This window comes from Patiria miniata, unplaced genomic scaffold (genome assembly GCF_015706575.1).
Source record: "Patiria miniata isolate m_02_andy unplaced genomic scaffold, ASM1570657v1 HiC_scaffold_10, whole genome shotgun sequence".
Classification (NCBI taxonomy): Eukaryota; Metazoa; Echinodermata; class Asteroidea; order Valvatida; family Asterinidae; genus Patiria; species Patiria miniata.
In genome coordinates, this window is record NW_024037048.1 from 5,295,403 (window position 1) to 5,583,760 (window position 288,358).

A 288,358-nucleotide genomic window follows, 5' to 3' on the forward strand; every position below is an offset into this window, starting at 1 on the left:
TTTCGGCATGCATCCTCAGATGATGCTTAATAACTATGCTGAGTTTAAAGTTGATCGGATTTAAAATAATTGCCGAAGTGGCTTGTAGAATAAAAACGTGTACAAAACCTATGGGAAAAGTGGAAAAAGAAAAAAAAAAAAAAACTAGAACTATGTGGTTGTGAGTGAACAACCACAGAGCTGTTCCCAACATGTTTTTGATTGTCTATTGCACAGTACAAAATGATTCAATGATTTGTTCTAAACAAATTTTACTCTTAAATTGAAATTATAATATGAATCGGTGATGGTCTTGTTCGGGACACATTTTCCGAAGAGAAGCTGGTTGGGTTCTGAAAACATAAAATTAAAAATATATTTTTGGGAACAGGTCTGTTTGTACGAGATATAGACATATAAGTAGAGATCTATGTCTGTTTGCAACAGAAGATGCGGCTTTTCCGCATTATGATTTGTTTTTATCAATAATACGTGCCTGACTATGCATGAACATAAAATCTGTCAAAGCTAGCCGAAAATCGGCTAAAACGGTCACTGTGGACAGGATTTGACCTCAGCAACACGTGCGCTGCGCGCGGGCTGACTGACATACGATATGAACAACGTACGTGCATGTACATGTACATGTACATTGTGGACGTCCTGTGCATGTTTTCAAGCAGAGGTATTGTCAACCTGAAGTTTTAAGCGTGCGCAGGGCATGTCCGAGTTTGCTTATTGCCTCGAAGCTTTGAACTGTTTTAGACCTACCCTTCAATAGACAATTAAAGTAAAAACTAATATAAAAACTGCCATGGTTGATTTTTCAGGAATTTTCTAAGGAAAAAGGGTCTTTTCATTATAACTTCCGGTCTGATGACGTCATACACCTAAAACTTCGCACACGTCTTAAGTGGATCAAGGTCATCATATACACCAATATTTAGGCAATTCCGACAAACTTCGCCACAGACATCTATTCAAAATACATTTTTGCAAATTTTCAACCTGTCGCTAGAGGGCGCTCGAAGATTGCATGACGTCAACGGTAAATGATTTGAAGAATACTTTTAGCCAAGAGACTAACACCGTTAAAAGCAAGTTCATATCTATTACCACTTTTGAATAATAAGCCACTTCCGGTTTTGGCCTTTTTCGACCGGAAGCAAGGGTCACTTGATTTCACGCACACTGAATGAAATAAAGACCTCAACCTACTCTACCACTTGCCGGCAACAAAATGCTGCGGACGCGTACGGTTGATTTCTTATGCATTTTTAAATATTAAAAGTGTCACAATTTAATTGCCTATAAATAAACACCGGATGACGTCATCATCACGTCATCATTACACAATGTTGTTTGAATAAGGGTCTTTGCTTGGACAAAGATTGGTGTAAATGAATTACTGGCAAAGAGTCGAAAATGCCCTCTGAAAATTGACATTTTTAAAAAAAAATCTGTGTACAAAGTCTATGGGAAAAATTAAATATTCAAAATTCTATAATAAATCAGGTGATGACGTCAGCATGACGAAAAGTTTCGGCACACATCTTCAGATGATGCTTAATAACTATGCTGAGTTTAAAGTTGATCGGATTTAAAATAATTGCCAAAGTGGCTTGTAGAATAAAAACGTGTACAAAACCTATGGGAAAAGCGGAAAAAGAAAAAACTAGAAATTGTGGTTGTGAACAACCACAGAGCTGTTCCCAATATTGAATGTCTGTTGAACCAATAGACATATAAGTAGAGATCTATGTCTGTTTGCAACAGAACATAGGGCTTTTCCGCATTATGATTTGTTTTTATCAATAATACGTCCCTGACTATGCATGAACATAAAATCTGTCAAAGTTACCCTAAAATCGGCTAAAACGGTCACTGTGGACAGGAATCGACCTCAGCAACACGTGCGCTGCGGGCTGACTGACATACGATATGTACAACGTTCGTGCATGTACATGTACATTGTGGACGTCCTGTCCTGTGCATGTTTTAAAGCAGAAGTATTGTCAACCTGAAGTTTGAAGCGTGCGCAGGGCATGTCCGAGTTTGCTTATTGCCTCGAAGCTTTGAAATGTTTAAAACCTACCCTTAAATAGACAATTAAAGTAAAAACTAATATAAAAACTGCCATGGTTGATTTTTCAGGAATTTTCAAAGGAAAAAAGGTCTTTTCAATATAACTTCCGGTCTGATGACGTCATACACCTAAAACTTCGCAAACCTCTTAAGTGGGTCAAGGTCATCACTTACATCAATATTTAGGTGATTCCGACAAACTTCCCCACAGACATCTATTCAAAATACATTTTTGATAATTTTCAACCTGTCGCTAGAGGGCGCTCGAAGATTGCATGACGTCATCGGTAGATGATTTGAAAAATACTATCAGCCAAGAGACTAACACCGTTGAAAGCAAGTTCATATCTTTTACCACTTTAAAATAATAAGCGACTTCCGGTTTTGGCCTTTTTCGACCGGAAGCAAGGGTCACGTGATTTCACGCACACTGAATGAAATAAAGACCTCAACCTATTCTACCACTTGCCGGCAACAGAATGCTGCGGACGCGTACGGTTGATTTCTTATGCATTTTTAAATATTAAAAGTGTCACAATTTAATTGCCTATAAATAAGCACCGGATGACGTCATCATGACGTCATCATTACACAATGTTGTTTGAATAAGGGTCTTTGCTTGGACAAAGATTGGTGTAAATGAATTACTGGCAAAGAGTAGAAAATGTCCTCTGAAAATTGACATTTAAAAAAAAAATTCTGTGTACAAAGTCTATGGGAAATATTAAATATTCAAAATTCTATAATAAATCACGTGATGACGTCAGCATGACGAAAAGTTTCGGCACACATCCTCATATGATGGTTAATAACTATGCTGAGTTTAAAGTTGATCGGATTTAAAATAATTGCCAAAGTGGCTTGTAGAATAAAAACGTGTACAAAACCTATGGGGAAAAGCGGAAAAAGAAAAAAAAAAAAAAAAAAAAAAAAAAAAAAAGGAAAAAAAAAAACTTTAACGAAAACAATAGCTGTTCCCAATTGAAATTGGGAACAGCTAAAAAAAAAAAAAACTAGAAATGTGTTTGTGGACAAACACAGCTGTTTCGGATATTTGAAATACTCTGTGCACGTGATGAACACTTGATGACATCACTTTAAATGTTATCTATAACACAGCACATTATACGTACATCAAGTTACGTACAGCCAAATCGAACATATAGATATAGACCTTTAATAGAAAATAATATACCCCTTTAATGAACGTCACACGACATATGGTGACGTCACTTCAACTTTCATCTGTAACACATCCTTGTGTATGTGCATACAAAGTTTCCACCCAATCGGTCATGTACTTCAGAAGTTATAGCAATTTGAAAAATGCACGTTTAATATGATGTCACGTGACACATGATGACGTCATCGTTACGAAAATCATCAGGACCATCTTTGGCTGCTGGTCTAAGTGTCTGCCAAGTGTAAAGTCAATCAGACATATGAAAGTGCCTAAGTGTGTGGTTTGAAGAAACACGTGTACATGTACAAAACCTTTGTTGAAAATGCATCTTTGATGTGACGTAGCCGGACACCTGATGACTTTACGATCACAAATTTCTTTTAGTTCCATCTGTGGATAGTGGTCTAAGTATATGTACCAAGTCTGAAGTCAATCAGATTTACGAAAGTGCCCAAAGTGGAGTATTTTGAAATGTGTACAAAACAAATGGGGAAAAATGCATCTTTAATGTGATGTAACTTGACACCTGATGACTGTACGATCACGAATTTCTTTTAGGGGCATCTGTTGGTGTTGATTTTAGTATGTACCAAGTCTGAGGTTGATCAGATTGACAAAAGTGCCCAAAGTGGAGTGGTTTAGAATGTGTACAAAACATATGGGGAAAAATGCATCTTTAATGTGACGTAACCCGACACCTGATGACGTCATGATCACAATTTTCGTCTAGGACCATCTGAGGGTGGTGGTCTAAGTATGTACTAAGTCTCATGTCGATCGGGTTTACGAAAGTGCCAAAGTGCCCTGGTAGAAGAAAAACGTATACAAAACATATTTGCTAAAAAAAAAAAAAAAAGGAAAAAAAAAAACTTTAACGAAAACAAGAGCTGTTCCCAATTGAAATTGGGAACAGCTAAAAAAAAAAAAAAAAAAAAAGGAAAAAAAAAAAATTTCACGAAAACAATAGCTGTTCCCAATTGAAATTGGGAACAGCTAATAAATTTAATCTTTGAAATTCAATATAAAATCAACCGTGAGAGACCAAAATTTGAATTTTGCGGGAATCTACATGATAATACACTATCTTCAATTTATCTTGTGCGTGTAAAATCACGTGACCCTTCCTTCCGGTCGAAACTGGAAGTGCCTAATAATTTGAAAGTGGAAAAAGATATGAACTTGGTTTTAACGATGTAAGTATGTGGGTGGGTTGAACTTTTCAAAAAAAATGATCGTACCGCTAGAGACCATATAAACGACGTTGGAGTCAGAATAAATAAATGTAACAAAAAGAGGGCGCTCTTTCACCAAACCGACTTTTTTGGGGGAAAAAACGGTTATTTCCATAATGCATTGCGAAATATAGGCATTGCGAAACAGGAAATAACTTGCATTACTTTGTGGACTTAACAACTCTCTTGAAAATTGTAATTAAAAGTTACAATACTGAAGGTGCAGTTCGGTCGGCAAGACAGAAGTTCGGAGGACTGTTTTTCAGCAAATTATAGTGAGTATAGAAGCTGACATATAATTTTTTCGCTACACAATTTTCGTTTACTTTTAGTCATGTTTCCGCACGTTTAGATTTTGAATGATGACAAATATAGTATAGGCCTACACGTTGCATCGTGGCTGTGTATAACAAACCAGGCAATTTGTGCACAAACCTATGGGACTGTGCACCAGTTAAAACTTTTATACGATTCCTCCTCGATCGTCTTTTCTGCATGTTCGTACATTATTGCATGTGTATAACTTAACACTAAACATAGTTGTTAGTGTTACGCCCCAACTTAATTGACCATGCTCCCAGCTTTGGCTGGGATCGTCCGAACCGTGTGTTTCAGTTCAGTTGAGACACTTTCGATAGGATGAAACACAAGGGCGGATCCAGAACACAATTTTCGGGGGGGGGGGCCAAAAAAACTGTTACCTATTGTTCTTTAGGGTCATTGCGTTTAAATGATGATATTGTTTCAACGGATTGAGCAATTTCAGTAATTTTGTCCTTTAAAAGTAGCTTATGAAATTGGCTTTCCAGTCACTATTATGTTTGATGCTACATGTTATTTTTAAGTATGAAATACAATTATTTTGGGGGGTTTGGGTTCCGCTTTTTTGACTCACCTTGTATGTTGCAGGCCGGTTTATTTTATTCCAAACATGGATATTTTAGTCCGACAATATACAAACGCTGTTTTGGACCTACGAGGCGTCAGAGGTATGAGGCATCGGATATTATGCGGCGTCAGACCTATGAGGCGGCATACTGATGTATGCCTCATAAGTCCGACGCATCATAAGCCCGACGCCTCATAAATCCAACATTTCGGACTTATGATGCGTAGCACCAATGAGGCGTCGGACTTACGGCCGGCGGGCGGACCCCTTCCGTTCTATAGCATAAAGCGCGCGAAAAATAACCTCCGGGCAATCGTACATTACTGACACGTTGTAAAAGTTGGTACCGTATAGTTCTGTGTAAAACCCCTTACACCAGGGTCTTGCGTTGAAACAATATCAGAGGGTTATTCCCATTATGATCAAGCTCAGTTAACTTCGGCAGCCAGATGCTGCAAGTCCCATTTTAAAGAATATTAAGTTAAGACAGGTTTTAGGTATCAACTTAAATGGCAGTGGCAGCAACACTCTGCCTTAAAATGAAGGTGGCCAGGGGGTGCATACGAATGTTCCCCGATACCGATGTTCCCCAATACCGATGTTCCCCGAAATCCTTACCATATAACCCTAACCCTAACCCAAACCCTTAGTCCCTAGGATTTTGGGGAACATCGGTAGGTATTGGGGAACATAGGTATTGGGGAACATCGGGTAGACCCTGGTGGCCGGTACATGACTTATGCAGTGGATCATCGGTATCTCCACGAGATTCTTTGTTGAGTGTGGGGCCACCATACTGAGGTTCAATGTACCTAAATCTCGGTTGTTTCGAATAATTATGTGTTCGCAAGGCATACGAATACAACTTGTTTCAAAACATAGTACAGAGTTTATCGTGACCGTAGTTTAAACAGGTTGGAATTTTGCCAACTGCGGTGTAGCCTATATATAAGTACTTTTGTATCCCGCACGGCCTCCGGGTGTATCGCTTCAATTCTCACGCGATCTGCAAATCGTTGTAGTTATTGCCGGAATGCTCTTTAATCATAAATTCTCTGCATTCATTGGATCTGGCAGACTGTGACTTATGCCGATAATGGCATCGGCATTGCTGGTCCAGAACGTTCTATGAAATTGCATAGTCGCACGCACTGGGTCTCGTTTTGTATAGAACTTCCCATAAAACTTTGTATAAATTCAAACAATCTGGGCCAGCGCCAGCGCATATTATTAGATACCTCACAATTTAAAATTCACTTTTTGGCACTGGAATGAATTTCATTGTTGCATACCTAAGGGTTTTTGTGCGAGTAGTATTATGATGTACTGACACGGCGGCCATCTTGGATATCTTAAAGGGAAGATACAACATTTGAAAAAATAAAAAAACGAAATGATCCAATTATCATGAAATACCTTACTGGATTGTTTAGGGAATGACAGTCTAGCATCATGTAGCATTGTGGCTCGTGGTGTGCTGACATTTTCAAGAAAAACTGTATTTTTCTAACGCTGGTCGGCCGACCAGCGCTGGAGAAAACTGGCTATTTTCAAAACCTACTCCATATTTCTTATATTTAGTTGTTCCACATTTTCTTTGCAATTGATTACACACCTGTAAACGGGTACAAGCCAGCTAAATTGATACTCTTGCAATACAATTCCCCAAAGTCTTTTATTGCTCCATTTCATCTTAAGTGGGGTCAGGGAACCAGACTACAAGAATATAATTGGTTTCCTTTGTTTTTCCGGCATCTACAAGCCAAAAACGTGAAACCAGTCAGTTTACAAGTAATGCTAAAACATATAAATCCTCCAAATGCACTTATTTCTGAAAATTGCAGCAAAAGCCAATGTTGTACATTCCCTTTAATTCCAAAAGCCGATGTTGCGAGTTGGTATCAAAGGTCTCAAAGACCAATGCATAAAGTGTTAGGAAGATGATTTATGTGGACCCTGGACAGGCGGGCTGGTTTATTTGGACCCTGGACAGGCGGTGTTCTCTTACACGTCCCTAAAGCGTGCAAGCTGGTATAGGCCTATAAATCGATCTGCCGAGCCATAAATAATCTACATGTATATTAAAGAGTTCTGAGAGCCATAAGTTGGGTAATTCAAGAGATACTCTGGCCCGGACTTGGGGCTTCCATTTCTAGGCATTTTGGATGCAATTGGGCCCAAAAGTGGCGCTATTTTGCCATGTTTTGCACGGAGGGATCGTTTTTCAATATGCCTACTTCTCCGCTTTGGGAAAAATAGTGGCCGTTTTCTTTGGGCAGGTCTTAAAGGCCTAGAAACCACTAAATACGCATTGTGTGAACGGCAAAACTGGCTTATCGGGTTGGCCGCCGGATTCAAATAACAAATACATCGAATCGGAGCGATGGCTACGTAACACCTAGGCCTACTCGTCCCTTAAAAGAAGCGATAGAAAATCGGTGCACAGGATGTTTCAAAATGTAACTTTTCTCCGCACATCGTACTTCAGAACCGCCATTGCAACGGTTTTCATTGCAATAGGTCGCAGGGCAATGGCCCCATCAATAAGCCAAATTGCATGTTTATCAGATATCGTGAACAATGCTTAAATAAAGCTATTCATTATTGATTTATTTTATCAGTCGGGAGGGCAATTAAGGCCTATATTTCATATTTTATAAATTCATGCGACAAAGCTGTTGTTCAGTTTATTTCACGGAAAGAGTGATATTAATCCCAAACCATGGCTTGAAAAACTTCATTTCACAAGTAATCTGGGCGACTATCGAAAGGCATGATGCACTGCGCAGTTCAAACAAACAATTGCCTATATTTGGATGTTCACTTTTAAAACTTTACAACCGACCTCGACTATACTGTACAACACGCTCTCACTGTATGGTGTGCCTAGAATGTTGTTGTATGATACCACATCGCCCCGCTATCACATGATAACATCTCATGCGACCGTGCCTGTGGATTTGGTGAGAAACTTGTCTGGAAAATACACTTTTTTAGAGAAAAAAAGACACTTTCAGAAACAAATATAAGATATAAAAAAATCGGGTCGGAAGTGAAAATCGAGGCGGGAGGTGATGAAAACCAATACAATCAATGTTGAATGGCCTTATGTTGTTGCCTATTCAATGTCCTCATTTAATCAAATCGATATAGTTGGCCCCTTGAAATCGTCCATTGTTATGCAATATGATCCAACATTGAAAAAAATCTCATTGACATGTAAATATCTGAAGAAAAAAAGGTGGCGCACTTGTGTGACGTCATTGCCCAACGCTAACTTTGGGGTGTTGGCTTGGTCGGAAGCATACATTCTGCAAACTGCAGACGTCTCGACTGGACGAAATTCGTTACCTTTGCAGGTTAGTGAAGGGGTTTTAGCTGGTATACTTGTATCTTTCTGCTCGTCGCGCCCATAATATCGATGCCAAATGGCCTTACTTGCCAAAATGCCGTATAATTACATTTTGTTGCACACGAAACAGTCCTTCTAGGCCCCAAGATTTCCGAACCATGTACTGTAAAGGTTTATTGCCCAACAACGGTATCTGCATAAAAATCAAACTTAGTTTTTTTCACCATACACACATAGTAATGTGAAACTTCTTACTGCCATTTTTCTCGTTATTGTAAGAATTTTTTACTATTTAGGTGTTGGGCCTGAGCCCAACACCTATTGTTATTGTAAGAATTTACTATTTTTTTATTTCTCCAAGACACATTCGTTTCCACAACCGTTTGTCAAAATGAAAACACACATGAACTTCAATTGTCAATACGTGAATGCACAACCCACTGAAGATGTGCTTTTTTTTGCAATTACGTCATTATGACGTCATCATGGGTCACGTGACGTCACTACAAAAAATAATACATTTAATCTTTGAAATTCAATATCAAATCAACCGTGAGAGACCGGAACTTGAATTTTGCGGGAAAGAGGTAAAGAGGGTATGGCTAGCAATATTGAGGTGAAGAGGGTGTGGCTAGCAATATTTTGTATTGCGCTAATGGTGTGCGACCTTTACTTTTAGAGATATGAGCTATTTAATGGGTTTTGTAACGATTGTACTTGATAAGTTTACAGTACAGCAGCATACGCGCGTGCAGATCCTCACCTGACTCTTTTAAACTATCCTCTGTATAATTACTACACGCGCTATTTTTCAACCCTCAACCCTCAACATCAACATCAACAATCAACAATCAACAATCAACATTAACATCAACAATCAACAATCAACGTCAACATCTACAATGGCCCAACACCGTGTGGTTGTTCCTATTTTGTGTTTGTTGACTATTCTCCTTTGTAAAAAATTGCAAATTCTTCTCCGGAACTGTTTGTCAAAATGAAAACATATATGAACTTCAATTGTCAATAGATGAATGCACAAGCCACTGAAGATGTGCTTTTTTGCAATTACGTCATCATGACGTCATCATTGGGCACGTGACGTCACTTCCAAAAATAATAAATTTAATCTTTGAAATTCAATATAAAATCATGAACCGTCAGAGACCGAAACTTACATTTTGCGGGAATCTACATGATAATACACGATCTTCAATTTATCTTGTGCGTGTAAAATCACGTGACCCTTCCTTCCGGTCGAAACCGGAAGTGCCTAATAATTTGAAAGTGGAAAAAGATATGAACTTGCTTTTAACGATGTAAGTCTGTGGGGTGGGTTGAACTTTTCAAAAAAATGATCGTACCGCTAGAGACCATATAAACGACGTTGGAGTCAGAATAAATAAATGTAACAAAAAGAGGGCGCTCTTTCATCTAACCGACTTGTTTGGGGGAAAAACGGTTATTTCCATAATGCATTGCGAAATATAGGCATTGCGAAACAGGAGATAACTTGCATTACTTTTGTGGACTTAACAACTCTCTTGAAAATTGTAATTAAAAGTTACAATACTGAAGGTGCAGTTCGATCGGCAAGACAGAAGTTCGGAGGACTGTTTTTCAGCAAATTATAATGAGTATAGAAGCTGACATACAATTTTTTCGCTACACAATTTTCCCTAACTTTTAGTCATGTTTGCGCACGTTTAGATTTTGAATGATGACAAATATGGTATAGGCCTACACGTTGCATCTTGGCTGTGTATAACAAACCAGGCAATTTGTGCACAAACCTATGGGACTGTGCACCAGTTGAAACTTTTATACGATTCCTCCTCATTGCATAACGAATTTGAGCGATCGTCTTTTCTGCATGTTCGTACATTATTGCATGTGTATAACTTAACACTAAACATAGTTGTTAGTGTTACGCCCCAACTTAATTGACCATGCTCCCAGCTTTGGCTGGGATCGTCCGAACCGTGTGTTTCAGTTCAGTTGAGACACTTTCGATAGGATGAAACATGCAAAACTGTAGTTAGGCCAGCTTGACGCTCTATGATAGCTGACAAAATTCTCCAAACATTTCACGAGGCAAATGCAAGGTTCTCAGTACTTCATCATTCAAGTTAAAGTCTCAATTCAATTTTTAAATGTAACTTTTCTTCAAAATTTTGCACCTGAAAAGCAACATTATTAGATTTGAATCCTAAGACTAGACTGGTACATGTCCAACTGCCTGATGGAGAAAATATGCCACAGAGATTAGGAACTACATGTTTCTTTTGACACAGTTGATTGATGCAGTATTAAAACATGGCTGAAGCAAGCAGATGCTACAAATCTAGAACACATAAAGCAGATGATCCTTTTTTCTCGGAAAGTGTGCTTCATTTATTCAACCTTTAATTTTTCAAACTAACAACAAAACACAATATATTCTCATGCCAGATTAAATTCACAACGTTAACTACAACTTCATGAACAATTTGTGCGTTCTTGATGCAGTAATTAGTGTTACATTAGCTGCTGAATGGAAAACCTCACTTTTCGCGCTATTTTGCAATGCTCTTTATGTTGACGTAGGAATGTGACATTCATTGTACACACATGTAGTAAAAACTCGCAATTTTATTTCATAATCTGAGAGATCATTCGTGTAGGCACACCAAATTTTTGTAGACGTTTCAGTCGAACACTAATTAGTCGCTACTATTAGCCCATTATATAACCTTGTTTTCACTGCACTATATAATGTGTTTTTCTCGGCTGTGTGTGCCAATGCACCTTTAAAAGCACGTGTACTACACAGATCAGAAACTCATGATTTTATTTCTTTTAAGGAATTAACTACCATCTGCAAGACAATAATTACCATCATTTGTAGGATTTATTCTTTCCTTTTCCTTTGAGTATCCGAATCTAAACTTGGAGTGATTTTCAAACAACGGTGTCTCGTCCCCTTCATGCATTCAGAAGCCACAATTAATGACTAAAACGCCTTCCCCCATCCGATTTCTGGCTCCGCCCCGGCTGTAGCACATTGTAACTAAAAAGTAATTACCAACGTCATTGCAATGTATCAAAATGTATTTTATTTTACAAAATGGCTTTCATGCAGTGAATGGAACGGCCGCAGGTATCACAGGTACTGTGTATACACACCGTACTTAAACATCCGCCATTGAACTCCATGTATTTACATGTATAACCCTGCTACACACTCCTAGCCTCTTTGTAGCAGACACGTCGTTCGCCAAACTTGTTTTTGCTTTGCTAAAATTCAACACTCGACACCAGCTTTAGGCGCATTATGCTTGTGCAGCAACCTATGGCAAGCTTGTGATGTTGATCTTTTCTTATGGTCATTTGCATAATAAGTGCGTTGGAATTTCATAAAGGTGCGTTATCAAAGCCTCAAATTCAAGGCAACAGGCAGAGCTCTAGTTCATAGCTATACAGCAGTGGCTTGCAAGGACCCGTTTAAACCCTATGAACCAATATTTTGTGTTTTTCTTGATCAATTTCGTTACTTCCCTGTCATAAAGTCTGAATCAAAGTCTGAGTATACCAAGTGTGAGTCTGTGTGCCCTATATCTGAGTCTCAGTCTGAGTAGGAGGTTGAGTTTTGATGGAGAGAAAAATATAAATAGATGTCATGTGATTTGGCTTGTATTATGAACTCATGTACAGACCCGAATGTTGTATCCTGATGTTATCATCTCAAAATCCATTAATTTACATCGTTAGCCCAAGAGAAAATGTTGCAGCCTTTTTTGACTAAATGTTCCATACAATTTGGGAAATCGGTTATATTTTGGTATGTCAATAGTAAACCAGGCAATTTGTGCACAAACCTTTGGGACTGTGAACAAGTTAAACTTTTCATGTGATTCCTCCTCATTGCATAAAGAATTGATCGAGCGATCATCTTGTCTTCATGTTCGTAGATTATTGCATGTGTATAAATAGCCGTTAATGTTACGCCCAAACTTGACCATGCATGCTCCCAACATTGTCTGGGACCGTCCAAACCATGTGTTCCAGTCCAGTTGAGACACTTGTTGGGCCCATATGGCCGTGAGTGCCGAAAACATAAAAAACTAAAGTTAGCCCAGCTTGACTCACTCTTAATAGCTGACAAAATTCTCCAAACATTTTACGAGGCAAATGCAAGGTCCTCAGTGTTTCACCATTCAAGTTTGAGGTCTCAATTTAATGTATTAAATGACACTTTTCTTCAAAAGTTTGCACCTGAAAAGCAAAATGATTAGATTTGAAACCTAAGACTAGACTGGTACACGTCCTACTGTTTGAAAAGACTGACCCCATCAGTGGTCTGGTGGCATGACTGATGGAGGAAATGTGCCACAGAGATTAGGAACTACACGTTCATGTTTATTTTGACACAGTTTATTGATGCCAAATTAAAACCTGTCCGAAGTAAGAAGAATTGACAAATCTAGAACATTTACGGCAAAAGACGATCTTTTATTTTCTCTCGGAAAGTATGCTTCATTTATTTAACCGTATTTTTCAAGTTTAACAACAGAACACAATACTTTTTCCATGCCAGATTAAAACTCACAACGGTAGCCACAGCTTTATAAACAATTATTGTGTTGTTGATGCAGTAATTAGTGCTACCATAGAAAGAATTCCATACAAGGCCACCACAAATCTGGTAAAGACACACTATTTTAGGAGTGCAAAAATTCTTTAATAATACTATAACCTTTTCTCTCATGGCCCATAGACTTTGTGCAGGAGGTCTGAGTGCCGGCCTTGTATGGAATTCTTTCCGCTACCATAAGCTGCTGAATGGAAATCCTCACTTTTCGCACTATTTTGCAACACATTTAGAGATATTGACATGGGAATGTGACATTCAGTGTACACACACATGGAGTCAAAACTCACAAGTTTAGTGCACTCTTTCAAAAAATGTAGACGCCACAATTAATGACTAAAACGTCTGCCCTAACCCGATTTGTGGCTCCGCCCCTGCTGTAGCACATTGTAACTAAAAAGTAATTAACAGCGTCATTGCAATGTATCAAAATGTATTTTATTTTACAAAATGGCGTCCATGCAGTGAATGGAACGGACGCAGGTATCACAGGTACTGTGTATACCACCGTACTTAAACATCCGCCATTGAACTCCATGTATGTACATGTTTAACCCTGCTACCCACTCCTAGTGCCTTTGTTGCAGACACGTCGTTCGCCAAACTTGTTTTGCTTTGCTAAAGTACAATATCCGACACCGGCTATAGGCGCATGCTTGTGACGTTGATCTTTTCTTAAGGCAATTTGCATAATAACTGCGTTTGTATTCCATAAAGGTGCTTTATCAAAGCCCCAAACCGAAGGCCACAGGCAGAGTTCTAGTTCATAGCTATACAGCAGGTGGCTTGCAAGGATCCCATTTAAACCGTATGAACCAATATTTCCTTCTGTTTTCTTGATTAATTAAAATCAACTTCGTTGAGTCCCAGTCCTAATGTCTTTGTCGAAGTCCAAGTATACCAAGGACGAGTCTGTGTGTCCTATATCCGAGTCTCAATCTAAATAGGAGGTTGAATTTAGATTGAGAAAAAAAAAAGTATATTGATGTGATGTGATTTGCCATGCGCATGCCTGTATCGAGACCTTATATACAGACCCGAATGTTGTATCCAGAATCCAGATGCTATCATCTCAGACTCCATTGACTAATATCGAGAGCCCCATGGAAAATGTTGGAGCCATGTTTATCGAGAAATTGCTCCATTTAGTGGGAAATCTTTTTTCTTCTTTTTTAGGTGTTGGGCCTTGAGCCCAACACCTATTGTTATTGTAAGAATTTACTATTTTTGTTCTCCTCAGCAAATTCTCAGCAATTTCTTCTCCAGAACTGTTTTTCAAAATGAAAACATATATGCACTTCAATTGTCAATACATGAATTTACAACCAACTGAAGATGTGCTTTTTTGCAATTACGTCATCAGGACGTCATCATGGGTCACGTGACGTCACTTCAAAAATTAATAAATTTAATCTCTGAAATTCAATATAAAATCAACCGTGAGAGACCGGAACTTGAATTTTTCGGGAATTGACATGATAATATATGATCTTCATTTCATCTTGTGCGCGTCAAATCACGTGACCCTTCCTTCCGGTCGAAACCGGAAGTGCCTTATAATTTAAAAGTGGAAAAAGATGTGAACTTGCTTTCAACGATGTTAGTCTGTGGGTGGGTTGACCTTTCAAAAAATATGATCGGTGACGCCATGAAGTTTTCGAGCGCCCTCTAGCGGCAGGTTAAAAAACGTCAAAAACGCATTTTCACCTGATGTATGTGGATAGGTTTGCGGTAATCGCTTCAAAATTAATGTACATGATGACCTTAATGCAGACAAGACCTATGCGCGAAAAATTGATTACGTCATCGGATCCGAAGTTACAATAAAAAGACCTTGAAACCTTAAATAATTGCTAAAAAATCAACTGTGATAGATATAACCAAGATTTGGCTATATATAGCACAGTTGAAATAGCTCTTGAACTTTCTGGTAATAACGTCACAATGACGTGATCAAGTATCATATTACAAGCAATCAAAGATTTCTAGATTTAATCTTTGAAAATCAATATAAAATCAACTGCTACAGATTTAATTGTGTTTTTTTTATGGCAATCGATACAATATTGCAGGGTCTTCATTTTTGGTATTAAGTGCAAAATCACTTGACCCTTCCTTCCGGTCGAAACCGGAAGTGCCTTATTATTTGAAATTGGCAGAAGATGCGAACTTGCTTTCAACGATGTGAGTGTCTGCCTATAGGCAGTACTGTAAAAAAAAAAGTGACGTCATCAAATGTTAGAGCACCCTCTGGCGGCATGTTGAAAAATCAAACATGGATTTAAACATGCATATACATGTATTGAGTTGATGTGTGTGGCATGACGTGAACACTCCTCCGAGTAAGACCAACCCGACCAACTATGTAGGCAACTCGGGTAGGGAGACATCATTTTGGGGAGCCTGCCCTAGGGGATTAAGATATTTATAAGCACTTATGCTATAATTGGTTCCTAAAAGGAGCGAAGGTCACTCTGCCTGAGAGATTTCAAGCATAATATTTGGTTGCTAAATTTAATCTGTCGGCCAACAAATTGCATTATCATAATGACGTACCTAAAATGTTAACTTGTTTTATATGTTGAAATGTGAAAAATCGTGAATAAATGGCTGAGAACGATCTGTTACTGTTATGCTAGCATAAAACCGCAATTCACCAGATAGTATAGTTCCAGAAATCAGTGTGGCTAACAGGTGGTATTTCATTTAACCACAAGTCATTATCTCGCTGGGACTGTGGAGCAGGGAGGGGAGTTTGGTTTACTTAAGGGCTCCCCAGGGGCTTTCAACAGTGTGAAACTAGCCACTTTCTTAAGAGAGCCGGTTTCGTCATGCAAGGTTTGCGGTAATCCATGGCCCAACACCGTGTGGTTGTTCCTACAACCTCTAGTTGTTTTTTGTTTTTTTTTACAACGAAATAAGAAATCCTTGCCAAGCAAATAAACGTCATATCATTATTTACTGACATATACATCGAACATTGTCAAGGCTGATACATGTATCATTTATTTATTTCATGTGCATTTTTTTTGTTTTTCGATGATGGCTTGTTTACTTCCTTTTCTTTCTTTTTTTTGGCGTTTTAACTTGAAGACTGAGACAAGTTTGTAAATAAGGCCACATGAAATATGTCAGCTACTCACATTGCTAATAGTTTCTTGTTCTTTTGGATTAATATTTTTTGTGCAAGCGAAAAGCAATAGTGCTGAAAAGTGTGATACTTACGTTTAAGTAAGGTTATGACAATTCGATAGATTGACTTTACATCTCGCGGGGGTGGAGGGGGGGGGGTCTGATCTACTATAGCTACTTAATGTTAAAACTTGTTATACACTGGAATTACTGTGAAGCCTTTTGTTATACAACTCCAGTATTTTGGCCCTTGTTTATTCAAGCAACACAACATAAAAAGTATGTAGGCCTACCTGAAAATAAGTATCAATAAGGGCATTATGGTTACATATGTTTGGTTCCATAAAATTGACTGCATTTTCCCAACGAAAAGTTGCAGAGGTGGCCATGATATTACTTTTCTAAATTAGTGCATATAATTAATATTTAATAATAAACAATTTAATATTAAATAATATTTATCAAATTTGAGCTAAATAATAAGTCACAATAAGCCAACCTTAAATACTGAATATGTAAATTTTCTGTTGTTTAAAGAAACAAGTTGTGGCACAGTCCCAGCATACTGGAATTAAAATGAAATAAAAAAGTCAAATGTTCAAATAGAATACAATACATCATAACAAATAGCAAGACTGGCAGTATTGTTTTTATTGGATTTACAGAGGAGTTCAGCTGTATGCCAACTTAACCAACCTTACCTACTTCCAATATTAGACAAATTACAATACAATTTATTTTTTACATTAGTATAATAAAGAGAATAACATTTAACTTTCATTTCCACTATAAAAATAGAATAAAATAGGCAATTTATTGTACAGTGTCATCCACCAAAAAGCAGCACAAATGAATGTTAGTACATGTTTAAGAAACTGATGAGCAGTCCATTTTGCAAACTACCTTAATAAAGGCAAGAAAAATATCATTTATGAAGTTATATTAAAGAAATAATCCTTTTACAGTCCTTGTTCTCTCAAATTTTAGTTATTATTAAATCCAAAATAATTAATTGTAATATTGATAAGATCAACTAACAGCGAGACAAGCAGTATTGTCACTTCAACTTAATCTACTCTTGATTGCTGTAGGGTCTCTGATTCTTGAACATCTTCAGGGTAGCTCCAAACTGTAGCTTGTTGCTCAGCTACAAGAAGGTGTAAATACAAGAAAATAATGTAAGCATTTTCCATGGAATGCATCCCAACATGCAGCGGCGGCGATTTCGAAAAGGTTACCCCCATTTTTTTTCAGCCTGTAAAATAATTACAAAAGGTTAACCCACTTTTATTTCTTTCCATGAATTATTTTCATAAAGGTTACCCACAATTTTTGTGGCCCATTTATCACCCAGTTTTTTCACTGGTCAGGTGACCTGAATTCATAATAAATTTTGCTCAGGTCCATATATTATAATAACTCCGAGGTTGAACCTGCATTTTCAATTTTTGGAGGGATACAATTTGTTCCATGTCTTGTTTGATAGTTGGATGATGGCATTCATCAGAAAATCTAGGGAATGTGCTCCCTGAGTATTTTTTTTTTAGAGTTTCGGATGATCTAGGTGCCTTCTGATGCAATCTAGAACTAACAACGTACAAAGAAATAAGCCTCATTATTAGGGGGTGGGGGTGGGGGCATTGCCATAGGGGTCCCCTCAACACAAAATATTGGGGGAGGGATCGCTGCCCATGCCCATGCCAACATGGGGACCCGGGCTCGTGAAAATGTACCTAGTTTCACTTGCGGTTTGATTCAAGAGTGAATAACATAGGGTCCAATCTTGAGGAATACTCATGTTTCAATGTCTTTAATGTACTCTTGAGAGTTTTTAAAAAAAGTTTTGGAAGTTTGGCATCACAATTAAATGAAAACTGACACAAAAATGTAAACATACCAGGAACAAATCCTTCAGACTCATCATCTCAGGTGCAGTTATGTTGCTCTTGACATCCTTTTCAATAAAAACAACAAAATAGATTTGCTAGAGTACATGTTTTGCACATTTCAAGAATTTTGTTCAGGTGTCTTTGGCTGTTTCACAGTCTATTTTTAGATTTCATGCTTATTTTGCAGTGCATCATACAATTACAAATGTGTAGTATGATATCATTGTAGTGTGAAGCTTGACTGCGCAACACTGTGGCTAACAAGTGTTTGTTTTTTTCTTTCTGGTTAGAACGCTGACATGCAGGTCAGACATGCAGGTATGAAATAGGTGGTTTAAATGTGGAATACATATTTGTATAACTTGTGGCTAATAAAATTCGCAAGCATGACAAGTGATTGCAACTACAGCAATGAAATACATGTAACATTTTTGCATTATATATACATTTGTTCGCCGAATTAAAAAAAAACACTACTTGGAAAGACCTTCTTTCGTTTCTTCAAAATGAGAGCTGGCCAGACAGATTAAATTCACAGAGAGTTTAGTCCCCTTACTATCTTTCAACCAAGTATGTTTTTCAACAATAATTACGCCAGTTACTTTTTGGATAGCTGCAAATGATGGACTTTAGCTTTAATGCTCGTGACCTTATCAGTAGAAAATGCGATTGTCTTGCGCATTTTACAGTTGAACTCATGTGAATCAATGTGATTTGCGCATTCACGGCGGTACTATTTTGGTAAGTGGATTTTTTGTTCTGATATAGGAACAGGAACCGTAATCAACTACACAAACGCCCAAATTTGTTTGTCCATAACAAATTTATGAAACTGCAGTGTAGATACATTTTGTTGCCATAAACGGGTACTTCAAACTGTTTACGTTGATCATACACAGTAAGGTGGAGTTGCTTACTGTCTCCTGATACATCTTCTTAATTTATAGCTTCCTGGTGTTATTTGAACTATTATGAAGCGCTGGTTCATACCTGACAGTGATTTTCACACACTTTCACCTCTAGAGGGCACGTTATCTTTTGAGGTCATACCAGCAAACACGATGGACAAGACAACGGAAGGATTCACTGGAGCCAGTATCTCGGCGGAGGAGGACCCGAAATTGTAAGTTGTAGAAATTCATTTATAATAAATCTAAAATGTAGACAGTTTCGCCCGTCAACACTGCCCTAACAAAGTGCGTCATGCAGGCACGAGCGAATAGACGGCCTTTTCAGGCTGTTGTAGACCTTTAAATGATAATAAGTTTCCCATACATTTTCGTGTATCTGATTGGTTGTAACAATGCCACAATAACAATATACATTGTAAAGTGTATTTCCATGACTGTAATTTTCAATATGCATGACAGGTTTTCTCACTGTAGTGATCGGCTGTATTATTAGTCAGAGAGGGGAGATCCGTCCACCATATAAGGAAGATTGGAGGCTCACTGAACACGGCGATCATTGCACGGGACACTTCTCCTTGATTTGCTCTCAATTAATTGATGATTTATAACGGTGATATTTATTTTTTATTTTATATCTTCGGACAATAATTGAAACTCTTTTTAAAAACAAGTGGAATTGTCCTCAGGATGGTCTAGACACAAGTTTGTAAAAACTGTCATCAAAGATGTGTCAGACCAAGATAGCCCTGTCATATCCGTATGAGGGGAAGCTTACAATCACAAGTGAACATAAAAACACCAAAAACCTACAAAGTTACAGAACAATACGATTTTGAGTTCTCTGCAGCATGTACATGTCATACTTGAATGTCTCAAATTTATACAGCAGAAAGAAAGACTTTTAGTACGAGTTTATAACAAACATATGAATTAACTTCTAGTTTAGTCGTACCCTGACGTCTTAAAGTTGGTTCAAAACTTTAAAAAACGTCAGATAACTACGTCATTCAACTTGGAGCCATCACAGCAAACAGGTCTTGCTTCCGAGCTGCAAGAGTCAAGCGTGGGAACTGTCTCTGAAAACGCGCAAGACTTATGCCAGTGCAATCCTTACAATAATTCCCGGAAACTCAGTCTGTCTGTCTGTCCGTCGATTATCTCCAGAACCGGACACCGTATGAAGTTGAAAATCGGCTGGTGTATTGCTCGGGGCCACAGAATGTGCAGTGCTAAGTTTGAAGTGGTTTGGATGAGCGGTTCTCGAAAAAGCTGCAAAAAAAGCAGTATTTTCGGAGGCAAACGTGGCAGCTTAGAACATAACACCACGCACTGCCGTTCTTTTCAGTTGTTTACGTCATGTTTAAGCTTAAGCGCGTGCTCAATATGACGCAAACAATGCAAAAAGGACGGGCACGCGCACGTGCATTATAGGGCGATACCATTGTCCACTATGGGTGAATAGCGCATACCATGTTTTCGTATGTACACGGACACGTTATTTTTGTAGTCGACTAAGCGACCATTGTAGATGGTCGAACTTCAAACTTGATACAAACTTTGACGTAAGTGTGCGTTGTTTGCAAGAGCAGTTCTCAAAAACTCTGCAAGTATGCAACCTATACCAACGGCAAAGCAATTTGCGTTTCCCGAACATGCACATTTTAGACGGGCACTGCACTAGTGTATACAATTATATAACCGTACATGCAGATCCTTGTCATTTGATTGGTGGAACTCACATCACGTGACATTCGTTATTGCTCTCATTCACGCCGCTGCTCAAAAAGTACTATCCGCCCATGGGGAATGGGAAATACTACTCAACAGTTAGGATCATGACGCGGTATTTGTGTGCAAATACCATAGATATAGAACTTAAAATAACTAGATCGGACGCGCGTTCGAACGTGCCATTTACTGTGCACAAAACTTCTGGGTTCTTCATGGACGCGCTGCAAAGTCACGTGAATAGGGCCACGCGCAAAGGAGAGCTGGTGAATGCTGGACGGAAAAATATCGCCAACACTCCCACCTGAATTCAGCTATGCGTTTAAGTTATTAACAACAGGTTGACATTTTTAACTACGATTTTTGACAATGTGACATTTCATATTCCTTTGAAAAGTTACACATGAGTTTGCCTCTGTGTCTTTATTTGGGGCCAAATTGGCGACTGTGTTGAAGGTAATTGATTTTCAGCCAAGAATTCTAATTTGTACCGAAAAGTAGCCACATTGTGTTCTTATATCTTTAACAAAGGCAAATGTCAAAAGCGTAGTTAAATGTCAACCTGTTTCATGAGATTTTCCCCTCTTTTTTTTAAAATGTGCAATAAAAATCAACCGTCACTTGCCTATCAGACAAAACATAAACGTTTAATTTTACCAACATCAAAATGAAATAACAGAAAATCATTTTGTAAATGAGCAACGATAAAAACGGGCACTCGAAATATTGCGTTGCTTTAATAATAATAATAGCTTTATTTACAGATGATAGCCTGACAGATGATTTTCAATGGGCCATCAATTAATACTGCTAACCTCAATAGGAACATTACATTTGAAATGAATGGATGACTATAAAAACAAGTCTCTGGCCATCTGTTGTGAGTACTGAACAAACTAATAACTTTTAGGTAATGAACAATTTATATACAATGAAAACTTACTCGTTAGCTAATAAATAATCCGATGAAATGGCAGTTCCATATCCATATCATTCATTAATCAAGATGTCAATAATATCATTGCTCATGAAAAAAATACATTTGGTTGTCACCATCCGAATATTTATGTGAAGGTCTAGCCTATGCAAATACATGTACCAGCAGGTGAGTATTGCTTCCCATAAATTTATGAACCAGAATAAGTAATCCAATATATCTTCCTCATATGCATGAACGCAAACAGAGGGCTATTCAATCTTTCAATTTCTGAGGAGCAACAATAAGACGATAACGAAATACTAAGCGAAACTTGTTAAATTTTAGCTATGGTCCACGCACGAGGCCCAGTTATGCATGCGTGGCCAGCTATCTCCTCACTGTACGCACAGTCGGCAGTGCAATCTTTCTGACGAAGACGTACGCTTTTGTCGAGCAGTGCAAACTTCTTCATCTGTTCACTATGATTGTGATTCGTTGAGCAAGGCGCAGTTTTCCCAGCTCCAGCAAAGTGACTTACAATTGCAGAATAGGAAACTGTGTTTCCATCTGGTCGGCCATCACTGGAGTATTAAACAAGTTGCTACTCTTACAGGCCTTTTACCACCTCTCTGACGGATAAGATCTTTTTCAACATGATCGTCGATTTTCCTGCCGGAGTTGTCTGTTTTCCTGTTCAAGCTTGGATTATATAGCCTTCCTGCTACTTCCGAGGGTAGATCCATTTCTGGTGGTAGACTGTATGCATGCTCTATCGCTGATGTTTGTTTTGCCGGTACAGCCATGCACTGAAGCAATATCTTCGACGGGGGCTTGGGTCGGTTCTTTCCTTGCCGTTGGCAGCTTTTCTCTCTCGTGCTGAAGTCCATACACGAGACTGTAGTCTTTCTACGAAATAAAACAAATAATAATAATAAACAAATAATAATAATAAATAGTAATACTGACAGGCTTCAAATGAGTCGGGAACCCCCCGCGGAGTCGGACTATTATTGAAAAGCAGGAGAGGGGAGGGTGATGTTAGGCCAGAAATAATTGTTATTCGATGTTCAGGATCAGGAGTACCATCTTAACTTTTAAAACAATAATATTTTAAGTAGGCCCTGCGCGGTTATTACAAATTCGGAGGATCCTTTGGAACACACATGGGGATTTTTCTCCACACCCATTCCTGTGATTTATGCCCATTTGGCAGTGCGTATTCCGTAACCTATATTGAGTTAATTTTTATAAAAGCTGTCTTGTTCGAAATGTACTCTCAAGAGATAAATTCTGTGTATTAAGTTACTCACACATGATGTTAACTTCTTGAGAGACAGTCCTCCGGGTTCCTTTCTCCGTCTTAGTTGAACTTTTCTGCCGCACAGATTGCCACCATTTTCAAGCAGTGATGGAGTACAGTACAAGTGATCGTCATGCCGAAGAAATGTGCGTTTAAATTTTTGACCCTATTCACGTGACCAATGGCAGCGTCCTGTCAAAACGCGCGTATCATACGCGCGTCCGATCTAGTTTTTTAAGTTCTATATCTATGGCAAATACATGCTGGTGTGCGCGTTCAGCGTTGCGCGTAGCGCGTATTGTTCCAAAGATGATAGTGTCGTCGAGAAAATGCTTTGTAAGTCAGCACGTGTGAGTCAAAATGTCTTATGCAAATGAAGTTCAAAGGTTACTTGGAAATTCCCAGATCCCCACATTACTTTGAAAAATGTGCAAGCAAGTCTCTTTTCTCCATTTTTCTCGATGATTTTTGGTCGAATGTCATAGGCCAAGAAAAGTGGTAATAGTCGTGATTTTCTTTTTCTTTTGCTTACACTAGGCCGCCTTCGGGAGCCGGACCTCACAATCAAACCGGGCGTTTTCGCACCTCCAAAGGAGAAGGCCTGTTTGTGGACTCGAAAAAGGCTTTCACAGAAGAAGGGTTTCAAGAAGAAGGGTTTCTGTTCGATCCGGCCAACTATTCCGAGGGTGAACACGACGAAATGCTGAAGGAGTTTTTCGAAACGAGTGCACCTTCGACAGCGAAACGGTAAGTGGATTGGAATAAGAGCTCTATATTTGTGTCACTTTCGGATTTCTGGGGATTAAGTCGCTCTGAGCATTATTGTGTAATGGCCTGCTCAACATTGAGCGGGTGAAAATTTTGTCAAACTTTGATTTTCATTGTTGTTATGAATGACATCTCTGATACCTACGGTTTCAGGTTTCATTCACAAAAATGTTGTTTTTGGTAAAAAATAAAAAAAAAAAAAGTGGGAAAAACAACCATTTTGTGTGCATCGTTCTGTTGTTCTACAACAAAGTCAGCTGTTTCAAAGCCAGTCTTCTCAGTTGTGTATTTTGAACTCCAAGGAAGTAATTAATATGCAAATACGTCATATCTCTAAAACGAGAGGGGCTATGGAGCTCAGTTATTTACCAAATGAAGCTTAGATTGTGGTCTTTCCAACCATGTATATTACTCAATTTTACTTATCTTGCTTGCGACATAATACCCTTTTTTGTGGAGCCGGTCACAAATGATAATGTTGATGAACCGACTATTATCGCTGAAAGATCTAGAGTGACTGTTAACCTCATTAAACACCTAACATTTAACCTGTTAAACATTACATATTTCGACCACGTGACGCCCACAACATGGGCAAGAACGTTCATATTTCAATAGTTGACAAAAGTATAGACCTGTTTTGCTTTAGACACTCACGGTTCCAGACATTGCTTTTTAATACACTTCCAAATGGCGAAGCTACGTACAGAGTTGTGTATTCTTTTATATTTTCATTTAAAATGGTGGTTCCAATTCTTGTCATTATTTTTGGAAACGCGTTGTTGAGGCCCAAAACGGCGCATTCCAGACCTAATTATCTTTAAAAGGGAAATATGCCAGGTCTTATATATTGAATATTTTTCTATAAATGTATTGTAATTTGTTTCTGAATTTAGATCTGATGGCATTCGTTGGATTCGAGTAATTTCGGCCTCCTACAAAGAGGAGGGATTAACAAATGAGGAAGAACTTACAACCGACTGGAAGAAGCTCAAGAACTCAGGGAAAATGATCGACTTTGATGCTATCAAACAACTGGCTATCCGTCATAGGTAAAAACGGAGTTGCTGCTTGAATAGGGGAGAGGGCCCATGTGTCATATTATCATGCATGACTGAGCATGGTTGCTTTTTAATAGTCCTCTCATGCGCAATTTGATTCATCTTAAACTTTAATGTCACCTCAAAATGGGGCAAGGCGCAATTAGGCAGGGGAAAATGACTATGCATTAACTTGTACTTTTATGATTTGTACGGCATGTTACATGTGCAAATAAAAATCAATTGTGTATTTTGGAGCTGTTTGCATTGAAAGAAGCCACATTTATCCTCTTTTTTCGGCTTAAGATGTCTTGTTTTCGATTAACATCACCGAAGCGGACTCTTATTTTTAATAAACATGAACAATCTTATTCTTGTGTTCAAGGTACTTAGGTGGCAATTGGTTTTCCTTTTTTGACACCGGAGAGGAGATCGACAATGCGTGGGAGAAAATCGCCAAGGCTACAGTCAGAGACGAGCTTGGAACACACGCTAAGGTGACACCGTGCGAAGACACCAAGGAAGCGAAAGCTCGCAAGAGGCATGTGATTAGCGTGTACACTAAAGATTTCACCGACAAAGATGACGTGATGAAAGTAGAAGCTAAACTGCGCAAGTTGGGCTTCAGAAAGCCAATCGACTTCAAGCCTCGAGTTTACGCCACCCTGGGCATTTACTCAAAGAACCAGTGGGGGCTGAGTCCGAGCATCTACGTATCAAACTGGGATCCCAAGAAGGTCGCCGTGAATATACAAGATCGCACCTAATCTCGCGTGACCTACATGATCAACGACAAGAGTAGCGCATGAGTTTTCGCAATTCACTTTTCGGTTCACTTTTCCTCTTAGCAGTTTTCTTTTTACAGTTAAATGTCTTTGTTTCTACCCGAGTTGTTGGCGTGAACTCATTGTGTTTGAATAAGAAACAAATCCTTGATGGAGAAACAAGTTTTGCAGATAACAACTGTTTAACGAGCACACGTATCCCCCTCATAGCTCATTGCTTGCTGTGAATAGGGAAGTTGTTAAGATAGATTGCAAAGTTGTATCAAAATACATACTTTTCATGCATGGTAAGGTTTTAGATTAATGAATTGGTATTCAAGTTATAGTGTCATCCGACTGAGGCACTTGTGGAGCTAAGCTTACATGGATAATGTATAGGATCGAGATCCTTTATAATGTTTAGGATATAATGACATTAGATTCGATACGATTATACTTCACTTCACACGATAACATCACAATTCCTTACATTATCAAACAATTATTATGACGTTTTAAAAGTCCCAGCAACTTGTTTCTGGGATTTCTTTCCGACACTGTATAAAACGCATGAACCGCTACTTCCTTGGTAGACGCTTAATCTTATACCGAAAAGCATGTTTTTTAGTATTTGAAGCTTTTCCCCTAAACCGCCGGCCCTCTAAGCTGCACCTACATCATGAGCAATTAAGCTGATAAAACAGCAGCAAAGTTAGGACTTACCTAGTCATTGAAGAACCCGTGTAATTTGGTTTAATGCAGTCCCTGAAAATGCACCTTTGTGTCCCATTTAACCTTTGTCATGGGAAATTAACTAATAGTAATTATCAAATAATATTGATTTTGTTGAAGGATAAGTTTACTCTCTTTTAATCTGTCTACACAGTAACATTGTCAAGTTGTATGACATGGATCTGGTGACCTTTCTAAAATTAACTTGCTTATACTGCAGTTTTGGGGTTTATGCAACATGCTCCAAGGTTGCAGTATTACTGTAACTTTGTTTTATATTTTTTTTATGTAACCCATGCAAACAGCAATTGTATTTAAAAGTCTTTGTTTTAGATCGTATATAAACTCTTACATCAGATTTATACAATTATAACACAAATTACACTGCTCTATAAGTTAGCTACGAACTTAGTCTAAGGACCGATTTGAGACCCTTGGCAGGAAGGACTGACTCAAGACAGCAGATTCTTCAATTTCTGCAGGCAATGATTGCAAGACGGTTTCTGCCGATGGACCGAGGCATGGAGACATGATCAACTATCGAACTCGAAACTCAGCTTACATTTCTATAGCTGAAGTTCTTCAAATCTTGGCACGCCCACAGCCAAGAGATCATCTTTGCACAACGTCAATGCCATCGCCTCTCCCAAGACAAGCAGTCCAAGACTTCCGATCAGCTACCAAATCAAGCGTTGCAACGAGACAGCATCGGTTCCGAGGAGTCGTAGTTACCCACAAGAAAGCAAGCACGCAAGCAAGCAAGCAAGCAAGCAAGCAAACAAGCAAGCAAGCAAGCAAACAGGGGAGCAAGCGAGCAAGCAAGCAGGCAGGCAAACAAGCAAGCAAGCAGGCAAGCAAGCAAGCACTCAAATGAACACTCTAATGCCGGCTATTTGTCTCGATGAAAATGGTACCACAATGTTTTGTAACCCAATATACAATTACTGAAAATAATGTAGTTAAGAAAGTTTGAAGAATATAACCTCATAATAGCAAAATACCTTTCTGTTGTTATGAACATGTAATGATTATTAAATGTTGTTGATTGGCAGGCGCGCAGCCATTAAGGATTTATGCGTAACACTTTTTTATTTTTGTTTTGCCATTTTCAAGGGTATTTTGGTGCCTTTTTGTTTTTATGCTAATGCGAATTTTCGTATTCGTGAGCAAAAGTGAGATGTCATTTCAGGCAGAAACCACATTTGTTTCAGCACCGAAAGTTGCCAGAATTTTGAATACTTTGCTGTCTTGAATCTTCTGTGGTGATTCGTAGTTGTGTCAGTACACGGCAGTAAGCAAATGGGCAAACTTTGTTCACCGATGTTTTTAATCAGCTACTGTTGGGTTCACAATTTGAACACAATGTCGTCCTTTAACTACATCACAGCAGCAGCGCCCTCAGTTGTCCAGAAAAGCATGGAAGCTTTTTTTTTTTATTTTTTTTTATTTTTTAAGAAAATCATTTTTCAACAACATAAACCATAAGGGATGTCAAATAGTTTTCATGCATTTAAGAGGAGTATGTTCCAGAGAAAAAAAATCATGGACCCTTATCCAGCGCCATATCCAGCTGCATAATGAAACAGCCGTCTGTGTGACTTTCTGGATGTTATTTGTGTCGGGATGCAGTTCTTGATAAATCGCCTGACGTGAAAGAGAAACATCGTGCCAAAAATGGAACCCTCACTTCCGAAAATCTAATATAGGCCCTATGTGGACTAGTGGAACTCGGTGTTCGCGTACAAAGATGAAAAATTATGAACTAATTTTGTGGCGGTCATTGGGTGAAAACTGGAACTGAAATAGGAGACTAAAATATTTTTCAGGATAAATATATATTTTTTGTATAAACTTGAAGGACTCATTAACATTTGCGAACAAAAATCTAATATGACCTCTGATGAGGACTGTATTACTTCAAGCCTTCCTGACCAAATGAAGAACCCATTGGCTGTAGGTAGGTCAATCTTTACATCGTTATACAAATTCTTTCTCAAGCAAGTAAACAAACTTGAACGAATAAGAAGACCTAGGTACGAAAATGCCGGATGTGAAAGGTCGTAAGTAAAATTCGTTTTTACCCATCTCCATATGATTTCTCATCTTTTTTTTTTTTTTGGAGGAAAAATAAGATAAATTCCAACCTGAATTGTTCTAGGGGTGATTGCAGTTAGAAATCATTCTGTCCAAAAAAATTGACAAGAAAAAGGGCAACCCAGTGTAAAATACCCTGGTCAAAAAGTGTGGGGCCATACATCCCCCCCACGGATTTACGCCACTGATTTCACTTACCACCCAAATAGCAGAAATGGTTAGGCAAAATCGTAGAAAAAAGCTACCCCCCCCCCCCCCAAACAAAATTACAACAAAACAAAATCACAACTGTGTTTAAAAGTGTTAACGCCTTAGCGTTGACTATTGAGTTCTACTCTCTAGTATAAGATCAGATAAATTCAAAGAGCCTTTTTCACATTGACGTTTACAATCATAAAATGCATTTCGTACTGAAGGGGTATTGCTATTGAACGTTTTCGTGAGAAAAGGGGCAAGCCAAGAAGACGATCATACGAAACGTTGGGCATTCCTCGCACCAACCGTCTCTCTGTTGCAACACAGGAACATCCACGATTCTGAGTATGGTTTTTCTGGGCCTCCGTAAGTGCAATATGGCGTGACTCATGCTTTATTTATAGCAAGGGAGATTCCCACAGGCGTGCAATGCCATCTAGACAATGATGTCATGTTATGTTGCGCAGTTTTGACTGGCCCACGTTATCGGATCATTTTATGCTTGCAGCCGGGAGTGATTGTCTTATCGGCTAAAGGTAAGTGTTGAACTTGAAGTACATGTATTTATAAGCAGACATATGAGTGTGTATTAGATTTTCTCTGATCGCCTGCAGTGGTGTTTCAGCCGCATTTCACATAAGAAATGAATACAAATTTGATCAAAAATGAAATCAGAATGAGCCATTTTAGTTTCGGTTCACTTGTTAATTTTCCACAACATATCATGTTCGTTTAATGTGAGTGGGTGCAGCTCTACTTAAAATGCTGTTTGCAAGATAATTCTGAGCATATCTATCTTTGCCTTCGTTCATTTTTATAGCATTTAAATTTAAATAGGCCTAGCTACTGCTAACTGAAGCATCTATAAATTTTACATGCAAAATAATAGATGCCGATGACCTGCGAACGTTTGCATAATGAGCTCAGTGAAGGCCGGGATTAAGTGTTTCGTAGGCCCAAGGCACCAGTGTTCCGAAGAATGGAGAAGGAAGGGGAAAGGAAGAGGGAATAAGAACAAAGTGGAGAATGTAAATAATAAACACCGCTGCTCAAAATCCGCGAAGCTAAAATCCGGTACTGAAACTCATGTCAAAAGATTGTACATTCTGTCATGTCGGCACAAGCTGCCGCGCGAAGTCGCTTCATATACGGGAGTTGACAGCTACAGCTGTGCATATAAATATAACGATTTTAAAACTGAGGGCATCACCAAAAAGTGGCATTTGCTCAGAAAAAAAGGCACCTTCCGTCGGTGTGAACGAGGAGAAAATTGTGAAACTATTTTTGTTCACTTTGCAAGGAATACATGTTACCCAGAGCAAAATTTACTACCAACATTGATATACACTTTTGAAAATGTTTGCATTAAATTTTAAAGGCGTAATGAGCACTATTATTTCTTTACATGCCAGTTTTCCATTTTGAGAGGGGCACAATTATTTTATTGCGAGAGGGGTCATTCGTGTTTTCGAGGGATAGTTTTCCATCTCGAGAAAGTTCACAATTTTGTTAATGCGCGAGGGGTATTTGTGTTTTTGAGGGGAACTTTTGCATTACAAGAGAGGTGATCATTTTTAAACCCGATCATTAGGCTTTCATGTGCGATTGAGGGCAGTTATATTTTCATCTCGAGGGGGCACATTATTTTGTGACCTTCTGTGGCAAAATGAGGAATGTCCCCCAAAACCGTGTTATGAGTTATCAACGCCTGAAGTTGGATACACTAGGAAAATCATGTAATAAGAACCGGAAATGTCCCTGTCTAAAAAAAACCACACATAATAAAAATCTGTGGCTATAGATTAGGCCTATTGGGAGTGGGGGTACAAGGACGGATCCTGAACACACTTTTGTGGGGGGGGGGGGGGCTGTACAAATCGAGCCAGGTAAAACTGGTATAGGTCCTAGCTCTAACAGCCTGTTAGCACCAATTCTCGAAGGCGTCATTTGCTTCTCAAAGTGTGGTACATAGGCCTACATGTGTATCTTGATCAGTACTAATTGTGCGAGTGCAAAGCCTAAACATCGCGGGGTTCGGGACCCGCTTAAGGTCCCCTGTAAAAATTGGATTGTAGGCGCCCTGTGGTGCGATCTGAGGCAATTTCTGACGACTGCCAAAGTTTTAGCACAAGATTATAATTTAAACATCTTTTTCGAGTTTGGAGTCATAAAATCAGCTGTTCTAAGCTATAGAATCAAATGTAGGCTACATATTTTTATTAAGGGACGAAAATCGTTGGAGAACGACATCAGCCCCCCCCCCCCCCTGTTCCCCACCGATTGACGCCCATGGTTGGCACCGTGCTTCAGAACGACAGACTTTACACGTACATTTTATACGCAGGGCCTATGCATACACATGCTGTACAGAGTCAGTTGGTGAAATAGAAAATTCTGAGAGAGACCTTAAAACTTGTTTAACAACTTTTCTCTGCGCGTGTAGAGGTGCACTGAACTAATTCAAGTGAGAATTTCTACGCAAGTCATTAGCATAAAATGTGCCCCCCACAATTTCTTTTGAAAACGGAGACCGTTTGGCTTTAAAAACGGTGGAATTGTGTAAATATACCCAAGGATCAACTCCCTGGTTTGTGGGCTTCCATCTGAGGGCAGGCTTGATAAAATCACGGATGAAAACTGGGTTTTATTTGCCTGTGAAAGTGGAAGGATGCCACGTGTAAAATGGCTACATGCAGGCTTGGGAACTATCACGTTTCGAGAGGTGATTTTATTTGGGTGTGAATATTTAAAAATGTAATTGGCTAATGTACCTACAATTGAAAAGAAATGAAAAGATGAAAGACAAGACAATAATTATTTTTTTGTTTGAGAAACCCCAGGGATGTTGGCTTGCATGTTATTTGGCCCTGAACTTTGTTGAATTTACACTGTTTTCAATGGGGCTTGAATTAGTACAGTGGACCCGTAGGTGTGTGTGGGTATGATGTGTTTTATGGCACACTGCGGTATTTTCGTAGGCCCTCCCCCAAGTTTTCGTAGGCCCCCAATTTTTTCGTAGGCCCTAGGCACAGTGCCTACTGTGCCTATTAGGTAATCCGGGCCTGGTTCAGTATAATTAGTGGACATCAACAGCTAGTTGCGTACCAAGACCAAATTACCGACCCGAATGGCCCTATAACTAATCGCTGAGGACCGTAAAGAAATCATTCCGCTTATCCACTTAGTCATTCTACTTAATCATTCGACTTATAGGCGACACTTGATAATTTGAAAAGTTCACCACACAGCTGTCATCACTGGACTTTTAAGTTGGCAACAGCCTCCGTAAAGTTGACAACAGTCTTTAGTTTTACACACACAAAAAACATTCAATGTGGCACCGCTTTAATTACAAGTGACAGTCTCTCAGTCAGTCAAGCAGTCATCTTGTCGGTCAGATATGAACAAAATGGACTGGCAAAAATGGCACGTGGGGCATTTTCTTGAAAGGTTCGTTAGTGGTTTCTATAAAACATCCATCGTCGATTACTTCCTGGTCTGCAGGCCCTTAAAAGTTGTTGTGTGCGGCCCTTAAGTCATGACTATACATTGTATCTCTACCAATTCCTCTGAATTCAGCTTCTGAGGTTGTCTGGTTTTACGTACCGAGATGAGCAGTGAGCAGAGATACTCCTCCTCGTCAGATGACGATGATGAAGTCGTTGGATCCCTGACTTCCAGATTCTCCAGTCTGAGCATGTGAGTGTCATAAGAGTTTAGATTTTATTGTCATTTTTTTTTTCAGGACAAAAGACAGCAATGGAAAAAAATGGGCAAATGTTATTCTACGTGAAATAATCAGGATTTTGTGCAGCGACAGTTTAAACACCGGCCGGGACGCTACCCCCCCCCCCCCACGACATCCGCATTTGGTGTACGCTATGGCATTTTGGACTTGACTTCTCTAAAAACGTGAGAAGAAAATATGCGAACAAGTCTTGGATCCGCCCCTACAATGGCATTATATGCTGATCGGCAACCTGTAAACTTTCAAAATGGACGTGGCCATGCATGCCGCGACAGTGGTTTTTCAATTGGCTTGTGGTGTTTTTTTTTGGGGGGGGGGGGACACGAGCATTTTAAAGGGTTCCAATGGCAGATTCAGAATACATTTTCTGAAATATTCAGGGGCCCTATACAGGCCATCAGCTGATTGTAGTAACTTAAAAAAAAAATAAGGGGAGAGGGAGGAGCTGGAACTCCATAAACGCCTTGGGGGCGCTCCAACGTCAATGCATAGCCGGGCACGGCGCATATACAAGCTGCCCATGTTCACGCCTGACACTGAACTTAGAGAATTTCTTCCCTTCCACTTACTTTTTTTTGGGATGAAATGTGATTTTTGGATCCTACTCTTGCCGTGGAAGTGGTTTGGGGAAAATGCTAAATTTCAGGTATATTAAAGGATGCGGACGAGTAAATGGGCCACAACGAGGGCCAAATCACGATTTGTATGCCCCCATATTTTGCTACAAGAGCATTTTGTGGGCCATGAACTTGAGGGTTTGTATAAATGGAAACCATGATCAGGACTACGACGTTGCATTTCTGTGAAATTTGGATGAAATTAGGCCCCAAATTTACTCTAATTTGCTACTTTTAGGGGTGATCATCTTTGGATCGAATTTTCTTCCAAAAATTATTGGATTCCACCTCGACAATAGAAAAGAAAATGAAAGATGATGAAATAAGCTTTAATTTGATGCGTGAAACACCTTGGAGGGTTGAGAGTACATTGTATTTGTTTTTCTGATCTTGAAAAGGGGGGGTATTATTACTAAGGTCTATATGGCAGTTTACTTGTTGTTCTGCAATCTTATGTCTTAGACCGCCTTCAAATGGCGCCTCTAGTCGGCCTAACCTCGACTCAAGAGGGCGGTGCGACCCCGAACTCTCAGACCGCCTGCGCAAAGACGCCTGGAAGGCCAGTGCGGAAGATGGCCTACTATTCGATTCTCGCGACTATCCCGAAGAGGATCGCTCTAAACTTCTGGAATCGTTTTTCGAGACCAGTGCGCCATCGAAGGTGAAACGGTGAGGCAATCCGAATTTGTAATTTTAATGGCAGTTGGGTTGTTTTAGTCGTTATTGAGATTGACCAATGCCACAAGGTCGATGGTCACTGAAGGCGGCGATCCAAACTTGCAAACAGAGAAAAAGACGTTTGAACATTTCTACAGTTAATCGGTGTTAAGAAAGACACTTGAGGATATATGGGCGTTTGAACATGGAGTTTTGGGCCATCGTAAGTTAATAACATGGGTCCACTGCTGCAAGAGGGTCGTACCTCCTCTGGATGTTACCCCCATTTGTACCTTATTACAATAGATTCTTTAACAATTACAATGGTTGTTATATCTACAAGTATATATTACAGATGGAAATAAAATATACAAACAAACAAACATTTGTTTTAATTATAGAGAGGTTCCCCTGAGAGGATCGTTTCCACATTCATTTCACAAACATTATGTGTCCCTTAAAATCTTTAGTATAATTCACGACACTTGACGTTGCTTTTACATGTAGAAAGCTCCAGCCTGATTAGCGACCCAAAACGAAGTCATCTCTGTGGAAACTGGAAAAGTTGTTGACAGAGCAGCTTTTTGTTTGAAAGTTGAGACATTATGTATTATAAATGGGAATTATTGTACTTACTGTTGTGGCGATTAATCTTTTCGCATCTAAGGCTGCTTTCGAGCATAAGGGACAAAACTTATATTGTGGTTGACTGTTAAATGTGGCAGGTCAGATCTTTTAAAATTAGGGTGATATAAACAGGCTGGTCAAACGGGAATTTTTTAGTTGCCACGCTATTTCGAACGTCTTCCGTTATAAAATATCTGCTGTATTATTTAATATCAAAGTATCAGATTAAATTTTCTACCTGAACAATTGATGAGTCATGATTATGACAAAGAAATGACTTCTTTCAGGTCTGAGGGTATAGGCTGGATCCGAATCCTATCCCCGAGCTTTGAAGATAAGGAAGTGGATCAGGAGGGGCTGGACTCAGACTGGGAAAAGCTCCAGAAATCTGGGAAACCCATCAACTTCGATGCAGTCACAAAACTTGCAAAATCGTACAGGTCAGTAAATCAGATGTAGGTTTTACCGGCTATTTTAAGATATTTGTTTGCTTAAACTCACCAACTCTATCACTTAATTTCGTCCACGAAATATTTCACAGAATTTTAACAAAAGCAATTTAGTCATTTACCATTCAATTATAAAGTTTGATCATCCTCTTTAGTCACCGGGTTGATAATATTCGTCATTACAGATCAAGTGCGTCTATTAAGCTGTTGCCGCATGACAGCATTCACAGATCAAATTCGTCTTACATAAATCAAATGGACGAATTGGATTTCTGGATAACACGATTCGGGGTAGTCAAGACGAAATCGAATACTCCGGGTCAAAAAAGTGTGCTCATTGTTTGAATTTGTTTTGACTAAGTTTGAAATTATCTGACAAAAGACGAAATTAAACATTGGAAGTACACTATTAAAATCGATATTGCTGGGCGAATTTGAATATAAGAATCGGTGAACTCGAACGAAAAGTGTTTAAATATAGCCGGGAAAACCTATATTAATAGTCACTTAGCCGAATTTGTTGAAACTTAGGATCTTATTAATTAAATATTTGGGCTTTTTCGCCGCATCTGAAATATGTGAAAATTTGAATTCTCATTAAGAATATTGGATTGTTTTTGTTACCAAGCAAACTTAATGTCGCGATCTGGAACAAAACCAATAGACTTAACAATGCTGGCGATAAATGTTGGTTCAAACTGGATTTCCCAAATAAAATCAATTTCTGTGAAGGTTTCCATCTTGTCATGCACTTCCTAACCAGAAATTTCTAAGATAGTGATTATTATGATATTATTATTTAATGAAGTGAAAAATAAGTATCAATCATTCTTCCGAAGCTGCTTGGTTGGAATCTGGCTTCTCTTTTTTGACACTGGAGACCCGGTCGACACCGCGTGGAAGAAAATCGCCACAGCTACGGCGAAGGATGAGCTGGGCACGCACGCTAAGGTGACGCCTTACGAGGACGCCGGGGAAGGGAAGACCCTGCACGGAACGCAGCACGCCATCAGCGTCTACACTGCGGACTTCAGCGACAAGGTTATTTTTATGAAGATTTGTAGCACTTTTACTTGGGTATATGCTTTGTCAATACATGGGTATGGTAGGGTTTTATGCTTTAGTTTTGGTTGTTTTGTGCATTTGTATGCCAGCGCTGTTCTTCTGCGAGAGTTCAATTTGAGGGATAATTAGTATGTTTAATATTGCGCTATGTTTCAGCTGTATTTTATATAAAACTTAGTTGCTACTCTTACTTTATTATTTTATTTACTGAGTTCCCTTTAATGATAAACTTTTTTTCTCCATGCGTTGTCCTTTTTTTGCCAATATCAGCATAGCTTGGTTGTTGTCTGGTGAAAAGATTCGGGCGGTGCTATCATAAAGGATTGCCCAGCAATGGGTAGAAACTGGCCCATTTTGTACATCATTCTGATTCCGTAGAATATAGTTTTGTGCGCTCTTGGACCAGCGTGATTAGGCTTGCCCTGCCTTGTTTTAACTATGATGGCCGATTGAAAAAAAATTATCTTTGAAATGACATGGTCACAGTTAATCAATAAATTGCTTTCCAAAATGTTCAGGGTCAGATTTTAGCCAGAATCTGAGTCTTACTTTTCCGGGTCGAAATGGAAACTTTTCTGTGTCAAAACGAAACTTCCATTGATCATTTGCGGGGCCATTTGACCAGGAATCAGTGGGGGGGGGGGAAAGTGGTGTAATGTTGACCCCCAAAATACCTTCTTAAGGGGCTCCACAGCAAGCTCGTCTCCCTTCAGCGGTCTGGCAACATCTCCCAGTCCTTGTACCGGCAGCCCATCCAGCTCCAAGTGCCCCAGGTTCTGACCAAGAAATACAGGGTGGTGCAAAAAGAAGGATACCCACTTTTGACGGCAATTTTCTAATATTTGTTGAGCATATTTCAAAATATTGATCTTTATAAACATAAGTGACGAAAAAATGCTTGCAAATCCATATTTTGTCTCTGAGATAATTTATGTTAGTTTAAACATTTCATGTGCCAAACCTGTTTGTCCACGGCCGGCTTTATTACATGACTGAGCTCCAGCAAGCTCGGATCCGGGGGGAGGAGCAACGGGGGCCTGCCCCCCCCCCCCGCCCCCCAAAACAAATCCGAACCCCGTTTTTTTTTTAAGTGACGTCGCAATAAAGGCGAGCACTACGTAAGCCACCATCTTTTCCTAAAATAAAATTGGTTAAAGTGGTCAAAAATTGCCTCAGATTGCACCACAGAGCATCTAGAGGAAAACAAAAACAAAATTGAACGGCGAGTCCCTCGCTGTAATTTTTGGGACCAACTTTTTGGGGAGCAATTTTTTTTGGCCCCCTCTCCAAAAAAATGTTCTGGATCCGCCCTTGAGCTCAGGAGTTTGAATTGAAGACAAAAACACTACACTAGACTTACACGTGGACAACAGTGATTTTGGTGCCTTTTAATCAATATTGACATAATAACACTATTCTTGCGATTTTTGTAAAGATTGTTTTTCACCACGTATGAATGCATGAAGAGCTTTACCTCAATACATTATAGAAAACAGTTCAAATAAGTTAAGTAAGTAGGTGAAGAGTTCTGTCAATATTGATTTCCTTCTTTTTGCACCACCCTGTATATATCATTTTGAACCTGAACGAAACTCATCAGGTCAAATGAATCCGGATTCCGGGTCATAACTGGCGCAGTACTTATCATAATGTATTATTTCTCTTATAATAAAGGAAGACGTAATGAGACTGGAAGGTATCCTGAGAGGGATGGGGATGAAGTGCCGTATGGCCTACAAGCCCAGTGTCTACTCCAAGCTGGGTCTGTACTCGCAGAACAAGTGGCGGCTGAGGCCCGGTATCTATTCATCTCAGTGGGATGCAATCAAGCGTGTTGGCAGCATCAGAGACAGCACCAAAGCCCGCGAAACTTTCTTCTTGAACTTTCAGTAGCGTGAATCGAGAGTGCGATTAGAGCAAGCCAGTTGGCTTTACAGAGCGAGCTTTGTCTTTCACTGCGCTGGTAGAATGTCGGATTTTGTAATGAGAGTATACCTTAAGCTCTTCTCATTTCGAAAAGAACAGGCCTTACGCTATATTCATTTATATAAAGATATACTATTAAGCCTATTATGCAAACAAACTGAACTAAATGCACGCTTACCTATAGGCTATGCGACTCCTCTTTAAAAAAAATCGTTCTGCCATTGTGATAAAGACAATTTTGAAATTTAGTTGAGTATCGTGCAAATAAATCAATTAAGAAATTTGCTTAGCAACAGTTATCAAATCAGCAATATTTCTCCAGAAGTACAGCTTCTTAAATTAAGAGAAATTCAATGTGTTGGAAACGATAGCCATTTCATAGTTTGTCGAATGTGTTGGAAACGATATCCAACTCCTAGTTTGTCGGATGAAGTGAACTACAAAGTCTGAAGTAAAGAAACCGCAGAATATTTTTTTCCTTCTAAAATATACGCAGAGTAATGTCTTTGACACATCGACTTTATATATGAAAGTTATTATCATTTATTGTATCAGCAGAAATTCAAAATATACCAGCTCAGTTAGGTGTCGCTTAATGTTTTTATTTTTTATTCCAACTAGAATATCAATAGATAAGTCGACTAACACAATATTGATAATATAACTAGACGGTAATGGTGTTTTTTTTTTAAGTTATTTTAGAATCGAGTCTTTAAAAAGAATGAGGTGTTTTTTTTTTATATAATGGATGCAATGGAGGATTGGTTTTATGAAGGCTTCCGTAATCCCCTTTAGAAAATCATGGATCTGCAACCGATGGTGTATTTTTTAAAATGAAAATGAAAGAAAGTGTAGTTAATATGTCGGTGATTAAAGGGCAGTGCAATTATTTTTTTTCAATGCAATCCTTGAAAATGCATTTTTGTGTCCCATTTAACCTTATTTTTAATTTCATTTTGCCCATTTTTTGGGGTGCTTTTGGGGTTGTTATGCTTATGCGAGTTTACACATTCAAAAATAAAAGTGTGATGTCATTTGACGCAGAAACCTAAATGTTTTAGATATGTCAACACCAAAATTGTGGATGTTTCGCAGTCGTAAGTTATCTTTTGTTGGTGGTTCATTGTTGTTTCAGTACAAGACAGTAAGCCAGGAGCAAACATTTCTCACAAAATGTTTTCAGTAAGCTATTTTTTCGGTGACAGTTGAATAGAAAACACAAAAACTGAGCGTGTCTTCCGAAAATGGCATCACATCAACAGCGCCCTCAGTTGCCAGGAAAAGCATGGGACATTTTAAATGTTTAAAGAAGGGCACCTTTCAAATAGATTTCATACATTTTAACCCTCATATGGAAACATGCATTGTCAGCCTTGTTATTGCTTGGTCAAGACCCCCATTGGTTTGTACACAGTATGCCAGGAGGTGAGGAAGAAAATGTTGACCATTGGTGACCTAAATAGTAGGAGGGTTAAAGGAGTAGAAAGTTGCACAAAATATATTCCCACGTAAAATTCATCCCATGTCCCTTTAATAGCTTCCTTTTATCACAAACCATACCCTGATATTTCGGCAAGGACCTGTTCACGTCATGGATGTTGAGATCGGTGGCGTAACCAACGCCGGTCGGGATGGACAACTTTATTATCAATGGATTATACGGAAGAAAAAAATCGAAGAAAAACAAAAATATCTAACATGCATATATTTTAATATCTAGATGTTTAAAGGGCTATGAATTAGAAATGGGATTTAAGAAATGCACCTTTGTTTATATCCTTTAAAGAGGACTTCAGGGTCGTTTTCATTCTTATTCTGATACAAATTTTATGTCATGGTTGAAGCCAAGTCGTCTCTTTGAATCAAAAACTCATCAGGTTTTTGTGTCTATTTTTGTGCTTCTGTACTCTCCAAAAGGCAACTCTCGCGTCACGAATGTTTAAGTTAATCACGCCTATAGTTCATACACCGCATAGTTTATACAATAATTCCTGAAGTGTACAAACAGCGAGCCCGTGTGCCTTGAAATATCGTGAATGATGAAAATAAATGCAGTTGTGTACGTGGTAGTCTTAACAATTGACCTAGATTGGTGCTTGTTGTCATACAATTCGGTTGTATGGGTGTTCACACTTGTTTTCCTATGTGAAATTTATTTCATGCCCCCTTTAAGTGATTGTGCACCCACTGATGTTGTGTGTATGCAATTGAGTACTACATTGAGTTACTCATATTTCGATCAAAATGATCCGGAAAATGAGTCAAAGAAGTGTCATTTTGACCCGGAAAGTGTCATTTTGACCCGGAAAAGTGTCGGGCAACAGTGGACCCGGATTCCGGGTCAAATCTGAACCGGGATATTTTAGAGTGTATCACTTTTTGACATTATTAAAGGAATCCATTGGTTCATCATTGACGTGTCTTCCTTTATACATCCCGCCTGTAGACGTCGCGGTCCTTGTATTCATTTGAAAACACACGACATTGCTCGGCGTCATAAGCTATCGCGTGTTAAACGATGGCAATGCAAACACTGAACACCCAGAAACGATTTATGGTTCTTATTACGGTTGATATCAATTAGGCACGCGGTCCCTTTGGGGCGCATTTGCTATATCTCACACGCGATGCAGTCTTGGCCTTGCCTGACAGACATGCATGCTGCTGTTCCTGCTGACTCGACCCCTTTTGTCTTTGGCAAGAACTCATAAGACACCTTGAGTTAAAGCTTTCTATCTTTACGGAGATAAGCCACCATGAGGCGACAAGATGACGCTGACAGTGTATTGCACCACAACGCCTCTCTAGCGTCAGTCTACATTGCATTCTTCCCTATCCACGCACACACACATGAAAAGAAATGCTATCTACTGAAGATAGCAGTAATCCAGGCATGTACGTGTACAACGTCCAGACGGCACGGTGGATACTTATCCGTCCCATGTGTCGGACTTCGCACTTCTTCTTTTTTTTCATTCCCTAGTTTCATTTCCTTTTTCAAGGGCAGCATAAAACCCGTAGTCATTAACCTCTTGACATTTCGCATCGTGGGCATTATTGGTGGGAAATTTAGTCGCCTATAATATACGGCTGATGCGTCCAATCTGAACATGCCTCCGTTCCGCGCAGCTCAGCTCACGGGGCCAGCCGTGTGCGGCTCAGATTTACCGTTCGTGCCAGCCAGACACGTAATTACTCGTCCTCACTTCTCCGCACGGTGACGTGAGCATCAGAGCAGATACAGGAGACAACCACGGTATGGGTCCTACAGGATGGAGGTGGCGCTCTAAACCCAACCGCTCTAATCAGAGCCACTTGATTTGCATACTTGGCTAATTAATTGTCTAGGGAGATATCCTTTTAGGATGTCACCTTGATGACTGGTGGTCGGCAAACATACACACACCACTGCGCATGACGACGGCGGTAATTATTATTCATCGTTATGTGTTGTTCATCATCATCATCACCATCATCATCATCATCGCGTGGATGGTAGGGTTCCGCGTGCGCGCGTGTTGTCGCTGGCTACTTGGCCCCAGGGGCGATTTATTTTGATCTGATTTAAAAAAGAAAAAACTCCCAACATACGCGAAGTGACATCGAGGAGTGAACTATCGGTGATGTAGCAGCCAGCAGGCCGTCATCAACTATGTCTTCACAGAGAAACCAAGGTGCCAAAAAAGCGGTAAGTAACCCTGTTATCACTTGGTGTTGTCTGTCATCATGTCCTACTCATGCCTTCACGGAGAAACGATATTGTATACCAAACACTCTGGATATCGTTATAAGAATAGAAGGTAACACACCTCACTGTTGGTAGAGTAAACACCGGCGGCGTTGACGACCGATGACCAGTGCATAAATGCCAGCCTGGGATAGAATTTCAATTTAATTTACCTCCATTGATGCCTGACCGCCACGCAGCATTACCTCTTCAAGACGCCACTCTGGGCTGGAGGAGGACGCAGCGCGGCATCCAGAGTCAGTCGCTGGCAGGACAGTACATTTACATTACTCCACAATGCCATGGAACATCCCCGTCATCTTCCGATGCACTGCATCACGCAATGTTAAAGATGGCGCTTTATACTCTGAGTCTGTTGACATGAGGAGAACAATTAACTAGATGTAACCCATTTTTTTGGTTCTTCACTTAAATAGTCTAATGATTTAGACAAGATGAAAAAAAATAATCACCGTACGTTCTGAACTGAACAAGACGAGGCGAGAATAGTAAAGATTGTCCAAATTCTACTTTAACACATTGATTTGATTCAGAATCGACATTCACATAAAGTGTGTGCATGTGGTCTACACGTGTTAACACGGGCAAAATGACACTACTGCCCGAATTGCAAATGACAGTCAGTCAGTCAGCGAGTGAGTGAGTCCGTGGAGTGAGACAGCGACATAGGTACGAAAACGAATCTAGGCTGGACCTGCGTGACCACCCAGAAAATGACAACACAATTCTTTCACTGCACATCTGACCGTGACGACACAATAATGACCAGGACAGTTGCTGAAACATACAAACACAAGGCAAGACAGACAAGGACATGGTCACAAACGCAAACTACGGAAACCTCAACAGCAGGAAAAACACGACGATGACAAATTAATGACCGATGCTATCAACAGCAACAATACCACCATCCAACAATGCAACGCAGGTGGTGCATCAGCGTTTCTCAATAGTATCGCAATTTGCTCAAGTCTCACACAGTATCCTGTGAAATGTCCCCTGGCAAAACTCTCTCCACTTGCGCTCTCTTCCTTCATCGATCTCTGCCGAGCCATTCAAAATGTCTGGATGGTCCTGGAATGGTACGTGAATGAGACGACAATGTATAAGGATACTCCGAGACGGAGCAATATAATAAAACGACAGCTCATAATATTATAATTATAAAGACATTTTCTGGTTTGGATCGACAGTTTTGTTTAATATTATTTTTACTATAATAGGGCGACACATCTCATTAGGGCGACAGTATATAGTACTGTCGCCCTATTCCTAAAACCGCCATTTTGACGTGGCTAGGGTTTAGGGTTAGGGTAAGGGCTAGGGTAAGTTTTGTGCTCAAGTCTATGGAAGTGTCGACCTGTTGTGGTTGCTTTTATAATTATTATTGTAATAATATTTTGTAATATTTGTTAAAAATTTACCCCTCTGACACAAATGCAGACACACATCCCGAAATATGTATCCTTGAGGAGACTTTGTTCTTTGACTTTGCTACGTTCTCGTGTACAAACAGGTAGAGGATCAAAAGCTATTTTCAAAATGCTCTTATTAGAACCAGAATTACTGTCCTGGGTCAAAATTACTTTCCTGGGTTGACCAAATGTCCCTTACAAAAATAAAGCCTTTAAATTGCGACGGATAAGTACACCTTGGAAATTACTAAAGTTTGAGCAAAATCCACATATCTATTTCGTGAAATCCTTGTGGAGATCTTTACACCTTTAGAAATGTCCTTGTGGAGACATTTACATCTTTTGTTCCGTATTATACCCAGATTTCTACTTAGTAGCAGTATATGTATAAAAAAAAAAAACTGTGTTTAGAGTTTAAACATATTTTATTAAACACCCAGTTGTACCCACTTTTTTTCACACATTGAATCTACGACATGTTTAGGTACACGACGAAAGCCTGTGAGTACCATCAAGCTTATACTGTAAAGTTGAATGAAAATGACGTATCGGGTCGATGTCAACTCACAGGCTAAATACACTTTTATCACTTTTTTTATCATCCACTGTCTCAGAAAAAAAAAGAAATTTAAAATATAAATTAGATTTTTCTTTCATAAGTTATTAAAGACTGCTCTAACAGGATCTCATAATGTGCAAACAAAAAACATGTCAAAGAAGTGGGTAAAAGGTGTTTTAAACTCTAAGCTTATAGCATGTTACAATTCACTGAGCAAACTGAATTTAATACAATTACATTTTGCAGACACTAAGGTAGGGAATGAATTTTAATTTTACTAGTAGAAAATACACGAAAGTCCATTAAATATTGTTTTTGGAACGTTTTGCCCGAATTAAGGGGATCGCAATGGTAAACAAAACAAAAAAGTTGAAGGATGAGATAGTTCAATCAAATGCTGCACATAATTCGGCGACATTTTACAGACATTTGTATTTGTTTAAGATTGATTTACTTACCTTGATTCAATGGCCGGTGTCATATATATTTCCAACAATAAGGCAGAGAAATTGTTGGAAAAGCGCTTCTTTGCAACTGATCTGGAAGCAGCTTTTGGTCTTTACGTATTTTTTAGCCAGACTGTCAACAAAAGACTGCCACCACATAAAATGTATCCAGTTCACTGTGAGATTCACTATGGGATGTCAGGTCCCACACTAGCTTCATGAAGAATTCAGAATTGCAAAAATACCGATCCTAAAGCGCACACGCGTTTGTTGAACGTTTTTGAAAAGAACAAAGTGTGAGTGGAAGGCCGACCTACGCTCCGAAGGCTCGATTGTGGCGGAACAGATTATTTATTACCCTGAAATTCCTTCGCGCAGTATTTACACGAAAACAGCAATTTTCCAAGCCCAAATGGGAGCTTGCTCTACTTGACATTTGACGTTAGTCATAACTCTAATGTCACATTTATTTCTCATTTTGTCTCTTTCAGATAGATGATCTTTCGGAAGCCCAAATTGCAGGTAAGGCTTGAAAAATTCGTTTTTGTCCATGTGGTTTTTTTGTGGCCATTTTCACACCAATGAACTCTCCATTTGATTATTTTTTTCCAATATATTTTACTGCTCTGTCTATTTGTTAACAATTGGGGACCATAAAATGAAATGCTTTTTTGCTCCAAACAGCATACAGCGTAGCGAGAATATATATTGTTTTTCTCGGGCGGGGGGGGGGGAGAGTTATCGTTTTCGGACCAGGTATTCGGAAAGCGGGTATGGGGGTCGGGGTTGGCAGGGCATCGTTCGACATTCTGCAGCGCTGCTCAATATAAACATAATGTTAAATGTGTGCACTGTTTAGCCGTGTTGCAGCATTTAGGTTCCGTCTGGGTTCTTTTACTGCTCAATATATATATCTCTGTTTTGTTTCCCTTCCACTTGTTCAGTCATGGGAGGATGTTTGAACATGCACCCACCCCGAATCTAAACCCTCATCTTCCCGTCGTTACGTCATTGGCCCCAAATATTACCCCCAAGAGCAAATTAAATCCCTTTCCGAAGTTGTTTTTGTTCAGACTGATTACTTTTCATCTAATGACTGGCTGGACAGCAAGTCAAGCTGTTTGGTACTATCGATATTGATGCATTGGTTCTACCTAGGAAAAGAATGAAGCTGATACATTTAGGGCAAATGGAATTTACGTTGAGCAATTCATCATTACGCTTTCAGCCGTCTACTTTTTTTTGCTAAATGTGGAAGTTTGTAAGAAATAGGATGCGTGTGGGAAAGCAGATTTTATCTACAAAAGTGCTAGTCCTTCACATTTTCTGTCATCCGTGAATTCTGAAGAGCTAAAATGTTTTATCCCCTTCCGATGGCAAAAAAAAAAAGCGGTGCTTGGAAAGCTTTCAATAAAATAGTCCCATATAAGTGCCTTTTTTGTTAATCGCGTTGCAGTCTTCCGATAATTGAACTATTGTAGGTGAAAATGAACATTTTGTTACCGCTTACCACTTTAGATATAGGTTTTCCCGGCCAATTTCCAAATTTTTCTGATCATTTTCATTATCAGTCATTCGATTTCGCGTGATTTCTGAACACCCTGATCAACGATTTTGCAAATGAGTTTTCTTTTTCATTGTTGAGGCATTCAATTTCAGTGTGAAGACACCCAAGATTTGGCTTCTAATTTTCGTTTTCGTGTTGGGGCATTCGATTTTGTTTTGGTGCATTCAAGACTTAATTTGTAGCATTCATAAATTAAGTTTTCGACATCTTTCGACGGTTGATGCATTCAAATTAGCAAACGTCGGCGCGCACAATGACGTATTGTTTTTCTTTTCTTATTCGTTTATCGGTAATCATTTTCATCGTTCGGTTATTCAAATTAATAAGACTTTATCAATTGATATATCATCCTATTTTACTCCAAGGTTCTCTTCTTTTCACAATCTTGGTGATTGTAAAATAGATAATGTAACATATTAAGTGGTATGAGGGATTAATGATGTAACTAAATAATGGAATGAAAAAGCGCTACGGAATTTTCTTTGCTCGCTGTTTGCTGCTTGTTCAACAGTTGGAACAAATCTATAAGGGGCAACTTTATGTTTGTATATTAATCCTTTAACTTTGTTAACTGTTCGTTTTCGTTCTGTATCTATAAGGTTTTCTTTTAATTCATTCCTGATTCACCCATCGATTTCTTGAAGAGCAAGAAATCGATGCATGTCTGTTTGCCAATGTTTGTACCATCAGGAGCACTTCTCTTGGTTTTTTCCTCAATTTGTTTCTTGGGCCACTTCAGACGATCACATCTCTACTCCTTTAGGTTCATTCATGCTTCAGGTTAGGAATAAGAGCTGTGCTCTACGGATTGAAGACGTCAGATATGCTTTATGCTGAGATATTTCAGAATTTTATAGTAATACGGACAAAGATGCTTGAAAAAAAATGTGAAATATGTTTGCCCATTAATGAAAATGAACGCCCGATCAACCGCTTACTGCTGGTTCAGACGAAATTCAATGATCTACACAATACTTTAATTTGAGTGAAACGAAAAGACGATAAAATGCTCGGGTAGTAAAATTGAACGATTCTTTGTGATTGTCGAATGACTGTCTGCGTCATTTTTCATTATTGCAATCTAATTTGAACCAGCCATGCGTTAAATCGAATGAAAAAAAATTGTGAAATTGCCGGGAAAATCTATAATACTATAAACCAGAACTCCTCTTGATAAACATGGTCACATATCACCTGTGAAACAGTTTGTAGCAAACAAATCGACACAAAAAACATTAATGTGAAACATTTCAATTGTTTTGACAAAAAGTCCGCATACACATAATTCAAGATTTTGCTGCCTCATTGAAGTGATTGGGCTAACTATTTTATGAGGCAATAAACAGAATTGCAGTCCAACGAGAGGTCGTTAACATGATTTATCTGTTTTCAATCCTACAACTAGACTTCATTTCGAATTAGCCATTACTCTTCCGTAGATTGATCATGTCTCTGAACATTTGAATTTCTTGCCAGAGATTGCAGAGTTAGATCTCGATTCACTGCAAGTGTTCTCGGTCATGGGAATAATAACCAGTGTTGTTGACTCGAGTCGCTGACTCGGACTCGAGTCGGACTCGAGTCGCATTTTTTTTTGACTTGAGACTTGACTTGACTTGGAAAAAAATGACTTGAGACTTGACTTGACTTGGTTAAATTTGACTTAAGACTTGACTTGACTTGGAAAAAAAATGACTTGGTTACAACCCTGATAACGCCCGGTATGCCCTATGGGGCTGAAACACGTTTTGCTCGAAATTTTAAGTATGAATCTCAGTTCGACCCAATAGTCAGACATAAGGGTTATTAAATTATGGTTTTTAATCGTGAAAAGTTTTTCACTTATAGTTCCAGCTTTTCTGTGGGAGAATAACTTACAACTTGGGGAAAATTCGAAGTTGGCTTTGGAGTAGTGCTCTTTGTATCAGACTGTAACACAATGCTCTGTTTATTAAGCGAATTTTCTGTGCAAATTGGACAACACAACTGTTGGTACAGGGTGTTGTGAATAAAGTTGTGCAAGCATAATCCTTTATTTCTCAAAAACTACTTAACATGAGTGTTTCGTCTTGATGGAGCAATATTTATTATTCTATTGTGTTTAATCAGTGAACATGCCATGGAAATCCATTCATGCAAACCAGAGATCTAACAGATTGTAAAAGGATATGGGGTTTTCACCCATTCTAATGAGATTTACACAGATAGGGATATCAGTACATCAGATTGTCATTGGCCTTTTCACTCTGATGTTAATAGAGTTAACTGTGTAAATCCATCCCATTGGAATGGGTGGAAAACCCATAGCCTTTTAAAACATGTAACATCTCTGGTTTGCATGAACGGATTTCCATGGCATTTTTTACTGAATATACACAAGAGTATTATGAGAAATGAAAGAACAGTTGCTCGCACAACTTTTTAGGGGACACCCTGTAGAGGTCGAACGGAAAGTTTGTGGGCACTGTTCTTCTCAGTGCATTTCAAATTGGGTGAGAGGGGGTAATAAACAAAAAGAAAACCTTTGGTTTTTCCTCGCACAAGACCGACAGAGGAGCGGATAGAAAAATACTGTTTTCGATTGGCCAAAAATAACATTCCCATTGCTGAAGTTGCTGGAAAATGTCATCAAATTATTCAATAAACGCTGTTAGTTAAGTTCCAAAGAAATTTCACATCAACGAAACAAATAATATTTTTTTTCTTGCATTTAGAACAAGTGATTCAACTTTAAAAAGAGAGCGATAAATGAGGTGATTCCCAACCGCCACATCATCTCCATTAAACCATACGTATATAGAAGATGTCAAACCTCCTCCCAATTAGATACAAACAAAATCGCGAATTCTTCCATCTTTTTTTCTCTTCAGTAATTTCTTATGAGGTTTCTAAATCGAAAGTAGAAAGAGAGCCGACATTTATATTTCGAGTAACAATCGGGTTGAGGATGTGTCTTTAACCCACCGAGCAAAGACTAATTTCGCCAACGTGCGAGAAACCTGAAACATTTTTCACACTCCCATTCTCACTTCGCCGAGCAGCTTTTAGTATTTCGAGTGTAGTAGTATACCAGATGGCCATTCTATGTCAAATATTCCTTTTTGAAAGGTGAAAACAAAATTAAAGAAAAAGTTGAGTCTCAGGCCTGTGTTGGAAATTACTGTTTTCGTTGGGAAACTTTATAATGCCACGTGAACCTCTTTGAGAAGACAGCCAGTCGTCCTGGAGCTTCCTTTGTCTTCCAAATATCCCTTTAAGAGATTGCCTCGTAAGAAGTCACATAATTAACATTTTCTGTCTGATTCTGTTATGCAAGCATGGCTAGAAATTACGCGCACTACAATAGAGTGACTCATCATGTTATTCCCCACAGACGTCCATGGAAGAAGCGCCAGCAAAATCAAATCAAAACATGAGTAGAGAATCATGTTTACCAAACTCGATTGGAAAGTTGAAATTAACTGTCTCCCAACTGAAGGGTAGCGTTGTCCTGTTTCACTTGCACTCGTGTTTCCGAGCAATTTTAATTATTTCGCAAGCCACAAATCAGGGTAATTTTGGAATGCCAACCGTGCACCACTTGGTCTCTCTTCTCAAACAAGACAGCTTTTGTTCCCATCGAGCGAAATCCATAGACATTTTCCAGGTGACAGCTGTCATCAATTAGTCTTCTTCTACATACCCCCGATCCGCGCGTATCGATTGCAATTAATACCCTGACGTCATCAGTTATGGAAGTCTCTCCGGCCGCCGCCAATTTCTCTCTACCGGAGGGGCCCCGGGATTTTGCCGCGGTTTCGGGAAATCAACTTTTACCGGTGGGGTCTACGTGTAATTTAAATGCACGATGAGCTCAACGCCGCGATTCGTTACAGATTACATCAGATATGGACGCGGGGGAGGCATCGTCCACAAGATATACTACAAAAAACTTCACCTAAATAAACTGCGTAGCCTAATCCACAATATGCATCTTGAGATGTGCGTCTTTACTATTTTCCCCATGGGTGCTTGAGTTTTACATGCTTTAAATGTAATCGTCTATGATATTATATTAGACTACTCATATAAACTGTATAATCTGCAATATGCACGGCCGATATCTGGAGATATAAGCCTGGGTTAATTTTTCCCGTCCATTCAACGGGGTGGGGTGCAAGGTTTAAATCGGGTTGCACATAACATCTTATCTGTTATGACACCCATAGGATGTTATACTACAATGCTGCATTATGATATGCAGTATCCACAGCTGAGATATACGATGTGGCCTACGCTTATTTTGCATAGTTAGTATACATTTTGTGGATGCAGAGTTAAAAATGGAGTAGTACATCGTTCAAAAATAATATAACAGTACTATGTCATTGAATCCTGGTATTAAAGTGCAACTTGTAGGCGGTGTATACGGGCTAGGGGAGCATTTGCATGGAAGATCATGAATGTTGGAATTATTTTATACCAATTGGAATTAACTTTATACCAAAGACTTGCAACAAATTAATAATGAACTGGCGTTTGTTATTATTTGTTATCGCAAGTTGTGTGGTGTTAAAGACAAGCAAATTGTTGATTTGTCCTTGTTTACCTTCGGTTTCCAGTGAAAGGCATTAATTCTTTGGCTTTTTTTTCTTATAGTTGAAAAAAAACCAGCAGTTGTTAAACATAAACTGATTTTTTTTTCGGGGGGAGGGGATTTCAATGCAAATACGATTTCTGACCAATCACAACTACTTCTTCTACTTCTTCTTCTTCTATTTCTACTTCTTCTACTACTTCTACTACTTCTTCTTCCGCTTCTTCTACTTCTTCTGATTCTTTTTCTTTTTCTTTTACTTCTTCCGCTCCCACTTCTTCTTCTGCTTCCTCTTCCTATTTTTCAGCTTCTACTTATTCTCCTTCTCCTTCTCCTTGTTTTCTTCTTCTTCTACTTTTTTTTTTTTTTAGAGGGGGGTGGTTTCATTATGTATGCGTTGTCATTGCTATATTTAAACTCGGATGTACAATCATATGGTGCATTAGGAAGTTTGGGTTTTGATGGGGAACAAGAAGGGCAATAATCCGATGAGTTAATTTGAGTTAACAAAAATGATTCCGTGACACTTTCTCGGACTCCAGTTTGGCATCATCCAAATCACGATTTTCAAGGTTCTTGTAATTGTCTAGGTTCTCATCATATCCGGTTGTTCATGTCACGAGCACGAACGACAACAACACGCTCACAGACCATTGCATGCATGCGCCCTTCAGGAGTTTTCTACCTAGCCCGAGCCGAACGTTTTTCACACGACGATAGGCCTATCAAATCCAATAAGTCAACATGAAGATCTTCGGCTGTGGCTCTATCAACATTAAAAGGCTGAACGATCGCAGTAAGTCGGCGGGAAGATTTGGACTATATGGCTCTCTGCACATGCAATGCTAAAAGATGACTATTAGATTTGAGCCCGTGGTTGATGTTCACGCTATCTAAAACCAGACTGGATCTGTGCTGATCTTTTTAAAGGGAAATAAAACTAGCCGTTTAAAGTAGTCGTATCCTATAGCTGAAATTCTTCAGTGGGTGTTGATTGCGTAGAAAGAAAAGAAAACTTAAACATTTGAAACAAATCAGTTTGGTAGTTGTAGCGGTAATGCATAATAACATTGTTGTTTACAAGTCATGCTGAACTAAAACAATTCATTATATTCAAGCCTTTCAACCGAGACCATCCGTGCATTTTAATCGTGGTTTTAATGAGATGAGTTAACCGAGTCCGGTTCATTAGTTAGGTGCGTATCGTTGATTGGGTCCTTAATTAGTTTACGCAGGAGCCAATTAGGGGTGTGCCCATACCTCGTTACTAAAATTTACATTTTGAAAGAATTTGGACGGGGAATTTAGAATGCATGGAGTTCCAGTTCGCGCAGTGAATCGGCCTGGTCTGCCTGTTAATCATACAGCATTGAATAATTAACAGATTGTCTCCGATTCCGACTTCCACAGTGATGTACTATGTATCCACTTTAAATGTAAGATGCACGGACCTGACTGTTTGAACGGCTGAAGCAATTTGGTTGAGCAAACTCTAAATTCATACCCGCATAGTGCTGTTGGGCTTGTGAGTGTTGTTGGGCATGTGTCGTTGTATCGCGAATGTCTCGGGCACAGTGTGTTATCATTCCCTATTTCGGAATCGAACTGCTTACACCTGAGGATAAATTACTTGGCGGGGTGTAATGTTAGAGGGTGAATGCTCTATGTTCAGACACCCCTATGCACCAACACCCCTATGTACCGACACCCATATGTTCTACACCCCTATCTTCCGATTACTCAACCTATGTTCCGACACCCTTATGTTCGACAACCTGCTCTTATGTTTGTGTTACTCCCGGCGAGGGGTAGGGTTAGGTTTAGGGTTAGGGATTGCGGTTAGGGTTAGGGATAGGGATAGGGTAGGGATAAGAATATGTGCAGTCGGAACATATATTTGGTGTCGGAAAATAGGGGTGTCGGAAAATAGGGGTGTCGGACATAGGAATGTCGGAACACAGGTTGAGTTGTTGTCGAAACATATGGGTGTCGGAACCTAGAGGTGTAACCATTCGAGACTGTCTTAAACACTGGGGGTGGGACAGTCCCGACTATTTTTGTTCTCGATGCACCGTCCACCTTTCCTATGATGAATGCAACAGCAACATTAAAGATGAACTGTTCGTGCAGTTGTTTGAATTTCGCCCCTGAAAATAGACTTCCTCAATAATTTCTATGTTTTTCTGGCAGAACAAAATTTCTAAATTTTTGAATGAAACAACGAATGAAAAGTAATGATACCTACATATTTCGAATTGCTTGCAGCCTGACAATAATTTAGATTTCGCTGGGTAGACGGGTACCTGCCTCCCTATCAGATTCGATAATGTAAGGGCCGGGAATCAGTCTACTCGCTGGTGGATATGTTCGTGGGCGCAGGCAACGCCGATTATTGCCCATTTTCATGCAGACCCAATGTGTAGTTGTTTTGTTGTTAAAATGAAACAGACAACTTGAGCAATCGTCTGGAGGAATTTGTCGAAGAGCATAGGCAGAACATCTTTAATTTGTACACCTGCGAATATGTACTTGTCACGTGAGATGTTCTGACCCGTAAAGCTACAATCAAAAGGCTTCGCATAATTCCAAGTAAGGGCAGCCGATACACAAATAAGCTGGACCAAACAGGCACAAGCTTTCTACATAGTTTGTGATCGATATATACCTCTCTTAACATATGAGTTTTTGTCTCCTCATTTGTTTACAGTATCACAGTCCTGACAGTTTTCTCCGTGGAATGGGCAGTTTTCTCCGTGGAATTACCCCACACCATTACTTATTGATGGGATGGAAATTGAACAAGCCTACGCAATTATTTCTCTGTAAAATTTAAATTGCTGGAACACCAGTGGGGTGGAAAACAAGTGTTCGCGGGGCTTCTCTGGAGAAGGGACAGCTCGATTCGCTGTGGCGCAGATCAGGTCTCGTGGAGTTGCCATTTTTTTTTCTTTTTCGGCGAAGCGTGTGGCATAAATATTGGATTTAAGTCAAGTGACTTGGAAAGCCGCTCACTGACATTCCCAACGTCTGAGCGCGCACTGGCCCCGGGGGTTTCACATGCATCGAGCTTCACACCTCGCCGAGACAAGCCAATACATATTTTTGTTTTGGAACTGCCAGATTTATTTTGGGTTGAAACAACAATCGATCATGTTTGTGCGCTGCTTATTCCACTTCCCGGCCGGCCCCTTATGTTTACTGATCAATTAATGGCCAGGGCAGAGTGTTCAATATTAATAACGAACCGATGCACGCGTTTGCCTCATTGCCATTTTGTTTCTTCTATAATGTATATGGACTCTTTCGTAGCTTAAAGTGACCGTCCATGATTCCCAAATTCCAATATTGTAAAAATTGAACATTTTCTGAGAGTCCACGCTTATAAAATGACCAATCACAATCCTAGTAAACTGCTTTTCGGTGCATGTATTAGCTGAGTAAGGTATTTTCATTATTTCAACGATATTTTATCTTAGAACCAGCCTATGTCCTTTCTCTGTGGTTTTTCTATGAAAAGGCTAATTTCGACGATATCTTATAGTTGCCTCAGTGTATCATTCCAACATAATTTATCTGAGAAACAAGGTTACTGTAGCGCGGAGAATCATATCGGAATCTCAGAAAGACATCTTAGAGCATCGAATTTCCCCATTGCACGATTTATCTCGATAACGCGGAAATATGGTCACTTTACAAATCATTGTATAATCGAAATACGGAATTAACCGAATAATCGGAATTCTTTCTTTCAAAATTGAACCCTTGAACTTTTTAACTTCCATCCTTTCGATGGGTAGATTCAAACCTTTGGATGTATTTTTGGGGGTACTCTTCTACAAATAGGGATGTCCGAGTTACAATGCATCAGAAATGTAGAGCTATCTCATCAATGAGTAAAGTGCCATCACCCGTGAGAGTGACATATTTCACATCCTGAACTGTCGAGGCGAGGCCAAGAGATGCATTAGTACGGCTACATGCCATGTGACATTCAATCCACGCGACCGTGTAGATCCGATCAAGGACTAGGGGGTATCGCGGCGCACTTCCCCAGGCCGAGGGTGTTAACGCGTGGCTCGATCATGATGACCGAAGCGTATACATAATATCCCTCCGAGTCTTCCCAATTGACACTGAAACAGTGCAATGGCGTGACTATAGGGTCCAGTTCCCATGGGTCATTCAAGGGTTTTAAGGATTGAAGGCTAGACTCATGCTTTCCCCAAACTTTGGACTGGTAGGGGGAGGGGACAAGGGGCAGGGCAGAGGCCTCGAGAGATCCCCTCCCTCAATGGCGCCCCGTTAGTGGGGCAGATAGGGGATATTTGGGGGGATTGTACCTTTGTATGCATGGAAGTTGGCACACAGTTAGAGTATGTCTTATTAAAGATATTTGGCTATAGGGCCATCACAGACTTGTCCTTTGAAAACAATATAGGTAGAATAACCAGCAATTTTTCAATATTTTCAAAATGGCTGTAATTGCTTGTTATTCTACCAATATGTTTTAAAAGGACAAATCTGCGATGGCTCTATAGCCAATATCTTTCACATGACATACTCAGACTGTATGCCAAATGCCATGCTTGTATCATCAAAGGCACAATCCCATCACCTATCTGCCGTACTAGAGTTGAGGGTGGGTGTTGTAATGGGGAAGGGCGTTGTACTTTTCCAATATCCTGGAAAGTATTTTAATATGTAATGAGTTGAATTCCGATCTTTCCTTTTTTTTCGCTAGAATTCAGACAAGCCTTCTCAATATTCGACAAAGATGGCGACGGGACCATCACACACAAGGAGCTGGCTACTGTCATGAGGTCGCTGGGTCAGAACCCCTCCGAGGCAGAGCTGCAAGACATGATCAACGAGGCTGATCAAGATGGTATATATATACTGTCTTTTCTATATAGTGGCAGATTGTATAAAAAGAAAAGAGTGTCATCGCTTTTGACATCATTACTTCCCCTGATAACTTATTAGAGTGTTTATTATTCATGTACCGTCTTAACTCCGCAGGGGGAACTTGAAGGGGGGGGGGGGGTTGTTGGAGCAAACGCCATCCGTCAACAATCATCTTGGCGCCCTTGGCCTTTAGTAATTTCTAACAATTATCAACACCTGTTTCACAGTTGACCAGTTTCAGCCGACATTCGTGATGGTTGTCATTTTAATAAACGACCGTTGAAATTTACTCAAACACTGCATAGTTTAACAGAAATAACTGGGGAAAAAATATGTCTGTTGTAAAGATGAAGTCGTTTGCATGTTTCGAATTATTTGTGACCCGGCAGGAATTCAAATCTCGTAGGGCATGGTTCCCGCTCGCTATCAGAATCGAAAATGTACGGACGGGAACTACTGTTGTGGGTTTGTTTGAGCGTAAATGCAGACCAACTAAAAAAGCCTTTTTCAGAATGTTGCTGTCACCGAAAATGAAGTAGTCTTTCCCCCTTTAAAATAAAGCTTAGACCTACACGCTGCAAACCTGTTAAAAGAAAAGATAATTTCTTTGATAAGCACGGACAATACATCTTTAAAGTTCTCAATGAGGTACTCTACATAAACTGTCGTCTACTCTACACTTGAATGTCTAGTGTGAGTTTTAATCTTTTTTTTCTTCCCCGAGAGTATAGTGGAATTAATAAATGGCCAAAGGTGTACGGTACTATTCCATATGTCTTATTGTCTGTAAGTCAGCAGCATTACTCTATATATTAGTGGGGCAGATAATGAAAATATTTGGGGATTGTGCCATTGATGATACAAGCATGGAACTTGGCAGACAGAGTATGTCATGCGAAAGATATTTGGCTAAAGGGCCATAGCAGATTTGTAATTTGAAAATATATAGGTAATATAATGGCTACCGTTGCATTTTATTCTACCTATTATATGTTTCAAAGGACAAATCTGTGATGGCCCTATAGCCAAATATCGTTCTCATGACATACTGTGACTGTGTGCCAAAATCCATCAACGGCACAATCCCATCACCAATTTGCCGAACTATATCATTTCCCTATAAATAACTTAAGAACCATGTGCTATTTATTACCACGAGAACCAATTATTGCTTGTAATGATGCATGGGCTGGATCAGTTCAGTATTTTCAAACAAGATAAATACAGCACACCTAACGGCACCTGCTCTGCAGTATCACTTCATACGTCAGCTCACGGTAGGAATCAGAGAGAAGCTCGGCATTACTGAAACAAAACATACATTTTAAAAACATCTATGATGCTTGTAGCAAATCGGGCATTTCGAATCTCAAAATGAGGCCAAGTTATACCATCCAAACCAGGTTTATAGACTTCTTGATCTTCTTAACCACGGAGTCCGATTGTTTGTCATCTAAAGACTATCTGTCCGTCAAATTGCTTTCAACTCGCACGTATGCATCATTGTAATAATCTCCAAGAGTGCCTCATTAACCCATTATTCTCGAATAGCATCCCACTATCTGAATTACCGAATGTCTCTTTTTCCTCCTTAAAAAAAAAGGATCGAATGTATAAACATTAATTTAATATCCCATTCCTTTTGTTCACCATTTCACCACGTGCTGGCTATAAGAAGCCATAAACACGGGCCCCAAATTTAATCATGATAATACTTCCCCAGTCAACAATGCCCACAGCCACATCATTCCACCGCATCCATTGTTCCGGGACCTATTTGTGTCTCTCATTTCCCCACTGAGTGAAGCCCCAATACGTACATGAGTAGATTCAATCTATAGCTCTCACACCCTCAAACTCCCCAGCATTATCATTTATTAATGCACGCATCAGATTCCAAACACGCTTGATTTAGCCTCGCCGTCCACATGCTGGGATTCCTCTTCGTTGGAATTAGTTCCCCTTGACCAAACAGAAATGCATTTTACACAAACAGACATTATAGTCAAAAAGTCACCGTTTATGTTTTTTGGCAAGACTAAAAATTGGGATACTAAACTGACATTGTATTCATTACTATTCAAACATGCTATTCAAAGATTTTTGTTTCCGTGTTTTTCTTTTAATTAAATTGGGTCTGGATTGTACTTATTTAGCAATCGCGTAAGTTCGTTGATAAATCTACGTGAAAACAAATGTTTAACACGGGCTTGCAATGGCAAATCTGCTCTTGACACTCCGCTGAGATACACTATTTTCATTTCATGTGGTTGACGTGGTTGTAGCATTTTACTTCATCTTCATCCTGATTCCGTTCACGTCTGCACATCTCTCCTTTCGCAATGTGTGGCCATGTTTATTTTGCTGTGCCCGTACAGAGAAAAACACTTTTACGCCATGCAGCCGGTTGTATCTAAAAATAGCCATCGTCGACTGCAAGCCCACGGGAGAAGATAGCGAAACACTCAAAAATACTCCCCTGTGCATTAATTATCTGTTTTCTTCAGGAAGTGGCTTATGTTTAGTGGTAATCCCTGATATCGTATCAATGTGTAAGGTTTGAAAGACACAGTGCCCTCTCGCGGGTCCAACCGTGGAGTGACAGGCTGGAAGACAATGAGTTTATTTTATGCAAATTTCAAAGCTTTATTTGCCGTTCCAACGTATAGCTTACATGCCACAAAAACGGCAGACACAACGAAGGTAGAAAAAATTACATTATGAAAGATCACTCATATTTTTCCCCTTCTGCTTCGGTACGTAGTGCTTAACATGTATTTAGAGTAAAAATGTATCTTGATCAAACTCTGTGTTAAACTCGTCTTTGTTTCTAAAAATAGCCACCGTCGACTGTAAGCCCATGTGCCTTATTTATGAGTCGGCCATATTGAATTAAAAGTGAGGTAAAATCTTAATTTTTGGAAGTTGAGAAGAGAAATGAAAGTAAGTTAATTCCTAATTAATGCCAGTCTGCTTCAATGAATAATTTAAATTCGTAGTTAAAAATTCCTTCATGTTTAAAGCCAGTAAAAAAAGACAGTAAAATAAGGCTGTATTGTGCCTGCATAAATAGTCTTGCGCCATCCATACGTTCAGGGAACTCGACTAAAATGGGCAACTCGTGAATAGGGCCCATGTCGACTGCTCTAAACGTCTCCTGACGACAGTCAGAGCATACTGGCCGGAACGTCGAGTTTATACCTCTGGTTCTTTTCAGAACCATTCTCTTGGTTTGAGAAATTATTCGCACATGGTGTTTCCGCAGACCTTCATTCATTAGTATTACTCGTCTTTGCTTTAAAGGGCCCATGCAATATTTTTTTCTTAGGAACACATTTTGTACAACTCTATACTCCTCTTAAACTTATGAAAACTATTTGACATCTTTTGTGGGTTAATTTTATTGATAAGGGCTATTCTTTAAACATTTAAAAAAATGTCCCAGGCTTTTTCGGACAACTGAGGGCTCTGTTGCTGTGATTTCAAGAAGACACTGTTCAGTTTGAATTGTGAACCCAAAATTTACACATTGAAAACATTTGTCAGAAAGGTTTGCTTATCGTTGTACTGCCATGTACTGACACAACAACGAGCCACCAAAGAAAAGAAAATTTAAGACAGCAAAAATCCATAATTCTAGCAACTTTTTGTGCTGAAATAGCTGTAAAATTGAGGTTTCTGCCCAAATCACATTAGAGTTTTGCTCGTGAATATGTAAATTCGCATTAGTATAAAAACAAGAAAGGCACCAATATACTCTCGAAAAAAAGCAAAACGAAAATTAGGTACAAAGTAACACAAAGGTGCATTTTCAAGGATTGCATTAAAATAATTACATTGCATGGGCCCTTTAACCCTATCAGGACCGGGGTATTTGATTGCCCCGCGGTGACCACAAGAGGGCGCTTTACTATACATATTGCCTACATTGCGTAAAACAATATATATTCTTGTGGGCATACCTTCTACGTTTTCATTCAAATGCCTTCAAATATTGTTCAAATAGTATTTGGATCAATATCTATCTAATCAATCAACCGTTGGCAATCAAATTCACCGCTATAATAGTTAGCGCTATATACCAACCGGTTAGTACAAAAATCTAACATGTTCGTGATTTGTCCCAAAATTTGAAGTTGTTCCACCAAAATCGCCGCAAATGAAGTAATTATGGTACGTTTATAACTTCTTAGCTTTTTTATCATGCAAACAGATGTCAAATGTACCCTAAAGCAAAGTAAATTGTGCAAAAAGGGTGACAAATTAAATGCTTTTCGCATCAATGGCAGCCATTTTGGATTCACGTGACTATGAGTTATAGTCTAAAGCGTGCAGATACTTGACAGGTTCGGGCAAACAAAGCAAGACCTGATAGGGTTTACAGGAGGTCAGGGTGCTATTCGTCAATAAAATCCACTGGCATAGGTTTGACTGCAAGTTTGACTCCAACTTTTTTCTGAATCCCTTTACATAAACATTTTTATGTGGCCACCCACATTTTGTTATGCACTTTGTTTCCGGCAACGAGACAAAACTCCAGCACATAACATGCACAAACGAACTTTGCCAATCGCTGTCACATGGCATGTGATGGAGCAACCGGCTGACACCGACAGACACCGCTAAATGATCGGTTAAATGTCAATTTGTTGCTTGGGTTATGGGCAAGGAACCTCAATACATAGACCGTGCTTTAGTCAGAGTCTTTACCACTCATGGCTCGTGCAGAACAGATTGATCCGTTTGGACAGTTTGATTCTGGCGGTGATTTCGGGGAGCTTTTCATGGTTTTCAGGTAAATTAGATAAAGTATACGTTAATGCTATGATCCTGTTTGGCTTGTGATGTTGGCCGAACGTTGTCGTGTGCGTGCATCCTTATGTGAGACCGATATCGATGCAGTGGCAACAGTGTTGTGGAATTGAAGGGAAAGAAGTATCGACTAAAACGTTCATCTAAAGCCTGGGTATAGTGGGAACGACGACGATCCGTTTTTCTTGAATCTACAGGTTTTTTTTAGTGAATAGGATCGAGGCTGAAAGTTTTCAGTGCCGTAAATCGATAGCAAAAGTACGGTGGCTCTGAAGGGGCAGATTATTCAAGTATGTGACCTTGCCTTTGGGGCCACCATGAAAACAATTTATTGAGTAGTATTTTGAGTGAGTGGTAAAATTTGGGTCGTTACGTTTGTAACGCTAAAGACACATACTTTTTTTTCTGGGGACATGTTTGGATTTTTGTCAGCTCAAACCGTCCTGCAATTATTTAAACATGACCAGACAAGCCTATAGTAAAGCTCACCCCGAGGCACACGGAATTCATTTCAATTGAATCAGAATGGCTATTCCAGTCTTTTCATGCATCTGGCCTGACCATTCATTTGGGCCTTTCGGGTTGACACAACTAGCAGTCACTGTCAGTCAGTAACAGTCAGTCAGTAATAGATATGTACAAAGAGAATACAAGGCTAGCCCTCTCGGATCAGAAAAATAAACCTACCCATCAGCCGTCGGTGCTTTACTTCCAGTAAACCCGTAAAAATGTTTAAGCGGCTTTGCAGCGCTTGATGGAATTAATACTGATATTGAGATGTGCGCGAAAATGGAGCGACCACATCTCGTGGGACTGATATTCGTTCATCATACGTTGGTTTCGCTTCGAGTATAAATAATCACTCAGAACATTTTAATTTTAGTCCAAGAACGAATTCAATTCCACAATTTCAAGTAAGGAGTTTGGCCTATTTATTACAGTTCCCCAGGGTACTTAAAATTGTTTGTTCTCTCTTGATTGTTACGGTCTTTATTAAAACCTTAACTATTATTTTATCTTGTGTTATGTTAAGAAAATATTGATTATAATTCGAGCATTTTCTTCCTGCTTCCCCAGGAAACGGGACGATAGACTTTACGGAGTTTGTCAGCATGATGGGACAGAAGATGAAGGAACTGGACACGGAAGAGGAAATTCGGGAAGCCTTCAGAGTATTCGACAAGGACGGCAACGGCTTTATCAGGTGGGAGGTCCGATTAAGAAAAGGGGGGAAATCTTGTGGAGTGCCTTCTCAAATAAGAAGAAGGATGGGAAGTTGGGTAGGGACTTGGAGAACTGGTACTAGCATCAGTGTTATCGGAGGGCAGTGCGTTTTAACAAGGTAGATTTGTTCAAAAAACTAAAACTATATCAGGAGTATTCTATTCACGCAAACAGGATGCTTGTCCAAAGCAGGTCATAAATGTCGACACCCATGCAAGTTCCAGTGAGGCACATGACCTTGGTAAACTACCTTGCCCAAGGACACAGCGCCTCGGCAGCAAAATCTCGAACGTTAAACTCAGTAGTCATGTTCTCTAAACAGGTATTAGCATTAAGAACTGGGTATTAAAGTCAATGACTTGAATAGGATCCGCAAGGCAGTTTCAGGATTTTAACGCGAAGTAAGGGTGAATTGAAAATCTGTAAAAGAATCTCAGAAATTGACATATAAAAAATATACGAAGCGTCAACTAATCACCGGCACTGCTAACGTCACAGATTTGCTTTACATTGTCATTTTCGTGGCGTATACACCTAGGCTACGTTTCATCGTACACGAAACATCGCTCTACGCTCAGGCTGATGTCCTTTACATCTGGTTGGAAGACGCCATAACGAGCACTCTACCACCGGAATCACTAGCCCACTGCAGACATATGGCCGCGGATCGATGTTTGCTTGTACCATTCAAGCGTCGAGTCGACCGGCTAACGCAGCGATCGATCCGGTATCATGGGACTAATTTCCCCTCTCCACGCCGGGGAAGAATGGATTTCAATTTGGTAACGTAACACAGCACAAACCCAGAATACGGAGATTGGAGACATGTTTTGTTGAGGTGATGATGATGATCGCTGCATATCCAACCAAGCAGAGCCCGGCTATGCATTATCGGGTTTTTGGACCGATCCCTCCGTCCATAAACAGCAGATGTTGCTATATTCATGTGACAATTTATATTCCCGGTATTGATCGGATCGAGCTGGGTAACGCATTAAGGATGCGACGGTTCACCCTAAGTCAAACCACTTAGCCTGCTTGTGACCTGCACACAACAAGCCGGCATGAGCGCTAAGTAAACCCAACTACCAATGGTTAACCAATTCCCCTAAATCAGTGCTCGTGGTCGACCTTTTCTTGTTTCTTGAGTGCTGAGCAAACTGATACATTCTGCCGCCGTTTGCTATAGCGTGCGCAACCACGGAACGCCAAAAGAGCTTCGTCCCTTAAGACTCACGGGCTCCTTAAATCCCGCTGGTTAGATCAAAGCCTCTTTTTCCAGCTGAAAATTCTCCGCGAGGGACTTGGGACATAAAATGCTTAGTCCGAGAATTATTCATCCGCCCGAGGACTTTTTGCCAGACCTAAGAAGGAAGAAGAAAAAAGGACAAGATCGACCTGCTATGGCATCTGTGTATCAGTATCCCACAGCGGCCCTGTAGGCCTAAGGCAGCTCCAGGGAACGAGGGAAAGCGATTATGGTACCTGAGCTCTACATAGCCTCTGGGTCCATCGATTGTACTGACCGTCCCGTATTATACCCTGAATGCCGAATATACCCCTATAACCTAGCTATGAGTACTGTACCTAGCATGCATGCCTAGCACCATGGTCGTTCTAGCTGTTTCGGGGAACGACTTGCACCGAGATGAAATAGTCTAAATGTCAGCAATTAAGCTCGAGGGTGCTGTGGCCAAACTCGTTCCCTGAGCTCGTCCCCAGGATAATCTCCCATCGTGCTTTGTCAGTATTAAAACCTAGAGGCAATTGCATTGAAAGATCCCCGTGCTTTTGAGTAAAGCCTCATGTTTTATGCTTTGGTGGCACAATGAAACAATTAAAGCATGTAGATGCATGATCAAAGCTTTGGCAACTAGGTGCAAAACGGCGATGGACCAATTTACTTCGGCTTGGATATGGTTTGCGCGGCATGTCTTTTTAAAGGCTCCCAAACGTTGTAATCAAGGAACATTCTGGATCTAGTTCATCATGTATATTTGTTATGGTTCGCTGGTAAGCCTTGTAGGACTGAATGCATAACATATACATTAAGTAGTATAAGGCTTACCAGCGAATCAAAAGAAAAATGCTGCCAAACTGTTCCCTAATTTTATACCATAAGAAAAATGCATTTGCAGGGTACCAGGCATAATGACCGTTTGCCGTTTTCGACCTGTCTTTTTGTATTATGCAGCAGGCTTCTGCCCTCTTGCGATCACAGATCTCATAATGATATTACCGTGGAATCAATGTTTCAGTGAGATGCAGATTCTGCCCGTTGTGGGCCAACGATCAAATCATAATCTTGTTACTGTACAAACTGTGTGCGATGCCACCTCCCTCGGGGGTCGTGGTTGACCGGATTCTAGTGAAAGGAGCAACTGCAGTGCGTTATCAGTTTTATACATATATAGGCCTAAACCAAAAAGCAAGTGCGAGTGCATAATAAGCTCTGGCCGCGGCCATGAAATGATTGTGCGTACAAGCGCGGACCGCTGTCCCACGCATGGTTCCACGCGAAAATCACGCGCTGAAAATTGACCACAATTGAACAAAGCATCCTAACTTTCCCATAACTATAGCGCGTTATATACAACGTGACTATAACATTATTGCACATTTATGTTGCCTCTATTTACAAAATTTTCATAAACAACTTTATGAATTGTTACAAACAATTTTGTCAAGCGTTTCATTTCTTTGTTTTTTTTCTTGAAATTTAAAATTGGTGGTTATATTTTAGAGGGTCGTTTTTGGTCAATTTTCCTGGGACAGACATAATTATGCAAAATAAACGCGCATGCGCATCGATCGAGGCAAAGCCCGTTTTCCGATAATTTTCTTCACGGATGCACTTACTGACGACGGCATAGCATTTAGTAAACTTTTGTTCAAATATTTTGGTCAATTTTCGGGGACATACAGACAGACCGACCGACCGACCACCGAGTCACATGTAGAAACTCCTTCCAGAACTTAAAAAAGCCGCATCCATGAAGAGCTATTCTCGATTGTTTTGAAGTGGAAATTGAGTTATCAATGTTCATGTTTCTTCCGTTGCTTTAAAAAAGCAACAAGACCCTTTGATTTGTAAAATGTATGGCGTCAAAGCTGAAATTCTTAAACAAGATTCTCTTGTGATTTTCCATCTGTTGTGAATGTCAACATTCACTTTGCGTTTGAACACAGGAACAAGCAATGAGGGAAATTGTATATCTCTGTTTTCTAGACTTCCAGAAACCATGCACCACACCTCAGTCTGTCAATATCGCCTACGTACTTTTGAATGGGAGAAAAGTAAAACAAAAACGTCTCAGTAAGACCTGTGTACAACAATAATTGCGCAATAATGTTTATTTTGGCATGGAATTGAAATCAAAGAGAAATGTATTGGGCGCTGTACAGGGTGGTACAAAAAGAAGGAAACCCACTTTTGACAGCAATTGTCACCTACTTGTAGAGCATTTTTCAAAAATTCAATCGAACACTATTAAAATATTGATCTTTAAACATAAGTGGCGAAAAAAAATGATTGCAAATGACTATTTTGTCTCTGATATATGGTAGTTTAAAAAGTGCATGTGCCAAACCTGTTTGTCCATGGACGGCTTTATTCCATCCGCTTGACTGAGCTCCGGAGCTTGATTTGAAGACAAAAAAACAGTACAGTCAAGTGGACAACAGCGATTTTGATGACTTGTATTCAAATTAGCATAATAACACTATTCTTGCGATTTTTTTCAAAGATTTTCTTTCACCACGTATGGTTGAAGAGCTATACTTCACTACATCCAAATAAGTTAAGTAAGTAAAAGTGGGTTTCCTTCTTTTTGCACCACTCTGTATGTTGTTTATTGGTACTGAACGCAGCAGTGGACTGCACGCTGTAATTCACTCAGCTTCCAACTCACCGCCTTTTTCTTTTGCTCTACAGCTCTATTCTTACTTAAAAATAACGGAACACAGTCAAGCCTTTGATAGGATCTGGCAAATCTTCTTGGCAGCTCATGCATGCGTGGTTTCTCTGACTTATTTTCCTCTCTCCATTTTTTCTTCTTCTTCTGATCTGTAGTGCAGCAGAGCTCCGTCACGTGATGCTGAGTTTGGATGATAAGGTTGACAAGCATGAGGTGGAAGAGATGATACGGGATGCGGATGTGGACGGGGATGGGCAAGTCAATTATGAGGGTAGGTATCACCGGGCAACGCTCGCACTCCCCCTCACCCTCCCCCGTGTCTGTTCAGCCACAGGCAAACCTCATCTTCTGGTTGTCGCATGCGTTGAATTCACGAGTACGAGTATTGCTTCGTGAATCGATAGTATTGATAACTTGGATTAACGTTTTACCCCAAGGTAAAAGAGGCACTGAGTTCTTTTGGTGAATCAGATTTTTGTGTTATAAAACCAGTTTCTGAACTACGAAAATATTGATTGAAGTATTGTACTTGCACTTTCACAGTAAGAGTATATCCTTATTAACACATGCACCTTTTCAAATATCAACTCGAAACGGATTTGCAATTATAGGTAACGTTTAGTAGCTGATTCTCGATTTTCACATTCGACGAAAGAAGGCTTTAAATTTAAAAAAAAATTATACCTAAGACGTAAGAAATAAGATTGAATAATCCTTTACTCCTCGAAACAACTTTTCCCTATATCTTCTTGTTCTGTTTTTCTACCGATTGGAATCTATACATTTTAAGCTAAAATAAGCCTTTTTCCCATGCAATTCCTTACAGAATTCGTCGCCATGATGAACTCGGACAAATAAAGGGAATTTTGGATAAGCGACATCGAACCACTTGTGCCTCCAAAACGTTTTCAGATGTTCTTCTGTACAAGACGGTTATCCTAATCACACACGGATTTTTTTCAATGATGGCATGTGTTATTTTCGGTTTAAAGATTGGGTAAACTGATATTGCAATCAGTGGTGTATTCAGTATATTCGTAGATTTTCTCTTTTATAATGAAAGCGCCACCACTGGACAATATGCACTTGCATTGTCCCCTCCACTGACGAAAACATATCTTTAATTATGAATTCATGAGATTTTAATCTTCCCCGTTTTATGTCGTTCTCACATTGGACCACGTTCTAAATGTTAAAGCTGTAGACCTTCATAAATATCCGTTAGCATTGTAATGTATACCGAGAAAGTATGACATACACACATAACACACAAGGCAAACATTCTTCACAGACGTTGGCGGCGCAACGCGTACACTTTTTGAAAGCCGTTTTTCTCTCGAAATGAGGTCGCCGAAGTTCGGTGATACACAATCTCTTTTCTCGTAGCATTTTCGGCATAATATAAGCTACAGCAATAACTTTTATACCGATGGAAATGTCATGGGTTGCTCTTTAATATGATGTATATATCTTAATATCGTGGCTACCTGTTTTCAGCAAATAATCCCCCCCCCTTCTCCCGCCCCATACTTACTCAACTCCCTGGACACACCACTGTTTGCAAAAAAAATTTCCATGAGCACACCTGGAAATAAACTTATATTCTCTTCTTTGCCAACCTCGAGTGAAACATCGATATATTCTGCTTGAAAATATTTATGCGACGTGAGCCCCCCCCCCCCCCCCCCCCAGTGCAAAAAAGCTCAAGGAACAAATTGTGTACATAATAATCTGAAATCACTCTCCACGAAATGTACATCGTTTAATGTGTTTTGATTGTATAATGCCTACAAACATGGAAACTGTATCTGTACGATATTTTTGGCCTGTTTGCTTTGCCTTCCTTAAGGGATCGAATACGAAGATTTGTGTATATAAGTGCAATATATTGTTTGTATATGTAATACACTAAGGTAGCGGTAAAATAAGTTTAGAGTAAAATGTATTTTGTACGGTCTTTGGTTCGGTGAATAGTGTTTCTGTGAGACAAGACCGACTGGCCGTCTAGATTCTAGATATTTCTCAAAAATGCCAGCGCAAACTTGGCTTCAAGTCTGTGGTGTGCATCTAATTACAGATTATACTTGAAGCAACCTGACGAAAAAAAAGTACAAGCGATATGCTGAATGGGCCTTATTCACGAGTCCGCCATTTTAGAAAGTGAGGAAAATCTTCATTTACGAACTTACGGAGAGAAATGAAAGCAAGTACATTGCTAAATCAGGTCTGCTTATAGGGCCTATGGACTAATGTTAAATTTGCAATTAAACATTCCCTAATGTTTAAAGCCAGATACAAAAAAATAAAGTAAAATTAGGCTGCATAAATAGTCTGGCGCCATCCCATTTAACAGTTAATCATTTATGAAATACATTCCGGGAACACGACCAAAATGGCTACCTCGTGCATAAGGTCCATTACACAATCTTGTTTGGCAGTGTGTCAATTACGAAAGTGTAATTTTTCATCATTTACGTTTTTATTGATACACCGTATCAATTTCAGCGCTGTTATCTCAATCGGCCTTGGCTACCTTCATTGGCATTCTTGAGTGTGCTTCAAGGAGAGAAGATACACTTAACGAGGTGTTTACGTTGAATCGAATGTCCCATTTATATTCATGCGCACTTAGCTGCCGCGTAGTTCTGCAGCTCCATCGCAGTGCGATATATTAATGCATCAGTTGAAAGTCATCTCACGAGATATATCAGTGCGTAAGCACCATATCTTAAATATTTATGAATCCGTTGAAATGTCTCTTATAGATTTCCAAACACATTTCAAGAGTGATATTTTCATATTCCCTTGCTGTATAAAGTACACATTAATTAAATTACACACTTGATTTCTCGCGCCGCGGTCCATGTACAGCGTGAGATAAAGACCTGGCGCATATTTTTCCATCAAGAAAAGGTTGTACGTTTCTGACCGTAAAATGAAAGTGTAAAACAGCGTCTTAAATTGTTATTTATGCCTTAAAACCTAAGAGTTGTGCCCTTAACGATAAGGTTATAATACTTTGTTGCTCAATCAATGCTTTGGACCAGTTAGACGAATTCATACTTGCGGAGGCATCCGGTTATGGCAGATCACCGTGCGTATGCAACTGCTCATAACAGAATAGTCAGAGCAGTAAAGCTGGTACACTGTCTCCGTCACCACTTGGACCTTTTGTGACTGCAAGGGCGGATCCAGGGGGTCCAACGGGGGCCACCCCATCCCCACCCCACGCCCCCCAAAAAAATTGAATCCAATTGTTGTTTTGTTTAAGTGACGTCGCAATAAAGGCAGGCACTGCGTTATACACCATCATCTTTTCCTAAAAAAAATTGAACAAAGTGGTCAGAAATTGCCTCAGATTGCACCACAGAGCATCTAGAATCCCCCCCCCCAAAAAAAACGGGGCCTTCAAGCGGCCCCGAACCCCACACCGTAACTTTTTTGGACCCACTTTTTGGGGGAACCAAATATTCTCGACCCCCCCCCCAAGAAAATGTGATCGGTAGGTGATTTTCTATACCACCTTAATAATATAGCCATCTTCCCTATATCCTTCACTTCAGTTTCAGAAGAGTTGGCCACTGGTTATTGTACGTGTTGCAAAGTGACCACTTGTTCATAATGGCTATTTTTCTCCAGCCCCTGGGTGGTTCGTATGTCCAGCTTCTATCAAATTGATTTAAAAGAGTGCATACATCTTTATCGGTAACTCCCCGATTAGTATCTGTCTCAGTTTCGATATTCATAATTTGGGTTCATTGGAAACTGCGCTTAGTTGGCGGTGATTTTTATCTCCGTCAAAAAACGCTGGTGATCAGAAAAATAAAAGACAATGGATGCGTTCAACTATAATAAAATGTACAGGAATTATTTCTCATGTATGAACGTATCACTGTCTTGGGCTTTGAACTCCGAATTGAAATCTCATTTCAGTGTTTTTGCCTATGCACATTTTACAGAACAAAACGCCATTGAATCAAATCTCTTTTTTTTCCATGGCAAATGTCGTTTAATTTAAACCTGTTTGTCATTTCAAATGCTGAAACTATTTAGGAATATAAAAAAACGAACAGGCGTAATTACTTATATTTCCTTTTAATGGAACGATGATTATCACTGTGATTACTCAATAAGCAGTAAATTATGTTATATTTAAATATGAATAATAAAATTGTAATTGGAGTAAACTTTGAAATGGACTTTTTCAATTCATATAAAAAGTGTTTGTACTTTTGCTTTTGCGAGAGGCAATTTGTCTATGTCAATGAATCAACACATCTATGGAACGTGAATTTCAAATACTCCAAGTAGAAAAAAATCGGGAGTAATGAAAAAAAAAAAATTATGGGTGTTGACCAAGCATTCGGGTGTACGGACTTAGGAACTCAACTCAATGAGCCTATTACCAACTCCCATAGGACTCTTCTGTGGTCTCGGCAGTCCCGGCCCACCCACTTCCTTCCCTGTCCATCCATATAACCCGAGGGTCAGGCACCATGTAAAAAGGGAGGAACAAGGCGGCACCCTAAGCCCTGGCCCCCGAGTGGGTCAGTAAATGTCTTGAACCTGTGCGAAGATGCACAACCTGGACTTCGCGGACAGTCCAGGCATGCAGTGCTTACCGATTAAGCTAAGTTACTGTTGGTATGTTACGACGGGAAAATAAATCTCTTATAGTATAGTAAATGACTGACCGCGTGCGTTGAAAACAAAAAAGACATCCGAGGAGATTGGAACCGCAACTCTCGAAAACGCAACCCTTGCGAACCTGCCTATGAGATGGATGGAGTGGGTCTTGAAGCAACTAAGGAATTCACGTACCTGCATAAAAATCAAACATCATTTGGGATGCTAAAATCAGACGCAGCATGCTGTTACCCAGGCCACGAGAGTCCTCAACTTCATCAAACGAAATGTCTACATGAGCTCTAAAAACGTGAAGGAAAGGTTATATTTCACACTTGTCCGGCCACTCTTAGAATATGGTGTAGCAGCATGGAACCCTTATAAAATCAGGCATCAGTCTGCGATAGAGAAAATTCAGCGCAGAGCTGCACGCTTCGTTCATGGAGATAACACCAGACAGAGTAGTGTCTCAAACATGCTATCGTCTCTTGGATGGGAAAAGTTAACTGACAGAAGAGAAACCCTCTAGATGACTCAACTCTACAAGATCATCACTCACACCATTGACATTGATGCTTCAGACTATCTTCAACCAAAAATGCAGAGATCCAGGAGGGGGAACAACAATCAAACCAACATAGTACAAACATCCTCAACTGCATTCAAGAACTCATTTTTTCCAAGGACAATTAAATTATGGAATGACCTGCCCCAACACATCACTGACTCTTTGACGCACAAGACCTTTAGGGACAACTACTACAACCACATCATGACCGAGACCTAGGTACCGACACCTCCCCGTGACCTCCTAGTCAAGATCCCTAGAGGATGTTTCAGGAGGAAACCAACTAAGTACCAAGTACCAACCCGGGTCCCGCGATCTGTGGACCAAGGATTTAACCACTCGGCCATTTGGCTACCTTTCAGTTCCCAAACCAATGTGTCTTTACAGGCGGGAACACGTAGAGGATTGTTAGGTTCATCTGCTTTGGCACTATGGACAAAACAGAGACTGCATGTTGATGGATAATGAACCCACTTTCCTCGTCTTCTGAGCCCACTCTCCTCGTCTACTACAAATTGAACTCACTATCTGCGGCTTAGGATGTTTATTAACTGGGTAGCTTAGACTCATACGTTTATACCTGGGCAGAAGGACAACAATAATTAATTGGGTTTTTTTCACAAGGAATGGGTCGAATTATAAGTGTTTCGGCCTGATAAATCTTTCATTCCTGAACTCTAAAATTTAAGAACAACTTAACCCATTAAGGTCTTGAAGCTGCAGATTCGTTATTCAGTATCCCCACACGATCAATGCAATCATGTTTTTAATGATCTGTCATTCAAGCCTTTTTTCCCCAAAGGATCTTGGGTTTTTTCTTGCTTGCAAATCATAATTATATCACTGCAAGTCGTTTCGAAATGAACAATTACCACTTAGCATAAAACTCAACAACACTTCTATGGGCCTCAGCTCAGTGAGTCGGATTAATTATTAGAGATGACGCGTGTCATTTGTTCCCATTCATTTTGCTGAAGCAAGCGTACCATTCCTCTTTACCAAACAGCGCCATCTATTGATTTGTATCGAAGATATAATTTTTTCAACGATGACTGTTTTTCTTCACCCCTTTGACATGTACAACAACAAAAATGTAGTAAATCATCAGCAAAAAGTCAGTGACGGGTGCCGGGAGAAAGCAGAACACATAAACCGTGAGTTTAGAGGTCAATTAATTAAGTTTCCGGGAAAGTATCGCTCGTGCGGATTTTCGTCAGTGAGGGCGCCCGTGCAAGCGCTGTGTCTTCCTGAGATCTCTTGAACTCTCGAAACTTCATGAGTTTTCCTGAAGCTCTATTGGATCTTGAAATCGTAACACCTTGACATATTGTTAATTTACATCCTGAAGTCTACATATATTATCTTGAATTTTCTCGAGTCAATAAAAAGTCTTCTTTAGTCCTTTTGAATTCGTGAGTTTTCAAAAGTCCTCTTGAAATCTTGAAACCTCATAAGTTTTCCTAAAGCTCTTTTAAAATTTTGAAATCTTGTTAAATTTATGTTTTGAAATCTAGCTGAATTTTTCGGAGTCTGTTACAGTTTTCATGAGTTTTCCTGGAGCTCTCTTGAATCTTAAAATCTTGACATATTGTTAATTTACATTCTGATATATTTGCATTATTTAGGCCAAAAAAAGTCTCCGATTTCTGGTATGCGCGCTCGTCGCCGTAGCCATGCGCGTTGGCAAAGTGAAAAAGTTTTTTTTTTTTCAATGAAAGATGATGTCTCAAAACCGCCAAACTCACTGGTTTGACTGGAATCCTTCTGCTGCACAATTTTAACGTGTTTTTAGATTGGGTTATGGTCGAGAATAAGCTTTATTTGGCCTCCCTGGACTCCCATATATTTGCACTAAGTTTAGTCGGGCACCATTTGCAGTCATCAGCCGACATTTCAAGCAAAAAAAATCAGGTTAAAAAAAAAAGAAGCCGCGTCGCCGCACCACTTTTTGGGCAAGCTCCATACCAGAAACCGGAGACTTTTTGGGGGGCCTTATCTTGGATTTTTAGAGTCTATAATGGTCTTCCATAGTCCTCTTCAAATCTTGAATTTTCCCTCTTGTTTCCTTTGTCCTCTCAAGGAAACAGAAAGCATAGTGAAAATGATGCAGAAAAAAAAAATTACATTGGACATTGCAACTTAAATGATGGTTTGTAGGTTTCCAAAATGTCACAGGTTACTTGTGTATAAGGTGCATTATAATCGCCCAATTGCAATTCACTGCCACTTCGACTCATTGCTACTTCGCCCCATTGCCACTTCGCCCAACGCCACTTGGCTCCATTACCACAAGTGTTGTAGTACTCGTACTCGAGTACTACTCTAGTACCTTTTTTGGAGTACTCGTACTCGTACTCGTACTCGAATGTCAAGGTACTCGTACTCGAAATGACGGTACTTGTACTCGGGCAGCAAAGTACTCGTGCTCGAATAGCAGTGCTCGGGGAAATGGTATAGCTTGACTTTATACACCATGGCCTTATTTTATCGATACTTCCAGTTTGAAATGGTTGATTGGCTTATGGAGAAATCGAGGTGTTCCTGATTTTTCTGTGTGCGGGTCCAGACAACCACAACAGCTAGCCATGAGTGGGTCTGTATATCGGTCTGACTGGGCCTGGGCCAATTATTACACACAATCTACCATTTCCCGTATGGCCGTATTCGGAATACAATTACTTGTACTCGTACTCGTACTCGGAAGTAAAGTACTCGTACTTGGAAGTAAAGTACTCGTACTCGTATACTCAGAAGTACTCGTACTCGTACTCGGCTACATGAGTACTCGGCAGTACTCGGTACTCGGAAAAAGTACTCGACTACAACACTGATTACCACTTCGTACCCGTGACCCAAAATGTTATAATCACAGTCTGAATTAAAATTCAACCCTTCCAGTCGGTGCTTTACCCCACAATGTCAACTGTTGAAATTTCACTTTTAACAACAAATTGGGTTATTTAACCCACATTCTGTTCCCCAGAATTTGAACCATTCAGCTCTATGTTCTCCTCAAACCAACGTGTCTTTATAGGCGGGCACACGCAGAGGATTGTTGGGTTTATCTGCTTTGGCTCTATAAACAAAAAAAAGAGACTGCATTTTTGGGCCAAAACAAAAATATAATAATCGGTCTCTGGTCAGACCGAAGTTTCGAATTTGATGCGACGACGCGGTTTTTTTTTTTGGGGGGGGGGTGGCTTTTTTTCCAGCTTGAATTGTACAGACAAGGTGGGTACTATTTTGCTTTTTCGTGTACCTTATTATACATTGGTGTCCTCCATAATTTGCCTTGGTGCCCTTTATCATTTGCCATTCCTTGGTGCTCCTTAGTACAAAAATTTGAGGAGGCGTGGCAATAGAGGGCGCTGCTGTAGCTTCCGTGTCAATTTGAAGAAAAAAAAGGTTGACGCGCATGATTAAAATCGACTCGCGCGCTGACCAGAGACCGAGTATTTTTTGTTAGCCTTAATGGTACTTGAACCCACTGCGTTTTATTTGTCTGGAAACTATATACCCAAGTCTCTTGTTCAACGTGTCGTTACCCATGCAACAATGAAAACTACAACAAACAATTTCATAACATTACGGGCAGGATGAATTTTGTTTAATTGGGACAGCTGTAGAATCTCACCTCCGCCTACTAAAAATTGAACTGATTATCTGCGGCTTAGGATTTTTATTAATTTGACAACTTATACTAAGTAACCCGGACACAAGCCCTGGGACGCGTTGACAAGGTAACTTTTAAAACGCGATATCTGTTCCATTCAGTCAAAGGCCATGCCCGAAAGGGGTAGTGGTGGCTTCGGCTAGGTCTATTGTCAGCTTGTTCCCACACAGTCCAAATGGGCGTACCTAGATTAAAGTAAACAGGAGATTCGGACGCCGAATCGACTTCAACTTCGCTTGCCTTTCCTCACTAACGTCGTCAGGCACCCACACTGAAAATTGCCTGGGTTAAGTTTAAACTAAAATTGTGGGTACCGGTTGGGGTTATAGCAATCACGATTAACCCACTTTTGGTTAAATATGAAAAAAATTCTGGGTTGAAATTCTGCGTTAGAACTGACTTAGTCCAAATTCTGGGTAAAAGAATGTGGGTCATAGTATGAGGTTCAATGATCGTGAATAACCCAAATGTTTGTTAAAAGTAAAATTTCAGTGTTTGAAATTTGACTTACCAGGTTACATTTTAATTCAGACTGTGGTTATAACATTTTGGGTAATGAATATAAACCCAACAGCATTGGATCCGTCGGCCAATAAGTACGGTTGAATATACAGTTACTGCTATTCCGCAATGTCTGGGTTTAATTGAAACTTAATTTAAAGAAAATTGCTTCACTAACATGTTTGGGTTAAATGTGCCCCAAGTGCTACGTCCACTGAAAAATTGTTTGAGTTAGATTTTAATATCGCGCCGATCCTGTGCGATATACGGACGGTGTTGGCAAATTTGCGCATCGCCCCTTGACTGCATTTTCAGTGTGTTGTGTTTTTAAGAATCATCCATGCACCGTAAACATTTTCTGCAATAGTTAAAGAAAGTTTTCATCACTTTTGGGGGCTGAATTTGTCAGTTTTCATGATGTATAGATGTTAACAAATCGGGCCGAAAATGGGCATATGATCGGGATACTCAGACCATAATGCTCAGACCTTCAGAGAAAAAAAAAGTGGGAAAAGCACTCTCTGGCCTACCGACCGTATTTCTCTTGCCTTAATGCCGTGCATATATAGTGGCATGATGTGAAGAACTTCAAACTCCGTATCTGTTAGAAACAGAAACATCGACGACCTTGAAAATGTATTCTTTAATTATGGCAAGTCTTAAGGGCCCATTTTGATAGCTGTCATTGCGTAAATGAAGAAATACTCCACTAAACCAGTGCACCAAAAAATACAAAATAAAAAAGGGAAAGAATGTAGTAGCCATGCAGACGCCACTTCATAAGCGAAGGTGTACAAAGTCTATGGAGAACATTGCTGCAGGTTCCGGAAGTATGTTAACCAAAACAGTCGTTATTCGGGTTTTTTTTTCGTAAGGTTCATCTTAATTTATTTTTAGTTGCTAGATAAACTGTAGATATTATCCTGTCTGGAAATATCAGCTCAAATTCGGCCCCACTGCACATGGGGCTAATGCAGTCACATGTATATGTCCTATTTTATTGCAGGTAAAGGCCTTTGTGCTATGCAAAAACTATGGATTAAATTCTTGAAAGTTGGCCTCAGTGGTGTCCCTTCACTTGGCCTCAGTGCCCTTTCAAATTTCCAAAGTGACCTGCCCTTTTTCTTAATACAATAATAATAATAATAATAATGATTACCGGCAATGGGGTAATAGGGAGACTTTCCCATAGAGTTGTGCACACAACTTTTTTGTCTGTCCTTTTTCCACGAATTTCGGTATTTTTACTAATTAGACCACGAGCAACAAATATAACTTAATTTCGACGGCAAAACTTTTCCTCTAAAGGGGGGCTGCGCCAATAGGGAGACACCTAGGTGTCTCCCAATTAAGCCCGTGTCTCCCTACTATCGACATTTCTACGCTAACGTGTCTCCCTAAAAGTACATTTGTAGGAATATAGTTACATAAGTACACAAATAAAGTTCTGCAGAAAATTCATTGTTTTGTCCTATAGAACCGACAAAATCTTTCTTCTGAAGTATTGCATTAAAAAAAACTCCAAAAACGTTGATATAATGAATCAAAAAGCACTTAAATTGGACGTATGTGATCCCCCAGTGCCTCAGTAGAATGTATACCCTTTGCATTCCTAGTGCTTTTAAAACAAAACACCACTGATGTTTTTTTTTTAGGACAGCTCATGTGATTGTTAACAATCGGCTTTGCTGTCTTCTAAAATAATTGAAGCCTAAATGATTGCACAGGCATGCACATTGTACGAACACAGTACCTACATTTAGGGCATCAACTACCATTGTACTGTATGCAACAGCATGGCATTTCATACTTGAGTCAATCCAAAGTAGTGTCGGCAAATTCCAGTTTGTAAGTGTTTGGTTAATGATTACAAGCAGTTGTTTTGCCAAGGGATTGCAAAGAATCTGTCTGGTGAGATGTTTCCGTAGTGAACAGTTGCAGTTTTCACAGGCTATGTGATTAAATTTAACTCATTTGGGTTAACATTTAACCAGGCAATGTGGCAAAATACTGTGGTTTGGAACATTTGTGGTACGGAAGCCTGTTTCTGCCGCACAAAAATAAGAACTGAAACTTTTCGTTATAACGAAAAGATCGTTGCAATGAAAACTTTTCGTTGTAACAGTTCCTTATAACGTATACACTTTTCGATATACATGTACCAACAAAACCGCCACTTTTCGTTTAACGAAAAAACAATCCGCGTCCGAATAACGAAAACTATTGATTTTTTTTTCTTATGTGGCAGCATTACGCTTCCGTAAAGTGGTGTACGTGGCACGGGTCTTCATGTCTGAGAGTCTAAGGTTCAAGGTTTCACGCTCGGAGGTAGAGCTATAAAAGTGCAATTCTGAAACACGATTAGATATACAGTGAACCTTTTGAATCTCCTGTTTTCAAGATGAAGTTCGTTCTGGTAGCTATGTTAGTAGTGGTGGCGCAGCGCTGCCTGATTGGTACCACCGCGCGCACAGATAAACGCTCCGAGTCAACTCTTGACCAAGCTCTCCGTCCGTTGTACAGTCAAATCGATACCTTTCGGTACCAACTGGATGCTGTCAAAGCGCTTGGTAGTGTTCATTGCAACAAAGGTATGTGTTTCAAAGAGACTTTATTAGGCACATGCAGATTGGAACGGAGCAGTGTGCCACGTATGTTCTTATCTGTGCTTCTATTAACGTATCACCGTAACGAAATGGCAATTTCTTTTTATCATTCTCTGTATTATACTCATATAAGATTGCTTGCAGATAATGTGCTTTAGTTGCTACTTGTAATGCAGGTGATAAGAACAAGCAGCGGTACAAACTACTGGGCCATCAGTCTGCCTTCCCACAATGATCTATGTCCATTTGTTTCAATTAAAAAGGGAATGTACAACACTTGCTTTTGCTGCAATTTTCAGAAATAAATGGATTTGGAGGAATTGTATGTTAGGCCAAAAAAAAAAAACGGTCTCTGGTCAGCACGCGCGCGCGTCGATTTTAATCATGCGCGTCGATCTTTTTTTTCCAAAATGTTCCGCGGTAGCTCCAACAGCGCCCTCTATTTCCGCACCTCCTCATTTTTTTTTTACCAAAGAGCACCAAGGAATGGGAAATTGCACCAAGGCAAATGATCGAAAGCACCAAGGCAAATTATGGAGGACACCAATGTACATGAGGACACGAAAAAAGCAAAATAGTACCCCACCTTGTCTGTACAATCCAAGCTTGAAGAAAAAAAAAACAAAGCAAAAAAAACCCCAAAAAGCCGAGTTGGCCGCGTCAATTCCGGAACTTTGGTCTGACCAGAGACCGAATATTTTTATTTTTTTTTGGCCTTATAGCCAATGTTGTTAAAATGACTTGTGTCACGTTTTGGGCTTCTAGATGCTGGAAAAACCAAGAAAACTGTTCTTGTAGTCTGGTGCCCTGACACCACTTTAGATGAAATGGAGCAATTTATAGACTTTGGAGAATTGTACGGTCAGAGAATCAGTCTAGCACGCTTGTACCCCTTCACAGGTGTATAATCACTTGCAAAAAAAACCGCGGAAAATCTAATTATGAAATATGAGGAGCAGTTTTTGAAAAAGGCCAGTTTTCTCCGGCCGACCAGCGTTGGAAATTGATACAAAAATAACGTTTTTCTTGAAAATGTCAGCACACAAGGAGCCACGATTTAACAGGATGCTTTGGACTGTCTTTCCCTAACAATCCAGTGAGGTATTTTGTGATAATTTGATCATTTTGTGTTGTGATGTTTGTAAATGTTGTAAAAAACCACTTGTCGCTTCCCACTTGTCATCATGAACACACTTGCCTTTTCTGTCAAAAGTGTAGCACCGTCTGAGATTCGAGGATGAGAGCAATGGTTTGGTTTTGGAAACCAGCAGTCGAGTAAACACGAATGAAGATCTTATTGGAGAATATTGAAGCGAGAAAAAGTTTTTGTTAATTTCTTTACTTCAGAAATCAGTAATTAAAAAGGGTACTTCTGTTTACTGTTGGACGCTATCAGTGTTAAGGACTTTGCTTGGAAAGGTATGAAAGACTTGATGTTATCGTTTCATTGCTGCGCCAGCTTCGGAATGGCAGTTGGTTTTTAAAGGTATGGCGGGGAAAGGAGTTAAGTTGTACGGAATGTGGACTGCAGCATCTTGGGACGACAACACGATGGGTGTCAGTGGGAGTTGGCGGGATGAATCGCTGCATGACAGCTGGAAAAGTGGAGAACTGAGCGTTAGGCGAGTGAGTACTGGACTATTTTATAGCCTCTACAAATAATGTGCACATTTATCATGATCACATGTGGAATGGTCTGATGTCTGCAAATTCACAAGTTCGCTCGTACCCACCGCCCAAACAGAGCGCTGGGAAGAACTATTATTTTTTTCTGGATATGTGACGTGATCCGCCTGCTAGGTCAAATGGTTTTGGAATTATGGCTAATTAATTATTCATATGTACGAATGGTAATTCTGGTCTGTGTACACGACGTATATGGGAAAATTCAGTTTTCACGGCGCGTAGGGTTAATTGATTGGTTTGATGGGATGCCAAATGTTAGCCTCCAAGGTGTGCTATTGAGGACGAGGTTGAAGTTAAGTAGAATCTGGGATCGTGTGCGACTTGAAAAATCCAAATAGCATGACGTCAGAGGAGACTTAGCATAAGTGTTGTAGTAGAGTACTTTGGCGAGTACGAGCACTTTGCAATGAGTATGAGTACGAGTACAGGGCAGTTTTTCCATGAGAAGGAGCAAATTTCAATATGTCACTTGTTTCTAAGGGCTTTTCGCTGTCCAACTAGGCATGAAATATGCAGAACCCTTCTCAACATTAGAAACCAGGTTCTTTTCCTGCATGTAGCTCCCAAAAACGTTTAAATTTTTGCGGGAGAACATTAATACGAGTATACGAGTACTTTGGTCATGAGTACGAGTACGGGTATTTTTTTTCTTGCGAGTGCGAGTACGAGTACATCAGATGGGTGAGTAATACTACAACACTGCTTATCATGTTATGATTTTCTCAGTGAAATCGCTAAATTTAATCACAACCAAACGCATGACCTCAGACATTCTCGCAAAGCTGTGCACATGCAGAACGTGTTTTGTTTTGATGTCAAGGTAAAACTTTCCCTGCATGATTTCGAGGGGCGCAGAGTTGACCTGATATTCAACGGTATCGGGACGGATATCCATAACTGGTTCACCCAAGAGCGCCTCATCTCAAGCCCCTGGCAGAACTTGAAATCATCCACACCAGACTTCTTCAGCACTGACGGGTATATTCAAGAGTGAGTACAATATAAAATCGATGACCAGAGTGGACACTGACATGATCGTCTTAGGTCAGGTGTAAACGGTGGACTTTAAGTAGAAATACTGGGCATTACGCCCGCCAAAGAATTCCGCAAGATCGGAACTCAAATGGTTGAATTCAAAATTGTCGGAAACTTAAATGACAATTAAGTAGGCCTATTCTGTTAACAATTTTACCCCCCCCCCTAAATACCCAAGATATCGCGAATAATTACTATCCTAGTGTCATCGAAAATGTATTTAGAAAACTTCGGACATTTTCAGAAATATGCAGGTTCCTACATGTTTTTGTTGGTGTAGGTCACGTGACAGTGGCGCCTACTGGAACTTTTAGAATCTGTTGGTCTCGGAACCAGAGCTGCGGCCGAACTGGTCGGATGATGTTTTATGAGCATTGTATATTATAGCAACTGATTACTGTTTTTTTGTGTAAACATTTGGAAAAGTAGTGACAATTTAAGATATCCAACCATACAAGTGAAGATAGAGTCAAGTAAAACAATTGCAGCCTCTTCGTGTTGCAATATGCCTTTTTGCAAGGATGTGTATAGTAAAAATATTTATTTCTATGTTTTTGCCACGTCATGCAAAGAGATCGACGATTCTACATTAATAACATACACAATTCATGCCCGGGCGACAGAGGCTGGTTGGTCGTGATAGATTCCGGTATCACAGCGGATTGCGCATGGGGAAGACCGTCCACGGCGTATCCCTACCCGATTATACTGTACAGCAGGTTGACGGGCGACGTACTTTGGAATAACGTTATCAGTGCAGGTACGGGTGGAATATTATGTGAAATATAATTGTGAATTATAATTATCAATGGGACTCGAGCTGAGATGTAGAGGTGTATAACACTTATTGCTGTATTTGTGCAACAATGTGATCTTTTTTCATTCAATAAGTGTTGCCATGGTTACAGGGCAATTAAACCTCTTTCCATCTCTGAACCGTGTTATCCCATATAGGGGGTAAAGCGGAACCCGCTTATAGGGAAAAACGGACTCTTTGTGTTATCAAGCCAATATTTCAATATGAAGTCCCAATGGGGGCAATACGATATATTTGTTTCTTTAATTAAATACAAAGTTCGCCTGATTATGATCTTTATTTGTTACATTATAAAAGTAATCCCTACCTACATCCACCTCGTACGGAGTGTCCCATTTATTTATATTCCCTCACGTTTGCTATTTTCCCCAGTGTTGATTTTTTTTTTAATTTAGGCATACAAGCAGTTTGAATTTGACCGAATAGTGTTAAACTGGGAAAGCTAAAATGAACACCTCAAATAGAATGCGAATTGCAATTCTATCTAATAGGTAAAAGGAACACCATCCACTTAACACTGACATTATTGGTTCCGTTTTACTCCAATGATTCTCCGCTAATTAAAAAGCTGTTGAATAGGACAAACCGAACGGATCCGCTTCAATTTACCCATTCGTATAAACGGCCTTAATAACTGTAAAACTGAACCAAAGACATTACATCCCTGTCTACCAAGGTTTTTTTAAAGACCACTTAGCAACCAAGTTACGTAACTCAAGATCACGGGGTCCAAAAACTGTAACAATGATTATTTTCAACGTTGGAGCAAGCGTGGTGCAGTCAATGGCGGCTTAAACATCATCCTATACTCGTTCCACAACACCATGTACATGGTGTCTCAACATATTAAAAAGTATACCCATTTTTTAATGTGAATTATCAGAAATGTACTGAATAATTCAGAAAAAAACTACAAGGGAAAATGTAATCTTTCCTATGATGTTAAGTTCATTACGTCACTGTTATGGATAAATGAGCAAACAAGGCCTGAAGAAAGAGTTGGAAATCAGCACCTTGACCAGTTTTTACCGGATATTTTTTATTAAAATACCGTGTCTTTTTTTGTCTTTCTTAATGTTGACAGGTGACGTTACAGTTGGACACGCGGACTTTCTCACCATCCACGTCGATGCCGAGTAGAGATTGCGAAGGCTAACCCAAAACAAACAAAACAATTCTCTGAAACAATCTGAGATGATGTATCAAAGCTGTTTCAGAAAGAACGTTATTTTCTTTGCTTGACATAATATCTGAGATTTTGATAGTTGTGTTTAATTAGGCCTATTGAAAAAAAACAGGTTTTTAAATTGATTTGGCAACCAATTTTGATGACGAATTACTCACTTTCGCACGAATTTGGATGCACGTTTAGATCAACATTCAATTAAATAAATAAATCGTTCAATGAAATCTAAAGGCATGCGATTGTACTTTTCAATGATTCAATTTTAACTTATGCATTTAAATTAACATTTGACACTGGGTCATTCAAATTCGCTCAAATTGTGTCAGTTTGGTCATTCGAATTCGCCATTAAGCAAGCATTTGTGAAATGTGAGCAAAGGAAATCGAAATCGGTTCATATTATTATTTGTTCGTCAAAATTCAATAGAGTGTCTTTGTTCCAATTGGAAAGTACATGAGAATTTTCTCACTAGATTCTTCTACAAAGCAGCAGCCACAAAAGAACCAAATCACACCCCCCCCCTCTTTGTTTGCACATCAAAAAGAAAATTCAGTTATTAGTTAAATGAAGCATGTTTAAGATGAAGCAAATTGAATAAAAAAAATTTAAAAAATCACATTCAGACATAATTATAAGAAAACACGGATCGCAATTTAAAACAGAAGATGAAAGAGCAAATAGTAAGAAATACGAAAATAATTATAACAAAAAGTATACATGTATGTGTGCACGAGAAAAAGAGGGGAAAGGATCACCTTTGCTTGAATGTTGCCGTAGTTTATTGTTTCAACGTCGACTTTCATAATGTTTCATTTTCTCGTATTACTAGTTTACATTTTGTTTCTTCTGTAGATTAAAGAAAGATAGCACATACTTCAAAAATTAACAAACTTGAATGAAACCAATAAAAAATACAAGAATATGTGAAAAGTACACACACAAAAGAACTCGCATCTTGCCTTCGTTTCCCATTATTTTGAATGAAGAAAGTACCTATTTGCCTGGGCAGTGGAGGAACCACTTGTACAATGGCTACATGCTGGCTTGGGAACTATCACTTTTCGAGAGGTGATTTTGTTTTGGTGTGAATATTTAAAAATGTAATGTTTTCAATGGGGTTTGAATTAGTTCAGTGCACCCAGCGCGCGTCGAGGATATGCCGCCGATAATACCGTACGGGACGGATAGTGACGAACGCCTTGACTACATAAAACCAAAGATATTAGAGAGGGAAGATAGGACACAGGGTGTCTATTTGTACGGTGACCCGTGAAAAACGATGACGTCATCAAGATTGGGGCTAAGTATTTAATTCAACAATAAATTAACAAATGTATTGTTTACTTTGAAAAAAAATCCTGTTGAGCCCTAAACACCAAAGGAATAAACACGATGCAAAGCGCTTTGTTCACATTACCTGAACCTGTACAAAAGCTCATAAGCATAATCCCTTTTTTTAGGCACTTGTAGGCATTTTCTCATGAAGCACAGGGATGGTGCTACTAATCAGAAAATAATCTGCTTTAAAATAATACATATCTGCAAAATTTAGTTTAGTGGCTTTGCGTAACTAATTTTCACGTTGAGTGCATACGGAAAATCTAGTTTTTACTTGAATCAATTCCATGGTAATTTGATAATTCCACTTTCGAATTTGTATAAATGATGTGCCCTGCGTTTAACCCTAAAGGGGCCGGGTTATTTTGACCATCTCTCAGCCGGGGGGGGGGGGCGGATTCCGCCCCCCCCCCTAAGATCTCGGCCATCGAGTGACGAACAATTTTGAAACTCAGCAAATGCATAGAGCAACTCTTCCTCAACATGCCCAAAAAATTTCATGACTATAGGTCAAAGGGTTTTGGAATTATGGCTAATTAATTATTCATATGTATGAATGGCAATTCTGCTCGGTGTACACGACGTATATGCGAAAATTCAGTTTTCACGGCGCGTAGCGCCTGAAAATTTTTCGCTACGGGCCAACCCGTGGTCCGATTTTTAAGTTTTTGGTATCAAAAGATGCGCAAAGCTCGAGGCTAAAAAGTCATAACAGCTCGGGTCGCGAAAATTTTTTTTTAGAAGCTATCGCGGAAAATGTTGAGGGGGGGGGGCGGATTCCGCCCCCCCCCCCCCCCGGCCCCTTTAGGGTTAATAGGGTTAAAGGGTATTTCGGGTCTTATAAAAAGAGTGCATTATTTTCGTTTAACTTTCAAGCTTTAAACTTAATTAAATCAATGTCGGAATAAGCGAGTAGAATGAACAGTTAGTTGTTTTCATTAGACAGTAATTGATATTGTTGCATTTACAATAGAATAGTTTGTTTATAAAACGTGATAAACTCCATTTCGTTCAATTTCAGAAATTTCATTTCAAAGGCCAAGCGAAAAATGCAGTTTAGAAACAGCTGTTGTACGGTGTATGTTTTATACGTAATCTCAACTGTGTAATCGTTTCACTTTATATTGTTTTCAAATGTGTGGCAGGAAAAGGTAACTATTTTGAGCTGGATATCGCACGTTAATCGATGTGGAAAGCATGGGAGAAGGTGTTGAATCTCACCTCCGCCTACAACAAATGGAACTGACTATCAGCGGCTTAGGATGTTTATTAATTTGATAGCTTAAACTAAGTAACATGGACACAAGGACAGCAATTTAGTGGTTTATCGGCAGGAATTAAGCGAATTATCTTTTTCGGCCTAAATCTTTCATTTCTGAACTCTAACATTTTTAGAACAAGTTAATCCATTAAGGTCTTGAAGCTACAGTTTCATAATTCAAGATTCCTATACGATCGATGCAATCGTGCTTTCAGTGATCCCTCATTCAAGCCTATTATATTTTTCTAAAGGATATGTTTCTTTTCCATCTATAATGTTTCTTTTCTCCTGCATGCAAATCATAATTATATCACTGCAATTCGTTTCGAAATGGATATTTTCCATTTAGCATAAAAACTAAACAACACTTCTATGGGTTTCCTATTTCAGAATGTGCGTCTCAGTTAGTCAGATTAATAATATTAGAGAATGACGCGTGTCATTTTTATTTCCATTCCGCGGAAGCAAGCATACCTTTCCTCTTTAGCAAACAGCGCCATCTATTGTTTGATATCGTTCAGATAAATTGTTCAACGCGGACCATTTTTCTTCGCCCCTTTTACAGGTACACTTATAATTTTGTAGTAAATCCCCAGCACAAAGTCAGTGATTGGTGCTGGGAGAAAGGAGAACACATAAACCGTGAGTTTAGAAGTCAAGTTTCCGGGAAAGTAGCGCTCGTGCGGATTTGCGTCGGTGAGGGCGTTTGTGCAGGCGTCCACTACCGGCACGAGGCTGGTCGGTGAGAAGCTCTGGGACGCGTTGACAATGTTATTTCTCGTCGACTCGAAATACTCTACACCGTAAACCTCCTGAACTTCTGCAGTTGTTTCGCTCCAGACCTTGTTCAGATCCTTGGTCATGTATTCTCTTGTAAACATGGCGGACCCTCCCCCTGAAATGGCAACGAAATGAATGGAGACCCCGTAACAATGAATACTACTGTCCCTTTTTACATGCATGAGGGGTGACGTGATGAAAATTTGCACAAGCCGCCATAATTTTAGGCTCTAATACATCTAGTTAGAAATGATTTTTATAATTTAAATTTCGCCTCACTCTATCTTAAGATTTGTGTGTGTGTGTGGAACGAAGGGCAACTTCCGATACACTCCACACAGATTTTTGGTTGCGAAGGCCATAACAGAATCGAACTATTCAAATCTTCATAACCAAAATAAGATCACTACAGTAAATTAAGTTTGCTCAACGTTCGAATAAAATTGGGATCCTAAAATTACTTTTGTTTTCTTGGAACTTACGGAAGCCGCAATGCAAATGATTTTGGTTACTTTAAGATTTTCTTTAATCTGGTCAGGAGCCAAGGTCGGATCCAGAAAATAATTTGTTGGGGGGCCAAAAACAAATTGTGTTCCCTAAAGAGTGTGTGCACAAAAGTACGGCGTGGAATTCGGAAAACTGTGGATTCTAGATGCTCTGTGGTGCAATCTGAGGCTATATCTGAATACTTTAACCATGTTTTTATGAGGAAAAGATGGTGGTGTACGCAGTGCCTACCTTTATTGCGACGTCACTTAAAACAAAACAAAATGGGTTCTTTTTTTTTTAGGGGGGACGTTGCCCCATTGCCCCCTCCCCTGGATCCGCCCTTGGTCGGAGCCTCTCTTTAAGCAACAATTATTACCTGAGAAGTTGCCAGGTTCCACAATGACAGCAGAGACACCGAAATTCGACGCGAGCTCGTTGCGGAGACTATCCGTGAAGGCCTGGACGCCGTACTTTGTGATGGAATACGCTGAACAGACTGGCATACTCACACGACCCAGCATGCTGCTCATGTTGACCACACGCCCTAGAATGGTGGAGAGGAATCATACCTTTCAAAGTTATGGTGAGCAGACAAGAACCAAACGTCTTGAATAATTCACGGCGCAAATGTTTTTGTTCCCGAAAAAAAGTGGGTCCAGAAACTCTCAGCCCTATATTAAATATGAAAAGCAAGGGGAGGGGTGCAAATGTATTGCTCGTAAATGTAAACAAAATAAAGTAGGGTGCGGTGGGGTTTTTTTTTTTTTTGGGGGGGGGGGTGGTATGGCCCCGTTGCACCCCCCCCCCCCCCACTCATTTGCCGTATTGGTGAGGAGGGACCGCAAAATATTGTGTCACCATCAACTGCTCATTATCTAGGATGAAGTTTACAACTTATTTTTTACTTCGTTGAATTATGAATTATAGAGACAATGCATACAACCTGACGCCATTCAGTTGTAATAGCGCGGATTAGCGCCCCCCCCCCATTTGATCAAAAAACCAACGCCTGAGACAACTATTTTTCCCATGGGCAAAAAGTGTTCACAACACAGCGTGCAGATTGCGAATTGCTGAAATTGACCACCGGATAAGTATACAAGTAGTCTCAAATTGCACGTGCGAAACAAATCACAAATTGCATGTCCTGAAAAGATCTTATCATGCACGTCAAATTCAAATTACGTGTACAAAAATAGTGCCAGCCATCGGCTATATCAACATTTGTTTTAGGAAATAACTCACAACACTGACTGTAGGGGGAGCAAATGCACGACACAGCCGTCAACTGGGAGAGCCAAAGCATGGAAATTCTTCCTAGCAAGGTTTGGGTCTCTTCCAGACAAATTCTAGTAAAATTGTGCCTAATGGGCGAGTTTTAGTTTGATGTATGTATCTTAAGCACTTTGAAGAGTCGTGAAACGGAGATCACTGGAAGTACCAAATAACTATACTCGTCGATATTAAACAGCGCCCCCAGTTGTCTTGAAGTAATGATATTGCATGACCTTTTTCTAAGCCTATTGACGACGCGTCAAAAGCAATTTCCTTCCAACGTTATTAGACCCGACTCGTGTGTATGCCAAAGCCTCGAGCGTCTTATCTTCTAATATTTACCTTTGCTATTTCGGATGAGAGGTAAGAAGGCCTTCGTGACCCGAATCATCCCCCACAAGTTGACCTCTGCCAGCTTCTTGTATCTGTCAAGCGATATCCATTCCGCTTCGCCCCAGCATGCCGTGCCGGCATTGTTCACCACTCCCCACAGTACTGGAGACAAAAAGATACGGGAAAAAAAATATGTACAAAACGACCATTGGCGGATACAGAGGGTGGGGTCAAAGGCGTCGACAGGATTTTTTTTTTCTAGAGGGGACACGAAAGCACATTATTTCCCCAAATCCTTTCTCAATTAGCATATTCTCAATTTATCATTTTTTTTCGAGGGTGGGCAGGGAGGCATTTCGCTAACCCGCCGAGGTCGTTAAATGTGCATTAATAACAGCAATATGAATTTGCACCTTTTTTTTCTCTCTCACTCACTCTTTCCCCCTCCATTTAGGGGTGGCTTCCGGAGGGGGGAAGTGGGACAAGCGCCCCCCCCCCCCTCCCGACGCCCATGGGAGGGGGTGAGAGGTCTTAGGGGACAAAATCCACTCCTATCTCCGGAACCCCTTCACCATGACAACGTTGCACTGCAAAAACTGGAGTGTTAAATTTACACCATTGGTATCTATATAGGACCATCTGGTGTTAAATTTTACTGGTGTTGTCCTATATAGATACCGAATGGTGTTAAATTAACACTACAGTTTTTGCAGTGTGGGCAAGCCCGTTTAAAGGCTGGTTCACATTCGGCACGAAAGCCACGCAAACGCGAATATGTGACGAGACTCAAGCGACTATTCGTGCTATGAATTCGCAATAGTTGAACACATTTTACTTTCGGCAAATTTCACAGTGAGTGTTTTAAGACGTCATGTTCGCTTCACATTCGCATTTATACTTGGAGAAGGGCCTGTCATGAAACCGCCTTTGGCAAGCCCCCAAATGTCTACGTATTTTTTTCCGAGTGGACTTTCTTAATGGCTCAAAAACATCAAACATTTTTAGAGTCGGATGTCTGGAAGTACGCCTGATTAGCAAACTGGAAAAACTAATCCAGGCGTTGCTAGGCACCTAGTTCCCTTATGATGTCCGGAGACTAATTTGGTGAAAATTGCTGTACACGTTCGAAAGGAACATTGATTTTAAGTTAGTCAGAACGCAAACAAAATTAGGGGGGGGGGGGTATAATGTGGGATCGATTTGGAGCGGGTATATAGTTTGAAAAGGGGTATAACTCTTGAAACTTGTAATCATGTGATTTTTTATTGTATGGCAGGAAATGTTTTTATTACATATCCCAACGCAAGATGGCGCTGTTGTATACTTTGCGATGCAATCACAAGAACAAGGTAATTTGGGCGTAGTATAAGGTTTCGCTGACTCGTTGATTACTCCTTTACTTTCAAAAGAACCCCAAAGGAGAATAATCAACTTTATGATTGAAGCCGAAAAATATACCAAAAAAGAACAGACTGGGACATTGAGTGCTGATAAATATGCAAAACGAAATCAGGCCAACTTTACTCACTCTTTAGCCAGCAAAATTCTTAAGATACCTTAACTTATGGGACTCTCACACACAGTATTGAGAGTCCCAAATTTTCGGACTATCAAAAACCCATTACTATAGGTTTGCCCATGGAGCTATATTTAAATTGCCACGCACATTAGTCGCGCGTTTCAGGGGTCCAATGTTCAAGGAAATCGGGCATTGTCTGAAAGGGCTCCATTGGCTTTGGTGGTTATTACACAAAGCTTATCTTTTCCGTCGCCAAATTCCACAAAGGGAAAGACCTCGAGTTAGTGGAGCAATGCTAGCATGCGCCTGTCCCTATAGGCGTTTTCATAGATTTTCACCCAAAAGATTTCCTTGTGAATCCTAGCAAGGCGTGGAAAGCTGACTTTTTTGGGTGGAGGGGGCACTTCTTTAAATCTATTTCAGTTGCTATTCGCATTAAAGCTCAAAACCTTACCATCTCCCGTCGTGGACAGTGACTCCCTCACAGATTTGACTGCTTGAGATACCTCGTGGTCACTCGTCACATCAAGCTGTATCACCTCAAGTCTCCCTGAACACTCGCTCGTGAGCCCTAGAGCCCCCGGTCCCTCGGCGAACAGACAACCCGCAAAAACGCGGAACCCCAAGTCATCCAGGCGTCTGGCCAACGTGTTACCTATTCCAGTATCGCAGCCAGTCACCAGCACGGCTCTGCCCCGGACGCTGGGGATTTTTCCCCCGGTGAAGCGACCGGCGATGAAGTAGGAGAAGGAAACAGATAAGATGCAACCGAAGAACCTTGACAGGAATTCCTCACCAATTCTAGGCACGATCCAAACGAGACAGACATACAAACAGAGAGCGAACACGACTGCGTTTGTTATCCTTACAGCAGCCATTTTTGGTTCGATGCTTATGAACGGAGTTGTTTCAGCGGCCGCAGTGTGAGCAAGCTTGCTGTATATTTTCTTTGTAAAGCCATCGAGCCCTCATGTCTCTTCGTTGCATGCAGCTGCTCAAGCATGGTGGTACAAAGTAAGTGGGCACTCATCGACGGTGGGCTGATCATGTATGGCTTAACTTGTCCAATCAGCCCACACTTGCATGGTTGTAAAGGTTATCAGTACTACATTGTGTATAGCTGTAAATCCCTCAACTGAACAAAAATAGACATTACTGAAATAGATCTCAACGAACGAAACACTCATTAATAATTAATGACCATCCTAAACGGAAGTTCATGCCCTTCCATTCTAGAAATAATAACTCTCAGGTTTAGTTTTACTCATGTAAAAGTAATGATTTACTAGAGTGTCAAGCTCTTCAGAAAATTTATCGACATGAAGAGTTGAGCTGGGTGTGCCTTTTCTAATACATATTTTAGAAAACAAATACGTGGAGAAATGTCCCGAATCCTTTTAGTCGTGGTATCCGTTTGCATTCTTATAATTAAAAGTCCCGGGTCAGATCCGGCTGGAAATGCGGGTCAGATTTGACCTGATATTCGTCTTCTGGGTCAAAATTTTCATTGTTTGATGCCAAACTGATGATCTCCTCCGAGTCAAGTGGCCCGGAAAAGTGACTTAGAGAGGTCATTTCGACCCGGACAAGCGTCAGGTCAAATCTAACCCAGATTTGAATCGAATTTGACACTTTTAAGAGTGATTATGCGAAAACCCAGAAATGATGCAAGCGCTGGTCCCATACACTCACATAAACATGCATGACGCATGCACATCGTGTACCATACATTTTTCGTTGATTTATTTATTTCTAGAAATCCAAGAGAAGAAACATAATTTATTGTCTCACAGCTAGCTATGTTTACTAGAAAGAAATTTAAAAAAAAACATGAAATAAAAACTGCATGGAAAACGCTACAACTGAACATTTAAACATAAGTTAATTTTAGTAATTGATATCTTCTATGAAGACTTTTCTTTATTAATACCGCACAATACAAAGTTGGAATAGTTTTGCATAGGACAGTCATTACTATCCTCAGACGACTCGATGACAATCTCGTGTCACATAAAATGAATCTGCTTTCCATTTGAAGTCCTCATGACCTCTGTTGCCTCTATAGATGCCTGCGAAACTCATCCACTTTTTTTCAGCGAAAAACAGATCCAGGCTCAAACAAGTTCAAATTGTCAAATGAAGATGGGGGTCAAAATCTTGTTTTCGAGTATGAAGTTCATGAAGCAGTACACAACACCATACTTAGCCGGAGTCCCCAATATTGGGGGCCTCTAATAGTAATTCTGATGCCAATGACCATCTTCGTTCGTACCGCCCGCCCTGCAAACAGGACGCTGGGAAGGGCTGATCTCTTCGAGCTCTCATTGGATAGATTATGCGCGATCTGTGACGTAGCATGCAGCACTGCTGCTGTTTTTCATACGTAGCGCACTACATGCATGCGAAGGTCATGATAAGTTACCCGGCATCAGCCCTGTTTGCAGGACGGGGGTACGAGCGAAATTACTATATCTTCCTAGATGAAATGTAATAATAAGGCTGTATCTGCATTACTGGGTCAAGGCCGGTGTAGCGTAAATATCCAACTCTATGAAATGTGGACACATTGGTAGTACTGCGCACGCTTGAATACGATACTATGCTATTTTTAGGATCGTTTCGGGAGAGTGACTGTCACGTGCAAGGGATCGACCAAGAAATATGGAAATAGGGGTCCGGTTTTCATAGGAGTCGTATTTTCATGTGACACCGGAAATTGCCCATGTGCCTATGGAAACCACTGAATCTACTTCCCACGGACCTTCCTGTGTGTCATATGAAATATGAACTCCTATGTGATGTGATATTTAGTGGGGTGTGTGGCCTATAGTGGTTAGGGTCTGTGACTCATGATCAGAGGGTCAGGGGCTCGAATTGAGTTAATGGTAACATGTTGTGTTCTTGGGCAAGCTAATTCACCCCACTTGCTTCTCTTCACCCAGGAGTATACATGGGTACCTGCTTTAGCTGGGGAGTAACCTGCGATGGACTAGCACTGATCCCATCCACGTGAGTAGAAATATTCTCAGTCGTTCGGTACTGAAACCGGAGATAATTAATGCCGGCCTGATGGGCCACGTTGGCTCGTGACAGACTTTACTACTATTATGATATCGGGCCCCTTTTACCTTTAATGTATGGACTAGTTATCCCTCACGCGTAGCCTGTTACTTTCCTTGTTATCTTCACTGAATTTGCATGTGAAATACAATCAATAACTTCGTATTTCATAAGTACAAACACACCCGCGACATTATCCAAGTATTCATCATGGCCTACGAGTGAGGTCTAGCTACTTAAAGTACTTCCCCGCTCAGCCTCGTTCCTGACACGTCACGCTACAGGCTCTGCCGCAGTAACCCCCTTCGCTTTATCAACAGACAGGGCATAGCTGAGCTTGTACAAATAGTCCGTCACGGTGGAGGGCAAATAGCAGAAAAACCAGGTCAGAAGCTTGGAATGGGCGTTGCCAGGGGAGAACCTGTCTGGCGGATTCTCGTCGATGAGGGCGTCCTCGATGGCCGTTAAGACCGGCTTCAGAGTGTTGGCGCTCATACTCAATGTGCCTGTGTTTAGCAACTTGACCACGCCCTTGAAGTAGTCCAGACCGTAGACTTCCTTAATGTCGTCCGGTGTGTTACTCCAAACATCGTCCATCATCTTAGTGATGCTATCGCCTTCCATTGCGTTCGTAAATGCTGTTTGGGTAACAGAGGGGGGAAATAGTGAGGCTAAATCTTGGGGTTGAAGTTTGTAAGTCCGTGTTTTGTGTGCGGAACCTGAAAAGTATCTATTAAAATTCTACACAAATTTCCAAATCCATTTGCTATTTTGTTTAAGCTCTAGATTACTAGATATATTATTATCTTTCAAGTGAGGCATTGCAACAACAGTAATCAAGTTGATAGGAGCATCACGCATATTGCATATTGGGGGAATACTAAAAACTACATAAATATTTAAATGTGACCTCCTGAGGCAAGATGAGGAGTGTACACCAAGGTGAGTAGCCAAGGTATCCAAGATTTGCACTATGCATTTTTGTTGGGGAAACAAATACCAAAAAAAGTGAGAAAACTGATGAGAATTTTTCACTGCCGTTGGCGGCGCAATGCGTGTCATTTTTTTCAAAGCCGTTTTTCTCGAAATGATGTTGGAGAAACTTGGCAGGACACTGCTGAAGTTCCTGCGTCATATCTTTGGAATAAACTGAGCTACAAAAATAAATTTGGTATCATTGGAAAGCCAATGATCAGCGCGCTTTAAAATGATGTACATAACGTAAAAAGTCAAAGGTGGGGGGGGGGGGGGTATTCCTCATTATGCTATGGCAGGTCACCGATAATTAATTTTGATTCGCTTGTGATACAGTTTTCTACAATTATTCGTCAGCAGGGGATTTGTTCAACAAAAAACAGATAAAAACCGATAATCTTACTTCAAACATTGAGTAGGTCTCATTCCAACGCACGATTTCATCAACTAAAAACTGTTAGAACTGGTGTAATTAATATGGAGTTATGACCAAAATCTTGGCTGCTTTCAGAGGAATGGGAAAGAGCATTTGGAAGTATATTTTTACACAACACGCATTGGCACCCATCGGGGGCATCTTGACCGTACTGCAATCGTGTACCTGAAAAATTTCCCGGTTCAATGATGACAGTTTGGACTCCCCATTTGTCCACCTCGTGACGTAGTGCGTCCGAGAACGCCTCCACGCCAAACTTGGAGACCGAGTACGGGGAGGACACGGCGGAGCTGAAGAGACCCTGCATGCTACTCATGTTGACAATGCGACCTGGTGAGACGAAAACGACAAATTGTCAGATGAAACAAGTCTGCACAATATTCCTGCACGTCATTGTCAGTCTTAGTCCTATCTAAGACTTCAGGATTTTTCCCCCATTCTTGAGAAATGTGGTCCTTGAATTGCTCGTGCATGCCAAGTTTTTCAAAAATGAAGAGAACCAAACTTTTTTTTTACAACTCTACAAAATTCCTTGTCAGATTGACCCAGAATCCGGATTTTATTTGGCCTGACCCTTTTCAGGGTACAAAAACGATTCCCCCCAAGGATTTTGGGTCAAAGTGTCACTTTTTTTGCCAAGAATTTCGGGTCAAAGGACACTTTTTGCCGAGGATTTCGAGTCAAAGTGACACTTTTTGCCAGGGACTTTGAGTTAAAGTGGCACTTTTTGCCTTTTTGTCGTGTCAAAATGACTCGGAAATGGACCATTTTTGACACGGAAAAGTGTCATTTGTGAAACGGAAAAGTGTCCTTTTGTGACCGGCCCGAAGAAGGGTTAGGCCAAATAGGATTAGGTCGGACTCCGGGTCAATCTGACAAGGAACGTTGAAGAGTGTACTTTAGAACATGCTCAGAAAAAAAGGCCCTCGATCACCTCAATGTTATGTCTGTACCCGCTACGATTTTCTTTTCATACCACCGTCCCCCAAAAATATCAACAAAGACGAACCTTTACACCTCCGAATCATGGGAAGGAAGGCTTTAGTGACCCGGATCATTCCGAATAAGTTGACCTCCATGACCTGACGGTAACTCTCCACTGGCAGCCATTCTATCTCCCCAAGCTTGATAATGCCCGCGTTGTTTACAACTCCCCACAACACTGTCGACAGCATAACAGAGAGAAACCTTTCAATATTAACAATCCCGACCAACGAGACTTCAATACAAATCAGGCTAGGCAGTCACATTGCAACTGATTTCGAGATACCACAGCCTAGATTCAGATGCATGCGCGCGCCTGTGAAAACGATCTAATGGCCTTAAAATGAAAGGGGAAATGGACCACGTCATGCGATTGACTTCTCCACAATTCATCAGAATCAGATATCCGATAAATACAAATATGTCAAATTTGGTCAGGTGTATATACTCTTCACTGATACCAAAGCTGCATATCCGCGAAAACAGGAAGTTCTATTTTTACTTTATTCACAAATACCGCGATATGTTTTCTCTTTCTTGTTGGGCCTATATTGCTATTCAAATTGGTCCTCCTTTATGTATATGCGTCATCAGTATTATTTTATAAATCAGTATATCCGTATTTTTGGTTCGCTTTCCTTTTAGTTTCATGTTTACATTTTGACTAATTTATAATCGGTGACGTTTTGATTGATTATTGTTGATCAATTGATTGAAACACTGATAACTTCGATCGATGTAGGCCTATCAATGGTGTGCTATATTAACTGATTAACTTGAAGTATTAATTGTTAGAGAGGGAATTTCGAACTCTACGATGAAACAAACAGTGAATATTTCGAAGAATTGTCAAACTGTATACAGTCTTGGAGCACACCAGTGTGAGTGTAACCTACTTCTTCAATTAGTCTACTGACTGGTGACCTCATCACATCCCATTATGATCTGCTGCTTAATACTCGTTCAAACCGTGCAACAAAGTTATTGAGCATACCATCCCCTGAAACCGTGACAGCACTCTGCACAAACTGGGCCACCTCCGCCACCTGCTGGTCACTGGTCACGTCCATCTGAACCACCTGCAGTTTCCCCGAGCACTCCGCCTTCAGTCTCCTCGCCCCCTCACCCCTCTCGAACAGGCACCCGGCGAACACCCGGAAGCCCCGCTTGTCCAGGTACCGGGCCAACGCGTTGCCGATCCCCGTGTCACATCCCGTGATGACCACGGACTTGCCGGAGACTTGCACCTTTCCCTCCTTCACGTTGACGGCGATGGCATAGGATATAATAACCGAGACGATGTAACCGAAACATCTGGAGAGGATCTCCTGTCCTAGTCGCGGAACGATGTATTTCATGAATACAAATGCACATAGCAGAAAAACGGCAAGGCGTTTGACTGTTACGGCCGCCATTGCTTTAATATGTACATGTACACGATGCCTTCCTGTTGGTACTATGAACTTGATTGATTGATTGAGAAAAGCGCGTATTTGGCCTGAAGCCTAATGTAATTGTAAGGCACCCAGCTCCTGTGCCAGTTCATGCTGAGCCTTGTTGCAAACTTCGTGACCAGTTCTCAGGCATATTTCCACGACTGCCTGGCAACGTGATGCATATAGTGCTAGTGGGAAGCTTATGAGCGCTTATCAACAATGCAAGCAGATTTTTATTGTACAATATTGAAAAGTGTGTTGACACATTCCACCGTTGTGCTTGCCCTGGACACAAAATAATGCACTGTACATAATCAATGATATAAAAAGGTCACTTACGGAGTCTCAGATTTGCCACGTAGATTTAAGTAATTAGAGGGTAAATCTTATTTAGTGTTCACTTTAGACCGTGTGTGATTTCTAATTATATCTCCTTAGATCTTTTTCATGTTCATAATTTATTGAATCCAAAGGAGCATGGAATAAATGTCTTTTTGAATTGAATTGAATTGTGTATACAGTTTGGCGCTTGGCTGCTTGATGTTGGCTGCATATTGCTTGAAATGAAACCATAATAAAAGACCATTTCTTTATCTGAATTGAAATAAACTGGTTGTGGACGACCATAAACATACCAGATAACGAATCTATAGCTGTCTCTTTTCCTTCTCGATTGGGGTGCACGGTGGGGACTGGGGATGGTTTCTTGTTGATTGCGGTGCAAGTGAACGTTGTTTTAATTGTTTTAATGGGAAGTATATATGCAGAGTATAGGCATCATATGACTGGATATTTGCAATATAGTTATCTGTATTCTCTGTATGATTCGAACACTTTCAGGCGGAAGAACTGGACAAAACTTTACGCGCATTCAGGATGACAATTTATAGAAACACGGTCATGAAGTCTTTTTCGAAATCTCGAGGCACCGGAAAGGTGGTCGTGGATGTCACGGTCATCAGTCACGTACGTGTTTTTGTCCAATAATGACCCACATAATAAGCTAATGTTCTCAAATTCCTCTAATTTATCACTTTATGACTGTGTTTTCTCAACTTATTAATCCTCACTGAAGTCACTTTAGTACAGTAGAACACCACTATAATGAACACGATGGGGTCCATACAAATGTTTCGTTATAGTGGTCGTACGTTATCGTGATTGTGCATTTATATAATTGATTTACTATTTCGAGAGCCGCAGGGGATGTTCGTTATAGCGGTGTTCGTTATAGTGGCGTTTCACCGTAACCGACATTGATGCCCCAGAGCTAACAATAGTACCTTCTGTCACGAGCAATTGAATTGATATTTTGCAATTGGCCATTATTTTCTCATCCTTAATGCAGAGCTTTAGGAGGCGTTCTCCTGCTACGATGGTACCACCACCATGCACCAAGGAGCTAGGGACAGTCACGAGGTCACTGGGTCAGAACCCCACTGACAAGATCAACAAGGTTGATGCTGATGGTAGGGCTGAAGTTTGGAGTATGTTTTCAGTATGAAAAATGGTTAAAATTGGCACTGACAGTTCAGTAGGATTGTATGATGGAGCAGGTCACATCATTTGTATCTGAAAAATAATCTCCTAACACTGCTAGAGTCCAAATATGTCGAAAAATTACAAAGTAACATTCAATCCTAACTATAGGAAATTCGACTTTGGGGGCCTGAAACGTAGGCCGGGTCTAGAACAGGATTCCAGAGCTATACGGCTACGTCAGGCTATGTCAGCTTGTTGCAAGTTAGCTGCAGACTAGAGATTTGGTTGCAGCATTGTATTTACATAACTCATTACTATTCTCTCTCTAATGGCAACGGCACAATATTGTTGACTTCCCTGAGTTTCTGACGATGATGCCCGCAAGATGAAAGCTTAAAGACACAGACAGTGAGGAACAGATCAGAGAAACCTTCGGAGTCGTTGCCATGGCACGGCTTCATCAGGGGGGTTTGGCTTTCGTTACTCTCGGGATGGTACCTCCAAGTTGCATGAGGCCATTGAATGGGTCCTGCAATATTGCCAACGCCGACAAAATCATCCCAAATGTTATTGTCCGTAAAGCTTTGAAAGTTTTTAATAAGATAAAGTGTCCCAGATCCGAACACTATACCTTCAGCTCTTATTTCTGAGAAGCTTTTGATGAAAGTAGACCTCAAGGTTGCTTTGTTTTTCAGTTTAAAGGAGAGAACTTTTCTTATCCGATTAGTCTGGGGTGTTCATTCTTGGGAATGCAATCAAACATTGAACAGTTGAGTGAAAAAATGGTAAATGGGGCTGATTCAGAAATGTGATATGTGCGTTTGGAACACATAGGCCCAAGGATTTGTGAATTTTTTTATCTGTTTTTTGAAACTGAAAGTATTTATCATTGGTGTCTTTGGCAATTTATTTATTAATCTGCAGTCTTGGGCGGATCTAGCTTTCAGGAAACGGGGAGGGTGTTGATATGAAGGGCGTGAGTGAAGTTGTGCCCTGCTAGGGGGTCTGGGAGCATGCCCCACCCCCAACAATTTCGAAATGTACGGTTCTTTTTCCTACATTCTAAGCCAATTCGAGAATAAATTTAGGAACTATAGCTTCCCATTTAGTATTTTTTAGCCCCATTTTATAATATCATAACATTAGTCAGCGGTTGAAGGGCGGTGCAACCCCCTAATCCCCCCCCCCTCCACGCACGATTCGCCACTTCAACCATCACATAAAAAAAACAATCATGCACTATACACTGACGATCACACTTCGGTCACTTCTTCCGAACATAATATACAATAGAACGTCCATCCATACACTGTCAACAAAAACTGTTCATTTTCACTGTAGATGGTTCGAAGGATATTCTTATACACTGTCAAACTTTCCATCCGGCCAGAATAAAGCATATGATCTCTTCATAAAGGCGGGTTGTATCCTGTCATTTCAGACATCATTTGTCGTCAACAGGACACACTTTGGTTTCGGTGCAGCGTTGTTGCTCATTATGACACAATTCATAATGCCTTTCAATTCACTCTGAATATTTTTGGTGTGCAGCACTCAAAGACAAACAACGAGTGAAACATACAATGTCTTTGGCACACAGCATGCTTATTTTGACTTCAGACCTGATTTCAACGCAAAAAAAACAACTCAAGACATTATAAATGAAGATTAAGTTAAAACTACATAATAATTATTCCACTAAAATGAACGGGAATGCCTCAAAATATTGAAAGCTAAGCCCTGAGTTTTTTTTTTTTGGGGGGGGGGGGTACATGTCTAGAAAAACAACCAAATATGGGAATTTTGTTTGCAAATGAAATTATGTCCCGGACTCGACCGTGAATCTTACACAACTTATGTTTGTAGTGCCGCCGAGCCTCGTCACGAAATGAGCAATCTTGTTAAGAAGCTGACTGATGAAAAGGTTGATGAGATGATCCAAGAAGTAGACATCGATGTAGATGGCCAAGTCAATGATGTAAGTGTGCATCCTAATTTCTTTCGCATCCTTTTTTCCCCCGTGCTCACCGATAACTTTTCTTAGTTGTAACTATTTATCGGTTTTTTATTCAGATATCGAGACCAGTAAAGTCATTTCAGAGTCAAGTGGTGCTGCAATCGTTCAGAGCCGGCCACCGTACGCACGACTTTGCTCACGTTAAACTAATAAGTAATAGCGCCCTCTATCTGTGACCAGATGCATACCGGGACCGGATTGAAATAGATTTTATAGTTTACTGACAAAGAACTTGGCTATTTATTGTTCAAATTACACTTGTGTCCAGAGAATGCCAATATTTAGTGTTTTATATACTGTTTAAATAGCCATATTTCAAAGCTTTTGGTCACATGGCGCGGAAGTGTTTTTTGCCTTTCCTTATAAACGTACGTCCAGCAGTGAACAACTATTATACTTTTGCGAGGACCAAGTTTAAAAGCTCAAAAAGGGTGCACTCCGTGTCCAATTAATTAGAAGGGGAAATTCCAAAAACAAAAAACTATAAAGATTCTGAATAACCTCACTATAAGGCCAAGTAAAAAAAAAAGCAGTTCCTCGTCCCCACTAGCTTCTTTTTCTCCGCCCGCTTCTTTTTTTTAAATTCATAACTTTGCAATATATGTTGCAAGTACTGCCATTGGATCGTCTTTTTATTTGTTTCCAACGAAATTGTAGCTATGTAGAAAAGGTTACGGCTCCTTTGACACAATTTGGTTTCAGCAAAAGAGCTGAGAAAAGGGAAGAAGCGATCCGTCATCTTGGAAAATCTGCCTCCTTTTTAAAAAGCCCGACGAGAAACTATACTAAATATTTGTTTCTCTTCCTTGTTCTAACAGAATTTGTGACCATGATGACGTCCAAATGAAGGTTTTCCACAAAGTGGTTTGTTTTACATATAATTCACAATTTTTATGTTGAAATTGAGATCTTCGAATAAAATTATGCCAATGTCGCTTGATTTTGATAATTTGATCATTTCAAAATAAATGATGAAATGACCGTTCGGCCTTTGTACCCAACTCATTTTCAATAAGCAGAAACATTTTCTTAGCACATATTTATGAACCAATAAGAAAAATCAGTTGAAAAACCAATATCGAAGAATTAACATCCCAAGCATATCTTCCGAGCCTTGTCATGATAAGATTTTAGAATTCGAATTAGGCCTATTCATCGCTATTCGTTGGTTCGATATGCCCGATTCTTGATTTACGTATACAGGGTAAGTCGAGAGAAAGTGACTGGATTAATGTGGGTTTTTTTCTTGAAAAGCAATCAAATGTAATACATGAATGAAGTATATGTCTTCAAAGATAATGTTCTTCAACTCATCTGAAAAATATTTTAAAAAAAATTACTGAAACTGATCCATGCCATCGCAAGTTATGCACGGTTTTACTAATAGAACCTATTTGTATAGCTGTCCGTGGAATGCCATTGGAAGCTATAGACCATTATCATGTTGCAGCCATTTGATTTTCCCCCATTCAAATCAATGTGACCAGAGCGAGGCTGGAGGGAAAAATAGTCTGGTTCCATTTTGCTTAAAAACATTATCATTCAGTACTGTTATTGGATACAGGGAACATGACTAAAGTGGTGGAAGCATGATATAGGTCTATTGAGCTGAGTGAGATTTACAAATTACACACAAACGTTCAAATACAAATGAGATTTTAATCAGTTGAGTCAAGACTGAAACGTTGTTTTTACTGTCAGATTTTGTGTTTTGAATATGAATATGTTGAATATTTTTGCCCGTTTTGGGAGGACAGTGAATGTTGTGATCTTTTTATTAAAATAGTCATAAATTGGGAATAGAGTATGCAAATTCAGTGAAATTTCCACAGTTGCTAGTCAATAAATGTACTTTATCCCTGAGTTATTTTCATGAAATAGAGCGAGCCACATATTTTTTTTTTTTAAATAGCCTATTCTTTTTGTTATTCTGTCACTTTCTCATCCTGTATGTAAGCACTTGGCTTGTTAACACCTGCGATATTCTAATGCTGGTTACCTAACTTTGAAAGAATCTTAAAAACAAATAATAATTAATTTCAGTTTCGATCACGCGTTTTAAATGCATTGTTTGGAAAAGAAGTAATTGTCATAATTCCGTTTAAACAAACGATTGTTGGGTAGTAAAATGATTACAAGCGGGAAAGGCATTACCATTTCATAAAATTAAAAATTGAATTTAACGAAATTAAAAAAAAAGGTTGTCATTCCAAATACTGAAATAATTACAAGTATTATGCAAGAAACTGAACAGGCTAAATAAAACAGAGGATTATAAATGTCAATGATAAACTTGCAGTAAATTAGGCTTATAATATGAAAGGTAATTAGAGAAAACATTAGTTGCAATCGAATTATTGTAGTTCTTATATTAAGTGTTTCTATGTTTGTTTCTGCAAGACGCAGTTTTTCCAATGCCCGTATAAGTGCCCCTGAAATGAGTGAATATTCATACTGTCCCTTATTTATAAGACCACTGAATTGTTATTCATCAGTACAATTATTGTTCCATGTTTTAACGATTTTTGTTGTTGAACCAATGGGGGCGATGTTTGTTATTTTGTTTGACAGAGGGATTGTTGAAAAATAATTAATCGACAATTATTGTTTTCTCTCTCATCGTTTAGATCAACGAGTCTGTCCGAGATTATTATGTACTCATTGTTCGCACTTTCGCGTGGATCGCTGCTATCATTAAATTTATCATTTCAAAAAAGATTTGCATTAATCATTTTTTTAACAAAAAGGTGAGATATTTCGGGCTCTTTCCACTCACAAAAAAAACACATGGAAACATACATCACATCTGTCAATTGCTAATTTTCTGCAGGTTAAATGTAACCTTTTTGGATAATGGTTTCTCTAAAAACAACTTAGCCCGTGAATAATGTTGGTCATAATGATCAACGTCAATTGAGAGGCTGTCATAAATTATTTACATATGTATTATTAGTCATATAATCGAATGCAGCCTTTCATGATAACCGGCTGAGTTCTACATTCTCAGGTCAACATCATTCATGATTGCAGAAAACATTCACTGTAGTAGACATTGTCCCAGTAATAAAATATTGCTCTCTGACTCCACCTCAACGGTGACGTACGCCGGTCACTTGGCCTTCAACACGCATGCAGTAATGGACCGACTTTCTTGCCTTTTGTTTGTTTGTGTGTGTTTTGTTTGTTTGTTTGGGGGGGGGGAAGAGGTGTCAATATTAAATTTAGGGAGGGGGTTGGTTTCTCAAAAACGTATTGGGAAAATGAGGTTGGAATCTCGAGAAGCGTCATGAAATGAAAATGTTAAACAAAAAAAACAAACAATTTCGCAAGACCTAAAGTTTAAGGAGAAAATTGGACTTGTCAATGTTTTAAGTAGCCTGTTTTTCGAAGCGATTTTTTTTATCCATCTTAGATGTGTTTTTCACGGTTATTTTTTCCCCATCTGTGTAAAATTGCATTCTTCATTTGTTGCTACGCATCACAACAGCACAATATTAATGCTTGCGGAAATAGGCAACAGGAAGTAATTTGTCAACACTACTTAACAACAAACGCCGCCCAAATTAATGAGCCATGAGAACGCACAAGCGCTCGAATTTGTCCTCGGATACAATCACGGTAATGCTGCATATTAATTTCTTTGAGATGTCTTTGTCAAGTGCACAGCATCGTCTTCGTCGAACTCGTGCCATATACACAGCAGTGCGGGTCTGCTACTCTACAGGCGCAGGCTGGCATCTTTGTTTGCGAGCGAGCGCAAAGGATGGTGGGATGGTGCTGCGACATTTTCATGTTATTATAAGTGCCCGCCCGGCGCGGCGAGACGCATTGCAGTCACCACGCACGCATATATGTACATGTATCACGACAACTGCCGACTGATGTATTCTCTCATTAATAAATTTTGCATAGAGCTCGGATGTCAACGCTGGAGGCATGTTTGGTTATGATGAACAGTTGGGGTCCAAGGTCCAAAACAACAAGCGTAGATGCTTTGGAGAAAAAAAAATGAAAGCAAAAAAAATTTGCACCGATATATCCAAAAATCAAAAGAGGAAGATTTACCGAATTTCGACAATTTGTATATTTGATTGCAGCGCAAATAACGTACTACGATTATGTTCTCAATAATATTTAATTATTAGAGTTTTCACGTTGATTGTGGATGTTTTTAATTACGGTCACAGTGTAAAATGATTTTGGATATGAAATAAATTGTTGATGGTATATTGTGTAAATGAAATTATTTATGATGTGGCCTTCTGAGTCACCGAGTATACGTACACAGGGTCTTTTATATTATGAATGATTCTCTACATTATGAATGATTCTTTACAGATTAAATGCCAGCTTCATTGTCATTATTCACTAGCTGTTTGTGCAGTGCGCATGCGCAAGAACTTAAACTGCGCATATCACGCCCATTTAAGCCTGCGCGGCTGCTTTCCTTTTTTTCCCCCTTCTAATCTCCCATACATCGGAGCCGCTGTTGTTGAAGTCCGTGCGCCTGTGTCGTACACCGTCCGCATTTGCCGCTAGACAAGGGGACACTGACAGAGCAACAGAGATACACCTGCTGGAAACACTTGTTTGGATCAAAATGGTAAGTGAAACTCATTCAGTTGCTTCCCTCTACCAGGAAACAATTAATATCGTCTCATTATACCACTTCGTTTCTGTCAGTAGTCCTAGTTGCATTCAGGCATGACCTTTCTATATTGCACACGGCCATTCATGTCGTGCGAACAAAGAGTGTGAACGTGATGTCTTAATTAATCGAACCATTTTATTCTTTCGCAGTGGCCATGAAAGACTCAAAATATTGGCCTTGATCTTGATATTAATGAAACAAAAATCAAGGTTCGCGCGGGCAGTGTTAAAGTCTCACCAATTAAATGGACTGGGCATTAATTATATATTTATTACCACTTTGACTCATTACGGATCTGTAGTACAAAGGAGAAAGATAAACGTTGGGTTGGTATGAGACTCAAAATGCATGGCCCTGAAGCATGCTGAACTTGAAATTAAAGCAACGAAATAAAGGTTCACGCAGGAAGTGTAAAAGTGTCACCCATGAAATTAAAATGTATATTACCTCTTTGATTCATTACCATATGTGTCTCTGTAGTATACAAAGGGGACAAATAAGTGTTGGGTGGTGAAATTGAGATTTGTTGTAAATGTATGCGATCGTTTTTCATTATTTGTTTTTCTTTTTGTCTTCACTATTTCAGGCAGATCAACTGACAGAAGAACAAATCGCTGGTAGGTGTCACTTTTGTTGAATTTCTGATGAACTTAGTCATTCCTACAATTGACAGCTCATTGACATCATTGCTGCCTAAAAAAGTCGAACAATACAAAATAAAATACAGACTTAGATTCTGCAAGATTAGATTAGTATGATTCTAATTAATGAGAGAAACAATATTATTTGTTCAACTGTCACAAATGAGAATGTGAAATGGTATTTTGTTTTAAAGGGCTTCTGTTCGCAAGGTGATGTGCCTTTCTTAAAGCAGTAGGAAAATCATACCTTTCTAACTGAACCAAATTAATTTATTAACGCACAAAAATGTAACATCTACCGAATAGGCCTATTTTTCAGTTCCGTATAATTTGCACGGTTACTAGATGTGTGTGCATGTATGGCTTTTCGATAGAGAACGGACACAGGGAGGGGGAACAAAACATCCCTTCAGTCCTCGAGCGTTGGGTCTTAGTTGAAAACTCTCCTCGATCGTACGGTTATGTGCTTGGAGAGTGTTATATTACAGGGACAGATGGAAACACAAAGCATTGTCCTCGGGCGTATAAACATTCACGATTGTGTGGCTGTGACTGTGATTTTCTGGTTGTTGACAGCAGTTGTTAAGTGGATTGTTTTTTCCTCTGGGGCAGGGATTTACGGTAGTAGATGTCCTCTTTCGGTTAGGCCTAATCCATGCATTTTAAATGTTGGAAATTAATCAATATATTGAGACGAATCGGCTCGGTCTAACCGACACGATAATATTATAATAAATAAAGATGAAGACCGGATATTCATTCGAAAATTATACGCAATTATCTAGAGTTGGGATCAAGCGTTTCCCTCTAAATTGCAATATAATAAATATTATTCTCATACATTACTCAAATGCTTCTAATTTTCATAATTTAACTGACCTCACGATTGCATTCAACCTGTAATCATGCAATTACAGGTTGACCTGTTATCATGATGATATTCAGTCACGCGCGATCATCTTCCAAGACACGTGAAATGAATATTTACGCCATGATTTGAATTGGGCTGGTGAATATTAATTAGGCCTATCATTTGGCATAAACTGTGATGGAGCATTTAACAATTGTTGACTGGTGTGATGTGGGATATGACGTTTTGAACACCCGAGTGGCGCATAGCACCCGAGGCGAAGCCGAGGGTGCTATGCGCACAAAGTCATAGCACACTCCCTGTGGGATATCACGAGTGTGCTATGACTTTTTAATAAACTAAACACGTGATCGTTCTAGGCCAATGAAAATGCAGTCTTCAAGACAGAGGTATAACAATAATCTATGTTATGAAACGTCAACTTGCAAGGCTGTATACTCGAGTTGAGTTGATTCAAATTTCAACCGTGAATCAAAATCACTGCGACGTTGGTATTTCACGAATGTTTTCATCAGTTCTGAATTTGTCCCCCGGTTTACGTTTCTGTAATAATCGTCAACGAAATGACAAAATCAAACAAGTCGGCCGCGCGAATTGACTTCAAAAATATCCACAATAATAGAAGAAAACGTGCTTACCGCTTAAATTAACCAATAAATTGATTGTTGTTTGGTACGTAATGGTGGTAGTCCAACAATCATGTTTACCGAGTATAGACAGCATGCCAAACTAGTACATGAAAAAAAAATGCCACACGTGTGTCCAGTTTGATTGAAACGTGTATATCAATGGTGATGTTGAATAACTCCCAATGGTCAATGCATGAGTTTGAACAGCGCACATTATCAGCTCGCTGTACTTCGGGAGATTTTCTGAATAGGATAGGAGTGATTCTGGGAAATTTATTAAAATAGGACTCAATATAATCAATTTTTGAGGGGAAAAAAGTATGAAAAAGCTGCGAGCAGAGCACAGCCGGGCGTTATCGACATAATTTGTCGCATGATTTCAAATACAAAGCCAGAGCGTAATGGGATTACTTCCACATGTGTAAGCAGTGTCACTGCACTCTTCTCGCACAGTTTATATATATATTTATTGATGTATTAAACTAACGATTATCATTCTTGTCTATGTTTTTGTTGAAATTACGCTTTTGCATGGCAGAAGCACAGAGGTCTTATCAGAATGATGCACAACCGAATGAGTTTGCTGAATGAATTAATCATAATTTAGGTGGCACTCTCTGTTGGGTCTCAATTTGAATTTATTTTCCGGGAAGAAAAAAAGATAGCATAATGTTCACGGAAGAATAAAATCAGCAAATTCAGAAAGCTGAATCTGAAATTTCATTTATGAAACAATGATAAACATTTCATACATAATTGTGTAAATACTCTTGGGGTCATCGACATCAATATTTATAATTTATTCTACTGCAAACTCTCATATCATTACTCTCAAAAAAGTTGGGCAAATGGGTTTTTATTTTGCCCAATATTTTTCAACAACTACCTACACTTTTTGGCAAACGCTTCCAAAAGTGGGTAAATTTTTATCCGAATTGACCAATGCGGGTAATTTCTCAGAAAATGTGTGGCAAACATGGCCCCAAATACCGTATGCGTCAAGGCGTACTAACTAGTTAGAGGGCAGTCAATTTGTGTCGCATTGATATAAAAAGTGACTCCACGTCGTGCACGTGAATCGAACAAGTTGATGCACGTCAAGTGTCAACGTTGGGTAAAACAATCACCTGAGGTTAAGTCGAATGTCACCCCATGTGCTTCAAGTACACCGTGTGATACATATCTGGCAACTTCCTAACACCTCATGCACTTGAGCTTCACTTTTGTGTTGTTGCAAATATAACCTCAACTGCCTCAGTTTCCTGTCAAGAGCCTCAAGTGTTCATGATTTCGGGACAATAATGTGCTAGTGCACAATTGCATGAGATGCAGTCACTTTTTAGAGTGTAAGGGTGTACAAGCATTACATTCACTGTGTGGACTTCCGAACAAAATAGGTCCACATAAACCAGGTAGCAGCGACGTTGTGTGGACTTACTTGCCCACGTCCACGCGGGGTTTTCCCCTCTCTGGAAAACAGGTTTAGAGGCATTTTTGAGTTAGGTTTATCCGTGGCAAAATGAAGAGAAACACTGAAGGGAATCATAGGGGAAAAAATGGGTTGAAAGAGTTTTCACAGTTTGAGAAAAATGAGTTTTTCACTGGTTTTTCTTAACTAAAGGAATGCCCACACCAGGTATGTAAAACAAACATGTGTGAGTTAACCTTGTGTGCATTCATTGTTACAAAATAATATGACAAACAACACTATCTGAGACACCCCAACGCAATATTGTCTGCAGCCTGTTAACCAACTTTTGTTTTGTTTTGGCAGTTTACAATATAAATGAATTGTGGTATAATATTACCTCTGCACCCAACAGAGCTTTAGCATGGCAATTCAGTATGAAGTCTTCTTTCTCCTGCAGAGTTCAAGGAGGCGTTCTCCTTGTTTGACAAGGACGGTGACGGCACCATCACCACCAAGGAGCTGGGAACAGTCATGAGGTCACTGGGTCAGAACCCCACTGAGGCTGAGCTGCAGGACATGATCAACGAGGTCGATGCTGACGGTAAGTTCAAACTCAATCCGACCAAAATGATGGCACGTCAAACTACGACAACTGTGACAAGTGACGATGACAATAATGAACAGTTTTGACGCAAACTGCAATGTGCAATGATTTCTTGAAGGCACCGTCAAGTTATCCCCAGTTAACTTCAAATGTTGTACCTTGACAACGTAATTTACAACTGTTTTAGTCCATTACTATACAGAGTGAGTAAAAACAAAAGGAAACTCAAATGTCAGAACAAGTTTTTAAATGAAGTTCTACATGTAGCACTTTCAAAATCTAAGATAATGAAAGCCCAATTAATAAACTTTCTTTTAGTACAAGAATCATTCAAATCGTTCTGCTCTTTCAGCAACACGAAAATAATTCTCATACATCCCTATGTGAATTGTTTGGTTTTGCTGAAAGAAGATTTACCTTTTTCTTGTGATCCGTGGACAGATGTTTAAAACGGTGTTTGTGTTTAAAATTCCGTCTCTTGAAAAGTACATGGGTGATTTAAATGATTCTTGTACTAAAAGAAATCTTATCAATTGGGCTTTCATTATCCCAGATTTTGTGCTACATGCAGAACTTCATTTAAAAAATGGTCCTAACATTTGGGTTTCCTTTTCTTTTTTACTCATCCTGTATATGGAGATTATTTGATTTTCTGTTGTGCGGATTAAATATCGAGAAAAAAGATGCAAACAATTATGCTTTTCCTTTTAACAAGCATATATTCACGTACCGGTAGTTGCCCATTGCCTATATCCAAAAAATAAACATTCATTCAATCCTAAGTCGCCTTTTGAAATTATCATTAGCCGTTTTTTCACAAACAGCTGGGGATGTTGTAACATCTTTGTACATAGGAGAAATTAATCATTAGACGAGTGCAAGTTCAAATAAAAAATGGGAACAAAAGAAAGAAGCGAACTGTATATAGATCGATTACATAAAGCAGCCACCTTTCAGGCTCGTTTCGTTATCCATTAATGAATGCGCATGTTATTGGAACAGTGTGCTCTGTTCGTCATCAGTAGACAGTGATGACGAACGGCGCACACTGTTCAAAACATCGAGTTAAAAAAAAAATGGTTCTTTTCAGAACCACACAACTCAAAAGAGATATTATTCCCATGGTATTACCGCAAACGCTTCATTCTTTCTTCATACAGTCATGTTTATTGTCCTCCATAGGCAACGGCACAATTGACTTTCCTGAGTTTCTGACGATGATGGCGCGCAAGATGAAAGACACAGACAGCGAGGAGGAGATCAGAGAGGCCTTCAGAGTTTTCGACAAGGATGGAAACGGCTACATCAGGTATGGGCGTGGTTTGGTTTTATGCTTCAAGTATATTCAATGGTGCGCATGGAAAGATCGGTTCCCATTTGCCGTCATTTTTGGCCGATCCGCGTCCGTTGGGTTAGCGCGATTTGAGGGATGACTAAATGACATGTGTCACGATAATTCAATATCATTCACCGCTATTATTATCGATTCATAAATTAACCCCTTCAATTTCCTGACATTTTATCAGGGTACTCTCGGCGTTTGAGCCATTGTGCAAGGGATTGATTGTTGTTATTGTATAGAGTTTTTACACAAAATATTTTGGAATCCTTTATTATTCAACATGTTCCTTTGCGGTGTTTCATTTGTTTAATGTGGTCTTACAAGAGATTTTTTTTTAATTAGTTCATGTCATTTTTATCTCATATTATTTTCCCCACTTTTTCAAGTTTTACCTTTGAGTAGTATCACCTGTTCGAGTTTCTTTTCCCCTTGGCGAAACCTAATTATGACGCGGCTTAGGCGCATTTTGGGCTTTCCGCAAAGCTGCGGAAAACTCTTTGTATTTTCTTGTTTTTCCCCTTCTTTTTATTTCCAAAATCCCATAAGGTCAATATCTAGAGAACTACATGTATATGTTCAATTTATTGAAACTATGTTTGGGCATAGACAGGGGCGGGTTATAGATAATTGAATGATGATGTTATCATGTGTCATGTAACGTCACATAAAGGGTGCATTTTTAAAGGCCTATATTAGATAACATTCGGTCCAATTTGGTTGAAACTTGGTTTGTAGATAATCAGGGACGTGTTATAGATGAAAATTTAAGGGATGCCACGATGACGTCATCATACGTCACGTGACGTCACAGTAATTGTTTTTATTTAAATGCATATATCTTCAGAACTTTATGTTCAATTCGTTTGGAACAGCACGTATATAGACAGGGACGAGTTTTAGATGAAAATCGAAGTAAAACGTCATAATTACATAATCACGTCATCTAGCGTCATATTAACTTTGCATTTTTCAAAGGCAAATATCCACAAAGCTATATAGGAACTTTAATATGTAAACATAGACAGGGACGTGTTATAGAAGAAAATTGATGACGTCATCAAATGTCCAAGCGTTATATCTTTAAATACCATATACATATCTTTTATTTCCGTTCGTGCAGTGCCGCTGAGCTTCGTCACGTGATGACCAATCTTGGCGAGAAGCTGACGGATGAAGAGGTCGATGAGATGATCCGAGAAGCAGACATCGATGGAGACGGCCAAGTCAACTATGAAGGTGTGCTATAGATCAATTTGGGCATGATTTCAGGGGGCCGGGGGGGGGGGGGCTAGTTCGTGTACAATGACCACATGCTCGTCTATATTCCCGATTTACATTATCATCCCACTCAAGACGCTTAATCACACCCTACTATCTGCCCAGCCAATATAATTATGATGAAACCGGAACCCACAAAAAATGTGTTTAAGTGCATTTACTACAGTGTCCTGGTTTTGCGGCTTGAAGCATATCGAACTCAAGATATTGTGGGTTATTCTGCAGTGGGTTCGAGTCCAGCCTGAGGCTGTGGCGCGTGTGTCCTTGGGGAAACAGTTGTCACTAAGGCCAAAAAAAAAATCTCCGGTTTCTGGTATGCGCGCGCGTCGCCGTAGCCATGCGCGTCGGCAAAATGAAAACGTTTTTTTTTTTTCAATAAAAGATGATGTCTCAAAACCGCCAAACTCACTAGTTTGACTGGAATCCTGCTGCTGCACAATTTTAACGTGTTTTTAGATGGGGTTATGATCGAGAATAAGCTTTATGTGGCCTCTCCGGACTCCCATATATTTGCACTAAGTTTAGTCGGGCACCATTTGCAGTCATCAGCCGACATTTGAAGCAAAAAAGACAGGTAAAACAAAACAAAAAAGCCGCGTCGCCGCACCACTTTTTGGGCAAGCTCCATACCAGAAACCGGAGCCTTTTTTTTTGGCCTAACGTGTGCGTCACCAGGATTTGTTTTCTAGAAGGGGGCAAAGCACATTATTTCCCAAAATCCCATTTTGCCCACCCCACTCCCATTAACACCCCTGCGGACGCCCATGTTGTTGTATAATGTGCCTTAAATTAACAGCAATATGACTTCGCACTTCGTCTCCCCCCTTTCTATTTTCAAATTTTCCAGGGGAGGCAAGCGCTCCTTGCCTCGCCCCTCCCCCCTGCGACGCCCATGATCACTAATTATTGCCTCTCCCAACTGAGGAGTAAACAGGAACTTGGGAGGATAGTGTGATTACAAGCTAAAGTCATTTTGTTTTTCCTTTCTTGATATTGATGCAGAGTTCGTTTCCATGATGACTGCGAAGTGAGCCAGAATCTGCAGTCACTTTCTGCGGCATGTGCCTCCATTTGTAGCAAGTATTAAGAACGATTTACGGGGAAATAACACAGCTTAAGTCATTGGAATGGTAACATAAAAAAACATATAGGTTTTTTCGTACATAAAACGTGTTTACCAGATTACCGCAGAGTCCATTTTGTGGTTTTTTTTTCAAGTTACCAAACACATTCAAGATTTTGCTCCTTTTGTTCAAAATTTCGGTCTGCTTCAATGAGGATTCTATGGATCCATGGGTATTTTATTCAGTAACATCTAATTGGTTTTAAAATGTAAATTTGGGCTGGTGTGCAATGTTACGCTTGTAAAAAGACCAAAAGTTTGTATGAGGGTCGCATCACAACGCTGGGGCATTATCAAGGGTTGTGTAGCCGTCAAGTGTAAAGTCTTTCAAATAGAATTTTCATCTCAAAATCCAAATCCGAAGGCTATGGGTTGACCCGTTATTTGATCTTGCTTTGCTCACGAGACCACCGTTGTTTCGCCTGCTGTTTACGTCGTTTTAATTTGAATGTTTTTTTCTCGGTGTCTTTGACCTGACATCGAACTTGTTCAAGGTGAAGTAATTTGTGTTGATAGACCTAGACTGAGTGTTGCCCTGCCGATATTTTGCTTACTACATAGAACCGCTCAAAGAACTCCTTAGTGTACAAAGAGGGTATCTTACTAATAATATAGCATTATCTAATATTTTAATTTATCTTTTATGATCGTTCTTTTAGAATATAACTACATGGTGTATATTTGACGTCAATTCACAAGCTATTGCCTATAAGATACCACCTTGAACGAAGACATATTTGTTATATTTTCAACAACGGAATGTCAATTTTTGCATTCCTAAAAAAGCCTTTGAGAGAAAAGTCTTTTACTGATACATTGTTATAGTTAGAAGCGCCCTCTGTCTGTAAATAAGGGCGAGCTGCTGCAGGCATGCAGACTAACAGTGAGAAAAAGCTTGATTATTCAGCTCAAGTCGTATTCAGTGCTTAATTTACATTGACGGTGTGGTATGAAATTTGGACTCTATGAAATACGCCCTCAAGTGCATGCCTGAGATAATTAGGACAGTGACGGGTCTCGTGTCAGGGATTTATAGAGTCCATAGAAGGTAAAAAAAGACCAGGTTTCGTGGAAGTCCAAATTTTATATTACAACGGCACTATAGTACTTTATAAAAACAACACAAAACTACTGCTCAGTATTTGAATGCCTGAAGGTCTATAGAGGGCGCTGTGCACAACAGGTAGTTAACAATATGTAAACATGTACTTTTGGATTACTTAAAGATCATTCCCCAAAATAGTTAGATGATTCTACAGTTTACTAAAATCATTATAATTTTTTAAAAACATAATTATGTCAATATTCCTCTCAAATCATGTACCATTCAACTTGATACTGAAAAACATTCCGTGCTACGCTCTTATTTAGCCAAACATCGAATATTTTTGTACTTACAGAGTTTGAAATACTGCACTGATACATCTGCCAAAGAAATGATATATAGCTCGGTTTATGTAGTTAGAAACAAAGAACATCTAAGGGAATTACATGTAATCGCCCTGAAGAGATTGAAAGGTGCAATATGACGTCACGGTTCTGCTCGCATTCATTGTTGTATCAAATAAATTCATTGCGTTCTGATCAAAACAGTGCTGGACAACTGCCAACTGTGTTGCAAATGCATCTCAAACTTCATTTCTCTGATAGTGCATCATGTTGTCATCGTCGATAATTACGAATAAAGTCGATGGACGGTCGGAAATCACATCAAAGCTATAGATGATTCTTCTTCTTGTATTTTGATTATTACATTTTTCTAATGATTTTGCTTACTCTCTGCTGCAGAATGTGTTAATTATAACTCGATTCCAAAGAAGTGCTTTTTTTTTGGGGGGGGTGTTAAGTTGTTGTTGTTGTTGTTGTTTTATCAACAGAAACGTTTCTGTTCGAAATGGTCTATCGGCACATAGGTGGTCAACCCCCCCCCCCCCCCACATTCATATTTCAAGCAACGTCCGTGATATAAAGGTCGATATTCCATAAGAGTCTTATATCGAGGGACCTTTTAAATATAAAAAGTAGTGATAATTATTAAAGTTACGTCAACTGTTAGCATTTTACTTTTACTTGTTACTGTTATTATATACACAAGCTAAATTAAAAATCCCTATACTGCACACCTTTTTTATTTCAGATTAATTTTAATTGTTAGGTTCAACTTAGCCAGTGATAAATCCCGAACTGTGGAGTTTTGTAGTGAGAGGAGTGGGCACCAGACCGCCCCTTCCACTTCCTGAATTGCAGGTTATAACTGTTTGTTTACTTAATAACTTCTTTATTTTCGTCGACCCCTTCAAGACTTTCGTAAAAATAGTAAACATGTAGTTATAAAATCAGATCACGAGCTGTTTCAGCACCTCGCACATCCTGTAACTATCATACTAAATGTTGAGTACACCAGCCACCATCTTGGATCACGTGACCACAGATCGCCTCTTGGGACATTTGCAGCTGTGATTCCGAGAACTCCACCTATATGTTATTCTTATCTTGCTTAGATGCGCCCAATCAATTTCTTAAATTCTGTAAACATAAAAAAAGAGAAAAAAGAGTATAACGTTTAGTCACTGTTCGACCTGAAAAATTGAACCCAAAACAATGAATTAGGCCACACCGTCATCAATAATACTAGCTTGGAATAAATAAGCTACGTGTACCAGCAAAAAAAAAACATGAGTAATGTCCTCAACCCCTCCCCACCCCCACTCCCCCCCCCCCCCCAGAGTTATAAAAAAGAAAAGAAACACGCGTTCCACAGCATAGTTTATTTACATATGCCGCAACGAAGAGCACCACCTCTTGTCCAATAGTCAGATGGTTTGTGCGCCCCCCCCCCCTTTTTTTTTTTTTTATTTAACGACGTTGGTTGACCGGGAAAAAATCCTGGCTACCTTCCAACATTAAAGATTTTGAAAAAAGATGCCTACGCTACATTGCAAAATAGAGCGCCTTTAGGGCCCAATTTCATCCAAATCACAGAAATGGAAGCTCACAGTCCTGTGCACGGCTTCCACCCTTCTTTTTCACAAACCCTCAAGTTCATGGCCCGCAAAAATGCTCTTAATTTTGGGCCTATTTACTGGTCTGGATCCTTTAACTTTAGGACGAAATGTAGCAACTTCACTTCAATCGAATACTTGAAGATTGCAAAATGATTTTTTTTTACATGTAATATTAACTTGTAAAACAACAACTAAGAATTCACGTCGTTTGTTCCACCAAAATGGCAACGTTATAATTAATAGCGCCCTCAATCAGTCCGACTCGGCACTGATCACTGATCTCCACGTAAAAAAATCTGGATAGCCCATTAGCCTGTTACGGTGAAGTCACCGCCCGCCATATTACTACTCCAAGAACAATACAAATTCGAAGGATATCTTCATTTTGATTTGGCATGTACCCCCTAATCATTCAACGAATTATGTTTTTGTATTCAAGCGAATTAAAATGGCAATTTAAATTATATTACATTTTTTTACTTGAACAAAAACACCGATTCTTAGTTAGTGGGGCAGATAGGGGAAATATTTGGGGGAATAGTTCATTTGATGATGCAAGCATGGCATTAGGGCAATCGCAGATTTGTACTTTGGAAAAAATATGGGTAGAATAACAAGCGATTTTCAAAATTTTCAAAATGCCTGCCATTGCTTGTTATTCAACCTATATTTTTTTTTCAAACAAATCTGCGATGGCCCTATAGGCAAATATCTTTCTCATGACATACTCTGTGTGCCAATTGCCATGCTTGAATCATCAAAGGCACAATCCCATCTACCGTACTATATACTAGACGGTTCTATTTTATTTTTGTAGGTTTTTTTTTGTTGTTGAATTATGGGAGTGGTTCAGCAGATTAGTTCCTCTGCCATATTCGAATAGCGGAATCGCGAATCAGCGCGTAGCTTTGTTACAACAGACTACACTATCAGTCAAAATTTGCAACATTATCGGTTAAGACCGATAATGTAACAACAATCGACTGATAGTGTAGTACAATTTACTACACTATCGGTAAATTGTTGTTACATTATCGGTCTGTGATACAGTATCTGTCAATTTGTGTGACATTATCGGTTGGTGATACATTATCCGTTGGTTACTACATTATCAGTTGTAACAAGCTTCACATAATTGTACTGCTCGGAATGCATGGCCAACGGTCGAGGTATCCAGATGTCTTGAAATGGGGATCAGTAGTGCTGATACATACCTTGGAAACTAAGGTTACCGTCACCATCCAGATCCACGCTCTTGATCTCGGCCTGCAGTCCTTCCGGAGTCAACTCGATCCCCATTTCTTGAAACACTGCATCCAGCTCATCGGCGCTGAGTTATAGAATCGATTCATTGGCTTATTGTTTTAGAAGGTTACTTTTTAGCCCTTGGGAAAGTGGACTTCTACAGGGTGAGTAACAAAAGGAAAGCCCAATACCGGGACCATTTTAAGTGATAAGCTTTCTTTTAGTATCATTCAAATCACTCAAGTACTTTTCACTTTACGGAATTTTAAACACAAACACCGTTTTAAACTTCTGTCCACGGATCATAAACAGGCAAGTGTTCTTTCAGCAAAACGAAAACAATTGACATACTTCCCTATATGAATTGTTTTTGTTTTGCTGAAAGAACACTGTCTCACCTTTTTTGTGATCCGTGAACAGAACTTCAAAACGGTGTTTGTGTTTAAAATTCCGTAACTTTAAAAGTCCATAAGTGATTTGAATGATTCTTGCACTAAAAGAAGGCTTACGAATTTGGCGTTCATAACCTAGATTTTGAAAGTGCTACATGCAGAACTTCACTAAAGAAAATGGTCCCGACATTTGGGTTTCGTATTTCTTTTTTACTCACCCTGTTTAAATCGCTGAAATTAAAACGGTATGATGGAAGATGGGGCGATATACATGTACTTTATACGTAAGTACTGTGGATGATCCATGATTTCCGAAGGGGTGACTGAAGTCGTTTTGAATTTTAAATTAGCGAACAAAGGCTGCAAGCAATGAACCGAGATTTGCAATGTTGTACGGCGTCAATTGCGTGAAAGAAAATGAATGTGCATCTGCGAGAGTTGTCAGAGGGAGAGATGATATCAAAATCCTTTTGCCCATCATACCCTTTGATCAGTCACTGGGAGTGTTAAAATTCCTGAACTTCGCTGTATAACAGCTGAAATGCATAGGCCTATAAAAAAAAGACCAACTAACCATTAAAAGAAATAAAGGTAACTAGCAGACTTGTCCGATTATTTACCTCCCAGAAATTTGGAATTAGTAATGTCTGAATGATTACCACGAGAAGCTTACCTGATGAATCCACTGTTGTCTTTGTCATGCTTTTCGAAAGTTGGTGCTAACTCACGGCTAATTTCACCGTCTAGTCTGTTCATTAGCTTAACGAACTCGTCGTACTCAATGGAGCCATTCTCTGTTAAAAAATAGATAATAATCATAATTACTAATAATAAAGATCTAATCAGGCCCATTTTCTTTCCTCTTGATTTATCGAAAGCAGTTCATACAAAATAATTACCAATGGCGAATGTCTGAATGATTTTTTTTTTAATTTACGGGAATTCACTTTGTGTACAAAATATATACCACTGAAAGAGAAAAAAGCCATGTTTCAAAAACAGCCAAGAAATTCCCACTAAATAAAAAGATACACAATGATACAGAAAGCCATCACTTAAGCATTCATTTTCAATGGGAGAAGATAAAGAGGCAAAAAGGGGGGGGGGAGAAAGAAAAGAGGTGCCAAATCATATTGTTGTTAATTTGGGGGATGCCCCTGCCCACCCTCGGAAAAAATGATCAATCGGGAAAATGCCGGAAAATATTGGGACTTTGGGGGGAAAATGAGCTTTGCCACCCTCTAGATAAAAAAATCCTGTCGACGCTACACTTTTCTGCAAATTCTTTCTAATAGTCAAATTTTACCCGAATTAACCAACAATGAGGAAACTTATTACCAATGTTGGGAAAATAACATTGCACAACAGTGCGACTTCAGTCGCTCTGGGTACACATTGGTTAGGCGGGGCTCTAAGACGCCAGTACATATAAGACTACGAGGTAAATGAGCGAGTTAGTGAACCTACTGTTTTCATCGATGTCTGCCATCATCTTCTTCAGGCTAGTCTCTGTGGGGTTTCGATTCAGCGCCCTCAACAATGCACGCAGCTCATTTGTGTTCATCCTGCCGTCTCTGTTCTTGTCGTATTTGCTGAATTCTTTCTTGTAAACTGCGTTTCAATCGACAAATGAAGTTTCACGGGTTATGTTTATATTCACTGTGTAGGTTGACACTAATATTATGGTTGATATCAATATTAAACGCCGCAATAGGGAACACCACTATAACGAACATTTGGTTACAACGAACGTCCCCACGGGCTCCCGAATGAGTGAATTCTATTATACATGTAGTGCACAATCACTATAACGAACAACCACTATATCGAACACTCTCTGTGGACCCCATCGTGTTCGTTATAGCGGCTTTCACTGATGTACTTTTTGTAGCTTGCCGCTCATTAGAGAAATGATATCCTATGCAATCCGATGAACATTTTAAAAATCAAATGTGAAGTTATCGCTCAAACACGTACTTCCTTTATTTCTACCACTTAATTTCACTTATGGGAATGCGATCTGTCATTTTCTGTTAGTCATTACACATGTCTTGGGTGAAAATGTTTCACAAAGGGCCGATGCAATAAAAGGTCAAAGACACAGCGCCCTCTTTTGGTTGGCAGTATTATTTACTGCACTCTGCAGCTGCTGATCTGGGCCAATTTGGCACTTCGGTTACAACTTACACAAAAGTTAAGCCGACACTTGCGATCGGTTCGCTTACGAGTCAAGATGGCGGCAAGGTAAAAAAAAAATTGGTTTTAGATGAATAAACAGTCGGTTGGTACAGTCGGATGGGTACAAGTTGATACTTAACTCTTTCAGTGCCCGCGAAATTTGAAAAGTTTAACCCTAAAGCGCCCAACTTCGAGCGTTTTTGTTAATTGTTCAAAATTCTGTAAAAAAAAAAGTAAATAAGTTTTACTCACTAAATTTGTTGTTGTTACTCTCTGGTATATCCTTGATATATTTGAAAGTCAAAAGTAGTCACAAACATAGTGATACACCCTGAAACACTGGCCTGAACACAGGGAGATTCCGCACTTTTTGCAGAAAATACGAGATTTAGTGCTGCGCCCTCTCTCAAGAACTCGAATGAAAAAATAAATACAGGTCGTACATGCATGAAAATGGTACCATTAGAAAGAGCAAGAGCGCCCCCTTTTGATAACATATTTACTCTACCTCGTACATGTACGAGGTTTGGCAATTTTAAGTACGAACATTTACGAACATTACCTCGTACATGTACGAGGTTGGCGCTATTGGACTAACAAATATACCTCGTACATGTACGAGTTTGGCACTGAAAGAGATAACAATTACTCTGCCCAGGGGAAATACTGAAATAGTAAATGCCCGACTACTGCTTGAAAATCGTGTAAAATTGAACAAAACAGTCGTCTTCCCATGGTGGCCATGATGGTTTGCTCACCGCCATGTTTGTTTACAAAGTGACTTCACGAACAGGTGTTTTGGTCATGCGATTTTGCGCTGCAATGGAAACATGTTCACGTCATGGCTGTGATGTCAGAAACATGTTCCAGTTAAAGGGTCGCCAAAATGCAGCACTGCAGTATAATGTAAAAATGCTTTTGTGATGGCAGACCTTTTTTTTTCGATAATCCTTTATCAACCTGCTGTAAAATCTGCACGTGACCAGCCCAACTGACTTTCTGATTATAATCTCAGCTGCTCTGTCTGGTGATACCATATTGAAATGTGATTCACATAACAAAACAGTCAAATTAAATTAAGTGTTGGTGCAAAGAGAAGTTTATTCCAAAGAATGATTCTATATCGAAACGATGGGTGCATGGGTTTATCATAATTGTTTGAGCCAATTTCTTTTTTTTCTCTTCAGAAGATCGTTGTATATAATTAGGCCTATTGAGTACATACCTTTGTTTTTCTCAGAACTTGGTGATCCCTGACAAAAAGAAAATAAGAACATTCATTAAATTCAGCCAGGAGTGGTCCTTTTAACTTTTGCTCTCAAGGTCGTTTAGGTTATAAAAACTAAGTCCTGTATACAACTGAAGCCTATTGCCATGTGAAAAACGGCAAAGGTTTTGAACTCAACTATCAAAAACGATGTCACCGTGCGCGCACGGACAGCCATGACCGGCGAGTTGGCGCCAACTCGCTGGGCCACAAAAAAAACCTCATCTGTCCATTTTATAGAGTTCCAACTTTTCATTGGATGATTTAAATCATGGCTAGCATAATATGGGAGGGAGGTCGAAAGAGGCTTCTTGTTTTTTGACGTATTTTACACAATCAAGCATCACGGGCTTCACGTCGCGTCAGTTTGGTCGTTCGGATCATGCATTAGGCCTAAGCAATCATTTGTGAAATGTGAGCAAAGGAATTCAAAACCGGTTCATGTAATTACTTTGTTGGTCAGGATTCAATAAAGTGTATTTTGTTACAACAGCTGTTTCCCCACAAGAAGCAGGCCACAAAGCAGCAGTCAAAAAATAAATATATTGATCACTTCTTTTTGCATAAAAAGACAGCAGATGTTACTAAAATGAAGCATGTTCATGATATAGCTCACTGAAAAGAGAGCAAAGTTCAATAATTACGAACATTATTATAACTCAAAAAATATATAATGTGTATGTCAACACTATAACAAAGAAGGCAAGGATCTCCTGAGTTTAATTTTGCCCATGCAACTTTATTGTTTATGAGTCGACTTACATGTATAATCTTTAATTTTCTCGCATCGGTTTTTATTTTTACCTCTTTAGATTAAAGACAGATAACGGATACTTTGAACATGAAACTAGAATGAAACCAATAAAAAAAAGAATTGTAAAAAATACCAAAAAAAATTCAAACCTCGCATCCTGCCTTCGTTTCCCATTATTTAATTAAAATGCAGAAAGTACTAAATGTAATACGCGAGATGAAAGCGAAAGTCAATTGTTGTGCGGCAAACCCTAAACCAAACAGAGAGCTAAATTGAATCATTAAACCGAATGGCATGAATTCAACTTAGGATGTGTTAAACACGCAAACGTCGGGTCTGACAACGAAATTGAACGCCTGAAATCTGATACGAACCACGGGAATGACAGCAGGGAGCTAATTCGCTTCAAATCGGTTACTACCAAGATGAATTTGAATGCGTTTATTGCGAAAATTACCGGGAAAACCTATATTATATGTATACCTTATTATATATTAAGTTTACACGATTAACATTAATAAATGCAGCCTTTTTGCACTGCTTTATTTTCTTTATAAGTTCAAGGTAGCCCCTACCCAGTCTTGAAAAAAAAATGCTTCATTTTATTCATATAATACAGATGCGAGCAAATGCTTAAAAAGTGGTTGTCAAAGCAAATGCTAATTTTTATGCATACGACCCATGGTATTATTCATGCATGTACTTTTACGCGATTAGCATTAATAAATGCAGCATTTTTTGCAGGGACGTATTTGCTTAATATTTTAGGTGGCCCCGACCCAGCCTTGCAAAATGATCAATATATACTAGAAATCTGAAGCATTTACTCCTTTTACTCATACGAAACAAAGTAAATGCTGAATAGTCTAGCAAAACTAAAAAGTAAACGAAACAAAAACCAGAACAAAATCAGATTTTAGCAAATGCTTTTTAGTAAAAGCTTTCGCTTAATATTACTCATACAGATCCGAGTAATTGCTTAACAATGTGTAGTAAAAGCAAATGCTAGGTTTTTATTCATATAAAATACGACCCATTGATATATGCATAACAAAAAGTCACCTGCACTATTTACACTGCATTTTGTGCTTGGCTTTTCTGACCTCCGGTGTTTCAATCGCACCCCTAAATGGTCCTGCTTCGATAAAATACTTATGCAGATGTTATTATTTTAAATCCAGAAATATATTTCTGCTTTCTTTTGCATCAAAGATTTGGGATGCTATATCACACCGATTTTCTTTAGTTATATAAACACTACTCGTACGGTGAGGATGGACATTAGCTTTTTTGTGTACAACTTTTTACGCAAGCTTCAACAAGTCAACTCCAAAGACGCATTGTGATTGAATCTCATCATCAACATGCATCTTAGATTGGGAGGCTGGGAGGCCGTTCCGGCCAGTCTTTTATTGTGTTTGGATTAAGCTCTCCAAAGCATTCTACTGTATGGCGCTCCCCTCATCCGTTCATCCGCATCCAAATCGTCTTCGTATGGGCCAATTCCCAGCTTTAGAAACTTGTCATTCAGCTTCGTCCTTCATTATAGTCACTTCTTCTTCTTCGTCTTCCTTTTGATATTCACTTCATTCTTTGCATCACTAGCTTCACTTCATTCTTCCGTTGCATAAAGAGGTTAATACAGTGTATGTACAGGGTTCCTTACTATAACTATTAAACGCCAGGGACTCCTATTATGCATGCAGTCTCTGTTTCTGTTTCTGTTCCATAAACGTACAAACACCTAGAAGGTTGTCGACGTACGTTGGTCAAGGTCATTTAGTCATGGAGGTATGATGCAATAGCTGTTTGTCTATAAATCTAGGGACGAAGAATTTCAATCATCTGTAAAGTGACGTAAAATTTGTGTAACTTTGACGCAGTTGTCTCCCGACCACTGCTTTTGTATAGACAGTACTTTTTTATGGCAATTATGTGGCCAGTGTTGAAAAGTTACTCAACATGAGATTTTGTCGACAATATTTCTAGAATCTTCACTTTCACCGCGACGTGTAGCGCTCAAGAGGATAAAAAGACTGCTTAAGTTGCATTACGGCTCAAAAAAATTTAAGAAGAACCTCCTTTAGTTTATACGTATGCCTGGAAATCACTGGCCATCATTCCAAAAATTATTAACTCCGATATTCGTGTTATAAGTTAGTCTGTCCGTTAAATTTATAGTCGTAGGCATGTTGTTTGAGCTTAAAAAGAATAATTAATAGTCCAGTGATGGTGTAGTATTTCAAACGTGGGCCAAACTTGCAACAGGTATTTGTCGAAGTGTAAATGCTCATCCAAATTATGCATGCACGGGTTGTGTATACGAATTCTCAGTATGCACGAATACCACGCGGCCGAAAATAAAAGCATATAAGCCTACACATCAGGGGCGATCTAGCTTGACTGAAGGGAGTGTTTAGCTGTTAAAGGGGGAAGGGGGTAGTAGGCAATTGTTACATTTTTTCAGCACGATTTTCTCTCTTTTCCCCCTTTTTTTGTGGCCCGAGATGCGGGGGTTAGACCGCGCTAACCAGCCCGCTCCATCATCGCGATCTGCAATACTTCACGTATAGAACACTACCTTTAATGAGCAAAAAAATTGCAAATACACGTTGGAAATCGTAACCTTTCTGATAACAAATTATGCATAACAGTACTGTATGAAATAAGACAAAGCATTGCGTTAATTAAAAGCCTGAATAATGGATATACAATCGGTAACTTACCCCCATTGCTGGAATGAGATTCGTGACAGCTTCTTATACTGAGTCAGAACGGGCCAATGAATCGAAAAATCAGCGTCAGTTGGGCACTGTATGTACTCACTGACTTTAATCTTAAACTAACTCGAGTAACCTTGTGCCAAGAGAAAGTAATCCCGTGTTCGATTCCTCCTGGTGATTTAGTTGCCTTCCAATGGCCGATTCGGGATTTTCCAAAAAGCAGTAGATGAGTTGTTGAAGTCCGAGATTTTTCAAGGGGATGTATGAGTCGTTGTAGCCAACGTACTACATGTACAACACTTTGCCTGTACTACAGGCTGTAGACGGAACACACGATTATTGTGTGGACTTTGCACATTCATGCGTCACGCTTAACGCAGTACCCTATTGGTACGCGTATAGATATTGAAATTAGGTAGACCCCCTTCGTCGTACTCAGCTGACAAGCCATGCCCTGGCCGGTATCGGACTTTAAATGGCCCGCCATGTTTTGTGCGTTCAGACCGAAAAGGCTTAAAAAATGAAACGGGAAATTTGCAATGATGTGTGTATGGACGTTATTTAGGGAACCCAAGGAAATGTTGTCCCAGTAGGCCTTTATAAATTTAACATTGGTCAGTCGGTGGAAGAAGGGAGGGGGGAGGGGGTAGCCATCAAAACATCGCCTCGGCCTACCCCTGCTTTTTTCGGTTTTTGTTTTCTTTAGTCAATACTAAATAGCTTTTTTGACGGTTGTGACTCGTGCTGGATATAAAATGAAAACGCAGAAGCGAAGCGATGGATATTTTCTAGTAAAGTGGTTTAGATCCAATTTGTTGACAAAATCGTGACCGACCGGTCCAGAGTACCAAACTTGGCAAATAGATTCTTAAAGCCCCAAAGAAGATATTTAGAAGGAGTGACACCTAAAAGTCTTTTGGGAGGGATGCATAATTTGCAGAAATCGTAAAAGCTGCCGGGTTATACGCTTATTCTCATATTTTGGAGTTTTTTTCAACACCCCACGTTAGGCAACCCTTCGCCTAATTGTAGCCCAATTAACGGACACCTCCTCCCCCCTTTTTTTTCTGGACTAAATATCATGATGTTGTCATTGTTCACCGTGATGTTCCATAAAGCTTTATTAGGGTAACTATGCCAATAAGTAATCTTGTGAATTTTAAGCTAATCAATAATGAGGTATGGCAAGACTACTTGATGATATCTATAGGAAAGCACTTGTATAGGGTATAATGGTAGCCAGGTTTTTTTTTTTTTTTTGATCTTTCATAATGTCCTCATTATCCATTCACTTACATGTTATTGAAGCAAGGATAATAGGGCTATAAGAATTTATCTGCCAAGTTTGGTGCTTTGGACCAGTCGGTCACTATTCCGACCATATGCCACCTGATTCCCTAGACTTAGCGTAAATACAAGAAAGGATGAGTTTTCTCAAGCTAAGGGAGCTGGATTAGAATCAGACAAACAAACTCAATTTCCTCGTATCTATTAGTAAACGGGTCAGTAGCTCAATTATAATATAATATGAAAGAGGGGATTATTATGAACTTGCTAGAATTTCGCTCCCTGTAATCTCTTCAAGGAGCCCTCATCAGCTCGACGCCAGTACGGACGAAGGTTGCGCGACACTGAACAATTGATGGGGAGAGCTTGGCAAAGTAAAGTGTTCGTACGAGAGGGATTCTGAACAGTGAATGGGGTTTGTCAGAATGAGTGTAGAAACTAGTTACGTAACAGCATTCATGTGAATAGCGCGATGCATCTTTTGTGCAGCTTTGAAAAACAAAGTGACTCTCCCACTGCGGAAATGAATGGCCCGATCTTATCGCCAAAGAATACAATGCACATCAGTTTTGAAACGCAGAGGGAAAATCACCTACTGAAATAGCTTAGTGGTTAAGCTGTCTGACAGCAGACCCAAGATTCGGGGATCGAATCCCAGTGGTGTTGCTTTTGGTTTTAACGCACGCGGTTTTGTCCGTTAGTTTAAGATATTTTATTTCCCGTCGTCATTTACCAACAGCAGTTAGCTCGGTCGGTCGGAAAGCTGACTCACAAGTTGGGACTGTCTGCGAAGTCCAGGTTGGCATCTGCGTACAGGTACGGGGTTCTTTTGCTGGCTCGGCAGCAAGGCTTAGGGTGCCACCTCGTTTCCTCCCTTTATGGTGCCTGACTTTCGAGTTACATGGATGGACAGGGAAGGAGGTGTGGTGGGCCGGGTACCGAGTCCCGGAAGAGTTCTATATTGGAAGTCGGTAAGGGGCTCATTGAGTTAGGGTCATAAGTCCGACTCCTGAAGACTTGGCCATCGCCACATAACTTTTTGTTTTATTTTTCTATGATTAATTTATTATATGGAGAGCTTGTATATACTGTAATCAATCGAAAATAATTTTAAAAATTGCTCAAAAATGCACAAATAATGTATATAATATAAAAATCAAATAAAAAAATCCCATCAGCTATAATGTTTGGAACGAAAAAAAAATTGCAGCCTGCTTCACCTTTTGTGACATGTAACCAATGCAAATAAATAAAGATTAAGCTCCGACGAAACCGAATACCTAAAAATGTGTTAAATTTAATACACCAGAAGGTTCCGTATATCACCGCTAGCACTAGACATTCGTCATGATAGAACCTTACATGTTCCAATCTGATCAGCAGAACAATAAATAATAGTTCGTGGGTGATAGCAGTTCGTCGTGATAACGCCCTCTCGCGGCGGTGCACGGTTATCGCGAATCCAATACACAACAACGTCTAAACTTTAAGAAATGCGATAAAATCGTGCAGCGATCCATAGGCCTATTTCCCAAGTTTCTGGAAAATAGTTTGAATTTTGATTTAAATTTGACACAGCTCGGCAAACGGAATGCGACTCACTGGCCACAGTCACTGCAGCGGTAGTCGCGGCAGCGGCAGTACGGTGAATCGTCTTCATCAGACATTTTGAGAGACGTATAGGAGCTGATGACACCTGTAAGGCTGTATGAGGACATTAAAGTGGAAACATTTATGAAAAGGAAAATTGTGTAGCAGAAGATCACTGGAAGTGCAGAGTGTACGTGTGCACTACGGGGGAAAAAAATTAAACGTAGTGACTACTGTAACGCCATTTTCAACTACATTGTACTATCATTAGGGAAAGTGCAAATACACCATTGCGAATCTATATCTATTATCATTTTTATGGAGCTAAATCAAATTCTACTTTTTATTGTTCTTTTTTTCCAAGTGATCTGTGACTTTGGAGGATTTTTTTAAAAGGAAAAAAGTCCGAGAACCATTCGGTTGATAGTCTGGTTCCAAGCAGAGCAAATACCCTTACGTTTAATATTGTTCTTAGGTCGGGGAACCAGACGGCCGACTGCCTGAACGATAGCCATAGCGAAAAATGAAATTATTTGATTGAAAAGCCTGCACCATTTTTCAGAAAAATGTTATCTACAACACATGAACTAGTCGGGGAAGTCACCACCATGGGATTAAGTTGCAAGGCAACCAATGTCACATGTGACGAAGTGGTGATGGAGCGAAGTGGTATTTTTCCGATCTGGGTAAAGTAGGCAAAACACTTGAGTAGCCTTTCCAAGCAAATTACCCCAAAAAACTTTAACAAAACGGGAGGTAGTTGAGTAGCAGACTAGCCTAGCCGGCACTAGCAGCAGACGAGTTGGGGGTGCAGACCTGTAAATCGACTCTCATAGACCTCAGTGGTATTTACGCGTACTTCCAAAAATTACTTTAAAATACTCATAACTCTCCAAGGTATTTGAGACGAACATCAAATTAAAGCATATTTCATCATCTTTTTTTTTTAGGGGGGGGGGGGGTAACCGATGACTTTTGAGAAAAAATTCCATCCGAAGATGATCACTCCTGAAAGCAGTCCTGAAGCCCATCGCCATTTTGAAAATGGACGCCAACGCTCCCTTGCAAAATAGAGCCATTTTCACGGATAAACGAGCTCGCAGTCTTCTGTCCGGATTCCACTCTTCTTTTTTTACTAATCCTCGATTTTACGAGAACAGTAGAGTAGGCCAACAGACTGCGGACCCCACGATGCAGGATGCATCACAGAAGACAGGGCCGGAGGTAGAGGAAGTACCGCAGAAGGCATGATACCCGGTGCATGGAGCTTCAAATACTGGTAATCCGCCGGTGCAGAGTGCATGCACCGCAGAAGGCAATGCTGCCGAAGAGGCAACTGTTACTTCGAACAATGAACCACTCAGTTGACGGCATTCAGCTGGAGCGGTACTATCATCCGGCGTAGGCAGCCCCGCCTGAGCAAGCAACAACACCGACTTTCATACTGCCAGTGCAGAAGACAGGGACGAGTGCAGTCGGTCAACAGACTGCGGACCCCACGATGCAGGATGCATCAAAGAAGACAGGGCCGGAGGCACAGGAAGTGCCGCAGAAGACAGTATACCTGTTGGTGCATGGAGCATCAAAGGCTGGTAATCCGCCGGTGCAGGGTACACCGCAGAAGGCTGCCGAAGAGGCAACTCTGACAACATTCAACCACAAGACGCTGAGCTTGGTACTGAGGTGACGGCAACCATTGCTGGAGCGGCACTATCCCCCGGCGAAAGCAGCTTCGCCTGAGCAAGCAACAACACCGACTTTCAGACTGCCAGTGCAGACGACAGGGATGAGCCGGCCAACAGACTGCAGGAAGCAGGAAGATGCCGCAGGAGACAGGATACCTGCCGGTGCAGGGTACACCGCAGAAGGCCATGCTGCCGAAAAGGCAACTGCGACTTCGAACAATCAACCACAAGACGCTGTTGTTCGTACTCAGGTGCCTAGGGTGGAGTATAGTGCCTACGGAACCTGCTGCTTATAGGGCCCACGGAACATTACATAATCCGGCCCTGCCTCCTTTTTTTGAAGCAATAGCCCCTGTTGCCTTACAGCTGCCAATCACACATTCTCGCACACTTCATTCATCACTTTAAATCAATCGAGAACAAAATCAATCAGGGTTTGGTTCTTGTCACTCAGTTTATTCAACGTCATTGGTCATAGGAACCATTTTTTTGTATTGCAATATACAAGCAAATAGCCAAATTCGAATGAAAATTATTAAGTTTCTTCCTCCACCTGTATCTCGATGTATAATTTATGGTCAATATAATTTACTGTCAATAAATCATTAACAAAAAAATTCACAACACGCCCATCATCGTGCGTAATGTTCAAATGTTGATTAATTTATAACAGGTGATTACCATTCTATTCTTGCATTTCGAACAAATTACAACCCCCCCCCCCCAAAAAAAAAAAACCCCGAGCTTTTGCAACATTCTTGACAATACAAAGCCCCGGACAAAAAACAAGAGGAATTAATTTGATCGATCAAAGAACTGTTTTACTTTTCTTCTTTCCATGGCAGGAAGAATAACGGGTAACCCAAATAGTTTCCATTCGTGCAGTAAAATAAATAATGACATTAGATTAATTTAACAAGTAAATTTAAAGCTCTTTGTTTTGTGGATTTTTCAAATAGTTTCTTGGGAAAGTAACTTGAGTAAAAATATGTTGAACATGTTAAACACTTAATTGCGCTAGGAATAACACTCAGCCACAGATTCTGAGCTGACGTCATTTGTGTACTATGCCATTATTGGATCTATAGGACTATAATTATGAATAATTCATAAAGAAATCAGACTTCCTTAAGTAAATTTACACCGTGTTTTTTGTTCATAAGTTTGGATTTGTTGGTTTTTTTCATTTTTTTTTTTATAATAACTTAAGAAAAACCGGTCGCAATAAACCAGAGTTCTAGTAATTGCCATGTTCTTTTGCGATATGAATAACACTCAACCGCAGTTTCCAAGCTGACGTGATAAAGAATTATAATTGTGCAATTCAAATTATAAATAATAAAAAGTTGAAATCCGAATCACCAAACAAGTAAGTTGTTTTTGACATATTTACAATTTACACTGTTACAGAGATGCGTGTAGGCCTATCTCTTGCAATTGTATACTTTATTTTATTGTTATGTGCACTGTCATAATACCACAAATTAAACAGGATTTCAGTTTCTCGCGTGTTTTCGGTTTGTTTATTTTTCAAAATAAGGCAAAGATCACTTTTAGTGTGTATGTGTAAAGAACTTCTTTTGCGTTGTTACTGTTAACATCCTCAAAATGTGACATCGGCTTGCCGGAAACAAGTGGAGTCTAAATTGGTATTAGCTTCGGTTGAATTCGGATGAAATTTAACATTCGGTAGTATCGAATGTGTATACATGCCACTATTTTATAATAAAAACAATACATTTAAAAAAATATCTTTAAAAAACGAATGTGCAAATCAGCTTCAGAAATGGATTGCCGAAAATAGAATGGCAAATTTAAAACAGTTTCAAAGGGAAATTGTACAAACATCCATCTTCGTTTCCCATAAGAGTCGGTTTAACACTGAAAAAAAAAAATCCACGGACCACCAATATCACGCATTTCATGCCGCACGTTTTTAAGAAAATATTACGCTCAGTGCAGTGCCAGCAAGTCCACAACGTCCCGTGCTCATTTTTGCATCGTAAGTATTCGGTAAATATTTGACTTTAAAAATTGGACAGTGCTCAGGCAGAAACAATGAAGGTTGTTCCATTTAAAAAGTGTTTTTGAACAGATCTACAGTTATGCCAATTTATGGAAGGCACGAAAAGGTAGATAATCATGGTTGTACAATCATCCATGATTTAGGGCTAAAAGTGCCAACTAAAACAAAAACGAATATTATACCAAATACAATATAACGTTCATGAATATTGTACAGCATACAACATTACGTTCATGGTCCAATTTCACGCATTTTCATGCTACATGCTTTCACAGAATATCTCAATTTCCATGCCCTCCATTGCAAGCCTTTTCTAGTGCCTGTATTCTTATATGGACCATTCAAGTGAGCCTGCCTCCAACATCCCTTAAACCACCAGGCCCCATTCCAGTATTGTGCACAATTTGTCCCCAATGCGGCATCATTGTCACGATCCTTTGTCGTAAAGGGACGTCCTCTATGATGGCTAAGAGAGTCACCCGCAGTGCTGTTGATATCGTAATATTCAGATTGTACTCACCAGCTGGTATTTGGAAATCTGAGTATTTTGCCCATGCTGTGTCGCCCTCCCAGTCCCGTAAATCAACACGTAGCTCCCACGTTCCACGTGAATCATCGGACGTCAGAGTCACCAAGTTGTCGTTGCCCAACCAGAACTCACCGGACAGGTCACCAAAGCCAGACTGGTACTCTGCCCAGTTACGGTAGAAGTCCACGCTACCATCTTGTCGCCTCTGAAACACGATCCATCCCCCGCCGTCAGTTTCCATGTCACAGTAGACGCGGAGACTGCCGTTACCGTATCCCTCTGGGTAGATTGTGTACATACCGCTCGAATTATAACCGGCAGCTAAGAGCATCTTGCAACTTCTGTAGCGATTCAAGGAGCTATCAGTTAGTGAGTATTGAGGTGTGTCCTCATCTGCATCAAAGTACACACTCCCTTGAGCCGCAATGAAGTTTTCTTTAACCTCTCGTCTTGTGGCAAGGTTCAACTCGCACATTTTATTACAGGCGTTAAAGTTAAAAGACTTGCATTGTTCATCCAGGCTGCATTCCCGTCCGCAGATGACACGAGATCGCACAGGCTTTGCTGCAAATGCAAAATCTTTTAGGACGCGATTTTCAGCGGCATAAAAGGTATAAGATGAAGTTTCTAATCCAGAGACGCATAAGGTAGCTCCCTGGAATATGATGGATATTATGCGAAGTAGTTCCAGACCATTAACGATCAGTTTCGCCATTGTTTCATTAGTTTAATTCCTAGTTATGACCGAAGGTGGTAACGTTAATCTCTAAATTTCTTGTAATGTGTGCCAGATAGTTAAAATCACGGGGAAATCTATCGATGTTTCGTTTCTGACTGAACTATCAGTAATGACTGTTGAGCTGCCAAAAATCACAACCGTTTCTTGGTGGCTCTATTGCTGAAGAGGTCCGATGACGATGGAATTTGGCGTGCTTTGCAAGAAATGGCTATTGGCAAACGATGTGTTCTACTCTGATTGGTTATCGAAGTATGATACGTCATTCCACACCACTGGCTTGTAATTGGTCAGTGCTCCCCCCAGATACCAACCCTGCCCTTTTATTGGCTGAGCGTTCAAAATATATTTACGCGTGAAATCTTATCCGTTTGTAATATAAAGGCCGCGTCTGAATTACTTGCAATTACACATTCGTTTTGGATTGCTGTAATTAAAAGGTAACAACTACCAGGCCTTTGCCTTCATATCAATTTCACGCTCTTTGATTCTATTCTTTGATTTCAACCACCACTTGATAAAGATGTCCTCAATTTCAGCAGGAGTCTGACAATAAGCAGTCACACAAATGATAACAACACGAACTCTAGCGACATTAATGTAGCTCAAGTAAGCCAATTCGGCATTTCACCCACGCATGTGCAAACTCTCATGAACAATGCATTGAGACGCGTCACGCGGTCCTTGGCCAATATATAGCCAGCTTACAGAATCACGACGGTGGATTTGTTTATCCAAAAATTGTATTGTTCATTCATTGCTCACACGAGATGTCCAATTTGCTTATTCTCATGAAATGGAGGGGGTGCATTTCGTTGTTTTTTTTAGAGACAGTTCTCAATACTATGCCTATTTCATCTGGAAGTGTAATGAAGACAGTTGTGGATGCAGAATAGAACCAAGATGTCGTCCAAAATGTGTCTAGCTTTCATTGCAGCGAACAAGAATCTTTATTACCTCATGAATCTTTGTACGTGTGCAGTTCCAGTAGGCCTAAGTAGTAATATTGTGGCAATTTCAAATTCGTTTAAAAAATCTGGCATAATGTATACGCACAGGTTGAGTGTTATGATCATTTAATATGTTATAATTAAGGCTGCCCTCTACTGTTTCTGTGAATCACATTTTTAAAGACTTGTTCCCAGTTAAGTTCAGTGGCATCAACCCTTCCAACCAGTTTTACTCCTAGAGGTCTTTACTAACTAGACCAGACGTGAGCTTTTTAAACTTGACAACGACAGTATGAAGTAAATAAATTATATATTGAATTGAATTGAATTGAATTGAATGAAATATTTTCGAAATGATTTTAAAACTTAACATTTCAGAGAGCAATTTATAAAAAAATATATATATATGTTTCTGTTCTGTGTACATGTACGGCTAGCCGCCATTTGTCTTTGGGGGCGCTGTTCATAGCGGACTATCGGACAAAAGGTTGCGCTCTTCATGGCGACACAATTGCCGACATTCGCGTGACTTAAAAAAAAGAAGAGGGCACTCGTGAAAAAAAATTCGGCACTCGCAAAAATATTTGAGGGGGAATCCCCCTTCCCCCTCTCACCCCCCCCCCCCCCTTCCGGATGCTACGCTACTGCATCCTGACTATGCAAACATAGGTGTAATTCCCCCTCATACCCCCAACACTCTAAAAAAAAAATTAAAAAAAATAATAAAAAAAAGCCTGCGTCAGATTGACCCGGAATCTGAATCAAAGTTTGCTCACTCCTTTTCCAGGTCAAAAAATGACACTTTTCTGGATCAAAAATGACATTTCTCTGGATCATCATGACCCAAGAAAAGGGTCGTTTTTGACGCTGAAAAAAACAGACTGAGCAAATTTGGATTCAGATTTTGGGTCAAACTGACCCAGGCGTTTTAAGAGTGAAATGTTAAACTATGCCCCTGTCGAACAAAATCTTGAATTCGTCATTGAAGTGGAAGAGAGCCACAGTTCTTGACATAAGAAACCATACTTTTTTCGTGTAACTTAAAATAGAGCTGTGAAAATACATCTCTTTTAAACCCTCTTTTTATTTAGCTGGTATGTATTTACCGAAACTTAAGGCCCAAATTTTGCATCTTCCACAACTTTTAATACACCTCATAATGTATTTATTTCTTAAAATAACTGCCATCTCATCAAGTTAGATTGCAACCTCGTTTCTATGGTACGAGTGCTGCGCCATGTTGGTTCCTATCAAACCTTGCGCGATCTCAGTGAAAAAAAAACGTGCACTCGGCCATGGAGTCGAGGCTGGTTAGATTATGTAAAAAAAAAAATAATAATTTTTCTTAAAGAGTGAAAATGGTTTCAATAATGTTACCTTAAATGCATTCCCTATATGCGAAGGGAGGCAATTTGTTCAGAGTTTAAGTAACGGGATCGCAAACTTGTTTTGTAAGTATTGGGTGTGTTAAATGGCAAATAAATTCATATAACTTCAACTGAAAATACCATCATTAAATACGAGTGTTAGCAACGGATAAACAGACTTTAGAGATAAACTTTAACCATTTCAAATGATAAAAGAACCACATTATAAAAACTGAGACTATTTTTTAAACTGACTTCCTTTTTGTAACATTAGATTATTTTTTAAGCGCCATAAAATAGGCCTAGTAAACTATACGTCAGACTATTTCATTCTACACCAACAAACACCATTGTAAACATCTAGATATGTGTATAACCTATGTAGAGCTTGAGTCACCGATGGGGGAGCCCTTCATGTCTTGTTACTGATGGCTTATGGTTTCATGGGGTCAAATTGGAATGGATTGTATTGAGTGGATTTTCTATGGTCGTTCGAACCTTGACCCCGAAATTTAAACAATCAATCTAAAGCTAGCGTAGGATGTACCTTTTTTATAGTTATGTTTTGATTATCAAATGCATAAACCTTGCATCTATTTAAGTAAACGACTTATGTATCGTATTAAAAAGCTCACTAGTCCTCCTATTATTTAAGCCTACTTTTGTGATATTTGACATTTTGTGAGGTTAGGTGCATAATAAAAAGTTAATATGAGGAAGTTTGGCAAATTAGGAGTGTAGTATGCAGAGCTCAAGCATTATTTGGTCTCTTATCGAGATATCCTTTACGAGACTACTTCTCTGGACTGAGTTATTGAAACCTTAAAAAACAACACTACCGAGATGGTTTAGCTAAATAGCCCCTCGTAATATGCCAATAGTCTCCACAAGCACGCATGCGCGTATGGATACCAATTCAGAACTAAGTCAGTCTCGGCATGCTCATATACTACCCCTAATTATAATTGTTAATTACTCTACAGTGGGCTAGTCGCCATCTTGGAGTTTGATCACGTGATCTCAGGATTTACTGGAAACCCTGGATACTTGCCACTGCCTTATTACACACGTCCAAACAGCTTCTTGAACTCTGCAGGAAAAAAAAAACAAGAAGAAGAAGAGAAATGTGTGAGACCATTTTTATTTTGTTTACCAAGAAAAATAGACGTCTTTTTATTTCGAAGTTTGATTTTAGGTAATGTTTATAAAAAGAGCTCAACATGGCACACATATTTTGGTTGAAGATGGTACTTTAAATTAAGAAGTGTCTTGGGGACAGAAAACATCGCAATCATCAAAATGAGTAAAATTAAAAACAGACTGGATTACATTTTGGACTAAGCGTGATCCCTGTAGCCACACGGCTTAAATATTAGGTTCTGACCGACCCAGACATTCACAATGTATAGTTCTTGATTCCTTGTCCCCCCCCCCTGTTTCTTGGCCTCTGTTTTTTTCTTGTAGCATATACGCACCTTCGAAGTTCAGTTTGCCGTCGGCGTTCAGATCCACGCTTTTGATCTCACTCTGCAACTCCTCCGTGGACATATCGATGCCCATGTCTACGTAGGCTGCGCTGAGCTCGTCAGGACTGTCAAGAAACAAGCACAAACATACATGTACTAGTATAAGGGAAACTGGTTGGGAGAAGTAGTACTTTCCTCTCCCTCCTCCTCAGCGACTAGGGTTCGAATCCCGCCCAGGCCCACTTGAGGACTTGAGGATTTGCAATCCTTAAAAAATTAACCTTTGTGTCCCATTTAACTGTAGTTTCAATATTGCCATTTCAAATGGAGTTTTGTTGTATTTTTTGGTTATTGTGTCAATGCAAATTTCTGTTACTCATGAGCAAAAGTGTGATGTCATTTAAGGCAGGTGTTACTGCTTCTTCAGCCCCACATGTTGACAGAATTTTTTTAGCAATCCAAAATTCTGTCAGCATTTGGCAAACTCTCTGCATTTGGAGATTCATTGTCACAGTACATGACATCACAGTAACAGCGCCCTCAGTTGTCGGGAAAACATAACACATTTTAAATGTTGAAAAAAAGCCGCGCCGGCAACCGAAATGGGACGTGTGATAGTTTTAGAAATAATTATTTCAGAAGAGGGAAATTTGAACAAAACATTTGTTGGTTAAAATTTCATCTCTTTAAGTTCCTACCCGACACCAAATAAATTCTCCGGAATATTTTTCTTTGTTTCCCCTAGGAATCCTTGTTGTCATTACCACAAGGTTTTAAAAACAAAGCATATTTTTTTAAAGATCTATGGAGTCGTTTGTATTATATTAACAGAGGTCTGATCATTTGAAGTGATTTAAAAATGTGATAGGGAATAGGTTTTCAAAGCTATATTAATCTGTCGTTAATGAGTTTGAGGGACGTTGCATCTTTTTTAATGTTAAGTCTGAACGATCAGGTGAAATCTTTATCTATTGAAGCTATATACAAATCATGTACAAGGAATTGCTGATGGTGAAGCAATATCATTAAGTGGTTAAAACTATTCAAAAGTGACCGGTCGAGGTCGGTAAAGTTGGTTTTCAAGATAATAAACCATTTTTTCCCAATGGATAGAGAACGCCTCTCTCTCTCAAATTTTAGTGTTACTATTTTTCTTAGTGAAGAAAAGAAGAAAGCGTACGTGATGAATCCGTTTTTGTCGGTGTCATATCCATTGAAGGTTGTCTGCAGTCTTTTGTCAATATCTGCGTCAATGTCGATCATCAACTGGACGAACTCGTCGTACTCAATGAAACCACTCTCTGTAAGAGGGGAAAGTTTATGTATGAACCTTTGTAAAAAAAATTGTTTACAACTGCACTCGTCGCTTGAGAACTATTTCATCGTAGTACGATTGAGATGGCACAGATACACACAAACAAAATAACACAATGTTACGTATTTCGTATTTAATTTGCAAAGTGAAGCACGGTGTGGCTTGCTGTAAAAAAAAAAGAAGTTAGTTAAGGCCCCCCCCAAAAAAAAAAAATAAGTCGGTCTCTGGTCAGCGCGCGCGTCAATTTTAATCATGCGCGTCGATCTTTTTTTTTCCAAAATGTTCCGCGGTAGCTCCAACAGCGCCCTCTATTTCTGCACCTCCTCATTTTTTTTTATTACCAAAGAGCACCAAGGAATGGGAAATTGCACCAAGGCAAATGATCGAAAGCACCAAGGCAAATTATGGAGGACGCCAATGTACATTAGGACACCAAAAAGAAAAATAGTACCCCATCTTGTCTGTACAATCCAAGCTTGAAGGAAAAAAAAAAGCCGCGTGGCCGCGTCAATTCCAGAACTTTGGTCTGACCAGAGACCGAATATTATTTTTTTTGGGCCTAAAATCGATTTTGGTTTTCTTATTTTATACTCTCTATACTCTCACGTGTAGTCGATCTGTTGTTAAGACAACTTTACAGTCCATTACAACAATTAAGTTGCAAAAGAATTCTTGACACAATAACAAATCACATAATTTATCCCTAAAATGATTGATTAGGCCAAATCAAAAAAGTGCAGTTTCTGATATGGAGCTTGCCCGAAAAGTGGTGCGGCGATGTGGGTCCCCCTCCCCCTACTTTTTTTTTTAAATATCGGCTGATGTTGCTGATGACGCTTCGATGAGTTCTATCCCATTCAAACTCTCAAAATATCGTTCAGAGTGGAGCTTGAGGAGACCTTAGTAATGGTCATAAGGCTTGAGAATTCTGCACCCACTTACGATCTCGACCGACACGAACATTCTTCGGGAAATTTGGATACAAAAATCAGAGAAATTGGTATAACGTCAGACCATACATCGACATCAACATCGTGCATGAGCTGCGAGGCTTGTCATTAGTCTGCCTCCTCACATATTGCGCTGATTAAAAAGCGTTTACAGGTCCCAGATACACGACCATCGCTCCCCCACTCTGGCTTCCAGACACAATTACAAAATTACAACACAGACTGCAAATGGTAACCGACTAATTTTAGTGCAAAATATATGGGAGCCCAGAGAGGCCCAAAAAGCTTATTCTCGACCGTAACCCCATCTAAAAACACGTTAAAATTGTGCGGCAGCAGGATTCCAGTCAAACCAGTGAGTTTGGTGGTTTTGAGACGTCATCTTATTGGAAAAAAACCGGGAAAATTGGCCGGGAAAACCTTTACGCAAGTCTCTGTGTGGATGTTTGGAGGGTTGTCCGGGCTTATTCTCAGAAGTAGCAGGTCGCACGGCGCTCATACTCGATGGGTGGGTGTAGCTTGGTCCAACTTTTCAACGTCCCTGCGAAGGGGCACATTGTTTCGCCCAAGAACACAATGAATGGGGAAAAAACGAAAATTAGTGAACCTACTGTTTTTGTCGACGTCTCCCATGACCTTCTTCAGGTTGGCATCTGTAGGGCTTCGATTCAGCGACTTCAGTAATCCACGCAGTTCATCTTTGCTCATCTTACCGTCGCCATTTTTGTCGAACTTGTTGAACTTTTCTTTGTAGGCTGCAATCAGATGAATGTTACTGGTATCATAAGAGCGAATTTAATTCTGAAAGCTAGAGCAAACATATTATAATTTGGAGCCAGGAACCCTGTTATGTTTTGCTCATAAATTATTTACCCAAGACAACTAACATCGTAATACTCTTGTTGGTTGTCTCATTTAACTCTTTAAATTGAACGTCTCTTTTTTACCCCAAACTTCGAAGGGCGCCGTCTTTTGATTGAAAATGTATGACCAGTAAGTTCCAAATTTCTTTTTATTAAAACAAGGATTGGCAAAAAAATGCTTAATTAAGCGAAAAAATGTTAGCTCGAAATAAATCCCAACACGAAAAATGAATAAGCACAATCGAACAAGGTGCATTTAATTCATCTGTTGGGTCACGCGAGATTTTACCAGGTCAAACAATTAAACTTTTTGCTACATAAATATACACTTACTCTTCTTTTTTGCGTCGCTCAGAGTTGCCTGTCAAAAAAAGAAAGAAAAAACAACAGAGTTAATACATAAGACGTGATACAGAAAACAACATACTGTGCCCTTACAAACTTCTCAACTTTAATTTGTAATATTTTGTGTATGACTCTTCCAGTCTTCTTACAGGCTTAGCGATTCAACTTAGTTATCATGCAGTTATCATGAACAGATTATATGAGATAGACAACCATTTTTGGAAATAATGTTCCTCTGCCAAATATAACTTCTATTGCACAACACAGACCTTTTTCAACACACCATAGGTAATGCATGCCAGAGCCAGCCTGCTACATTTCCTTACGTATGCAGAAGGCAGTGAAAGTATTTGAAATTGTTATTTGAAAATGTTACATTAAGGTGGTTTACACACATGTCCATGGGCGTCGCGAGGGGGGGGGGGGGGTGGGCAAGCCCTTTTTTGAAGAAAAAAAGAGGTGCGAAGTCATATTGGTGTCAATTTAATGGGGGGGGGGGCAAAATGTCCCTGCCCCCCTCTAAAACTGATAAATCGAGAATATGTTGAGAAATACAGGATTTTTTTGGGGAAAATATGTTTTGCCCCCCCCCCTAGAAAAAAATATTGGCGACGCCCATGCACATGTCGAATTGGTATTGGGTCGTTACCGATCACCTATAGCCACGGACCTATGGAAAGAAAGGGAAAAAACTTCGCAAGCAGGACATTATTGCCAATGTTTACTTTTCCCGTGAACTTGTGAATGCATTCTTCAAACAGTAAAGGGAAACGGAGTGATATGATGGCTAAATGTTCAAGACTTCAACAACAACACGGAGTTGCCATCGTATTGTAAATAGACTGCTGCATGATAGCAAATGCTGCAGCTGTAGAAAGAAAAGCATATTTTTAGTGCAGGGAAGCATTTTTTTAAGGGGGGGGGGGATAATTTAGTGTGAAATTCTGCATCAATCCCTTCGATTTTTTCTGGAACCATCACGGGCGTCAGTGAATTTTGCTTTGCTATTTCCTTCCTCCACTCGTCGGTTATTCTATGTTTTCTGTTCAACTTTGATTTACTTCAATCTTATTTTATATTGTTAAAGAGTGATAACATTAATGTGAGACTTTCTATTTTATACTGGTACTGCGATACGTGCAATCGTACACAAGTTGTCTATGCATTTCTGGTATTTTTATGTCCTGTTGACCTCTATTGTTGACCCTTTCATTCTACCATCCTTCCTATAATAGAAACCTGAGTCCGATGGATCCTAAGTGGGACGTGTGGAGATCTTTTCCTCTCACATCTTTGAATGTGTTTCCTTGTTGGCTTGTTTTCATTCTTTACTTATAAGTTGGCATATTTGTTGATTTGTAACAATGGTTAGGGTTGGTTGGTCACTTTTGTGTGCATTTCATTTATTGATATTTCAGGGTACAAAAAATAAACCCCCCAAAAATAACTGTATTATATAATAATACCGGAATCTTATATAGCGCACGTATCTACCAACAGTTAGGTACTCAAGGCGCTGGAAATTATGTCTATTATTAAAGTCAGGTAAATGAAGTTTATGAGAAATATGAGACCCATTATGTAGCACCTTAATTACAAGGGTTTACAAGGTGCTGCATGCGGCGCATATTGCAGCCACTGCCAGAAACACCGGGGCAAACCCCTTCTCTTAGCGATGAGTGTTACTGGGTTCTTTAACGTGCATTACACAACACACGGGACCTACGGCTTAACGTCCCATCCGGGGGACGGAGCAATAATGGTAAAGTGCCTTGCTCAAGAGCACAAGCACCATGTTCCCACGGTCAGGATTCGGAACCCATGTGCCACGGCACACGAGTCGAACACCGTAACCATTGGACTACAGCTACAAATACATTAATATACAGGGAAGCACATTAATAGGCAGGGAAATAACCCCAGGTGCATTGGGAACAAAGTAAACTGAATTACTATCAAGATCCTCTCCCCAATGCTCCAAAAACTACATTTAATAAAAATACGAAAATAGTCGCGTTTGGTCTTAACATGATCAAAGCAAACATGAACGGCAAAAACACAAACAGAAAGAAATAGATTAGGCCTACGGTATAAAAACGAAAATTAAAAAAAAATTGCTGGTGTGTTTGCTTTGCTGGGCTGCACCTGTTGGTTCTGCAATAAGTTCATCGCTATTCTGGCTCATTGCCAGACAATGACAATGACATTTTAACATAATTTTTTTACGAGGTTGTTTGTTTACTATAATTTCCCTGGTATGCTGACTTGCTTTCAACACATGCACGAAGCGTATCTCCTCCGACTTTTCTGTCGTTGTCCTGCCTGCCTACGCGTACACTGCACACGTACCCTGAACCTTCCCACCCGAAGTTTCAATTTTCTATACTCCGAATATTTTTGTTTTCCTTTGTTATACGCAGGTAATAATAATTTTGTTATACTTTGTGTAGGCGCATAACAAAATACAGCTTCCCCCGCAAGTAACATTCCATTCCGTTTTGTGTTTTTTTCCCCGGGGGCTGTGTGACCTTGGTCGTTTCATTCATAATAAACAGTAAAACATCAAACAGTAGTGTATTGATAGTGTAACAGACACGTACACATGACTAAAATCCCTACCCTGCTTTTTTGTGTCCAAATACAATGCATCAAGTTGTTTGCATTTCTATGGAGATTTTTTTACACACAGAGAACTGAAAATGCAGGTAGTTTTAGTCACAATGATTTTCCTGTTTTTGTGATTTATTTAGTATCTACGTATAACAAGTTCTTTATATCCTAAAAAAAAATGGTTTTATTGCTTTGCCTCTTTTTGGGACAACAGCACCATTGACTTGAAGTTCTGCCCTGAAACTTTGGCTGCATGGAGTGTTGAAGTACTCCATCACATAATACTGTACACCTCATTGTACATTGCGAATGTGCACACAGTAAAGGTACTGGGCTACCTTACCTTCGTGAATATTTCCTTCTTTTTTTACATGCAAACATCCCCAATGGGTTCTTCGTGTTAATGGATAAATACACACCTCCAATCATTGAAAAGTTATTGGTCTATACATGTGTTTTAATATCAAATTATTTTACAAATTTTTTAATTCACAGACTTCCTGATTTTTTGTTTTAAGAACATGTCCAAATGTTTAGACTATAATACTTATCGGTGACAATCAGTTTATAAGAGGAATGTGAATGACCGTATTTATTGTCATGTTATACACGTACGTGAATAATCTTTTAATGCGCCTATTCTGAAATGTTTAACTTGTGTCCCTGATGATAGCACTGGCCCCACCAAGCTGCCAGGCTGAAATGCAAAGCATCACTTGTTTCCAACACTAAATGTGTGTGCCAAATGTGGCAATTTTAATAAGACAGAAAAACTCGTTCAACGTACCTGGCAAAATGTCTGCAATTCATATTATATAGGCCCTATATAGACACGGACTGTGAGCAATAATTATTACATTTGCACTTCCGCACTGATGCCATAGATTTTCCAAACAGATGTGAACTCAATTCCTCTCTAACCGTTCCGAATTATACATTCCAATGATAACCAGCTTTTGGCGAAATGAACAAAATAATCAGGTTAATTAATTTATTATTAGTAATCAAAATGTATCTCACTGCCATTGCTGTAGAGGAGTTCACACGTTGAAGTCAACTTGAAGCACAAAGTCCGCGTCAGACGAGCGAAGTGTCTGTGTTCGATGCTGCACCCACAGATTCTAATCTCGAATGCAGGCACTCAGCTTTTCCGCCAACATAATATAAACCCACGCCAATGACGGGGTTCGGCTTATTTTTTTTTCATATCGATATGCAAAAAAGTCGATACCGCTATAAGTCTGTTTGCTCTTTTTCTTTGTGCAAATATGAGCACGGGGTACGGTTTCATGAGTCACATTGATTTTTTTTTGTTAAATGCCCCAGAAAAAAAGGGATCGATGAATTGACGAGTATGTTATCAGTGCGCATTTTTAATAAGCCGGGACTTTTTTCTTATTTAGAGTTTTTCATTGTACATAATTAATGAATTTGGTAAATTACTCGCCAGAGTGCGCTGGAGAGATGTCTTGAAAGACGGGGCTGGGGAGGGAGAGCTCTGTAGCAAACTACTTTAATTTTTCAAAAATTCGGCGTTATTTTGAATTCAGCTTCATGTCTGGTTCAGAACAAATTTATGAGAGCTTTCAGTTAGAAAATTTTGAACATGTTCTAATCTTTAGGCTGCGGTCATTATCGTTACTTTTGCTATTATGATTTGGTATTGACACTGAGCCTTCGTATCGGGGGCGTAAATCCGGAGGAGGGGGGTATAATATCCCCTCCACTTTTTTTACCAGGGGGGTTGGGCTATTGAATCATCCCCCCACTTTTTCATGATGAGAAAAAAATGCTGGTTTCGAAGTATTTTTCGGACTGTCCCAACAACGAAAATGTACTCAATAGCACTGAAACTGGAGAAACAAATTACAACAGCTTCTAAGATGCGCCGTTTTGATGTAAGCGCGAGTATAGGCCTACGTATCCTGAAGAGCGCTCCCTAGTTTAATGTGGTGTCCAGCTCCAGCCCCCTCCCGCTTTTCCAATTTCCACGACCGGGTAATTTTTGGATTTTGGTCATCCCCCATCCCCTCCACTCGCCGGCACATATTTACGCCACTACGTCTATGGCCCAAAATATAAATGGAGCCTGATCCAAAGTTGGAACAAAGTCGAGGTTTGAAAAATATAATGGGAGGGGCGGGGTAAGTGAAACTAGAGGGAAATTGTAAATGAATTGATACTCAAAGCTTCTGCGTACTCTAGCACTGCACTTTTTGAAGGTCCTACACCTATGCAGAGGGCGTGTCTTCTTTGCACCTCAGATCATTGACCGACTGAGTCACTACATGACTGACTGTCACGTGAGAGCTGGGCAGTGCTATCGTATAGGATTACACCTGTCACGATGATGAATGTGCTAAATGCGGTCCATTAGACCAGGTGCATAAAAATGACTTCATTTGAATTGAATGTCCACTCTGGGGCCAACTTGCCTATAGGCTTCCTATACTCTTGTTTATTTCGGTTAATTGTTTGATCCTGAACAAAAATGTGTGTTCATAATTGCAGCCGATGAATTCCTGTCATTCAAAAACCTTATCATCCGTCTTTCACAAGTATCAATTTGCAGTTAAGTAGTTTCATATTAAGTTGCAGCGGAAACGCTTAGGACAAATCAAAGAGGGGAGATATTTTCCTCACGGCCTCGCGAGACAGAAAACTCAGCAAAATAAATGACCGCACACGGGTGATATTAAATTTTTGTGAGCTAGTGCTAGCAAACGGCCTGAAAATGACTTTTGCTCAGCACGTATAGCCCCCGTCGTGTGCAGTGGCCTTTTTCTCGAAAAGTAACGATATAAGCCGTCATTTTGTTCACAGATCTCGAACGCTTCTATGGGGTTGCCATTTTCATTTCCATTATACAGTATTGAATCGTGCGCGTAAATAATCTCTTTTGCCTCGATACTTGTAATTTTAGAAGATAGCCACGCAAAATTCCAGATCTTGATATGCATCATTTCAAGCAGTTTGAACACGCTATTCAATTCCCCAAGCAAAATTGCTCTTTTCCTGATTCGTCATCTTTCGTTTTGTGTTAAGCTCCTCAAATTGTCATCTCAACACCGTGTAGTTGCATTTCTCCATTAACTATACACTCGGGACCGAAGATTAAGATACTCCATATCTCAGCACATCCAGCAAGACACCGATTGACATCTATATGTCTTTTTTTATTAAATATATTAGGTAGAGATCTATAAGTATACAACGGTTCGTAGACCCATTCAGATATTATGGAGCAGGAGAGTTGGATTAGGGTCAGTTAATTATTTGTTTAGTACAAGTTCATCGTGAGTCCACTGAATCACCAAAGTGGTATTTCTTTCATATTTACGAACACCTGTCGTTCATTGAATGTTACAGCTGAACTAATTGGTTCATTGAAACCTTTGAGTTAAGTTTGGGTAGTTCTCTGTAAAGCAAGGGCTATTTTTTTTTAAATGTCAATCATATAGGAAAGGAGCTTGTGTTTTTCGCATATAATGTCAACTTTGTGGACCTCAGAAAAGGCTCAATTCTAAAAAGCAGAACATAATTTATTCTAAAGTTGAAACAAAAATTATCACCATTGAAAAGCAGCAAAATATCACTGTGCCTCTGTTTACATCTTCAGTACATAAGTTTGCAAATATGAGAAGCCATATAGTTATAAAAAAAAGAGTCAAGAACTGTTAAGATATTCAACATTGTACACATGCTCCAACAACAGTTGGGGAAAGGCTTATGCATTTTTCACAAGAATGGTTAACTTGTCTGTCAGTGATGACACGTGATGTGGTTTGTTATTTATGTTGAAGCAGTTAGTAGTGTGATCACTCTGAATAGCCAAGGAAGTCTTAAAAGTCTATAGAGTTCATTTTATGAAAAACTGCCCCTTATAAAAAGTACCAAAGCACCCAAATGCATCTTCTAAATAGGGGCCTAAAATTGTGCTTACCATTTAAACAAAAAGCGTATACATTATGATAACATGAGCGGATCCAGGGTAAGATCACGAGGGAGGTTTAACTGCCAAAAAGGGGGTAGCAGGCATTTGCTGCATTCTTCTGCACGATTCCCCTATGTATGTGGCCAAAGAAGGGGTTTAGACCCCCTGACACTCCCCGGTAGTCCACTGAACAAAATTAGGCCACCTTTTTAACCTGAACAATTTTATCAAGGATTCTATATTTAGATTAATTAAATACAAAAATACAAACATTCTGTTCTGTCAAAAACATGTTTGATTTTTCTAGTCTACTGCCTGTTTATTAATGTTCGCCATCTTGAGTGTATGACCACGTTTTTTTGCGTTGGTGCGGCTTTTCCAAATCGGTTGTCTACAGATCCTCCATCATTTTCTTGAACTCTGAAAAAAAAAAAGTATAAAGAATCATGATTACTACCAAGCTAGGAAGCTACATACTGTTATCGTTTCAGAATTATTTCAAGATGTCAAATCCAAAAATCTTTACCCGAGTCACCCCGAGTCATCCTATAGTCATCCCGAGTCATCCTATAGTCATCCTACAGTCATCCTGACGGTCATCCAACTACATTGTACATGTATATAGACAACTGAGTCAAACATTAAATTTGAGCCAAGGCGAGACTTAAGTGTTATATTAGTGTCACAAGTGCCAGTCCGTCAGTGACAGAGGAACCAAGACGACACCAGTGGCTGGCCCTCTTGGTCGAGCAAAAAGAGTGTACAAGTAGTGTGTATGTACACAGTTTTACACAGAAGCGTGCAGTGCATACAAGTCAACCAAATTCTGGTTATATACCTTTGATGACTTAAGTTAGTATCATAGCTTTGAACAGAAACCGATCTGTTGTACCGCGGTTCCAATTGCAAATAAAACGCACACACCTGCCAAGCTAATTTTGTTGTCCTTGTTCAGATCCACTTTAGCCATTTCTTGCTTCAGCTCCTTCTGAGTCAAAGTAACTCCCAGGCCTTTGAACAGCGCGTCCATCTCGTCCAGTCTGCACACGGGCAATAAACATTACAATAGACCATTATCAGAAGTCTATCAACGAGAATGCTTATACTTAGTTGGAAATTATCCAACAAACAACAAAAGAGCATTTTAGAACGTAACAGCAAACCAACTACAAAAATGATGATGGGGCACAGAGAGCAACTTCAATATTTTGCTATCGTTGAATAGGATATATTTATGATCGAATGAGGGCGCTGTTATACGACGCCATTTTGAGGTACAGTCATGGTATAGTACGTGAATCCAAGGTTAATATTGACGCCTGTGTGACGCGGACTTTGTTGCTACACAATTCGAAAATTGTTTTTTCCAATCACTAATTTTAGATTGGATTAAAGTTACTAAGATGGCATTGTTGCAGTGTCCCGATTCAGGGTGCAGGCCTACGCCCGGAATTGCCTAAGCCGGATTTGTATATGTCCTCAAGATTTGGAGCGTACGTAATAGGCGTGCCCTTTTTTCAAAATGGCGATGGGATTCAGGACTGCTTTTATTTTAGGGGTGATCGTGTTTGGATGGAAATTTATTCCAAAAGTCATACGTTAACCCCCCAAAAATTGAACAGAAAATGAAAGATGATGAAATACACTTTATTTTGATGTGATCTCAAACACCTTGGAGAGTATTTTTCCAAATTTGTGGAAGAGGGTGTAATTATCACTGAGGTCTTTACTGCGGCAGCTTATTTACTGATCTGCAACCTTCACCAGCAAAAAAAAAATATGGCCTAACTACACACACCGTGCATGGGCACAATCGTGAACAGGCAGTGCAATCACTGTGCGGACCTGTGTACAAAAGATGCCCACACGATATGCGATGCAGCTAGTGAAGACGTTGTGTGGACTTGCACAGGTCCACAGTACACACCCATCTTCGTAAACACAGGCAATCGTGGACCCCTCCCCTTGTCCGTTACCCTCATTCCTTTGTTTGTACTCAACAACTCAACTTTTTATCAACAGTTCTCATTGGTTTTGTACACGAATTTCAATCGTGGACATTCGGTCAATCGTGGACGTATTGTTTGTGAACCAACCCTTTTGTCCTAGGTCCACGATTGCCGGTGTTATACTCAATGTTTCCCCTCTCTGAAAAACAGTTTTAGAGGAATTCTTGGGCTATAGGGTCATCCGTCTGAAAATGAAGAGGAGCACTCAAGGAAATCGTGATCGCAAATTCGGGTTGAAAGAAAGTTCACAGTGAATGCGCAAATCCTCACTATGGTAACGTAAACATGTGTATCCGGTCCAACAGCAAATCTTGAAAATATAATAAATGCCGACTTTAATGTCGCTCTGGAAACCATGGGAAATGCCGACTTCTGACGCAACTTCCCACCATTCGTAGCTTTAATAATGGTCATTCAAACATGCTGAAAAAATGCATAGGTCTGGGACTGGGAATCATTCCAAATTACCAGGAGCGGATCAACGAATTGTTTGCGGGGGGGGGGGGGGGAGTCATCAGCAAATCAATGCCGAAATGTACACAGGTTTGTTTTTTTCGCCGGACACTTGGCCTCCTTAAAATCAATAGGGGGTGGGGTTGCTCATACCATACTTTCAATGGAGGCACTGCTGAAATCAGAACATCATTAACACTACATCACAGAATAGTGTACAAATACCCCTATGTATAACACAGCTGGCGCTGTCCGAATTTTGTGCACAAGTACGGTGGTGGACATTATAACCAGCATAGTTTATTTTCGGTGTCAGAGCAGGAGGGGGGGGGGGTTCGACTCCACCTCCCCCCCCCCCCTGAATCCGCTTATGATACCGTGTAAAAAAAAAAAATACGAAGAAACTATCCACGAAAAAAACCAATAGACATTTTACAAAAAAACACCAAAGTGCACCTACGTGATAAAACCACTGCCGTCCTTGTCGATCTGTTTGAAGGACTCCGCCACCCCCTCCATCATCTTTTTATCCTGCGCAATCATCAATTTCTCAAACTCGTCGTACTCAACGAAGCCGCTCTCTGCAATGGAAAACACATCAATTCTTGAGTTGTGTAATTGCCAGCGCAGGCCAGTATCACATAAAACTCCACACGTCTTTTGTTGACTGTAACGCCAAGTGCTGATTCATTAATTTTTCAACTTTAACACTGTGAAAGTGTTGAATTAACACTTGACAACATTTAAAATGTTGAATTGACATTTTAAGTGTTGGCTTTAACTTCTAAAATGTTGGATTTAGCAATTTCAAAGTGTGGTCACTGACCGAACTCATGTATTTGTTGAATTCAACTCTTCAGTTTTTTAGAGTGTAGAGGGCGCTATTGACAGATCAATCCGATCCAATCTTGGGAACTTTGACACTCAGACCGACACTCAGACCGACACATTCCAAGCACACCTTGCGCGTTCGTGAGGTACAGACCTTTATCATGCTGCCACCATTTCAGCCATGTTCCCTGTATCCAATAACAGTACTGAATGATATTTGTCGTGCAAAAAGGAACCAGACTATTTCTCCTTCGAGCCCCACTTTGATTACGTTGATTTGAATGGGGAAAATCAAGATGGCCGCAACATGATACTGGTCGATAGCTTCAAGGGGAAAACCCAGCCTCGATTCCATGGGCACGTGCGCGTTCCTTCACAAGGCATGATGGGAAACAACATGGCGCAGCAAGATCTCGTACCCATGGGAACGAGGTTGGGGAAAACCCACTTACTATTTGTGTCGACAGCTTCCATCATTTGCTTGACGTCAGCATCGGAGAAGTCCCGGTTGAGCACCTTGCCTACGGCTTTCAGCTCGTCTGTGCTGATCTTGCCGTCGCCATTCTTATCAAACTGCTTGAAAGCGTCTTTGCATGCTATGATGTTTCAATTAACAAGAGTTTTACCATTTTATTTTCAAGGTTGAATCTTTGCACTCATTATGAAGTTTTTTATTTTTTTTATTTTTTTTTTACAAATTCCACTCAAAAAAGGAGAAGTAAAGAATAGTATTTTGACCCAAAATCTAGCTTACTTTACACAAAATAATATGCACTGTTGTTAACATTGTCATATTATTGCTGCATACAAGAATTGAATGCGAATTCAGGCTTGGGATTAAGAGATTTGACAATCTGGATATTACTCGGAACACTTATCTTTCGACAGAAGCCGGCCAATGAGAAGTTAAACCCATTATAGGATGGGACAACTCATAAATGTTTTCGGTCATTTTCCACAATTGACTTATCGCCGTTTGCGAGTTAGCCACTACCCTTATAGGCAACCCATGCAATTGTGTACATTTTGCGCGTTCAGATTTTCAGATTTTGCGCGTTTTTCAGATCTTTTTCAGATTTTGCGCGTTCCTTGTCCTAATTGGACAATATTCCACAAGCTGCGTTGACGAGATTCTACCGCGATAGGTTAAGGGTGCGCCCAAGTATAACAATTCCAGACACCAGTGATAAATGAACAGTCTTTTCAAATAACTCAGAACCCTCACAGGTGTTCAGGCTGCATTCCTAGAAAAATGACGATGAACATGTCATCTTTCATTTTCTTTTCAATTATTGGTCGGTTGACCATTGACTTTTCGAGAAATTCCCACCCAAAGAAGACCACCCTAGTACAACGAGTGATGTTTCCCAAACTGGAAAAGTAGCCAGCTTGAAAAAGGATCCCTCCACAACATGGCTAAATAGCGCCACTGGCGGACCCAATAATGCATCCAGATCTGCTCAGAATTGGAAGCCCAAAGACCAGGTAGGGTGCATTGACATATCTCAATATCCCAATTCCATGGCTCTCAGAACTCTCTAATATAGAATAAATTGAGTGTATAACTTTTTTTTCACATCAGCTGGGCGGACTGTTTTTTTGGCCTATTTAGTTCAGACAAGTCTCTCTGTCATAATGCGCATGTGTAGACATTTTGTACTTTCATTGTCACTGAATTAAAAGAAAAATGCCGTTGGTGAGGGCGCACCGTACGAGGGGTCTATGCTTTTCTCAGAGATGAGTCTGTCTTCCCTTCCCCCCCCCCCCAAAAAAAAGGTGGGATTTTAACACCTGTATGGTAACACGCAACCTGAAAGGCACACATTTGAGCTTCCCCAAACTTAACTCACCTTGCTTTTTTCCAGGAGTCATGGAACCCTGCCAAATGGGAAGGAAAAAAAATCAAATGATATGAATGAATACTCTAAATGATATCGTACTTTCCATTACAAGTGAAACCAGAAAAGTACCAGCAGGTCCAGCAAAAGAAATACATCATCACCGCTGATTCTATGAGTGTGACGATTCTGGCATTCGCTCCTATTCTTACCAAGATTTGCCCCAAAACTAGCATTAATTCCACATTTCCATGCATAGTTTGAACAAATTAATGTGTCTTTTGCCAAAACACTTCCCTCGATAAGAAAAAGACGTAGGCAGCTTCGGCTGGCTCGCCCAATTTGCGGGGGAGGGGTTGGCATGTGCCTCAATAGAATCAACACAAATTGTTTTACAATACAGACAGGAAGCCTATACCTCATCAACAATAATGGGGGTACTGTACTGAGACACTATAACATGTTGGTAATAACACGTCGCGAAGGCACACTCTGTGTCTGCCGTGAACTCTATAGTGTGCGCCAAATATTATTCTGACTGCCGTGGCAAGTGGCAATTTGAAGGGTCAAATATGGTGTAAATTATGCAATTTTGGTAGTTGTAAAACATGCTGTATTGTAGGGCCTAAAAAGTGTTTCTATTTTTTCTTGTAAGGGTAACGATGATACCTTATCGTTTCATAGTTACTTTTGTGACATTACTTCATATTTTGGCTCAATTTATTTAAATTTATTTCTTTCTTTTTTTAACTGGGTAGCCCATTCAGTGGAATCCACTGATCTCCCATGGTGCCCAGTAAAGAGAAGACAATGTGAAGAAATTACAGTTTTAGAGGTGGGAGGAAAAGCCCAGAAGAGTATTCTTATATGAAAACCCACGGAATCAGGTAGGGACTTTCAAAAACCCAATCCACATATTGGCCCAGGCGGGATTCGAACCTGGGTCACAGCGGTGGAAGGCGAGGAAAGTACCGCTACGCCAACCTGACTTCCCTTGATGACCTTTGAAATTAACGCCAAAAAAAATAATTTTTGCAGCCTCAAACTACCATGGCAACGGGCAAAATATCGTTTCCAAAAAAAAGTATATTTTGGTTACTTACTCCCAAGTCCTTTCATACCACAAAGTACACAAAAATTAGGGGTTTTTTCTTGAGCGTGGACACTAGTCTTTATATGAAATGCTGCAGGTTGCCCAACGGTTGGCTGTCGGCATGACGCCATAGGGAACACTATCTATCTATATAGCATTAATGTTAAAAGAAAGACTACAATTATCTGGGTTTTTTGTACAATTGAATTCAATTGGACAAAAAAAACCAATAAATGTAGCTTTCTTTTAACTTTGTTTGCAAGCAAACCTCGACTCTCATCATCTACCGTGTGTAGTCTGTGTACGCCCACCTATGTCAAAACAGGAACTTTGTTAAATGAGTTTCCTTTCAGCGATCTATGATTGTCCTCTTCATGTATGACTGCATGGCCGGTATGCAGACAACACTGCGTGCATACGTTTTTCGCTATTTATAGCTGTTAAAAGAGTTTTTATCCAAGATTTTTTTTTTTAGTATTAGGCCTGCTCTCCACTAAAAAACCAACCGTTGTAGCGTGAATATCCGACTCCATGAAATGTGGACTCAGTGGTAGTACTGCGCACGCGTGAGTACGATACTAGGCTATTTTTAGGATCGTTTCGGGAGAGTGATCTGTCACGTGCGAGGGATCAACCAATAATAGGGAAATAGGGGTCCGATTTTCATAGAAGTCGGATTTTCATGTGACACCGGCATGCTTCTATATTATACACGTAATGGGAAAGAGTTGTGTGTGTACCACCACGGAGCCGTATAATACACTGCATAATACTGTAAAGTGCCCGAATTGCACAGTGTACACAATGTTAAGTCGATCAAACGTTCACACATTTTATATAGGCTTACAGGCCAATTTCTGACCTGTTTCACTAAATTTTAGTTACATAAATCTTGGACTAAGAGGTTTTACTATGTGACTGGCCCATAAAAAAACAACCAATCCAACACCCTTTTAATACTACCTCATTCATGTGTCAAAAGAAACATCTGCATGGTAACCTAGTCTCTATTTATACACATTTCCATAGTCATGCCACCAGACTAGTATACCAAAGGATCAATCTTCTCAAAAAGTTGGACAATATGTACCAGTCTAGTCTTAGGCTTCAGATTAAAATCATTGGCTTCACTCTGGTGCAAAATGTTAGAGAAAAGTCTCCTTTGAAAATTGAATTGAGACCTCAAACTTGGCTGGTGAAATAATTGAGGACCTTGTATTTGCCTCGTGAACAGTTTTGACAATGTTGCTGGCTATAAAGAGTGAGTAAACTTGGCTTGGTTTTGTTTCTCATGTTTGTCTGTACTCAAGGTCCTAGTCTGGTTCAGGTGTTTCCCATCAAGCGTTTTGCGTTTCTCTAAACAGATACGACAATGCCCACTTTCGACCCCTTTTGCAGTCACACTCATATGCGACCTTGGTTAACTGCGATTCACAAAGACTGGAGTTCTTTCCGAAAGAAAGATTTTTTTTTTGTTCCCACGTAAAGTAAAATATTGTAAAGTTTACTTTTAACTGAGTCAACGTACGTTTTGTTCGTGTATAACCAGACATGCGCTGACTACACGTACAGTATTCACAACGTAAATATGAAAGGCAAAGTCTGTCACGATTGAAAAATGTATGTGGATAGGCAGTCACATCAGGAATGTTGATTTGCAATAGTATACAAATATTGAGTGGCTCAGCGTGGAATGGGAGGAATATTATCGCAAGGTAAAATCTGGACTTTTCCATTTCATGTTTTGGCATGGAAGTCGTGCAATTTTGCAGTGGCCGTGATTGATGGAAACGGGGGAGAGGAATGTTTTGGGAACATGGGGGGGGGGGGGGAAGGAACAGTGGAAGTGATAAGGGGAAACGGTTTTAAAAAAATACCGCTAAGAGATCTAAAGGGGAGTGAAAAGTCAAAGGAAGGTATAGGAACTGCCCGTAGCTCGTGCCATACGATGGTTTAAAACTCTTGAAAGGCAGGTATGGAATTTTTTTCCCCTGATTTTTCCAGGTATAAGTTGTTTCCATAGAGAATATCAAGTGGAAATTTAAACAGTCTAGGTTTCGAATTCAGAAATCATATTAACTCATCAGGAAATTTAACGACAAGAATGTTGCAACCTGACGCTACTTCAGCGGTTGTGTGCAAAGTCCATGGAGAGTCAAGAACATTTTCTAAGTGTTTACTAGCAAAATTGGAAATGTTTCTCATTCCCAGATTCGTGTCTTATCATCATTTATGCAATAACTGACCTTCATTGAGTTGATATATGAAGAAAAAATCAGCGTCAGGTTGCAACATTCTTTCCAATTTAACATGCATCGCCGTGGCTCTAAATCATCGGAATAGGTTAGATATAAAATTCCTTCAAGTTGAGACTCACTATTTTATGGGCTGTCAACATACACAGAGGAAGTCCAGTATTTGAGATGTATTATATTATGGGCAACCCGCCCCCGTAAAAAAAAATCCCAACAAATCCTCACAAACTAAGTTCTCTGTGAAACCTCCGATTGTAGTCATTCACCCACTGAGCCTTTTGGATACGAGAAAGCGGAGATTCATACTCACGGCCATGTTTCAGGTAAGTGGAACTTCGTTGTTCGTCGTAAAAACCCGAGCAGTTTATGAAACACGTCTAGCTCTGCACCGCAATCAAACCACAATGAAGTGGAGTGCGAGTTTGTGGGTGCAGCAACCCATTCATGCATAAAGCCAGACTGGTTATCAATCATATCAAGTATACAAATAGAACGACATGTAGTCCGGTGGATAACAATCAACATTCTTGCGATGATCTAAAGAGTCAACATTTACACTTGCATTGAATTCATAATTGCAAATAAAGCCGGGTACGGCACTGGATTAGCCTAAGTAATCTTTATTGATAAATTTGTTTTGTTTGTTTATATCATTGCGCATGTTAACAGGCCAGGAAACGCCCCTCTGGCAACAACCTGTGTGAAATTGCGTCGTATGCTATAGGGATTGGATCAAACAGGACTGCTGGTTTTGTAATAAAGCGAGGCCTTGCTTTATACTCCAACAAAAAACTTCCACCCCCACACAGGTCATCGACACGCTGCATCAGAAATCCCCGGTAAGTTGTGCTCAGTCATCCCATCGGCCTCGGTCCTTTTGACTGTCAGCAGCGTAAGTCTTCGTGGGCGAGTGGGTGGATGGGGGATGACCAACAATCTAAAAGTGCCCGGCTGGGATCTGGTACACGGTATACCCTGTGGATGATGGGTATAAAAAGGAACAAAAGATTGTATACGTCTCCACAGGGCAATTTCTATGGGTGAATACGTCTCCACAAGGTTACCTCGAAATAGGTACATGGATTTTACTCAAAAATACACTGTAAAAACTGACTGCAACTCATGCAACTGTGCACTAGCACATTTTTGTCCCAAAATCATGAACACTAATTGAGGATGATTTTTTCCCTGTAATCTCAAGAGTCAACATACTTGCTTGAATTCATAATTGCAATAAAGCCGGGCACGGCACTGGATCAAGTAGGCTTTATTAACACATTTTATTTGGGTTGTTTATATCATATTGCGCATGTTAACAGGCCGGAAAATGCCCATCTGACAACGTCTTGTAAATGTTGACTTTATAGGTGGGCGCGGGCTGACGTCATCCGATGAAAACATTCATTTGCACCCAGTTTTCATCGAATGATATATGTGTGTCTTTGATGATTCAAGTGTGGCATTTGGCACACAGTCAGAGTATGTCTTAAGAAAGATATTTGGCTATAGGACCATGGGAGATTTGTCCTTTGAAAAAAATAAAAAGTAGAATATCAAGCAATTGTCAACATTTTCAAAATGCCTGCCATGCTGCTTGTTATTCTACCTATATTTTTTTTTCAAAGGACAAATCTGCGATGGCCACTTCAGCCAATTTTTTTTTTCTCATGACATATTCTGATCTGATCGACCGTGTGCCAAATGTCATTTTCAGGCCCGGATTACCCATGGCACCGTGCCTAGGGCCTACGAAAAACTGCAAACAATTCAAGGGCCTACGCAAAATGCCGCACCCATACTGGAATTTGTATCCTTTTTGGAGACATCTCCTTGTTCAGTGCCACAAAACACCCAAACACACCCCACACACGCAGTCTTATGGTGTAAATCGAGGATTTTCTATTGTTCCACACGCAGAGAAAGGTGTCTAGAATGTTTTAGGGTCTCTCTCAGAATTTTCGATTTCACCAACTGATGCTGTTCAGTATGTAGGCATACATGTATAGAGAAAATCTGTCGTTCTGAAGCACGGTGCCAACCTTGTAGCCTACATGCAAGGGCGGATCCAGGGGGGGGGGGGGCTAAAGGGGGCCATGGGCCCCCCCCCCAAAAAAAAACGAAACCAATTTTTTTTTTTTTAATGTGACATCGCAATAAAGGCAGGCAATGGGTACACCACCATCTTACCTCAAAAAAACATTGGTTAAAGTGGTCAGAAATTGCCTCAGATCGCACCACAGAGCATATAGAATCCAAAAAAATTTCGGGGCCCTTAAGCGGGCCCCGAACCCCACGCCGTAATTTGTTTGACCCACTTTTTGGGGGGACCCAAATTTTTTTGCGCCCCCCAAAAAAATTGTGTCCTGGATCCGCCCTTGCCTACATGTGATTCTATAGCTCAGAATAGCTGATTCAGTGACTCCAAACTCGAATATGTTGTTTGAAATGGTGATCTTGTGCTAAAACCAAATTCGGTTAAAGTGATCAGAGATTGCCTCAGGTCGCACACAAGAATCCATGTTTACCCCCGGGGCGCCCTTAAGCGGGCCGCCCCCGAACCCCACGCCGTCAGGCTTTGCACTCAGATACACATAGTAGGCCTATCACCCCCCCCCCCCCCCCCCCCCCACACACACACACACACTTTTGAAAAGCGATTGACGCCCTTGGTGCAGACATGCTTTTAGAGCTATGAAGTATACCACTTTGCCCTGGCTTGATTTGTACAGTGCTTTGTACTTTAACACTAATAATAATAACAGCATGAATTTTGTGCCGATGGGGGCCTAATGGCGCCTAAGGCCAACGAAAAACTTAACCCGGGCCTGCATGTTTTTATCATCAAAGGCACAATCCCGTCACCGTCCATACTATGGTGTTACCATTCAGCATTCCAGACTCAAGAACCATTCAGTTTCACGAACAAAATGTCTTGCAACTTTACTCGCTAATTGAATGAAAGTTTGCATCTTTTTGCGTGGTTTTTCACTTTGGCTAATAGTGTTTGCACAACTCTAAAAGATTGAATGATTTACCACTCTTTTTGAAGAGCAATAATGGGAACAGCTTCGAGTGGTCATTTCATTAACGAGAGCAGATAGGTCAATGTAAAAAAATCCCGGATGAAAGAGCAGCGGCGGCGGAACGGTTTTCAAACGGGAGGGGCACCGCCAAAATGGGGCATTTGCTCAGTAAAAGACATCTTCCGTCAGTGTATCCAGCATTTTTTGGCACATCCGGGTTTTTTTCACCGGACAAGTCTAGACCTCCGTAAAATCAAATAGTGTGGGGGCGTTTTTAGGGCACGTTTTGTCCGAACCGAAAGAGGTGCACTTGGGTAAATCTTGGGGAGCAAGTGCCCCTCCCCCGGTTCCGCCGCCCCTGTGTCAGAGCCCACGTACGCTAGGGATTTCGATCAAACCAAAGCAGACCGCTTCTTTTGTAACTCCAACCATGGAGGTAGGAAATCCATGCTCCAACAAAGAACCTCCACCCCCTTAATGCCATCATGCAGCATCAGAAATCCCTCCATCAATGGGACTTCTTGATTGTCAATGGGATAAATGGGTGCAGTGGGGAATATGCGTAGGCCCTATCGCCCTACCTTAAATTCCAACAAAAGTCGACTTCTCTGTAAACTCTCATTAAGTTCATCCGAGCGTAATGACATCTGAAAACACCACATGTTGCAGACAGTTTTGTCATTAAGAATTGTCCCCCCCCCCAAAAAAAAAAGTCTTGAGCTGAGCGCTTATATAACTTTGTTCAGTTTTCCCAGATACCGGCGTGAATATAGACACTGGCATCATTAGCGGCTATCCTTTGATATAGTTTTGTTATGCATTGTGCAGTAACAACGGATGCACATGCTGGGTGGGGAAAAAAAACGATAGTGGGGGCGCTGTTTATCTTTTACCTTCGGTATTTTCCATATAGACATAAATCAGCTAGTAAAGGGTGCAGACCTGTAAATAGGCCCAGAATAACCCACGCGGGCCAAATCACGATATGCCCTCAGTCAAATTCTTTGCTATGGAGCATTTTGTCGACCATGAGCTTGAGGGTCACTTCTTAAAGATGGGCGGAAGCTGTGAAATTCGGATGAAATTGGGCCCTAAATTAATGCTCTATTTTACAACGGAGCTCAGGCATCAGTTTTTTCTTTTATATGGAGATGGGCCACAGGACTACTTTCAGGGGTGATCATCTTCGGATAGAATTTTCTCCCAAAAGTTGTCAGATTACCACCAGGAAATTGAACAGAAAATGAAAGATGATGAAATAAGCTTTAACTTGATGGGTGTGTCAAACACCTTGGAGAGTTGTGAGTATTTTAAATGATTTTTGGAACCCTGGGTTTAACCCACCGCCATAACTAAGAGCGCCATTGACGGCTAACCTTGCTCATTTTTTTTTATGAAACGCACCCATCTGTACACGTTTGTACAGACACACAAGTCATGTGTGTGCATCAGACTGCAGGTTATACAGAAACAAACTCCAAGTAGACTGGAAACAAACGTTGGCTTCTTATCACCATGATCAAGGGCATCAGAACGACAGTATATGTTTTTTTCTCCGAATAAAACCACCCCCAAATTCACAGTGGGCTATTTACGAGAACAGAAACAGACTTCCAATGATTTGTTTTTGAAAAACCGGGTTCGGACCTGAAAAACATAACACGTTAGGGCCTAAGGTGTCATCAGTACCCACCGTCATTTCGAAAACTAACTCTAAAGGGGCCGGGGCGGAATCTGCCCCCCCCCCTCGACTTTTTCCGCGATAGCCTTTTAAAAAAAAATTCGCGACCCAAGCTTTTATGACTTTTTAGCCTCGAGCCTTGCGCATCTTTTGACACCAAAAGCATACAAATCGGACGAGGGTTGTCGCGCAGCGACAATTTTTCCGGCGTTACGCGCCGTGAAAACTTAATTTTCCCATATACGTCGTGTATACAGACCAGAATTGCCATTCATATATTATGAATATTTAATTAGCCATAATTCCAAAACCCTTTCACCTTTGGTCATGAAATTTCTTGGGTATGTTCATGAAGAGTTGCTCTATGCATGTACCGAGTTTCAAAATGTTTCGTTACTCGATGGCGGAGATCTTAGGGGGGAAAAAGAAATCCGCCCCCCCCCCCCCGGCTGAGAGGTGGTCAAAATAACCCGGCCCCTTAGGGCTAAGCTATACCCTTCAGATACGGATCTATAGGAGGAAGGAGGCTAGGGGTCTGACACCCCCCCCCCCTCCCCGGGCCGCCAAAAAAAAAGGAAAGGCGTGCTGTAAATCACAGCAAATGCCTGCTAACCCCCCCCCCCCCACCCACCCACCCTCCTCCTTGGCAGCTAAACCTCCTCTTGATCAAAATCTGGATCCGCCCCTGTGCTTTGCATAATTGTGTTTGAAAAAAATTGCGTTTGCACTGTGGAATTTATTGTAATTTGGAATTTACAAAGAACCGTTGCGTTAAAATTTTAAACAGTCGGCTAGTGCGTTCCCTGGTTATTATAAAAACAAAGTTAACAATCTTCTTTTCGGGAGCGGCCCAAATCCCACTATAAATATAAAGGTCCGCCGGTGAAAAAAATAGGCTTAAGTCAAGTACCATACGACTCAATGATAAATAATAATGGACGACACTAAGCTTTGTATCCATACAAAATGGATTTTGTTTTCAACTTTAATTAGAAATCGCGTAAAAACACCAAACACGCGAGGTAACATCAGAAAAAAACGAATATTAAAACCCCATTGTGGGTAACAATTTACAATGAAAGTGTGATAAAACATTCAGTGGTACAATAATGTGTATATCTGACACAATAATGGAAACTGCAATGCTTCTGAAGAAATGCAAACATGCTGACACTTTCAATGGGAAATGTTGCCCGTTGTGGTTTGTATTACAAATTCCCTTTTGCGAAATATCTGGATGCCAGTCACAGTACAACACTCCCAATCAAAATTTTGGTAAACAGCACAAAATTGCAAAATCGATCAGAGGTACAGCTTTAATTTGAGCAATCGCACAAATAACTCGAGGTTTTTATGTAAATCTTGAAGCCTCTCTCGATCTGTCTAAATTATCGTCGTCCATTGAACTATATACATCGTCAAAAACTGTCCAAAATCGGCCATTTGGATACCCACAATTCCGTACAAATATGAAATAATTCCAGATAAATGTGCTCATGCACGCCTGGGGATTTTCTGAATTTGGGATTCATTATCGATAAATCTAGAAAAACAAAATGAAATGAAGTCAAGAAAGTTTTGATGGAAACTTCGACAAATTTTGTCCAAGCGATAAGACTTTGTTTCCTTTGCAATTTTCCTCGATATATTATTTTGTCCAGTAGGCCTAATGCGGGTATTCAAATGACACATGAAAAAAAAATGTTCATTCTGTTATTTACAAATCAACTCCATGTTCAAACATGGTACGAGCCACACATTCTCACTGGTTTGCTGAATGTACAGGTATTGGAGCAAATCCAGGAATATTAGTTGAGTAAAAAAGCTGTTCTACTGTTTATCACGGAGAGGTTATTTTGTGCAAATTTGATTTTTGTAGTTAAAAACCAAAACGACTACATAATTGACGAATGAATAAGTAAAATTATTGTATAAATATATACTTCTTCGTGACCTCGTTTTGGGTACACCGGGTCGGTTATTATGAATACTTTATTTGCCCGTTTCTACCCCAAAAGCACTTAACATCTAGTCACACAAAATCATTTCTCAGGCAGAACAAATACAAAAGTTAAACGCGTGACCGATGAATTAACAGAAAAAGCACCCCGCAGCTGAGTTCGCCGTTCCCATTGTGCTATCGGCCATTTAACATACAGATAGTCCAATCCTGAAACGATTATCCAATCTTGACTCGATGCGACGCCATCAGCGACCAGGCTTCCAAAAAGACGCCCTCTGCTGGCGTGGTCCGTCCAATCTCTGGCGAGGTGTGCGCGGAGACTAAAGGGACACACGTGATCATTATAGACGCATCTTTCATCAGTTGGTCGCACACAACAAGACAGAATGAATGGAGACAACGAGATAAGATGGTGAGATGCAGGGCGGATGGGGATTCATTTCGATGTCATCATTGTTACGAACTCTGAAACCAAATCAAGAATAAATTGCCTGTTAAGACAAAGAAGATTAAGGGCCCATGAAATGTAATTGTTTTAATGCAATCTTTGAAAAGGCACCTGTACGTCCCTTTTACCTTATTTTCAATTTTCATTTTGCCATTTTTAAGGGTATTTTGGTGCCTTTTTGGTTTTCATGCTAATGCGAATTTCCGTATTCAGGTGCAAAAGTGTGATGTCATTCCCCAAATTTTGGGTATTACGCTGTCGTTAAGTTTCTTTTCATTAGTGGTTCGTTGTTGTGTCAGTTCATGGCAGTAAGCAAATGAGCAAACGTTTCTCACAAATGTTTTCGATGAGCATTTTTTTTTGGGTTCACTATTTTAATAGAAAAACACCTATGAACAGTGTCTCCCTGAAATGACATCACGACAACAGCGCCCTCAGCCGGAAAAGCATGGACAATTTTAAATGTTTAAAGAAGTGCACTTTTCAACAAAATTAACCAAAAGGGAATATCAATTAGTTTTCATACACTTAAGAGGATTAGAAAGTAGAACAAAATATGTTACTAAGAAACATTCACTTCATGAGCCATCCAAATACGCTATATCTGGTGGGAAAAAAAACATAACACAACAAAACGGAGTTTGTATGGTAAACTGTGCCTTCAATTCACCTTCAAAGTTGACTTGGCCGTCTCCATCGATGTCTGCTTCTCGGATCATCTCATCAACCTCTTCATCCGTCAGCTTCTCGCCAAGATTGGTCATCACGTGACGAAGCTCAGCAGCACTGCAAAAAAGAAAAAAAAATATTATCAAACTCACCTCATCTGGAAAACAACACATGCAGCGCTTTTTAGTCGTTAGGCAAAAATTTAGTTTAAAACGAAAGGCTTAATGCAATGGTAAATAATAAATAAATTAACTTTAAAAAGTTCATTTTCTCTGTTGAGGAAATAAAACAGATGGTACATTTAATAATATTGGTATGACAAACCCGTGCCCCATAGGGTGTTCAGTTGATCAGAACGACCCCCCCCCCCCCCCCCCCCCCCACTTATTCGCAGCATACAGTTTGCATAGGCATGACACGACACATATTTTGCATATTTTGTGCAGATCAAAAGTTCCACTTTGGGGGTTTACGACCCCCCCCCCCTGCAGTTCAGGGAACGGGCAGGTATGAGAACATGATGAATGATCGAGCTTAAGTTGTCCATATACTGGATGTCGTATTCACTCAAGCACGATGTTATGCACTCTTGCGAAAAGTACGGCTGTCTACTGAACACATGGGGCCTGTTTCGTAGAGCTCCTACAGCTGAAAGCACTGCTCAGCAAATGTGTGTCTTCAGCAACAAAATCAGAGGGAACCAGTTATACGGGATATTATACAATGTATAACTTGTTTGGGTGGTAACCTTATTTTTTGAGAGTTGAATATATTATGTTTGTGCTAAGCTGGCTCTGGTCCCAATTTCTCGGAGCTCCTATATGCAAAAACATCTGTTTTACGAATTCATGCACTGAACATGATTATGAGTAGAGAACCGTTTACGAGCAATATACAGCGATAACATCATGCACATTTTTGTCCCGCGAGTTTTGTCCATATATGGGCGTGAACGATGGGATGGCTCTGAATGATGTGTTCCATATTTCACGAGGCAAGACAGTATAGTCATCTCCAGAAAATGGGGGGAGAATGTTGCCCTGCTCCAAACCTACAGAGGGCTAAACCTTTGAGTTTCGGAACATCAAGGAACATGCATCCCCGTTTCAAATTCAGCATTCCGATTTTTTTACATACCTTTAATTCCCAGTGGCGTATCCGGGGGGGGGGGGGGCAGAGGGGGCACTCTGCCCCTGGCGAATTGTTTTCAGAAACTTTTCGTTCAGCAATTATTTCAATAAATGCTAAGAGAGTTATGACATCAATCCCCAAAACAAAAAGAAAACCCGCTAAAACTGTCATTACAATGCGCCGTGAAAATGGGTATATAAATTTGCAGTGTGCATAATTATAGTTACTTTTGAAGAGCGCCCCTATTTGGAAGGTGGGCACCAGCCGCCCCCCTCCCCCCTTTTTGATTTCAAGGAGGCCAAGTGTCCGGAGAAAAAAAAAACATGTCTACATTTCGGCGCGGATATGAGGTTGCCCCCCCCCCCCCCGCCCCCTGACATCCAAAGCTGGATACGCTGCTGCCTTTTCCCGGTCATCAGATTCTGGAACATATGCTTTAATCTTACGGGCCATCCATTTTCTCATCATTTTCACAAGCGTACAAAGAGTACTCTGTTTTGCTGGACCCCCTCCCCCCCCCACCTCCTAAAGAATACAAACTAAAAAGGGGAACAAATGAAGATTTCTCTGCTTATCATGGAGGTAGGTAACCCCCCCCCCCCCCACAACAACAAAATTGGGTTGCCTCACCCGACCGACCCAAAAAGCTGGAAATCTCCGGTCTTTTTTTTTTCACTTGAAAAACTTTAAAATTTCTTGGTAATGCCATAATTTTGAATTTCGGTGCACAACGTACATGCCTAAATGGTAGTACAGTTCGAATTTATTGTATTTTGTACGTAAACATGAGGCCGAGGCCTGCCTGGGGCATGTGGTGTGATGTACTGTCCCGCATACATAGTACACATGTGTGCATGTATGCACTTGTACTGTACATGTACATGTACATTGTACGTTGTATCTCATGCACGTACATGTACATGTACATGTATTCTATATAAACGTTTTTATGTTGGTAGAGGGGAACCGGTAATCGACAAGTGTCCATTTTCCCCCATTTATTCGTCATGAGAAGAAAAGTTAGGACTATACATGTAGGTGTACTATCTATACCCCCGCCCACAAAAAAAGGAAATACAACAAATATGTTTTGGCCTTGTCACTTTTAATTATTTTTGAAAATCGTAAACAGCCTCCTTACACCCCCCCCCCCTCACAGGGTACGGTTTGTACGCTTTTGCGTACCCTTAAAGCGAATCTGAAGGCCGAGATCTGAACCTAAAACGGTAAAGTTAATTGGTCAGATGACGAGATTACTTAAAGCCTCGTGGTTTACCTGATGAAGCCGTTCCCGTCCTTGTCAAAGACTCTGAAGGCTTCTCTGATCTCCTCCTCGCTGTCTGTGTCTTTCATCTTGCGCGCCATCATCGTCAGAAACTCAGGGAAGTCGATCTCGCCATTACCTGAAAGAAGATTCCAAAAGAGGTTTGGATTTAGTGGGTTTTTTTTTTTAATTTTCGGCTATCACACAAACAGCAGGGAACTGCGGCACGTCATTTAATTCACTGGAGCACGTCAGTTCATTCGATCTGAGGCTTATTGTAGAAAGTTATACACGAATATCTTGTGACTTAATTTCCTATATCTTCCAAACAGAGAGATGGCGCGAAGAAACAGAATAGTAAAACCGACGTTTCGTTTGGTTCTGAACGTCCTCAAGAGAAACATGACAGTCAGAGCAATAGTAACCGAAACGTCCAGTTCTCGTGCATAATTATCTTGGCCGCGCCTCTAAGAACCACCTCTCTTAGAATTATAATGCTACTTCACATTGTGTAGCTGCAAAATTCTCCAAAACTGCCATACTCTTTGTTCGATTCTCGGTCGTTACTCAAATAAAAGGAGCGATAATGTGAAGATAATATAGGACCGATAATGTGAAGCAGTAAAATTGATGTAGGGATTCAGAGGGTCAGCAAGCTGAGGGTAACCAAGAAAATATATGAATCCCACCTTGAAAAAGACAGCGTAGGCCTAGAAGAAATTAGGCACACCAATAGTTTGGACAATGTTGCACCTTGGAAACATCGATGTGGTGGTGGCGTGGTGTGGTGTGGTGATGGACGGAATAAGTGCTTGGAAAGCAGCAGTGGTCACGCCACCATGTACCAACACACCACCACCACAACAACAATTATCCACGGGTTCCAAATACGCCTACATCCTACTCCCATTATAGAGTGATGTACGTTTCTTATGGGTTTCCACTGACAAAAAAAATGAAGTGTATAAGATGCATCTTGAACCTACCATCAGCATCCACCTCGTTGATCATGTCCTGCAGCTCAGCCTCAGTGGGGTTCTGACCCAGTGACCTCATGACTGTTCCCAGCTCCTTGGTGGTGATGGTGCCGTCGCCATCCTTGTCAAACAAGGAGAACGCCTCCTTGAATTCTGCAGGAAATAGATTAATCCATTTTTACGTGAATAATGTGTGATGACTGTCTATTTCTTTAATAACAAGCACCTCTTCTTAATTTGAAATTATTGGTCGATATAGGTTCTCAATTTTTTTCACTTTACTGTTATATAAAATCAATGCAAACGCCTGCTTTTTTTTTCCTGTGGATTTTTGCATCAATTGTTCATGTGGTTTCTATACTGAGACCATATAATACACTCAGGTCATCGAATATAGTAACATATTTTATGTTTTAGCACTAAAATGTCGACTGAAGAATACCATGCACCCGATACCAATTCAAAAATATTATTATTAAACTAACAACAAAATGCAACCAACATGCATGCGTGTGAATTTCTATGTATGAAATTGCGGGGCATTTTTTTTTGTGCCTCGGAATTTTCTACATAGTTGCTGAGCCGAGCAATATAATCATTTTATCATCTGTTGTGGACAGGCCTATACGCCCCACCTATTATCATGGCAAAGGGAATTTGCAAAGCATTAGTTAATAATGGTGTCTTTTTTAGGTCAAGTTATTTTTTTTAAATTTGATTTTTCGTTTCGTGGACAGTCTTTCTGTTCAATGTCCACCTTAATATTTGATTTCAATTTGTCTGTTGAAGTCTCCTTTTTAGAACATGCTATTAGGCCTATCATTCTTTTTTAACTTTTGCACAACGTGTTAAAACACCGTGCAAATGTAAAAAAAAAATGATAATATGATTATGCAGAAAGTTTACCACCTTTAGCAACGAAAACTCTAACTTCTCCACACACAAAAATGCAATGCTGATGTTAAGGAGATAAAAGTGTCTTGGAACCATAACGATCAGTTACATTACCGAAATCCAAATTCGACAGTATTCAAAGAAAACTAATTAATTTCTATACCACAAAATCTAATAACTGTATCTTTTAGAAATCCATGCAAAACTGATCAGTAAGGGCAACGATAAACTTCAAAATTAAACTGTCCTTTCCGTTTATCCAAATCATCCATCATAAAAAGTCCGAAGACCAGCCCAATTAATTAGGTTTACTGGTTGCAGGCAAATCGCTCACCAATAGAACCTCGATCTAGATGACACATGTTCAACGTGAATAGCTGTCCAGTTGACAAATCATCCCACATGCAAAACTATTTTATAATATGGTTATAATTACGCACCCGTTTGGTAAAAAGATTCTCGTAATTTGATGCAATATGAGGGTTGTCTCATGCATGCATTTACAAGAAACGGAAAACTTACCGGCAATTTGTTCTTCGCTGAGTTGTTCCGCCTTTTACAGAAAGGAAAACAAAGATATTTTTACAGACTTTTCGAGGCAAATTTAAGTATGATGCACTAAATCTTGTTCAGTTTCCCACTGATTTTTTAGTTCAAATACTATTCTCTCACGGGACCGTAAAAATGATAAGGAAAACCCTGAACTCACCATTGAAGCAAACTGGTTATTTTGTCCAAGGTCACGGACGGGGATGGTGTAGCTGATGGGAATGAAAAACCCGTCGATGTTACTCGTGGTAAGTGAAGAAGGAAAGTGCGCATCGTCTCCACGAGTTGGAGATTGCGACTCACGTCAATGGAATTCCAACTTTGCTAAACACGCTAGTCATGCGGTTCATGCGGCGATATGTACGCTGGTACGACTGGTACATAGCCCTCAGAAACGGCCAAGTTCAGTCCGGCTCTTAGCTCTGCTATGTCCACTGTACTAGCATATGTCAGTGTGTATTTTCTTTTCTTTTAAAAGATTTGTTGTCTCAAATATTTCCCTTCCACAAATAATTGCTTATACTGCCGAGTATACAAAGTATCTCATTTCATCTCGACTATAGCAAAAAATGACACGAGAACGCCACACAACAGAAATGACATAAGATCTTGAGATATGATCTCAATTTATTTTGACCCAATTTATCTTATTGCCTTGAAAATCAATATTCAACATCAAGCTATCATAATGCAGTATAATGTGTAGGACTCATAAGGGCGTGGTCAACATCAAAAATGATCAACCACAAACCATCTCTCCAGTGAACATCATAATGAGAAGCAATCAGATGCCTTCACGATTAAGGAAGCTTTATTGGAAGGGTTATTCACTTACTTTAATTGTTTTTTAATGGAAGCCTAGATAAATTTAAAAAACAGTGTTGACGTTTTGTTTCGTGGAAGCCTATAAAACTCCTTTAATGGCATAGACATATAATTTTGGACGAGACGACGTTTAAGTGATAATGATCATACATAAGTTTGATCGTCAAAGATGCTTTGAACTGGTCTTTGATCGAGTTAAAGATAACCGTCATTATCCTTTTGGGGAGTTGGAGATGAAATGGTGTTTAGGGTTGTCACTGATAAATTATTACTAGAGTGAGTTATGTACAAAAACAAGCTGTAGAATCCGAGGAGTTAAAGCCCTGCTGACTACTATACCAGTGATTGGCGCCTGATTATGCGAATCGACGAAATACCTTTCAGGGTGCAATGCGCCTTGCTATCCCGCTGCATCTCGACATGCGCAGTAGACGGTCCGCATCGGTATCCCGACTGCCACCAAAACAACTTCCAGTCCACTGAGCATGTGTGCAGATTTGACTCATCTGCTCATCATCGTAGCCTACCAGCCCAGAGTTGACAAAAATGATTATGACAGACAGATTAAATACTGTGAACAACTCGATGATCTTCTACCGTATTATCTCGTAGGCCTATTATTGCATCTCATATTCGCGTCTCTTAATAGTAGAACTGGCGCAGTGTAAAACCTTGCACCTCTCGGCCCGCATTTTTATTTGCTTGAATGCACCATGACCAATAGCGTTAGTCTTTTCAAGAAATATAATTTACGGATAGCTAATTGCGATAGCAAATGACATTATAAGAACCAAACAAGTGTAAGTGTTGCCAGGCCTGGGTAAGTGTTTCGTATAGGCTTTAGGTATCATGCGTTCCGTAGGCATACTCCATGCACCCTAGGCACCGGTGTGATAAGAAAATCCGACTCGTATGAAAATCGGACCCCTTTGCCCTATCATTGGTTAATCCCTCGCACGTGACAGATCACTCTCCCTTTATGATCCTACAAATAGCATATTATCTTACTTACGCATGCGCTATACTACCAATGAATCCATATTTCACGGAGTCGGATATTCACGCTACACCGGCACAGCGGCACAAACTTCATGCTATTAATTAAATTAGGTAAAAAAATTAATCACTGTACAAATCAAGCCAGGGCAACCTTGATGTCCTGGCTCTAAAAGCCTGTTGGCCCCAAGGGCGTCAATCGCTTCTCAAAAGTGGCCTACATTATGTGTATTGATCAGAACTATATGTGAGTGCGAAGCTGAACGGCATGGGGTTTGGGGCCCGCCGTTGAGGGCCCCGAGCATGGGCGTCTCCAGGATTTTTTTCCGGGGGGGGGGTGCAAAGCAAATTTTTTCCCCAAAATTCCTTAACTTTTTCAATATATTCTCAATTCATCATTTTTTCCGAGCGTGAGCAGGGGAGCATTTGCCCTCCCCCTCCCCCATCAAATTAACAGCAATATGGCTTCGCCCCTCTTTTTCCTTTTTGTTTTGTTTTGTTTTGTTTTCCTCTTCTTTGTTTTCATTTTCCGGGGGAGGGGGGCCTCGCGACGCCCATGACCCCGGGGAATGCCATGTCCCCCCGTCCCCCAACGATCGACGCCCATGATTGGCAGTGTGCTTCAGAACGCAATACTTTACACGTAAATTGCATACGTATGGGTAGCATGTATGCCTATCAGTGTTGTAGTCGAGACCGGATAGTCCGAGACCGAGACCAAGACCGAGACCTGAAGTTGCGAGACCGAGACCGAGACCGAGACCAGCCCCTTCAAGGCGGACCGAGACCGAGACCGAAATGGTCCGAGACCGAGACCGAGACCGCGGATAATAAATAACAATAATCTAAATAAACAACAAGACACTAATTACAGCTGAACAGTCTGTCCTTGAGATGTTGATGTTCATGGGGATGTGAAGGAAGTGATTGAAAGTTAGGAATCACTTGTACCTGCTTAATTGTGTCATGCGAGTGCTCTTCGTGTTTGCTTCATGCCATAAATTACAACATGGCAACAGAATTTGTTATTGTCACAATCAATTAAAAAAATTGGAAACAACCTAATTTAAAGAAGGGGAAAACCTTATTTGATGAACTCCATATATTTTTGCCACTTTAAAAAAAAAAAATTAAATTGTTTAACTACTATAAAGTGTAAATCTGATGAAGAAACTCTAACTTAGGAGTACGACAATTTGTACTAGTTTTTGCAAAACTTGAACATTTTGAAACTTGACAAAAGTAAAAAGTTAAAGGTGGATGTTTCATCTGTTACAGGAACTCGGACCTTAAACTCCACAGCCACCCCTTGGTTTCAGCAATGACCACTAACGGATATTTAAATGCAACTTTAATTTTACATTGGACCTCCTTGTAAACCTGATTCGAAAAAAAATTTGGAGCAAGAAAATATTGATTTATTTTTTAAAATTTCAGTCATGGAATATAGATTTGTACATGTAGACCAACAAATTGAGAGATGGTAGCCAGATATAGATTGGTCTGCCCCCCCCCCCCCCCCCCATCCCTCTTTGTGATTCTCCTTCCAACCCTGCATGTTTGTGTGTCCCCTACATGTTTGTTTCTTGTTCCTCTGTCATTTACCTCTGAAGAAGGCCTGGCTAAGGCTGAAATGTAATGCCACTTTATTTTTGTTTAATGTCAATAACGTTACATATACTATAGAAGATTGATGACCCTATTTGCCTGATCTATCTTCTGTTAATCTGCCCGCCGTCATCATCGTCATTAGCCTATTTGAGAATATGGCCGACACAATAGAAGGGCGCTGTCACAAACTGAATGTGGTGGGCGAGATGTACTTTTAGGATTCATGGCTCGGTGCGCACGCCTCTGTGTTTTGTACCGTGCCATCGTATCAACCGCATCAGCTACTTTGCTGGGCAATTTACTTGAAAATGTTATTAGTGATTAACAAGTACGACATATTGCCAATATATTAATAGTTTATTGTGATGGCCGTAAACAGCATATAGCGATTAATGGAACACAATTCTTTCGACTCATGCAAATGCAATTGACATTTAGGAAGGAGACGAGGCAGGCAATTAGACTCTATTTTTGTGTGACTATGGCAGTAGCTCAATTTGTGTTTATCACAGATGAAAAGATGAATACATGGCGAGTCAAAAGAAAGGGACCGTATGATAAAAAAAAAATGGCATGCTCCATTTCGTAAACAAATATAATTGGGATAAAGAACATGTCAGTATTGAGTAGTAACTGTGAACATTTCACGTAATTTGCATACTCTATTCCCAAGTCGTGTCTATTTTAATAAAGAGATCACAAAATTCAGCTGTCCACCACTAATGCCAATTTAACAGTCTACGAATTGATAAATATCCATTTATAAATATAATGAAAAAAAAAACGTTTTCCCGCGTCCACGAATAAAGGAAAAATTGAAAAGGAAAATAGAAAAAAAATCACCAATATTTCTAGGGAAAAAGAGTTGAATTGCTCCCATATTCCAAATACAAAATCTGACGGTAAAAATAATGTTTCAGTCTTGATTCATAAGATTTAAATCTCAGTTGTATTTGGAATCAATGAGGATGGCTATAAAGTGCTTGTTTCAACAGATCATCCCACAATAAAAACGAGATATAAGAAGAGGAGCAATGGTTATTGGACTATGCCTCACTCACTAGAAAGTCAAGAGAGACATGTCCATTAGCATCACACTGCAGTCACATTTGCCTTAAACTGATTCTTTACTTAACCCTAAAAGGGCCGGGGCGGAATCCGCCCCCCCCCCCTCACTTTTTGGCTGGTCTCGACTCGAGACCAGCCAAAATATTGAGACCAAAGGGGACCGAGACCGAGACCAAGACCGAGACCACAGCTCCCGAGACCGAGACCGAGACCGAGACCGGCAAAAAGTGGTCTCGAGACCGAGACCGAGACCGGTCTCGAGACCTACAACACTGGTATACATACAGCGCCAGTTGAAATCGAAAATTCCGAGAGAGACCCTTAAACTTTTTAAAACTTTTCTCTGCGTGTGGCGTGTGCACGGTCGGCCTATTTATATGTTTTATTTTCGCTAGGCCCTGGAATTTTTTTCGTAGGCCCCGTAGGCACAGTACCTACTATGTTATTGGATAATCCGAGCCTGTAATTTTGCCCGAAATGTAATCAGACTACAAAGGCCCACAGGCCTTCCCACATTCTGGGGACTCCAACAAATAACAATAGTTGCTTACCCCATTTCATTCTTTCATTCTACATCATGAGCTATCCAGCAACTTCATTTTGGGTCAAAATAGTGATAAGTCGATATCACATTTCATATCAATGTACCAACTAACGTCAGAGGCGGATCTAGTAACTTTTGCTGGGGTTTGGTTGGGAGGGGAGTGGTTCAGGCCCGTCAGATACATAATAGCCACTGCAGAGTATCTTTACTTTAGTGTGTCAGAGCAGGGGTTGACCCCCACCCAGCCCCCCCCCCCCCCCGGCCCCCTGGATTCGTGACTGCATGTCACTGACAGTAAAAGGCAAGTCTGTAAAAGCCCCATGTTATTGAATTTTCAAATTCAATCCTTAAGGTACATTCGGGTGTTCCACTTGACTTTGTTTTTCTATTTTGTATTTCCAGTTTTAAGGGTGAGGGGCTTTGTTTTCTTGCGTTTTCCTATTTTGCGAATTACTATATATTTGGGGAATGTTCACAATTAAAGAAACGTTATTATTTTGAAACATGTAATAAACATATTACAATGTACATCTTTATTTTTGCCGATACAATATTGCATACTGCGTTTCTTACTTCAATTGGAAATTGCAAAATTAATAATGGCAGAGTCATATTGATCGAACAACATATTATAGTCAATTATTAAAATTCATTGATTTATTACATAGACCTTTGCTTTGTATTTAATACTACAGTCGGCCTGCCGAGCACATGTAAATATCAAACTAATTAAACCAAAGTTTAAAAAAAACTAGGATAAAAAAATTAAAAAGTTATGTGCTAGCCAAGCATTCAGGGATTGGATGGGCCATAACGATGCCCCATCACAATCCCTTAGGACTCTGCCGGGATCTCGGGGGTCCCGGCCAATACACACTTCCTTCCCTGTCCATCCATGTAACCCCGGAGGGCCAGGCACCATGTAAAAGCAAAGAGCTAAGGGAGGAACAGGGCGGCACCCTAAGCCCTGATCCTCCGAGTGGACCACATGCCCTGAACCTGTACGAAGGTGCCAACCTGGAACTCACGGACAGTACCAGCAGCAGTGCTTACCGATTAAGCTAAGGTACTGTTGGTGTTTTAGGACAGTAAATTAAATCCTTTATAGAAAGTGACGGATATCGTGTGTTAAAACTAAAATGACAGACACACGCGCGACCAGGACTCGAACCACCGACTCTCCACCCGTGGGTCAGCAATTTAACCGCTAGGCTATTTCGCTAGTTACAGTTACGTTGGAGTTTAAAACCTAAGAACCATTCATCGTGCTCTTAAGATCGGGTCGCGTCGTTGGATTGTTTGTTTGTTTTTTTGTCATTTCCGTTGAATAGAGACGTTGCAGCGCGCCCATTATAGTTGCGCCCTGACTCTGTAATGTTGCTTATTTTGTGTGGTATGTTTTTTTTTTAACGCCCGGTTCTCTTCTTATAGCTCTCGGTCTCATTTGAATTAATTGAATTGCCTGTAGCATATTCTCAATTTATCATTATTTCAAAGGTGGGCGCGGGGGCATTAGTTTTGTCTACCCCAACCCCCATTGATACCCCAGTCTACAGACTGCACGTTGTTAAATGTGCATATAATTAATAACAATATGACTTCGCACCTCTGTTTTTCCCTTTTTTTTCCCCTTCCTTTTTTGTTCTTTTCCAAAAGGGGGCAAGTGCCCCCCCCCCCCCCCCCCCCTCGGCGGCGCCCATGATTACCCAGGCATTTTCGTTGTGGATTTGCTTGTCAAAATTTTGGAGCTCTTAATTGGGTGTTCCTTCAAAACGATCCGCCCATCTCTTCAATGATGTTTAATGTTAACGCTTGTCATATTCAATTTAACTTTTTGTTTCCTTCCTTCCCAATGACAACTTTGAAAAGCCCGTTTAAATAAAGGATTTCTTAAGACGAATGGTATACGAGAAATTTTTTGAACTGTTAAAGGGCTCATGACATGAATTTAACTTGGGAACATTATTGAGTGCAATTTCTACTCCTCTTCAAGCGTATGAAAACTATCGTATTGAAAAGTGCACATCTTTAAACATTTGAAATGTTCCAAACTTTTCCTGACATATGAGGGCGCTGCTGCTGTGATGTCATTACAGAAAGACACTGTTAAGTTAATAGGGGCTTTCTGCTCAAAATGTGAACCCAAAATTTGCTCATTAAAAACATTTGTGAGGAAACGTTACTCATTTGGCTACTGTCATGTACTGAAACAACGAATGACCAAAGAAAAGAACAATTCTGGCAAATTTGCGTGCTGAAATAGCTGTATGTACATTGAGGTTTGTGCCTGAAATGACATCACACTTTTGCTCATAAATATGCAAGTTTTCATTAGCATAAAGCCAAAAAGGCTTCATAATGCCCTTACTCAAAAATGGCAAAATTAAATTTATAATAAAGTTAAATGGGACACAAGGGTGCATTTTCAAGGATTGCATTAAAAAAGATAACATTACATGGCCCTTTAAACTATTTTCCAATCTTCACAATGATCTTACACAAAAAAAACGCAAGATTCAGAAGTCGAAAAGGATAAAGATCTTTCGAAAATCGGTTTAATTAACCATTAATGTAATACAAAAAGTAGAGATTACATAAATGTAGATAAAATGTTCAGCAAAGATGCAAATGACAATTTGTGGGAAATGCAAATATTAAATGTGGGAATAAAAAATTCCAATGACTTTGGTGGCATTGTCATGGTTACCACCAATCCAACAGCTCTCAACGATTAACGAACATCACAAAATTGGTTATGTTGGTTACGACTCCTTCGTAATTATTTACAAATTTTATCCTTAATAATGTTGGGGGGGGGGGGTCTGCGAAGTTCAACAGTTGCACGAACCATGTCAAAAAATTATGAATGCAGAAATAAAGCAGTGTTTCGATTAAATATAGGAAAGCTTAAAACAAAACAAAAACCTAAAATACTGGAATACAGATAAAAATGAAGTAGGCAACTTCATATCCTTTATGGAGTATTTTAAAGCAAAATTTCAAACCAAAAGTTAAGCGACTGCAAAACAAAAATCAAAATACACCATATCTTTACGGTTTACCTAAAAGCAGTGATTCATTAATTAACATGGCTGTGTAAATATGAATACATGTAAAAAAATTAAAAAAAAAAAAAAAAGAGTTTAAAACAAGGACTAGATGAACAACGTACATATTCAGCATTCACTGATAATTTGTAATTTTCTTAAGGGAATCAAAAAGTGAATATGCCAAAAAGTACAATAAACAACATGAAAATTGTGATAACCATCAAATCCTTAGGCCTATTACAAATTTAACTTTCATTTTGCTGAATTACAAAACAAGAAGAACGTGGATAATCACGTGACAGACCTTGGCAAGATAAGATGGTAAAAAGTACTTATTATTGCGTTTTACATACATTTATATAGAAAATGTTTAATACAGGGCGAGTCAAAAAGAACGAAACCCAAATGTCATGACCATTTTTTTAGTGAAGTTCTGCATGTAGCACTTTCAAAATCTAGGATATGAAAACCCAATTCATAAGCTTTCTTTAAGTACAAGAATCATTCAAATCACTCATGTACTTTTCAAAGAAGGTGTGTTCTTTCAGCAAGACGAAAACAATTCACATACATCCTTATGTGAATTGTTTTCATTTTGCTGAAAAAAAACACATCTTTTTTGTGATCCGTGGACAGAACTTCAAAACGGTGTTTGTGTTTAAAATTCTGTAACTTGAAAAGTAAATGAGTGACTTGAATGATTTTTGTACTAAAAGAAAGCTTATGAATTGGGCTTTCATATACTAGATTCTCAAAGTGCTACATGCAGAACTTCACTAAAAAAAATGGTCCTGACCTTTGGGTTTCGCTCTTTTTGACTCGCCCTGTAGTGGCTCGTAGCCTATCAAGAGAATGATAAATGGTAAAAATTCCGATCAAATGATTTGTCCTCGGTCCCTTTATTTTCCTTTGCGATATCGAGTCAGCTGTGATAACGAAGATAAAAAATATTTTACAGTCAGATAATAAGAGAGAGGCAAGTCTTGATGTTGTCCCAGCTGCTTATCGTCCACGGTGGGTGAATGTAAATCAACCAGGCTGAAACAGGCAGAGCTATTACAGCGGCTCACTGCCTCCTGATCACTTCGATGTCATCATGGTCACAAATTCTGAGAAAAAAACAAAACAAAACAGAAATGCAGTGTCAATTAAAGAAAAGATACAACATTTGCAAACATCGAAAAACAAAACTACAATTTTTTACGAAATACCTTACTAGGATGTTGGTAAATGACAGTCTAAAGCATCCTGTAAAATTATGGCACCATGTGTGAAGTCATTTTCAAGAAAAGTGGTATTTTGTATAAATTTCCAACGGTGGTCGGCCGACCACCGTTGGAAAACCTAACTATTTTTCAACTACTGCTCCAAATTTACCAATTTTGTTCAGTCCAAATTTTGTTTGCTATTAGTTATATGTTCATGAACGGGTGCAGGCCAGTTAGACTGGTTCCATTATCTTACAATTTTCCGGCATCTATAAATGATCCATTTTATCTTCAGTGGAGTCAGGGAACCAGACTACTTGAAATTTTTGTTTTTCTTCGTTTTTCCAGTATTTTCGAACACAAAACTTCAAACATGTCATTGTAACAATATTTGATCTGTTATACTAACCCCTCAAAATAGTTCATTTCTGAAAATTACAGCAAAAGCCAATGATGTACATTCCCTTTAAGTTGGCTTTGCCTTTAGTAAGTGATTCCAAGGAATCACTTTTTTGCTGGTCAGCCATTAGTCCTCTTTGCACCTGACTGACTGACTGACTGACATGGGCGTCGCCAGAATTTTTTCTAGAGGGGGGCAAAACATATTCTTCCCAAAAGATTCGTGTATTTCTCTACATATTCTCGATTGATCAGTTTTTTGGGGGGGGGGGGGGGGGCAGGGACATTTTGGCCCCCTGCCCCCAACCCATTACATTTATAACACTATGACTTTGCGCCTCTTTTTCTTTTCTTTTTTCTCTTTTTTTTTCTTCCTATTTTTTTTGGGGGGCTGCTTTTCCAGGGGGGAGAGCACCCCCCTTGCCCCCCTCCCTCGCTATACGCCCATGCTGACTGACTCAGTCACTGACTGTTACTTGCTAATAAAGACTTTCTTAATCTCATCTTGGCCCAAAAGTTTGAAAAATGATTATTCCGTTATGTGATTGGGCTGAATCCGGCCCACTGTGTAGGCCACATGCATGAACAGAGCTCCAGTGAATAACCATTCTGTATTGATTGCCATAGAATTATATGCACTCTGGGTCCAGCTCTACTCCCAGCTTGTAAGGGGCTACATTTTCTAAATGCTTTTGAGGAAAATAGGATGAAAGGCCCATTTTGGGTTGTTTTACTACCATACATAAACGTACCTCAAAGTGCTATTTGCTCATTTGACATCCCAAATTGATATTAATTTTCAGCTCTTTTTGGGTGGGTGTGTGCGTGTTTGGTTTTTTTTTTTGGGGGGGGAGGGTTGGAGGGTAGGCTTAATTTGTCTTATTCATGAAGTAAAGATAAACTCTCAGTCAGTACAGTCAACTTGCACCACACAATTACAATCAGTACCCCATGCTCCCTCTTCGAAGCTGTCATCTAGTATCTGTTTCTGTTACTTTTTTCCATGCGTCACACTGCTCAAAATTAGAGTTTGAACTTATGCTGTGTTGAAGACTATCCAAAAAAAAATACTGTGAACCCCAAGGTGGGTACGGGGGCCAATTTCACGGCGCTGCTAACCACAAAAATTTGCTTAGCACAAAAAAAGTCTGGCTTATAAAATCAGGTTACCAGCCAAAACTCCAAATGATGTATATTGCTAGTGATTAGTATTCAGTTGTTTGCTTAGCATGAAAATCACATAAAAATGCTTTTATAAGACAGACTTTTTTTGTGCTCATCAAGGTTTTGTGCTTAGCAGAGCCGTGACATTTGGCCCAGATTCAAAAGGACAGCTTAAGCATAGATTAATAACTACTTAAGGCAGATAACTACAGAATTCTCCAAGTCAGTCTTAAATTTATTTCGGTAGTATTCACTGGGATTAAGTTGTGATGATTCACTACTAACCGTAAATTTCATCACATTTTATACACTTGGAGATCATTTGAGTTCACAATGAGAGGTACAATGAAGGAACTGCATTACCTGTTTGACAAAACTTTAGTGACTATAAAATTTTCTAATTATGCTTCAACAAAAAAGGGGCATTAATATAAAGACAACCAAACTGTTGTAGGCCTATGCACCTTCATAGTTGACTTGGCCGTCTCCATCGATGTCTGCTTCTCGGATCATCTCATCGACCTCTTCATCCGTCAGCTTCTCCCCAAGATTGGTCATCACGTGGCGCAGCTCGGCAGCGCTGCGGGGATGATAACAAAAATGTGCATAAATCATAAATGCAAATATTTCCATTGGAATGGAACTCATTGCTCGGCCATCTCTGGAATTCACTTAAGTGATCTGGCATTAGTTGTATAATTGGCTTAAATATAAAACTTTGTGTGCTTGGGAACATATTTGTGTAAAAATTCAGAAAAGTGAACAAATGTTACTCGACAAGCCTGTAAGACCCCTGTTGCTTGAAAAGACTTCAAAAGTTTCTAACTTAAATATTCTTGGCAAATTCTACTGATTTTTGTTAAAATTCAGAAAAGAGAACAAATGTTACTCGAGGCTGTAAGACCCATGTGCTTGAAAAGACTTCAAAAGTTTATAAATTAAATATGTTTGGTAAATTCTAGTGATTTTTGTTAAAATTCAGAAAAGAGAACAAATGTTACTCGACAAGTCTGTAAGACCCTTGTGTGCTTGAAAAGACTTCAAATGTTTCTTAATTAAATATTCGCAGCAAATTCTAGTGATTTTTGTAAAAAATTCAGAAAAGAGAACAAATGTTACTTGACAAGCCTGTAAGATATTTTGCTCATTTGATATGTGAATGAAGGTATACGTGTTTCTGAAAAGGTTACATGACTGAGAAAACTGTCTGACAAAAGCCAAAACATTTGTCACATGAGTCATTCTGCACAGTGATCTTTCCCTTTCACATTTGAATAACCACAGAATGAGAATCGTCATAGTTGGCTGGGCCTGCTTTGACCCTTTTACCTCAACGGTAATGCATTGCTGTGAAATTAAGCTGAGAGGCAATCAGGCAAATGTACACACCTGATGTATCCGTTGCCGTCCTTGTCGAAAACTCTGAAGGCCTCTCTGATCTCCTCCTCACTGTCTGTGTCTTTCATCTTGCGTGCCATCATCGTCAGAAACTCGGGGAAGTCTATTGTACCATTTCCTGGGGGGGGATCAACAAACCATATTGACTGGAACTGAGTTTGAAAATGCTGCTTTCTGGGCACAGGTGAATGGGAAAATATTGCATTTCAAGTTTTCAACACCGTCACCCTGCTTTTTTCTGTAAAAAAAATTGTAGAAAAGGATTGTATCCAAAAGATCAGGCCTTCTGATAAAGTGTAAAGATACTTTGGAAACTGTTTTCAAATTCATACATTATAATTTGCTCTGGCTAAAAGCCAGCATATATTTACATTGTCATAATGAAATTCCTTCATCATCCAAATTGCAATTGGTAAATCCACATTCCTCATCTTAGTAGTGTAGCAAGAAATTATTGATGGATGAAGGTGTGGAGTCATGGGGGAGGAGTGAGGGGAAGTGGGGGGGGGGGGGTTGTACACCTTTTTTTCCAGACTAGGGCCAGCTGTGACTTTTAAAAACAGTGGGAAGCCATCATTTAATGCTGTACAATATTAAGATTATGTAATATATAAAATGTGTACAATATTAAGATCCTCAAAAGGTAATTTTGCTGTATTTTTTAGAAATGGATGGATTTTGCGGTTAGTATTTAAATTATAGCAAATATTGTTACACCGACCTGTTTAAAGTGTAGTGTTCATAGATGCTGGAAAAAAATGTAGACTAAAAAATTAGGCAAATTGGGGGCAGTATTTGAAAAAAAGTCAGTTCTTTTCCAAAGATCTGTTGGCCAACCATCGTTGGAAATGGAAACAAAAAAAATCCACATTTCTTGAAAATTACAGCACATCAGGTGCCATTGTTTCACAGGAAGCTTTAGCCTATCATTCACTTACAGTCAAATAAGGTATTTCTTAATAATTTGGTAGTTTTGTGTTTTTGATGTTAGCAATGTTGTGGATCACCTTTAAGCACTTTTTACTGTTAAATTCACTAACTTTAAATATCTGAAATTGCTCTGGCCTGTTTGACATTTTCCTTTTCCATTTTTTTTTTAACCCCCCCCCCCATGCCACCGCCTGTGTAAATGGTCCATGGGTAGATTTGCCCAGCAGTGTTTGTTGACTTACCATCAGCGTCCACCTCGTTGATCATGTCCTGCAGCTCAGCCTCAGTGGGGTTCTGACCCAGTGACCTCATGACTGTTCCCAGCTCCTTGGTGGTGATGGTGCCGTCGCCATCCTTGTCGAACAAGGAGAACGCCTCCTTGAACTCTGTGGAGGAACATTTGGATGGCTTGCTCTAACTGGAAACTTCTTCCAATAAAATACTAGAATTTCACTGACTGTGATAAATGACACTGCCTGAATTTAAAACAGCTTTTCAAAAATTAATTATTTCAAAAAAAGAAAAGGCCAGGAAATTTACACTAATATTTCCTAATGATGATGATAATAACTAGAGGAATAAACATTAGGCCAAAAAAAAAAAGTCTCTGGTTTCTGGTATGCGCGCGTAGTTTTGTTTTCAATGTAAGATGGCGCCAAACTCACTGGTTTGACTGGAATCCTGCTGCTGCACAATTTTAACATGTATTTTTTATGGGGTTACGATCGAGTAAAGCTTTATGTGGCCACCCTGGGCTCCCATACATTTTGCACTAAATTTAGTCGGCCATCATTTGCAGTCATCAGCCGACATTTGAAGGAAAAAAAATAGTCAAAAAAAAAAAAAAAGCCACGTCGCCGCACCACTTTTAGGACAAGCTCCATGCCAGAAACCGGAGACTTTTTTGGGGGGCCTTAGCTTCTTAAAGGGAATATACAACATATGCAAACATCGAAAAATAAAACTACCAAGTTTTTACGAAATACCTTACTAGAATGTTGGTAAATGACAGTCTCAAGCATCTTGTAAAATTATGGCACCTGGTGTGAAGTCATTTTCAAGAAAATGGTATTTTTGTATACATTTCCAACGGTGATCGGCCGACCAGCGTTGGAAAAACCTAACTATTTTTCAACTATTGCTCCAAATTTACCATCTTTTCAGTCCAAATTTTGTTTGCTATTGGTTACATGTTCATGAACGGGTGCAGGCCAGCTAGACTGGTTCCCTTGCCTTACAATTTTCCATCATCTATAAATTGATCCATTTTATCTTTTGTGGAGTCAGGGAACCAGACTACTTGAACATTTTTGTTTTTCCTTGGTTTTTCCAACCTTTTCGAACACAAAACTTCAAAAATGTCCGTGTAACAATATTTGATCTATTATACTAACCCCTCAAATAGTTCATTCCTGAAAATTAGAGCAAAAGCCAATGATGTACATTCCCTTTAAGCTTTTAAAAAAAATTTTTTATAGAGGTTTATTTTATTTAGTTGTGCCATATGTATCCATATTTCTTGACAAGGAAACGACATCCAACTTTTTTTTTTTAAACCGGCCTAGGCTAGTACATTCTTCCAGTTTTGGAAGCCTTTCAAATGTCTGGCTATTCATCAAATTTTGTATTCATCTAGTGGAATAAACCTTGACAGAGTATCCCAGACAATAAAAAAGTCAAATACATAAATGTTATCCACTGCAGCTAAAACAGTATTATGTTTCAAAAATGGATGGGGTGCCGGCGAGAAGTGGATATAATATGGCCCATGATCTGATCCCTACAATTTCAAAACCAGCATGTAGTTTGCATGTAGTTTGTGGTAGGCCTAGCTAGCTTGTTATTGTTACAAATGTGGAAGAATTTGACATCACAAAAAGGAGAGTATTTTGAGGGGGGGGGTGATATGGTCCTAATTTCTACAATTAGCTTAGCATGCCTTTGATGCATAATCTAACCCTTACCTGCTATTTGTTCTTCGGTCAGCTGATCTGCCTGATTGAAGGGGAGAAAAGGCAAATATTTCATTAAGTGGCTACTTCAAAATTTAACTACATTTGGGTTTTTTGGGGATTTAGGCCTACAGGCTATGCCTATGTTCAAACCTTCATTGTAAACTTAAGTTGAAGGCATAAAACAGAATTGTACAATTGAAAGAAAGGGCCAAGGGGAACAAATACATTTATATTAATTATACAAAACGTTTCACTTGCAAATGAGCAGGCCTAATCATAGAAAGATTCCCATATCAGGCCATCACTTGACATCCTGTGCACAAACCCTATGATATGAGACTGGTCTGAAAACTTGTAAGTGTTTTCTCAGTAAATACTTCATATTTTTCCGGCTGAATTTGACTTTTTAGGACAATGGGCCTATCATCACTTCCTGATGGCTGATACTGATGGGTCACTGGAGGGAAAAATTAGTGATGGCCAGATATAGGAATATTTCCCTAATCAGAAGCCTGGCCCCGGGCCAACCTCACAACATCATACATTGTAAATGGAGGAAGGAAAACAGAACATTTTGGGGCAAATAAAGTGATGCAGCAGAAATCATCTCCCGAATATTAACAGTTTTAATGTACTTAGAGTTAGACCCTATATTAAAAACAGGAATGAGTCGGGTGATTTTTTTTTTCTTTTCCCGCGGCCTTCATTTTTATCATGATCATGTTCTCATCACAACCACTGCAGAACATGGCTCAAACTTACTAGATCCTATATGCACGTAAAACTTTAAAACTAAGTAGCCTAAATTAGCCTAATTGTATCCTCGACCCTCTATAATCGGCGCAGGTAACGCTTGCAACGCGCGCTCGTTGTCCAACGCAAATTTAATTGAGTGCGTAGAAATACGACCGCGTAACTTTAGGGGGTCTGACGGACAATTGTTTCCTAAAAACATTAGAAGAAAATTCATTAGACAGGGCAATATTATAAGGGTGAAAATGTCACGATTCATTACAAATGCATCCCCGAAACAAACTTAGAAACTTTAACAAAGTCCACAAATGTAGGACAATTGTCAATACTGCATGGCGCATGCAAACTTTTTGACAATGTCATTGTACAATGTCAAAAAGTTAGCGAGTAGCGGCAAGTTGTTCGCCCTACGACAACCCACGCACGTGACACGTGTGATCTCTCCAGCACTTGTGAAACATTTTTTAACCTGAAAAATAATTCGGTATTTCTTCATAACAGTCTATTTTACGGCTACACCATATGCACGCAATAACAACGCCCCGTCTTAGTAAATGGAACAGTGAACTTACCATTTCGAACAGTACGAACAAGTGTCAGACAAAAAGCGAGCTGGGATTAGTGCAATGCTATCCTCGATATGTCAGACGTGCAAATTCAAGTAGTGCGCAATGCATCAAATCAAGCGCGCGCTCCACATGCACTGCGTGGGGCGAGCTGTGCATGGACTTGAGCACCGAAACGCGCTGGGAGACAGGCTATTTAGACATGTTATTCGCGTTGCGGATGCACGTACGGTCTTGACATTCCGAAATCCTGCGTCATGCAGTGTGGCCATAAATCGATTATCTGACAAAAGATATTAATGTAAATAATGTCGGCTCCGGCTCAACTTCTAAGAAAAGCTACCGTTGCAGCTGACCCCTCTTCAAAAACGACCCCCGTTATTTTTTTTAATTTTCTATAAATCAAACTAATAAACTTTTATTTCAACAGATTGAACTTGGGGAACTTATATTTGGCGGCAAAAAAATTGAAGCGCGCTTATGGGTTCGCCGAAAGCGTATGGATTCCAGGTTAAGCTTGTTCACGTACCCAATTTCAAGGGTGTCGTGTTACGTCTGGTATCCCATGTGACCGGTGCATTGCGCTGTTGAGCTAGTCACGTACTGACTGGCCAGCTTGTCGTGAGCGCAGTGGTATCCCGACGTTCTTAGCGCCTGGCATTTTTTTTTATTCGCCCCCTTCCATATTATATTTCCTGGTTGGAAAAGTGATGGTGAACATGTTTGACATTAATCACACACCCGGGAATTTGGAATACTTGTTCTCATTCATTATTTACGTGGCTTTGCACCGTGACTGTGGGCAAAAAAAAAAAAAATTGCATTGTTTGCTGTGATATGGTCCATCGTATTTTGTATATTTTCGATGAGAGGTGACAACATCGAAGTCGAGGGTAGAATTTTGTAATAAGTGGGGGTTCATCGACCCGCAATTACTGCGAACCTTATATTTCTATATTCATCGTATTTTTTTATGTACAATTTCAGTGAGCAAGAGGTAAATATTAAATAATTAAATACGTGCACGTCATTTGGATTATTGAGTGACTATAGGACACAGGATGCGTATTGAATTGAATTGAAATTTCACGGTCCGTTTTTTTCAATTTTATGACTCCATTTTGAAGATGTAGTGCAGCGATATAGAGCGAAGGACGAGCTGAATTGAGTTGCAGACGTGGACAGGGCTTGCAGGACATTTCCCCTTCCCCCTCCCCACACTTCCCCCTCCCCCCACACACACCCTCGCAGTTTTACGTTACATACGTAGTGTGGACATTCTTTTGTTTCATGTAGTTAAAAAAAAACCTGTGAAAAAAAATCATTTTATTCACACTGTTAAAACTCTTTCAACCCAATTTTTTTCTATGATTCGCTTTGGTGTTTTTCTTCATTTTGCCACGGATAAACCTAACCCCAAAACGCCTCTAAACCTGTTTTCCAGAAAGGGGAAACACTGTGTGGACGTGGGCAAGTCCACACATCACAACGTCGCTGCTACCTGGTTTATGTGGATCAGCGTTTGTTCGGAAGTCCACACAGTGAATGTTAAGCTTGTATTTCAAGAAGGAAAAAAAGCGTTTTTGTGGGAGAATGAAATGTGGCTGAAGTTACTGAACGTAATAAAGCGGCCCCCGAGCTAGCTGGGTACAAGGGCGGATCCAGGGGGGGGGGGGGGGCCAAAGGGGGCCATGCCCCCCCCCCCAAAAAAAAAACGAAACCATTTTTTTTTTTTATGTGACATCGCAATAAAGGCAGGCAATGAGTACACCACGATCTTTTCCTCAAAAAAAAACATTGGTTAAAGTGGTCAGAAATTGCCTCAGATCGCACCCCACGCCGTAATTTTTTTGACCCACTTTTTGGGGGGACCAAATTTTTTTTGGCCCCCCCCCCGATAATTGTGTTCTGGATCCGCCCTTGGCTGGGTACGCGGTGGAGGTTGCGCGAGAGAGCGGCACGGGCATGACCGCACCAAGTGCTTGATCGTCCCATCATTTATATCCATGCATGATATTAAAAAAAAAAAGAAAAAAAAAGTGCAACTTCAACTTCACACTACGTACGCGTAATTTCGAGTGTACGTACGTGTTTTCTGAAAGTAGACTGAGCAGTCAGCTAGCACTGGCTGCTGCACACAAACTTTCATCCAATCACGCACGGCAAGGGCGGATCCAGAACATAATTTTTGGGGGGGCCCAAAAAATTTTTGGTTCCCCCCAAAAAGTGGTTCAAAAAAATTACAGCGTGGGGTTCGGGGCCCGCTTAAGGGCCCCGAAAAAATTTTGGATTCTAGATGCTCTGTGGTGTGATCTGAGTCGATTTCTGACCACTTTAACCAATGTTTTTTTTGAGGAAAAGATGGTGGTGTACTCATTGCCTGCCTTTATTGCGATGTCAAAAAGTGGGTCAAAAAAATTACGGCGTGGGGTTCGGGGCCCGCTTAAGGGCCCCGAAAAATTTTTGGATTCTAGATGCTCTGTGGTGCGATCTGAGGCAATTTCTGACCACTTTAACCAATGTTTTTTTTTTGAGGAAAAGATGGTGGTGTACTCATTGCCTGCCGTTATTGCGATGTCACATAAAAAAAAAAAAAAATTGATTTCGTTTTGGGGGGGGGGCCATGGCCCCCTTTGGCCCCCCCCCTGGATCCGCCCTTGACGCACGGTATACAGTAATGCAACGTGTGTGAAGTCTAATGAATTTGGCCTGTGCTCCGTGGTCCTAATGATGGTCGATGCTGCCAGCGACTCGACCACGTTGTAGCCGCGTCTAAGTAGTCGCAATTTAGCTTCTCAGCTGCCAGTCGGATGATATAACCTCCCCGAAATTATCATCATATTATTATTATATACATTTATTTACAGGTACAACCGCGTGCGACAATTTCATAGCACTGTATAGTATGGGTACATGATGGACATCATGAATCACAGCTCCGTCTCAGCTGCACGCGCACCCGGCACCGGAGTTGTTGAAAACCCATTCTGCAAGCGCGGTTATAGTAAAGTCATTTAATTACCTTTAAGTTTAAAGCATTGTGTGGAACATAATCACTCGAGTCAATTGTCTTTCTTAAATTTTGTTTAATCAAGTCCTATATATACCAATCGATGAAATATATTTAACCTTCAAACCTCCCTGTGCTCCCAACCCCGCCCACCCCACGATTCACATGGCTCTGGATGACTTCTTCTTTTTTAATAAAGGGAGGTTATTCGGTTAAATACTGACGCATGCGCATTATTGTCATTTACCATACTAAGGTTGCAGAAAAACATAATTGTGAACGGGACTCGACCGGCCGCGTTCGGGGGGGGGGGGAGGGGGGACACAATTGGAAGAGAGAAAAAGAGATCAGACTTCTGTCAAGTTGTGATCGTCTTCCAATTATTGTAATGGGGTAACTCGGGTCCAGTTCAACTTAGGGGGCCTCATGGGTGCGTTCACCGGTCCCTATATTATAGTCCCTATGTTCCCCGGTTTCCATAGGCGTAGCCAGGGGGGCCCCCTGCTGTAAAAAATAGAAATGTAATACAAAAATTGTAAAGACATTTTACCAAAACCCGACGCGAAATACGAGTATGTGTATTTGGTTGCCCGAAAGTCATGTAATGCCTTTCCCTCTAAAAAAAATAAGTCTTAAAAACTTTTGCTCAAATAATTCAGGGGGAAAGGGGCCAGGAATCGCCTCAGATTGCACCACAGGGCATGTAGGATCAAAAATTTTCCGGGGCCCTCAAAAATATAAGTAAGATGTAGAGACGGAGAGAGACCCAAAAAGAGAAAGGGAAGGGAGAGACACAATTAATATTACGACAGTTCACGTCAAACCATAGCCTGCTAGGATTAGTTAAACCCAAGACAACAATTATTATTGGGGTCTGTCATACTTAAGTCAAGATTAAAAAGCGACGGGATCAAGAACTGCGACAAGACAGCGCGCGACGACGAAACCTATGCTAGTTTACAGGAAAATGCATGTACCCAGACCTCTCTATAGTATTATAGCATGCAGGACGCACGGCGGACAAGCCTTCGGCATGGGCGTCAATCGGGGGGGGGGGGGGGGGACCATCCCTCTTTAGTCTTCAGCGTAGGCGCCACAACTTGCCTTCACCATTTACCTCTTGTTACAATTCACACCCCCCATTTTGGACAATCCTAGTTCCGCCCCTGGTTGGGGTTTGTAAAGGCCCCCCCCCCCCCGCTCCAAATTCCTGGCTACGCCTGTGTTCAGGCTAGGCCCGTCAGATGTTCATATCCAATTGTTGTGGACAGGCGGACCGCGTCATTATTAAAATAATTATACATTTTTTCGTGTTTTGTTCATGTGGGGGGGGGGGGGGGGGGTTCAACCCCGTCTGTACCCGCGTCTGACTTTTTCTCTTTTCTCAACTCCGTCACAACTATTTTAACATTATATGGACGCAGTGGTGTAGCCACGGGTGGGTGGGTGGCGCTCTTCATCCCTTTCCTTCCGACTTAGGTGACACGCTTTTCCGCCTGGCCCGATTTTGCTTCACGCGTCCCCGCCTGGCTCGCTCTTAAAAAGCTAGTGGCCGGTTGCAATTTGCCACTCTGCACCCCCCCCCCCTCCCATTCCCGTTATGCCACTGCCCAGAGGTGAGTAAAATAGGCGCTAAGAATAACGGAAATGGAATAACAAAAAACTATCCATCCAGGCGCGGATCAAGAGAAGGGGGTACCTCCCCAGCTCTTTCCAAAAAAAAAAAGTCCATAGAAATTAATGAAAAAATGCGAACACCCCCCCCCCTCCCCTCCTCCGACACCCCAATTTTGTTTGGAAATAATAATGTCCGCCTTGCACCAAATACGTACAGAACCAGCTTGTTTCGGTGGTATAATCATGTACATTATTCTGACATATGGTGATAATAATCGTCGAATTTGAACAGCGCCCCCATTGAACATATGGTACAAGCCCCCCCCCCCCCCCACCACCACCCTCCCCCCAAACAAAAACAACTCTGGATCCGCGCCTGCCTGTCAATGACAGTTAATTCTGTTATAAGTCAAAATGTAATGGCATTTAGGAATTCAGTCCTAAATGTACCTTCTTGAGTTCCACTACTTGACTTTGTTTTTCAATTTTGTATTTCCAGTTTTAAGGGTGGGGTACGAAAGCCCGTTAGTGGCAACATTTTTTTTTTTTTTTTTGGATTGTTTTTGTTGGTAATTTTTTGGTGTTGATTTTGTTGTTTGGGTTTTTTTTTGTAATTTTATTTTATTTTTTTAATTTTTTTATTTGTTTTTACCTACCTGCCGTCAGCGGCGCCCTTCCCCTGAGATGCCATCCCACCCCATGCTGAGAATGATATTATGACTACAAGCAAGAGAAGCAATTATTTCGTCATAACTTAGTCCCAAACTAAAGTAATGCCTAATTAAATTGAGCGGCAGCCATGATGTCTGCCAGAAATTGGGGGGGGGGGGGGGAGTGAAAAAAAATAAACAAATTAAAAAAAAAAAAAAAAATTCCTCAAAAAAAATTCCCCTCCCTCAAAAATGCCCAAAACAATTCCTTAAAAAAAAATTAAAAAAACAAAAAAAAGGAAAACAACAAAAACCTTACAAAAAAAATTCAACAAAAACAAAAAATCCAAAAGTTACTAAAAATAGACTGAGTGGCCTTTATGAAACCATGGACCCAAAAACGACATTTTCGCCATGGCCTGAAATCGTTCTTGTACATTATGGACAAGAAGTACGGCAATACCCGTGTACCAAACATTCGTTTCGAAAAGTTAAAAAAATGAAAAAAATTGCAAAAAAAAAAAAAAAAAAAAAAAAATCATTAAAAAAAAAAGATTCCCCCCCCAAAAAGTTGGCACTAACAGGCTTTCTTAGAGAGGGGCTTTTTTGTTTTTTTTTCCTATTTTGCGAATCACTATATTTGTTAGGAATGTTCACAATATTAAAGAAACGTTATTTGAAAGAATTAAATTGTATAGGCCTATATGGCGTTTCTTACGTCAATTGGAAATTGCGCCATTAATAATGCAGTCATATTGATCGAACGAAACTTAATTTTTATTACAGTCAGTTATAAAATATTCGTTAATTTATGACATAGACCTTTGTTTCGTTTTTAATGCTACCGGAGACCTGCCGAGCACATGTAAATATCAAAGTAAACCAAAGTAAAAAAAAAATAAATAGAGGCTGAAAAAAAATCAAAAAGTTATGTGCTAGTCAAGCTTTCAGGGATCGGTCTGAGCCATAACAATGCCCCAGCCAATCCCTTAGTTCTCTTCGGGGTCTCGGCGTCCCCGACCAATACACACTTCCTTCCCTATCCATCCATGTAACCCCGGAGGGCCAGGCACCATGTAAAAGCAAAGAGCTAAGGGAGGAACAGGGCGGCCCCTAAGCCCTGATCCTCCGAGTGGACCAAATGCCCTGAACCTGTACGAAGGCGCCAACCTGGAACTCGCGGACAGTACCAGCAGCAGTGCTTACCGATTAAGCTAAGGTACTGTTGGTAATTTACGATGGGAAATTAAACATCTTATATATAATAACTGAATGCGTGCGTTGAAAAGCAAAAAGACGCCGACGGGATTCGAACCCGGGCTCCGCGATTTGTGGACGACGAATCTAACCACTGGGCTATTCAGCTTCCTTAGAATTCTGCTAAAACGATTTTTCTAAATAGGCGGAGAGACATTCAACATTGTTGAGTGCATCTGTTTTATCTAGCTTCATGGACGAACAGAAGTTGATATACTTCGGGCAGCAATGAGCCAACTGTTTTCATTTGTTATGTTTGGAATAATTATATACGGCAGCTTCATTAGTCGTAACCCTATACGTGTGCTAAACCTATATCGTTACGCAACGATTAACGCCGTGATTATGTAGGCTTTTTTGAAAAGGCATCATGTGCGTTCAGGGGCGGACCCAGAATTTTTGTGGGGGGATCGGTTTCCCTATGTTCCCCTATCCCTAACTCTATAACCCTAACCCCTAACACAGGGGACTGGGGAACACATAGGGACTGGGCATTCGTGGGGAACCGATCGGGTTGACCCCATGCTCTGCAGGGAGCTGATGAGGGTGAATGCGTTTTTAGCAAGAATAACATAACATCAATGGAAAGCCCCCTCCCCTCCCCATGCCCCACTAGCCCTGCTTCTATCTTAAGTCACAGAGGCCCTGTCGGTGCCGATTAATCTTGACAAAATAGTGCAGACAATAGATCCTGAACCTTAACCCCTGACGGCGCGCTTCCGGAACCTTTAAACAGGAAAATTAACGTCCGAAAATTACAGAATTTGCAGTTATTTTTGGTACATTGATTTCTTAAGATAATGACGCTAGAAAAAGATTTTTGTAAATTTGTTACTATAGCATTTCAATTTATGGAAATCGAAAAATCGCCTGACGTGAAAGAGAAATATCGTGTCAAAAAATAAACAGGCGCTTCCGAAAATCTAAAATACGCGTGGACTAGTCGAGCCCAGTACAAAGACGAACATTATTTCATGAAATAATTTTGTGGCGGTCATTGGGTGAAAACTGGAACTTACATATAGAGACCAAAATCTTTTAGGATTTACCATTTTTGGATCAAACTTGGAGGACTCAGTAGCATTTACAAAAAAAAAAAAATCTGAAATGACCGCTAGGACTGCATTCAAGTCAGCCCGTCTAAACCTAGAACCCATCGGCTATAGTTAAATCTTTGCGTCGTTATACATTAAACTTATAACGACGAGAAGCTTTACGAAAAATGTTAGATGTGAAAACAAGCGTAAACGAACAAGGAGACCTGGAAACGAAAATGCCGGATGTGAAATAGAAGTAAAATTCTTGTTTGTATCCATTTCCAAGTGATTTGTCATCGTTTCTTTCTTGAGAAATACCAAGATAAAATTCCAACATGAATGTTTCTTGGGTGATTACGGTTAGAAATTATTCTGTCAAAATTATATAGCAAGAGGCAACCCAGTATGCCCGTGTAGGCCGGCCACATGAGGAACGTTCAGGAAGCTCGCCGCGAGACCTTTTACTTTCAGGCTCTTTAACAGCCCCGTTACAAGGTGAACAGAACAATGACAGAAAAAAGAACTCATCTTCAAGAACTGCCCTTATTAGTGTAGGCAATTCAATACTTCAAGAAAGTGACAATGAAAACAAAAGGAAGTTTATAATTTATTTATTTTCCAAAGTTCTTTACCCAGGGTATAGGCCCTGCGCCCAAACTGTGAAAAACCGGGTGCCATTGGGGCCCTGCATACATTACACAAAATATTATATAATGTTAAAGTACAGTTAAACTCATAAGGAAAAGTACATAACATACTACGAACATTAAATACAAATTTATACAAGTCACAATGCATCAGAAAAAAAATCGCGTACGCTGTACCCTTGCATTGTACACATATTTAACAAATTGACTTGCGCTTTAACGTTTTCTCTTTTCAGCCCCGAGCTTAAATCTTCACTGAGACCTAAATCCTCACGTGAGTCCATCGACTTTGCACGTTCTTTAGGCGAATGTCTATTCACTGATTATTTTCCAAAGTATTGTTACGGTTACAACTGTCTGAACCAAGTTTGCATCCACCCGCCAGTAAACCTTTGTAGCGCCCTCTGTAGTTCGAATTAAAGACTTTATTAGCGCCCTCTCTAGGATCTAGTTCTAGAGTCAGATTCTTTATAAACACAACAGCAGTACAGTCACACTCACTGCGGCATATTTCTATTGAACAATTGTATCCTTTGCCTTATATAAACAGCAGAATAACGAAAAAATGCCCCATAAAACAAATTTACAAACTCTATGGAGGACAAAACTGAAGCAAGCATTCAACCAAGTTGTTGTTGGAAAACTGTTTCGGTAAGGAAACTGAGTCATACTAAACTGTGATGTTTGTTGTTTAACTTTCAAGTTTCATTGACTTTAACCATGGCATACATGTAGTTAGTACAAATACATGTAGTAGCAATTAGCCAGTTCGCGTTCGCTATTCCAAATCTGGTGCACAACATTAAAGATTCGACGATTTTTTTTCGGGATAAATGTGAAAGATAAAAATAGCGCACAAGAATGCTTTTGCACACATAGGATGAAATGTTTATCCTGAAGTGAAAGAAAATTGTCAAACACGGCAAATCTTGATGTGCACTAGACCCGTGAACGTGGCGTTGTGTATACAACGCCACGTTGTTGTGTATTTTAAAACCTAGCGAAATCGATCCGACATACATAATTCCGGATGGGTGTTGAGTACTCACCTAGAAATCTAAATTTGCCTGTCCGATTGTTCAGGCTGTGTAATTTCGACGAAATTTGCCCATCAGTATAGACCCATACGAACTTGTAGAAATTTCATTTTAACCCGACAAGTGACCCTGACAAATGACCCCAGACGAGTCGCTTGGACAGATTGACGGCTATTTCATGTCGCAACCCCGAAAAAACCGTCCCCGCACCCGATTGGCTGCTCGGCTCATCTCGTGTACGTGTGCGCACACGCACGCGGGCGCACGTGCGCCTGCGTGCGGTGCGGTGCGGTGAGAGAGGAAAGGACTTGAAACTTGTCTAAAACGATGTCTCTTTTAGCTGCGACAGTAAACAGCCGTCGAATTATACGAAGGACGGTACAATAAAACGCAAAGCGCATGCGTCACTTGGGAGAAAATGGCAGCTAGCAGGACTTCGTAAACCGGGGCCAGAATTTTCCTCAAATTTCGTCAAATGCAAGTTTTGATGTACAAACAGATTTCAAGACAGCTTCATATGTGAGTACTTATTACATTTGCAAAATAACGTCCAGTGTGTGTAATGGAGGGAGTCAGAGGGACAATTTCGCCAGGTTCAGAAATACACAACAGCGTGGCGTAGTTTACAAGCCACGTTCACGGGTCTAGATGTGCACCAGCAGATCGAGACCTTAAGTGCTCAAAAAAAGATGGGAAAGATTCCCACATCTGGCCATCACTTGTCACCCTGTGCACAAACCCCATGGGACTGGTCTGAACATTTCCAAGTCTGTTTCTCAGTAAAAATTTAAAATTTGTACCTGCTATTTGCTAATTTTTTATGACATATTATCAAGTTCTGATGATAGGTCATTTAAGGGAAAAATTACTGATGGCCAGATATGGGACTCTTTCCAAAAGATGCATAAAGTGGACCTCTTTACATGTGTAATATTAATAAACAGTTGATTACGCATGGCAATACACAATTGGTAGTTTCGTCAGTTACTTTGTGGATGGCGGCAAATGATGTACTCTACGTTTAATGTTGTACTCTGTTGCATAGCTTGCAGAATGACTGTATCGTTGTGGGCTGTGAGGACGGTATCATCAGGGTCTACGATATTCCATCAGGACATTCCACAGGCGAAGAGCTGACAGAACCAGTGGTAAGTATTTTGCCCTAATGTGGATGTACATGTATGCACTGCACGGTATGGACTTAATAGACCATTCCACGGATATCCACCATCTTTTGTGGTCATGTGGTAATCTCAAGGTGAATTTCATTAAAAATATGCCCCATCATGCTCAGGATACAGTGTGTGTAAAATCTGTTCCTTGAACTTTACTCATTCAGATGATGTAAACTCAAGGCCATATGTTGTGCAAAAAAAGAACAAAGAGAAAGTTACACCTGTTTTTGTACCTGATCCCATTTATCAAACTGCAAGCCATTTCACCACATGACCAAATCGCATACCTGAAATTGCGGATGGATATAGTACATCTACATCTATTATCTACGAAGGTTCTCACCAAAGCCTGTTCAGCATCTAGATGAGGGACTCATGTGTGGTGCTTCCAACAGTGAACACTTGTGCTCCTTGTCGACCAGAGTGCGTCGGTGAAGGGCAAAAACCTAACACTGAATTTACATCACCCAACACAAATCCCATCTTACCAATAGTTTCGTTGCGGTACCCGCTGCTATAGTATCTGATTCCAACCAGCCAGCCGACCCGGCAAGCGCAAGCTTGGTGGTCGAGTGGTAAGACGTCTGCACTAGTAAACGGGAGGCCGTGGGTTTGAGTCCCACCCGAGTGATTTTTTTCTCACAATCACTCGGAACAACACTGGAGTACACAGTGTTTTATAAAGAACGTCAGTGAAGGGCAAAAACCTATAAACACTGAACATTATAAAAGTGATTTTTTTTTTCCTTACCACAAAGTCGTCTGTGGTAAGCATCAAGGGGTTGGTGCATGGAAGTTGCTGATGTTAGAAAAGAGTTAACGCAATATCTGTTCATTTGTTCAGATTGTCAAGGTGTAAACAGATCAACATGTACCTACATGTATTTAAGTGGCTTGCCTTTAATAAATTCAATCATTAAATTCGGAATGTGTTTCTCCTCCGCTGGTATCCTGCCCACAGCCCCATCTTTGCCTGGAGACCAAAGGGGGACCAGTGCAATCGCTGGTCTTGGCTGACATTACTCGCTTTAGCACGGCAGACCTGGTAGCGGGTGATTCCAGGGGGACCATGACCATCTTCTGTAACGGCCAGATCTTGAGCAGACAGAGCTTATCCGAACACAGTCTTGGGTGTCTACAGGTGGATGCCGATGCTAGTAAGTCATAATGATGGATAGAATCATAACTCAATCACAAGTCAATCACAAGTCAATCACAAGTCAATCTCAAGTTACATCACAACTTGACAAGTCAATCTTAAGTCAATCTCAAGTCAATCACAAGTCAGTCACAACTTGTGCACAAGTCAATCACAAGTTAAATCACAAGTTAAATCACAAGTCAATCTTAAGTCAATCACAAGTCAGTCACAACTTGTGCACAAGTCAATCACAAGTTAAATCACAAGTTAAATCACAAGTCAATCTTAAGTCAATCACAAGTCAGTCACAACTTGTGCACAAGTCAATCACAAGTTAAATCACAAGTCAATCTTAAGTCAATCACAAGTAAATCACAAGTCAATCACAAGATACATTACAAGTCGTATCACAAGGTAATCACCCAAGTTAATCAGCAGTCGTCACAAGTCAATCACAAGTCAATCACAAGTCTATCTCAAGTTAAATCACAGGTCAATCTCAAGTTGAATCACCTTGCATCTTCTTGATGTGACCGGCGATCTGTAGCTGTACGATTTTACATTATGCTTTCATCCATGTTTTTGCAGCTGGTAATGTCAGTGTCATCTCTGGTGATACCGGTGGGGTGGTGCATGCCCTGCTACCTTACAGTCCCCTGTGGAAGCTAAGACTGGACTCACCATCACAGGAAGTACAGGTAAAGGAAGGCCGGTGTTCCAAAAGTACCTAGGATTTGTATGAACTCAACATAATAATGTTAAAGGTGTCACTTTGGGCTGGGCTGGGCTCGGCTCGGCTCAGCTGGGCTGGGCTGGGCTCTGCTCAGCTGGGCTGGGCTGGATGTAGGTAAGAACATTTGGACTTGTCTGATTTGGCATTTAGGTTTTAAACTAGAAGTGCAAGATGGCAGGGTTAGACTTTAGCGGTAGCCCGCTAGCTAAATGCTAGTCAAAACAGCGGCGGGCTGGACAAACTAATCCTTCAGTAGCCCGGCTGGCGAGTCAAAAATTATTGGGATACGGCAAAGATGAAAGGACAGGAAGAAATACATCATGAAATTCAGAAAGCAATTAAATTTGTGTCTAATTTTAACTGTTTAGGGTTAAAATATTAGATCTGTTTATTAAAAAACACTGACAAGATTGCCTCAGGATACACCGTTTATAATGTATGCACATTGTTGTTTATGAACATGCGGGCTAGTGAAAATGCCCACGAAAAAAAAGTGAAAGAGTAACAAAAAAAAAGTTAAGGTCGAACCCTGAAGATGGCAAATTAAATTTTATAATTGAAACTCTTGTCTATTTGGATTCCTTGTTTGTTTCATTGTGTAGGCAGAGAGTCGGTCAAGCGTTGTCAAGTGTCTCCTAGCAACAACTCTGGTCAGTTCCTCCGGCCGACGGAGCAATTACATCTTGGCCTCAGATGACTGCAGAAACCTTCATTTCATCCAGCAGGGTTTGATTGTACTGACGCTGCAGACACCATCTGTTATTACAGCGGTGAGTGCAGCCAAGCTTAACGTTGTCCATTGAGCAGTCTCAGTCATTGCTATGCTCCATCGACATGTGGTTGGGTCTCCACGACTAGTGTATTTGCTATACTCTAGCAATCTACACCTTTCATTTTAACCCCACCATAGAGTCTTTTTTTTGGGGGGGGGGGAGTAGTCTTTCTTATTTCTCCCAAATAGCCAAAATTCTAGCAACTTGTGGTGCTGAAATAGCTGTCACATTGAGATTTCTACCTGAAATGACATTACACTTTTGCTCATGAATATGGAAATTTACATTACCATAAAAACTTTGACAAGGGCATTCCTGTGTCAGTATTCATCCTCTGTTGCTTGCTTGAGGTCTTTTGATTTGATTTGTGATTGATGCAACTACAACTGAGACCTAACTTCATTTGGACCATTCTCTTCCCACGTATCCAGATGTGCTATGGTAATTTCCTGCCCAAGGAGGAGATAAAGACATCCGAGATGCAGGAAGCAACGGCCAGCCAAGTTGCACTGGGAGGCAACGATGGCTCCATCATTATTATGACTGATTTCCAGGTGCGTGGTCTTACTCAATTCATTGGAGTCTGATTGAACACCATACATGTACTGGTGCTCTATCAACTTAGGCCCCCCCCAAAAAAAAAAGTGGTGGAAAAATTTGAAAAAAAAACCCTGAAAACCATCAATTACTACCTTTAACTACACGCACACACCTCCATATGATCGTACACAAAAAAAATGCCCCCCCCCCAAAAAAATCCTACATACCTACCTACCCTATTTTCAAATGCCATGTAATCGGAAGCAAAACTGGTGTTTTTTTTTTGTGCCTTACATGTAGCTATCTAGTCTCTTTTTTTTCCGGGGGGGGGGGGGGGGGGGGGGGGGAGGGGCCAAGCGCCGCCCCCACTTTCCCTCCCTCGCGACGCCCATTATTCAGTGTAACCACAGTTCATTTTTCCTGTTTCTAACTCAGATACACACGACCGAGTACGCAAATTTCCAACTTCCCATCATGCACCTTGGCGCCATAGCAACAGGCCACGCCGATGAGTTAGATTCCCTGCTGTGTGCAGGACACAGTCATTGTCTCATGCTCTACCACAACCGCAAGGTGGGTGAGGAGTCAACATTTCAGGCAGACAATTCAATTGTTGAGTTTGGGGTTTTCCTTTTACCCAATCGGGATTGAAGGTAGTGTTTAACATTTACAGTTATGCTATCAAAGTCGTGGCGTCAACTCGGTGCAGCCACAGTTCCAGTTTAACGCACACTGCAGCGGTTGACCATGAACACAGTGTTTCGCTGTTATGGTTGTAAACCCATAGTTTTTGTAATTGACTTGAATCTCCTGTGGGAAGCGAGCATAAGAGCAACTGTAGGTTTTGCTGCTGTGATAACAGTCTGCTGTAAAGCAGATTACCATTTTCAGGAACTATTAAAAAGAAAAAAAAATAAATATTTAACATGTTCCACATCTCATTCAAACATAGCCAAATAAAGTGGTGAGAGCCCCCAGAGTTCAACTATTGATCCTGAAAATCCTAGCCAAACTCCAGCCCTCTGACAAGAACCGCATGTTTGTGTAATAAAATCCTTATACTGAGTCCAGCTGGCCTCACTGCAGGGCAAGGATAATCAGTCACCCTGCCAACAAGACTAGTCAGCAAGCTCGAGTAATGGCTGTTTGCAGTCTTCTGACCACTGTACTACCTAAATTTGGTAGCAAATGGTTGAGTAAATGTGGTCCCCTATTATAACGTGCACTGCAACGTGGAAAATGCCATACTAACGCCAAGGCTTTTTAATTAATTAAATGAAAGTATACTCGGTGCTAGGGGAGTGTGTGGCCTAGTGGTTAGGGTTCATGACTCATGATCAGAGGGTCTGGGGTTCGAATCCAGCCACTGGTCATATATTGTGTCCTTGGGCAAGGCACTTCACCCCCACTTGCCCCTCTCCACCCAGGAGTATAAATGGGTACCGGCATTAGCTGGGGAGTAACCTGCGATGGACTAGCATCCCATCCAGGGGGAGTAGAAATATTCTCAGTCGTTTCATGCTACTGAAACCGGAGATAAACGCCGGCCTGATGAGCCACATTGGCTCAGGACAGACTTTACTTATACTAGGTGCTATGATTTCAAATGGTGCTATAGGCAGTATTGTTTACTGTCAAACAAGCAAGGTGTTAGTTTTTGGATGTTTGCGGAATTTGTACATTGGCTTTTCATGTTCTCAAAGCAGTGGGCTGTTGTGTGTCAATAGCCGGATGAGGTAAAAATCAATTCCTGGAAGTTAAACGAGGATGTGTGTGTATACATAAAAGAAAATGCTAATTACTTAAATTGATTGGAATGACGTAGCAACCATTGATGTGTTTTCATTTCCTTGTGCGGTTCCAACCGTCTGCAGTTGGTGAATTGGTACGAGGCCTCTGATTGGATCAACTCCATGGCTGTCGCCGACCTGGACAAGAACGGAGAACCGGAGGTGCTGATTGGCTGCAGGGATGGGACGCTACAGGCACTCAGGGTCACGTGACGAGTAACACAATCACGGGACCTAGCTAAGATGTGGGACTAGGAGTATGAATGGACTCGGTGTGCAGACAAAAGGGGGCGCTGTTTATATTAACAGTATGCGTGTTGAGGACATGTTGAAATTCGAGTTATAGCTGGGCAGTCATGTACCCAGACTGCAGGATAGTGGCTTCCTGTCTGTCTGCTTAGTCTAGTTCCCGGACCTAATGATCACCTGGTGGCTGTTGATTGAAGGTCAGATAACCGTCACATTCAAAAATATACGAGTGCATATTAATAATAATAATAATTTGGGAGGCTAATCATCCTTACTCGCAGCTGGTATGCTGAATTGCGAAGGACGCGGCTACAACGTGGTCGGGCCGCTGGCACGTAAAGGCGCCTATGGCTGCCGGGCCCATCGACACATATATGACCACAGAGCACAGCCTGAGATCGAATATTGTGAGGGAACAAGGCCTAAATGGAAATTAAATGGACATTTTGTAAACGCAAGCCTTGATTTGATGTACTCAAAAATGTCAGGACTGATGACAAGCGTGTTAGGTATTTTGTTGGGAAAATGAATCTATTTTACTTCCGAAAATACTCGAGCTACCACAAACATCTGAGAGTCAACTTAGGCCATTTTAAGAAACGGGCATGAGACTGCCCATAATTCATGTTTGTAAACAAAAGAAGTCTTAAGATGGGGCACAAAAGGTTGATTGCGTCAACAGCGTTCGACTTTAGCGGTAGCCCGCTAGCCAAATAGCGGCGGGCTAGTCACTATTCCTTAAGTAGCCTCGCTGGCGAGTCAAAATATTAGGGTCCGGCAAAGATGAAAGGACAGGAAGAAATAAATCTTTAAATTCAGAAAGCAAACCTGTATCAATTTGTGTCTAATTTTAATTACTGTTTAGGGTTAAATTATTAGATCTGTTTATTAAAAACACCGACAGGATACACGTTTTACATGTATGCACATTGTTGTATATGAGACACTATAAAAGCAAAACATGAGGGCTAGTGAAAATGCCAATGAGCTTTTTAAGAGTCCGTTTCAGTAGCCTGGCTGGCTAGGGGAAAAAAGTTAAGGTCAAACCCTGAGTCAAGTACTTGTAAAGTTTGCAACTAAAAAACCCAGAATCAACTTAGATTTAACTTGTTTGTATCTACATTGTACTGTAATCCAATAGCCCCAACAGTCTTGAATCCTCCAAGTTTAATATGATTTTGCACACCCCCTAGGGAGTTAGGGTTGAAGCATTTATTCATGAGCTAAACGGTTCTCTACACAGTAATGAAGAACAGAAATAAATTGACGAGGACACCATGCATTTGTTTCCACTGACTTGTTTACTGACACTGACCACATGCCTGCATTTTTTTATTTTGTTTATATCATAATACATTGTACAAAAAAATTGGCAAGACGTGCATAAAAATTCAAGCACAAAATCCCATCCATTATACAAACGTCAAAACTCTTACTGTAACGCGATATGTACGTATTTTAAATCGACACAGACAGGAACTGAGTTTTACTGGCCATACATTACTGTTATTTTAGGTAATAATATGATTAATATGAAACGTTTCAATATTTACAAAGTTTCCTATTAATTTCTAATGATTTTAACAGATGCAGGTCAGTTAAAATATTTGTTTTGAAGAATAGATTGTTCTTCGAAGCCACAAGCAGCTGCCCTGTGCAAGCTGCCCATAGACCTTCACGAGGAAGCCATTTTAAATCATGTTCCCTGAATGTAGTTTATATATTGTAAACTGTTGAATGGGATGGTGCCAGACTATTCATGCGCTCCTAGCCTCACTTTCAATTTTTTTTTAAAATGTGGCTGAAAACATTAGGGTATGCTGCTCAATCACAAAGTTTCAATTATTCATCAGAGCAGACTGCTTTTAATTTGTAATGAACTTTGTTTCATTGCTTTCATTTCTATTCGCAAGTTCCAACAATGAAGAGTTTACCCCGCTTTCAATTTAATATGGCTGACTTGTGAATAAAGCCTATTATTTTGCATTCATTCCCAGGTGAAAATTCCAGTTGAAACCAGGTTGAACTGGTTTTAGCTGGTTCCAGTCGAGCTGGAAATTGGTGACTAGTTTGAACTGGATTTGAACTGGTATAACTGGCTTTGGACAAGCTAAACCAATTCAAAACCGGTCACCAATTTCCAGTTGAACTGGTTTCAACTGGAATATTCACCTAGCTTTGCAATTCCCTTTTATACTTTCTTAAGATGAAGCCATTAACAAGTTAATATTTTTTTCGACCAGATTGTGTTGGTCTAAAAGGAATACTGAATACTTCAATTTTTGGATGACTTGCTTTGCAGCATTTTCTGGTTTGAAGCAACAAAACTGCTCAAAATTGTAAGTTGGGTGCGTAACAATAAACCTGTTGAACTTTAGGCTCAGTGGCTACTAGAAAACAGACAATTTCGTTGCTTGCGCCCGTAGAAAAGTACTTGCAGGCACAATTTTTAAAAACTCTTTTAACGAATGTTTCTCTTCCAAACGGTACCATTTGCGGCGGAATAATTTCACAAGGTATCTGGCCTTTCTTCACTTTGAGCAGGGTTTTTCTCTCTAAAATCGGTAGGTTTGTTTCTGGGTCATTAGTTTTTGCCAATGTTTCCACGTTGGAAATTCAATAAAAATCCCACCAGTTTTACATTGTATATATAACACAACATTTAGCCATGTCTTGTGCATGCGATCTGCCATTTTGAACCCTCTGTAAGAGGCACAGTGGAAGGGAAGATGTGAAAACAATGCTGTTGAAAAGCCAAGTGATTCTCTCGATCCTTGTCAAGTCATTAAGCATACAGTCAGAATTTAGAATGAATGAATTGTTTTTAAATGATCACATGCAATTAATGTACAATTGGCCCCGGCAATGGCACAGAGCCGAGTTGTGCGCTACTGAAAACACAGTTACGTATTATGTACACAATGAAACAAGGGCCATTTCTGTCTTTTTTTGAATATGCACAAAATGTTATGACGTAGCAAAATAAATACTTTTTTTTCTCGTTTATCTATAAATAATACAATTCATACATGTACATACAGTTACGCAGTGATTATCTACACATTGGAAAACAAATACCAAAGCAAACTAGCTATACGGAAGCGTTTGCCACACACAGCATGCACTTAATTAAATGTTTAATCTGAAGATTTTGACACGTCTTGTTTATTTTGAGATTTCTGATGAGTTTTTGGATATAATTCCATTATAAGCTGAAACTGATTCAGAGCTGCAGATTGAATCAAATTTATTTAGTTAAAAAAAAGGGTGACAGGTTCCCAATTCTTGAAAATGGCTTTTTTTCTAGAAATTGTGAATATAATTTGCATATAAAAATTAAAGGTTCTTTAGGAGTTTCTTCAAAACAGACCATAGCCCAGTGAGCCCACAAAATGTAAATTTGATAATTGTATCTTCAAATAATAATTGAAAGATCAAAAAAAAAAGAAAAAAAAAGCAGAACTGTTATATAGAAATCTCCTTATTTTTAGTTTGGGTCTTTAACCACTGTTAAAAATAGTTCAACAAAGTAAAAAAACTTCTTCAAATACAAAAGCTTCAGCTATATTTAAATTTTAACCGAGTTGAAATGTACGCCTAATGCTGTTTTTATCGGTATGTACAGGATGAGTCAAAACGATCTGGACCCAATTTCACCAATTTCTTTTAGCAAATAGAGTTTATTGAGAAAACAAAATGCGTGTTTCATATGAATGGTTATTACCTTGTCTTCCGCAGTAATTTTGATTTTTTTTTTTACATTAGCGGCTGTGGTGAGGAGTTATGCCATTTTCATTGAAGTGGCTCATTTTCCAGTCTGCACACGGAATTGGTTTTGCATTTTTTAAATGTTTCAATAACTTCAAGTGAGTCAGTCACCATGACTAGGTTTTTATTTGTTATTACACTGCTTCACATCAGTATGCGATTTCAATCAATTTGTTGAACCATGGAACAGTGGTCAGAGTGTTTTTTAGCGTGTGTTCTTTGCTAGCGCTTTTCTTCATAATGATACAATTGATACGCATGAAACTTTCACCAAATATGTCCAAAATACCAGCCTATAACATATCTCATTTGCACTTGTTTTGATAACTGCTACATATTTTTCAATATTTTCTTTAAATTGGGTCCAGATCATTCCGACTTGCCCTGTACTTTGAATTGTTAGGACTAACAGATTTGTATGCCAGTCAGAAATAATGCAAGTACACGAGACCATATGTGGCTCAGAATATGTTGACATGAGATGCATTAACACGTATGCATTGCCAGTAATGGGCCAGGTGAAATAAATGGGTAAATAATTCCACTTTTCATACATCTCCTTAGCCCCGTAAATATGGCCAATTTACTGGACTACCTCCGTAAATAAAGGCCACACTTCCACCATGTACACAAACATGTCGAACTTTGTCAAATTTTGATTTTCACATTTAGGCTTAGTTTGTAGTTTATTTTTGCTTTAGAAGCATACTCACCCTTTTATAGGCTAATCAGAAAGTGCTGCCTTTTTCAAATGCCTAATTTTCGTGAAATTTCATGTTGAAATTTTGATACGCAAATGTGTGCAAACGAATCTGGAAATTTCACAAAAAATAGACATCTGAAAAAGGCAGCACTTTCTGATTAGCCTATAAAGAGGGTGAGTATGCTTCTAAAGCAAAAATAAACTACAAACTGAGCCTAAATGTGAAAATCTAAATTTGACAAAGTTCAACATGTTTTTTGTACATGGTGGAAGTATGGCCTTTATTTACGGAGGTAGTCCAGTAAATTGGCCACATTTATGGGGCTAACATCTCCTATACATTCACATATAATTTCTAATGTTCTCCCATAAAGCTGAAGAATTTCAAGCAGATTTCCTTGCAAATGCTTGCAGATGTCAAACGTAAGGAAGTTTGTCAATTTGACAAGTTGAAGGTACATGTACCTATGTTCCATCATTTGAGTTGAACACGAAATGGCAATTTTCTTGAGCTAAACAAAAGCAATAAATCAAGCTTGGTAACGTTTTGGCACTCATTCTGTAAAGTGTTCCCGAAATGCTGAGTTTTTTTACTTGAGAATTTTTTTTAAAGTAAAAAAACCCCAATAATTTGGGTCAGAGGTAAACTGAGTTGTAGGTGTAAAGACAGCTTGTTCTGAAACAATAATAAAAAAAGTAAATATGACAGATTCTAATATGAATAATCAAATAACTATAAAGGGGCACTAACTACATGTAAGGGCATGCATAATTATTATAACAAGAAATTGACTGGAGCGAGATCTGAACCTACAACCTGTGCATTACCGTACCAGCGCTCTGCCAACTCAGCTACCCACTGGAAACCACCAACAATTGGGCTGGCTAGCTCAGTTGGCATGAGTGAAGGAACGGCAATCCGGAGGTCCCCGGTTCAAATCCCGCCTTCAAATCCAACTTTACAATTTTGATTTTAATTAACATGTCTAGACACAAAAAACTCTACATGTAGGTTCTTTTAATACCCTCTCAGATAAGGCCCCCCAAAAAGTCTCCGGTTTCTGGTATGGAGCTTGCCCCAAAAGTGGTGCGGCCACGCATTTTTGAATTTTTTCGTCTTCAAATGTCGGCTGATGACTACAAATGGTGCCAGACTAAATTTAGTGCAAAATATATGGGAGTCTAGAGAGGCCACATAAAGCTTATACTCGATCGTAACCCCATCTGAAAACACGTTGAAATTATGCAGCAGCAGGATTCCAGTCAAACCATTGAGTTTGGCAGTTTTGAGACATCATCTTATATTGAAAAAAACCTTTTTTTCATTTTGCCGACGCGCATGGCTACGGCGACGCGCGCATACCGGAAACCGGAGACACTTTTTTTTGTGTGGCCTTACCGACATTTCCAATATATCTCCCCCCCCCAAAAAAAAGAAGAAAGAAAACAAATTACTGCATTTACGATAAATCAGCAGCAGACGTGCAAAATTCCAGTTGCAGCAAGTCACTAGACTCCAGGCGAATACTTAAAATGCGAGTCACGGATGAAACTATGTCACAAATGAAACTACGTCACACGCTACAGAAACAACAGATAGCCTCATACACTTCTGTGTTTCAAACACAGCAAGCCACGGGGGGCAAGTTGGGCAAGTCGAGTGTTCATTCCAGCTGTGGCATACATCGCATGCATGACGAGAGGTACATGTTTATGAAGGCCCTAATGTACAGAAATCCACAGAGCTGAGATACGTATTTTCAATTACACGTGGGGCTTTGTACACAAGTGAAACACAGCTTTATTTTTGTTATTAACTCAAAAAGTTGTAATCCTTTGTCAAAAAGTTTTGCACAATTGTCAAAAAACGGCTTATTCAAGAGTAGTGGTCAGACCAGCTGGACCTAATTATGTCACAAAAACAGTTGGGTTATACTGTAGAAATTCTCTTCAACCAATACGGGTCAGCAATTGTTGACCAATTCAACATGTGTGAATCTACTTTTGTACATACATCGTTTGTATAATATAACAATACATGTAAATTCATGATTTTACAAATGTTTAATCTTAAGGCTTTAAAATCAGAGTTAACTTGACTTCTTCCCTGCTCGGAACAAAAGCCTTGAGCAACAGTACGAATCTCCTCTACTTATTTTACATTTGCCTTAAAAAAACAAACATTCATATAAAAAAAAGAAGTAATAAAAACAATACTGACATGATCCCAGCAATCTGTTGAGATTGTTCGCACGACGGAAAGTTGTGAAATGTTTTGGGAAATTAGCAGGAATTGACAATGAATTTTGCACTTGTACCGATGCATGTATGTATCCTTGCACCACTTTGAATACATGGTGCAAACATTAAAGAGGTTGTGGAATGCTCGAAAACATTTCCGTCATTTTTCGGGTATATGTAGCCTAAGGTGTGATGAAATAAAAACGACTATAGTTTCTGTCATGAAATGAGTACAAAAGGTACTTTTGAGAGCTGTTTTTCAAGTCCAGTTTCGACCCGAACGTGCAACTGTGTAAAAGTCGTCGTTGCGGGCAGCAAACAAAACACAGTAAATCGTGACGTAATAAACAGGACTCCCGATGCACAGTAGCATACACGAGTCCTGTTTATTACGTCACGATTTACTGTGTTTTGTTTGCTGCCCGCAACGACGACTTTTACACAGTTGCACGTTCGGGTCGAAACTGGACCTGAAAAACAGCTCTCAAAAGTACCTTTTGTACTCATTCCATGACAGAAACAATAGTCGTTTTTATTTCATCACACCTTAGGCTACATATACACGAAAAATGACGGAAATGTTTTCGAGCATTCCACAACCTCTTTAATAACAGCAACATGCCTGGATAATACAGCATGCGGGAACATTACACATGTTGTAGATCTCATACATGGTGCCTGGATGTACTGTATTCCCATAAAATCTCGCAGGTGTTTTGAGGTCAACTTGCACTTTCATTGGATGGTAAACTTGCACACACTGTACTGTAATGTCACAGCATTTGATTCCTTCTTTGATAGAATTGGGCACTATCTAGACAAATTGTCGCATAGTTATTTGGGCAACTACGTGTAAACGTAGCAGCTGTAGGGAGCTACTCTTTCAGATGAAGCATTTTTTTCACTTGACCAAAAACAATGCCTTAACCATTTTGGATTTGTCTTCAAATTGTCAGCCACATTTTCTGAAGTTAATCTACCAAAAATTGTCATGTTGTAGCACCATCACAGTTCTCTTTACACAGATCCAGATGTGATCAGCAAAATGCAAGCATACCATGTATGCTAGCTCTCACTGGAGAAAACTTAAACAACTGTACTGAACATGGACGATTTTAAATGACATGGATACATGGTATACACATATCGACTGTTGTAAATGTTATGTAACGCCAAAGAAATGGGTATTGGAAGGGGTGTCTTCAGGCAAATGCAAACACATATCATAGACACGTTGACAATTTTTTTTGGAGTTTTCATTCCCCCACCCCCCAACTCCTGATATATTCAATTTTGTTTTCTCCTAATGAATTTTCAATTTGTAGGTTCTATTTAAACGAAAGAAAAGTTCCCTTTTTTAAATTTGTGGACGTTTTCAACACTCTGAAAAATATACTCTCATATTTTGAGTTGCTTGTTCGCCTGTTACACACAAAAAGATACACCTGAATTATTGTCAACCCCCCCCCCCCAATTTTTTTTCAAATTTTGTGAAGTATATATTCCATAACTAAACATTGGTGGATATTTATTTGTTTGATGTCTCATTCAAAAGTGAATAAGTTTTGTATTGTTGAAACAAAGTAGCCATTTTTCAAAATCTATTTTGCAGGGTGAAACTCGGAAAACAGTCAAGGAAGAGCAACTTGAAATTGTAAAGAAGACTCAATAACACAGGGCTTCTACCCCAAGGGGAACAGAAAGGGAGAAAGCTGGCGAAAATGAGGGGGAAGGGTTTGGATGGTTGACGTTACCGAACGGTAACCAGATTGAATTATATGGTACTGTGCATTTTAGCAACGATAGTGTAACCAAATTTAACAAAAATGTAAAAAAAGAAAGAAAGGTTCAACCCGAACTCAATGCAAGCCTCCTCAACCTTGTTCCATCCTTCAACAATGTACAATTTGTTGTACTAAGCAATACAGAGTCAAGACTTAACTTTTGTACAATTTAACATTTAACGTGATTGCACAACTCTTCAGCAGATCAATGAACGCCATGGTAAACGAACTCTTTCATCCGACGAATCCACTCAATGACCCACTTAAATTCTTAATTCTTTGGCAGTTAACATCATCTGTTCTATACCTCCATGCGACATTTTTAAAAAAAAAGTACATGTTTAGTACTTTCAGTTCAAGCACACGATGCCACATCACTCTACACCGATCCAAATGCTTACACATAGCTTCCAATTTCTTCTTTTTCCAAGCTTTCATATTTTTTTTCCTGCGACATTTACACATTTTTTGAGCTTCATTGCAACTGCCCATATATTTTACTGTTTTGAACTCGCACAGCGGAGTTGTTCACCACACATGGAGAAAAAAACACAAAGATAACATTACGCAGAGACAAACTTTAGTACGTTTACAGCCGCTCTTTTCATCTTTGACCTTTTGACCCAGGTTGTGACCTTTGACCCAGAGGTCAGATTATGTGAATGAGATCCCTCTTCGGGATATCACGGTGGCCTCCGGTTACATGCCAGGAAAAGCTGATTCACGGAATCAACCCAAAGGCGAACAGTGGTCACCAACTAGTGTTCCCTCCCACATTATCAGCACCGGTTTCTTGACGCATAGGAAGCCCCATTGTCCGTCTGTTTTGCACAGCAGAAGACTCTCTTGGGTCAAAGCACAAATTCGACAACTTGTGATCACTTTCAATCCCCGGATCAAAAAGAAAAACTGTACAGTAGTTATACATCCTAAGCCTCAATATCATTTCGGTACATGCTGAAAGAAAAAAAAAACATCTCTCATCTGATCTCTCCCTCGAACCGGAACATCAAACTTTGAAGACTCTTTCGTCAAAAGATGCTTGAGATTTTGACACAATGCTTATTCTTTAATTACTGTTTTTTTAGAAAACCCTGTTTTATATCCTTCCAACTGTCAGTTGACAACCGGTTGATCTGCAGTGGCAGATACGCCTTCAGCTACATTACAATCGCTACAAATAGTAGTATACCCGCAGAGAGTAGACTCCATCTGCGATAAAACCGCTCGGCACAAAATTACCAGCTCTATGGCACATGCACACACCGCGTCTGCCAATTTGTAGAAAAACAGGCCTGGTACGGCTCCATGTCGGATGCTTAAACAACTCAAAGGAACTCCGATCCGAACTTGCTGGCAGCTGATTTTTAAACACAAGCAGTAAATGCCTGGCTGGTATAAAATAACCGCTGAATGGCTGTTTTCCAAGCTCAACACCACCACTTTTTCAACATCGATGAAAATCACGGTTTCTTCATCTCCGTTTATTGGCATTGAATGCCACTCCCCGTTTTCGTACTTCAATCCAGTCCTCAGCCAAAAAAAACAACACCACGATATGGTTAGGTGTCTCCAACTGCGATGCTGCAAGTTCCCCCGGTTTATCAGCAAGCCGGCACGTCCTGGGCAAAGAGCGCCACGGGAAAGTGCTTGATGCGGGTCTGCCACTGAGCCGATAACTGGAAGAACTTGACTCGGGTGAGCTCGATACCATCAATACTCACTGCAAACCAATAAAACAGATAAGAATTAAAACCATTTCTATGCAAATATTATTTTTAAATGTTGGTTTCACCAGTTTAATTTACCATGGTAGTTGTTAAGCACTGGAATGAGGTGCTCGGGCATGCTGCGACTGGGAAGTCATTAAAAAAAAAGGAATTTTTAATTTTACAAGACTTCGGAGGTTTTTTTAAGGGAATACAAGAGAAATAAGAAAAAAAACAGAAGAGGAAATCAGCTGATCCGAGGAAAAGCTGCATGCCTGAGTACTACACCGAGAACTCTTGAATTTTCTTCTTAAGCAGCTTGCTTGTGACTCAAACCACCGAGATAAAACGTTAAATCAGAAAATGAATCACAGCATGCAAATGGTAATACTGGCCTTCCACATACAAATCCCTTTGCTTAGGAGCTATTTTAGAATATTCCAAAACTCCCTTAAAATTTCAATCCCACCTTTTAGCGAGTAATCTTGTGTTCTTGAGGTGCAGACCAGTCGGTGAATTCCGTCAATCTCCTGACTCTTGAAAGCGGTCTCTATTTCCCGAGGCTTCTTGCCTATTCTCATGACTATCGTGGTACACAAGAAAACAATATTTTTTTTGTTTCAGAAAATGACAATATTGTAAGCATATCAGTGAAGAATTTATCAAACTGTACGGATTGAAAAGAATAATTATTAATTGCTCCTTCATTTTTTTGTCAAAATATGTCATACTCCACAAGTTCCCTATTGAGACACAGCTAAAAAGCATCGTGAGTGCCCTCTTTAACCCTGGTTGAACTTTTCAGACCCAGGCCAACTCCCATAGGATTTGTATTACTAGTATTTTTTCACATGGGTATTGACCAAATATAGAGTAATCTGGGCATAAACACACTTTTTTTTGGCTTGAAATTATTTTCTTGAGCACAGAGGGCCTTTATCCATCTATTTAGACACTATGAGAAGGAACAATGTTCAACAAAACACCCATTAACCATCATACTGAAAAGTTCAGTACTGTGGTGCATTTTAACTAAAACAAAATGATGGCGCCTAACAAGATTAAAATATTAATCAAATAAGCAAATTGAAGGGAAAAAGGACCAAGCAAAACTTGTTAGAAAAGCAAAACTTGTCTGAAAAAAAAAATTCATCAAAAGACCTACTTTTCTTATTCTTCTCCTTGGTGACGATGACCATAGATAGCCCCGTGGTGGAAGGGTCGGCGTGAGAGGGCAGCCTCTGTACCGTCAGTGACCGGAAGGCAGTCTTGAGTGAGGACTTGTCTTTCTTGCCGCCCAGCATGGGCCAGTACTCCACTTGAAGGTCCATCAGCTCGCCGGATATCGGGCTAACACTGGACAAAAGGGGACAACGCAAGGGGGACCAGTTGGTGCAAGTCTATAATTACGGTAAGTCTTTACGTAGACAGGGCAGCCATCGTTGTCTGGGCCCCTGCCTTCACAGTAGATATCACTACCAAGTGGTTCTGGCACCAGATGGGCACCAGTCTTTTCTTGGAGACTACTGATTCATATTAAGGTAAGTTCATGCTTCAACGCAACGGTACATGTAAGTCACAAAACATTTGTCTGTAATATATTGGGTGCTAGAGTTTTATACCAATGTTCCTTGGAAAGACGCAATTGCCATCAACATACATGTACGTGTACCATGAATAACAAGCTGACCCAGCCGATCAACATACACGAATAGATGCTCTAATTATGATGCAATTACGGGTTAGTTAGAGGCTGTACAGGTAGTATTAGTGCAAACTAAACATAAAATACATTGTACATGTATCATGACATGCATGCACAGTCAAAGTTTAAAAGTAGGGCTGAGCGTTTTCAAATCATTCGAACTTGGATTCAATTGAATATTTTAATACTCGTAACACTGGACAAGCTTCACATGCGCCCCCGTCAGAAATTGCACATGCCAATCACGAAGGGCAAGCACATGAAATTTGCGTGCAGCTATCAGAAATTAAATGGCCCATTGATCAGGATTTGCGTGAGCAATGGGCTATACAAATATAATTGTTATATCGTGTGCTTGGATACTGTAATTTCATTGGTCTAGCACGGCCGCGTGTCTGGACAATAAAAATGCATGTCACAAATTGATTTTAGATTGCGCTCATTGCGTGTGCGTGTGGAACCTGCCAGCATGCTAGCTTTGTGCAATGAGAACTGCATTGTCAAACGCTTAATCTCCTGTCCAGCAGGACGTCAAAACTTTCAGCTATCAAAAGTTAGATCGCAGTGATTTAATCTATTTCTTACACAGTAAGTTACAATCGTTTATCTTTTTGAGTTATTGGCACGATATAACAACACAATAGTTGACTGCTGTGATGCAGGATATGCCATTTGTAGCCCCCTCGGGTGTTAAAAACATCATATCCCGCATCACAGCAGTCAACAGTTGTTAAATAACATCATGATGTATCTGACTAGCTGGTACTTTTGAGAGTTTTTAAACATGCAAACTTATGCAATTAAAATGACATTTCTCTTCATCTTCTCGATACTGAATACATTTTTTCCAAATATTCAAATTGGAAAAATACTATCCGGATATTCGGTGGATGATCGAATATTCGAATATTCGGTATATTCGGCACAGCCCAAACAGATCTACTTAAATAGATCCCACAGTACAGCAACAAACCCTGTAACAGTGACCATTTCTTTTTTCAAGAAATATTTTCTCGTTTCATTCCCTAGAAACAGTGGAGTGAGGCAAAACAAATTCTTGTTATATTAAGCCTTGAAATGTAAGGGGAAAAAAAAAATTCAGTTTTTTCAGTCCTTCTGATTTGAAAATCACAGATGTGTGGAAAAACGCACACCTGGATTTTTCTAGGCATGTGATTTATCTAGGCGTGTGATTTTTCTAGGTGTGTGATTCTGTGGTCCAAGCTGGGACTGAACAATCTGGTATTGTTTTTCAAAATATTCAGCTTGGTTTACAATAAAGCCATATTCTCTTCACAGACGTACTTTATTTTTCACAAAATCATGAAGTATAATTATGCCATGTATGCCGAGGTGTGCGGTACTGAGAGATTCAGGCGTGCGATTATTCACACTTCTCAGGAAGCATTTAGGCGTGTGATGGCGTGGGGGTGCGATCGCACGCCTCAAAACGGAAGGACTGATTTTTGGGGCAGTTTAAGTGTTCATCCAGATAGTCCGACAGAATGACTGACAGACAGAAAATGAATGGACAGAGCACTACAGGGTAAGGTACTGAAGCAATAGGAAGGAAGAGGAAAAAAATGGAAAAAAATATGAAAAAAAAAAAAATCTTGTTTTTCTCTTTACCTTGCCTCAACGACTGTCTCCTCTCTGTAAGATGGCCAACATAATTAGCACGGTCACACGCATGCAGGAAAAATAAACAAACAAAAAGAAAACAAAAACACAATGTGGGGTGGTGCCTACAAAACATAAGTGAAATTAATACACTACCGCATGCATATAGGGTTTGAAACTAAATGATGAATTACATTGGTGATGGATGAATTGGTTAATCCACTGATAAATCTACTTTTTGGTTTGGTTATTAAGGGTGATTCTAAGCAACTTGACATGTTTCGATCGGCTCTGTAAAAAAATTCCTCAGATGTCCAAAGCCAGCTCCGTACACAAGTACGCCCTCAACGGTTACAGAGGGAGAGTTGGGAGACCACTAGGATGGAAGTCTGCATGCATTACTGTCAGGGCCTGATGCTCATGCGCTTTTTTCAGGCACTGTGTAGTCGATAGGGGCCAATTACGAGCGTGTGTTTGCACTTTCTTCTCGCGCAATCTTTAAATTTGGAACTTTCCGAACTGCATCATTTTTCATAAACCGTTGTCAATCTTGGAGGATTTACAGTATTTGGTAGCAAACAGGGTATCGAAATGTAGCTAACAAAATATCCCAAAGGTCTATATAAATGACGTCATCATAGGACGATCAGATTCAAAATCATGACCCCTCCAATGAGTGTGGACTTTGTTTTTTGCGGTGTTTAGTTCAATGCCCAGTAGAAACTTCTAAAAATCAGACGGGCACAATGTATGAGTAATTGTGTTCCCCCCCCCCCCCCCTCCCTTTCCAACCATTCAGATCTCAACTGTGCAATGATAGATTTTTAGCAATTTAGTATACATTATTAGAGATGTCCATATTCAATATGAATGCAAAGTTTTAGCCTAGTTAGAATGGGCATTTTGTAATTATCATTGATAACAATTAACATCACTCTCGTGAATATGCACTTTTTACAATGCAGGGTCAGTGAACAGGTTCATTTATAAAATTGGTTGCGTAATATGCACAACACTTCAGCCAACCAAATCATAAAGGCTTGGTATAAAAAAACAATTGGCGGCAGTGATATTGAGGGACAAAATGGAAAAGGGGTGGGGGGGTTTGGATGGTGTCCATCCCTATTGCATGTAGGTAACTTTTGTGCAGGGTGTGCATATCTTAAGATGACATCCACAGTTAAACAAAACAAAATTATATTTCATTTATAAGGGTAGTCTTGACACAAGACTGGATTTGGATTTTATTCCCCTCATACAGCAGGTTCATGACAAGCTCCAAACAGCCACCAGAGCAGTAGAGGTCACTATCAATAATGTACTGGGATCTTTGGCAGAGCTACACAGGAAATTCTGAGCATACCTCACACGCGCTGTGTAAAATGGTACGAGAGCTACCTTGTGGCATACTCTCACAAAGGGAATAATGTTACCCCATAAGCCAGTCTTTGTAAAACGGAAACCCCACAAGGGAAATTCTAAAGAAGAGGGATTACAAGTGAACTACATTGGTTTCCGGCATCCAAGAGGATCAGTTTCAAGATCCGCCTCCTTGTGTTTTAGATCATGCATGGTCGTGCTCCTCAGTATCTCCCTCAAGCAAACAGGCCAGGTTCTCAGATCTTCAGGCTCATACTTGCTAGCAGAACCCAGAACTAGATACAATCCGCTATGGTCAGCGTACCTTCGCCAAGGCAGCACCTGCCATTTGGAATAAACTCCCTGCCACACTCTGTCAAACAACATCCCTGGACATCTTCAAATGAAAACTGAAATCTCATCTAATTCACTAGTTATTTCACTATGACTGGACCATGACTATTTTGGTGTGTTGGCGCTTTGACCGGGTTTCAGTACAAGTGCGCTATATAAATTTATATTATTTTTATTATTATTATTAACAATGCAAGTACCCCTTTAAACCCCATATGTACAATATTTCCCGGGTAGCACTGCCAAAGTTCCCACGTCTGCATTTGATTCATGTTGCAGATGGCATCCTCTTCCGCCTCAGCAGCTTGACCACACTTGTCAGGGGCCAGCTGCATCAGGGGACTAAAAAAAAAATTCGGTCTTGGACAAAGGCAACGATAAGGGCGATTTCTGTGGCTGGGAAGATTGGACATTTATTTCTGAACCTGTTATTGATGACGACAGGGCTTGACGGTGGGGTGCTGGAGCCGGCGACGTCCTTGTCTCGATTGCTAGGTCCTCCTGGGGGACTGGAGGAGAGAGGTCCTCCAGCACTGCCTGGGCTGGTGTCCTCACACTCTGAAAGGTGGCAGGGGGAAAAAAAAGAAGACTTTCAATAGGCAAACTTACATCAAAAACCTTGGATCCATGTCTGTTTGTACACCCCAAATGTCACTATCTGCCCAAGGATATGGCCTATAGAAGTGATTCACACCACCAGGGACAACCAAGAGGCTACCTTCACTGCTTCACATGGTGATGTTATGCCAACCTACAAATGCCATGATCAGGCATGCAACTGGGAAATCACACAAAAAAGAGGAAATTCAATTTTTTTCCCAGACTTTGTACAGTGTTTTTCTATTTTCAATGGCACACATGGGAAGTAAGAAAAAGAGGAAATCAGCTGATCCGAGGAAAAGTTGCATGCCTGCATGATCGCCAATGCACTGATTGGCCAGAATGCAGATTCAAAAATCGCTCAGTGTTTTATCGCTCTACCATGCAACATGTATGTGCTCAGTATAAACTGGCTCATTGAACCAAGTACTTTCTTATTTTGTGTATGCAAAAGGGTTTCCTTTATTAATCTTTTCCTTTTTGTTAACACAAAATAGTATTCTTACCCTCTAACTGGATGTTTAAGTACTGACATACATGTATATAGACATGGAATTCTACCATAAATGGTGGCATGGGAATTCTACCATAAATGGGTGGCATGGGTGGCTTGTGCGTAAAGCGCTCGCCTCTCACCAAGGTGACCACGGTTCGAATCCTGGCCGCGGATCGTATGTGAGTAGAGTTGTGCGTTGGTTCTTTTCTGTGCCACGTGGGTTTTTCTCCGGGCCCTCCGGTTTTCCTCCCTCCGGAAAAATCAAACACTTTCAATCTCAGGCTGTGTTCCGTGGTCATATATGGGTCGATGTGGCCGGCAGCCATAGGCGCCTTTACGTGCCAGCAGCCTGACCACGTTGTAGCCGTGTCCTTGGCAATTCAGCATACCAGCTGCGAGTAAGGATGATTAGCCTCCCAAATTATTATTATTATTATAAATCTGTTCATGATTTCTTACCTGACAATGAAAAGCTCACTGCATCAGTGGACCCTATCCTGACATTCTGAGAATGGAAATATAGAAATACGGAATGTTCATCACACTAGTACTCAGACTGGTAGAAGGAACCGTTCATGAACAGCAGCAACAAAGTGTACAAGGCTCTTTGATTTCTTTCCCCCCGTCACCCCAGAGGCAGTACTTGTATCACATAATCCACTGAACTGTCAAAGTTTCCAGGGCCAACTCACATTAATGAATGGGATGAATTTCTGTATGGATTCCTCATCGGTGCTGCGTTGCTTGCATGTCACCATGACCTCGCCCACGGGGAGCTGTAGACGATGCTGGCCGCCGGACAGATACTGGCTGACTCGGTTCACCATCTCCTTGGCGTCTGCAAAACACACAGGGTCAAAACCAATGAAGAAGAGGTACACCACTTGAATAATCCTAGTTCAAAAATTTACCTGCTCTCAAAAAATGATGGTTCTCGCAAAGCTTTTTTAGGTCGTAAATCAGTCTAGAGACGCCATCTTCACTTAAAGTTTAATCAACACTTTCAAGTTCAGGAGTTACACACGATAGCAGAATCTCTTTAAGATTACTTTGATTTTACTTGAGTGGGTCAAGTGAAAATCTACTAACGCCTTATCCTTCTTGGCAATGCTTCAGCACAGTACACACAGAAAACAATTCAAAGCAACAGAGCTACTTCGATGGGAAGACATGCCACTGTGCTGTAGATTCCAACACAAGTCCAAATCACAAGGTCACCAGTAACGTGGGATGAACAGTCACAGATACATATGCATTGGTCACAATTTGAATGATTTGTCATTTGGCTAGTCTATAAGACTTGTGATTAACTTGTAAGTGGCTTGTGTTAGTTCCAGACTGACTTTTGTGATGGACTTGTGATTGACTTATGGTTGAGTTGCGATGGAGAGATATCTGACTTACATGTACCGGTACATACATGTACATGTACATATGACTTGTGACTCTTGTGTGATGACTTGTGACTGATACATGTACATGTACATGTATGCGATGACGTGTAATAGACTTGTGATTGACCTGTGACTGAAGTGTGCTAGGCTCATGACTGACTTGTGACTGAAGTGTGCTAACTTGTAATTGACTTGTGACTGATGTGTGCTAACTTGTGATTGACTTGTGACCAAAGTGTGCTATCTAATTGTGACTGAAGTGTGCTAACTCATGATTGCCTTGTGACTGAAGTGTGTTAAAGTTTTGATTGACACGTGACTGAAGTAGGCTAACTTGTGATTGACTTGTTGCTCAAGTATGCTAACTTGTGGCTGACTTGTGACTGACTTGTGATGACCTGTGACTGACTTCTGATCACTTGTGACCGAGTTGTGACTGACTTGGGCTTGACTTGTGTGGTCACTGCAAGTGCACGTGTACATACATGCACATTTGCAACGAGTGCAGTGTTCAGTTTGCAGTGTCCTTTTTGCTAATAGCGAAAAGGAAAAATACAACCTCACAATTTTATTTGATCGATTCTGCCATCTTAAAATATATTTTCATCATGTGTTTGTGTTTAATACTCATACAAAACATGCAATTAAAAAGAAATACACACTAAAACATTTATATACCCAGTACTGAGTACTGCCTTTCATCAACGTAAACCCTCAAACAGAGCTTGCAAGGCAACAATCACAAGCTCTTCGACAGCACTGAGTACACGTATGTTTACAAAAAAATACGTCAGTGAAGGGCAAAACAGTGGATGTTCTATTCCATTGCCACTTGAAGGCCACTGATTTGACTTGAGAACAGTTACACAAGATTTCAACTCTACACCACATGAAAGTTGGCTTAGTACATGTACATGTATGTGTCTCATGTTTTTATAATTCAAAGTTGCAAACAGAGACACACACTTACAGCACCATTAAAATTCTGGCACCAAAAAAAATGTATTCGAGTTCAGTAGATGGGCACAACTTTTTCAATGACTTTAACCCTTCTATGGAAACATACACTCTGTGCCAAGTTGTCCTTGCGGTCAAAATCAATCAAGTGACTGTTTTCAACAGTTTGGAATTCCCAGCCCGCACACAGCAGGATTGACTGGCTGGGACTGTTTAAGTAACTTGATACAGCTATGCTTTGACTCCGGGTGATCGATAAAACACCTGTGACCACAACTTGCCTGCTTTGTCTGTGAAACCAATTTGACTAGTCTAAGTGCTTGCTTAGCATATGATCTGACTGCTGGTGACTAGCCTTCGTTAAAAGTGGAAGTGAATTTTGACTGTAAAGAGCAGGAGGGTTAAAGTACTCTTTGATGAAATAGTGAAGACAAAAATTGAAAAACAAAAATGGAAATCAGTCCCATCATAAAGTGGCTGGATCGTGTAAGGCTTTATTTTTCCAAATGTACAAATCCCACAGATTTTGACCCTAAACGATCAATAAATATATATACAAGACACAAATAATTGGGACACCAAAAAAAAGCGGTCACACCATGCTGCGTTCACATGACCTGGAATAAACAAACTGTTGGATTGAGGGATAACACGATAGCATTGGAGGGAAAATAGCAGGATTTAAAGGTACCGTCCATCATTTGTAATTTGTGCATTATGTTCGTTTGAAGCAACAAAAGTGCTCAAAATCTGAAGAAGGGTGCTTAACAACTAACCCAATGAAGTTTTAGCTCAGTGAATGCTGTATATTCTGAGAAAATATTATTCTAGGGTCTCAATTTCGATTCAAAAGTTGCCGAGTCATGTTTTGAATTGCGCCCAAATTCAGCATCCGTGACACGTTCTCATTAAACCGATTGCAGCTACGCGATGTCACGCCCTAAACCAACGAATTATAGCAACCGCACTAGCGTGCGCATCGTACCAACACTTGCACGCACCTATTCATGGCTTCGCCAAATTAAAAATTGATTGGTCGGTTTGTTTCACAACAATGCTATAATGAACAAATACACACATTTTGATTTACAAACTGAAAGGAAAAGGCTATTTTAGAAGTTGTATCTTGTACCATGTGTACTATTGGTATATGTATAATTTCCCACTCGGACAGATCTGGATGAAATGGCCAACGTATCGCACTCGTGCCTCCTGCTTTATGTGTTACTGGAAAACCACAAGGGAAACACGAACATTTTGGAGGTCTTAAAACAGCTCCTATGAGTAATATTGATTGCCAAGACTACAATTCACAAGTCTTATGTCTTAACTATTTAAATTAAAAAAAAAATCTGCATTAGAGACCAAAAATTTTAGTCACATTTTACGTATTGATTGGATAAGCCACTGCTTTGGAATTGCGTGGGGTGCTGTGGGGTTTGGTTGGGGGGTGGGTGGGGTTGGGCAGGAGGCGACTCTGTGATTTAGCCAAAACAAAAATAATCTGCCAAGACCACTGCTGCATCACTGGGAGCACAAAGCACGGGGACAAGGGGCAGGGCAAACTTACAGGCCGCATTTCTTGTCCTGCGAGATTTTGTGTGCGGCTGGTTATCTGAAAGTTGGCGCAAAGAATTAGTCAGTTAGGGCTTTCATAAAAACACCGAAGAACCACAACCTGAAAATCCATAGCAACAAGCACGGTAAACAATTTCCTGTCTGGCCAACATATTTACAGGAAAAAAAGGGTACTCCAAAACACAACAGGGCCACTTCGTAATTTCTGATCCACAACTAAGAGTTTAGTAGCAACATGAGCACAGCGGTGCACAGACTCTACTGGCCGAACAGAAACAAATTTGGAGAATAAACTTTTTATTTTCAGGACAAATAAAAGAAAGACGATTGGGCCGGTCATACTGCTCACAAACGTGAATGCACATTTATTCAATTTCAAGTGAGTTCACAAGGGATGAAGGAATTTTGATTCTGGCAAATTTTGCTGTGACTGTACTGCAAGGTCACATGTGCATGGTAATCTCATTCTTGTGAAGTATGAATTAGTCTGAAAATAGAGGCTGGCTTTTGTTTTAAAAAAAATGCCACTCGGGAGACAGCTCCCTTGATTTCTTACCTGGAAAATCTCTGTCGAAGAATTCCTTCCAGTTTGGGTCCAGAAACAACGAAGAGTACCTGGAGTCTAAGGAGCCCAGATACTTGGCAAGAGAACAATTACCTGTAAAAAAAAAAGCAAATAAAATAACAACAGTTATGTTTGTAATCAGGTTTTTAGCTACATGTAGAGCGACAAATTTGGTTTTATCCGATAGTACTTGTCAAGTCACAATTAATTTCCCAAGTAAATAGAGAATGAACAATGACAAATGAACACTTTGTAAGAAATTCTATGAAAGAGAATACATACAACATTTGCTTTTGCCGTAATTTTCGGAAATGGATGGATTTGGGAGGTTAGAATTTTATAGCGAATATTGTTACACTGACTTGTTTAACGTTTTGTGTTCGTAGATGATGGAAAAACCAAGAAAAACAATCATGTTCTTGTAGTTTGGTTCCCTGACGCAACTTAAGATGAAATGAAGCAATTTATAGACGTCAGGAATTGTAAGGTCAGGGAACCAGTCTGTGTAGCTAGCCGTTCATAGGTGTGTAATTGATTGCAAACAAAATGCGGACTAACTAAATATGGTAAATTCATTGGTGGCAGTACTTGAAAACCCCACTTTTCTTGAAAATGTCAGCACACCAGCTGCCTTGATTTTACAGGATGCTTCAGGATGTCATTCACCAACAGTCCAGTAAGATATTTCATAATAATTTGGTTGTTTTGTTTTTTGATGTTTGCAAACGTTGGATATTCCCTTTAACCTGAAAATATCTGAAATATAAACCTAACAAGTAACCAGCCTGTCAGTCACATGGAAATGTCTGAGCCTGTTTCTTGAAAGGCTTACGTTTCAGATATTTTGAATGTCTGCAGCGGTGCCCATTTGTGTTACATTTCTGACATCCCAGAAAACCAAATGTCTGAAATATCATCAACATTGTTCACTTTTCAGACATTTTGTCAGGATCAAAAGTGTTTTCAGACATAATCTGGTTCACAGTGACAACTCGTACAACTCACCTAACGGAACAACATAAAAGCTGACGTAATTCTGCCAATCAGCCGTCTTAGCCGAAAACATTTCCACGTAGGGTCTGAGCGCTGCCCCAGCGTAGCTCTCATTCCCACACAGGGCTACCTTGAGGGGCTCAGGGATTTTAGGATTCTGGTTACAACTGTCGTGGAAAATATACCCCCCCAAAAAAGGATTAGTATGAGGGATCATCCCTTTTTTTTTTTTTACAAAACTTTGGGGATTTTACTTGTGGTTCAATAACTTGCAATACCACGGTGCAGGGTTTGAATGCTCTTTGCTGCATTCATTGCGTGTAACCTCCACTAGAAACTTCTGAGAGAAAACAGTCAATCTAACTGTAAACTGGCCAGCCCTCTAATCTATCTTAATCCTTTGTCCAAACAGTGGCTTTATAATCCCCAAAACTTATTAGTTTAAAAAAGCCACATATAAAGTGCTGTCACACAGCTGATACTGACAAGTGCAGGGGATTAGCAGCAGTATCTGATGACAGGGGCCAGTTTGTTGACAAAGGGATTAACAAGATAAGAGTTAAAAGTACTGTATTCTTTCCGAGTTTACAGGCCCTAACTCTGTGAGCTGCCAGAAGCACTTACACCTGATGTTTATAGGCATGAGAATGAATTTCAATAAAAAAACGGAAATTTGTGCAAAGACAAAAAAAAAAGATGTGAAATCAGGCAAACAAAAACCAAAAAAGGCTCAAAATAAATTAAAAATGCAGAAATTTGGGCAACAAAAAAAACGGAATTCGTGTTTAAACAGGAAGATTCTCATGCCTGATTTCAAAAGCACACCATGAGTTCAAAACACCATAACGAAAGAAAAGAGGGGATTCTTTCAAAAATATTTTTAAAAATTTTACAGATAAAAGCTTCAGAGATGGAGTATTCAAGTTTGAAAATACATGCATGTTTCCATGCAACGCAGAACCCTTTTGGAAGATTCCAACTTGTCAATGATGTTAAGTTCTATTTTCTGATGGGGAAAAACAATTTCCACACCACATTGCAAAAATTGTCCACTTACTACTTTTGGAGTTTGTTAACAATAAACTGAAGAGTTGCTTCCACGTCGTTATGGTTACACGTACACACCACTTTCTCCCCAGCATTTGTCAAAGTCTGGGCTAATACCTGAATAGAACACAAAAGTGAGGAACACACCAATTTTTACATACAAGGGCTAAAGTTTGAAAATGCATTGAGTAACCATACACCTAAGTGCACAATATCAGGTTGGGAAACAAATTAAGAAAAGAACAAGAGGTCTGGATCCCTACCTTGCCGTGTTTCTCCAGCACACTGACTAGGATGACTTTGTCGGGGATCTGACTATCCGTCAAGCCTTGCCAGAGATGTGTGAGTTGTTCAGCCAACGGCGTTACACTCGGGTGCTGCAAAGGATTTTCAAAGACAGAAGATGACATCAAAGACAGAAGTCGATATCAAAACAAAATTGTTATGAAGAATGGATTCAGAATACATCTACATACACACAATATACAGTATGCGATATTATTAACCTCAACCCCCTAGGCCTTTTTACCAGGATGTAGCCTCCTGCAAAATCTTCCAATTGGCCTTATGGAAAAATAGCATAAAGCCTCAATCCTGCAAAGTCCTCCATTATTTCTTGAATATGGTCCGTGGAGGGGTGACCACTGCCCGAATCCTGCAAAATCCTGCGGCAGTGACTGTCAATACAGAGGCTTGGCCAGTGACATCTTGGAGCAGTATTGAGGATTTCAAGCACAATCCAGGCCTATATTTATGCATACCGGTAGCTGAGCAAAAACAAAAGGTCTGGCCCAAGACCTTGACAAAGTGCATCCTACTGGTACGACATCAGTAACGTACTTTTGGCATGTCACCTCAATCCCCCAAATTCCTCAACTTTTGCAAAGAGGATTTTGAAGGATTCAGGGCGGTTTAATAGGGTTAATGTCTGAGATGCATGCCCAAATATCTGACATGCACTTGCTTATAATGTGCCAGTCTGCAACATGGAGCATGGCATTGGAAAAGTGAACTGCAAAAGTGTGCAACGGGGAAGAGCTTAATGGGTTGGAGATTCCAGATCAGAATGGAATAGAATCGATTCAGAATTTGGAATGGAATTGTGATTCCACATTTTCCATTAATTAGTAACAATTCAATTCTCTCAAGAATAGATTCCAGGCACTTCAAATGTTTAATTCTTAGACATGTCCATATTTGTGGCAAATATTTGTACAACATATAACACCTGTCAAGGACACTGTGTATATACATGCAGTGATGCAGTACTGCTTTTTATTGGTGAAATTATGGAAGTATTAACTCATAGCTTTTTTTGGATGGATAGTGTGGATAGATAGAAATGAGTTTGATTTTGAATGGAATAATGACTCCTGTATAGAATAGGAATCAATTCCAAACATTTTGGAATTGCCCAAGCCTGATTACATGTCCATACCCTATGATCAGCCTTGCCAAAGCTGCTGGCCTTCTCCACGGACTTGGAGTGTTGCCGCGACCCATTGCTGGGTGAACCCTGTGAGCCCTGCGACCACTCTTTGCTCAGCGTCTTGGGCACCGACTGGCTGTGCTGCCGCTTCTCCTTCTGGCCCGCGCCGTTGGTACAGGGCGGTACCGTCCTCTCGTTGTTGGGCGAGGGCGTCGTCTTCATCAGAACGTCCCCCGGGTCGCTCTGGTGGGACAGGATGCTCTCGCTGCGGTTGGCAAGAAGGGGCGGGATCTCGGATATCGGAGTTGTTTCGTCATCCACGGGGAAGTCCTGTTTAAAGGCAACATTATTTTCTGATTATTTGGTACCAACTGCAGAGGCTGTTGATTTGGTACACGGTACCCTGTGGAGACATGTGCATAACAGGGAACAAAAGATTGTATACGTCTCCACAGGGCAATTTCTTTAGATGAATACGTCTCTACAATGTTTTCACGAAATAGATATATGGATTTTACTAAAAAACTAGGAATTTCCAATGTATGTTGATGTGTCGCAAATGGTAGAGTTTTAGAAAAGGGATATTAAGTCCGAATTTCAGCCCAGGAAATTAATTCTGGTTAATATAGGAACATTTTGAAACTACACTTTCAAACTACAAGGATACAAATTCCAGTATATGTGCTGTGCAGTATTTTTAGGTTAACCCTTGCCCGTTACAGGATTCACTTTTGAACATGTACATGTATCTTGATGAATCCAACATTATGAGACAACAACAGAGTGCAAAGTCTGCCTATTGTCTTCTTTGTATCTACATGTATCTCACTGACTGACTGTGTGAATTGTTTTTGTTTTGCTGAAAGAATGCACACCTTTTTTTGTGATCCATGGACAGAACTTTGAAACGGTGGTTGTGTTTAAAAATCCGTAACTTAAAAAGTACATGAGTGATTTGAATGATTCTTGTACTAAAAGAAAGCTGATGAATTGGGCTTTCATATCCTAGATTTCAAAGGTGCTACATGCAGAACTTCAATAAAACAATAGTCCTGACATTTGGGTTTCGCTTTTTTTGACTCGCCCTGTATACACTTGAGGGAAAAAAACCCCAGGTTTAATCCATTTTTTTTCCCCCACAGAATGCTTTTAATACATATACATATGTATGTTCCCATTCAATGGTTCCCCATCAACACGACCGCAATGACTCATAAGTAATGACTTCCACTTTGCGTAGGTAGAACAAATGTTTCAGGGTGGTGTGCGGGCAGACACTGACAGATTGAAAGTTTGGTTGGAACATATGGTATGCATTACAATTTCTTGTCAGGAAATCTGCTCAATTTGTGAATGGTTCTAAGAAGAAAAAAAATCCTTCAATTGTAAAAGTAGAATTTGGCGCCAGAATTATTATACACCCATTTACCTTAATAATTCGTCGCCGACACCACAAACTGACACTCACGCGCAAGTGGGTGTCAGTTCGTGAAAACCACGTAATCAACAATTTCAATCAATCAACTGACACCCGGTAGTGCGGGCGCACATCTGACGCGAAATAGGACGATTTTCGTTTTCACGAACTGACACACCCAAGCATGATGCGGCAATACAGAACGGAAAAATACAGTTTGAAAGGTTTGACACATATTTAATCCATCCTTGTACTTGTGTGATTATACAAAATTTTAATTAAAATGTGTTTCAATTGGTAAAATTAAGATCAGTGTCAGTTCGTGAAACCAAAAATGTACAGGGTGCGCTCTAAAAGTGCCGCACTGTGGAGGATGTCAGTTCGTGAAACCCAAAATATCTTGGTTCTGTGAATACGTGCGCGTGCAGCGCACTCACGCGAACATGAGTCTCAGTTCGTGGTGCCGATGACGAACTGCATAGCCAAAGTGAATGTCTTACATTTCTAAATATCAAAAAAATAATTTACGTTTCAAGACAACTTTTTCGAGGGAGACATGGTAGTCTCAACTCCAGCCACAATTTAACCCATCTACCCTCTCTCCCAGTTTGTGATCTTGAGAGCCACTCATAATGAGCGTTCCTCACTACTCACCCCTGAGCTGCCTGAGTCTTTGCTGTTGCCGTTGTCTTCATGACACTGGTCAATCAGCGGGAACTGCTCCATTTCTTCGGCCATGGAGCTGGAGGTAGGAATACCCTGGGAAAAGAACGGCCTGTACAAACAAAATAAAATATAGAAAATAGATAAGATGTGCGGAGGATTAGAAAAAATCAATACAATGAAACAAAGAATATCAATTGCTGTGATCTTCTTCAGTTCAGTTCAGTTTAAAAAACGGTATTTATGTTCTGTTAGTTTTAAATGATTTTGAACATTTATAAGCATCTTTGCCTTAATGTACATGATTCATATTAAAATTCCAACATTTCTCGTCAGGCAAGACAGATTTCCAGCTTTATGCAAATGTACTTCTCAAGACTGTAAATGTGGAAAACACAACTACACATGGTGCAGTGCTAATTTTAACTGGTGGAACTTGGGCATGTTATACAGGGGTGTGAGTGACCACTGATAAAAATAGCTGAAAACAGCTGAAAAAGGTGTAAAAAAACTGAACTTTGGAAATCTCTTATACTTTTGTACACAGCAAGAGAGGGAAAAAAGCTGAAATCCAAAACAAAAAAGCTGAAATCAGCTTTAAAGCTGAGATTTCACACCCCTGGTTATATTCGATTACATTTCTAAGTGTACATTTTATTTGAAATAAACTCCACTATCAGTTTCCTCAATTATGTATCTTTAACCCTTACCCAACTGGACCCTCCAAAGCATGCCATTATGTGCCTTAAGAAAATGGCATATGTTTTTTGCACGGCCCTCCAATATCTGCCATGTCATTTCAAGGGTAACTGGACAGGCACTCCAATACATGCCACAGAGAACAATGAGAGTCCTCTGATAACAAAGTGAGTGCCCCCAGCTGGTCAGTATCAGGCACCCTCCAGGGCCTCCAACTCCTGCCAATTGGAGCCTTCACTGTTAAGACAAACTATCTGCCAATAAACTGCAGCTGGAGGGCATTGGCATAACCAACTGACATGCAGTAAACTACCCTCAGAGAGTAAGGGTTAATAGAAATTCATGTTCCGTTGGTTTAGTCATTATAAAAAAAGCAGTGCTATACAAATGTATAAGTAACCCAGTCCCAAGTCAAGTCACAATATTCAAATTTAATGCGAAAAAAGGCATTCTTTTGTTACTGATCATCAACTGTTACATGTACTTGTGACCTGAATATCATACATGCATATGGGCATTTCCACGGTTACTCACGTTACATTTTTGATGTACTTTTGAGTTTCCTTGGGCTGTAATTACCTTACTGAAAAGGTTTAATAACTGTTATCCCCATGGTAGATAGAGTAGATCTAGACCTACCTAAGCACCAAAGATGACATCCAGAAAAATGTGTTATGTATGATAAACAAGATGCACAAAATCGGTTACTCACGTTACGAAAATGTGACGTGAGTAACCATGGAATTCCCCATATGATATCCCAACATATTCAACAAAACACTTAATATGTTAACTTTGGCAACTTTAATGTTGATCAAAGGTTTATCTGACATGATGTTTAAACAAGACAGGAGATAATTACTGATAACCAATAATCTGTAGGCCACCTGTGGAGAATGTGAATGTATTGCAGCCAGTGCATACTATCATCAATAACTACACGTATCTGTCTATACTGCTCAGAATATGTACTGTTCACTTCTACATGTTGTTAAATGTTACATGTACACTTGAACGTTGCAGATCATAAACACCCACTTGTGTACCACTAAATGTATGTGTAAAATGTATGGAACAACAGTTTGTACATGGTACATGTACCATGAATGTACATTTTGTACATATGTACCGTACACTGTGGGGTACAAGATTATGAAATGCTTGTCTTGTTTCTTGTACATACGTTACCAACCTCGTTCCCCATGGGTACGATCGCACTGCGCCATGTTGTTTCCCATCATGCCTTGCACGATCTTAACCCCTGGTTTTAATTGTGTAATTAAAATGTGTCAAAATATGGCACATTATAATATAGGCTGCAGTTTATCCGTTTTACGTGCCGACGCCATCTTTAAATGTTAAAAGTTGTGATTTTGAAGAATCAATCCTTTCAAACATAACGTTTGGACGTTGCGTTATTTAGCAAAGATGTGTGTTAAATGTACGTACCCCTTTCGTGCCTTTACAACCACAGATACTGTTTTTTTGGGGGGAAAACGAGGCTGCCATAATCCATATCGTACAGGCATCGCGACTTTTGAAATGAATAACAATTTTTTTTCGTACGTGACATTACGTGCAAAGCACGCGAGCGCATTATGGGCGCGCCCGGCATGCAATCTTCGAAATGCGCACGCAGTACGCTGTGAATAGCCAATCAGCGTCATTTACGTCATCATCATGGCCAGGGGTTAGTGTAAGGAACGCGCACGTGCCCCTGGAGTCGAGGCTGATACGTTACATGTACTGGGGGTACATCCAGTACGTAATTTACACTGAACATCTACGGTGTATCATGGAGGACTAGGAACATGGGTGTATTCATTGCATACACACGTATCAAGCATGATACAAATCACTTACGCATGAATTGGGTTACACTTCATGTTTTGCAGCCTTCAATCTTCCTGCTGTAATTATTTTTGATGAAATGGCCATCTCTCTCAGGGAAATCTGATACCAAGCAAACAGACATATGCACGTGTGCGTACGTGTCCTATGCAATGTGATTTATTTCTACGTATGTAGAAGTCATCTTTTCACCTGGAATATCACTCACTCAGTGAAACCCTAGACATATTTGTACCTCATGCATACACAATGTTCTGATGTTTGCTTCATTAGACACACTGAAAACAAATTAATAATGTTGTAACGGGTACTCAAATGCCGCATTTATTACTGCACATGTATTTGGACACAATCGACAGTGATTATTGAAATACTCATAAATGCATGTACAGCAAATGAAAGTACATGTACATGTTTATCTACATGTACCGGTACATATTACATGTATACCGGTACATGTATTTGATGATTGATATGGTACCGGTACATGTACATTAACTTTTTTTGAAATGCATGGATGCACAAAGTTTAATTATTAAAGGAACTGCAAACATGTATATTTACCGGTACCTAACATTATGAACAGTCGCATATGGGCAATTCCACGGTTACTCACGTTACGATATGCAACATGAGTAACCAATTTCGTGCGTCTTGTTTATCATACATAACACATTTTTCTGGATGTCATCTTTGGTGCTTAGGTAGGTCTAGGTCTACTCTATCTACCATGGGGATAACAGTTATTAAACCTTTTCAGTAAGGTAATTACAGCCCAAGGAAACTCAAAAGTACATCAAAAATGTAATGTGAGTAACCGTGGAATTGCCCATATGTACGTAAATGTACCCATTTATCACAGAGAAAATGTAGTACAATACATCAACAGAAAACCAGTGATTAAAAGGCATGCGTACAGTATGGGCAGCGTACCGGTATATGCGCATGTCTTATGAGACTTGAGAGCTTGCATTATGCCAAGTTGCAAGACTTGTTTTTCGTGTCCGTGTGAGGACTTGCAATGCATCATTGGCTATGTGGATACTGGATCACGTTTCACATTTTTCAAGATGTGCCTCTCTTGTTTTTCGCCCTCCGCGGATCTGGAATGACGCGCGTGAACTGAAACTGCACTTTATAGCTAGGGTTATGGGAGGGGCCATCGATGGACCAAGGAGAGATGGCCGAGAATGGTTTTACAGTGATGTTGCTTGTTGACGGCAGAACGAAAGACTTGTGCTGTTGGGTTTTGAGGAACTGATACGCACTGAATTGGCTATTATTATTAGATTACAAATTTGGTATTTTACTATGGTAAAGTCAGGCACTGACTGGATGTCACTTGAGGCCAATTGAACAGTCGTTGACTGACAGTGTAGTTTATACGGGCCTTTGAATATCAAAGTTAACAATTGTTTTGATAAACACTTGAGGAAGGTATTATAGTTATTATTAATCATTTCTGGTAATGAAACCAAGGATTCCTCAAAAGCGCCCTAGGCGCTGTAGGCCTATATGTACAATGTATCTCGCAAGCCTGAAGAAACCTGCAGTGTAGAGTGAAGACGATGAGAAGAAATTAAAGTTAAGAGGTGGGAGGAAAACCCCAGAAAAATATTCTGGGGAAAACCCAGGGAATCAGGTAGTGACTGAAAACCCAAGATGTTGGTCAAGGCGGGATTCAAACCCGGCTCACACTAGCAGTGGAAGGCGAGACTCCCAACAAACAGCTGGTGGTGGGTGGGGGCAGGGTGTTTGAGTTGACTTACAGCTACATTGTACATGTACATGTACATGTACACTGTAGGTAGGGGGTGGTTGAGGGGGAGGGAATGAAATTGGGCAATTCCACACTAATGGGCCCAAAAGTGTGACATTTGAGAAGACCTTTAAGTTTTGATGATAAAAGTACGATCTTAAGGTCTCTCAATTTCTGCTGTAAACATTGCAAGCTTCGAAACAAATATCCTCACGTGCAAAGGATATAACTGGTAAAATAAATTTGGTTGGATCAAAACATACATGTACAGTTTCAAAATGTATAAATAGAACGAAAAAAAATGTTTAATGGGTGCTGGACATACATGTACCCGGTACATGTATCCAATTTGTTTAGCGAGCACAATTAATGATTTGGGCAGTGAATTTTCAGTTCCAGGATGCAAATATTACTTACATGTACATGTACATGTACGTACATGTACCGGTAGTCAAGCCTTTTTCAGATTATTTTGTACAGATATCTCATTTCTAAGGCCTCGATTCCCTATGGCATACACTGCATAATTGCGTTACGTGCCAGGTTTTAGCTATTAAGAGCTAATCACATGCGAACTCACGTACTCAGCCCTTCGGTAACGCGTGTGTATACATTTTGTACCAAACGTGTACATGTTTTCAGCAAGCTACAGCATAGATACAGCATTTATAAAAATCTTTATGTTGGCAAAACCCAGTGCAATTTGTGACTTTATCCTGAAAAAAAATAGAGTAAACTTGGCAAGAATCACGTTGAACCTTTTAAACACTGAGTTCTGAAGCAAACGCTTCAAAACTGCTGGTTTGGATTGATTTTAATGGTATTAAAAAAGTTGAGAACAACAATGCTGGCATATTTTAAGAGAATGAGATTTGAATCGCGAATCTTTATTTGTAGCAATTCTGACTTCATTTTGGCCGTTCTTTCTAACAAGCTCATGCATTTTGAACTACCGGTAAATGCACCTTTTCCTAGGTACATGTACATGGTACAGTACGTGTACATGTATTCTACATCAATATTCCATTGGCATACATACATGTCTTCATGGGACTGTGTACATGTACGTACATGTGTGAAAGATAAACGTTATGCTCAATTTATTTGTAACTTGTGTGCCACAAATGGAGAAACAAAAACACCAACTGCATGTTCAAGAACACAATTCCAACTCAAGAGGCAAAAAAGATATAAATACATAAAAACATCCTACAATTGCATTTCCAGCAATGTAATAAGCCGGGCACCTGGGGAGCTTTGCTCAAACCAATAAATGAGATGGAGCTTTCCAACAAATTAAGGCCAGTATTTCCATGGTAACGGGTCTGGCCCATCACCAGTTCGCAAATATCCCTGTAGATTTATGTGATTAAGTGTAGCTATGCTATCAAGTCCTGAGGAGCCCGTATCTGTTTTTCCATTCACTATTACACACGGATGGCATGTTGGGTTTGAGCTGAAACACATAATGTTATTGAACGAATTATTGTTCATTTTCTCTATTCTTCCATATTTCTTCTCATTTTTTTACGTACATAGAATGTATTTACAAAATATCACAGCTACATGCATACTACATTTGTATAATATGCAAAAGGTGAATACATGTAATTACATGTGTGAACATTTTTTTCTTCTCTTATGTACTAAAAAAAAGGGCAATGAAAGAATACTGTAGTTGCCCATACACATGTACAGCTATGGAAGCATATGGTATATTTGAAACAATATACGAAACTCTAGTTTGACTGCTATTACAATTTGCACACAAGGTGTTGAGAGGAAGACTCAGTTTACAGTCTCTTCACACCCATACACTCTAGCGATCCTGGAGTGTTCTGTAAAAATAGGCTTTCTATTCCGTTACTCTTGGAGAAAAACAAAGTTTGATCTTTTTTTACATGATTAAGCAGCAATGTGTCTGCTGCACATATACACCTGCTAGTGTTAATATCACAGTACCAAAGTAATAATGTAAAAAAAAAGAGCAAAGTTTGTTTTTCTCCAAAAGTAATGGAACAGAAAGCATAATGTTACAAAAAAATACTGAATCAACATGTCTCAGCATTTTGGGTTATTAAATAAACTCCATTACCGGTATTTGGCTGGGCAAAGCTTTTGTGATGGAACTTTTTCTAATATTATAGGTCTTTTATATTGCCATGTACATGTACATAACATCCTTTTTGGCTACTCAGAACTTAAATTTCAGACTTTTTGTGGAAATTCACTAGTCCCATATAGAGTACAGCACACCATATGAACTTTGACTCAGGACTGCCCTTGACCTGCATGTACACTGCTCCCCCCCCCCCCCCCAGAATGTTTCACTGAAACCTACACAGCAAGTGGGGTGCAGTAAGTATAATGGTTACTGTGTTCGACTACTGTGCCGTTGTACATGGGTTCGAATCCTGACCGTGGGAACATGGTGCTTGTGCTCTTGAGCAAGGCACTTTACCATTATTGCTTCATCCTTCGGATGGGACGTGAAGCCGTAGGTCCCGTGTGTTGTGTAACGCACGTTAAAGAACCCAGTAACACTTGCCGCTAAGAGAAGGGGTTTGCCCCGGTGTTTCTGGCAGTGGCAGCAATATGCGCCGCAGCACCTAGCAAAAAGGTGCTACATAATGGGTCTCATAATGTTCATATACTTCACTTACTTGTCTTTAGTTGCATTCTCCCCTAGCGCTTTGTATCCTTTTGAAAAGGCGCTTTATAAATTTGGTTATTATTATTATTAAGTGCACAAAATTTGGTGCTTTAATCCGGTGTGTTACGATTTCTTCCTAGTGCCACTGGACTAAAAAGAATTAAATCAACAACACTGACAGACAGACAGACAAGCAGACAGACAAACACACTGACCTCAAGACAGGCTTGGGCGTGGAGCCAATGCTCATCTCATCTTCCTGGTCCATATCGGGCCCGCTGTCGCTGAGATTCAGGTCATCCAGGTCGTCGTAAAGCAAGAAGTCCGGATCCATCTGGTTCTGATCCTGGTCCTCGTACGGGTACTGCTCCGTGTCGCTGTCGTCGCTCTGAACTTTGAACTTCTTCAGGAGGGCGATGAACTTCTGCTTGAAGTTCCTTTGCTGTGGTAACAATGGAAAGAACCCAGCAGGTTAATTTGGCAGAAGTGCGGACCTGTCTCTCCAGCAAAGATGGAATAAACCATTCCTGAGTTGATGCCATGCTTGCGCTGATGTCTTGTATGTTCTTGAAGTTGCGGCGCGCATTTTCCCAACTGCCTTGCTCTAAAAACAGTACTTTGTGCATGGCTTTGTGCATTGTGCATATTGCTCTCAGGCACTTCTACAGAGTTGGGTACATTTCATGAAGGGGTAGTTTGGAAGACAAAAATTCTATTTCAAATTGAAATACTTGTAAGGTAAGAGTGGGTATTTTTCGACCGGGGAGAGAATCTGACCACTTGCTATTAGGCCATCAGCCTGGGGTTTGGTCGGTATCAAAAGAGGGGAATAATGCTCATTGTGATTTTTGGCAGGGTATGCACCCCTGTAGTTGGAAAATATGTGATAGCATTGCAGCGGTGGCAGCTTTTTGGGTGCTCTCACTTTAAAAAAAAAAAAAATGACGGCCAAAACATGCTTGTAACCACATATAATTAATCTGGTAGCAAGCATATTGGCGGCCATTTTGAAAAAAAAATTGAAAGTGATAACACCCAAAAAACTGCCACCACTCACACTGCAAAGCTATCACACATTTTCCAACTCTAGATGTGCATACCTTGCCACAAATCGCTATGAGCACTGCTCTTTTCGATCATTTGATACCGGTGGCCCAATTTTTGGACCGAAGCTGATAGCCTATATTAAGCACAAACCTTGTTTGCAGCAAATAATCAACCCTAGTCAAAACTAAGGTTTGTGCTTAATACAAAGTGATCGGATTCTCCCCCGGTCGAAGATACCCACTATTACCCTATGTATTGGATTTTGGATTAAACATCTGACATTTCGAAAACTCAGCAGACTCTGTGGACAAGGCATTACAAAACAAATATTGACTGCTTTAACTCGTGGTACAGTCAAGCCAGTCTTCCTCTGTGATCCACAGTGTACCGTGAGTCACCTATTTTTCGTGTTATTAAATTACTTGAAGCAGTCAATATTTGCTTCAAATGACATCAATGTGGAATCAGGATTCCTTACCCTGATCATGGGAGGTCTTAGTTTGGTCCTGAGCCCCTTCCTTCCTGGCTCTTGCTCCTCCTCACCCAGGAGATCCTGAAAGAGAACAAACCATCACAAATATGACATCATCAAATTACCCACTGGATATGAAAATCATCAAAAAAATTGACATCCCTAAATTTTAGAATAACGACATCTCTGTAACTATGTACAATGTACATCATGTACAAATAATGTACATGTGTGTACCTACATGTAGTATCTAGCATGCCTGGACATTCAACGTTTTCCGCACTTGATTACATTGTGCAACTTAATGTGTGACTTAATCTTGCTATCTTCACCACGCAAACCCTTTAAATCTTATCGCACTTGATTTGTTTTCTCAGAAAACAAATTTTGTCTTGTTTGAAAGCTAGGTAGAAAAGCTCAGTACCGGTATGTCTAAAGTAACATAACCAATTTACTGAAACTTAAAATAAAGAACGGAGAATTTTTAAAAAAAGCACCTGAAAATTGAGGTAGTCAGACTTTGGAAAGATGTGTACATATGTAAATATTTTTTTTTTTAAATGCTTTTCTATCTAAACGTTAAAAATGACAAACAAAATTTCAGGGACGGGGGACGGACGTGTAAAGTGTTATTGTTTTTGTATGCAAATACAATCTAATGGTTTATAAATTTGCCATTTTAAATCATTTGATAGAATATATGTACCCTGCACATGTATATGAAAATGTATTACACATTTCCTGGTATGGTATATTCTGATACAATGCTGCCCAATTACTACTTAAAGGGAATGTACATCATTGGTTTTTGATGTAATTTTCAGAAATGAACTATTTGAGGGGTTAGTATATATATAGATCAAATATTGTTACACTGACATTTTTGAAGTTTTGTGTTTGAAAAGGTTGGAAAAACCAAGAAAAACAAAAATGTTTAAGTAGTCTGGTTCCCCGACTCCACAAAAGATAAAATGGATCAATTTATAGATAATGGAAAATTGTAAGGCACGGGAACCAGTCTAGCTGGCCTGCACCCGTTCATGAAACATGTAACCAATAGCAAACAAAATTTGGACTGAAAAAATGGTTAATTTGGAGCAGTAGTTGATAAATAGTTAGGTTTTTCCAACGCTGGTCGGCCGACCACCGTTGGAAATGTATACAAAAATACAATTTTCTTGAAAATGACTTCACACCAGGTGCCATAATTTTACAAGATGCTTGAGACTGTCATGTACCAACATCCTAGTAAGGTATTTCGCAAAAACTTGGTAGTTTTATTTTTCGATGTTTGCAAATGTTGTATATTCCCTTTAATGTACCATTGTACATGTACATGTACATGTAGGTGAAACTACAGGTATGGGAGCATGAACTATATTCTGTCATTGGATTCACAAGCAACATCTTGTATCCAACAGAAAACAACAAGTTCACAACACTGAATGGAAACCATATCCTGTCTCCATGACGCAGACTAGCACTGGCAGTTGCGTCTCCCCAGCGTGAACAGCCGACTTAAACCTCTCAGTAAATCACAAGAGAGGTGTAAATCCATACGGTAATGCAAACATCTTTAGGTGCGGACGGCCGGCTCAGCTGTGTGTGGGCCATAATGAATTCATGGGATTTTCTGGAGTAATGTGGCATACGGTTTCCACACTGAGTACACTCAAGGGGGGAGGGGGGGTAATGTCTGACGGAGCGATCATCCTGGTAGTACATTTATGATTAATGACTCTATCCTTACAACATTAATCAACACAGATTTATACACTTGCTAAGTTCCTGCATATGTGTGAATGATGAGAGCAGTGAAAATGGACGTAAGGCTGAAAAAAAAAAGTGTTTTCAATTACATGGCATTTGAATATAGAGCAGGTAGGTATAGGGAATTATTCAATTTTGTGCGTGTTTTTGTGTGTGTGTCTGCATGTAGTCAAGGGTAAGAGGTAGTAATTGATGGTTTTTGGGGTTCTTTCCTCATTTTTCCCAAAAGAAAATTAGGGTAGGGGCTGTCAAAATAGGGCAGGTAGGGTAACCAGAAGTAGGGGTATTTTTTTGGGGGGGGGGGGCTTAGGACTTCTACAAATTGAAAATGAGAATGTTTTAACAGAAACAAAATGGCTCTGGAACAAATGACTCAGAAATGGTGCAATTGTTTTTTACAAATTTCTCCCCTTAAAAAAAATTCTGTGCAAATTCCTGGATAAATGAGAAAAAAGTCAGCACACTCCAACCATAAAATAGCACCCCCCCCCTCCAAAAAAAGACTGTCATATCCTTGAAGTGTATAATTAAGTGTGACCTTTTTATGAGAACATTATAGGCATTATGACATGTAGATCAGTTTTATTTTCCCAAGGGCAGCCCTCCTTTACCCGGATACAACTTCCAGTGCATCTTAATCAATGACGATCCACGGTCAGCAAACATCCTGGATTATCCAATTACAAAAATGGCATCAATTATCACGACCCATATATTTATTTTTCCCTCTGTGCTTGCATAAACATATTGTATATAGACGGAAGTCATTGATTGGTTTGGTTTAAAATGGCCTGAGATGACAACCTACATGTGCGATGTCTTCAAAGGAATCTGTGTCATTTTACTGATGGACTGAACGAGGGGGGTGGGGATGGGGGATGTACAGTGATGACTACAGTACATGTAGGGGCAATGCCAGGGAGAAGTGGACTGGACTGCAAAGTACAAGTTTGAATGTACATGTATCTTTAGGACTTAGCACCACAATCTCAAATTAAAGGGGACAAAAGGGCCTTTCATTTGAGTGGTATTCCAGTGAGATGAAACGTTAAGTGCAGGTTTTTTTTGTCAAAAGCTGGCGGGGGGGGGGGGGGGGGGCTAAAATTATGGCTTTTTGGTAGTCATTTTGACACCTTGTTTTAACATGCAAGGCTGAGAGATAGGTTCGCTTTCTATGCCAAAAAAGCTTCTTTCTTTTTTTTTGATAATTAATTTTATGTTTTACTTGTTCCAAAGATGGCCGGACAAACTGTAACGCAGCCGTAACATAACCTACATATTTTTTTTGGCAAGGCTTCAAACTGAAAAGGGAAATTGAGAAATGTTATACATGTACACACGTACATGTTGTCAGAACATTTGCCATTTAGTAAGCAATTACACAAATACTATAGATGTACATGTACATGTAATTCATTCAAGCTATATCCATTTTGAGGAAACTTACATGCATTGTTATCAATCCCTGTCCGGTTTTCTTTTTTGTACCATACGAGAGTGCATGTCCCATTACAACTCACAAAACATTTCTACAAAATGTACATGTAAATGATTGTGGTTTTGATATAAGTCCTGGTAAGATGTATTGATTGTACCAAAATGGAGAATTGATACCCACACATGTTGATATTGGGGCCCATAGAGCAGTGCTTCGTTGCTTAAAATGTAACGAAACTAACCGTGAAATAACCCATCTGGTTCATTAGTGACTTCGTCACACACGCGTGCGCACCCTTGATTACAAGTGGCCATTGGTAAAACACTCAAGTTGTGTTAAATTCCAGATCCATTCGTGCAATATGCTACATCGTGTGAATAATGTCACACTAACAAACCGAATTGAGAGACGCTGTTAATCACACTCTGATTCTGAAGTAAAAAGTACGACATGCAATAAAACATAGAATAAATAAGACACTGAAATTTTCAGTTTCTTTGTCATTTTATACGTACAATGTACATGTACATATACCTGGACCAGTACTTGTACGTATACATAACAGTATTTTAAAAGCCAAGCGTATGTAAAGCTTGTGTACATCACAATGGTGTGTGTATCATCTTTGAATATCAGAAACATGTACATGTACATGTAGAGAAACATCCACAGAAATTTAATACATGTTCATAAAAGAAACAGTCTGTTGCACTACGAAATGACGTTTACACAAAGGCAAGCCCATAGATGATACGTCACTTTGTGGTTTACCCAAAGAAATTATGTTGGAATGGAGATTCTCCATTTTGAAAACCTTTGCGTAGACTGTACAGTCACTGCAAAAGTAAAACCCACTTGAATTTATGGGAAACAGAACCACGCAATATAAAGGCAATTCATTGATCGGATATTTATTTTTAGTGAATCCCGCCACAAATACACAAAAGACATCTCTATACAATGCACAGTAGGCGAATGTAAGAAAAAAAGACACAGTCCTGGAAATGCAACCCAGTAAAAATAAAAACACATATACAATTTCAAGCTGAAGCAATAGCCAACTTGTTTGTGTTCTTCCCCTGTCTGCGATCTGGGGCAGGCTGTAACAGGAGACCATGGCTATCAAGTGACATAACAAGTCCCAGAAAAAGAAAAAACTGCCAGAGAGTGCCAACATGCATTCCACAATGCAATTGCTGTCAAAATAAGCGCAAGGGAAGCATGGAAGATTGGGCTTCTGTCAGGACCCATGCTGGTATGTCCTGAGGAATATGTGATCTTGTGGTAAGGGCGCAGCATGATGTACAAGTATTGAAAGAATTTATGTTTTTTACAAACTGTGTTCTGTGCTCATCACTGGCACTGTACCGGACTTAAGCTATGCCGAGTCGAAGATGATGATGTACAAAGTATGCATGTGCATTTCTGGTTACATGGGTCGTATAAATTTTGGAAAGGTATGAATTGCACACAATGCTTCTTCAAGATGAAAGAGTACAATTTGTCATGATTTCTAATAAGCCTATATGCTTTTACTTTTATGTATATATGTAAAGTTGAATTCAGGTACTAATTTGAATTGGATATTTGAAAATCGTTTTATTAAAATAAGAGATTTAAAGGGAATACAAATGTATACATCATTTGCTTTTGCTGTAATTTTCAGAAATGGATGGAATTGGGGGGTTGGAAATATATAGCAAATATAGTTACACTGACTTTTTTGAGGTTTTGGGTTCGAAAATGCTATAAAAGCCAAGAAAAACAATCATTTTCCTGTAGTCTGGTTCCCTGACTCCATTTAAGAAGAAACAGAGCAGTTTACATACAATGGGGAATTGTAAGGTCAGGGAACCAGTCTAGCTGGCTTGTACCCGTTCATAGGTGTGTAATCGATTGCAAACAAGTGCGATGGTCAATTGGGGCCAGTATTTGAAAAAAAGCCGGTTTTTTTCCCAACGCTGGTCGGCCGATCAGTGTTGGAAATTGATACAAAAATACCACTTTTCTTGAAAATGACAGTATACCAGGTGCCATGATTTTACAGGATGCTTTACACTGTCATTCACTAACAGTCCAGCAAGGTATTTCAAAATGATTTGGTAGTTATATTTTTTGATGTTTGCAAATGTTGTATTTTCCCTTTAAAACATTTATTTTTTTTTACAAAATGTGTTCTGTGCTCATCACTGGCACTGAACTGGACTTAAGCTATGCTGAGTCGAAGATGATGATGTACAAAGTATGCATGTGCATTTCTGGTTACATGGGTCGTATAAATTTTGGAAAGGTATGAATTGCACACAATGCTTCTTCAAGATGAAAGAGTACAATTTGTCATGATTTCTAATAAGCCTATATATGCTTTTACATGTGTGTAAACGTTGAATTCAGGTACTAATTTGAATTGGATATTTGGAAATTGTTTTATTAAAATAAGAGATTTAAAAAAATGCCATATCACCAAGTAAATCATTTCCACACATATTTCAGTGGATGTCAATAATATCTTGAAAAAAAGTTATACATTTTTTTTACAAAATTATTACTTTGATTTACGTGCTCTTGAAAGCCCTACAAGCTCAATTTCATAATTTGCTTTCTTCTTTTTTTGAAGGGGGTGATTTTTTTTTTTTTAATATGCGCATGCACAACTAATTTTCTGGAGATTTCCAACTTATTTTCAGTTGAAAAAGTAACTTAGGTAATATAACCTTTTTGGGGGGGAGGGGGATTTTGTTTGTTTGATGTTGTTGTTTGTTTGTTTTTTGTGTGTTTTTCAGTCGGAAAAAAGTAAAGGTGATTTAATTCTGCAGTACTTAACATTCACCAAGAATCAGACAAAAAAGACATTAACTGCATGAAATCAATGCATTAGGCAGCTCATCGGCAACTGGCTACCAAACTCAATCAGCCGGGCCATATTTACCTGGGTTTCGGGAAGATTTTCTCCGCTGTCGCTGTTCTCCTGGTCCGAGGAGTAAGATTCTTCCTCATCTTCGGTTTCATTGTCAATATCCGGTGATCGATCTGCGGAATAAGACCAACAAAAAAACGTGCAGAATGTGGACAGGCACTGTTTCAAGAACGCAACATGAAAAAAATGTTAGCCATAGGGTTCCTACACACATGTAAGTCTTTGACGAGGGGAGTCAATTACATTAATACTTAACCCTAACCTTCCCAAATCCTCCAAAATCCTCTTTGCAAAATTGAGAATTTTGCAGGATTGAGGCTACATGTATATACATGTAGCCTCAATCCTGCAAAATTCTCAATTTTGCAAAGAGGATTTTGGAGGATTTGGGAAGGTTAGGGTTAAGTATTAATGTAAATGTGTGGCTGATTTTGGAGGACGCACTGTGTCAAGGTCTTACAATTAATGTTGTCTTAGGCTGGACCTTGTGTTGTTTATGATCAGCCGTGCATAAATTTAGGCCTAGATTATACTTGAAATCCTTTTTCACACCGTGTGCGAGGATTTTGCAGGACTGAGGTTGCATCCTGGCAATAGTGCCTAGGGAGCTAGGGTTATACACATATACTTGAAATCCTCCGCACTGCTCCAGGATGTCACTGCCTCTGCCTCAACACATTGACAGTGATTGCAGGAGGATTTTGCAAGATTGAAGCAGTGGTCACCCCTCTCAAGGACCACATTCAAGAAATAACGGAGGATTTTGCAGGACTGAGGTTGCATCCTGGCAATAGTGCCTCTAGGGAGCTAGGGTTAAGAGAGAGTTTCACGTATACTGTACATTGTATACATGGGTCATTCTGTAAAGTTTAATAAGGTCCAAAGTTTTGACACTTTTCCTCTCCCTGTTACCTTGGTAATGGTACTTTGTGATTTGACATTCAAGTATCATTGAAATAAGAATGACTACAAATTATTTTTTTTATTTGTTAGATAGGTAGTTTGCTAAGGGAATAAATGTGTGCTCCGGATGTTTTTATCACTCTGTTTAAGACCGCTTAGAGTCTGGGTGCTGATAATTACCCGAGCCGGAGGCGAGGGTAATTATCAGCACCCAGACTCTAAGCGGTCTTAAACAGAGTGATAAATACCGACCGAGCACACATTTATTCCCATTCACAAATACCTTTTCGGTAAAAAAAAATCAAATAATTCGTTCAAAAATCCCGGTTTTGTTCAACAAGTTCACTTCATGCTTTTTGAAACATCCCTCTAGCAAAATAATGGAGAGTTCAGCTGGTGAGTAAGATGTAAACAACCCTTTTATGGAGATTGACGCGCGCGTAGCATGTTCTGCGCGATGTCGCGCAGAACGCACCTGGGGCGCTGCGTTTTGAATTTAGAACTATAAAATTCTGACTCGCTGGTAGTGTTGCGCACGCCTACGTGAGGATTGTGAACGTTCAACCAATGAAATGGTACATGTAAGAGGCACTGGATTTTTAGGAGTCCACATTTTATGTGACACTGGAAAAGTGTTTAAGACCAGCTAGCCATGTTTTTATCATCCGTTTAAGACCGGCCACGTGACGGGCTCTCGACCAATAGGAATAGCTAAACTGTCTGAGGTATTTATGAATATTAATTTAATTATTCACACATTGGGGGACAACTGCATTACGGAGCGCATCAGAATTCATAATTGTCAGATTTAACAGGGACAGAAAAAAGTGAAACCCAAAGTTTTAGAATGACCCATATAACGGTACATGTACCGGTACATATGTGAAATTGTTTAGATGCATCAACATGTTCATGTACCTAACAATTAAGCTAAAAATCAGTCAACAAGTTCTCCCAAGTAAACAGGTCCATAAAAATTAACCCACAAGATGTCTCCAGCACCGTTTCGTCTCAGCGAAAGAGACATTTGCAAATATTTACGCACGCTCCGCCGCAGAGAAGTGCCCTTGGTGTTTTGTCAGACCGACCATAGCCAAATGCCAAATGATCATGACCAACAGCATACAGCCGAGAGTAAATTTACAAGACGCTGGCTCCAGGTTTCCAGGGAACTCATCAAAGGTCCCAGAAATCAGAGACCGTTTTCTCCCCCTCGGGACTTTGCGACTGTCAGATATCAACCTGCCATGGATGGTACAGTTTAACGAACCCCTGTTGATGGTACATGTACATGTACAATGAACATGTGTAATGAACATGGACATGACATTTACACAGATGACTGCAGGCCATGAGTGCACCAAGTATAAGTTTTGTAAATTCACAGGTTAGAGCTGTTAACTTAGTTTGGGAACCCGATGCCTGAAAATCAGGGAAAGTATCTGGATGCCTGCCACATAGGCAGGAGAGGCTGGCCTTGTTAAAAAAATTTAAGGAAACAAAGAAACAACAACATTATATCACCGTGGGAAATGCTCATAAAATTGCTTTTCCTTCTTTTTTTTTCTTCACAAACGGAGTGAAACCTCAAAATACTACACCTGTCATGACTGTGAAGACAATTGAACTATCGCCGTTTGTGAGCTAGCCACGCCCCTTAGACAACCCAATGGAAATTCATACGTTAAGTTTTGTTTGTCTCAGATTCTGCGCGTTCCGCGTCCATTTGTGTATCATGTAATTGGACTATATTCCACAAGCTGCGTTGACACGATTCCACCGCGATAGGTACTGTAGTGTGGTGTACAATGCCCCTATAAAAATACTGGTGACTGTTGATCATTACTAAAAAAATGTCATTTTGTTCTTTGAGTATCCATTTCAAGTGCACTGGCCAAGCACAGGTACATGTAAGTACACAGTACCATCTGTGACTCTCCAATACACTTATCTGTATATGACAAGTGAAAAATTTTCGAAAGCTTTAAATGTGTTTTGTATGACTAGATTTACATTTCAGATGCATAATTTTTCCCATGACAAAAAAAACTGAAGGAGTTAAATGCAAGAAATATGTACGCATCTTATTTAACCGTAACTCTCTAGGCATTGTTGTCAGGATGCAACCTCAATCCTGCAAAATCTTCCAACTGCCTTCATGTAAAAAATGAATACAGCCTCAGTCCTGCAAAATCCCCTGTTATTTCTTGAATGTGGTCCTTGGAGGGGTGACCACTGCTTCAATCCTGCAAAATCCTCCAGCAATCACTGTCAATATGGTGAGGCAAAGCCAGTGACATCCTAGAGCAGTGTGGAGGATTTCAAGTATCTAGGCCTTACATTATGCACGGCTGAGCATACACAACACAAGGTCCGGTCCAAGACCTTGATACAGTGCATCCTCCAAAATCAGCCACACATTTTTGCCGTATAGCCTCAATCCTGCATAATCCTCCATTTTGCAAAGAGAATTTTGGAGGATTTGGAAAGGTTAGGGTTAACGATGACTGACTGTCCAAAGAAGCATTTTTGTGGCAGGTTACTTTAACTCTTTGGTTGTGAGCCTTACCAATGCCTCGCTTGAACTGATCCACCGGCTGACTGGACAGACCTAAGACGGTCACGTGGGCAACCCTGTCCATTCCGTGTTCCTTCCCGTACAAACTCAGCTCGTTATCTTTGGATTGTTGCAGCACCTACATTCCCACAGAGAAAACAAAGAGCAAAGTTATCAATCAATAAGTATCAGATTGCATCACAGGGGATTGATGGTGAAACCTGGATTAAGTCAACAAGGGTCCAGTGTAGGCAAAACCGGGTCCCACTGAACATGGGTAGGAATGGTGTGTACACCGGTTGGCCACACACTCTTGTTTTACTATACTCTCGAGGACAATGCTTTGTAAGACAAGATAAATTTGCAGTAGCACCATGTGAATAAATCTCTTTTGTGAGTATGTGTGGTTCTGAAAAGAACCGGAGGGACTGAACGTTTCGAACAGTATGCTCTGCCCGTCGTCAGGAGAATGAGGGATTCCAACGATGATGCGATGTTATAAGGATGGGTACAGTGAGGCGTGAGAAGGATGCAAACTGGTGAAGCTCGAAACCGGTGAAGCTGAGAAGGATGCAATCCTTCCTGAGAAGGATGCATCCTTCTGAGTAGTGTCCGTATGTACCAAGTACAACGTACAAAACATGAGAACCAATTACCAAATTACACGTAGAATAGCAAATTTGTTTGCTTAACTTGTTGAGCTCATGACAAAGTTAAAGTTTGCATATCCGCCCTCTGCTGAAAAGTTAAATTTGATAGAAGAAAAGACATAATTGAACAAATAAACACCACTTCATTCTTCCTTTTGCTCAAATTGTGAAAATTATCCTTTTTGATACTAATCGAGGGCCAAACTCATAAGAACATGTATATATATACCAGTACATGTATATACGTGTTTGTAGTACAGGTATAGATTTACGCTAAAAAAACTTGAAAAAATGTACATTTTTTTGGGGGGGAGCATACAGGTTTCAGTAGCTTATCTCTATTAAAACACAACAATAAGATAACTTAGAGATTCCTGAAATTGTCTTCATATTTTGACTGATCTTTTCAACTCATAAATTTCAACTAAATGTCACAAGACAACTGTCCAACATGTTTTGCTTTCCAACAGGATAAAAAAAAAAGATGTCAGGTTTTCAAAGAACCTCAATTTGCTAATAATTTACCGGCACTGCAACCATGCAGCTGTTATTGACCTCACTTAATCGCTGTGTTTTGTCAAAAGGCTTGCAACCGCAGCCCACCTGAGCTTTGAAGAAATACAGCCCCTCAGAAAATTAATTTAGATATGACGCGGGTATTTCCTCAGCGTAAATGTCGCGATTACACACTGCAGCCCGGAGCCAATGGCCGCCATTAATTTGTCAGTTCGTAGAAGCTCGTTGACACAAACATGCATTTTTCATAAGCATCTGTTGGAAAGCACTCAAGGGAAAAGTCACTCCTCTATGCACCGTGTTGATGAGATAAAAACAATTTTCTTTTGAATACAAGGACAAACAGGAAAAAACAAATGAGCCGTGGTTCAATTTGCTTGCAGCCGTGCATCATTAAAAGAACCGATAGTTACAAAGTGTATATTTTGCAAAACCTTAAATTTTTGGATATTTAGAAAACAGGGATGAGATTAAAAAAAAAAGTCCGAAAATTTGACGAAATGTCTGACAGATGTACACGTTTTGCTTTCTATACTGATAATGTCTTTCTCGCAGATTTAAAAAGTCTGATTTCAGACACGTCTTAAAAATATCATGCCTGAGAAAAGATACATACGTGTCTACAGTTAAATATTTCATGGGTTGGTATTTCCCCAAGGTTTACATGTCTTGACATTAAGAGTGAAATAAGCAAATTGAAGAGAGAGATCAACATACATACATATATACAAGAATTTTTTTCAAGGATATATCAGTATACACGTAAGTATAATATAGAAGGCTGCTTAAAAAAATACAAAAATATGCTAAAGGGGCGCATCATCCTGAAATCAACGACATTTTTATGTTTAAAATTGTTTACTTATCCTACATGTATTTCAAGGTCTGGTTGAAGGGAAATTACATTAACCTACAATGTAATACTGTATCCCACTGTGCCTGAGAAAGACGGGGGAAAAACGGTTGTTTATTTCTGATGCGGTGGACATTATGTGGCATACGCATACGTATTTCCAGCCGATAATATGTACATGTAAGTCTCCTTCTTGGATAAGGAGTTTGCCTCCAGCTTCTGTGTCCATGATGTCGGATGATTCTTTTTAGGAAGACCTCCCATATGTTTTGTACAGGATCACCAAATTGGGGACCTTCGGGAATTGAGTATCCTCTACTGTTCAACGTCCCCTATTGAATACACGAAGCACCAATACACACGTTGTGTCCGGCACGTCCAAAGCATGCATTGCTCTGGAAAATGTGCGAATGGAATAACGACTAGCACCCACACAGCTCAATTTTTTTAAGAGGCAAAATTTGGACCCTGAAATTCGTTCTCGGAAGTACACATAAAAACAGCAAATTTTTAAAGGATGGTTCTGTGAACATTTATATGCTACTTTTAAATGCTCTTTCCTATTGATATAAGTTTGTTTTATAGCCCAATTGGGGACTTTCCAGGACGCGAAAACCCTTTAATCTTCCAAGCAGAACTAACAAAATAAAACGGTGTAATCACAGTAAACAAACCCAATCAGATTCGTTTCCAATGATTAATTTGTTTGCCTTACACGCGTGCATTGGACCGTTTCCTTTCTTCAATCCAAAATTCTGTGCATTATTCAGAGACGGTTCGATGTGTTCTTATTCCTCCATGGTTCGATGAACAGAGTGTACAACAGGACATTCATGGCACGCTTGGCACGTACGTTACTGTCCACGCACGTACGTACGTTCAGTGAAGACGACAAAATAGAGTCGCAGTAAATCATAGGCTGGCACGGAATTCTCATGGGAAATAAACACTGCTCATTGAGAGTGTAATTCTAACCGTTTTGTTTTTTGTTACCAAGATAATTTTTTTTTTGAGAACTGTTTCCCCTCTCTCTGTCAGCTCAGAGAGATGTGTTTATGTTTGAACTTCCATTTTTTATTAATGGATTCCGTTTTTTATTTATGGATAACGTCCAAACACAAGGCCAAGGTCACTCAAAGGTGTGTAGGAAGAACAGAGAAAGAAAGAGAGATGTCACAGTGAATGAATGTACATGTACGTGTAGATATATTCACTTGAATTGCAAATGATTGAACGTACAGAAGGGAAGGAGCTCGATTTCAGTACAACGTGTACAGAGTTCCCGTTATGGAAACATTGGATTTAAAAAATGAAGAAAAAAAGGCAGAAAAGAAGGGTAAGGAACAAAACTCTGGTAATATTTTGACATTGTGACAGACTTTTTGTTAATTGTGCTGCATTTTACAGAACTTTGAAAGCTACATGTATTTCAGGATTCCTGGTTTTTACCATTTTTTTTTTTATTTTCGATTGATGTGAAACTGAAAGAGATGGATCAAACAAGTTAAAGGGAATATACATCATTTGCTTTTGCTGTAATTTTCAGAAATGGATGGAATTGGGGGGTTGGAAATATATAGCAAATATAGTTACACTGACTTTTTTGAGGTTTTGGGTTCGAAAATGCTATAAAAACCAAGAAAAACAATCATTTTCCTGTAGTCTGGTTCCCTGACTCCATATAAGAAGAAACAGAGCAGTTTACATACATTGGGGATTTGTAAGGTCAGGGAACCAGTCTAGCTGGCTTGTACCCGTTCATAGGTGTGTAATCGATTGCAAACAAGTACGATGGTCAATTGGGGCCAGTATTTGAAAAAAAAGCCAGTTTTTTTCCAACGCTGGTCGGCCGACCAGCGTTGGAAATTGATACAAAAATACCACTCTTCTTGAAAATGACAGTTTACTAGGTGCCATGATTTTACAGGATGCTTTTCACTGTCATTCACTAACAGTCCAGCAAGGTATTTCAAAATGATTTGGTAGTTTTATTTTTTGATGTTTGCAAATGTTGTATTTTCCACTTAATTTGAAACAATTACAGGACGGGTGTAACTCAGTGCATAGTGGTGTCGGAACACATTTTTTTTGGGGGGGGGGGCTAACATGTACTTCAAATTACCAATGAGTCAACTTTTGGATGGGACAGCGTGATATACAAACCTCTGACATATTGATGAGCCCAACGGCCAGCGTTTTATAGCCCAGTATCGTCCGGTTCTTGTAGCGTTTCCGGCGTTGCAGCATGATGCGCAATTTGTTGCCGTCCCTCTTGAGAAAGTGTGGGTACTGAAAAAGCAGGACAGGAGAACACAAATCCATAAACTACACATGCATCGTAAGCGTTGTCAAGAAATGAACTGACACTAGACAGTGGGATAAACATAGCATACTGTATTCAAAAAGGCACTATAGTACAGCATGGCATAAGTGCACTTGATGAACTCATTTACAATGTAACTCTTTAGTCACGGTGGCTCCTAAGCAATCTGTAGTTTTATTGATCCTTCATTGAATTTAAACACAATGCACATGTAATACATTGTAGTACAATTGCTAATGGGTTAAGAAAAAATGTTTGGAATTGCAATACATGTAGATACAATGTATTGACAACTTCCTAGTCCATTAAAAGATATTCATTCATAACAAACATTGAACACATATATTTGCGTACTATTTCAAGTACATGTGTACATTGTACAGTAAGGTACATCTACATGTACATGTACATACATGTACATTGTACAAGTACAAGCGTACAATGTACATGTTTGTTCATTTGTACACATACATGTACATGTACCGGCCTATACAGTGTACATGTACATGTACAGTACAATGTGCATGTTTTATGACAGTTCCCAAAAATGTCTGAAATCTGTCTGAAGGACAACATATCTATGTAAGAGCCCTTTTAATGTATGAAATTTGGAACTACATGTACATGTTTCTTGTAAATTCCCTTTTCCCCCTTTTTCTTGTTTAAACATTTTGGTTTCATAGCGTGCAATGTAAACATCCCCTTCTTGCAGTAGTGCGAGCTTACATGTACAATGTACTTATGTATCTCAAAAAATGTCACCCCATATGTACACATTGCATGAACATTGTACAAGTGCACAATACTGTTGGCACATTTCACACATGCCAACATTTATTATTCTATTATGACTTAAAGTTACAGTGTGTACAGGTACTTGTCTCACCACTTTGATTGCTGAGATGCTGGAGTTTTGCAATGGACACAAATAAACTCATGTACACAAACAATATTATGCCAAAAAAAAAAAATATTCGGTCTCTGGTCAGACCAAAGTTCTGGAATTGACGCGGCCACGCGGCTTTTTTTTTTTTTTTGGCTTTTTTTTTCTTTCTTCAAGCTTGGATTGTACAGACAAGGTGGCGTACTATTTCGCTTTTTTGGTGTCCTCATGTACATTGGTGTCCTCCATAATTTGCCTTGGTGCTTTCGATCATTTGCCTTGGTGCAATTTCCCATTCCTTGGTGCTCTTTGGTAAAAAAAAAATTGAGGAGGTGCGGAAATGGAGGGCGCTGTTGAAGCTACCGCGGAACATTTTGGGGAAAAAAAAGATCGACGCGCATGATTAAAATCGACGCGCGCGCTGACCAGAGACCGACTTATTTTTTTTTTTGGCCTTACACAATGTACATAACAGTTTGCATTTTAAAGATCCCATAAAAGAGGTTAAAGAGAACTCCCCTCCTAAAATGTGGTGCTGTAAAAAGTTCGCACCAAATCGAAATAATTTTCACATTTGACACGGCAAACAGTATTTATTTATCCAGAGTAACCAGAAACCTACAATGTACATATTATTTTTGGGGGCAGCATAAATCAACTTCTTCAACAGGAAATATTCCAGGAAAATATACAGTTACTGGTACAATTATCTTGTAGCATCCAGATACTGCGTGGGCTGTTGAATAAAATACATCTACATGTATTTATTAAAACCAGGAAGTGGCAATTTCAGGATGACTTGGCAAACGCCTACTGCAACCAGAGAAGCTGGCAATGCTGTCAATTTTTGTGCTATACAATGTTAAGCTTATATACTGTACAATGTGTACAGTCATGACTGTGTAGAAACTAGAATATAAATTGCTGCACTGGCTCATGTAATGTCATTTTTTTTTAAATGCAATCCTTGAAAATGCACCTTTGTGTCCCAGTTAACCTCATTTCTAATTTTCATTTTGCCATTTTTAAGGGCATTTTCATGCCTCTTTGGTTTTCATTCTGATGTAAACTTCCATATTTATGAGAAAAAGTATTGTAATGTCATTTTAGGCAGAAATCTTAATGTTGTAGCTATTTCGAAAATTTGCCAGAATTTTTTTAAATTTTGCCGTCGTAAATGTTTTTGGTGATTTGTTGTTTCTGTGCATCTATGACAGTAAGCCAATGAGCAAAATTTTCTCACAAATGTTTTTTATGAGCAAATTTTGGGTTCAGAAAACCCCTAAAATGAATACATGGGTAGTGTCTTCATGAAATGACATCACAGCAACAGCGCCCTCAGTGGTCCGGAAAGCATGGACAATTTAAAAATTAAAAAGAGAAGTGCGCTTTTAGATTAAAATTAACCAAAGAGGCACTACATGTATGTATTTAAGAGTAGAAAGTTGAACAAAATATGTTCCCAAGAAAAATTCATTTCACAGACCCTTTAAACTTGATCAGCCTGTTTGAAAATATCCAGTCAAGAACCAGTCCATGAACTAGTACGTTACCGTAGAATACGGTAATTGAAATTATTTGAAAACGCACAGCCCAACCAATTTAGGATTTGACCAGCTTTGCTCCAAATGCGCAGTTAAACCAGACCATGATTGCATACAACGGCACATGTACATGTACATGTCCATCTGGTCCTTAATTCTTTCAAGGAATAACAGAACACTCTATTTCTGCTTTCCACCTGCCTCAAGCAATCCACTCAATTTAAAACGGCAGAGCAGCTCACACTCCTGAATGGTGCGCAAATTGTTCTGTGCATCGGCAATAGTTAAATGCATTGATAATGATACACCACAGAAATGTATTATGGATGAAAATACCTTCCAATGTACATGTACTGTGTACTGTGTACAAATGATACATGTATGTATACTGCTGGTCTGTGGTCAACCTCGGACAATCATAAATTGCAATCCCCACGCAATCTTGTGGCATTTCATGCATTTTAGCCCGCACCAAATTACACAAGACTGCACCAAATTACACAAGACTACATGTACACGCATGAAAAACCTGCAGGTCCTTGCCCGAGCAGGTTGAACAACTCTACAAATTTGTTTTTTCCCTGGTAATGTTTGCTGGTGGGACCTGGGTACGTTATGGAGTGCTAAATTAACTGAGGGATTCTTGAACAGAGTATTATTCACTAAATCTGAACAAGTGAAAGTAGAAATTAAACATTTAAATTTTACAATGTACATTGTACACTTGCAAAAAATCAAATATATACATGTGGGTACTTACATGTACATATATATATATATATGTACAAAAAATGAAATATTTAATATTTATGTTAGTAAAAAAAACCAGGTTTTTTTGGTCTCTCTTTTTTTTTATCCCATTCCTGTAATTGGTGGTTCTTCCGATGTTGGATGTGGTTAATAAATAAAAGTGCACACATGTACATGTACATATCAATTCAGAATACTGAAGCCTGAAAAGTACATACATCACCTGTCAACCTACATGTACATGTACACATGTACTGTACATGAATAAAAACAATGTTGAAAAGTTAGTAGTTTATTTCTTAAATGAATCATTCACCTTGTGAGTACAGGTACATACGTTTACATGTTTGTCCATGATGTAACATATACGGTATGTGCAAGCTATATTTATGCATATGGTGTACATGTACATGTACATGTACTTGTATTCACACTTCATTCACATTCCCTTTCACTTAAAAAAAAACACCAGAATTTGTCAAAACAGCGTTGTTTGTTGAAGGAAACTGTACAAGCAAAAAAAATACAGTACATGTATAAATAGGCTAGTGTATCATTCGAGTATACACAACGTACATGTACCGTATCTAATAATAATAATCAAACCTCAATCTCAGATTTTGGAACATCTACAGTATGATACAGCACATACATGTACAACCAAAACAAAGAAAGAAAAAAAATCGTGAATTGTTCACCACTTCACCTGCCTAACCATTCCATTTCTGATTATGATTTTTCAGGACAAGGAATCGCTTGACCATCGCAAGGACTCAGTTGGCCTCAGCAGGGACCAAGTGTGGATGAAAAGTCTCCCAACTATCCAACCACAAAGACTCATCATCCAGGATGGAATGACTACATGTAATCTTGTCAGATGTTTATCAAACTATCCTTTGTCACAGACACTCCTCTTAATACCCTCCTGGCATTTATCACCCCCTTTGTTGTCCTCTCCTTTGAACTTTACCCCCAGTCACACCCCTTTGCTCCTTCCCCTTGCCTAATTATCACCTCCCATCATCTCCCCTTGTCTACCCTTACCTCATCCACTGCTATCCTTCCTCCTGCATCATTCCCCTCTTCACACCCCCCCCCTCCCTTTTGATCTTTACCCACCACAGCCTCCTTTGTTCTTCCCATGCCCAATCCTCTCCCCCCCCCCCCCTCACAACTTCCTCTACCCCTTTGATCTTTACCCACTAACAGGCTCCCTGTATGCCCTGCCTAATCCCTACTTTGTGGTATTCTTTCCACCCATGCATGCTTGTGTTGTCCCCTGCTTGTTTGTTTCTGTACCCCCCCCCCCCGTACCCCCTGTCTTTTCGACTTTGAAACAAATTCTTGAAAGGATGAAAAGTTGGGGAAAAAAACACCTACTTGTAATGAAAAGGAAAGGTCCAGCTCGGTGTCCAGCAAGCTGCCTTGACTGAAGAAGATTTCATTGGATCGGAGTGTCCGCTTGGAGCTCTAGGAAAAAAGAAAAGAAAAAAGGGAAGAAACATTGATTAGTGATTAGATTTTATAGTGATGTAAAAGATGCTGCAAGTGCAGGAGGTTATTATCCGGTTCGTTAGTAAAAACGTCATACACGCGCGCCTACCATTGGTGACTAGCGCACATTGGCTACAAACGCTCGAGTTGCGTTAACTTCCGGTTCCACTCATGCAGAAAGTGCTGGAGGTGACGTCACACTAACGAACCGGATTAGCTCAGACAAGCCTTGAATTTCTACCTGTGAAAATTGGGGGGGGGGGGGGGAGGGGGCCTCCTTCTTTTTGTAATATTTCTGTATAGGGAAATAGGGTAATGTACATGTACATGTACAGTCGTCTTCACTCCTCTTCTGATAAATTTACATGTATTTACTATCCAAAAGGAATTCATAGAAACGTGTAGGTTTTTTAATTAATTGCTCAGATGTTGAAGAACATGTACATGTAACTGTGTTCGAAGGAAACCCAGTTCTGGTTATGGTGGACCCATGATGATTTCACCATTGGTACACAAGACAAATGTGTATTAACATTGGCCTCATGTGACCACCCAAAATTGACTGTGACTGCTGGTCAATTTTGTTCAAGCAGTTTTTGAGTTTACATACGTACATGTACCAGTTCCTTCTGTCCCAAATTTTATTTCAATGTCAACAAATTTGTATTGGCCCCAAAAAAAACTGCCTCCATAACCTTCGATTCACATACTGTGGTACATGTACCGGTACGTCTACCCCAAAAACAGATCAAAAATATGGCATTAACTAAGAGATGGCATAATATTTAAAGAATGCACAAACTTTCGAGCCCCAGTTTTTGATTCAAATTTAGAAGCCCAATACTTAAATGCCGACTGAGGACCACCACGTACCATACACATGCAAAGGTCTACATGTGTACCGGTATATTGCACAATCTTTAAAGTTACAGTATAGTGCATACATGTACCGGTATGTACAATGTAAAGTATGGTACAATGTATACTTATGTATGTATTCCTGGGACCTGTACTGTATTCTTGCCAGGAGATGCTGACATTTAAACACCAGCAGAGGGACACCAACAAAAATCCAATCAGGAGGAGGATAGAGGGTTGTTTAAATCTAACTCTATGAGCCACGGGAATGGTTGATCAGGTCTGGCACTTGGAATGCGAAGGGTGAGGAAGCTGTAAACAGAAGCTGCTATCACACCAGGGCTGAAGATTACAGTCCAGGAAGAAGAAAATGCCACTAGCTTTCTATCAATTTGTCTGTCTCAAAAAAAAAAAAAAATTAAAGCTATAGTCCATCATTTGCAGCTATCCGAAAAGTAACTGGCGTAATTATTGTTGAAAAACATACTTGGTTGAAAGGTACCGGTAGTAAGGGGACTAAACTCCCAGTGAAATTATTCTTTCTGGCAAGCTGTCATTTTGAAGAAATCAACGAAAGAAGGCCTTTCCAACGGTGCGTCTTAAGAAGCACCGTTGGAAATTTCCATTAGTAGTTATTTTATTCGGCAAAGCGCGCGCAAGCGTTGACATGACGCACACGCACGCGCAGTTGCTATAATTTGTCGGATCGGTGCGTAACATCGCGTACATGTACAATGTACCGGTAGCTGCAATCGGCTCAGTGAGAACATGTCTCGGATGCTGAATTCAGGCCCAATTCAAAACATGATTCAGCAACTTTTGATTAGAAATTGAGATCCTAGAATGTTTTTCTCGAAATATACAGCTGAAGCTGAGCTGAAACTTCATCAGGTTAGTTGTTCAATACCCTTCTTTAGATTTTGAGCACTTTTGTTGCACTTCAAACGAACAAAATGCACAAATTACAAATGGTGGACTATAACTTTAAAAAAGCTGAACAGGGAGCTTGGCCTAAAGGGGTGAATTTTTCATCATTACACATTATATATATGCACTCTTTGGAGAATGAATCCTTCAGTTCAAACTTAAATGTCACTACCCAGGTGCCTGTGTGCATCTGTGCAAACTGACAAAATGTTGAGCACATGTGCATACATATCTTGATCTACATGCACATGTTCATGTTCATGTACATTTACCTGTCAGAACAGGTGATCGATGATTATTTTTTTTTATTCAAACAGATGTCAAACAGGTGACTGATGCAAAGCAACTGTAGTGCAATTGATGCTGATTTCCGGCTGTGGCTGGTGTAAAAATGTATCTGGGGATGCTCATGAGCCAAGTACAACTCCTCAAGTTTGAGGTTGTTCAGCAGGCAAAATATACTTTTCGTTAGGTACCTCGCAAACATAGGCCTATCTTATACGCCCATCTCCTCTTAAAGGTGGGATCATTTGCTTTTTACATGTATGAACTTTGATCGTTTCCGAGAACACCACCACTCAAAACCCAAAGAAGAATACTTAAAAACCTAACCTGACGAAGTTTCAACTCAGTGGATATTACACTTTTCGAGAAAACACTGAAAAACCGTGAACAACCTTTGGATCACGAAACTAAATTTTGTGTATACGTGTACATTGTAAACTCGTTCTTCTCAAAACTCCGTCAAGTGACTGATAGAACTTTGGAAATCACCTACATTTCTTGATTTCCTCTAAACGACGGCATAGAGCAAGGAGCAGAAACAGAAAAAATGTCACGGGGTGTTTAGTACCAGTACAATCTTTAATCCAAGTAAGCTTTTTGATAATAATTTGGCAGGTAACAATTCCACATACTTTAATCAAATGATCCCATGACTTTAGCAACTGCCAAGTGGTTTACTGCAAAGTGGTTAAAAAAAAATGTCCAACCAGATGGTAAACTGGAGACTTAATCTTAATCACCAACAAAGTACTGGCTGTAATTCTATGGCTCTAGTATGATAAGAGAGCTGTGGTCAGTCAAAACAGATGGTGGTGAGATGAACGTACATGTACGGTACTTCATGCATGACTACTGGTCGCTATTTTAGTTCATGAAATGCTCTTCACAATGCCCTACATATACGTACAAATGTAAGAAATACAGTGCGATCCTGTAACCGTGTACACATTCACCTCCATAAATTATGTGCACAGACTAGTGAGTACCACATGTACATTTTATGTGGTGCCTGATTTTATACAATAAAGCTGACCTTTCACTGTACTTTTTACAAGGTCAATAATCCAGGGTAGTTGATGCATAATCACACACTGAACAGGCATGCATACAATTTAAAGCCAATTACACTCAAGTTCAGGCACACATACGTACTTGTACTTTTATCTACAAAATTACAATGTAATTACAAAAATACAAGGCAAAGGATAACAGACATGAAGGCAAAGGATAACATACATGAAAGCTTGCCAAAAAAAGGTTGCTGGTCATAGGGGCCAATTTCATAGAGCTGCTTTAATGCACAAAATTTGCTTACATGTAAGCACAAAAAAACTTTGCTTAATATAATCAGGTTACTCACCAAAACTCCATGCGATTGTTATGCTAAGTAAACAACAGCTAAATACATACCAGTCACGAGCAATGTACATCGCATGGAGTTTGGGCTGGTAACCTGGTTATATTAAGCAAGGTTTTTTTTTGTGCTGAGCAAATGTTGTGCTTACATGTAAGCAGCTCTATGAAATTGGCCCCACTGGTCTATCAATCTCCTAGAGTACACATAATGAAAACTGAAATTTGTATCCTTGTGGAGACATTTCTTTGTTCTCGTGTACTAAAGTTTTCGAGTTTGAGAGTACAGTTTCAAAATGCACTGATTTTAACCAGAGTTAATTTCCTTGGTTGAAATTCGGACTTAATATCCCTTTTCTAAAACTCTACCATTTGCGACAGAACAACATACCTCGGAAATTCCTAGTTTTTTTAGTAAAATCCATATATCTACTTTGTGAAAACCTTGAAGAGACATATTCCTTGTAGAAATTGCCCTGTGGAGACGTATACAATCTTTTGTTCCCTATTGTGTGCATGTCTCCAGAGGGCACAGTGTATCAGATCATACCGGGTAGCTGTATCAAGTGTACTACAGCATACAAACATGTAAACAGTCACAGCCAAGCAATCCTGCTGTTTGTGGGCAGGGAGCACTCAACTTTCAAAAACAGCCAATCAACTGAGTTTGACCAGTGGGATGGCTTTGTTGAATTTGTCAGCTAGAGATGGAGCGTTACAAATTAAAGGGAATATACAACATTTGCAAACATCGAAAAATAAAACTACCAAGTTTTTGCGAAATACCTTAATAGGATGTTGGTAAATGACAGTCTAAAGCATCCTGTAAAATTATGGCACCTGGTATACTGTCATTTTCAAGAAAAGTGGTATTTTTGTATCAATTTCCAACGCTGATCGGCCGATCAGCGTTGGAAACAACTGGCTTTTTTTCAAATACTGGCCCCAATTGACCATCGCACTTGTTTGCAATCGATTACAAACCTATGAACGGGTACGAGCCAGCTAGACTGGTTCCCTGACCTTACAATTCCCCAAGTGTATGTAAACTGCTCTGTTTCTTCTTATATGGAGTCAGGGAACCAGACTACAGGAAAATGATCGTTTTTCTTGGTTTTTATAGCATTTTCGAACCCAAAACCTCCAAAAAGTCAGTGTAACTATATTTGCTTTATATTTCCAACCCCCCAATCCCATCCATTTCTGAAAATTACAGCAAAAGCAAATGATGTATATTCCCTTTAATGAAGCCCTACTGGTACATGTAGATATGAATGTGCTTGTACTTAGGTACATTATTGAAACCAACCTGCATGCGCACAGCGATGATGACAGAGCCCAAGTCGGTCTCTAGTGTCTTCAGCACCACCAGATGTGTTAACCTCAGAGTGCATAACCTGTAAAAAGATAACAAATCCATCAATAATTCATTCAGTTAATCTTCCTTCCTGCCAACGACAGTTTCCGTCAGATTAGTTTACCGAGGACAACTGGCATGTATGTTTTTTAAAAATAGCATCTTCTAGAGATAGCATCTTCTAGAGAAGTACATGTAGGTTTATCAATTCCAGCAAGTAATGGCCAACGGCTACACTGGCTGTGGCTCACAAACTTATAAAATTTACATTTTAAACTACATGTACCGGTACATGTACATACAAATTATTTAAGAACATACAGCTCATGTTCGTTTTTATCTTACAAATTTCATTTACGTACAAGTTTGTAGTTTAGCCGAGATGACGTACATTTTGTACACATCAAAGTGACGGTGGGAATCCTATTCTGTTGACAAGTAACATTGTACAGTTTGCATTTGAAAATGTACTTAAATACAACCTCAATACAACCCACAAGTACACATTTGCATACTCGGCAATATTATAAAGTGCTACAAAATGTTCATTTGCATACCAGTACATGATATAGGCCTACATGTACAAATGTACATTGTATGTGATGCACATTGTGTACAAAATGTACACGTGTACACATACAGACTGTACTGACATGTACATGTAGTCGCCATTTTAAGAAAAGTGAAAATATAGAGAAAATATTAGAAACCTACAACCAACTGGTGATAAGAAGACCTCCTGTGAGTTCAAATGTAAGCTTGTCACATCATTGTCAACAATTTGTCCAAAAATTTCAAAGTGACATTTTTTTTCAGCAACAGTCCATCATCAGGGACTGCATAACCTTTACAACCCTCAGCAAGCAGCGCCTGAAAGACTGCTCGTCCACCGAGAGGGACTTTCGAGGCAATCGCCATATTCTGGGAAATGTTGTGCGCCCAGACTAAAACCAGACGGCGGTGTTACATGCATGGGTTGACTGGACGGCCGACCCAGAAATATGTTTGCAGCGAGGGAAGGAGAGCCACAGACTGACAAGGCAGACTCAAGGAACAGCAAGTGAAGGATGAAAAGAGAGAAGTCTTGTAATTGAAATTGCCTCAAGGCTCAGCGTCAGTCCGACGGAACGCGTGTCTTCTGCTCGCTCTACAGTTTGCAACTTATCATGTTCATGATCAAATCACTTCGGCGCATATGCCAAGTATGCTCACAACAAATTACATTCTGCACTAATATGAGCAGTAGAGTGGAGAAAGAAAGGGACCCCTTTTAATCTTCTAACAACACTATTTCTTGAAGCTAACTTAATCCAATATTATTTTTTGCAAGGAGCTGCTAGAAAAACAGGCATTGCAATGTGAACTGCTTAAAGCTATAGTCCATCATTTGCAGCCATCCGAAAAAGTAACTGGCGTATTATTGTTGAAAAACATACTTGGTTGAAAGATAGTAAGTGGACTAAACTCCCTGTGAAATTAATCTTTCTGGCAAGCTATCATTTTGAAGTAATCAACGAAAGAAGGCCTTTCCACCGGTGCGTCTTAAGAGGCACCGTAGGAAAATTTAAATGGGTAGTTCGTTTTTATATTCGGTACAGCGCGCGCAAGCATTGGCACGACGCACAGGCGCGCGCGGTTGCTATAATTCGTCAGATCAGTGCGCGACATCCTGTAGAACTGCAATTCAAAACAATTCAAAACATGATTCAGCAACTTTTGATTTGAAATTGAGATCCTAGAATGCTGTTTTTCTCGGAATATACAGCTGAAGCTGAACTGAAACTTCATCAGGTTAGTTGTTCAGTATCCTTCATTAGATATTGAACACTTTTGTTGCTTCAAACGAACAAAATGCACAAATTACAAATGATGGACTATATCTTTAACTTGTTGACTGATTAATTACATGGATGGTCCTATAGACCTTCCTTTTATTTGTGTGTAAACGCTGAGCGCCATGTTGCATGGGCTGCCACATACAAAGGGCATACATTTTACCACGCGGTTGGCAAAGATTTGGTCAAAACTTGCATACCCTCATTGTGTTAAAAAGGACATTTTTATTTTGCTTTTTTCTCTCTTTTTTTTGGCAGCATTTATTGTTTTTTTTGTATTTCCAACAATCCAATGATATGTTTGGAAACATTAATATTTTTTTTTTTTTTTTTTTTGAAAGTTGACCTTCCTTAGTTTGCCAACCACATAGTCCTCCAACCACATAGTCTGCCAACCACATACATGTAGTCTGCCAACCAGTGGTTAAAACTGCCAACCATGGAATGACAAAGAAAGGTCTATACTGTACATGTACGTACATGTAGCTCTACACGCTTGACAAAAGTCAACAGCTACAATGTACATGATGTGCATACGATTCAAGCAACTCAGGCTTTAGTCATAGAAAAAAGTACATGTATGTATCATGTTTCCCCACTGCACCCACCTCCTTTGTGTTTATAAATACAATGTATTCATGTACCGGTACATGGCAATACATTTAACGTGTAAGATGATACCGCGTCAGAATCAGATAACATGTACTGTGTATCAAAAAAAAAAAAAAAAGTCCTACATTTTGTACTTATGTAACTCTGTTGTTTACCAAAGGAATTAAACAGAAATTTCAGATTATGTAACAAGCATGACGTACACATTTTATGGAGCGAGTTTCATCAGCTCCGTGCAAGAGGGTGAAGAGGGGAAGAACGAATGGCCTTCAAGAATTCCACAAAAAAAATCAAACAAGGCCAGGGTCAAAAAGTGATAAATTTGGGAGGGCACAATCGGTTAAAATATATACAACACGTCAATTTCCTTTTACATGTATATGTACACAAGCTGATTTACCCGATCATAGATCAGGTAGGGCGTATACATGTATACTGTATTTTGTAATAAACGTATGTGTAATGTACAGTCCAATATTCAACATGATTCATGCTTTGGGACACGATAAGAACCCATGATGAGTCATGACATTCCAGTAGTACATTATGTGCACATGTACTACTGTTTTGATGTGCACAGTCATAAGCACTAGTTGGACTGGATGTCACCTGCAAGTCATAAAGCATACATTTGCCTATTGATGTTGTTTTATGTCATGACACAGGATTATGGCCACTTGTTAGATATACATGACCCATGTGTGTGTACAGTGTGTATACAAATAATGTACATGCATACAAGGTATGTAATGTACTGTCTGTACATTGTACGTAGGTACATTTACAGAGCACTTCAAAGTTCAAGAACTATGTACATGTACAACCATAGAGCATGTTGGTACATGTACGGTACACACCCAGTGCACATTATCCTCTGCACTGCACACGTACATAGTGAGATTGCTATACAGTATAAAAAGATATTTTTCTATTTACAATGAAACCCCTTTGGCACTTACCGTCCCAAACCGTAACTGCCTGTACACCCAAACCGATCAAACCACCCCAGCAATCTACATGTACCGATATGTAGTTTCATGGATTCATGGATAATACAATTCAACACAAGTGCTAGTAGAAAGTAGAAAGTAGAAAGTAGAAGGTAACTTAAATATATTTTATAACTCAACTTTCAACTTTCTTTAAAATAAAACGTCAACTTTTTCTAACTAAATGTACAAGCATTTATGTGTATTTTTAAGTACGTCCATACATTTGAAGCATCATTGTGAATTAAAACCATGAATCTACACATGTACACGTAATGTACGTGCAAGCGTCTAGTCCGTAAATTATTATATCCTTCGAAGTTCCAGACAATTTGACCCCACATATCTGCTTCTGTTGGACAAAAATAGGTGTAGTAGGCTAGTATAGGGTCCAGATAATATCTGATGTCCCCGTAATTTCCTACCTTTATGTATGCCATGCCCTAGATGTGACAGTCGAGTTAGACACAGCACTTCCCCCTTATCACTTTCTCTGACTGATAAAGTCAGGTCTGTACTGTCAAAAAGGAAGTCATTGTTTCTTCACTAGGACTGGGTGTAGATCTTACATGTTCCAATATGACCTTTCAACAACCCCCAAAAATCAGTGTTTAAATCTGTGTGCCTGTCCATACATTGTATACAAATGTATACACGCACACAAGCGCATTCACACCGTCGATCGTGGACGTCCTACATGCATGACATGTATTGTCCCTCTTTTGTTTGTACTCTTTTTAGGAAGACTTCCATTGGCTTTGTACACGACCCCAATCACGACCCCAATCGTGGTATGCTGGGAATCGTCGACGATATTGTTCTCTTTTGTTCCCTGAAAGTTTTCGTCCACAGTTTGAATAGATGAACACGCCCAGACATACATGTTTTCAAAGGACATGATGATGATTTTGACCAATGAACAATATCAGTTCTGTACACATGCAGTAGTATCGGCACATGTGTACGGCACATGAACAATGTACAATGTGGTATGTACTACAAGTACACATGTACCAGTACATGTAAGTACAAGTATCCAAAAGAGCAGTACAGTAACAATCGTGTGCATACAAGTGAGCTGCTATGAAGTATGAGTATCTTTTATAACTACATTCTTATAAAAGGGAATATATATATACATCATTTGCTTTTGCTGTAATTTTCAGAAATGGATGGAATTGGGGGTTGGAAATATAGCAAATATAGTTACACTGACTTTTTTGAGGTTTTGGGTTCGAAAATGCTATAAAAACCAAGAAAAACAATCATTTTCCTATAGTCTGGTTCCCTGACTCCATATAACAAGAAACAGAGCAGTTTCATACATTGGGGAATTGTAAGGTCAGGGAACCAGTCTAGCTGGCTTGTACCCGTTCATAGGTGTGTACAATCGATTGCAAACAAGTGCGATGGTCAATTGGGACCAGTATTTGAAAAAAAGCCAGTTTTTTCCAACGCTGGTCGGCCGACCAGCGTTGGAAATTGATACAAAAATTCCACTTTTCTTGAAAATGACAGTATACCAGGTGCCATGATGTTACAGGATGCTTTAGACAGTCATTCACTAACAGTCCAGCAAGGTATTTCAAAATGATTTGCTAGTTTTATTTTTTGATGTTTGCAAATGTTGTATTTTCCCTTTAATTACGTTCTTATTAAAAACACAATTCTGCCATGTTAAGAGTTGGAAAGCAGGGTATATCGGTATTGAGTGCATGGAGATATCTAGTACATTTTTTTTGTGTATTGGCTCCACATACTGTACTGTACATCAATGTAGTAAGTCATATAATTACATGTATGTACCATTAGATATAATTTATGGTTTTCCAAATGTACTAAATATTACTATGACATGTACCGGTACGTACGCCATGCACAATTGTATAAACCAATTGAATTGTATTCTGTCATTACTCAGAGGAGCGCTGTACAGTAGGATATCAATTTCCATCAATGTGTGCATATTGGCCACACAGTAACAACAAATCATGAGTACAAAAACTAATTACATGTACATTAGATGGACACTTGTCATGGAAATTGAAAAGAAATACATGTTCATGTATTAGGCCTATAATACAAGTTTTTAAATGTCTCAGTGCAGTAAAAAATAAAAAATAATGAAAGCTAAAAAGAAACAACAGGTAGGGACAAATGATAAACAACAAAAAAAGAAAAAGAGGAGATCCCTGCCATCCCAATCAATAACAATCAACATGACTAACTGCCCAAGCATGTGCATTGTGCAGTACATGTAAACATGCATTGTACACACTGTAGGGTGTTCCCCAGCTGTACAGTGCTGTTATAAGCCTTGACAAAGAGTCAATTGTCAGACTGTTTTTGTAGTTCAAACCTTGACAATTGATCAATGGACATGAGTCATGCATGGTTAGCCTACATGTATACAAAAGGGCAGTCTGCCAGACTACTATGTACATTTGTTATCCCATTATTTATGGGGTCAGGGCTTGGATCTTCTTTCAAATTAATTACATTGTATACAACTGTGCAGAGTATAGAATACATGTCAAGCCAAACAATTTTATAAACAAAATTGCTGCACCAGGTGATTTAAAAAGTGCCTTTCAGACAAAGCTGAGTTGAGGTTCTTTTTTTGGAATTTAGGAGGAGGGTGTACAAAGCCAACATTTAGCCATCATTTCCTTTTCAGAAGTCAACAAATGCGAGTAAAAGAGTAATTAAACTAGCTTACATATATGTACAGGACAACAAAGAGAACTTAGATTTGCAATTTTATCAGGATGGTACTGCCCACTGCTCAAGAACACACACTCCAAAGACAAATACCAAGTCCCTAAGTCAGTGCAAACTAGCACACTACATAAATACATGTACACAGATTGTGCAGTATTTTGGTAAGAGCACAATTTCCAAAATGCGACAATGCATCATGTAAATTCATCAATCAACCCACTGTGTATTGGGAAAGAGAGAATGTCAGAATTTCCCATTGTTAGTTTGTTGGTAGTCAGCGTGAACTGGATCAATCTTGTCGACCATGTATTTTTAGACATGTGTTGTGCATGTGTACCACATTTTACAGCCCACCTGCAGTGCACAATATACATGTACATTTTTGTACATGTTGTGTACATGTGTACATGTACCGGTATGTACCGGTTCTGTGTCCCATCATGACACTGCATAATCCATTCACTGCCAACTAACTACATGGATGCATTTGGAAAGTTCGAATTTACTATCCCTTTTCACACTAGAGCCTCTAAACCCGGGTTGAACCCAACCCTGGGTGAACACAGTGCCGCCCCGGGTTGAGTTTTTTAATTTTTCAACCTTGCATTCAACCTCGCATCGTTTCACACTTGTTTCATGCAAATCGAGCTTATCATGCTCAGTTACTACTGTTTTGAACCCTGGCAAGAATTTCAACCCAGGTTGAAAATCTCAACCCTGGTCTGGAGCAGGGTTGAGTTCAACCCGGGATGAAATCAGTCTCGAGGTTGACGCAGGGTTGAAATTCTTCAAGTGTGAAACGATGCGTGTTGTCAACCCTGCGTCAACCCTGCGTCAACCCTGAGATTTGTCTAGTGTGAAAAGGGCTTATAATTCTATAGTCAGTGAGAACTTGATCAAACCAGTCTGCCGACGTGGGATTTAGAATGTACGATATGTACACTGCAAAAAGTTTTCTCTTGTATAGGATGTCAAGATTTGACAGCTTTCACTTCAAGATAGAAAAAAAAAATGTTGTGTTTCTAGTAACATTGCAAAAACATGTACGATAAATTTATGTGACTGACTTATTTAAATTAATTCAGGGGACAACTGGACAATACTTGTTAATGTACAATGTATGTATTAAGTGCACTTGTATTCCAAACCCCTATTGGGGCATTTTTTTTTTTCTCTTCCAAAAACTTTATAAAATAAAGAAATACAAAAAAATTAAAATGTCAACTAATAATAACAATAAAAGTTTGAATAAAAGGGAATAATTTGACTACCAACCCTACATGTATACATGTATGTGCACTTAAATTGTAGGATCCGTCAGATTATAAGAAAAACAGCAATTTGGGGTCACACTTTAAACAAAATGTGTAGACAATCTGTCATGCATGCAAAATCATTGAGGAATGAAATTAAAGAACACTTCTTTTTTCAGAAGTGAAAAACAAAACTTCAAAGTCCAAACTGCACTGTGCTGTTCGGTACATTTCACTTTAACGTTGTGCTTACATAGTACAAACATCCATCTTCTTTTTGAGTCCATGAACCAGTTACCACGGCCTCGCTTACACCCTAGAACTAGCCTAAATCTCTTTAGTCTGGGTCTCACTGAACATGGGTAGGCGAGGCATACAAGTAGGGCTACCATTCACACAGTGAAACGTCGCTATAACGAACATCACTGGATCCACAGAAAATGTTCGTAATAGCGACCTTTCAAAACTAATTTAGCGAATAGTCGTCGTCACAAAATTTCAGCAAAGGGCGGCCTTTTCCTTCTATTCCTTGCGGAAATAATAGCCACTTTTTTTTTACCACAATGTACATCAATGTAATTAAAAATGGCCCAAATAGTGTTTAATTTAAACGAAATGGTACACTTTTTGTTAATCTGTGGAATTTTTTTAACAACACTGTTCAGTACGTTTTGTATGTTAAAACAGGGAGCCAATGACAATGTTTGGTGTGACTCCGTAGCCGGCTACGAGGTGGATAGATTGAGTGGCGGGGTATTCTGCAATTGTGCCAAAATGTGTTACGGCTGCCATGACAAATGAACAAGTTGAAGTAGGCCTAGGCCTACATGAAGTATAAAGTCATTAGTAGGGCCTACAAACATGACAAAACAAATTCAAATCATCGTGATCATTGTCATCTGTCAAACACAGACACTAGTGATACTTATGATATTTACCTGGCGATGCAATTGGGAGCCGTCCTCTCAACCTCCCACGTTGAGAACAACTTCATAGGGACGGGTTTATTTCCCTGCGAAGCCGTCGAAGTGTTCATTTTCCCCCACGACTTTTCCGCCATGTTCTCGCTTCAGTCACAAAACAAGTCAGAGAAGATTTCCTGCCAAGATACTCACTAACTCCGGAAATCGAAGAGGATTTTACGGGGTCAGCATTGCGGTGCTACTCGACCACACTCGACTAGAGGAATCCAAGACTTCTCACGTGTCAGCACGCTCACCTGAATTAACAAAATCCATTATTTTGATGTAGAAAAATTAGAAAGAAGCATTAGGACATAATCTCCACAACTGCGTGGTCTCGGAGCTCTCCAATTTGACAGCCGATACAAAAGCTGCACAAGACCTGATGCATACATGTACATAATGCACATGCAGACGAGACTATTAACATTTGATGAGGCGGCGGCCAGACCCTTTTATTTAACGAATGAGGGCGCTAGACATACTTTTTGGCGGTGCTGAAAGTTGTATTTGGAATTTTCCAATTTTAAAGTGAAGTCCTGTATGTCCGATAACCCCCACATATCACTTTTTTTTAAAGGGCCCATTTAGAAGAAATTACCCCGCGTTTTCGTTTTATTGGACGAAACATAATTCCATAACGTTTTGATGACAATGAAACTAGGAACGTATTTCTTTAAATCCTGCCCAGAAATCCTTTTCATTTTTTTCTGTCAATGCACCTTACGGCAGGCGGGGAGATAGGGGGAGGGGGACGCTCCCTTGAAAGTTCCCCTCCCCAGTCGCCCCACCCCCCCCCCCCCCCCCCCCCCCCATCACTGAAAATTCGCCATCCGGAGAAAAGCACAGCCATTTGAGTCACCATATAAATTCCCTTTTTTCCGCAGTTTTGTTCGTATTTTTCACCAAAACTGTATTTTTTTCGCGAGAGGCTGTTTAGTGTAATGTCCCTTGGAAAGCGAATAGCAATAGTGACTGTGCAATGTGGCCATGCATGATATACGTTATGAACAGTGCCCTCATGAGGAGTTGGTCGCGAAATAAAATTATATATTTGAACAAATATTAACATGAGTAAAACAACACTGTGGGCAAAATGAAAAAAATAAAAATGTGTTCGATGATCCGAAATTGCTTCCTAAACTATTGTCAATCTGTGTTTTTTATATACGGATCTGTGCTTTGTGGGCTTTTGAGGGAGTTTCAAAATGGCCGCCGCGTGTGTGCCGAGGGCGTCACGGTCTTGTGTACACGCATAGGTCGAAGCGCTATCCAGTCAGTATAATAATAGAGATCAGTGGTGCAGACCTGCAAATCGTCTCCCATATACCTCAGTGATAATTACGCGTGCTTCCGAAAATTATTACAAATACTCACAATTCTCCAAGGTATTTGAGACACCCATCCATTTAAAGCTTATTTCATAATCTAACATTTCTGTTCAATTTTTGTTTTTAATTATAGAAAGTGACTTTTGGGAAAAATTCCATCCAAAGATGATCACCCCGAAAAAGTAGTTCTGTGCCATCGCCATTTTGAAAAATGACGCCTGCGCTCCATTGCCAAAACATGTAGAGCAATTTTAGGGCCAATTTCATGCGAATTTCACAGAAATAGGAGCTGACACTCCTGTGTACGGTTTTTTTTTTTTTTTTTTTTTTTACAAACCTTCAAGTTCATGACCCACAAAATGCTCTAATATCACCAACTTGTGATTTGGCCCATGTAGGCAATTCTGGGCCTATTTACAGGTCTACACCCCTACGGTTCAAAGATTTACTCGGGAAATGTTTTTTTTTAAAATTAAGTATTTCTTGCTACATGGCTATATTAGGTCCTTGTAGACTGAACAGAAACTGTTTGGATTACATTTCAGGAAAGACTGATAACCGTTGCATTTCAACCTTTGGCAGTCTATGTTCGGTAATTATTAATATTGGTCATAAATCGAGGTTAATTGTTAACTCTTAAACAAACAAGCGACAAGCAGGCAGTACCAGGCAATAATAGCCGCATGCTATGGGATACAGTGGAAACAAAAGACTGCATTGAAGAATAAATTGAGCAGTCAAAGTCCGGAATAGCTGGAATCAGTATTCCGTGAACACACAGCACGGTAAGGCCATAACCATTCAAGTAACATAATCAACTAGCGTCGCTTGACTTCGCCTAAATATTGCGTATCGACATTGACATTTTGGGGCCGAGAAAACATGGGTTTGGGTGAGAAGAAAAATAAAAAGACCACTTCGGTGGAGCACATCGCCGATAAAGAGGAGATAGACGACCAGGAAGAGGAAGACTTCAAACCGAAGAAGTACTACGGCAAACCGCGTCCGTACGACCCAACCTTCCGTGGACCGATCCGTAACCGCAGCTGCACCGATGTGATCTGCTGTATCATTTTCGTCATTTTCCTGCTAGGTGTAGGGGCGGTTGCTGTCTTTGCCCTCTTGTACGGTAACCCTGACACACTGATCTACCCCTCTGACTACCAGGGCCAGATATGTGGGATCAGTAAGGATGTCGTAGACAAGCCATATGTCTTCTACTTCGACTGGTTGGCCTGTTTGTCATCCACTACTCTGGTGACACTCTCCTGCCCGACTCCCCAGGTGTGCGTCGAGAAATGCCCAGACAAGACTTTCTCCATCATTGAAAAGTACCTGACTGGTGTCATCGATCTGTCTAAAGTCGCCTGGGATGATTTCATCTGTCTGTATGGCTTCGATCCCGAGGCCTACGTTGGTACCGACCAGGACAAAATGTGGGACCTTATCCGCGAGGAGAAGTGCGCCACTTACTACCTCCCGCTAAAACCGTTTGCTGGCAGATGCCTACCCATCCAGATTGCAGACGCCAACGGCAAGACCGATAATAATCGGAACGTGACCCAGGACGAAGTTGACACCCTCAAGGAACTGGTCGATTTTGTGTACGGGATAGAACTCATTGAGAACCTGGTGGCTGATTTCTTGAGCACCTGGCCTTTCATCCTGGCCGGGCTCGGAATCGCTCTGTTTTTCAGCGTCTTCCTCCTAATCGCCATGCAGTGGATTGCTACTTTAGTCGTCTGGGGCGTGATCATCCTCTTTGTTGGTCTGGTCGCTTTTGGAAACTACTACTGCTACGCGCAGTATTTCCAGTACGTTGATGTGAACAAGTGCGGTAATATCGGAGACGGCGGCTTCAATTACCTGGATATCAACTGCTATCTCGAGTCTCCCGATATCTGGCTGGCGTTCTCCATCATCCTAACCGTGATTGGGATTGTCCTATTGCTGCTTATATTGGTGCTCTTCAAGCGCATCCGTATCGCCACTGCACTGTTGGAAGAAGCAAGCTGTGCCCTGGGTATGATGAGCACTACACTCCTCGCTCCCGTTGTCCCCTTTCTCCTGCAGGTTATCCACGCTGTCTTCTGGGCTTTGTCATGGTATTCCTCGCATCTGCAGGTAACGCAACCTACGAGATCACCGACGCACCTGAAGGGGCAAATGTCTTAAACGGCTCCCTCTGTGACAAGGAGAAGTTCGACGCAGTCGCTCAGTCACCGGCAAAGTGCGAGTTTGTCAGCTTTGACACACCCGCTTACAGGCTGTATTTCCAAATCTACATGGTGTTCGGGCTCTTCTGGATAGTCAACTTCATCATAGCCTTTGGAGAGATGTCCATAGCCGGGGCCTTCGCGTCCTACTACTGGGCCTTCAGCAAGCCAGCAGACATTCCAACGATTCCCATTCTGAGCTCCATGTGGAGGTCCCTCCGCTACCATCTCGGCTCCCTAGCCTTCGGCTCTTTGATCGTGACCATAATCCAGATGATTCGCGTGATGCTGGAGTACGCGGAAAGCAAAATCAAGGGCTGCGGTTTGGGCAACGTCATCGCCAAGTTCATGCTCTGCTGCTGCAAGTGTTTCTTCTGGTGTTTGGAGAAGTTCATTCGCTTCATCAACCGGAACGCCTACATCGAGATCGCTGTCTACGGCCGCTCCTTCTGCTTCGCCGCCAAGGATGCCTTCTGCCTCCTCATGAGGAACATTGTTCGCGCGGCCGTCCTCAACAGCATCACAAGCTTCATGCTCTTCATCTTCAAGCTGACTGTTACCCTTGGGATCACCGTCGGGTCCTTCTACTTCTTCAATTGGGAGGACAATCCCCTCCTGCAGGAGAACAAGCCCCTCAATTACATCTGGGCTCCCATCGTTGCCATTGCCATCTTCACGTACGTCATCGCCGCCGTCTCCTTCGGCGTCTATGACATGGGGGTGGACACTCTGTTCCTCTGTTTCCTTGAGGATCTGGAGCGACACGATGGATCCCCTGAGAAGCCTTACTACATGCCCACCAGCCTGATGGATATCCTGGGCAAGAAGAACAAGAAACAAAAGAAAGACCAGAAAGACAAGAAACCCAAGAAGGGTGAGGGGAAGAATGGAAAGCGAAACCAAAACGTCGAGATGCAGGGGAAGGTATAGACAAAACTTACACCTCACTAGGCCTAATAATGAAAATCGTATGAATGGCTGCAGCGGCTGGGGTGGTACATGGTATACATTCAACCTTTACTATTAAAAAAAAATAACGTGACCTGTAAAAGTGACAAAGTTTGATCGTATACCTCTGCATGCCTGTCATCTTGGGAGGTGTATAATGCATTACCTTTTGTTAGTTTCTAAACATTGTATTGAGTGCCATCTATAATGGGCATGCCACAATTAGGGCATACGTTTAAGCTGCGTTTGGCAACAATTTACCTAAATCAATAATGCATATTACACAGACATAGTGTAAGAAGGTTCTTTTTGTATTAAGTGTTGGGTGGCGTTTGTTCGTTAGTTTGTAATTATTTTTTGGAAATATAAAAAACCTGTTCTTTATATTTGCGACTTTCAGCTTCACATACAATGTACACTCAACCCAAAAAAAGAAAGTCCCTCCTTCCAATACTTTGTTGTCTTACTCAAAAACAAATGAGCACCTCTCGCTCAAATAACGACTAATCAGTGCAGAAATTCCTTTTTAATAGCAATCCAGCCATACTCTTTATTTGGCCCAAAACAGTGGAGTGTATACGAATTTATGCAATTAATGATACCGAAAAAGTTGCACTTTTGTATACGTGCAAGTTGTGGTTCATACTCACCTTGTACGTATGCAAAAGTGCAACGGGTGTTTTTTTCGGTACCATTTGTCATCAATTGCATAATAATATTTTGTACACATTATCACTGTTTTGGGCCCAACAAAGAGTATGGCTGGATTGCTAAGAAATTTCTGTACTGATCAGTCGTAATTTGAGCAAGATGTGCCCAGTAGCTTTTGAGTTAGACAAAAAAAGTATTAAGGGGGACTTTCTTGTTTGGGTTGAGTGTAGTAGGCCAACCGGTGGCTGGCAAAAAGTGCAACCAAATGTTGGCTACGAAAAGTCTGTAAGTTAGCCTGCAGGAAGCACATTTTTGTGTGTTCATTCATTGTTAATCCATACCCACTTCTTGCAAAATTACTTCTGTGAAAAGGGGTCTGTTTAGCTACTGGAAAAAATGCTCGATTGCAAACACGACACAATTCGACAAGCTCACGTAGAATTATCCACAAAGTATTTCTCATCATTGAAATCACTTACTGAAATACGATACCGATTACCTAACGGAATATTCTTGTTTCCTTACACACTAAGCTTTAAAAGGAATGTACACCATTGGCTTTTGCTGTAATTCTCAGAAATGAACTAGTTGAGGGGTTAGTTTAATAGAACAAAATATTGTTACACTGACATGTTTGAAGTTTTGTGTCCGAAAATGCTCGAAAAAAAAACAAGAAAAACAAAAAATGTTCAAGTAGTCTGGTTCCCTGACTCCACTTAAATTGAAACTGATCAATTTATAGATGCCGGAAAATTGTAAAGTAAGGGAACAAGTCTAGCTGGCCAGCACCCGTTCATGAACATGTAACCAATAGCAAACACAATTTTGACTGAAACAAATGGTAAATTTGGAGCAGTAGTTGAAAAATAGTTGGGTTTTTCCAACGGTGGTCGGCCGACCACCGTTGGAAATGTATACAAAAATACCATTCTCTTGAAAATGGCTTCAGACCAGGTGCCATAATTTTACAGGATGCTTTAGCATGTCATTTACCAACATCCTAGTAAGGTATTTCGTAAAAACTTAGTAGTTTTATTCTTCGATGTTTGCAAATGTTGTATTTTCCCTTTAAGTGGGCGTTATTGAAAGAGTTCAATGTGCGATTTTCTCGAATGTTGCGCCATAACAAAATTCAAACTCTAGAAATGTAATTAATGTATTATTGGGAAGAAAAGATGTGACATGTGCAGGGCGAGTCCAAAAGAAACTGACCCGGCATAACTATTTTTTTCTTCGAAAGCAATCAAATTTGACGCACCAATCAAGCATTTCTTTAAAAAAGCATGTTCTTCCGCACATCTGAAAAAACGGGAATTACTGAAATTGATCCGAGGTTATGCATGTTTTACTAAAAAAGAACCTATTTTATAGTTATCCATGGAATGTAATTTTGGAAGCTATAGAGTTGAGTGAGAATTACAGATTGCACATAATCATTCAAATACAACCGAGATTATAATTGAAATATTAAGACTGAAACATTATTTTTACTGTCAGATTTTGTGTTGTGAATATGATGAACAAGTCAACTGGTTTTTTTTTCATTCAAGTTGCCAATACATTCAGCAGTTAATTAAATGTAAAGACAATGTACAAAGTGTAAAAAGTAAATCCTGTCATGTCTATGAAATAAGGAGTATAAGCCATTGTAGTTAAAACTATTTTCCTGTCAAGACTATTAAATAACGTAAGTGTATCTGTTTATTGCCTTATTATCATACTGTAAATAGCTTACCCAGGAGAAACTTCCCATCAACGATTATTTTGCTGGTATATATGCCTATATATATACGATAATTACTGTTGTATAACTTTATTACAGTAATAAAGTCTTGCGTAGCAGTGATGTTTGATTAAATCCACGTCTCTGTGGGGACGGATGATGTAGGATCATCCCCATTTTTAGTGGTTTGGAGCCTTAATTCCAATTTAAACTATCTGCCAGCTCGCGGTGCAATGGACCTTATATTCACGAGGAAGTCATTTTAGTCATGTTCCTTGAATGTATTTTATTTAATTGTGAACTGTTGAATAAGATGGTACCAGACTATTTATTCATTCTAGCCTCACTTTCAATTTGTTTTTAAGATGTGGCTTAAAACATTAGGGCACGGTTAATCACAAATGTTAAATCATTCATCAGAGCAGACTGGTATTTTATTGTTATTAACTATAATTATGTCATTAACTATAATTATGTCATTTCATTTCTCTTCGAAAAGTTCCAAAGATGAAGATTTTACCTCGCTTTTAATTTGATATGGCCGACTCTCGAATATACATACAACTATACTATAGGAACCATCAGCTACACGTGACGGTAACGATGTGCGACTCGAACAAAAGTTGCCAGCGAAATTACCATTTTGCATAGGTGTTTGATCGGACACAATGTCGGTGTACATGTATTTGAAATGTACACTTCCCATCGAAATGTTGAGATAATTATGTGGACCTGCTAACATAACCACACAAAATGGTGATGATTATAATCGGCACATTTTCCTGGGCCGCATTGTGTTACCCGCACATGCACTGTGTCCCTATTTCAAAGAAATGATGTCATACGAGATACTCATGCGACTCGGAAAACATTTTCCGATTAAAGGGAATGTACAATATTTGCTTTTGCTGCAATTTTCAGAAATAAATGGATTTGAAGGATTAGTATGTTATGGCAAATATTGTTAAGCTGACTTGTTTCACGTTTTGGGCTTGTAGATGCTGGAAAAACCAAGAAAACCAATCATGTTCTTGTAGTCTGGTTCCCTGACCCCTCTTAAGATGAAACAGAGCAATTTATAGACTTTGGGGAATTGTAAGGTCAAAGAATCAGTCTAGCAGGCTTGTACCTCTTCACAGGTGTGTAATCAATTGCAAAGAAAATGCGGAACAACTCAACATGAAAATTAGGAGCAGTTTTTGAAAAAAAACCAGTTTTCTCCAACGCTGGTCGGTCGATCTGCGTTGGAAAAATACAGCGTTTCTTGAAAATGTGAGCACACCAGGAGCCACGATTTTACAGGATGCTTTAGACTGCATTCCCTAACAATCCAGTAAGGTATTTCATGATAATTTGAGCATTTCGTTTTTTAATGTTTGCAAATGTTGTATCTTCCCTTTAAAACCAACTTTTTAAAAAGTCCCATATGAAGACGCAAGATAGTAGCTCGATTTTATTCTCAAAAGGTCTTATTATAAAACCATGAAAAGTTACACGTATAGGGCCTAAGCATAATTCTAGATATTAAACGTTCAACTTCGAATCGATACTGAAAACCGGTTAATTGATGACAATGAAAACCAAAAACCATTACGACTGTTTTTCGCAACCAAAGTTCAACTGTACGATACACAATTATAATTATCTCGAACCGGAACAATGTTACAAAATGCCATTAGTTTGTGAAGTTTGAACCTTTCAAGAACAAGAACAAAAAACAGAGAAGTAATCTCCTAAATAATTATGTGTGCTGACCTGCATGGAAATAAAAGTTAAATAATCACTATATATAAAATTAAAAACTGACGTCACTTGGGCGAGGTGGCCTGGAACCCTGAACCTTGAGTCTGCCTAACATGTCTAACCTTGCTGATAACGATATTATGCTGTCTGCACTGCACTTACACGCAAATGGTTTCTACGTTCATCGATTTCAGCTTCGCAGGGCTAGACCTATAGTATACAGGGTGAATAAAAAACGAAACCCAAATGTCGGGACTATTGTTTTATGGAAGTTCGCATGTAGCATTTTCAAAATCTAGGATATGAAAGCCGGATTCATAAGCTTTTTTAAGTACAAGAATCATTCAAATCACTCAGGTACTTTTCAAGTTACAGAATTTTAAACACAACCACCGTTTTAAGGTTCTGTACACGGATCACAACAAAGTTCAGTGTTCTTACAGCAAAACGAAAAGAAATCTGATAGGGATGTATGTGAATTGTTTACGTTTTTGGTGAAAGAACGCACACCGTTTTTTGTGATCCGTGGACAGAACCGTAAAACGGTGGTTGTGTTTAAAATTCTGTAACTTGAAAAGTACCTGAGTGATTTGAATGATTCTTGTACTTAAAAAAGCTTATGAATCCGGCTTTCATATCCTAGATTTTGAAAATGCTATATATGGGAGTCCAGAGAGGCCACATGAAGCTTATTCTCGACCATAACCCAATCTAAAAACACGTTAAAATTGTGCAGCAGCAGGATTCCAGTCAAACCAGTGAGTTTGGCGGTTTTGAGACATCATCTTTCATTGAAAAAAAACCTTTTTCATTTTGCCGACGCGCATGGCTACGGCGACGCGCGCGCATACCAGAAACCGGAGACTTTTTTGGGGCCTAAGAATGAGTCATCAAACTAGATTTTTTTAAATTTTTTTATTGGGGGGGGGGGGGGGGGGGGGGAGGGGGGGGCCTATTCTTTGCGGCCTGACAATAATTCAGTTCGCTGCCTACCCATCAGAAATCACTGAAGTAGGGGCTGGGAACCAATCCACTCCCGGATTGTGTTTGTGATATAACATAAAAACCGTCGCAGCTACTTTTTTTTAGTAAATGTGATATCTGATTAATATTCTATTTAGAATTCTTAATTGCCTCGAATCAGCCTCCCGCCTGTACATTTATAATCCAAAGTCCACTTTTATGTTGGCAACGTCATTTGGTATCTATCGGTTACCACTGGTGACACGGAAACACACAGGGACAAATATTTGATTTAGCGAGAAACAACCCGTGTGGGGCGGCTTAGGGGAAATAAATGGGGACAATATTTAGGGAAGCATGGAACTTGGCTGGGTCTGCTTTATTTCATTATATTCTTTAAGTAATACTACCGTTTTGATGTTTTCTTTGAAAAACAAAGTCGATCTTATATCAAAGTTCTTCTTATAAATACATCAGGGGATAAAGCCAGGAGACTTCGTGACCAATTTTCAGACTTTTGTTATATTAAAAACTGACTAATTATCTGTTATAGTTGGCAGAGGTCAAAAGTTCAAAATTCACACAATATTTTAATCTCTTCGTTAATCATTAGGTTTAAGAAGAAAAAAAAAAGGTGGATAGTTTTATTACCCGAATATAGTGATTTTACAATGTGGAACCAACCACTACCTGTCCCCCCCCCCCCGTAATTTGGACCCTGTTCGTCAAGCTTTAATGAAAGGCCATGCATGTTAAACGATGAAATATTAGTATCAGATTTTTACTAAAGTTATTTTCACATCACTTGCCGGCGCGCCAGTTGGACCACTTGACATTCGAGAGCTTCCCAGAAATAGGCCGCATCATAATGAGAAGACGATGTACATGTATGCATGGATCCCAGTAGTGAACGCCTTACCACATGTTACTCGAAGGGCGCCACCTACGTATAAAACGCAAGTTTAAGCAGTTACTTATTATACCTCCGCCAAGGAGCTAATGTTTTCATCGGCGTTGGTTCATTCGTTTGTTTGTTGGTTGGTTGGTTAAATTGTGAACATAATCAATCAAAAAGTTATGGAAAGATTTGCACGAACATATTTTAGGGGTGGTCCTTTATGGCGTGTCAAACGTTGCAATATTCAATATTTTGCAATATATATGTTGGATGTTCAATATGTGTTTGCGATGTTTTTCATTATTTGCGCGATGTTTAATATATTTGTGCGATGTTTTACAATAAATGTGCGATGTTCAATATATGTGTGCGATGTTTTACATTTATATGCGATTTTCAATTTATATGTGGGATGTTTTTGACGATATATATGTGCGATGTTTTCAATATTATTTTCGATTTTTTGCATTAAATGTGCGATGTTTTTCGATACAATTGTGTGTGTTGTTTTACAATATATTTGCGATATTCTCAAATAGGTGAGCGATGTTTTACACATTATGTTTAACATTTCGAGCTATTTGTATTCGATGTTTCATCGGTATGTTTGCATTCGATGTTTTGCAATATGCATTTGATGTTTCCCTTTTCATTCGATGTTTCGTTAAGAGTCAAAGTCTGGTTACTAGACCGCGAAAGTCTGACTATTTTGCCTAAAGTCAGTGTATGAGACGTCAGGGGATCGCGTGAAGTGATTAGAGCCAGACCTAAACGGTAAAAACCGGAATTGTGGGTAAATCTTTAAGCATACGCAATGCGTTCATCATTGTTTGGGCAGTACCCCCAGCTGTGCCTGTACTACCCATAGTGTTATATATGTTCATCATCTATGCATTGAGGAGTGCATGACACATGGTCTGAGCTCCAAGGCCGATGTGCACCTGTCCCTTTTAATGATTCAGTTACCTGATAATTTGTTAGCATAAGCTGAATGTAAAATTGGGCAAAATTAGATGTTTATAAAAACAAAATAGAAATTGTAAGGGGTGAACATTGCATATTTTAGCGAAATTGGGCAAAATCAGATGTTTTCGAAAAATTTCAGATGTAAGAGATTAACCTTGCTTTTTTAGTGAAATTTTGCAAAGTTAGATTTTACGAAAAACTTCAAATTGAAAGGGGTTAACCTCGCATTTTTTTTAAAGCGAAAATGGGAAAAAATCAAATGTTTCTGGAAAATTGCAGATTGTAAGGGGTTAACCTTGCTTTTTGAATAAGATTGGGAACAATTAGATGTTCATGGAAAAAATTCAAATTGTAAGGCCAAAAAAAAAAGTCTCCGGTTTCTGGTATGGAGCTTGTCCAAAAAGTGGTGCGGCGACGCGGCTTTTTTTTTTTTTTACCCGACTTTTTTGCTTCAAATTTGCTTCAAATGTCGGCTGATGACTGCAAATGGTGCCCGACTAAACTTAGTGCAAATATATGGGAGTCCAGAGAGGCCACATAAAGCTTATTCTCGATCATAACCCCATCTAAAAACACGTTCAAATTACGCAGCAGCAGAATTCCAGTCAAACCAGTGAGTTTGGCGGTTTTGAGACATCATCTTTCATTGAAAAAAAAACTTTTTCATTTTGCCGACGCGCATGGCTACGGCGACGCGCGCGCATACCAGAAACCGGAGACTTTTTTTTTTTGGCCTAAGGGGTTAACCTTGCATTTTTTTTTAGCAAAATAGGACACAATCAGATGATTCTGGAAAATTGCAGATTGTTAGGGCTTAACCTTGTATTTTTAGCAAAATTGGGCAAAAAAAAAAGTTTATAAAAAAATTTAAATTGTAAGAGGTGTACCTTGTATATTTAGTAAAATTTGGCAAAATCAGATTTGTATGAAAAAACTAAAATGGTAAGGGGTTAACTTTGCATTTTTAGCAAAATTTGGAGCATATTTTACTAAAATTGGGCAAAATCAGATGCTTCTAAAAAATCCAGATGTAAAGTTTCCGCAAAACAGCTGTTGAAAAAGAGCCCAATGTTGAACTTTACTGAGTCTGAGGTCTATCGACGGGACGATCCTTATTTCAACTCCCAGAGATTCGCTGACAGTCTCTATTTTTCTTTTTAAGAAAGTCGAAATAGCTGAAGAGGGAGGTGAGAATCTATATGTGCCCAGATACAAAGAGTAGAAATCTACGCGTCTGCCTTTTGAAAATACACAATTGCGGTGTTCATTGTTGCGTAATGATCCGCCTAGCACACGACTGTTTTGCACATTAGGCTGTGTTATGCAGCTTAACAAACCAAACACACTGGGCTCATTATATCGACTTGTTTTTACCAATTAAGGTAAAGCAAATGGACCGGGTAATCTTCCTGGCGCGTTTGCTCACCTATAAAGACAACTTTCTCAGTTTAAGAAAAATTCTAAGGTAACGAAATGGCCGAGTGGTTACGATTCGTCGTCCACCGTTAGCGGGGTCCCGGGTTCGAATCCCGCTGGTGTCTTTTTGGTTTTTAACGTATGAGTTCAATTATTCACTATAAGAGATTTAATTTCCCGTCGTAAAGTACCAACAGTACCTTAGCTTAATCGGTAAGCACTGCTGCTGGTACTGTCCGCGAGTTCCAGGTTGGCGCCTTCGTACAGGTTCAGGGCATGTGGTCCACTCGGAGGATCAGGGCTTAGGGGCCGCCCTGTTCCTCCCTTAGCTCTTTGCTTTTACATGGTGCCTGGCCCTCCGGGGTTATATGGATGGATAGGGAAGGAAGTGTGTATTGGTCGGGGACGCCGAGACCCCGGAAGAGAACTAAGGGATCGGCTGGGGCATTGTTATGGCTCAGACCGATCCCTGAAAGCTTGACTAGCACATAACTTTTTGATTTTTTTTACCCTCTATCTTTTATACTTTGGTTTAGTTTGATATCTACAGCTGCTCGGCAGATCTACGGGTAGTATCAAAATTGGAATAAAGGTGTATGTCATAAATCAATGAATATTTCATAATTGACTATAATCAAAACGGAGTTTCGTTTGATCAATTTGACTATCATTATATAATGACGCGATTGCCAATTGACGTAAGAAACGCCATAAATTATACCGGGAAAGAATAAAGATGTACATTGTAATATAAATATTATTTATACATCTTTCAAATAACGTGTCTTTAATTGTGAGCATTCCAAACAATACAGTAATTCGCAATAGTAATAGAATGGTATATGATAGCACGATCAATGCGTCTCTATTAAGTTTAAAAAAATATAATTTAGGCCCCTATGTGTGAAATATTCTTTGATTGACTATGAGCATTCCGTACAATTTAGTTAATTCGCAAAATATAGCAACAACAAAAGAGAAAGGAAAAAGAGAAAATTCCTTTTCCCTAAAAACTGGAAAAATAATTTGTTTTAAAAAAGTCAAATGGGACACTTCATGTATTGATTGAACAGTTTGCAAGGGGTTAACCTTACATTTTAGCAACATTGGGCAAAATCAGATCTTTCTGGAAAATTTCAGATTGTAAGGGGTTAACCTTGCTTTTGTAGTAAATTTGGGCAAAATAAGATGTGTATGAAAAATTTCAAATTGTAAGGTGTTAACCTTGCTTTTTTAGTAAAATTGGGAAAATTTAAATGTTTATGAACAATTTCAAATTGTCAGTGCTTAACCTTGCATTTTTGAGCAAAATAGGGCAAAATCAGGTGTTTATGGAAAATATCAGATGGTAAGGGGTTAACTTTGCAGTTTTAGCAAAATTAGGCAAAATCAGATTTGTATGAAAAATCTAAAATTGTAAGGGGTTAACCTTCGCCAAATTAGGGCAAAATCAGATGATTCTGAAAAATTGCAGATTGAAAGGGGTTAACCTTGCATTTTTAAGCGAAATTGGGAAAAATCAGATGTTTCTGGAAAATTGAAGATTGTAAGGCGTTAATTTGGCATTTTTAGCATAACTGGGCAAATTTAAACGTTTATGAAAAATCTCAAATTGTAAGGGGTGAACCTTGTATTTTAAGCGAAATTGTGCAAAATCAGATCTTTCTGGTAAATTTCACATTGTAAGGGGTTAACCTTGCTTTTGTAGTAAAATTGGGCAAAATTAGATGTGTATGAAAAATTTCAAATTGTAAAGAGTGAACCTTGCATTTTTTAGCAAAATAGGGCAAAACCAGGTGTTCATGAAAAATTTCAGATTGTAAAGGGTTCACCTTGTATTTTTAGCAAAATTGGGAAAAAATCAGATTTGTATGAAAATCAAAAATTGTAAGGGGTTAACCTTTGCCAAATTAGGGCAAAATCAGATGTTTCTGGAAAATTGCAGATTGAAAGGGGTGAACCTTGCATATATTAGCAAAATTTGGCAAAATCGGAAGTTTCTGGAAAAAATTCCTTACTTTTTCCTTTAGTGAAATTTGGTAAAAATTAGATGTTTATGAAAAATTTCAAATTGTAAGGGGTTAAGATTGCATTTTTTTAAAGCAAAATAGGGCAAAATCAAATGTTTATGGAAATATTCAAATTGTAAGGGGTTAACTTTGCATTTTAGCAAAATTGGGCAAAATCAGATCTTTCTGGAAAATTTCAGATTGTAAGGGGTTAACCCTGCTTTTTTTGTGATATTTGGCAAAATAAGATGTGAATGAAAAATGTCAGATTGTAAGGGGTTCACCTCGCATTTTTAGCAAAATTGGGAAAAATCAGATTTGTATGAAAAATCAAAAATTGTAAGAGGTTAACCTTTGCCCAATTAGGGCAAAATCAGATGTTTCAGGAAAATTGCAGATTGAAAGGGGTTAACCTGGCATTTTTAGCAAAACTGGGCAATATTAGATTTTTATGAACAATCTCAAATTTAGGGGGTGAACCTTGCATTTTTAGCAAAATTGGGCAAAATCATATGTTTCTGGAAAATTTCAGATGTAAGGAATTATCCTTGCATTTTTAGTGAAATTTGGCAAAGTTAGATGTTTATGAAAAATCTCAAATTGTAAGGGGTGAACCTTGTATTTTTAGCGAAATTGGGCAAAATCAGATCTTTCTGGAAAATTTCAGATTGTAAGGGGTTAACCTTGCTTTTTTAGTGATATTTGGTAAAAATTAGATGTTTATGGAAATTTTCAAATTGTAAGGGGTTAAGATTGCATTTTAGCAAAATTGGGCAAAATCAGATCTTTCTGGAAAATTTCAGATTGTAAGGGGTTAACCTTGCTTTTTGTGATATTTGGCAACATAAGATGTGAATGAAAAATGTCTGATGGTAAGGGGTTCACCTTGCATTTTTAGCAAAATTGGGAAAAATCAGATTTGTATGAAAAATCAAAAATTGTAAGAGGTTAACCTTTGCCCAATTAGGGCAAAATCAGATGTTTCAGGAAAATTGCAGATTGAAAGGGGTTAACCTGGCATTTTTAGCAAAACTGGGCAATATTAGATTTTATGAAAAATCTCAAATTTAGGGGGTGAACCTTGCATTTTTAGCAAAATTGGGCAAAATCATATGTTTTTGAAAAATTTCAAATTGTAAGGGGTTAACCTTGCATTTTAGCAAAATTGGGCAAAATCAAATGTTTCTGGAAAATTTCAGATGTAAGGAATTATCCTTGCTTTTTTAGTGAAATTTGGCAAAGTTAGATGTTTATGAAAAATCTCAAATTGTAAGGGCTGAACCTTGTATTTTTAGCGAAATTGGGCAAAATCAGATCTTTCTGGAAAATTTCAGATTGTAAGGGGTTAACCTTGCTTTTTTAGTGATATTTGGCAAAATAAGATGTGAATGAAAAATTTCAAATTGTAAGGGGTTAACCTTGCTTTTTTAGTAAAATTGGGCAAATTTAAATGTTTATGAAAAATCTCAAATTGTAAGGGGTGAACCTTGTATTTTTAGCGAAATTGGGCAAAATCAGATCTTTCTGGAAAATTTCAGATTGTAGGGGGTTAACCTTGCTTTTTTAGTGATATTTGGCAAATTAAGATGTTTCTGAAAAATCTCAAATTGTAAGGGGTTAACCTTGCATTTTAGCAAAATTGGGCAAAATCAAATGTTTCTGGAAAATTTCAGATGTAAGGAATTATCCTTGCTTTTTTAGTGAAATTTGGCAAAGTTAGATGTTTATGAAAAATCTCAAATTGTAAGGGCTGAACCTTGTATTTTTAGCGAAATTGGGCAAAATCAGATCTTTCTGGAAAATTTCAGATTGTAAGGGGTTAACCTTGCTTTTTTAGTGATATTTGGCAAAATAAGATGTGAATGAAAAATTTCAAATTGTAAGGGGTTAACCTTGCTTTTTTAGTAAAATTGGGCAAATTTAAATGTTTATGAAAAATCTCAAATTGTAAGGGGTGAACCTTGTATTTTTAGCGAAATTGGGCAAAATCAGATCTTTCTGGAAAATGTCAGATTGTAGGGGGTTAACCTTTGCTTTTTTAGTGATATTTGGCAAATTAAGACGTGAATGAAAAATGTCAGATTGTAAGGGGTTCACCTTGCATTTTTAGCAAAATTGGGAAAAATCAGATTTGTATGAAAAATCAAAAATTGTAAGAGGTTAACCTTTGCCCAATTAGGGCAAAATCAGATGTTTCAGGAAAATTGCAGATTGAAAGGGGTTAACCTGGCATTTTTAGCAAAACTGGGCAATATCAGATTTTTATGAAAAATCTCAAATTGTAAGGGGTGAACCTTGCATTTTTAGCAAAATTGGGCAAAATCAGATGTTTCTGAAAAATTTCAGATGTAAGGGGTTAACCTTGCTTTTGTAGTAAAATTGGGCAAATTTTAATGTTCATGAAAAATTTCAAATTGTTAGGGGTTAACCTTGCATTTTTTTAGCAAAATACTGCAAAACCAGGTGTTCATGAAACATTTCAGATTGTAAATGGTTCACTTTGCATTGCTAGCAAAATTGGGAAAAATCAGTATGATATGAAATTTGTATGAAAAATCAAAACATTGTAAGGGGTTAACCTTTGCCAAATTAGGGCAAAATAAGATGTTTCTGGAAAATTGCAGATTGAAAGGGGTTAACCTTGCATTTTAAGCAAAATTGGGCAAAATGAGATTTTTATGAAAAATCTCACATTGTAAGGGGTGAACCTTGCATATATTAGCGAAATTGGGCAAAATCAGATGTTCTGAAAAAAATTCCGATGTAAGGAATTAACCTTACTTTTTCTTCAGTGAAATTTGGTAAAAATTAGATGTTTATGAAAAATTTCAAATTGTAAGGGGTTAAGATTTTATTTTTTTTAGCAAAATAGGGCAAAATCAGATGTTTATGGAAAATTTCAAATTGTAAGGGGTTAACCTTGCATTTTAGCAAAATTGGGCAAAATCAGATGTTTCTGGAAAATTTCAGATGTAAGGGATTATCCTTGCTTTTTTAGTGAAATTTTGCAGAGTTAGATGTTTATGAAAAAAATCAAATTATAAGTGGTAAACCTTGCATTTTTTAAGCGAAATTGGGAATAAAGTATGATGTTTCTGGAAAATTGCAGACTGTAAGGGGTTAACTCTCTTTTTGAATAAGATTGGGAAAAATTAGTTTATGAAAAAATTTTGTAAGGGGTTAACCTTGCATTTTCCTTTTTAGCAAAATAGGGCGCAATCGGATGTTTCTGGAAAATTGCAGATTGTGAGGGTGAACCTTCTATATTTAGCAAAATTTGTCAAAATCAGATTTGTATGAAAAATCTTAAATTGTAAGGGATTAACCTTGCTTTAATCAAAATTTGGTGCATATTTTACTAAAATTTGGCAAAATCAGATGCTTCTGAAAAATTCCAGATGTAAAATTGGCAAAATTAGATGTTTATGAAACAAATCAAATTGTAAGGGGTTAACCTTGCATTTTTAAAGCAAAATCGGGAAAAATCAGATGTTTCTGGAAAATTGCAGATTGTATGGGATTAACCTTGCTTTTTTAGTGAAATTTTGCAAAGTTAGATGTTATGAAAAATTTCAAATTGAAAGGGGTTAACCTCGCATTTTTTTTAAAGCGAAAATGGGAAAAAATCTAATGTTTCTGGAAAATTGCAGATTGTAAGGGGTTAACCTTGCTTTTTGAATAAGATTGGGAAAAATTAGATGTTCATGAAAAAAATTTAAATTGTAAGGGTTAACCTTGTAGAATATTTTGACGGTACCGGTATAATATGAGGTCGGATGGGTTTAGGACTATTTACCGGTATGCGCCCATAGGGGGTGTTGGGGAGGGCGCTCTTTGGCACGCCCTCTCCAAAAACATGTTTGATGAATATTCTCTGGGACCATTAAACCAGAAAAGCACTGGTACGCTAGTTTTCAACAACAACAACAACAACAACAACAACCGAATGCTAAATTTTGGCAAACCTCGGGATGGCCTGGGCTTTAGTGGACAGAATTTAGAACGATGCTGTATAGGTACATTGTTTGGCATATGTCTACGCTGTCCTTCACAATATATTATTCAATGTCAAAGGATAACACATTTGCTACTTCAGGCTTCAAATGCTTGTGTATTCGTCCGAATGTGACAAGTTATACTAAGCACAAGCGGCTCACAAACTTTTTTTTTATCAAAAATACTTGTGAAAACCTCTTCACCAAATAGGTTACTTTCTGCCTCCAATTAAATCATACAATAATTCGTGCCCATGATTGCAGCGATCGCAAAGCCTCAAATCTCAAATCGGTGTTTTGAAGTTGCTGTCCTCGTGATTAAAACAATTTTTTTTTTTTCCTACGGACCTTCACTTTATTTAGTTTATAAAACAAAAACTAATTTTTTCCCCATCTGTTGGGCGTCTACATCCCTTCGTAAAAAGTATTTTTTTTTATCCAACTTGCACGTGCCCGGATCCTCAAAAATAAAACAAAACAAAAACCGGACCCTTTGAATTGCGCCCTCAATATTATGTATATATGCGGTATCTTAATGATTTAAAAAAATGTGTGCCTTTATTATGTGTCTGTAACATTTTCGAGCCCCCCCCCCCCCCCCAGTCTGAGAATAAAATTATTTATTAACAATCCATCAGCTGACATGTTTGGGCGCCTCTACCTGGGTCTGGGGGCAGGGTCTCCCACATCCCATTTTAAAGCATGTACTTGCATTTGTATGAATAAAAATGAACCAAGAGTATTTACTTGTACTTTTACGGGCTATGAACGCGGGGTTTTGGACAGCGGTGTTTACTTTTTACATTTTTTTCTTATTCCCTCTTCCTTTCCCCTTCATTTTCTATTTTGCCGAAAGCACCATGATTTAGCCGACAAAACTGCCCCCCCCCCAGCGACGCCCGTGCAGTGAGGAACAATGGAACCTGATGTTATAGTTGGGTCATAGAATATAGTGGCTCATTTAATCGTAATGAATTCATATTAATCTACAACTACAAGTTCACGTAACGGAGACATAGTAAAGGGCAAGACTGCTTTATCTCAAAATAGGTCCATGGAATGTAATGTGTTAATTGCAATTTGAAATTTTTTCATCTAATTTTGCCAATTTTTTAAAAACAAAGCAAGGTTAATCCATTACATCTGGATTTTTTCAGAAACATCTGATTTTGCCCAATTTTAGTAAAATATGCACCGAATTTCGCTAAAAAAGCGAGGTTAACCCCTTAAAATTTTAGATTTTTCATACAAATCTGATTTTGCCAAATTTTGCTAAATATTCAAGGTACACCCCTTACAATTTTAAATTTTTCATAAACCAATTTTGCCCAATTTGCAAGGTTAACCCCTTTCAATCTGCAATTTTTTTAATAAACACCTGGTTTTGCCCTAATTTGGCAAAGGTTAACCCCTTACAATTTGATTTTTTTCATAAAAATATCATTTTGCCCAATTGTGCTAAAAATGCAAGGCTAACCCCTGGACTTTCAATCTGCAATTTTCTAGAAACTTCTGATTTTGCCCTAATGTGGCAAAGGTTAACCCCTTACAATTTTTGATTTTTCATACAAATTTGATTTAGCCCAATTTTGCTAAAAATGCAAGGTTAACCCATTACAATCTGAATTTTTTTCATAAACACCTGATTTTGCCCTATTTTGCTAAAAAATGCAATTTGAACTTTTTCATATACATTTATTTAAATTTTCCCAATTTTACTAAAAAAAGCAAGGTTAACCCCTTACAATTTGATATTTTTTATACACATCTTATTTTGCCAAATTTTACTAAAAAAGCAAGGTTAACCCCTTACAATCTGAAATTTTCCAGAAAGATCTGATTTTGCCCCGAATTTCACTAAAAAATGCAAGGTTCACCCCTTACTATTTGAAATGTTTCATAAACATCTAAATTTTACTAAAAATGCAAGGTTAACCCCTTACAAGCTGCAATTTTCAAGAAACATCTGATTTTTCCCAATTTGCTAAAATGTAAGGTTAACCCCTTGCAAACTGTTCAATCAATACATGAAGTGTCCCATTTGACTTTTTTAAAACAAACTATTTTTCCAGTTTTTAGGGTAAAGGAATTTTCTCTTTTTCCTTTCTCTTTTGTTGTTGCTATATTTTGCGAATTAACTCATTCGTACGGAATGCTCATAGTCAATCAAAGAATATTTCACACATAGGGGCCTAGATTATATTTTTTTTAATTTAATAGAGACGCATTGATCGTGCTATCATATACCATTCTATTACTATTGCGAATTACTGTATTGTTTGGAATGCTCACAATTAAAGACACGTTATTTGAAAGATGTATAAATAATATTTATATTACAATGTACATCTTTATTCTTTCCCGGTATAATTTATGGCGTTTCTTACGTGAATTGGCAATCGCGTCATTATATAATGATAGTCAAATTGATCAAACGAAACTCCGTTTTGATTATAGTCAATTATGAAATATTCATTGATTTATGACATACACCTTTGTTTCAATTTTGATACTACCCGTAGACCTGCCGAGCAGCTGTAGATATCAAACTAAACCAAAGTATAAAAGATAGAGGGTAAAAAAAATCAAAAAGTTATGTGCTAGTCAAGCTTTCAGGGATCGGTCTGAGCCATAACAATGCCCCAGCCGATCCCTTAGTTCTCTTCCGGGGTCTCGGCGTCCCCGACCAATACACACTTCCTTCCCTATCCATCCATATAACCCCGGAGGGCCAGGCACCATGTAAAAGCAAAGAGCTAAGGGAGGAACAGGGCGGCCCCTAAGCCCTGATCCTCCGAGTGGACCACATGCCCTGAACCTGTACGAAGGCGCCAACCTGGAACTCGCGGACAGTACCAGCAGCAGTGCTTACCGATTAAGCTAAGGTACTGTTGGTACTTTACGACGGGAACTTAAATCTCTTATAGTGAATAATTGAACTCATACGTTAAAAACCAAAAAGACACCAGCGGGATTCGAACCGGGACCCCGCTAACGGTGGACGACGAATCGTAACCACTCGGCCATTTCGTTACCTTAGAATTTTTCTTAAACTGAGAAAGTTGTCTTTATAAGTGAGCAAACGCGCCAGGAAGATTACCCGGTCCATTTGCTTTACCTTAATGGGTAAAAACAAGTCGATATAATGAGCCAGTGTGTTTGGTTTGTTAAGCTGCATAACACAGCCTAATGTGCAAAACAGTCGTGTGCTAGGCGGATCATTACGCAACAATGAACACCGCAATTGTGTATTTTCAAAAGGCAGACGCGTAGATTTCTACTCTTTGTATCTTTGTGTGCTAGGCGGATCATTACGCCAGGCGCGGTTCTACGGCGGGGGGGGGGGGGGGCTAGGGGGCTGTAGCCCCCCCCCCCCCAAATGTTGTCTAGCCCCCCAAAAATAAATTTCGTAAAAAAAAAAAAATGCATTAGCAAAAAGAAGGATTGTGATGTACATGCGAACGGTCTCCCCTAAAGAAGAAATAGCCGTGACAAGGGTGCATTAGTTAATATAGTGTGAATGATTTTAGGATTTTATTGGCGCTCCCCATTGAAAATATGCAAAAAAAAAATACAAGGTTAACCCCTTACAATTTGATTTTTTTTCATAAACATCTAATTTTGCCCAATTTTACATCAACTTATGCTAACAAATTATCAGGTAACTGGATCATTAAACGGGACAGTTGCACATCGGCCTTGGAGCTCAGACCATGTGTCATGCACTCCTCAATCCATAGATGATGCACATAACACTATGGGTATTACAGGCACAGCTTGGGGTACTGCCCAAACAATGATGAACGCATTGCGTATGCTTAAAGATTTACCCACAATTCCGGTTTTTACCGTTTAGGTCTGGCTCTAATCACTTTACGCGATCCCCTGAAGTCTCATACACTGACTTTAGGCAAAATAGTCAGACTTTCGCGGTCTAGTAACCAGACTTTGACTCTTGACGAAACATCGAATGAAAAGGGAAACATCAAATGCATATTGCAAAAGATCGAATGCAAATATACCGATGAAACATCGAATACAAATAGCTCAAAATGTCAAACATATGTGTAAAACATTGCTCACTTATTTGAGAATATCGCAAATATATTGTAAAACAACACACACAATTGTCTCGAAAAACATCGCACATTTAATGCAAAAAAATCGAACATAATATTGAAAACATCGCACATATATATCGTCAAAAACATCGCACATATAAATTGAAAATCGCATATAAATGTAAAACATCGCACACATATATTGAACATCGCACATATATTGTAAAACATCGCACAAATATATTAAACATCGCGCAAATAATGAAAAACATCACACACTTATATTGAACATCGCACATAAATGTAAAAGATAACAAACACAATTGAACATCCGACATATATTTTGCAAAATATTGAATATTGCAACGTTTGACACGCCATAGTCATTGGTACAAGTACAAATCGATTAGATTTTGGAAGTGATCCAGATCTGGGTCTGGATCCAGAATATTTCAGAAGGTTTCTTCGCCATTTATCATCGAGAGTATTTTTGTTGTTGTTGAGGGTGTAGGCCTACTGACAATATGGCGTGGAATTGTTTAGCCTTGACGGAGGTTTGCGCTCTCTAAGGGCTTTCTATAGTTAGTCATGTTGTTGCACATTTGAAGACAAAATTTGAAAGAAATATCAGTTGCTTAGGAAACACTTTTTAAATGTCAATCGGCTCTTTTTCTACAAGACGACACAACAGACA

General features: G+C 39.6%; 14 protein-coding genes and 2 pseudogenes across 15 annotated transcripts; 7 read left to right on the forward strand and 9 right to left on the reverse strand.

The window, feature by feature from the left end:
* The first annotated feature begins 19,432 nt into the window (after positions 1–19,432).
* LOC119740357 (UPF0696 protein C11orf68 homolog) lies at positions 19,433–27,438 on the forward strand. The gene is made up of 4 exons (XM_038215627.1): positions 19,433–19,494; positions 23,767–23,976; positions 24,894–25,049; positions 25,423–27,438. Exons 1-4 carry the CDS (start codon positions 19,433–19,435, stop codon positions 25,802–25,804), a joined length of 810 nt encoding a protein of 269 aa, XP_038071555.1. The 3' UTR covers positions 25,805–27,438.
* Positions 27,439–29,293: 1,855 nt separating this feature from the next.
* Positions 29,294–38,801, forward strand: LOC119736080 (UPF0696 protein C11orf68 homolog). The gene is made up of 6 exons (XM_038210089.1): positions 29,294–29,358; positions 32,402–32,521; positions 33,650–33,856; positions 34,759–34,911; positions 35,760–35,961; positions 37,660–38,801. The coding sequence occupies exons 2-6, from the start codon at positions 32,433–32,435 to the stop codon at positions 37,876–37,878; spliced, it is 870 nt and encodes a 289-aa protein (XP_038066017.1). The 5' UTR covers positions 29,294–29,358; positions 32,402–32,432; the 3' UTR covers positions 37,879–38,801.
* Positions 38,802–41,121: 2,320 nt separating this feature from the next.
* LOC119736091 (calmodulin-beta-like) lies at positions 41,122–66,766 on the forward strand. Its single transcript, XM_038210101.1, has 6 exons — positions 41,122–41,599; positions 44,571–44,601; positions 54,964–55,107; positions 61,017–61,143; positions 65,236–65,351; positions 65,907–66,766. Exons 1-6 carry the CDS (start codon positions 41,564–41,566, stop codon positions 65,936–65,938), a joined length of 486 nt encoding a protein of 161 aa, XP_038066029.1. The 5' UTR covers positions 41,122–41,563; the 3' UTR covers positions 65,939–66,766.
* A 10,068-nt stretch (positions 66,767–76,834) lies between these two features.
* On the forward strand, positions 76,835–82,376 carry LOC119736108. Its single transcript, XM_038210125.1, has 5 exons — positions 76,835–77,039; positions 78,514–78,680; positions 79,561–79,730; positions 80,348–80,535; positions 81,677–82,376. Exons 1-5 carry the CDS (start codon positions 76,850–76,852, stop codon positions 81,730–81,732), a joined length of 771 nt encoding a protein of 256 aa, XP_038066053.1. The 5' UTR covers positions 76,835–76,849; the 3' UTR covers positions 81,733–82,376.
* A 2,051-nt stretch (positions 82,377–84,427) lies between these two features.
* On the reverse strand, positions 84,428–89,990 carry LOC119736100 (D-beta-hydroxybutyrate dehydrogenase, mitochondrial-like). The gene is made up of 4 exons (XM_038210113.1): positions 89,228–89,990; positions 87,264–87,416; positions 86,023–86,190; positions 84,428–85,272 (listed from the first exon to the last, which is right to left on the reverse strand). Exons 1-4 carry the CDS (start codon positions 89,649–89,651, stop codon positions 84,908–84,910), a joined length of 1,110 nt encoding a protein of 369 aa, XP_038066041.1. The 5' UTR covers positions 89,652–89,990; the 3' UTR covers positions 84,428–84,907.
* A 1,850-nt stretch (positions 89,991–91,840) lies between these two features.
* LOC119736117 (D-beta-hydroxybutyrate dehydrogenase, mitochondrial-like) lies at positions 91,841–96,106 on the reverse strand. The gene is made up of 4 exons (XM_038210132.1): positions 95,223–96,106; positions 94,254–94,406; positions 93,410–93,574; positions 91,841–92,471 (listed from the first exon to the last, which is right to left on the reverse strand). Exons 1-4 carry the CDS (start codon positions 95,641–95,643, stop codon positions 92,107–92,109), a joined length of 1,104 nt encoding a protein of 367 aa, XP_038066060.1. The 5' UTR covers positions 95,644–96,106; the 3' UTR covers positions 91,841–92,106.
* Positions 96,107–103,611: 7,505 nt separating this feature from the next.
* LOC119736127 (calmodulin-alpha) lies at positions 103,612–113,421 on the forward strand. Its single transcript, XM_038210143.1, has 6 exons — positions 103,612–103,766; positions 104,401–104,431; positions 107,824–107,967; positions 109,153–109,279; positions 110,433–110,548; positions 111,593–113,421. The coding sequence occupies exons 1-6, from the start codon at positions 103,764–103,766 to the stop codon at positions 111,619–111,621; spliced, it is 450 nt and encodes a 149-aa protein (XP_038066071.1). The 5' UTR covers positions 103,612–103,763; the 3' UTR covers positions 111,622–113,421.
* Positions 112,778–123,641, reverse strand: LOC119736134 (neo-calmodulin-like). Its single transcript, XM_038210150.1, has 6 exons — positions 123,281–123,641; positions 119,759–119,786; positions 117,823–117,966; positions 117,029–117,149; positions 115,933–116,048; positions 112,778–114,239 (listed from the first exon to the last, which is right to left on the reverse strand). Exons 1-6 carry the CDS (start codon positions 123,284–123,286, stop codon positions 114,211–114,213), a joined length of 444 nt encoding a protein of 147 aa, XP_038066078.1. The 5' UTR covers positions 123,287–123,641; the 3' UTR covers positions 112,778–114,210.
* A 4,223-nt stretch (positions 123,642–127,864) lies between these two features.
* Positions 127,865–131,109, reverse strand: LOC119740365 (annotated as a pseudogene).
* Positions 131,110–133,120: 2,011 nt separating this feature from the next.
* On the reverse strand, positions 133,121–142,143 carry LOC119736152 (calmodulin-1-like). The gene is made up of 6 exons (XM_038210172.1): positions 142,017–142,143; positions 138,375–138,402; positions 137,790–137,933; positions 136,094–136,214; positions 134,923–135,038; positions 133,121–134,537 (listed from the first exon to the last, which is right to left on the reverse strand). The coding sequence occupies exons 1-6, from the start codon at positions 142,020–142,022 to the stop codon at positions 134,509–134,511; spliced, it is 444 nt and encodes a 147-aa protein (XP_038066100.1). The 5' UTR covers positions 142,023–142,143; the 3' UTR covers positions 133,121–134,508.
* A 1,992-nt stretch (positions 142,144–144,135) lies between these two features.
* Positions 144,136–153,874, reverse strand: LOC119736146 (calmodulin-like). Its single transcript, XM_038210160.1, has 6 exons — positions 153,720–153,874; positions 150,074–150,101; positions 148,676–148,819; positions 147,853–147,973; positions 145,855–145,970; positions 144,136–145,350 (listed from the first exon to the last, which is right to left on the reverse strand). Exons 1-6 carry the CDS (start codon positions 153,723–153,725, stop codon positions 145,322–145,324), a joined length of 444 nt encoding a protein of 147 aa, XP_038066088.1. The 5' UTR covers positions 153,726–153,874; the 3' UTR covers positions 144,136–145,321.
* A 5,434-nt stretch (positions 153,875–159,308) lies between these two features.
* LOC119736159 (calmodulin-like) lies at positions 159,309–166,279 on the reverse strand. Its single transcript, XM_038210186.1, has 6 exons — positions 166,169–166,279; positions 165,982–166,012; positions 164,575–164,718; positions 163,601–163,727; positions 161,195–161,310; positions 159,309–160,541 (listed from the first exon to the last, which is right to left on the reverse strand). Exons 1-6 carry the CDS (start codon positions 166,169–166,171, stop codon positions 160,513–160,515), a joined length of 450 nt encoding a protein of 149 aa, XP_038066114.1. The 5' UTR covers positions 166,172–166,279; the 3' UTR covers positions 159,309–160,512.
* An 8,607-nt stretch (positions 166,280–174,886) lies between these two features.
* On the reverse strand, positions 174,887–182,588 carry LOC119736170 (calmodulin). Its single transcript, XM_038210196.1, has 6 exons — positions 182,482–182,588; positions 181,166–181,196; positions 179,444–179,587; positions 178,263–178,389; positions 177,338–177,453; positions 174,887–175,211 (listed from the first exon to the last, which is right to left on the reverse strand). The coding sequence occupies exons 1-6, from the start codon at positions 182,482–182,484 to the stop codon at positions 175,183–175,185; spliced, it is 450 nt and encodes a 149-aa protein (XP_038066124.1). The 5' UTR covers positions 182,485–182,588; the 3' UTR covers positions 174,887–175,182.
* Positions 182,589–191,181: 8,593 nt separating this feature from the next.
* LOC119736180 lies at positions 191,182–198,431 on the forward strand. Its single transcript, XM_038210208.1, has 8 exons — positions 191,182–191,344; positions 192,776–192,878; positions 193,867–194,062; positions 194,635–194,738; positions 195,382–195,549; positions 195,984–196,106; positions 196,528–196,665; positions 197,967–198,431. Exons 1-8 carry the CDS (start codon positions 191,259–191,261, stop codon positions 198,093–198,095), a joined length of 1,047 nt encoding a protein of 348 aa, XP_038066136.1. The 5' UTR covers positions 191,182–191,258; the 3' UTR covers positions 198,096–198,431.
* An 8,524-nt stretch (positions 198,432–206,955) lies between these two features.
* Positions 206,956–265,059, reverse strand: LOC119736190 (phosphofurin acidic cluster sorting protein 2-like). Of its 2 annotated transcripts, XM_038210218.1 has the most exons (21): positions 264,721–265,059; positions 256,325–256,412; positions 251,479–251,568; positions 246,762–246,887; positions 242,592–242,718; positions 239,132–239,232; positions 233,001–233,075; positions 231,691–231,917; positions 224,505–224,625; positions 222,443–222,763; positions 221,268–221,381; positions 221,015–221,121; positions 219,970–220,124; positions 218,956–219,057; positions 215,163–215,308; positions 214,930–214,975; positions 213,800–213,932; positions 211,671–211,694; positions 209,502–209,692; positions 208,806–208,919; positions 206,956–208,350 (listed from the first exon to the last, which is right to left on the reverse strand). In XM_038210218.1, the coding sequence occupies exons 1-21, from the start codon at positions 264,840–264,842 to the stop codon at positions 208,232–208,234; spliced, it is 2,649 nt and encodes an 882-aa protein (XP_038066146.1). In that variant the 5' UTR covers positions 264,843–265,059; the 3' UTR covers positions 206,956–208,231. The 2 variants fall into 2 exon arrangements, with proteins under 2 accessions (XP_038066146.1, XP_038066153.1); XM_038210225.1 differs by lacking the exon at positions 211,671–211,694.
* Positions 265,060–266,813: 1,754 nt separating this feature from the next.
* Positions 266,814–269,744, forward strand: LOC119736201 (annotated as a pseudogene).
* Positions 269,745–288,358: the final 18,614 nt, after the last annotated feature.

What these genes read in the sequence shown, in the direction of transcription:
- LOC119736091 (XM_038210101.1), top strand. Translation starts at nt 41,564, where the DNA reads ATGTCTTCACAGAGAAACCAAGGTGCCAAAAAAGCG. An exon ending in TTCGGAAGCCCAAATTGCAG is followed by an intron (nt 44,602 to 54,963) that starts GTAAGGCTTGAA and finishes TTTTTTCGCTAG; the next exon opens with AATTCAGACAAGCCTTCTCA. An exon ending in GACGGCAACGGCTTTATCAG is followed by an intron (nt 61,144 to 65,235) that starts GTGGGAGGTCCG and finishes TCTGATCTGTAG; the next exon opens with TGCAGCAGAGCTCCGTCACG.
- LOC119736117 (XM_038210132.1), bottom strand. Translation starts at nt 95,643, where the DNA reads ATGGCGGCCGTAACAGTCAAACGCCTTGCCGTTTTTCTGCTATGTGCA. An exon ending in TGTCACGGTTTCAGGGGATG is followed by an intron (nt 94,407 to 95,222) that starts GTATGCTCAATA and finishes TGCTGTCGACAG; the next exon opens with TGTTGTGGGGAGTTGTAAAC. An exon ending in CATGATTCGGAGGTGTAAAG is followed by an intron (nt 93,575 to 94,253) that starts GTTCGTCTTTGT and finishes TCGTCTCACCAG; the next exon opens with GTCGCATTGTCAACATGAGT.
- LOC119736159 (XM_038210186.1), bottom strand. An exon ending in CAGCGAAGAACAAATTGCCG is followed by an intron (nt 164,719 to 165,981) that starts GTAAGTTTTCCG and finishes TATTTCCTGCAG; the next exon opens with AATTCAAGGAGGCGTTCTCC. An exon ending in CGGCCAAGTCAACTTTGAAG is followed by an intron (nt 160,542 to 161,194) that starts GTGAATTGAAGG and finishes ATTTGGTTTCAG; the next exon opens with AGTTCGTAACAATGATGACA.
- LOC119736180 (XM_038210208.1), top strand. Translation starts at nt 191,259, where the DNA reads ATGCCCCATAAAACAAATTTACAAACTCTATGGAGGACAAAACTGAAG. An exon ending in ACAGGTGGATGCCGATGCTA is followed by an intron (nt 194,063 to 194,634) that starts GTAAGTCATAAT and finishes ATGTTTTTGCAG; the next exon opens with CTGGTAATGTCAGTGTCATC. An exon ending in TGCTCTACCACAACCGCAAG is followed by an intron (nt 196,666 to 197,966) that starts GTGGGTGAGGAG and finishes AACCGTCTGCAG; the next exon opens with TTGGTGAATTGGTACGAGGC.
- LOC119736100 (XM_038210113.1), bottom strand. Translation starts at nt 89,651, where the DNA reads ATGGCTGCTGTAAGGATAACAAACGCAGTCGTGTTCGCTCTCTGTTTG. An exon ending in ACTGTCCACGACGGGAGATG is followed by an intron (nt 87,417 to 89,227) that starts GTAAGGTTTTGA and finishes TTTTGTCTCCAG; the next exon opens with TACTGTGGGGAGTGGTGAAC. An exon ending in TCTCATCCGAAATAGCAAAG is followed by an intron (nt 86,191 to 87,263) that starts GTAAATATTAGA and finishes CCACCATTCTAG; the next exon opens with GGCGTGTGGTCAACATGAGC.
- LOC119740357 (XM_038215627.1), top strand. Translation starts at nt 19,433, where the DNA reads ATGGACAAGACAACGGAAGGATTCACTGGAGCCAGTATCTCGGCGGAG. An exon ending in GCACCTTCGACAGCGAAACG is followed by an intron (nt 23,977 to 24,893) that starts GTAAGTGGATTG and finishes TTCTGAATTTAG; the next exon opens with ATCTGATGGCATTCGTTGGA. An exon ending in CAACTGGCTATCCGTCATAG is followed by an intron (nt 25,050 to 25,422) that starts GTAAAAACGGAG and finishes CTTGTGTTCAAG; the next exon opens with GTACTTAGGTGGCAATTGGT.
- LOC119736108 (XM_038210125.1), top strand. Translation starts at nt 76,850, where the DNA reads ATGAAGTTCGTTCTGGTAGCTATGTTAGTAGTGGTGGCGCAGCGCTGC. An exon ending in GAGAACTGAGCGTTAGGCGA is followed by an intron (nt 78,681 to 79,560) that starts GTGAGTACTGGA and finishes TTTGATGTCAAG; the next exon opens with GTAAAACTTTCCCTGCATGA. An exon ending in GAATAACGTTATCAGTGCAG is followed by an intron (nt 80,536 to 81,676) that starts GTACGGGTGGAA and finishes TAATGTTGACAG; the next exon opens with GTGACGTTACAGTTGGACAC.
- LOC119736190 (XM_038210218.1), bottom strand. Translation starts at nt 264,842, where the DNA reads ATGGCGGAAAAGTCGTGGGGGAAAATGAACACTTCGACGGCTTCGCAG. An exon ending in TTGGCAAGGCTGATCATAGG is followed by an intron (nt 221,382 to 222,442) that starts GTATGGACATGT and finishes AATCCTTTGCAG; the next exon opens with CACCCGAGTGTAACGCCGTT. An exon ending in AATTCATCCCATTCATTAAT is followed by an intron (nt 214,976 to 215,162) that starts GTGAGTTGGCCC and finishes TTCCATTCTCAG; the next exon opens with AATGTCAGGATAGGGTCCAC.
- LOC119736134 (XM_038210150.1), bottom strand. An exon ending in AAGTTCTGAGAAAAACAAAG is followed by an intron (nt 117,967 to 119,758) that starts GTATGTACTCAA and finishes ATTGAAACGCAG; the next exon opens with TTTACAAGAAAGAATTCAGC. An exon ending in GGCAGACATCGATGAAAACA is followed by an intron (nt 117,150 to 117,822) that starts GTAGGTTCACTA and finishes ATTTTTTAACAG; the next exon opens with AGAATGGCTCCATTGAGTAC.
- LOC119736152 (XM_038210172.1), bottom strand. An exon ending in GACAAAAACGGATTCATCAC is followed by an intron (nt 135,039 to 136,093) that starts GTACGCTTTCTT and finishes GTTTCTTGACAG; the next exon opens with TCCTGACGAGCTCAGCGCAG. An exon ending in CGGCAAACTGAACTTCGAAG is followed by an intron (nt 134,538 to 134,922) that starts GTGCGTATATGC and finishes TTTTTCCTGCAG; the next exon opens with AGTTCAAGAAGCTGTTTGGA.
- LOC119736146 (XM_038210160.1), bottom strand. An exon ending in GACGGCAGTGGTTTTATCAC is followed by an intron (nt 145,971 to 147,852) that starts GTAGGTGCACTT and finishes GCCCGTGTGCAG; the next exon opens with ACTGGACGAGATGGACGCGC. An exon ending in CAACAAAATTAGCTTGGCAG is followed by an intron (nt 145,351 to 145,854) that starts GTGTGTGCGTTT and finishes TTTTTTTTTCAG; the next exon opens with AGTTCAAGAAAATGATGGAG.
- LOC119736127 (XM_038210143.1), top strand. An exon ending in GACAGAAGAACAAATCGCTG is followed by an intron (nt 104,432 to 107,823) that starts GTAGGTGTCACT and finishes TTTCTCCTGCAG; the next exon opens with AGTTCAAGGAGGCGTTCTCC. An exon ending in CGGCCAAGTCAACTATGAAG is followed by an intron (nt 110,549 to 111,592) that starts GTGTGCTATAGA and finishes ATATTGATGCAG; the next exon opens with AGTTCGTTTCCATGATGACT.
- LOC119736170 (XM_038210196.1), bottom strand. An exon ending in GACCGAAGAACAAATAGCAG is followed by an intron (nt 179,588 to 181,165) that starts GTAAGGGTTAGA and finishes GTTCCTCCACAG; the next exon opens with AGTTCAAGGAGGCGTTCTCC. An exon ending in CAACGAGGTGGACGCTGATG is followed by an intron (nt 178,390 to 179,443) that starts GTAAGTCAACAA and finishes ATCCCCCCCCAG; the next exon opens with GAAATGGTACAATAGACTTC.
- LOC119736080 (XM_038210089.1), top strand. Translation starts at nt 32,433, where the DNA reads ATGAGCAGTGAGCAGAGATACTCCTCCTCGTCAGATGACGATGATGAA. An exon ending in GCGCCATCGAAGGTGAAACG is followed by an intron (nt 33,857 to 34,758) that starts GTGAGGCAATCC and finishes GACTTCTTTCAG; the next exon opens with GTCTGAGGGTATAGGCTGGA. An exon ending in AAACTTGCAAAATCGTACAG is followed by an intron (nt 34,912 to 35,759) that starts GTCAGTAAATCA and finishes ATTCTTCCGAAG; the next exon opens with CTGCTTGGTTGGAATCTGGC.